The sequence below is a fragment of the Salmo salar genome, chromosome 09 (assembly GCF_965601325.2).
Source record: "Salmo salar chromosome 09, fSalSal1, whole genome shotgun sequence".
NCBI classification, from domain to species: Eukaryota; Metazoa; Chordata; class Actinopteri; order Salmoniformes; family Salmonidae; genus Salmo; species Salmo salar.
In genome coordinates, this window is record NC_138299.1 from 62443380 (window position 1) to 62727575 (window position 284196).

Genomic DNA, 284196 nt, shown 5'->3' on the forward strand with positions numbered 1-284196 from the left:
AGGATTAAATGTCAGGAATTGTGAAAAACTGAGTTTAAATCTATTTGGCTAAGATGTATGTAAACTTCTGACTTCAACTGTATATATATTATCCAGTAGTCATTTAGGCAGGTTACCTTAGTGTTCTTGGGCACAGGCATTATGGTTGTCTGCTTAAAACATGTCGGCCAGTGAGAGGTTGAAATTGTCAGTGAAGACATTTGCTAGTTGGTCAGCACATGCTGGGAGTACACGTTCTGGTAATCCGTCTGGCCCTGCGGCCTTGTGAATGTTGACCTGTCTAAAGGTCTTACTCACATCGGCTGCGGAGAGCGTGATCACAGTCTTCCGGTACAGCTGGTGCGCTCATGCATGTTTCAGTGTTATTTGCCTCAAAGCAAGCATAGAAGTAGTTTAGCTCGTCTGGTAGGCTCGTGTCACTGGGCAGCTCTCGGCTGTGCTTCCCTTTGTAGTCTATAATGGTTTGCAGGCCCTGCCACATCTGAAAAGCGTCAGAGCTAGTGTAGTACGACTCGATCTTAGTCCTGTATTGATGCTTTGCCTGTTTGATGGTTTATCGGAGGGCATAGCGAGATTTCTTGTAAGCTTCCCGCTCCTTGAAAGCTTCAGCACTAGCCTTTAGGTCAGTGCAGATGCTGCCTGTAATCCATGGTTCCTGGTTGGGGTATTACGTACGGTCACTGTGGGGACAACGTCATCGATGCACTTATTCATGAAGCCACTGACAGATGTGGTGTACTCCTCAATGCCACTGGAGGAATCCCGGAACATATTCCAGTCTGTGCTAGCAAAACAGTCCTGTAGCTTAGCGTCGGCTTCATCTAACCACTTTTTTATCGATCTAGTCACTGTTGCTTCCTGCTTTCATTTTTGCTTGTAATCAGGAATCAGGAGGATAGAATTATGGTCAGATTTGCCAAATGGAGGGCGAGGGAGAGCTTTGAATGCATCTCTGTGTGTGGAGTATAGGTGGTCCAGAGGAATTTTCCCTCTGGTTGCACATTTAACATGTTGATAGAAATTAGGTAAAACTGATTTAAGTTTCCCTGCATTAAAGTCTCCGGCTACTAGGAGCGCCGCCTCTGGGTGAGCATTTTCTTGTTTGCTTATGGCGGAATACAGCTTGTTCAATGCTATCTTAGTGCCAGCCTCTGACTGTGGTGGTATTTAAACAGCTACAAGGAATATTGATGAATACTCTCTCAGTAGGTAATGTGGTCTGCAGCTTATCATGAGAAACTCTACCTCAGGCGAGCAATCGCCCGAGACTTCCTTATATATTGTGCACCAGCTGTTGTTTACAAAAATACATAGACCGCCGACCCTTGTCTTACCAGACGCCATTGTTCTATCCTGCCGGTACATCTTATAACCAGCCAGCTGTATGTTGATATTGTTGTCGTTCAGCCACAACTCCGTGAAGCATAAGATGTTACCGTTTTTAATGTCGCGTTGGTAGTTTGCGAGCAGAATTGAGGGGAGAGGGGGTTTATTCAATCGCCTCCTACTCTTCAGAATGCAGCCCGTCCTCCGGCCTCTCTTTCTCCGCCTCCTCTTCATGCAGATCATTCGGGTCGGGGCCTGTTCGCGAGGGAGCCGTATGTCCCCGGGTTCGTCAGAGTCGTGAAAGAAGAAAAAGGACTCTGCTAGTCCGTGGTGAGTAATCGCAGTCCTGATGTCTTGAAGTTCTTTTCGGTCATAAGAGACGGTAGCGGCAACATTATGTACAAAAATAGTAAAAGATAATTTGCAGATAAACGAACAAAAAACACAATCGGTTGGGGGCACGTAAAACGTCTGCCTTCTGCTCCGGCCCCATTTTACACAAATCCCCAGGTTTGATGGAATTACAGCAGAATTTTCCAAGTTATTTTCTGAACAAGTATCTCCCTTCTTACTTGAAGACTTTTTAGAGAGTATTAAAAACAATGTTATCCCTCCTACAATGACTCAGGGGTTAATAACACTGATACCTAAGCCTAAAAAAGAAGTGCTGCTTATTGATAACTGGAGTCCAATTTGCCTTCTTAATAATTACTATAAGATATTAGCCTTACTACTTGCAAAATTTATTAAAGAAGTCCTGGATGCAATCATTGATGAAACACAGTCTGGCTTTATGAGGAACAGACATATTTCTAACAATATCAGACTAGTATTAGACATACTTGACTACTCAGACCGAATAACCGAGGATAGCTTCATATTATTTTTAGATTTTTATAAAGCATTTAACGTATTTGAGACAGTGGAGCATCAGTTCCTCTTCCACTCCCTTGAAAAATTAGGCTTTGGGATTTTTTCTGTAAGCTCTTAACCTCTTTCGACATCAATCGCATAGGGGGCAGTATTGTCACTTTCGGATGAAATACATGCCCATATTAACCTGTTATGGCTAGGGGGCAATATTTTCACGGCTGGATAAAAAACGTACCCGATTTAATCTGATTATTACTCCTGCCCAGAAACTAGAATATGCATATAATTATTAGATTTGGATAGAAAACACTCCAAAGTTTCTAAAACTGTTTGAATGGTGTCTGAGTATAACAGAACTCAAATGGCAGGTCAAAACCTGAGAGATTCCTTTACAGGAAGTGGCCTGTCTGAACATTTATTGTCTTTCTTTGACATCTCATTCCAAAATGTAGGATCACTGCGGTAACGTGACACTTCCCACGGCTCCAATAGGCTCTCAGAGCCCGGGAAAAACCTGAATGTCGTCATTCCAGCCCCAGGCTGAAACACATTATCGCCTTTCTCAAGTGGCCGATCAAGGGACAGTGTGCTTAGGCGGGTGCACTGGCCGCCCCCGTCTTTGTCTTTTTTCCTCTGTTTACCGAAAAGGAGATTCCCGGTCGGAATATTATCGCTTTTTTACGAGATAAATTGCATAAAAATTGATTTTAAACAGCGGTTGACATGCTTCGAAGTACGGTAATGGAATATTTAGAATTTTATTGTCACGAAATGCGCCATGCGCACGACCCTGATTTACCATTTCGGATAGTTTCTGGAACGCACGAACAAAACGCCGCTATTCAGATATAACGATGGATTATTTTGGACCAAACCAACATTTGTTATTGAAGTAGCAGTCCTGGGAGTGCATTCTGACAAAGGTAATCAAACTTTTGTAATAGTAAATCTGATTTTGGTGAAGGCTAAACTTGCCGGGTGTCTAAATATCTAGCCCGTGATGGCTGGGCTATGTACTTAGAATATTGCAAAATGTGCTTTCACCAAAAAGCTATTTTAAAATCGGACATATCGAGTGCATAGAGGAGTTCTGTATCTATAATTCTTAAAATAATTGTTATGCTTTTTGTGAACGTTTATCGTGAGTAATTTAGTAAATTGTTAGTAAATTCCCCGGAAGTTTGCGGGGGGTATGCTAGTTCTGAACGTCACATGCTAATGTAAAAAGCTGGTTTTTGATATAAATATGAACTTGATTGAACAAAACATGCATGTATTGTATAACATAATGTCCTAGGGTTGTCATCTGATGAAGATCATCAAAGGTTCGTGCTGCATTTAGCTGTCTTCTGGGTTTTTGTGACATTATATGCTAGCTTGAAAAATGGGTGTCTGATTATTTCTGGCTGGGTACTCTGCTGACATAATCTAATGTTTTGCTTTCGTTGTAAAGCCTTTTTGAAATCGGACAGTGTGGTTAGATAAAGGAGAGTTGTCTTTAAAATGCTGTGAAATAGTCATATGTTTGAAAAATTGAAGTTTTTGTATTTTTGAGGAATTTGTCATTCGCGCCACGCCTATCATTGGATTTTGGAGCAGGTGTTCCGCTTGCGGAACTTCTAGATGTAAGAGGTTAAATGGCGGCTGGCAACCAACTACAAAGTGCAATACCGCCACCAACTGTCCCTGATGTTATTCCTGGAGAGAAGTGGCTTCTTTGCTGCCCTTCTTGACACCAGACCATCCTCCAAAAGTCTTCGCCTCACTGTGCGTGCAGATGCACTCACACCTGCCTGCTGCCATTGCTGAGCAGGCTCTGTACTGGTGGTGCCTCGATCCCGCAGCTGAATCAACTTTAGGAGATGGTCCTGGCGCTTGCTGGACTTTCTTGGGCACCCTGAAGCCTTCTTCAAAACATTTGAACCGCTCTCCTTGAAGTTCTTGATGATCTGATAAATGGTTGGTTTAGGTGCAGTCTTACTGGCAGCAATATCCTTGCCTGTGAAGCCCTTTTTGTGCAAAGCAATGATGACGGCACGTGTTTCCTTGCAGGTAACCATGGTTGACAGAGGAAGAACAATGATTCCAAGCGCCATGTTAAGACACTTTATATAGGTGTTTCCTTTATTTTGACAGTTACCTGTATCTGCTACTGCTGTCTCTGTCACGGTTCCTTAAGGCAGGAGGAAAGGGCAGAGTCAAACGCAGGAGACGTAGTCCAGTAGTGTCATAGAATGATATATTTATTGCACCGAAAAACCACTCGGCGTAACAAAGGGCATAGGGTGCGCCCAGAGACCACACGGGAACACAGTAAACCCCGAGAAAACAAAAATACGCACGGGGCGCAGCAAGGTTAACCTCTCTAGGCTAGGCGGGACGAATTCGTCCCACCTACGTAACAGCCACTGCTATCCTGTGGCGCGATTTTCAAAACCTTAAAAATCCTATTACTTCAATTTCTCAAACATATGACTATTTTACAGCCATTTAAAGACAAGACTCTCGTTAATCTAACCACACTGTCCGATTTCAAAAAGGCTTTACAACGAAAGCAAAACATTAGATTATGTCAGCAGAGTACCAAGCCAGAAATAATCAGACACCCATTTTTCAAGCCAGCATATAATGTCACCAAAACCCAGAAGACAGCTAAATGCAGCACTCACCTTTGATGATCTTCATCAGATGACAACCCTAGGACATTATGTTATACAATACATGCATGTTTTGTTCAATCAAGTTCATATTTATATCAAAAACCAGCTTTTTACATTAGCATGTGACGTTCAGAACTAGCATACCCCCCGCAAACTTCCGGGGAATTCGCTAACATTTTACTAAATTACTCACGATAAACGTTCACAAAAAGCATAACAATTATTTTAAGAATTATAGATACAGACCTCCTCTATGCACTCGATATGTCCGATTTTAAAATAGCTTTTTGGTGAAAGCACATTTTGCAATATTCTAAGTACATAGCCCAGGCATCACAGGCTCGCTATTTAGACACCCGGCAAGTTTAGCACTCACCATAATCATATTTACTATTATAAAAGTTTGATTACCTTTTGTTGTCTTCGTCAGAATACACACCCAGGACTGCTACTTCAATAACAAATGTTGGTTTGGTCCAAAATAATCCATCGTTATATCCGAATAGCGGCGTTTTGTTCGTGCGTTCCAGACACTATCCGAAATAGTAAAGAAGTGTCGCGCGCATGGCGCAATTCGTGACAATAAAATTCTAAGTATTCCATTACCGTACTTCGAAGCATGTCAACCGCTGTTTAAAATCAATTTTTACGACATTTTTCTCGTAGAAAAGCGATAATATTCCGACAGGGAATCTCCTTTTCGGCAAACAGAGGAAAAAATCCCAAAGGCGGGGGCGGTCGGGGTCACGCGCATAAGCCAGTGTCCCTTGATCGGCCACTTGAGAAAGGCGATAATGTGTTTCAGCCTGGGGCTTGAATGACGACATTCTGTTTTTTCCCGGGCTCTGAGCGCCTATGGACGACGTGGGAAGTGTCACGTTAGAGCAGAGATCCTTATTAAATGATAGAGATGGAAAACAAGTTCAAGAAATGGTCAGACTGGCCACTTCCTGTAAAGGAATCTCTCAGGTTTTGACCTGCCATTTGAGTTCTGTTATACTCACAGACACCATTCAAACAGTTTTAGAAAATTTAGGGTGTTTTCTATCCATATGTAATAAGTATATGCATATTCTAGTTACTGGGTAGGAGTGGTAACCAGATTAAATCGGGTATGTTTTTTATCCAGCCGTGTCAATACTGCCCCCTAGCCCTAACAGGTTAATATTTTATCAACGTTTATGATGAGTATTTTTGTAAATTGTTGTGCTGATTCACCAGCAGTATTGGAGGCAAAATATTTGATGAACGTCACGCGCCAATGTAAAATGATGTTTTTGGATATAAATATCAACTTGATCGAACAAAAAATGCATGTATTGTTTAACATGATGTCCTAGGAGTGTCATCTGATGAAGATCGTCAAAGATTAGTGCTTCATTTAGCTGTGTTTTGGGTATTTGTGATGCATCTAGTTGCTTGGAAATGGCTGTGTGGCTATTTGTGTCTATGTACTCTCCTAACATAATCTAATGTTTTGCTTTCGTTGTAACGCCTTTTTGAAATCGGACAACGTGGTTCGATTCAGGAGAAGTGTATCTATAAAATGGTGTAAAATAGTCGTATGTTTGAGAAATTGAAATTATTAGATTTGTGGTTTTGAATATGGCGCTCTGATTTTTCACTGGCTATTGTCAAACTCAATCCCGCTGATGGGATTGGTGTCGTATGAAGAAGACTAGACAAATGGTAACAGCTCTATCAAACTGAAACATGGCACCTCACCTAGATTTGAGTTAAAGAGAGGAAATAGGCAAGTTTGTTCTATCTCACCGTATCCATTTTTATTAATCACCCAACCTCTTTCAAATTCTTTAAATAATTGTCCTGTACAAGGTATTTCCATAGCTGGTAAATAAATTATTATAAGCCAGCTGGCTGAGGATACTCCACTTTTTCTGAAAGACGCTAGTCAGATTCCCATATCGATCAATGTGATAGAATCATTTTCCAAAGCATCTGGTCTATGTTTAACACACCCTCATATTATGGTATTCCAGTCAAAGAAGAACTGACATATTTAGGTATAACCATTACCAAGGATCAGAAGTCTGGAGGCTTACTACATTTTAACCATCTTATTTAAAAAACCCAGAAGAAGCTTAATCAATGGCTATAGAGAGACATATCTTTAAAAGGAAGAGTCCTAATAACCAAGGCTGAAGGTATCTCTAAACTAAAATATGTCGCTCTTTCTTTATATCGTGACAGTAAAATAAGCAAAGCGATAGACCAGATACTTTTCAACTTTCTATCAAGAAACCATACCCATTACATTAGGAAAACTGTTGTAATGAACACTTATGAGTATGGTGGGCTGAATTGTATAGTACTTTTAAGATCAATTGGATAAAACAATTTCTAAGAAGACCCACTTCTATGTGGAAATGTATTTCTCATCATGTCTTCTCTACTTTTGGTGGCTGTCACACCAGCCTTCGCTTTGGCTCCCCCTCCTGTCCAGTTCAGGCGTTCTGTGTCCCTGGCATTAGGGGTTTCAGCACAGTGGTGGCCCCTCTCACCTCCCTCCAGAAGGGAGGTCCTCGACAGCTGCGCAGGACTGGGGAGGCCAACAAAGCCTTACGTGCGCTCAAGGAACGTTTTACTAATGCACCTGTTGGAGTAGGGGCTGTTCTCTCCCAACGCACTGGATCGCCGCCTAAACTCCATCCACGCGCCTTCTACTCATGGAAGCTGTCTTCCGTGGAGCGGAATTACAACGTGGGGGATCGTGAGTTGTTGGCCGTCAAGAAGGCGCTGAAAGCATGGCAGCACTGGCTGGAGGGTGCTAAATACCCATTCCTTGTCTGGACGGACCACAGGAATTTGGAATACACTCGAGCAGCGAAGAGGCTGAACCCGCATCAGGCCAGATGGGCCCTGTTCTTCGCCAGGTTTGACTTTACCCTCTCCTACCGGCCCGAGATCAAAGAACGTTAAGGCCGATGCATAGTCCCAGGTGCATGACACAGAGGATCAGAGGGAGAAAGTAACACCCATTATTCCCCTGTCCCACATTGTGGCTACTGTCGTGTGGAATCTGGACGCGGACATCCGTCGAGCCCTGCGACAGGAACCCTCACCTGCCCACTGTCCCGAGGGGAGTATCTATGTGCCCTCCGACGTGCGTAACCATCTCCTCGCCTTGGCAAACACAACACCTGTGCTGGGGCACCCGGGTATAGCCCGTACTATCGATTGTCTCTCCACCAAGTACTGGTGGCCCACCTTGGCCCGGGACGTCCGGGTTTACGTTTCTTCCTGCTCCACCTGCGCACAGAGCAAGACACCTAGACACCTCCCCTATGGCAAACTCCACCCGCTGCCGGTTCCACAACAACCCGGGTCTCATCTATCCGTGGCACACCACCATCCTGGTCATTGTGGACCGGTTTTCTAAAGCCTGTTGTTTGAACCCTCTGCCTGGTCTCCCTACGGCCCTGCAGACCACGGAGGCTCTCTTCTCTCACATCTTCCGGCACTACGGGATCCCGGAGGACATTGTCTCTGACTGTGGTCCTCAGTTCACTCCCTGTGTCTGGAAGGTTTTAATGGAACGACTGGAGGTCGCGGTCAGCCTCACCTCCGGGTACTGTCCCCAATCAAACGGGCAGGTGGAAAGGGTAAATCAGGAACTGGGTAGATACCTTCGTAGTTACTGTCTGGACCGGCCGGGAGAGTGGGCTGCATTTCTGCCTTGGGCAGAATACGCACAAAACTCCCACCGTCACTCCTCCACTAACCTGACCCTTTCAAGGTGTTCTAGGCTATCAGCCGGCCCTGGCACCCTGGCACTGGAGTCAGATCGAGTCTCCTGCAGAGGACAATTGGTTCCGGCGTGCCGAGAAGGTATGGAACACCGCGCACACCCGTCTCCAGCATGTCGTCCTCCGGCAGAAGGTGCAGGCTGATCGTCACCACAGCATGGCCACAGTCTTTCACCCCGGTGACAGGGTCTGGCTTTCTACGAAGGACCTACCCATCCGCCCGTGGTTTGTGGGGCCATTCAAAGTCCTGAGGAGAGTCAATGAGATGATGTACAGATTACAGCTCCCTGTTAATTACCGTATCTCACCCTCATTTAATGAATCTCTCCTCAGACCAGTGGCAGCTGGTCCCTTGGCTAGTGCTGGAACCCACAACGCACCTCCGCCTCCCTTGGACGTCAAGGGTGCCCCGGCGTACTCCGCCCACAGCCTGTTGGACTCACGGCATTGAGGGGGGCTTCGCTTGTACCTGGTTGACTGGAAGGGGTATGGTCCCGAAGAGTGGTGCTGGGTTCCGACGCAGGACGTCTCGGATTGTTCTCTCATTCGGGACTTCTACAGGCGTCGTTCCGACCCGCACCGCGTCTCCGGGGTCGTCCCCAAGGTCGGCGGCACTGTCATACCAGCCTTCACTTTGGCTCCCCCTCCTGTCCAGCTCAGGCGTGGCCTTCTAGCTGCTGCCGAACCTACTGCTGGTAAACACCCTTCACTCATCAACCCCGGACTTCGTCTCGTCATCATTACACACACCTGGTTCCAATCCCCACTCTATCACTGTATATATACTCCCTCTGCCATTTGTCTTTGTTGTTCATTGTAAATGTTACTTGTTTTCCTGAGATGAATCTCTCCTACTATTTGGGTTCGCCCTGTACCTTTTTGTTTATGAAGATATGTTTTGAGCACAACAGCGTTTGGGTTTCATTCCGCTTTAACCTATGGTCCTTCAATAAACTCAGTAGTTCTATACCTGTGACTGCCACCTCCTCTCCACACCAGTGACAGTGGCCTTAACTTCATGTTGGTTTGCAATTATAATATTGACAAAGTTCCAGTGAAACTCTCTTCTTTTCATCGGAAGGTTTTCTTATCGTGGTCCTTCATTTATAATCATAATTTATGGGTTATGGTATGGGCAGGAATAAGCTACGGACAACAAACACAATTGCATTTAATCGATGGCAATTTGAATGCACAGAGATAAAGTGACAAGATCCTAAGGCCCATTGTCGTGCCATTAATCCGTTGCCATCACCTCATGTTTCAGCATGATAATCCTTGGCCCCATGTCGCAAGGATCTGTACACAATTCCTGGAAGCTGAAAATGTCCCAGTTCTTCCATGGCCTGCATACTCACCAGAAATGTCACCCATTGAGCATGTTTGGAATGCTCTGGATCGACATGTACAACAGCGTGTTCCAGTTCCCGCCAATATAAAGCAACTTTGCACAGCCATTGAAGGGAAGTAGGACAACATTCAACAGGACAAAATCAACAGCCTAATCAACTCTATGCAAAGGAGATGTGTTGCTCTGCATGAGGCAAATGGTGGTCACACCAGATACCGACTGGTTTTGTAATCCACGCCCCTACATTTTTCTAAAAGTTATCCATGACCAACAGATGCATATCCCAGTCATATGATATCCATAGATTAGGGCCAAATAAGTTATTTCAATTGATTGATTTCCTTATATGAACTGTAACTCAGTAAAATCTTCGAAATTGTTGCATGTTGCGTTTATATTTTTGTTCAGTATAGTTATGTGCAGTATAGAGGTCCCTTGTTAATAGTCGACAGATGAAACTAGACAATTACTCTATTAAAATAATTGAGGGTCTCGCTTTAGATAAAGACTATGAATAATGGTCCATTTGAATAGTCTTGCCCTTTGTAATTTGCTTCTACACTGTGTAATAGTTTAGAGGCAAATAAGTAATTACCATACATAATGAATAGGACTGTTTGCCCCACCTAAAAACATGAAATATAACATAACTTCTTATAAGTCTCAGCCATGTCTCGCCTACATTCAATATTGATAAGCGTTAAGTAGCTTTGGAAAAACTATTAAATCATTTTGAAATAAGGATATAGTACACATGTAAAGTCCATGATATGTGCTCTACTGTGTGGTATAGTGAAATGTGCCTCTTCTTCATACTTGTAGAATACATCCCTACATTCAAATCTTCCACTATCTCACAATATACAGGGCATTTAATGTCCTCAATGATTTTGGATTTTGTGTTTAGGTACGTACATTAGATATGTGGATGTTCCTTCACCGTTTCGGAGACAGTAATAGACATAAATGTCCTCCGCGCATCACTTGATTGATTATATGTTTACAGGACTAGTCTTAGGCTAACTTTATTACAAGACCAACGCAGTCGACTACTGTAGGCTACTGTTATTATGACATTATTTGCCCTTTTCAATGTATTTTGTCTGCCTTACAAATTACTATGTAAAGGTTTTAAGTCTCCAAGGATGCAGGTAGAAATCACATGCTGTTGTCTTGGAAATCCATTAAGTCGATATTTCCCAGGAATTGTCTCCACATGCCAGTTAATTTAGGCCTGCTATATGGTGAACAAAAGGCCTGTTTGGATATTGAAGAGGTAGCTTTCCTAATGATCAGGTCTCAATAGGCCCACGCCGTCCTCCCCATAGCATCTCTGCAACAGTTGCTTAGGAACCACTATCCAGTTCCCTTTGGGCCCTTTTGCTTTAACTCATTGTATGACTTTATTTATTCACCTTTATGCCCGGAGGCTTTTATAGGGTATGTGCACAGTTTAACTCCCACTGTTTTATAACTTTCTGCAGCAAGTTTATTAGCATCATTTGGCGAACAGTTGTTTAGCTGCTCCAGTAGACGTAGGCGAGCCTGATGAGTTCACTGTAGGGAATTAGGATTCCAAATGGAAATTATTTCCCTTATATAATCCAAGTAATGGATTTGAATTAGTCTTTTGACTCAATTTATCTCGGTAACATTTTTCCAGGAAGACCAATTTCCCATTCAACCACTGGCAAAATCCCCTCACAATGATCTCAAATGGTGTTTCTAACTCACAATAAAATTAAACAAAGAATACCCCTTGCTAATCAGGAAACTCTTGGGTATTTTGTGGTGGACTGCTGTTACAATTGCTTGAAGGGAACCTAGTAAAATTATGTTTTGTAGTGTAGCTAGCCACTGAATGGCTCTGAATTCACTTTCAGAATGCAGTCAAAGCTATAGTAACCACTTTAGGAGCTAACTACAGTGCCTTGAAAAAGTATTCATCCCCCTTGGTGTTTTTCCTATTTTGTTGCATTACATCCTGTAATTTAAATTGATTATTATTTGGATTTCATGTAATGGACATACACAGAATAGTCTAAATTGGTGAAGTGAAATGAAAAAAATGACTTTAAAGAAATTCAAAAAAAAAATAAAAATAAATGAAAAGTGGTACATGCACATGTATTCACCCCCTTTTCTATGAAGCCCCTAAATAAGATCTGGTGCAACCAATTACCGTCAGAAGTCACATAATTAGTTAATTAAAGTCCACCTGTGTGCAATCTAAGTGTCACATGATCTGTCACATGATCTCAGTATATATATACACCTGTTCTGAAAGGCCCCAGAGTCTGCAACACCACTAAGAAAGGGGCACCACCAAGCAAGCAGCACCATGAAGACCAAGGAGCTCTCCAAACAGGTCAGGGACAAAGTTGTGGAGAAGTACAGGGTTTGGTTATAAAAAAATATCAGAAACTTTGAACATCCCACGGAGCACCATTAAATCCATTATTAAAAAATGGAAAGTATACGGCACCACAACAAACCTGCCAAGAGAGGGCCACCCACCAAAACTCACAGACCAGGCAAGGAGGGCATTAATCAGAGGCAACAAAGAGACCAAAGATTGAATGTCCTGCCCAGATTTCTATATTTGTTTCAATCTCTCCCTATCCCTGTTCCTGCAGCATTCTTTCCCTCTCTCGACAAGCTGACCAGACGGTTTATCTGGCACGGCAAAACCCCTAGGGTTGGCCTGGATAAACTGACCCTTGATTTTGGTCAAGGGGGCTTAAACCTCCCCAATTTTAGAATGTACTACTGGGCTGCACAGTCTAGGTTTCTGGCTCAGAGGTTTGACAATGGTCCCTCTCCCTCATGGTTGAACATTGAAAAGCTTGAGGTAAATGTTGACACTGGGACAGAATTGTTTTACAAATGGGACAGAAAATATATAAAACCATCACAGACAACCCTTTAATCATACATTCTGTCCTGGCATGGTGCAAACTGCATGAGCTGTTCAGATGAGAGGGATTCCTTTCCCCTAAAACCCCTTTATGGAACAATAGATTGATCCCTATGTTTTTCCAGAATAGTAACTTTAGACCATGGTCTGATAAGGGGATCACTCTTCTTGAACATTGTTATGAGGAGGGAGTTCTTATGTCTTTTGATCAGCTGAAACAGAAATACCACTTGCCTAACAGGGACCTCTTTAGCTACCTACAACTACGAAACTTTATTAGGGTGACTCAAGGGACAATGGAACCTACCTAAGATGTCACCTATTGAACAACTCTGCCACGCAGACCAACCACTGTTCAAGACCATTTCCCGTGTTTACGATGCTCTTATGTCAGGACTAACACTGCCTGAGCTACATAAACCCCGACTTAGATGGGGAAAAAGATCTGGGTGTTGATCTTGATGAGGGTCTATGGAGTGACCTATGCAGGGTTGGTGTTACATCCACACTGAACTCCAGATACAGACTGATCCAGTTTCATTTCCTCCATCGGCTCTATATCACCCCATCTAGACTGCACAAGTTCAACCCTGATATCTCCTCCCTATGTTTAGATGTGGCTCAGATGAAGGAACATTCCTTCATTCCACTTGGCAGTGTTCAAAACTACATGGTTTCTGGCAGGAGGTATGCGATACCATATCCTCAATTCACGGGGTTGCATTCCCTTTAGACCCGGAGGTCTGTCTACTGGGTAACTTTAACACCAATCTTAGGCAAAGCCATACTATAAAGCTAACAGAAATATTGCTAGCGATTCCCAAGAAATGTATTGCCTTGAAATGGAAGTCGGATTCCTCCCTCCCAGTTGCAATGTGGCTATCGGAAGTTAATAGTTGTATCCCACGAGAAAATCACTTACTGCTTGAGGAATAGGTTAAAGACATTTTACAGAATTTTGCAACCTTTTATTGACTATATGGAGAATCTCCCCCCACATCACATTGATTGGATCTCTATATAATCATTATATAAATGTTTCACACGTAATGTATAATATGTAGCTTACGGCAGGTGACCATATGATCCAATGTCTCATTATTATAATTTTTTTATTTTACTCTTTATTAAGACTTATTTATTGTATGTTTGTATATATATATATATTTTTGTTGTAACGCTCCTCTGTTACTGTCACTTTGTCCTATTGTTGTCTAATATCTTTTCACTTTTGTTTTGAATGTTCTTAACTGGAAAATGCAAAAATATCTTTTTTAAAGAGACCAAAGATAACCCTGAAGGAGCTGCAAAGCTCCACAGCGGAGATTGGAGTATCTGTCCATATTTATTTTTCATTTTTATTTCACCTTTATTTAAATAGGCCATGGTGGCGAAGTAATTACAATATAGCAATTAAACACTGGAATGGTAGGGTGTGCAGAAGATGAATGTGCAAGTAGAGATACTGGGGTGCAAAGGAGAAAAATAAATAAATAAATACAGTATGGGGATGAGGTAGATTGGATGGGCTATTTACAGATGAGCTATGTACAGGTGCAGTAATCTGTGAGCTATGCTGACAGCTGGTACTTAAAGCTAGTGAGGGAGGTAAGACTCTCCAGCTTCAGAGATTTTTGCAGTTTGTTCCAGTCATTGGCGGCTGAGAACTGGAAGGAGAGGCGGCCAGAGGAAGAATTGGCTTTGAGGGTGACCAGTGAGATACACCTGCTGGAGCGCGTGCTACGGGTGGGTGCTGCTATGGTGATCAGTGAGTTGAGATAAGGCGGGGCTTTACCTAGCAGAGACTTGTAGATGACCTGGAGCCAGTGGGTTTGGCGACGAGTATGAAGCGAGGGCCAGCCAATGAGAGTGTACAGGTCGCAATGGTGGGTAGTATATGGGGCTTTGGTGACAAAATGAATGGCACTGTGATAGACTGCATCCAATTTGTTGAGTAGAGTGTTGGAGGATATTTTGTAAATGACATCGCCGATGTCGAGGATCGGTAGGATGGTCAGTTTTACAAGGGTATGTTTGGCAGCATGAGTGAAGGATGCTTTGTTGCGAAATAGGAAGCAGATTCTAGATTTAATTTTGGATTGTAGATGTTTAATGTGAGTCTGGAAGGAGAGTTTACAGTCTTACCAGACAACTAGAATATGTGAACAACTACAAATACCTAAGTCAGAACCATCCAGAGTAGTGACGCTGGACGGGCAGGCAGGTGCAGGCAGCGAACGGTTGAAGACCATGCATTTAGTTTTACTTGCATTTAAGTGCAGTTGGAGTCCACGGAAGGAGAGTTGTATGGCATTGAAGCTCATCTGGAGGTTAGTTAACACAGTGTCCAAAGAAGGGCTAGAGGTATACAGAATGGTCATCTGCATAGAGGTGGATCAAAGAATCACCAGCAGCGAGAGCGACATCATTGATGTATACAGAGAAGAGAGTTGGCCCGAGAATTGAACCCTGTGGCACCCCCATAGAGACTGCCAGAGGTCCGGACAACAGGCCCTCCAATTTGACACTGAACTTTATCGGAGAAGTAGTTGGTGAACCAAGCGAGGCAATCATTTGAGAAACCAAGGCTGTTGAGTCTGCCAATAAGAATGTTGTGATTGACAGGGTCGAAAGCCTTAGCCAGGTCGATGAATACGGCTGCACAGTAATGTCTCTTATCGATGGCAGTTATGGTATCGTTTAGGACCTTGAGCGTGGCTGAGGTGCACCCATGACCAGCTCTGAAACCAGATTTCATATCGGAGAAGGTACGGTGAGATTCGAAGTGGTCGGTACACTGTTTGTCAACTTGGCTTTCAAAGACCTTAAAGGCAGGGTAGAATAGATATAGGTCTGTAGCAGTTTGGGTCTAGAGTGTCTCCCCCTTTGAAGAGGGGGATGACCGCGGCAGCTTTCCAATCTTTGGGAATCTCAGACGATACGAAAGAGAGTTTGAACAGGCTAGTAATAGGGCTTGCAACAATTTCGGCAGATCATTTTAGAAAGAGAGGGTCCAGATTGTCTAGCCCGGCTGATTTGTAGGGGTCCAGATTTTGCAGCTCTTTCAGAACATCAGCTATCTGGATTTGGGTGAAGGAGAAGTGGGGGAGGTTTGGGAGAGTTGCTGTGGGGAGCGCAGGGCTGTTGACCGGGGTTAGGGGTAGCCAGATGGAAAGCATGGCCAGCCGTAGAGAAATTCTCAATTATAGTGGATTTATCGGTGGTAACAGTGTTTCCTAGCCTCAGTGCAGTGGGCAGCTGGGAGGAGGTGCTCTTATTCTCCATAGACTTTACAGTGTCCCAGAACTTTTTGAGTTTGTACTACAGGATGCAAGTTTCTGTTTTGAAAAAGCTAGTCTTAGCTTTCCTAACTGCCTGTGTATATTGGTTCCTAACTTCCCTGAAAAGTTGCATATCATGGGGGTTATTCGATGCTAATGCAGAACATCACAGGATGTTTTTGTGCTGGTCAAGGGCAGACAGGTCTGGAGTGAACCAAGGGCTATATCTATTCCTGGTTCAATTTCTTTTGAATGGAGCATGCTTATTTAAGATGGTGAGGAAGGCACTTTTAAAGAATAACCAGGCATCCTTTACTGACGGGATGAGGTCAATGTCATTCCAGGATACCCCGGCCAGGTCGATTAGAAAGGCCTGTTCGCTGAAGTGTTTTAGGGAGCGTTTGACAGTAATGAGGGGTGGTCGTTTTACCGCAGACCCATTACGGATGCAGGCAATGAGGCAGTGATCGCTGAGCTCTTGGTTGAAAACAGCAGAGGTGTATTTGGAGGGCGAGTTAGGATGATATCTATGAGGGTGCCCGTGTTTACGGATTTGGGGTTGTACCTGGTAGGTTCATTGATAATTTGTGTGAGATTGAGGGCATCAAGCTTAGATTGTAGGATGGCCGGGGTGTTAAGCATGTCCCAGTTCAGGTCACCTAGCAGCACAAGCTCAAAAGATAGATGTGGGGCAATCAATTCACATATGGTGTCCAGGGCACAGCTGGGGGCAGAGGGTGGTCTATAGCAAGCTGCAACAGTGAGAGACTTGTTTCTGGAAAGGTGAATTTTTAGAAGTAGAAGCTCGAATTGTTTTAGTACAGACCTGGATAGTAAGACAGACCTTTGCAGGCTATCTCTGCAGTAGATTGCAACTCCGCCCCCTTTGGCAGTTCTATCTTGGCAGAAAATGTTATAGTTAGGAATGGACATTTCAGGGTTTTTGGTGGTTTTCCTAAGCCAGGATTCAGACACGGCTAAGACATCCAGGTTGGCAGAATGTGCTAAAGCAGTGAATAAAGCAAACTTAGGGAGTAGGCTTCTAATGTTAATATGCATGAAACCAAGGCTTTTACGGTTACAGAAGTGAACAAATGAGAGCACCTGGGGAGTAGGAGTGGAGCAAGGCACTGCAGGTCCTGGATTAACCTGTACATCACCAGAGGAACAGAGGAGAAGTAGGATAAGGGTACAGCTAAAGGCTATAAGAACTGGCCGTCTAGCACGTTCGGAACAGAGAGTAAAAGGAGCAGATTTCTGGGCACGATAGCATAGATTCAAGGCATAATGTACAGACAAAGGTATGGTAGGAAGAGAGTACATTGGAGGTAAACCTAGGCATTGAGTAATGATGAGAGAGATATAGTCTCTAGAGATGTTTAAACCAGGTGATGTCATCGCATATGTGGGAGGTGGAACAACATGGTTGGTTAAGGCATACTGAGCAGGGCTAGAGGCTCTACAGGGAAATAAAACAGTAATCACTAACCAGGACAGTAATGGGCAAGGCATATTGATATTAGGGAGGGGCATGCGCATCCAAGTGAATCGTATGGGTCCAGTGAGTGGTTGGACTGGCTGGGGACACGGCGATTCAGACAGTTAGCAGGCCGGGGCTAGCAAGCTAGCAGTTAGCAGGCCGGGGCTAGCAAGTTAGCAGAAGGGCCTTAGAGGGACGTCGCGATGGGGGAAAGTCTGTTTTTGCCTCCTCGTGCGGTGACGTCGATAGACCAGTCATGGAATTAGTAGGGTTCCAAGTAGCAGAGGGGTCTAAGTCCAATTGGCAAAATGGATATAGTGGTCCAAGAAACTGGTCGATGGATCAAATCAAATCAAATGTATTTTTATATAGCCCTTCGTACATCAGCTGATATTCTCAAAGTGCTGTACAGAAACCCAGCCTAAAACCCCAAACAGCAAGCAAAGCATGTGAAAGAAGCACGGTGGCTAGGAAAAACTCCCTAGGAAAAACTCCCTAGAAAGGCCAAAAACCTAGGAAGAAACCTAGAGAGGAACCAGGCTATGAGGGGTGGCCAGTCCTCTTCTGGCTGTGCAGGGTGGATATTATAACAGAACATGGTCAAAATGTTAAAATGTTAAAATGTTCATAAATGACCAGCATGGTCAAATAATAATAATCATAGTAGTTGTCGAGGGTGCAACAAGCACGTCCGGTGAACAGGTCAGGGTTCCATAGCCGCAGGCAGAACAGTTGAAACTGGAGCAGCAGCACGGCCAGGTGGACTGGGGACAGCAAGGAGTCATCATACCAGGTAGTCCTGAGGCATGGTCCTAGGGCTCAGGTCCTCCGAGAGAAAGAAAGAAAGAGAGAAAAAGAGAATTAGAGAGAGCATATTTAAATACACACAGGACACCGGATAAGACAAGAGAAATACTCCAGATGTAACAGACTGACCCTAGCCCCCCGACACATAAACTACTGCAGCATAAATACTGGAGGCTGAGACAGGAGGGATCAGAAGACACTGTGGCCCCATCCGATGATACCCCCGGACAGGGCCAAACAGGCAGGATATAACCCCACCCACTTTGCCAAAGCACAGCCCCCACACCACTAGAGGGATGTCTCCAACCACCAACTTACCGTCCTAAGACAAGGCCGAGTATAGCCCACAACGATCTCCGCCATGGCACAACCCAAGGGGGGGGCGCCAACCCAGACAGGAAGACCACGTCAGTGACTCAACCCACTCAAGTGACGCACCCCTCCCATGGATGGCATGGAAGAACACCAGTAGGCCAGTGACTCAGCCCCTGTAAAAGGGTTAGAGGCAGAGAATCCCAGTGGAAAGAGGGGAACCGGCAAGGCAGAGACAGCAAGGGCGGTTCGTTGCTCCAGCCTTTCCGTTCACCTTCACACTCCTGGGCCAGACTATACTTAATCATAGGACCTACTGAAGAGATAAGTCTCCAGTAAAGACTTAAAGGTTGAGACTGAGTCTGCGTCTCTCACATTGGTAGGCAGACCATTCCATAAAAATGGAGCTCTATAGGAGAAAGCCCTACCTCCAGCCGTTTGCTTAGAAATTCTAGGGACAATTAGGAGGCCTGCGTCTTGTGACCGTAGCGTACGTGTAGGTATGTACGGCAGGACCAAATCGGAAAGATAGGTAGGAGCAAGCCCATGTAATGCTTTGTAGGTTAGCAGTAAAACCTTGAAATCAGCCCTTGCCTTAACAGGAAGCCAGTGTAGGGAGGCTAGCACTGGAGTAATATGATCACATTTTTTCGTTCTAGTCAGGATTCTAGCAGCCGTATTTAGCACTAACTGAAGTTTATTTAGTGCTTTATCCGGGTAGCCGGAAAGTAGAGCATTGCAGTAGTCCAGCCTAGAAGTAACAAAAGCATGGATTAATTTTTCTGCGTCATTTTTGGACAGAAAATTCCTGATTTTTGCAATGTTACGTAGATGGAAAAAAGCTGTCCTTGAAACAGTCTTGATATGTTCTTCAAAAGAGAGATCAGGGTCCAAAGTAACGCCGAGGTCCTTCACAGTTTTATTTGAGACGACTGTACAACCATCCAGATTAATTGTCAGATTCAACAGAAGATCTCTTTGTTTCTTGGGACCTAGAACAAGCATCTCTGTTTTGTCCGAGTTTAAAAGTAGAAAGTTTGCAGCCATCCACTTCTTTATGTTTGAAACACAGGCTTCTAGCGAGGGCAATTTTGGGGCTTCACCATGTTTCATTGAAATGTACAGCTGTGTGTCGTCCGCATAGCAGTGAAATTTAACATTATGTTTTCGAATGACATCCCCAAGAGGTAAAATATATAGTGAAAACAATAGTGGTCCTAAAACGGAACCTTGAGGAACACCGAAATGTACAATTGATTTGTCAGAGGACAAACCATTCACAGAGACAAACTGATATCTTTCCGACAGATAAGATCTAAACCAGGCCAGAACTTGTCCATGTAGACCAATTTGGGTTTCCAATCTCTCCAAAAGAATGTGGTGATCGATGGTATCAAAAGCGGCACTAAGATCTAGGAGCACGAGGACAGATGCAGAGCCTCGGTCTGACGTCATTAAAAGGTCATTTACCACCTTCACAAGTGCAGTCTCAGTGCTATGATGGGGTCTAAAACCAGACTGAAGCGTTTCGTATACATTGTTTGTCTTCAGGAAGGCAGTGAGTTGCTGTGCAACAGCTTTTTCAAAATTTTTTGAGAGGAATGGAAGATTCGATATAGGCCGATAATTTTTTATCATTTCTGGATCAAGATTCGGCTTTTTCAAGAGAGGCTTTATTACTGCCACTTTTAGTGAGCTTGGTACACATCCGGTGGATAGAGAGCCGTTTATTATGTTCAACATAGGAGGGCCAAGCACAGGAAGCAGCTCTTTCAGTAGTTTAGTTGGAATAGGGTCCAGTATGCAGCTTGAGGGTTTGGAGGCCATGATTATTTTCATCATTGCGTCAAGAGATATAGTACTAAAACACTTTAGTATCTCCCTTGATCCTAGGTCCTGGCAGAGTTGTGCAGACTCAGGACAGCTAACAGTCCAATATGCTCTAGATAGCTAGCAGAATGGGCCATCAGGGGACGTCGCGCCTGAGGGGCCTGTTGGAATCCTCGGGCAGATTATGTCGGTATTCCAGTCGTGAAGGATTGGCAGGCTTCAGTAGAAGGGGTCCGGATATTGTAGCCGAGGAGTGGGCTTCAGGAGTAGCCCATGAGCCCTCGCCGGGAGATTGGCCTAGCATGGGCTAGCTCCAGGCTAAATGGTGCTTGCTCCGGGACGGAAACGTTAGCCAGGAGTAGTCAACCCGGGTTGCGGTTAGCTAGCTGCAATGGTCCAGATGAAAAGGTTCAGAGTTTGCGGTAGGAATCCGGGGATAGGAATGAAGGATGGCGCTAAATACAGGGAAATTCTTGAGGGAAACCTGTTTCAGTCTCCCAGAGATTTGAGACTGGGACAGAGGTTCACCTTCCAGCAGGACAATGACCCTAAGCATACTGCTAAAGCAACACTCGAGTGGTTTAAGGGGAAACATTTAACCGTCTTGGCATGGCCTAGTCAAAGCCCAGACCTCAATCCAATTGCGAATCTGTGTTATGACTTAAAGATTGCTGTACACCAGCGGAACCCATCCAACTTGAAGGAGCTGGAGCAGCTTTGCCTTGAAGAATGGGAAAAAAATCCCAGTGGATAGATGTGCCAAGTTTACAGAGACATACCTCAAGAAACTTGCAGCAAAAGGTATCTCTACAAAGTATTGACTTTGTGGTGGTGAATAGTTATGCTCTGTCAAGTTTTCAATTTTTTGTCTCATTTCATGTTTGTTTCTCAATAAAAATATTTTGCATCTTCAAAGTGGTAGGCATGTTGTGTAAATCAAATGATACAAACCCCCCAAAAATCTATTTTAATTCCAGATTGTAAGGCAACAAAATCGTATCCTGATGTCGACAGCAGATCATAACATTGTTAACCTCTCTAGGCTAGGCGGGACGAATTCGTCCCACCTACGTAACAGCCACTGCTATCCTGTGGCGCGATTTTCAAAACCTTAAAAATCCTATTACTTCAATTTCTCAAACATATGACTATTTTACAGCCATTTAAAGACAAGACTCTCGTTAATCTAACCACACTGTCCGATTTCAAAAAGGCTTTACAACGAAAGCAAAACATTAGATTATGTCAGCAGAGTACCAAGCCAGAAATAATCAGACACCCATTTTTCAAGCCAGGATATAATGTCACCAAAACCCAGAAGACAGCTAAATGCAGCACTCACCTTTGATGATCTTCATCAGATGACAACCCTAGGACATTATGTTATACAATACATGCATGTTTTGTTCAAACAAGTTCATATTTATATCAAAACCAGCTTTTTACATTAGCATGTGACGTTCAGAACTAGCATACCCCCCGCAAACTTCATGGGAATTCGCTAACATTTTACTAAATTACTCACGATAAACGTTCACAAAAAGCATAACAATTATTTTAAGAATTATAGATACAGACCTCCTCTATGCACTCGATATGTCCGATTTTAAAATAGCTTTTTGGTGAAAGCACATTTTGCAATATTCTAAGTACATAGCCCAGGCATCACGGGCTCGCTATTTAGACACCCGGCAAGTTTAGCACTCACCATAATCATATTTACTATTATAAAAGTTTGATTACCTTTTGTTGTCTTCGTCAGAATACACACCCAGGACTGCTACTTCAATAACAAATGTTGGTTTGGTCCAAAATAATCCATCGTTATATCCGAATAGCGGCGTTTTGTTTGTGCGTTCCAGACACTATCCGAAATAGTAAAGAAGTGTCGCGCGCATGGCGCAATTCGTGACAATAAAATTCTAAGTATTCCATTACCGTACTTCGAAGCATGTCAACCGCTGTTTAAAATCAATTTTTAACGACATTTTTCTCGTAGAAAAGCGATAATATTCCGACAGGGAATCTCCTTTTCGGCAAACAGAGGAAAAAATCCCAAAGGCGGGGGCGGTCGGGGTCACGCGCATAAGCCAGTGTCCCTTGATCGGCCACTTGAGAAAGGCGATAATGTGTTTCAGCCTGGGGCTGGAATGACGACATTGTGTTTTTTCCCGGGCTCTGAGCGCCTACGGACGACGTGGGAAGTGTCACGTTAGAGCAGAGATCCTTAGTAAATGATAGAGATGGAAAAGAAGTTCAACAAATGGTCAGACAGGCCACTTCCTGTAAAGGAATCTCTCAGGTTTTGACCTGCCATTTGAGTTCTGTTATACTCACAGACACCATTCAAACAGTTTTAGAAAATTTAGGGTGTTTTCTATCCATATGTAATAAGTATATGCATATTCTAGTTACTGGGTAGGAGTGGTAACCAGATTAAATCGGGTATGTTTTTTATCCAGCCGTGTCAATACTGCCCCCTAGCCCTAACAGGTTAACTTAACTAGCTACCATACATTTTGAGAAAACAAGTTATTTTAAGTGGCTAGCTAGCTAGCATCAACAATGTTTGGTGGAAAGAGCTCGCTAACCAGCCTGGCAAGCAAAAAAAGTAACAAAAGTAGAATTTTGGATTTTAAAAAAATACTCCATGAACAGATTCTGCATTTGAGGAAGTACCCCTGGTGCACTATTTAATTATTTAGCCATTTATTTTTGGATGAAAACTCTAAATTTGTCCCACTGCCCACTGGTTTCATCTGTTTCAAACATGAGCTTGTCCGAAGATTGGGACTTGACGACAGTTGCTATCCATTAGAGGACTGCGATTGGTTGCCCAAATTTCTGGTGTGGGGATGTTTGCAAAATATTCGTAATATCCCTTAGTTACTGTTGCTAGCACAGTCAAACTGAGCCAAAACCATGGATTATATTTTTTATTTTATTTTTTATTACACTCATATAGCAGTCAATAGAAACTGAAATCCATGAACATACAAGATGTTAATATGGGCTATTGTCAGCCCATTCCTGGGTAGCTTATCAGAGATAGACATAATATAGAAAAGCGCAAACTAAGCAAGAGAAAAACATATGCATTCAGCAATCCATTAATCAGTTAGTGTGTGTGTGCTGAGAGGTTGAAGATACGAACCCATAGGCTTGACTCTCTCATCACTTCCAGGCTTTTGGGAGGGAGGGTGGACAATGCGCCTGTTATAGCAGATGTAAGCTTTCATGGCTGTGATAAGTTCTTTCCTCTTCTGGCGCACAGATTTAGGATAGTGGTCGTTGAGGAAGATTTGTTCCTCTCAAGTTCTTGGCTTTTTCAGCTACCTTGTCCTTGAACCTCAGGAACTTGTGGTCCATCTTCAGGTTCTCTGAGATCATTTCCCTCACTTTGTCCTCAGACTCTGTCCAAATTCTGCAATTCTGTCCACATCCATGTTGTTCTGCCTTGATTGTCCCTTGAGATAATTTTATTTCTCTGTCATTGTTGTCATGTATTCAGATACAGATCTGATGTCCTCTCTCAATGACTTACAGATTGCTGTCATCTTGCCGTTCTCCTGTTTAAACTCATTGAGCTGACCCTGGAAGACCTGCAAACTGTTCTTCAGGTCCTGGACCTCTCTGGCCAGGTCGTCCATGCTTTTATTAGTTGACTCCACCAATATTTGGACAAAACACTTGAAGCAATTTTCTTGTTTTCTTGTTGTTGTTACAACTGCTTGTAGAACTATATTTGTTTGCTTAAAAAATCCTTCACCTGTGATAAAGAGACACCAACAGTCTCCAGGGTAGGTCACAGGGAAGATAGAAAACAACAACAAACAGCAAGTGTCTAGACAGCCACAAGCCCGGGACAATCCGCGGTCCCTTCCACAATGGCTAACCACATCATGGGCTGCGTTCAAGCCCTCAAGAAAACCCCACTAGCTTGATAGGCAACTAGCTAGAAGCTAGACCAGCTGCTGCACCAAACAACTCCTCAGACCCGGCCTTGGTCGGCAGGATCACTGGACAGATAGTAGCGGTTCCATTAAGTGATGCCAACCGCATCACGGGATCCAAACTCAAAAGGCAGCTAGCTAGTAACCAAACTTTTCAATAGACTTTCAAAACTTTCCAAAAAAACTAACTAAACTCTCTCTCTCATTCCACATTCAACAGGAAGTGTCTGTATTTACACTGCAAATCAAATCAAATGCTATTGGTCACACACATGTTTAGCAGATGTTATTGCGGGTGTAATGAAATGCTTGTGTTTCTAGTTCCAACAGTGCAGTAATATCTAACAATTCACAACAATACACACAATACACACAAACCTAAAAGTAAAAGAATGGAATTAACGAATATAAATATTAATATTAGGATGAGCAATGTCGGAGTGGCATAGACTAAAATACAGTAGAATAGAATACAGTATATACATATGAGATTAGTAAAGCAAAAATATGTAAACATTATTAAAGTGGCCAGTTATTTCAAGTCTATGTATATAGGAAATCAGCCTCTAAGGTGCAGGGTTATGTAACCGAGTGGAAGCCGCCTAGTGATGGCTATTTAACAGTCAGCCTTGAGATAGCTGTTTTTCAGTCTCTCGGTCCCAGCTTTGATGCATCTGTACTGACCTCGCCTTCTGGATAAGAGTGGGGTGAACATGCAGTGGCTCGGGTGGTTATTGTCCTTGATTATCTTTTTGGCCTTCATGTGACATCGGGTGCTGTAGGTGTCCTGTAGGAAAGGTAGTTTGCCCCCGGTGATGTGTTGGGCAGACCGCACCACCCTCTGGAGAGCCCTGCGGACTTGCGCGGTGCAGTTGCCATAGCAGGCGGTGATACAGCCCAACAGGACGCTCTCAATTGTGCATCTGTAGAAGATTGAGTGTTTTAGGTGCCAAGCCAAATTTCTTCAGCCTCCTAAGGTTGAAGAGGCACCTTCTTCACCACACTGTCTGTGTGGGTGGACCATTTTAGATCGTCTGTAAAATGTACAAATATAATGTGAGTAGTGGAATCAATAGCATAGAACAGCAGCATTGACTATGTGTCCTTGTGTGTGTGTGTTTATGGGTGTTTGTGTAAGCGTTGGATGTGTGGCTAGTCAGTGCAAATAATTTCTAAGGTGCATTTAGTCTCTCCGGTGGAAATAGTCTCTAAGTTGTAGCTTTTTAGCAGTCTGATGGCATGGTGGTAGAAGCTGTCTTGGAGGCTGTTGGTCCGAGACCCTATACTCTGATACTGCTTGCCAGATGGTAACAGTCCATGGCTCGGATGACTGGAGTCCTTGACGGTCTTTCAGGCCTTCCTCATACTCTGCCTGGTGTAGATATCACCAAGTCATTGACTTTAGGTTCAATGTAGGTTCAAATGTTCAATTTAGGTTCAAAGACTTTTTCACATTTATTCAACATCATCACATTGAATTATTTTGTTGAAATGATGTGGAAACAATGTTGGTACAACCAGTTTTTGCCCAGTGGGTTGCTTTGAATATGCCACTGAACTTGAGCTTGGCTCAGGAAGCTTTGCCAGAAGCTAAACAAATCCAAGTCAATTTGAATGGAGATCACAATATTTTTATTGTTCACTTTGACACCCTTTTTTACTTACACACTTCTGCACACTTTTTTTTATGCAAGCTGCATTACGGATGATTTCCCTTTGAATATTTTCCTTTCCCTTTAAGGTTATGGAAAAAGTTGCAGAGTGCACAAAGCGATTCCGCAATATTGCAGCCAAGATAATTTGCCTCTACTCGAACTCTGAATTGTATTCATATTTGATCACATTATGAACTGGATGAAGAATATAATTACCAAAGTAAATACACCTGTCCCGCCAAGCAAGAAATTGAGAAAATCCCATCAAGGTGAGCTTTAAGGAAATCCAGCATCTTGGAGAGATTTGCAACGTGATAATCCGCCTTTTCTATTCAAATTGATTCAAGATGCCACCCTTTGAATGTCAAGTGTGTGTAAAGCTGTCATCAAGGCAAAGGGTGGCTACTTTGAAGAATCTCAATGTCGATGGGGGCGTGCTCCCTCTTCTGTCTCCTGAAGTCCTTCATTTTTTTGACGTTGAGGGAGAGGTTTTTTTCCTGGCACCACTCTGCCAGTGCCCTCACCTCCTCCCTGTAGGCTGTATCGTTATTGTTGGTAATCAGGCCTACTACTGTTGTGTCATCTGTAAACTTGATGATTGAGTTGGAGGTGTGTGTGGGCACGGAGTCATGGGTGAAAAGGGAGTACAGGAGTGGGCTGAGCATGCATCCTTGTGGGGCTCATGTGTTGAGGATCAGTGTGGGTGTTGTTTCCTACCTTCACCACCTGGGGGTGGCCCGTCAGGAAGTCCAGGACCCAGTTGCACAAGGCAGGGTTCAGACGCAGGGCCCTGAGCTTAATGATGACCTTGGAGTGTACTATGGTGTTGAAGGCTGATCTGTAGTTAATGAACATCTTTTTAGCAAGGCCTTTAATCAATTAATTTAATGGGGTTTTATTTTTTACCAGACACAATAAATTGTCAATATCTACAGGCTACAGTTACCAGTCAGAATTCAATTATATCCTGTTGTCGGGAGCAGAAAATAAATGTTTGTGTTAATTAACAAGTATGATAAAGTCACACTCTATAATATCACTTTGAAAAAAGATTAAAAGATCTTAACAGTGGAAAAACGCAGCATGCATGCCATCAAAGCATGCCAATTCGTATCGTCTGAGATTCCCATAGATTGGAAAGCTGCCGCGGTCATCCCCTTCTTCAAAGGGGGAGACACTCTAGACCCAAACTGCTACAGACCTATATCTATCCTACCCTGCCTTTCTAAGGTCTTCGAAAGCCAACTTAACAAACAGATTACCGACCACTTCAAATCCCACCGTACCTTCTCCGATATGCAATCTGGTTTCAGAGCTGGTCATGGGTGCACCACAGCCACGCTCAAGGTCCTAAAAGTTATCATAACCGCCATCGATAAGAGACATTACTGTGCAGCCGTATTCATCGACCTGGCTAACGCTTTCGACTCTGTCAATCACAACATTCTTATTGGCAGACTCGACAGCCTTGGTTTCTCAAGTGATTGCCTCGCCTGGTTCACCAACTACTTCTCTGATAGAGTTTAGTGTGTCAAATCGAAGGGCCTGTTGTCCAGACCTCTGGCAGCCTCTATGGGGGTGCCACAGGGTTCAATTCTCAGGCCGACTCTCTTCTCTGTATACATCAATGATGTCGCTCTTGCTGCTGGTGATTCTTTGATCCACCTCTATGCAGATGACACCATTCTGCATGCCTCTGGCCCTTCTTTGGACACTTTGTTAACTAAACTCCAGACAAGCTTCAATCTCATACAACTCTAAAACTAAATGCATGCTCTTCAACCGATCGCTGCATGCACCCGCCCGCCCATCCAGCATCACAACTCTGGACGGTTCTGACTTAGAATATGTGGACAACTACCTAGGTGTCTGGTAAGACTGTAAACTCTCCTTCCAGACTCACATTAAGCATCTCCAATCCAAAATTAAATCTAGAATCGGCTTCCTATTTCGCAACAAAGCATCCTTCACTCATGCTGCCAAACATACCCTCGTAAAACTGATCATCCTACCGATCCTCGACGATGTCATTTACAAAATAGACTCCAACACTCTACTCAACAAATTGGATGCAGTCGATCACAGTACCATCCGTTTTGTCACCAAAGCCCCATATACTACCCACCATTGCAACCTGTACACTCTCATTGGCTGGCCCTCGCTTCATACTCGCCAAACCCACTGGCTCCAGGTCATCTACAAGTCTCTGCTAGGTAAAGCCCCGCCTTATCTCAACACGCTGGTCACCATAGCAGCACCCACCCGTTGCACACGCTCCAGCAGGTGTATCTCACTGCTCACCCCCAAAGCCAATTCTTCCTCTGGCCGCCTCTCCTTCCAGTTCTCTGCTGCCAATGACTGGAACGAACTGCAAAAATCACTAAAGCTGGAGACTTATCTCCCTAACAAGCTTTAAGCATCAGCTGTCAGAGCAGCTCACAAGTCACTGCACCTGTACATAGCCCATCTGTAAATAGCCCATCCAATCTACCTCATCCCCATACTGTATTTATTTATTTATCTTGCTCCTTTGCACCCCAGTATCTCTACTTGCACATTCATCTTCTGCACATTCTACCATTCCAGTGTTTTAATTGCTATATTGTAATTACTTCACCACCATGGACTATTTATTGCCTTACCTCCCTTATCCTACCTCATTTGCACATGCTGTATATAGACTTTTTCTTATGTGTTGTTGTGTGTCGAACTGCTTTGCTTTATCTTGGCCAGGTCGCAGTTGCAAATGAGAACCTGTTCTCAACTAGCCTACCTGGTTAAATAAAGGTGAAATAAAAAATAAAAATCTGTGGATGTCATCATTCCACTCTGCCACATGGAAATGGTTGAAAAATCCATGCAATGTTGAAAATAACACTCAACGTAGACACAGTAACCAATTTAGATGGGAAATACATGAAAAAAAGTTACACTTGCCCTGTTTGCAACTGTACTAACTTTCACTTATTTTGAACTTTCATATGCCTCACCTTGGTTCATTGTACTCCATTGCTGTGTCTAAGAAGCCAACAAGCAGACAACATATCACTGAAGAGTTCATCAAGTTCCTATCAAATGTTAGTCAGCGATGGAGCTTAGAGGGGGAAAGAGCAAATGTTTATTTTTCAAATTCTTCCAGGTCTGCTCTAGCTGCTCCCATCAGCCCGCCTCTAATCTGTAGGTATCTGGCGTGTACTTGACAAATACATTTGATTATTTTCTATGGGTATAGAAGCCCGAGTTACGCCCTGAATGCTGCAAGGGTGATGGGGGTCTGTGGATGCTCGACTACAGTGCTGACACGACACTATTCCTGAAAGAGCTGCTGCAAAATGTTACAGTAATTGTAAAGATTTATATCAATAGGAAAAAGCTGACTAAGCCGCACGGCTATCAGATCTGACAGACAATGTGTGTCGGAATGTTGCCTGCCACACTAAAGTCCTGCTTGACCAGGTTTAGCCCAAATTATCTCCATTGTACTGACCTTAGTCATCATTCCTCTTCCTTATGCAACCTAGGTTTAAGTGAGTGTTTACATTCTAGTAAAACAACACGGGCAACACCGCAACAATTCCATCGATGTGCGATCTTAAGAGGTTTTGACATTCTTTAAAGGCATTGCTGTAGGAGTTACCAAGCATAGTCTTTAAGAGAAACTCCACTCAAAAATTATATTTTGGTATTTTCTACATTAGTCCACTGTTGATACAATCCTAAAATGTTTTCCATGTCAGCAGCCAAGTTCTCAAGATATTGGACTTTGAAGAAGAAAGTGTCACTGGCAACATCAACACGATAATGCAAAATGCAAATGCAAAATAACTTGACTGCTGACATGCAAAACATTTTGAGACTGTATCAACAATGGACTAATTAAAAAAAATACCAGAATATCAACGTTCCCTTTAACTCCCACACAACTTCAGGTCCTCCTTTTGCCTGAAAGGTTGGAAATCTGACAAATTTTGCCAGATGTTCGATAGCTTAACTGTTTGCACAGTGTCACAGTGGCCTTAGACTGTAAAGGTATCGAACAGCATAGTGTGTCAATGTATAATAGTGTTTCAAAGTGTGTCATAGTGTGTTAAAGTAAGTTCTTCATGGAACAGAGGACCAAGAAATTAACTATTTTCTGTTGATTTGTGTGGGAGCACCATCCTGAGTGTTGTTTCTATTTGTGTATTTGCTGTGTTTGCTGACGGTTGCATTCACTTGAAAGAGCTGTTAGCCAGGCTGGAGCACAAATGCTAAAATGTTCAAGCCTTCTCTTCCTCGTAAAAGATAATTGAAAATAAAAATTATTATTTGTATTTTCTCATACACTTTCAAAAGTTTGCTCGTCCCCTTAGAGGCAGATAATTGAAAGTAAAATTAGAATAACTATCCTGACTGTAGTGCTGCATCTCTGAGTTAAACATCTACCTCAGATATTCCATCCTTTGAATTTCGAGCAGACTTCGGCTGGATACATCTGCTTTTCTTATAATGGAAATCATAAGTGTTTAAGTAATTCCATCCCATCCCTCCCCTTTCAGTGCACTCTCAAATTACCAGTGGAATGAAGTTTGGACTCTTACTTCTAGAGCCTCAGTAGTTTTACCAGCTAGGACAAGTGAATCTGAAGAAATTTTTCTCTGGGCTTGCATTATGGAAAATAGCTCTCAATCCAGCAGTCAGCAGGCTCTATGGAAAGATGTGAGTCTTAATTGCATTCTTTTGTACAAATTGTTCATACTCTACTGACTGTAGAATATGGTTAGGATTAGGAGATGTTGGCAATTAATTCAATATCTTCATGCTTATGGAGACAATCAGTGATGTAACCTGGGGTCATTGGGTGTTATATTATTGGGTGATGAAAAGATAATGAATGCAATTAAAAAATGACAACAAATGTCAGTATTTTGTCATGCATATTGGGCAAAAACATCCTTTACAGACAAAATAACAATTGCAATTGGTATATTGTGAGTTTAAGGTGGTTTGAGGGGCTAAAATATCATTATGAGGTGTTAAGATAAATAAAATACATCAGTATTTCAAATTCCTAGAGTTATATCTAACATAACACAGTGACCAAATGTTTGCACTTTGGAATCATAATTTGAATGGGACTTGATATTGGTGTCTGACTGAGTGCTTAGAGTATACTATTTTCCTCATCTTTCCTCTCTACCTTGCCTATCTTCCGTACACTCAAGTTGTACAAGTTCACCTGAGCTATGGGACTTGCTAAATTCCTCAATATATATTTTTTTATCATTTAGCTATTTGATTTAGAATTTTAGTAGCCTCGTAGGTGCATTTTTGGGAGGGATAAAATATTGAATTTGGCCTTTACTACTATAACCCATAGAAGCACATTGAATTACACATTCATAAATGGAAAAACAGACAGTCCCCCAAAGAATCTCATGTGAAGATTGTGTCAATTGTTACAACAGACTCACTGAGGGAATTGTTATGATTCAATAACCACCTGTGGCATTACATTTGAGGAAAATTTTCAAAAATAAAAAGTGTGTATTGAATGCAAAGTGGACCACTCTTAGTCCAGTTTTGTGCAATAACTTAAACTAGTCTTGTGGATTAATTCAAATGTTGTGTTCATGTGTGTTACCTTAAGCAAAAATGTCAATCACATTGGATGTACAGTGCATTAGCTCTTGCAGTGTTTTCTTTTGTCTCCCTCAGAATAACAAGGGGCTTCAGGCTCCTATCATCACAGACTGAGTCCTGCCATAGAGGCACAAACTACGTGCCTGATTGTCAACCCTTAAACCCGTTTAACACTGGTCGACTGGCAGTTGTCTGTGTGCACACTCTCTATTCCTTTCACTCTCTTCGCCTCTGCCTCTGCCTCCCCCCACCCGCTATCCCTCTGTCTTTCTTTGAACAATTTATATTCTGTGCAGACAGAGCTTTGTCGTCAAGTGAAGTTTCCACTACATACTGTATGCAAGCTGTTGGAGGAGAGAGTAGACTTTGGCCACATTTTTATGATTATAAGGCCTTCTGTTTCCTATCCTCATTGTGAGGAGAGCTAGAGCCTTGGATGTTTATTGCTACTGTTATAGTTCATCACATACAATGCCTTCGGAAAGTATTCAGACCTCTTGACTTTTTCCACACTTTTACGTTACATCCTTATTCAAACATTTATTAAATTGTTTTTTCCCCCTCGTCAATCTACACACAATACCCCATAATACCAAAGGAAAAACAGACATTTTTGCTAATTCATTAAACAGAGAAAACAGAAATATCACATTTACATAAGTATTCAGAAGCTTTAATTAGTACTTTGTTGAAGCACCTTTGGCAGCGATTACAGCATTGATTATTTTTGGGAATGACACTACAAGCTTGGCACATCTGTATTTGGGGAGTTTCTCCCATTCTTCTCTGCAGATCCTTTCAAGCTCTGTCAGGTTGGATTGGGAGCATTGCTGCAGAGCTATTTTCAGGTCTCTCCAGAGATGTTTGATCGGGTTCAAGTCCGGGCTCTGGCTGGGCCACTCAAGGACATTCAGTGACTTGTCCCAAAGCCACTCCTGCATTGTCTGGCTGTGTGCTTAAGGTTGTTGTCCTGTTGGAAGGTGAACCTTCGCCCCAGTCTGAGATCCTGAGTGCTATGTAGTAGGTTTTCAACAAGGATCTCTCTGTACTTTGCTCCGTTCATCTTTGCCTCAATCCCGACTCCAGTCCCTGCCGCTGACAAACATCCACACAGCATAATGCTGCCACCACCATGCTTCACCGTAGGGATGGTGCCAGGTTTCATCCAGATGTGACGCTTGGCATTCAGGTCAAAGAGTTCAATCTTGGTTTCATCAGACCAGAGAATCTTTTCTCATGGTCTGAGAGTCATTAGGTGCCTTTTGGCAAACTCCAAGCGTGCTGGCATGTGCCTTTTTACTGAGCAGTTGCTTCCGTCTGGCCACTCTACCATAAGGCCTGATTGGTGAAGTGCTGCAGAGATGGTTGTCCTTCTGGAAGGTTCTCCCATCTCCACAGAGGAATTCTAGATTTCTGTCAGAGTGACCATCAGGTTCTTGGTCATCTTCCTGATCAAGGCCCCCCCGATTGCCATATTTGTCAGGGCGACCAGCTCTAGGAAGAGTCTTGGCGGTTCCAAAAATGTTCCATTGATGAATGATGGAGGCCACTGTGTTATGGAGACCGCAGTAATGTTTTGGTACCCTTCCCCAGACCTGTTCCTCGACACAATCCTGTCTTGGAGGTCTACGGACAATTCCTTCAACCTCATGGCTTGATTTTTGCTCTGATATGCACTGTCAACTGTGGGACCTTATATAGACAGGTGTGTGCCTTTCAAAATCATGTCCAATCAATTGAATTTACCACAGCTGGACTCCAATCAAGTTGTAAAAACATCTCAAGGATAAGCAATGAGCTCAATTTTGAGTCTCATAGCAAAGGATCTGAATACTTATGTAAAATGTCTTAACCTGTTTCTGCTTTGTCATTATGGGGTATTTTGTGTAGATTGCGGATGATTTAAAAAAAAATCAATTTTAGAATAAGGCTGTAACGTAACAAAATGTGGAAAAAGTCAAGTGGTCTGAATACTTTCCGAAGGCACTGTACATATGCATTATATGTGCATACTAAAAGTAGGGGTGGAAAGAGTACTGAAATAACCTACTCAATTAGAAGTTTTGTTACTTTAATGAAAATGTAAAATTACTGCCGGTGTAAAGAAATGACTAAAGCAAAAGTGAAAATAAAACATTGAGCTTGATAATTAACTGATTTTGCTAAGGTTAGCTTAACGTTTTTACACATTAAAATGAAAAGGAAATTGTATTAATGTACAGTATAAGTTCATTAATTTAATGAGTTGCAACAAGGCACATCTGTTGTCACATGGATGATGCTCGAGAGACGAAGCAGGTACGAGGAGTAAAACATTTAATAAATAACAGACATGGAACAAGACAAGAACAGCGACAGCAAACAAGTCAACAAAGACAAAAGACAATCAACGCAGCAGTGGAGAACAGAGTAAGGGAACTGACAAATATAGGGGAGGAAATAAACAGATGAGTGAGTCCAGGTGAGTCCAATATCGCTGATGTGCATGACGAGGGAGGCAGGTGTGCGTAATAGATGATAGGAGTGAGTGATGCAAGGCAGCCTGGCGCCCTCAAACAGTACCCCTCCAGGGGTGCAACCCGGCATCCCACTTGGGCGAACCGGCCGAGACATGGGCGCTGGGCAAGCCGGTTGGTGCGTGGGAACCCAACGAGCCTGGCGAGTCGGCTGAGGCGTGGAAGCCAGACAATCCGACTGAGGCAAGACGCCTGTCGATCCTGCTGCAGCAAGGGACCTCGATGATCCGGTGGAGAGTGACGTGGGATGGGAGGCCGCCGCCAAAAGAGGCAAAGAAACCTCTTGTGCCAGCCAGGGCGTGAAAGACCGATGGGCTGGCTTACGCACTCCCGGTTCCATCGGTGGCGGAATCCACCCCGACGTCACCAACAAAAACAAAAACAAACAAAAAAACTCCTGGACGGACTGGGCGAACAAGGACTGATGATCCGGCTGAGGCCCGACGTGGGATGGGCACCATCCGAGCCAACCGGGGCAAGGAAACCTCTCGAGCCAGCTAGGGCGTGGAAGCCCGACGAGCTGGTTAGGCACCCTCGGTTCCATCGGCGGCGACCCAGAGCCGATGTCACCATACCAACCAGAACGCCAGTACTCCCCGATGCTTCGTATGATGGCTGCTGTATTCTGTCACATGGATGAGGCTGGAGAGACGAAGCAAGTACGGGGAGTAAAACATTTAATAAATAACGGGCATGGAACAAGACAAGAACAGAGTCAGCAACAAGTAAACAAAGACAAAAGACAATCAATGCAGCAGTGGGGAACAGAGCAACAGAACTGACAAATATAGGGGAGGAAATAAACAGATGAGGAGTGAGTCCAATATCGCTGATGCGTGTGACGAGTGAAGGCAGGTGCGCATAATAGATAATAGGAGTGAGTGATGCAGGCCAGCCTGGCGCCCTCAAGTGCCGTCGTGGGGGGGGGGGGAGCAGACGTGACATCTCTATGTAAAAGAATATACTATTAACGTTTCAAAATAAATTTGCATTCACTTTTTTTTACATGTAAATTAAAAAGAACCAAATATTAAAGTACATAAAGAATAAAGTTCAATATACCGTAAATGAATAGCCCAGAATTTCTTTGCTTCATTCACTGAACACAACCACCATTTATTACAGACAGGATTCTGTTTGGGAGGGGGGGGGGTTCTACTAAGCTACTATATGGAATTATTTTAAGATGGTCATTTACCAAGGATCATTTAGCTATTTGATTTAGAATTTCAGGACCACTTTATCCCGGGCTGTATCACAACCGGACGTGATCGGGAGTCCCATAGGGCGGCGCACAATTGGCCCAGCATCGTCCGGGTTAGGGAAGGGTTTGGCCGGGGTAGGCCGTCATTGTAAAATAAGAATTTGTTCTTTACTGACTTTTCAAGTTAAATAAACAATATACACTACCATTCAAAAGTTTGGGGTCACTTAGAAATGTCCTTGTTTTTGAAATAAAAGCACATTTTTTGTCCATTAAAATAACATTAAATTGATCAGAAACACAGTGTAGACATTGTTAATGTAAATGATTATTCTAGCTGGAAACGGCTGATTTTTAATAGAATATTTACATAGGCGTACAGAGGCCCATTATCAGCAACCATCACTCTTGTGTTCCAATGGCACGTTGTGTTAGCTAATCCAAGTTTATCATTTTAAAAGGCTAATTGATCATTATAAAACCCTTTTGCAATTATGTTAGCAGAGCTGAAAACTGTTGTCCTGATTAGAGGCAAAAAACGGGCCTTCTTTAGACTAGTTGAGTATCTGGAGCATCAGCATTTGTGGGTTTGACAGGCTCAAATTGGCCAGAAACATAGACATTTATTCTGAAACTTGTCATTCTATTCTTGTTCTGAGAAATGAAGGCTATTCCATGCGAGAAATTGCCAAGAAACTGAAGATCTCATAAAACGCTGTGTACTACTCCCTTCACAGAACAGCGCAAACTGGCCTTAACCAGAATTGAAAGAGGAGTGGGAGGCCCCAGTGCACAACTGAGAAAGAGGACAAGTACATTTGAGTGTCTCGTTTGAGAAACAGACACCTCAGAAGTCCTCAACTAGCAGCTTCATTACATAGTAACCGCAAAACACCTGTCTCAATGTCAACAGTGAAGAGGCGACTCCAGGATGCTGGCCTTATAGGCAGAGTTGCAAAGAAAAATCCATATCTCAAACTGGCCAATAAAAAGAAAAGATTAAGATGGGCAGAAGAACACAGACACTGGACAGAGGAACTCTGCCTAGGAGGCCAGCATCCCGGAGTCGCCTCTTCACTGTTGACGTTGAGACTGGTGTTTTGCAGGTACTATTTCATGAAGCTGCTGTCGTGTCTTTGGCTATGCCGGATTAAGTGATATGACATGCTAACTTATAAAATGATTTCTCTGTAATTAATATTACCTGATTAAGCTAATCATGTAAATGTAATTAACTAGAAAGTCGGGGCACCACGGAAGAACGTTTATAGAGCCGTTATCTTCCGAATAAACTCTTAAAATACTTTGTAATATTTTACATCGATAGCAGTCAATATTAACCCTTGTTTTATTTTCAGTCTCATAATGAAAGTTGTAAATTCTTGGTTATCTTCACGAACCCTGGCTAACAAGTTGAATCAGCAATACAAAATTGGGTTTAATTATTTATTTACTAAATACCTAACTAATCACACAGAATTACAAATACACAGAATACAATGATGTCATACAGAAAACGTCCCTGGTGAACGGAACCTGTATGAAAGCTGGTTACACAAAGGAAAGGGGGTTGGGCTTGAATGAAAGAGCGGGAAGATTTAGGAACAGAGAAACAGCAGCTATGCTATCGTAAATACATTATCTTATGCATTCTAAATTACCGCCCATTTGGAAAAGGAAAATGCAATAAATATTTACTCTGAGCTGCGCTTCGGTAGATTGGTCGTAGATGCTGGCCGGGTTGGCCAACAGATCTTCCTGTAAACTCTTAAGAATGTCTCTGGTGGTAAATTGGATAAGTGGTGGTATCTTTGTCCGTCTGTTAGACTGGATCCGTCGTCCGTCCTTTCCTAGCCCACGTAAGCAGCGGCCGCTGCTAACTCAACGGCTAGGAAGTAGCACTTCTGTAGTGAATAAGCTCAAAGTTCATACCATTCGCCACCAAAGCTCACGCCGAGGTTGGCTTAGTTCTGTACTTGACATGTGTGTCCTTCTAACGTAGAGGCTGCAGACCTCCCGTACTGGAACTACGTGGTTATCTTTTCGTCAAAGGATTATATAGTGGAGAGGGGGAGGGAGGTGTTTCATCGTTTATAACCCCTGTCTCTTCACAGGGTTGGGCCACTGATCGAGCAGGGCACTTTCCTTATGAAAACCCAAATCTCTCATTCGGAAGCTAAAATTACATTTCATCTCCTAACAAACATTTTCAATATCAAACATTTCAATTGCATAACAATTCCATGTGACTCTGATAACTAGAGGGCGTATACTTTCTCAGATACAGTTTATGTCGTCCTGTCATCAGTCATAATGTCTCAGATGACAACCGAACTGACATACATACTCATTACGTTCCCAAGCATATTTCCAACTGGTTTAATTAACAAAATATGTGGTACCTTTCCCCATTTGTTTGATGTTCCCAGACTCTCTATATTTAACACAGGCTATTCAAGTCCTTCAGTAGATTCAGAGAGGGGAAGTGGTAAAAGGTATTTATGGGGGGGGGGGGTCATAAACCTTACCCACAGGCCAACGTCATGACACTGCCAAGGCCGATATCGTCGGATGGGGTGGATTGAGATGCAGTCCATGCAAAAACTGATATCTCTAGCTTAAACAGACTGATTTTTATATTGTTTTTTATTATGATAATTGATTTCCATGGGGGCATGGACATCAACTCTAGGGGGTATTAATGCACACAGCTTTTGCTCAATACATTTTTTTACGACTACCACTCTGTTTGAAGTCCCCAGTATTAATAGTATAAACACTATAATAAGAAATCCATTGCAGATCAGACTTGGAAAGACTAAGCTGCCTATCACACACCCCTGATTTTGCGCTTCAGCACCATTGAGAACAGTTGAATTTGTTGTTTTCTTTTTGGTGGCACCATGGCTAGCAATGAATATAATAAAAAAAAGTATATTTAATGCACATGACTGTGGAAATATCAGAGCTGTGCCCATGGTAACCTCGTAAACAACTCATGTGCTAATGCCTGGCTATTAAAAGGGACAGGCAGCTATTTGAGACTCGCCGTTTAATTGAAGTTTTAGAGTACTTCAGACTCCAGAAATATTCTTTCACCCATTAAATCTTCATTCATCTTCATTCTTTCACCCATTACATCTTCATTCATACTTGTCCATGGGACCGGCTGACATTCACTCAATCACACTATGTCTCTCACTCACATTCATGAACAAGATATTGGGTATGAACTACATATACCTTTTATAAATGGCACCCTCATTTTGTCAAACCTTACCCAATCCACTGTAATAATTACAATCACAATAGAGACAACAAAGCTGATTTATCATCGCCTTGCATGCAAGAAGATGGCACGATTATTTTTAAAGAACAACTTCGCTAATTGAACTTTGCTCCGATATCTTCTTTTCATGGTCCTCGGAGACTTTCGATAGCAGCAGTGTGAATCAGAACATTTTATTCCCTCACCACTGGAGCTTTGTGGGGGAACAAAGCCCTTTTTTAATAATGTGTGGCCTTGAGCCCAGAAAATTGAGTTTTAATTTGAAGAAAAGTAAAATAAACATGACCTTTTTAGTGTATCTGCAGTTCTGCAGATTTTCAAAATAATGATTATTTACTTTGTGCAGGCAAGTACACTACATAACCAAAAGTATGTGGACACCTGCTCTTCGAAGATCTCATTCCAAAATCATGGGCGTTAATATGGAGTTGATGCCACCTTTAATGCTATAACAGCGTCTACTTTTCTGGGAAGGCTTTCCACTAGATGTTGGAACATTGCTGTGGGGACTTGCATCCATTCAGCCACAAGAGCATTAGTGAGGTCGGGCACTGATGTTGGGCGATTAGGCCTGGCTCGCAGTAGGGGTTCCAATTCATCCCAAAGGTGTTCAATTGGGTTTAGGTTCAACTCTGTTCAGTCCAGTTCTTCCACACCGATCTCGACAAACCATTTCTGTATGGACCTCGCTTTGTGCACGGGGCATTGTTATGCTGAAACAGGAAAGGCCCTTCCCCAAACTGTTGCCACAAAGTTGGAAGCACAGAATTGTCTAGAATGTCATTGTATGCTGTAGCATTAAGATTTGCCTTCAGCCCCAGATCATTATTCCTCCTTCACCAAACTTTACAGTTGGCACTGAGAATTGGGGCAGGTAACGTTCTCCTGTCATCCGCCAAACCCAGATGCATCTGTCGGACTGCCAGTGGTGAAGCGGGATTCATCATTCAGATAACACGTTTCCACTGCTCCAGTGTCCAATGGCGGTGAGCTCTACACCACTCCAGCCGGTGCTTGGCATTGCGCATGGTGATCGTAGGCTTGTGTGCAGCTGCTCGGCCATGGAAACCCATTTCATGAAGCTCCGGACTAACAGTGCTGACATTGCTTCCAGAGGCAGTTTGGAAATTACATGTTGGAAATGTGGCATCCTATGACGGTAACACTTTGAAAGTCACTGAGCTCTTCAGTAAGGCCGTTCTACCACCAATGTTTGTCTATGGAGATTACATGGCTGTGTGCTCGATTTTAACACCTTTCAGCAACAGTTATTGCAGACTGTGAGCATTTATATAGGTGTCAAGTTTGCATATATGAATATTTCAATCTCCAATTTATCTAGCAGATGCCTTCTGGAACTTCTCGAAAGGCCTGGAATGTTGTAGAAGGTTCACAATGTTATGATGAATAGCAGAAATACTGATAATAAAAAAGTGAATGTGTGGGTGTTGTTAATATAATCCTCGCAGCATTTATGCAACTTTATATAGTTTGACAGTTCACACTATGAATAGAGTATTCATGGGTTGCACGTTTGTCACAATATTGTTTTGAAGGTTCTCTTGAGGACTGGTGGCCGACTGAATGTTCTACCTAATGCTTTCTCAATTGGCACTGAAGAAGATTTACTCTAAAGTGTGTTATAGTGACTTGGAAACACAATGACATTTCTAAAGGAGGAAAATAATTAATAGGAAAACCTTTTGTCATCATTGTGATGTAGTCAGATTGACTTTAGATGTAGTATAACATCATCTAGCTAGCTAAGAGTGAGGAGAGAGTGCCGAAAGTTAGTTAGCTAACGTATTTTTGTCAAACTTTGCTTGCTAATGACAACATTTCCATCTATCTAAAGTAAATTTGACGACATAATGATGACAAAATTGTTTCCTGCTAATTATTGATTTTCCAAGCCACTATAGTGTAATTTAGAAGAAACAATAATTTGCACTCATTCAGAGTGACTGGGCACCATTTGACTTTTGGGCACCACTATGGCTGAGAGCATCTTGAGAACGTTGATATCAATGGCTTGATGCGACCGAGTGATGGAGGTGAAACCCATAAATAGAGGCTATCTAGAGAATTAACATATTTTGTAAGCAACATTAGTAATCTTGCAGCTAATGATTGTCAGACATTATTTCACTTATGTCATGTTATGAGGTTATTATAATGTATATCATTGCTAATACCATTAGAATAGCACATTTCTCAGTGCAGCTGTAGTGAAAATTTTAAAGTCATTATAGTTACTTCAAGGACAGTATGATATGTACATGAACCACTCTGAAGTGTGAATGGATTAAAAATGCTTCCCAATTAATATGTTCTCCTTAGGTGGAGGTGGGGAAAGAGAAGACCATGTACCGGAGCTACCAGCGAGGAGCCCTGATTCTGGGGCTGGTTTTCCTGGTGTTGACCCTGGGCATCTTCAGCCTTAGACACCTTTGGAGCCCAAGTCTGGGGAAGGTAAGGCCTGGCTAAGTAACAGCAGTATTGCTTCACAATCAACTAGTAAACTAGAGTCACTGTAAAGGTTTAGTCTAGGGAGGGTAAGTGTCAATAACAGGGGGATGTCATGACTGATCATATTGCTTCACGATCAACCAGTAGACTAGAGTCATGGTAAACATTTAGTCTGGGCATGGGGAGGGTAAGGCCTGTCTTATGTCAATAACTGTGGAATGTTATGATTAGGGCTGTGGTGGTGACGAAATTTCGTAAGCCAGTGTTTGTCAAGTAAATAACTGTCGGTCTCACAGTAATTGAGCATTAATTAACAGAAATACATTTAGCATCTCCTGGCTTTCACACATAGCCTACAAACCACTGACGTAGACCTTGGGAAAATCGACATTTTTAAAAGTCTAATGAATCCATGTAATATAGCCTACACCTTCACAACAAATCTATTATTTATTTTAGACAGGTCTAAAGAAGCATGATATGAAGAAAATGTAGTCTATTTCAGAAGAACAGAATAGCACACTCCGAGTTGTCCTGATGTGGCTATGACAAATGGCTTTGGGCTACCCTAGTTCATTTAGCAGACAAGATTTCCTTACAAATCCGTGGCATTATTTTATAATATTTTATAGTATGAATAATATCAAATCAAATTTATTTTTATATAGCCCTTCGTACATCAGCTGATATTCTCAAAGTGCTGTACAGAAACCCAGCCTAAAACCCCAAACAGCAAGCAAAGCATGTGAAAGAAGCACGGTGGCTAGGAAAAACTCCCTAGGAAAAACTCCCTAGAAAGGCCAAAAACCTAGGAAGAAACCTAGAGAGGAACCAGGCTATGAGGGGTGGCCAGTCCTCTTCTGGCTGTGCAGGGTGGATATTATAACAGAACATGGTCAAACTGTTAAAATGTTAAAATGTTCATAAATGACCAGCATGGTCAAATAATAATAATCATAGTAGTTGTCGAGGGTGCAACAAGCACGTCCGGTGAACAGGTCAGGGTTCCATAGCCGCAGGCAGAACAGTTGAAACTGGAGCAGCAGCACGGCCAGGTGGACTGGGGACAGCAAGGAGTCATCATACCAGGTAGTCCTGAGGCATGGTCCTAGGGCTCAGGTCCTCCGAGAGAAAGAAAGAAAGAGAGAAAGAGAGAATTAGAGAGAGCATATTTAAATACACACAGGACACCGGATAAGACAAGAGAAATACTCCAGATGTAACAGACTGACCCTAGCCCCCCGACACATAAACTACTGCAGCATAAATACTGGAGGCTGAGACAGGAGGGATCAGAAGACACTGTGGCCCCATCCGATGATACCCCCGGACAGGGCCAAACAGGCAGGATATAACCCCACCCACTTTGCCAAAGCACAGCCCCCACACCACTAGAGGGATGTCTCCAACCACCAACTTACCGTCCTAAGACAAGGCCGAGTATAGCCCACAACGATCTCCGCCATGGCACAACCCAAGGGGGGGGCGCCAACCCAGACAGGAAGACCACGTCAGTGACTCAACCCACTCAAGTGACGCACCCCTCCCATGGACGGCATGGAAGAACACCAGTAGGCCAGTGACTCAGCCTCTGTAAAAGGGTTAGAGGCAGAGAATCCCAGTGGAAAGAGGGGAACCGGCAAGGCAGAGACAGCAAGGGCGGTTCGTTGCTCCAGCCTTTCCGTTCACCTTCACACTCCTGGGCCAGACTATACTTAATCATAGGACCTACTGAAGAGATAAGTCTCCAGTAAAGACTTAAAGGTTGAGACTGAGTCTGCGTCTCTCACATTGGTAGGCAGACCATTCCATAAAAATTGAGCTCTATAGGAGAAAGCCCTACCTCCAGCCGTTTGCTTAGAAATTCTAGGGACAATTAGGAGGCCTGCGTCTTGTGACCGTAGCGTACGTGTAGGTATGTACGGCAGGACCAAATCGGAAAGATAGGTAGGAGCAAGCCCATGTAATGCTTTGTAGGTTAGCAGTAAAACCTTGAAATCAGCCCTTGCCTTAACAGGAAGCCAGTGTAGGGAGGCTAGCACTGGAGTAATATGATCAAATTTTTTGGTTCTAGTCAGGATTCTAGCAGCCGTATTTAGCACTAACTGAAGTTTGTTTAGTGCTTTATCCGGGTAGCCGGAAAGTAGAGCATTGCAGTAGTCCAGCCTAGAAGTAACAAAAGCATGGATTCATTTTTCTGCGTCATTTTTGGACAGAAAGTTTCTGATTTTTACAATGTTACGTAGATGGAAAAAAGCTGTCCTTGAAACAGTCTTGATATGTTCTTCAAAAGAGAGATCAGGGTCGAGAGTAACGCCGAGGTCCTTCACAGTTTTATTTGAGACGACTGTACAACCATCCAGATTAATTGTCAGATTCAACAGAAGATCTCTTTGTTTCTTGGGACCTAGAACAAGCATCTCTGTTTTGTCCGAGTTTAAAAGTAGAAAGTTTGCAGCCATCCACTTCTTTATGTCTGAAACACAGGCTTCTAGCGAGGGCAATTTTGGGGCTTCACCATGTTTCATTGAAATGTACAGCTGTGTGTCGTCCGCATAGCAGTGAAATTTAACATTATGTTTTCGAATGACATCCCCAAGAGGTGAAAACAATAGTGGTCCTAAAACGGAACCTTGAGGAACACCGAAATTTACAATTGATTTGTCTGAGGACAAACCATTCACAGAGACAAACTGATATCTTTCCGACAGATAAGATCTAAACCAGGCCAGAACTTGTCCATGTAGACCAATTTGGGTTTCCAATCTCTCCAAAAGAATGTGGTGATCGATGGTATCAAAAGCGGCACTAAGATCTAGGAGCACGAGGACAGATGCAGAGCCTCGGTCTGACGTCATTAAAAGGTCATTTACCACCTTCACAAGTGCAGTCTCAGTGCTATGATGGGGTCTAAAACCAGACTGAAGCGTTTCGTATACATTGTTTGTCTTCAGGAAGGCAGTGAGTTGCTGTGCAACAGCTTTTTCTAAAATTTTTGAGAGGAATGGAAGATTCGATATAGGCCGATAGTTTTTTATAATTTCTGGATCAAGATTCGGCTTTTTCAAGAGAGGCTTTATTACTGCCACTTTTAGTGAGCTTGGTACACATCCGGTGGATAGAGAGCCGTTTATTATGTTCAACATAGGAGGGCCAAGCACAGGAAGCAGCTCTTTCAGTAGTTTAGTTGGAATAGGGTCCAGTATGCAGCTTGAGGGTTTGGAGGCCATGATTATTTTCATCATTGCGTCAAGAGATATAGTACTAAAACACTTTAGTATCTCCCTTGATCCTAGGTCCTGGCAGAGTTGTGCAGACTCAGGACAATGGAGCTTTGGAGGAATACCCAGATTTAAAGAGGAATCTGTAATTTGCTTTCTAATGATCATGATCTTTTCCTCAAAGAAGTTCATAAATTTATTACTGCTGAAGTGAAAGACATCCTCCATTTGCGAAGGCTGCTTTTTAGTTAGCTTTGCGACAGTATCAAAAAGAAATTTCGGATTGTTCTTATTTTCCTCATTTAAGTTGGAAAAATAGGATGATCGAGCAGCAGTAAGGGCTCTTCGATACTGCACGGTACTGTCTTTCCAAGCTAGTCGGAAGACTTCCAGTTTGGTGTGGCGCCATTTCCGTTCCAATTTTCTGGAAGCTTGCTTCAGAGCTCGTGTATTTTCTGTATACCAGGGAGCTAGTTTCTTATGACAGATGTTTTTAGTTTTTAGGGGTGCAACTGCATCTAGGGTATTGCGCAAGGTGAAATTGAGTTCCTCGGTTAGGTGGTTAACTGATTTTTGTCCTCTGACGTCCTTGGGTAGGCAGAGGCAGTCTGGAAGGGCATCAAGGAATCTTTGGGTTGTCTGAGAATTTATAGCACGACTTTTATTGCTCCTTGGTTGGGGTCTGAGCAGATTATTTGTTGCAATTGCAAACGTAATAAAATGGTGGTCCGATAATCCAGGATTATGAGGAAAAACATTTAGATCCACAACATTTATTCCATGGGACAAAACTAGGTCCAGAGTATGACTGTGGCAGTGAGTAGGTCCAGAGACATGTTGGACAAAACCCACTGAGTCGATGATGGCTCCGAAAGCCTTTTGGAGTGGGTCTGTGGACTTTTCCATGTGAATGTTAAAGTCACCAAAAATTAGAATATTATCTGCTATGACTACAAGATCCGATAGGAATTCAGGGAACTCAGTGAGGAACACTGCATATGGCCCAGGAGGCCTATAAACAGTAGCTATAAAAAGTGAGTGAGTAGGCTGCATAGATTTCATGACTAGAAGCTCAAAAGACGAAAACGTCATTGTTGTTTTTTTTTTTGTAAATTGAAATTTGCTATCGTAAATGTTAGCAACACCTCCGCCTTTGCCGGATGCACGGGGGGTATTGTCACTAATGTAACCAGGGGGTGAGGCCTCATTTAACACAGTAAATTCATCAGGCTTAAGCCATGTTTCAGTCAGGCCAATCACATCAAGATTATTATCAGTGATTAGTTCATTGACTATAACTGCCTTGGAAGTGAGGGATCTAACATTAAGTAACCCAATTTTGAGATGTGAGGTATCACAATCTCTTTCAATAATGGCAGGAATGGAGGAGGTCTTTATACTAGTGAGATTGCTAAAGCGAACACCGCCATTTTTAATTTTGCCCAACCTAGATCGAGGCACAGACACGGTCTCAATGGGGAAAGCTGAGCTGACTACGCTGACTGTGCTAGTGGCAGACTCCACTAAGCTGGCAGGCTGGCTAACAGCCTGCTGCCTGGCCTGCACCCTATTTCATTGTGGAGCTAGAGGAGTTAGAGCCCTGTCTATGTTCGTAGATAAGATGAGAGCACCCCTCCAGCTAGGATGGAGTCCGTCACTCCTCAACAGGCCAGGCTTGGTCCTGTTTGTGGGTGAGTCCCAGAAAGAGGGCCAATTATCTACAAATTCTATCTTTTGGGAGGGGCAGAAAACAGTTTTCAACCAGCGATTGAGTTGTGAGACTCTGCTGTAGAGCTCATCACTCCCCCTAACTGGGAGGGGGCCAGAGACAATTAATCGATGCCGACACATCTTTCTAGCTGATTTACACGCTGAAGCTATGTTGCGCTTGGTGACCTCTGACTGTTTCATCCTAACATCGTTGGTGCCGACGTGGATAACAATATCTCTATACTCTCTACACTCGCCAGTTTTAGCTTTAGCCAGCACCGTCTTTAGATTAGCCTTAACGTCGGTAGCCCTGCCCCCTGGTAAACAGTGTATGATCGCTGGATGATTAGTTTTAAGTCTAATACTGCGGGTAATGGAGTCGCCAATGACTAGGGTTTTCAATTTGTCAGAGCTAATGGTGGGAGCCGTCGGCGTCTCAGACCCCACAACGGGAGGAGTAGAGACCAGAGAAGTCTCGGCCTCCGACTCCGACTCGCTTAATGGGGAGAACCGGTTGAAAGTTTCTGTCGGCTGAATAAGCGACACCGGTTGAGCATTCCTACAGCATTTCCCTCCAGAAGCCATGAGAAAGATGTCCGGCTGCGGGGACCGTGCGAGGGGGTTTATACTAACGTTACTATCTGTACTTACTGGTGGCACAGACGCTGTTTCATCCTTTCCTACACTGAAATTACCCTTGCCTAACGATCGCGTCTGAAGCTGGGCTTGCAGCACAGCTATCCTTGCCGTAAGGCGATCGTTCTCCTGTATATTATAAGTACAACGACTGCAATTAGAAGGCATCATGTTAATGTTACTTAGCTTCGGCTGTTTGAAGTCCTGACGAACCATGTCCAGATAAAACCTCCGGGGTGAAAAAGTTGAATGAAAAAAGTTGAGTGAGGGAAAAAGTAAAAATATACGGTAATGAAAAAGTAAAAAACCGTCAGGTATCAAAGTAAGATCGGCAACAAAAACGCACTGCAGCGTAAACAAGTCTGCAAGTTGTGACCGGAAACAGGAAACCAGGCGTAGCGGGCTGTGAATTTGCTGATGCTAATTGGGGGTTGAACAAAGCTGGATAAAATATAAATATTTTCTCCAAATGGTTTGAGGGAGTGTGAACATGTGACTATTCTGTGTTGAGCATTTAACAAATAAATAGGTACTCTTATATACTCCTATTAATATATTGCTATTAATGTAACTAGTTGTTCTACAAATGTTGGGCTATATGTTTTGATAAATGAATACATTTTAAGGCTGCATGATGCGACTCTAATTATGATTTGTAAAAAGTCGCTTGAAAGGCATGAGCTCTGCTTTGTTCTTTTTGTGCAGGCTGTACACACTTCATTAGTCTCATTCACAATTTGACATGCACTTGATAATGCCTCGAATTTGACCGCGACGTCCCCTTTGTGGCTGTAATGCACCCTAAAACGAATCCATGTCTTTGTTGTGCCCTTCTCCCTGAGTGTTGCGTGCTCTCCATCACGTGATCGGGTCTTTCTCAAAGGCTACAAGTGAAGACAGACACATCGGGGATGCAACTGTGCATGTCCTTATTGGATGAACTGTCCACATTTACTTTTCGTCAGCCAACAAGATGAGTAGGCCTAACGATTAGCAAAAGCACTAGCCTATGTCAATCTACTATTTCCCATAGTACCATTGTCAACTTATTCTATTCTATGGGAGAAATAAATATTCCATCCACAGTCTGGGACAGTTGTGGGTTGCAATAGATCCCAAATTAATACAACCACTAGCATAAAAAAAATGTTTAAGCAATGTGGCTGACACAACAGATCAGAACATTTAGCTTAAAATGTTGATAAACTATTAGGCTATTTCTTCACATTATAAGCGCAGCAATGGGCACATGGCAGTAGGCTATAAGCGGAAATGTTCAATTAGCGGGAAAACACCATTTTCAAAAGTGACCGCAAATGCGATTATGCATGTAATGCTTTTATTATAACGGTGCATTTTTATGGTGAAACTTATCTTCCCCAAAATTTTAACTCACGCGCTGCTTATGTATGCCAGTTATTTTCTTCACCCCTTGTAAAGCGGGTTAATGTGCATCATTTTAAGAAGTTATTTGGCCACTTTAGCTGTGATACAAACCTTATTGAAACATATAGGCCTATGGCCTAGGCTACATGAGATGTGTGACTATTATTCGAAAAGGTTTCTTATTGCTGGGCATCATTCACAAGGGATAGGCTAATATTGTCATTCAGACTATTTTTGATTTAATCTTGTCTTTACAAATACTAAATAATATGTGTGTAAAATGTATTTTAATTTAGAATGGACCATTATCATGCACCTGTCTTGAAATTGGGGCGGTCGGAAAAAATACGTCATCTATGCACTTAAATAGCGAATGGAGGACGCTTTTCCCGTGATTCATTTTCATGCCAGCCAGGTAGTGTCAAGGCTCACTAGAGTGATGGGGTGAAGTTAGGTGCAGGAGACCAAAAATGCGTAGTAGGGTGTTTTATTTCCTAATTCCAACAAATCCAATCAGGAAATGAACAAGGAAAATTGAACCAGACAAAAATACAAATGTCCACCTCAACAGGGTCGGAAAACAGTCCAGAAACAAAAATAACGTTCTTCCACAAAATGAAACAGAAAAACAAAACCAAAACCCCACGACAGGCAACAACGAACAATCCCGCACAAAAACCTAGACAGCAAGACTAAATACCCCACTAATTACCTAACTCAAAACAGGTGTAACACAAAACCAGACAAAACCAAACGAAAAGGAAAAGGGGATCGGTGGCAGCTGGTAGGCCGGTGACGATTACCGCCGAGCGCCGCCCGAACAGGTAGACTTCGTGACAGGTAGGCTATACTCCTGTTGTAAAGATAAGCAATATGATTAATTTTAGGAAAGTTGAGAAATAAATATAGCAGGTTAACCTAATAGAAAGCTGATGGGATCTTTCTCTTTTTAGTGGAGGCCATCACTCTGTTTTCTCACGCAACTGCATAGCCTATAGAAATGTAATGCAACATGAGCTCATGGGCTCTCATGAGTGTTTGATTTGATTTTCGATTTCATTTGCATTGATGTCAGAGTATTAGAGAGACAATAGAGTGCTAAGTAGCAGGCAGTTAGCAAGTTTGGTAGACTATTAATGACCATGAGCAGCATCAGAGCTTAGAGAAGCCTAATTACCGTGACTAACCAGTCACGTGGAATTTGACTGCCTTCATGACTCCTGACCGCCGGTGTGGCGGTAATATGGTCATCGCAACAGCCCTAGTCATGATGACTAGTCATATTGCTTCACAATCAACCAGTACACTAGGTTTCCATCGCTCTTATCAAACAAGCTCATGTCCGACCTTGAAACAGGTTAACAGTTACACATCGGCTCATTCTTCTCTACCTGCTCATGAAAAAAGCTATATCGATGTCCTGCTACAATGCTCTATGGCCCAGCTTTTAATGGAACATTTGAATTGCTAGAACTCTGGATAAAAGACCCACTGAAGCTTTTCCTGACCAAATCATATCTATGACTTTCATGGAAAATGTGTAAGAAATGGAAAGAGATGGTCACACAAAGAGCCAAAGACAGCCTCAGTATAATAATACACTGAATTAAAAGCTCTATTGGCCATCGAAAAGACAGCCATTTTGAAATGATTTTTTCAATGTCTTGGCTGTCAAGTATGTAATTTCAAGAAGCCTTTGTGTTAAACGATGAGTTCTCTGGTTGACTGCAGTGTCATTTATCATTTTGTCTATTAGCTTCTCTCTACAAGCAGTGTAAATATGTTTAAGCAATTCATGTTCCTGATACCTCTGTCCAAACAACCTTAATTGCTGTTGACCACATTGGCAGCACTAGAACTCAAGCCTCTTCATGATATAATTGGAGTAAACTCTTGTCCGAGCCATTCATCTTGTAAAAATCCAATTCACTCACTTTTGATGGAGAGCATTTTCACTCTGCATCTTTCCCCCAGATTACCCAAGGGGGTAGAAGCTAATTTACTCAAGACTATGCCCCAAAAAATACATAAATAATTTCAAGGACAATTATCCAGTATTTTTGTTCCAGGCGCTACTGTGAATAAGAGTAATAATAAGAATAAGAGACTGATAATCAAACTACCTATATGCTATATTACTCAAGTTCGGGAATGTCATCAAATAATTCATATTTATTCCATTTTTATTTATAGTATTTACAAATATAAAAAAGACAGCATTATAGGAAGGGACAACTAATGCAATAATAAATCCCCAAATACAAGGAACTGGAACACAAAAGTACTAAAAAGCCTGAAATTAGTCAGGAATCAATGTGGCAATAGAAACAAAACAAACAGACATAGGCGATACGGTATGTGAGTGAGTATATGTGGGGGGGGTGTACAGGTGTGTTTGAAGATGGGGTGCCTGAGAGTTTGTGTGATTGGAAAAGTGTGATGAGTTGAAAGTGTGTGAGCAGAAAGAAAGTAGTTGCAAATGTCGGAACCCATTTGTGTCTGTGAGCAGAAGTTGTGACAGAGCGAGAGTCTCCACTTTTGTGCAAATATGGGATATACGTTTATTTATTTTTGTCCTATCATGATGGATCGGTGCCCAACCCTACCTACAGAAGACATCCACCTCTGCAAGTAGCCTATGCAGCCAAGACAGAAAGATGTACGCGGTCAGAGATCCACTAAAGCAGCCCAGTCCCCTCAAGAGTCTGAGCATAATATACAAGGATTTTCTCAAAGCTGCTAATGAAAACCTTGACGACTTCATACCTTACTGTTGGGAATTCCAGTGGGGTATCAAGAATGGTCCACCACCTAAAGGACAACCAGCAAACTTGACACAACTGTGGGACGCATTGGAGTCAACATGGGCCGGAATGCCAGTAGAATGCTTTCGGCACCTTGTAGAGTCCATGCCCTCATGAATTGAGTCTGTTCTGAGGACGAAAGGGGGGGATGCAACTCAATATTAGGAAGGTGTTACATAAGTATTCAGACCTTTTACTCAGTGCTTTGTTGAAACATCTTTGGCAGCGATAACAGCTTTGAATCTTCTTGGGTATTACGCTACAAGCTTGGCACACCTGTATTTGGGGAGTTTCTCCCATTCTTCTCTGCAGATCCTCTCAAACTCTGTCAGATTGGATGGGGAGCATCGCTGCACAGCTATTTTTAGGTCTCTCCAGAGATGTTAGATCGGGTTAAAGTCCAGGCTCTGGCTGGGCCACTCAAGGACATTCAAGACGACTCCTGTGTAGTCTTGATTGTGTCCTTAGGATTGTTGTCTTGTTGGAAGGTGAACCTTGGCCCCAGTCTGAGGTCCTGAATGCTCTGGAGCAGGTTTTCATCAAGGATCTCTGTACTTTGCTCCATTCATCTTTCCCTCGATCCTGACTAGTCTACCAGTCTCTGCCGCTGAAATACATCCCCACAGCATAATGCCGCCACCACCATGCTTCACCGTAGGGATGGTGCCAGGTTTTCTCCATACGTGACGCTTGGCATTCAGGCCAAAGAGTTCAATCTTCGTTTCATCAGACCAGATAATCTTGTTTCTCATGGTCTGAGAGTCCTTTAGGTGCCTTTTACCAAACTCCAAGCGGACTGTCATGTGCCTTTTACTGAGGAGTGGCTTCTGTCTGGCCACTCTGCCATAAAGGCCTGATTGGTGGAGTACTGCAGAGATGGTTGTCCTTCTGGAAGGTTTTCCCATCTCCACAGAGGAACTCTGGAGCTCTGTCAGAGTAACCATCGGGTTCTTGGTCACCACCCTGACCAAGGCCCTTCTCCCCCGATTGCTCAGTTTGGCTGGGTGGCCAATTCTAGGAAGAGTCTTGGTTGTTCCAAACTTCTTCCATTGAAGAATGATGGAGGCCACTGTGTTCTTGGGGACCTTCAATGCTGCAGAAAAGTGCCTCGACACAACCCTGTCTCAGAGCTCTATGGAAAATTCCTTCGACCTCTTGGCTTGGTTTTGCTCTGACATGCACTGTCAACTGTGGGACCTTATATAGACAGGTGTGTGCCTTTCCAAATCATGTCCAATCAATTGAATTTACCACAGCTGGACTCCAATCAACTTATAGAAACATCTTGTCGTGACTTGACTTGAACATTAATCTGAGAACTGTTATTTATCTCATCAACTGACTGTAACAATTAACTCATTATGATATGGGGCACCAAGACAGCGGTTCTTCAAAGAGTTACCATCTCCTGAATTAAACTCTAAAAGCTCTTTACCTATCTCATGTATAAACAGTCAACTTATTAATCATGACCTCGTATCATATCATAATTCTGAACAGTCGAATACCCCCTTGCATCAGCAAATTTGTTTAATTTATTTACTTGCTAATTAAATGGTAATACAGGATAAACATACACACTTAATATGTTAAGAACAGGTCCCTAGCAGACTGACAACAATATGGTTGCTTGTTACAAAAGACATCGAGAGAGCGAGAGAGAGATGGACAGAGACACTTAACATTGGTACATTTAGAAACTACTCTCATTTATAGAACTCCAATACTTTGCACCCTAACCCCCACCCGCTTGTAGTAAGAAATCATGAAATTATTTTCGTGAAATTCCTTGGTTCGCCGTGTATTTCTGTCGGAACCGGGCCCTCTTGGAAAGGTTGTTGGGCCTTTTCGCGACACGCTTTTAAGGCTCTGATGGACCAAAAATGGTCCCAACAAGTCTTCTACTGTTGTTCTTCTCTGCAGTTGTCTGGTATCCAATGACTTGTCGTGTAGTCCTGAACAGAACTACAGAGTTGATTTTCCTTCCATTCACTCTGAAAGATGCCTCTTTGAAGATAGGCTAGCCAGCAGTGTCGATGGTTTCCAGTGGGGTGATGAGAGTAGAGTAATATGATGGTTTGAGCAGAGCAGTAGAATGGTCCCACTCAATTCACTTTTCTAGATACTTTACTTAGGACAGTGATTGTCCGGGAGGTGAGTCTATCGTCTCTACCTCGTGTTGAGATTTAAAGTTCAAACCACTTTAAACGTAAAGCTTCAGCTCTACATCTCCCTGGTCTGATATGTTCATTCTTAACCCATCATTTTATGCAGTTTGTTCAAAATGGGCGGTTCCGTCAGGCTGACATACTCTCTGACCTCACTCAGGGAAGTGACTTGTCACTGTGTAAAGCTTATGTAAAATAATTATCTCTTATATTTTCTCAAAAACAAACAAAACGACATTAGTGTACTGTAGATCGCCTCTGACCATTCCCCACGTTCTATGTTGGCAATATTGTTCTAGTAGTATAATTGTGAACGTGTTAGAGTTTGGACGGGAAAAACTATTCTTGAAACAAAGCACATTCCTTAGTTGAATTTGGAAAGTGAGAACAGAATGTCCTGTCCTTGATTTACAACAGGGAGAGAGTTGTTAACCCCCTGCAGTAAATGTGCTATTTGTAATACATTTGCAAAAAATTCTAAAAAGCTGTTTTGCTTTGTCGTTATTGGACATTGTGTGTAGATTGATGAGGGGGAAAAAACTATTTCATCAATTTTATAATAAGGCTGTAACGTAACAAAATGTGGAAAAAGGGAAGGGGTCTGAATACTTTCTGAAAGCACTGTACAGTACAACTGAGGCGATAGCGTTAGAAATGCTGTTGGCTGCTAATCTGGTTCTGTTCTGTAGGTGGCACTCTTTTCAAAGGTTGGGTCCCAATCTCTGGGAAGCCCTAGGGTCTATGTGTGCAGGAGTGGTCTGCCAGTCATGGGGACGACAATTCAACTAGGGATGGGGAGAGGTTTTAGTGGGTGGAATATTGGAGGACAATTGGAGTTTTCCTCAGTCGCAGCTACAGTATGCTTAACATTGCAAATATCATGGTACATCTATATGGACACTAAATCATCATGGTACTTTTTAATGGTAAGTTTACAAATGTATATTATGGTAACTGCAATTGAAACTTGTATCTCATTACGGTAAGTGGTGTAATAAGTATAGCTAGTTAAAATATGACATGGCTTAGCTAAGAAAAGATGGTAAGTCTTTTCCTGGCTAAAAGAGAAGGAATATAATATCTAATGTTTACAGGAAACTCATTCTACATTTTTTTGATGTAGTTGTGTGGAAAAAGGACAGGGGAGGTGAAATATACTTCTGCCATGGACAAAGTAACTCAAAAGGGGTGATGATATTAATTAACAAAAATGTTGATCCGAATGTGCACACTGTCCAAACAGATCCGCAAGGAAGGTGGATCATTTTAAGTGTGCTATTAGACCATAAATATATTTGTCTCGATCTAGTGAGATATACATGGTGGACGCTCCATCAGGCCAGTCGTCTTGGCTACTTTCTTATATCATTGTCGCTGGCACCAAAAGTTGTTAATTAATATGGGACAGAATGCGGTCGGATCAAATAATTGGCATACACATTACTCTTATGGCATCTCCACATAAGCGATGATATTGGAAATATCACAACTCTCTCTCTTGGGTGAGGATCATAGGCGCCAGATCAGCTCCCCCCCTCTCGCTCACTCTCTCTCACACCAGAGTTTTGGTTTTGAATATACTTAAGTATCAAAAGTAAAACTATAAATCATTTATAATTCCTTATATTAAGCAAACCAGATGGCACGGTTTTCTAGTTTTTTTAAATTTATGGATAGCTAGAGGCACAAACCAACATTGAGATATAATTTACAAACAAAGCATTTGTTTTTAGTAAGTCCGCCAGATCAGTGGCAGTAGGGATGACCAGGAATGTTTATTTTGATAGGGACGTGAATTGGATCATTTTCCTGTCCTGCTAAGCATTCAAAATGTAACGAGTACTTTTGGATGTCAGGAAAATGTATGGAGTAAAAAGTATATTATTTTCTTTATGAATGTAGTGGAGTAAAAGTTGTCAAAAATGTAAATACCTTTCAAAAACCACTTAAGTAGTACTTAAGTATTTTTTACTTAAGTACTTTACACCACTGCTTTACCCTACATAACATGGGTGCAGCAGATCCCCTTTTTGTATGGGACACTTTCAAATGTTTCTTTAGACGCCATGCAATTCAATAAAAAAAAATGCAATTATGTATTTCCAGTGCCTACAGAAAGCATTCATACCCCTTCACTTATTGCACATTTTGTTGTGTTACAGCCTGAATTCAAAATAATAAAAATAAATCCTACCCATCTATGCTACATACAACACCCCATAATGACGAAGTGAAAATATGTTTTTAGAAATGTTTAATCATTTCTTGAAAATGACAAACAGAAATAGCTAATTTACATAAGTATTTACAGCCCTGAGTCAATACATGTTAGAATCACCTTTGACAGCGATTACAGCTGTGAATCTTTCTGGGTAAGTCTCTAAGAGGTTTTCTTACCTGGATTGTACAATATTTGCACATTATGTTTTAAAAAATTCTTCAAGGTCTGTCAAGTTTGTTGTTGATCATTGCTAGACAGCCATTTTTTTTGTCGTGTCATATATTTTCAAGCCACTCAAGGACATAAAAAAAATGTGATGGGGGGCATCCACTCCCACCCTCTTCGGAGGACAAAAATAAACTCTCTTTTGTACATGTACATTGTACACACATTTTACATACATACACTTTTTTTCTCTTTATTTTTTACAGTAGCTACATAACAATAAATTCATATAATATTTTAATATACAGTACTGTGCAAAAGTTTTAGGCAGGTGTGAAAAAATGCTCAAATCCATATAGCCCACAACGATCTCCACCAAGGGGGGGCGCCAACCCAGACAGGAAGACCACGTCAGTGACTCAACCCACTCAAGTGACGCACCCCTCCCATGGACGGCATGGAAGAACACCAGTAAGCCAGTGACTCAGCCCCTGTAATAGGGTTAGAGGCAGAGAATCCCAGTGGAAAGAGGGGAACCGGCAAGGCAGAGACAGCAAGGGCGGTTCGTTGCTCCAGCCTTTCCGTTCACCTTCACACTCCTGGGCCAGACTATACTTAATCATAGGACCTACTGAAGAGATAAGTCTTCAGTAAAGACTTAAAGGTTGAGACTGAGTCTGCGTCTCTCACATTGGTAGGCAGACCATTCCATAAAAATTGAGCTCTATAGGAGAAAGCCCTACCTCCAGCCGTTTGCTTAGAAATTCTAGGGACAATTAGGAGGCCTGCGTCTTGTGACCGTAGCGTACGTGTAGGTATGTACGGCAGGACCAAATCGAAAGATAGGTAGGAGCAAGCCCATGTAATGCTTTGTAGGTTAGCAGTAAAACCTTGAAATCAGCCCTTGCCTTAACAGGAAGCCAGTGTAGGGAGGCTAGCACTGGAGTAATATGATCAAATTTTTTGGTTCTAGTCAGGATTCTAGCAGCCGTATTTAGCACTAACTGAAGTTTGTTTAGTGCTTTATCCGGGTAGCCGGAAAGTAGAGCATTGCAGTAGTCCAGCCTAGAAGTAACAAAAGCATGGATTCATTTTTCTGCGTCATTTTTGGACAGAAAGTTTCAGATTTTTACAATGTTACGTAGATGGAAAAAAGCTGTCCTTGAAACAGTCTTGATATGTTCTTCAAAAGAGAGATCAGGGTCCAGAGTAACGCCGAGGTCCTTCACAGTTTTATTTGAGACGACTGTACAACCATCCAGATTAATTGTCAGATTCAACAGAAGATCTCTTTGTTTCTTGGGACCTAGAACAAGCATCTCTGTTTTGTCCGAGTTTAAAAGTAGAAAGTTTGCAGCCATCCACTTCTTTATGTCTGAAACACAGGCTTCTAGCGAGGGCAATTTTGGGGCTTCACCATGTTTCATTGAAATGTACAGCTGTGTGTCGTCCGCGTAGCAGTGAAATTTAACATTATGTTTTCGAATGACATCCCCAAGAGGTAAAATATATAGTGAAAACAATAGTGGTCCTAAAACGGAACCTTGAGGAACACCGAAATTTACAATTGATTTGTCTGAGGACAAACCATTCACAGAGACAAACTGATATCTTTCCGACAGATAAGATCTAAACCAGGCCAGAACTTGTCCATGTAGACCTATTTGGTTTTCCAATCTCTCCAAAAGAATGTGGTGATCGATGGTATCAAAAGCGGCACTAAGATCTAGGAGCACGAGGACAGATGCAGAGCCTCGGTCTGACGTCATTAAAAGGTCATTTACCACCTTCACAAGTGCAGTCTCAGTGCTATGATGGGGTCTAAAACCAGACTGAAGCGTTTCGTATACATTGTTTGTCTTCAGGAAGGCAGTGAGTTGCTGTGCAACAGCTTTTTCAAAATTTTTTGAGAGGAATGGAAGATTCGATATAGGCCGATAGTTTTTTATAATTTCTGGATCAAGATTCGGCTTTTTCAAGAGAGGCTTTATTACTGCCACTTTTAGTGAGCTTGGTACACATCCGGTGGATAGAGAGCCGTTTATTATGTTCAACATAGGAGGGCCAAGCACAGGAAGCAGCTCTTTCAGTAGTTTAGTTGGAATAGGGTCCAGTATGCAGCTTGAGGGTTTGGAGGCCATGATTATTTTCATCATTGTGTCAAGAGATATAGTACTAAAACACTTTGGTATCTCCCTTGATCCTAGGTCCTGGCAGAGTTGTGCAGACTCAGGACAATGGAGATTTGGAGGAATACCCAGATTTAAAGAGGAGTCCGTAATTTGCTTTCTAATGATCATGATCTTTTCCTCAAAGAAGTTCATAAATGTATTACTGCTGAAGTGAAAGACATCCTCCATTTGCAAAGGCTGCTTTTTAGTTAGCTTTGCGACAGTATCAAAAATAAATTTCGGATTGTTCTTATTTTCCTCAATTAAGTTGGAAAAATAGGATGATCGAGCAGCAGTGAGGGCTCTTCGATACTGCACGGTACTGTCTTTCCAAGCTAGTCGGAAGACTTCCAGTTTGGTGTGGCGCCATTTCCGTTCCAATTTTCTGGAAGCTTGCTTCAGAGCTCGTGTATTTTCTGTATACCAGGGAGCTAGTTTCTTATGACAGATGTTTTTAGTTTTTAGGGGTGCAACTGCATCTAGGGTATTGCGCAAGGTTAAATTGAGTTCCTCGGTTAGGTGGTTAACTGATTTTTGTCCTCTGACGTCCTTGGGTAGGCAGAGGGAGTCTGGAAGGGCATCAAGGAATCTTTGGGTTGTCTGAGAATTTATAGCACGACTTAATGCTCCTTGGTTGGGGTCTGAGCAGATTATTTGTTGCGATTGCAAACGCAATAAAATGGTGGTCCGATAATCCAGGATTATGAGGAAAAACATTAAGATCCACAACATTTATTCCATGGGACAAAACTAGGTCCAGAGTATGACTGTGGCAGTGAGTAGGTCCAGAGACATGTTGGACAAAACCCACTGAGTCGATGATGGCTCCGAAAGCCTTTTGGAGTGGATCTGTGGACTTTTCCATGTGAATGTTAAAGTCACCAAAAATTAGAATATTATCTGCTATGACTACAAGATCCGATAGGAATTCAGGGAACTCAGTGAGGAACACTGCATATGGCCCAGGAGGACTGTAAACAGTAGCTATAAAAAGTGAGTGAGTAGGCTGCATAGAGTTCATGACTAGAAGCTCAAAAGACGAAAACGTCATTGTTTTTTTGTTTTTTTTATTGAAATTTGCTATCGTAAATGTTAGCAACACCTCCGCCTTTGCCGGATGCACGGGGGGTATGGTCGCTAGTGTAACCAGGGGGTGAGGCCTCATTTAACCTCTTCCATCTAGACGTTCCGCTAGCGGAACACCTGCTCCAATATCCAATGATAGGCGTGGCGCGAATTACAAATTCCTCAAAAATACAAAAACTTAAATTTTTCAAACATATGACTATTTCACAGCATTTTAAAGACAAGACTCTCCTTTATCTAACCACACTGTCCGATTTCAAAAAGGCTTTACAGCGAAAGCAAAACATTAGATTATGTCAGCAGAGTACCAAGCCAGAAATAATCAGACACCCATTTTTCAAGCTAGCATATAATGTCACAAAAACCCAGAAGACAGCTAAATGCAGCACTAACCTTTGATGATCTTCATCAGATGACACACCTAGGACATTATGTTATACAATACATGCATGTTTTGTTCATTCAAGTTCATATTTATATCAAAAAACAGCTTTTTACATTAGCATGTGACGTTCAGAACTAGCATACCCCCCCGCAAACTTCCGGGGAATTTGCTAACAATTTACTAAATTACTCACGATAAACGTTAACAAAAAGCATAACAATTATTTTAAGAATTATAGATACAGAACTCCTCTATGCACTCGATATGTCCGATTTTAAAATAGCTTTTCGGTGAAAGCACATTTTGCAATATTCTCAGTAGATAGCCCAGCCATCACGGCTAGCCATTTAGACACCGACCAAGTTTAGCCCTGATCAAACTCCGATTTACTATTACAAAAGTTTCATTACCTTTGTTGTCTTCGTCAGAATGCACTCCCAGGACTGCTACTTCAATAACAAATGTTGGTTTGGTCCAAAAGAATCCATCGTTATATCCGAATAGCGGCGTTTTGTTCGTGCGTCCCAGACATCCGAAATGGTAAAGAAGGGTCGCGCGCATGGCGCAATTCGTGACAAAAAAATTCTAAATATTCCATTACCGTACTTCGAAGCATGTCAACCGCTGTATAAAATCAATTTTTATGCCATTTTTCTCGTAGAAAAGCGATAATATTCCGACCGGGAATCTCCTTTTCGACAAACAGAGGAAAAAATCACAAAGACGGGGGCGGCCAGGTCACGCGCCTAAGCCCACAGTCCCTTGATCGGCCACTTGAGAAAGGCGATAATGTGTTTCAGCCTGAGGCTGGGATGACGACATTCAGGTTTTTCCCGGGCTCTATGGACGACGTAGGAAGTGTCACGTTAGAGCAGAGATCCTTAGTAAAAGATAGAGATGGCAAAGAAGTTCCAGAAATGGTCAGACAGGCCACTTCCTGTAAAGGAATCTCTCAGGTTTTGACCTGCCATTTGAGTTCTGTTATACTCACAGACACCATTCAAACAGTTTTAGAAACTTTAGGGTGTTTTCTATCCATATATAATAAGTATATGTATATTCGAGTTACTGGGTAGGATTAGTAACCAGATTGAATCGGGTACGTTTTTTATCCAGCCGTGAAAATACTGCCCCCTAGCCATAAGAGGTTAACACAGTAAATTCATCAGGCTTAAGCCATGTTTCAGTCAGGCCAATCACATCAAGATTATGATCAGTGATTAGTTCATTGACTATAACTGCCTTGGAAGTGAGGGATCTAACATTAACCTCTATGGGCTAGGTGGGACGCTAGCGTGCCACCCGTGGTGCACTCCATCAACAGCAGGTGCATTTCAAGAGCGGCAAATTTGAATCCAAATAAATGTCAAAATTCACATTTTTCAAAAATACAACTATTTGACACCATTTGAAAGATAAACATCTCCTTAATCTAACCACGTTTTACGATTTCAAAAAGGTTTTACGGCGAAAGCATAAATTTAGAGTATGTTAGGACAGTACATTTACAAGAGTTGTGTGTAATGTTTTGTCAAGTCAAAGACAGGGTCACCAAAACCATAAAACCAGCTAAAATGATGCACTAACCTTTTACAATCTCCATCAGATGACACTCCTAGGACATTATGTTAGACAATGCATGCATTTTTAGTTCTATCAAGTTCATATTTATATCCAAAAACAGCGTTTTACTATGGCATTGATGTTGAGGAAATCGTTTCCCTCCAATAACCGGCAGTCAAGTCAGCGTCACAAATTAAATAATTAAAATTAGAAAACATTGGTAAAATATTATATTGTCATTTAAAGAATTATAGATTTACATCTCTTGAACGCAATCAACTTGCCAGATTTAAAAATAACCTTACTGGGAAATCACACTTTGCAATAATCTGAGCACTGCGCCCAGAAAAATACGCGTTGCGATACAGACTAGACGTCATGTTGGGGAGATCTAAAATCAAAAATACTATGTAAATAATCCATTACCTTTGATTCTCTTCATCAGATGTCACTTCCAGGTATCACAGGTCCATAACGAATGTAGTTTTGTTCAAAAAAGCTCATCATTTATGTCCAAAAATCTCCGTCTTGTTAGCACATGATCTAAGCCAGCCGGACTTCTCGTCATGAACGAGGGGAAAAAATATATTTACGTTCGTTCAAACATGTCAAACGTTGTATAGCATAAATCATTAGGGCCTTTTTTAACCAGAACATGAATAATATTCAAGGTGGACGAATGCATACTCTTTTATAACGTATTGGAACGAGGGTACCCAACATGAACTCGCGCGCCAGGTGTCTAATGGGACATCATCGTTCCATGGCTCTTGTTCGGTCAGATCTCCCTCCAGAAGACTCAAAACACTTTGTAAAGGCTGGTGACATCTAGTGGAAGCAATAGGAAGTGCCAAAATATTCCTCAGCCCCTGTGTTTTTCAATGGGATAGGTTTAAAGTCAATACAACACATCAGGTATCCACTTCCTGTCAGAAAATGTCTCAGGGTTTTGCCTGCCAAATGAGTTCTGTTATACTCACAGACACCATTCAAACAGTTTTAGAAACTTTAGAGTGTTTTCTATCCATATATAATAAGTATATGCATATTCTAGTTACTGGGTAGGATTAGTAACCAGATTAAATCGGGTACATTTTTTTTATCCAGACGTGCAAATGCTGCCCCCTAGCCCTAACAGGTTAACCTGTTAGTGATCCCTTCGCGCGCCAATCCCTTTAGCGGGATCGATTTGACAACATCCAGTGAAATTGGAGAGCGCTAAATTCAAACTGCATAAATATCAATATTCAAGATTCACAAAAATATAAGTGTAATACATCAAAATAAAGCTTAACTTCTTAAGCTTTTGGTAGATGGGTGAAATTAAATTAAATTAATTAAATTAAGCTTAACTTCCCAGTTAGGGGGAGTGATGAGCTCTACAGCAGAGTCTCACAACTCAATCGCTGGTTGAAAACTGTGTTCTGCCCCTCCCAAAAGATAGAATTTGTAGATAATTGGCCCTCTTTCTGGGACTCACCCACAAACAGGACCAAGCCTGGCATGTTGAGGAGTGACGGACTCCATCCTAGCTGGAGGGGTGCTCTCATCTTATCTACGAACATAGACAGGGCTCTAACTCCTCTAGCTCCACAATGAAATAGGGTGCAGGCCAGGCAGCAGGCTGTTAGCCAGCCTGCCAGCTTAGTGGAGTCTGCCATTAGCACAGTCAGCGTAGTCAGCTCAGCTTTCCCCATTGAGACCGTGTCTGTGCCTCGATCTAGGTTGGGCAAAATTAAAAATGGCGGTGTTCGCTTTAGCAATCTCACTAGTATAAAAACCTCCTCCATTCCTGCCATTATTGAAAGAGATTGTGATACCTCACATCTCAAAATTGGGTTACTTAACTGAAACAAAAACAGCTGTGTAGGAGGAATACAACTGGGTGAGGAACAGCCGAACTCAGCTAACAATGTGAGGTTGCTGAAGACAGTTTACTATCAAAAGTCATACACCATGGCAAGACTGAGCACAGCAAGACACAAGTTAGTTATACTGCATCAGCAAGGTCTCACCCAGGCAGAAATTTCAAGTCAGGAAGGAGTTTTCAGATGTGCTGTATAAGCTCTTTTGAAGAAGCACAAAGAAACGGGCAACGTTGAGGACCGTAGACGCAGTGTTTGGCCAAGGAAACTTACTGCAGCAGATGAAAGACACAGCATGCTTACTTCCCTTTGCAATCGGAAGATGTCCGTCAGTGCCATCAGCTCAGAATTGGCAGAAAACAGCAGGACCCTGGTACACCCGTCTACTGTCCGGAGAAGTCTGGTCTGAAGTGGCCTTCATGGAAGACTTCCGGCCAAAAAGCCATACCTCCGACGTGGAAACAAGGCCAAGCGACTCAACTATGCACGAAAACACAGGAACTGGGGTGCAGAAAAATGGCAGCAGGTGCTCTGGACTGATTAGTCAAATTTTGTAAATATTTGACTATAGCAGAAGGCAGTTTGTTCGCCGAAGGGCTGGAGAGTGGTACACAAATGAGTGTGCAGGCAACAGTGAAGCATGGTGGAGGTTCCTTGTAAGTTTGGGGCTGCATTTCTGCAAATGGAGTTGGAGATTTGGTCAGAATGAATGGTCTCCTCAATGCTGAGAAGTACATGCAGACTTATCCATCATGCAATACCATCAGGGAGGCATCTGATTGGCCCCAAATGTATTCTGCACCATGACAACGACCCCAAACATACAGCGAAAGTCATTAAGAACTATCTTCAGCGTAAAGAAGAACAAGGAGTCCTGGAAGTGATGGTATGGCCCCCACAGAGCCCTGATCTCAACATCATCGAGTCTGTCTGGGATTACATGAAGAGAGAGAAGCACCTGAGGCTGCCTAAATCCACAGAAGAACTGTGGTTAGTTCTCCAAGATGTTTAGGCCAACCTACCTGCCGAGTTCCTTCAAAAACTGTGTGCAAGTGTACCTTTAGAATAATTGATGCTGTTTTAAAGGCAAAGGGTGGTCACACCAAATATTGATTTGATGTACATTTTTCTTCTGTTCACTCACTTTGCATTTTGTTCATTGATAAATATAATCTATTAACATGTCTATTTTTCAAGCATTCTTACTTTACAGCATTTTATCACACCTGCCTAAAACTTTAGCACAGTACTGTACATTACATCTAGATAGATAGTACATATACATTACAAATCCTGTTTTCAGGCTTAACTATTATAGAACATGAGTTTTTAAACCCACCCCTCAGCTACTCTCAGTAAACCACCCTCTTATGATTTCCATGTGCCATATATTTTTCAACTGTGCTGTGATGTTTATATAAATTCTGAACCTGTCTAATAGCAAAGTATCTACAGATTCTAAGTTAAAGACACATTTTTTATTAAAAGTATTATTATATTGTTGATGGATTGACTATGGTTTTCCAAATCTCACATTAATGCTATTTGTAGGGTTAATTTTAGATAAATGTTGTGTTTCCTTCCTTTCCAGCAACTGAGTTAGGAAGGACGCCTGTGTATGTGTAGTGACTGGGTGTATTGGTACACCATCCAAAGTGTAATTAATAACTTCACCATGCTCAAAGGGATATTCAGTGTCTGCTTTTTTTTCACCCATCTACCAATAGGTCCCCTTTTTTGAAAGGCATTGGAAAACCTCCCTGGTCATTGTGGTTGAATCTGTTTTTGAAATTCACTTCTTGACTGAGGAACCTTACAGATAATTCTATGTCAAAGATAACCCTGAAGGAGCTGCAAAGCTCCACAGAGGAGATTGGAGTACCTGTCCATAGGACCACTTTTAGCCGTACACTCCACAGAGCTGGGCTTTTTTCGCCGCAGGGAGTAGGGTGTTTTTGCACCGAACAAGAGCACACAGCACAGAGCAGGAGATATGAAGTGCAGATAACAAACCCTTAAGAGACACCATGGAAAAATATTTAACAGGGATGAAAAGAAAGGCAGAGAGAGACGGAGATAATGAGACAAACGTAAGTCTCCCGAAAGCTAAGACGAGGAAATATGACGAAGCGTATGTAGCGCTTGGCTTCACTGTGACTACGGTGGGAGACGAGGAAAGACCGGTATGTTTACTGTGTCTAAAAATGTTGGCAGCGGACAGCATGAAGCCAAATAAATTAAGGCGTCACTTAAAGACATTACACCCCAATCACGCTGATAAGCCGCTTGAGTTTTTTCAGCGAAAACGTGCCGAATATTGCCAACAATCATCCCGCTTTGTGAATGCTACTTCAGTAAACCAGCGAGCACTGTTAGCATCATATAAGGTGGCGTACCAAATTGCTCAGTGCAAAAAACCCCACTCCATAACAGAGGAGCTGATACTGCCTGCAGCATTAGACATGGTCTCTGTCGTGCTGGATGACGAAGTGCTGCAAAAATAAAAACTATCCCTCTGTCCAATGACACTGTCGCCAGATGTATAAATGACATTGCTAACGATCTTAAAGAACAGCTGGTAGATAAACTCAAAGACAAATGTTTTGCCTTACAGTTCGTTGAAGCAACTGACAGCAACAAAGACTGTTTGTTTATTGCTTATGTACGTTTTGACATGACAAACTCCCTGTGTGAGGATCTACTTTTTTTGTAAATATGTCAGAGACAGAGCCACAGCTAAAGAGCTATTCAAAATGCTGGACTGCTTCCTGACTGAGAATGGGCTAAAGTGGGAGAACTGCATTGGTGTTTGCAGTGATGGTGCACAGACCATGGCAGGGATGAGAAAAGGACTTCGGGCACTCATCAAGATGGCCTCACCTAATGCTGAGTGGACACTGTGTTATACACAGAGAAGCACTGGCATCAAGGCACCTTTCCTCTGAATTAAGTGAGGTTATGACTGACATTGTAGGAGTAGTCAATTTTATAAAGACCAGACCACTGAAAACAAGAGTCTTCTCTGCTATCTGTGAGGAGATGGGAGCTGAACATCAAGCTGTGCTGTTTCACAGTGAAGCAAGGTGGCTGTCACGAGGAAAAGTCTTGTCCCGAGTTTTTGAGCTCAGAGAGCAGATAAGAATGTTTTCGGAGCAGGAGCACAAGTATGACCTCGCAGAAAAATTTTGTGATGAGAACTTCCTGGCAAAACTGGCCTACCTGAGTGACATATTTGGAAAGCTAAATGAACTAAAACTACAGCTTCAAGGGAAACACCTCCCTCAGGTCACAGACAAGATCAGCTCTTTCACTCGAAAGCTTGCAATGTGGGGCAGGCGACTTGATGAAGGAAATACTGATTCATTCGAGAACCTGCATGAATTTGTTGACACTACTGACTATGATGCCACCTCAGTGATTCCATATATTAAGGAGCATATTTCATCACTGATGGGATTCTTTAAAAAGTACTTCCCTGAAAACTGTTCCCAATATGACTGGGTGAGAGATCCTTCCAATGCATCAGCTCCAACTGGTTTCAGCTCTGCAGAGGAGGACCAGTTCATTGATATGACGTCTGACTCCACATTGAGACTGAGGTTCACATCACAGACACTGAGTGAATTCTGGCTGAGTGTAGAGAGGCAGTATCCACTCTTAGGGCAGAGGGCCATGGGCATTCTTCTTCCTTTTGCAACATCTTATCTTTGTGAGACTGGCTTCTCTGCTGTTGCTGCACTGAAGACCAAGTACAGGTCCCAGCTAAACATTGAGCAGGAGCTGAGAGTTGCAGTATCATGCTTCAAACCCCGCTTCGAAAAGCTGTGTTCTGCAAAACGTGCTCATTGTAGCCATTAATCCTGACTTCCTCATTTTGATTAAAAAAAATCAGCAAAAATTGTTTTATTCATTTTGTTTTATAGGTCAAAGTGTTTCATATATTGTGCTCCTGAGTTAATGTTGCTGATCAATTTGAATGTATTATTATTTATTGATTATATTTAATTTTATTTTTCAGTATCGAATGGTCAGAAAATGTTTACAGTTTAAATAAGGTTTGAATTTCTTTTTTAATTTCAGGCAAATTGATGCATTTTAAGTCTTTTCTGTTACAGACTAAAAAACAATGTTAATAAAGTTATTCTTTGTTGTAAGTTGATCTATATTTCTTTCTTTTTTCTTTTTTTGTTTTCTTTAATGTTAATAAGGATACAGTGTTATGCAGAGGTGTACTTATAACAATTTTATAGACAAATGATACTATTTACAGTCGCGGCGGAGAGTTGGGGGGCGCGAAATGTTTACTTCTTCCTAGGGGGGGGCGTAACAGAAAATAATTGAGAAGCACTACCCTAAGTACAAGGAAATTCTTGAGGGAAACCTGTTTCAGTCTTCCAGAGATTTGAGACTGGGACGGAGGTTCACCTTCCAGCAGGACAATGACCCTAAGCATACTGCTAAAGCAACACTTGTGTGGTTTAAGGGGAAACATTTAAATGTCTTGGAATCGCCTAGTTAAAGCCCAGACCTCAATCCAATTGAGATTCTGTGGTATGACTTAAAGATTGCTGTAGACCAGCGGAACCCATCCAACTTGAAGGAGCTGGAGCAGCTTTGCTTTGAAGAATGGGCAAAAAATCCCGGTGGCTAGATGTGCCAAGCTGACAGAGACATTGATAAAAAAAAGACATTACAAATAAGAAACAGAAATACAGTTAAAGATTACATACACCTTAGCCAAATTCATTTAAACTCAGTTTTTCACAATTCCTGACATGTAATCCTAGTAACAATTCCATGTCTTAGGTCAGTTAGGATCACCACTTTATTTTAAGAATGTGAAATGTCAGAATAATGGTAGAGAGAATGATTTATTTCAGCTTTTATTTCTTTCATCACATTCCCAGTGGGTCAGAAGTTTACATACACTCAATTAGTATTTGGTAGTATTGCCTTTAAATTGTTTAACTTGGGTCAAACGTTTCGGGTAGCCTTCCACAAGCTTCCCACAATAAGTTGGCTGAATTTTGGCAAATTCCTCCTGACATAGCTGGTGTAAGTGAGTCAGGTTTGTAGGCCTCCTTGCTCGCACACACTTTTTCAGTTCTGTCGATATAGGACTCGTTTTACTGTGGATATAGATACTTTTGTACCTGTTTCCTCCAGCATCTTCACAAGGTATTTTGCTGTTTTTCTGGGATCGATTTGCACTTTTCGCACCAGAGTACGTTCATCTCTAGGAGACAGAAAGTGTCTCCTTCCTGAGCGGTATGACGGCTGCATGGTCCCATGGTGTTTATACTCGCGTACTATTGTTTGTACAGATGAACGTGGTACCTTCAGGCGTTTGGAAATTGCAACCAAGGATGAACCAGACTTTTGGAGGTCTACAATGTTTTTTCTGAGGTCTTGGCTGGTTTATTTTGATTTTTCCATGTTGTCAAGCAAAGGTACACCACAGGTACACCTCCAATTGACTCAAATGATGTCAATTAGCCTATCAGAAGCTTCTAAAGCCATGACATCATTTTCGGGAATTTTCCAAGCTGGTTAAAGGCACAGTCAACTTAGTGTATGTAAACTTCTGACCCACTGGAATTGTGATACAGTGAATTATAAGTGAAATAATCTGTCTGCAAACAATTGTTGGGAAAATGACTTGTGTCATGCACAAAGTAGATGTCGTAACCAACTTGCCAAAACTATAGTTTCTTAACAAGAAATTTGTGGAGTGGTTGAAAAACGAGTTTTAATGACTCCAACCTAAGTGTATGTAAACTTCCGACTTCAACTGTACCTTATTTACATAAGCATTCAGATCCTTTGCTATGAAACTCGAAATTGAGCTGAGGTGCACCCTGTTTCCATTGATCATTCTTGAGATGTTTCAACAACTTGATTGTAGTCTCCTGTGGAAATTTCTATTGATTGGACATGATTTGGAAAGGCACACACCTGTCTATATAAGGTCCTACAGTTGACAGTGCATGTCATATCAAAAACCAAGCCTTGAGGTCGAAGGAACCACCAAGACTTTTACTGGAGCTCGTCACCCAGCCAAACTGAGCAATCAGGGGATAAGAGCCTCTGACAGAGTTCCAGAGTTATTTTGTGGAGATGGGAGAAACTTCCAGAAGCACAACCATCTCTGCAGCACTCCACTAATCAGGCCTTTATGGTAGAGCGGCCAGATGGAAGCCACTCATCAGTAAAAGGCACATGAAAAACCTCTTGGAGTTTTCCAAAAGACACCTAAAGACTCTCAGACCATGAGAAAGAAGATTCTCTGGATTGAAACCAACATTGAACTATTTGGCCTGAATGCCAAGCATTATGTATGAAGGAAACCTGGCACCATTCCTACGGTGAAGCATGGTGGTGGCAGCATCATGCTGTGGACATGTATTTCAGTGGCAGGGACTGAGAAGTCAGGATCGAGGGAAAGATGAACGAAGCATAGTACAGAGAGATCCTTGATGAAAACTTGCTCCAGAGCGGTCAGGACCTCAGACTGGGGCGAAGGTTCACCTTCCAACAGGACAACGACTCTAAGCACACAACCAAGACAATGCAGGAGTGGCTTCGGGACAAGTCTCTGAATATCCTTGAGTGGCCCAGCCATAGCCCGGATTTGAACCCGATCGAACATCTCTGGAGGGACCTAATAGCTGTGCAGCGACGCTCCCCATCCAACCTGACAGAGCTTGAGAGGATCTGCAGAGAAGAATGGGAGAAACTCCCCAAATACAGATGTGCCAAGCTTGTAGCATCATACCCAAGAAGACTCAAGGCTGTAATCACTGACAAAGGTGCTTCAACAAAGTACTGAGTAATGGGTCTGAATACTTATGTAAATGTGAGATTTCAGTTTTTTATTTTTAATAAAGCAATGAACATTTCGAAAACCTGTTTTTGCTTTGTCATTATGTGGTATTTTGTGTAGATATATGAAGGGGGAAAAAACGATTTAATCAGTTTTAGAATAAGGCTGTTACCTAACGAATGTGGAAAAAGTTAATCGGTCTGAATATTTTCCGAATGCACTGTATGTCACACATGCAGCTAACCAAAATATATTGAAATGTCTGCTCTACCAAAAACTACAACCAACTGATTGCAGCATTACTACAAAAAAATGTAGGAGAAAAGTGGAAGGGGGAGAAGCTAAGGAACTTGTCTGTCTGCCTTGCATTAAAGACCAAAATTGGTTGAAAGAAATGTGTGATTAATAAAAAAGTATACCAGTTATTTTTAAGGAGCAAAAAATTGACAGCTGCGCCATACAGGTTGGCAGTGCTCCTCCTGCTCCTCCTTGCACAAAGGCGGAGGTAGCGGTCCTGCTGCTGGGTTGTTGCCCTCCTACGGCCTCCTCCACGTCTCCTGATGTACTGGGCTGTCTCCTGGTAGTGCCTCCTTGCTCTGGACACTATGCTGACAGACAGAGCAAACCTTCTTGCCACAGCTCGCATTGATGTGCCATCCTGGATGAGCTGCACTACCTGAGCCACTTGTGTGGGTTGTAGACTCCATCTCATGCTACCACTAGAGTGTAAGCACCGCCAGCATTCAAAAGTGACCAAAACATCAGCCAGGAAGCATAGGAACTGAGAAGTGGTCTGTGGTCACCACCTGCAGAACTACTCCTTTATTGGGGGTGTCTTGCTAATTGCCTCTCATTTCCACCTGTTGTCTATTCCATTTGCACAACAGCATGTGAAATTTATTGTCAATCAGTGTTGCTTCCTAAGTGGACAGTGTGATTTCACAGAAGTAAGTGATTGACTTGGAGTTACATTGTGTTGTTTAAGTGTTCCCTTTATTTTTTTGAGCAGTGTATATCTATCCTACCCTGCCTTTCTAAGGTCTTTGAAAGACAAGCTAACAAACAGATTACCGACAATTTCGAATCCCACCATACCTACTCCGTTATGCAATCTGGTTTCAGAGCTGGTCATGGGTGCACCTCAGCCACGCTCAAGATCCTAAACGATATCATAACCGCCATTTATAAGAGACATTACTGTGCAGCCGTATTCATCGACCTGGCTAATGCTTTCGACTCTGTCAACCACCATTTTCTTATCGGCAGACTAAACAGCCTTGGTATCTCAAATAACTGCCTCAGCTGGTTCACCAACTACTTCTCTGATAGAGTTCAGTGTGTCAAATCGGAGGGCCTGTTGTCCGGACCTCTGGCAGTCTCTATGGGGTGCCACAGGGTTCAATTCTCGGGCCGACCCTCTTCTCTGTATACATCAATGATGTTGCTCTTACTGCTGGGGATTCTCTGAACCACCTCTACGCAGATGACACCATTCTGTATACTTCTGGCCCTTCTTTGGACACTGTGTTAACTAACCTCCAGACGAGCTTCAATGCCATACAGCTCTCCTTCCGTTGCCTCTAACTGCTCTTAATTGCAAGTAAAACTAAATGCATGCTCTTCAACCGATCGCTGCCCGCACCTGCCCGCCCGTCCAGCATCACTACTCTGGACGGTTCTGACTTAGAATATGTAGACAACTACAAATACCTAGGTGTCTGGACTGTAAACTCTCCTTCCAGACTCATATTAAGCATCTCCAATTCAAAATTAAATCTAGAATCGGCTTCCTATTTCACAACAAAGCATCCTTCACTTATGCTGCCAAACATACCCTGGTAAAACTGACCATCCTGCCGATCCTCGACTTCGGCGATGTCATTTACAAAATAGCCTCCAACACTCTGCTCAACAAATTGGATGCAGTCTATCACAGTGCTATTCGTTTTGATATACTACCCACCATTGCGACCTGTACACTCTCGTTGGCTGGCCCTCGCTTCATACTCGTCGCCAAACCCACTGGCTCCAGGTCATCTACAAGTCTCTGCTTGGTAAAGCCGCGCCTTATCTCAGCTCACTGGTCACCATAGCAGCACCCACCCATAGCATGCACTCCAGCAGGTATATCTCACTAGTCACCCCCAAAGCCAATTCCTCCTTTGGCCGCCTTTCCTTCCAGTTCTCTGCTGCCAATTACTGGAACGAACTGCAAAAATCGCTGAAGCTGGAGACTCATATCTCCCTCACTAGCTTTAAGCACCAGCTGTCAGAGCAGCTCACAGATCACTGCACCTGTACATAGCCCATCTGTAAATAGCCCATCCAACTACCTCATCCCCATACTGCATTTATTTATTTATCTTGTCCTTTGCACCCCAGTATCTCTACTTGCACATTCATATTCTGCACATCATTTACTCCAGTGTTTAATTGGTATACTGTAATTACTTCGCCACCATGGCCTATTTATTGCCTTACCTCCCTTTTCTTACCTCATTTGCACATACTGTATTTAGACTTATTTTCCTAATGTATTATTGACTGTGTGTTTGTTTATACCATGTGAAAGTCTGTGTTGTTGTATGTGTCGAACTGCTTTGCTTTATTCTTGGCCAGGTCGCAGTTGTAAATGAGAACTTGTTCTCAACTAGCCTACCTGGTTAAATAAAGGTGAAATATATATATTTTTAAGTAAGTCAAGAATTCCTATGTGCATCAAAATGGGCCTTTTAACTTCACTTGAGGGATAGTACTGGAAGGTTACAGAGCACAGGCTAATCAAGGTACAGCAAAACTTTTTGTATGGAAGTCCACCTTGTCTTCCTCCCTGCTCACCAGATATAAATCACCTTTGGGTCCGTCTTCTTTGTCCTTGTTAAGTATTTCATGCCGGAGGTGGAGGAGTCCTTTTTTCCACTTTAGTAAACTGTGATCACTCTCACATGGCACATAATACCTCAATCCCAAATTGCACCCTATCCCATATATAGTGCACTACTTTTGACCAGAGCCCTAAGGGCCTTGGTCAAAAGTAGCACACTATAAGGTGAATAGGGTGCCTTTTGGGACGCAACCAACATGTTGATGGCAGAGGCTGCCCAGTCATTGGACATCAAACCTGTGGGCCCTCAGTTCCCCTTCAATGGGGTCTTGAGGGGGAGGCCTCGTTCTCTGGCCTCAGTGAGAAAGATGGAGCCACTTCAAAGCCCAATTACCTGTCTGTCTGCCTGATGGGAAGCCCCCTTAGACACACAGCAGTAAAATACACCGAATTGTATCCTCGCCAAGCCCATCTGGGTTCTGAAGGAGAGTTTGCACAGAGGATGGGAACGTGTGTGTGCGTGTGTGTGAGAGAGAGAGAGTTAAATAATTAATCAAAGGTTATTTTCGTGTCAAATTGCCAGCTGGCAACTGATCCCTTACGGGATTAATTGATACATAAATAAACATTACAATAATTCACATAGATAATTTAGTCATTCTTCCGGTGTTCTGTGCGGTGCGCACCGCATTAAGAATGAAAAAGAAATCAATACATAATAGTAAATAAGATTATTCAAGCAATAATAATGACCCTAGAGCAGTAAAAATAATATAAAAGCAAATAAATGAAATGGAAGGCGTTTGAACCCTGTCTGACACAAAGAGAAGATTCAAGTGTGAGACAGGCCAACACACAATCTATATACATTCATGCCCTTTGCTACATATCTGTAGATAAAAATGTTTTATAATTTAATTATTGGTCGCCCTTTTTATTTTATTCCAGTCTACAAATTCCCCAAATGGAAATAATCAATGGACAAAAAAAACAAGTACAAGCGTATACAGTGCATTTGGAAAGTATTCAGACCCCTTCACTTTTTCCACATTTTGTTACGTTACAGCTTTATTCTAAAATGGATTAAATTAATTATTTTCCTCATCAATCTACACACAATACCCTATAATGACAAAGTGAAAACAGGTTAAGAAATTTTAGCAAATTTATACACATTTAAAAACAGAAATAGCTTATTTACTTCAGTATTCAGACACTTTGCTTTGAATATCCAAATTGAGCTCAGGTGCATCCTGTTTCCATTGATCTTCCTTGAGATGTTCTACAACTTGATTGGAGTCCACATGTGGTAAATTAAATTGATTGGACATTATTTGGAAAGGGACACACCTGTCTATATAAGGTCCCACAGTTGACAGTGCATGTCAGAGCAAAACCAAGCCTTGAGGTCGAAGGAATTGTCTGTAGAGCTCCGAGACAGGATTGTGTCTAGACACAATCAGCATTGAAGGTCCCCAAGAACACGGTGCCCTCCATCATTCTTAAATGGAAGTAGTTTGGAACCACTAAGACTCTTCCTTGAGCTGGCTGCCCGGGCCAAACTGAGCAATCGGGGGAGAAGGGCCTTGGTCAGGGAGGTGACCTCGAACCCAATGGTCACTCTGACAGAGTTCCAGAGTTCCTCTGTGGAGATGGGAGAACCTTCCATTAGGACAACCTACCCTGCTGCACTAAACCAATCAGGCCTTTATGTTTTTCAGCAGCAGGGCCTGGGAGACTTGTCAGGATTGAGAGAAAGGTTAATGGAGCAAAGTACAGAGATCCTTGATGAAAACTTGCTCCAGAGCGGTCAGGACCTCAGACTGGGGCGACGGTTCACCTTCCAACAGGACAACGACCCTAAGCACACAACCAAGACAATGCAGGAGTGGCTTCGGGACAAGTCTCTGAATATCCTTGAGTTGCCGAGCAAGAGCCTGGATTTGAACCCGATCAAACATCTCTGGAGAGACCTAATAGCTGTGCAGCGACGCTCCCCATCCAACCTGACAGTGCTTGAGAAGATTTGCAGAGAAGAATGGAGAAATGCCCAAATACATGTGTGCCAAGCTTGTAGCATCATACCCAAGAAGACTTGAGGCTGTGATTGCTGCCAAAGGTGCTTCAAAAAAGTTCTGAGTAAAGGGTCTGATATTTTAAAAAAAATGATGTTTATATTTTTTGTTACATTTTCTAAAAACTTTTTTTTGCTTTGTCATTATGTGCTATTGTGTGTAGATTGATGAGTGGAAAAAAAACGATTTAATCAGTTTTAGAATAAGGCTGTAACGTAACAAAATGTGGAAAAAGTTAAGTGGTATGAATACGTTCCGAATGCACTGTATATCATGGTAGAAATTGAAATAGAGGATAACATTTATTTCATTCTCTATTTATTCGAGGTCAAAGTACTTACATAGTCTTTCCTCTTCAATTTCACCACAATATCGACCTGTTTCAGCTTCCACAGACAATGACAATAAAACCTGTAAATATGCAGCCGTTACAGATTTAAGCAGGCACAACTTCACAGCCCCCTATAAATATTTCAACCACAATAATACCTATTTCATGCACAACCTCCTCTGCCTATGTGGATGAGTAATTTTTTTATTTCGTTTTTTATCATGTCTTAAAATGGAACAGCTTGCCTTTCTGTTACCCTGTTAGCTCTCATTAATTATTACCTTGCTCTAGAAAGCTTTAACCCCTTACAAATAAATTAGAAGTCAATACATAAATAGGGATGGAGATTTCCTCTGCCACTCCCCACTCTGGCAGGAGGTTCCAACACACTGGTCTCCAGTGCCCCGCTTTACATAAACTGCCATGGAAAGATCATCTGTTCGGCACATTCTATTTCAATATGAAATGGTAACCAAATGGGAACTTATTTTAATTACTTGCAAACATACAGAACCAGTCAAAAGTTTGGACACACCTACTCATTCAAATAATTTTCTTTATTTTTACTATTTTCTACCTTGTAGAATAGTAGTGAAGACATCAAAATTATGAAATAGCACATATGGAATCATGTAGTAGCCAAAAGAGTGTTAAACAATCAAAATATATTTTTTATATTTTATTTAATTTATCTTTTATATCTTTTATTTTATTTTTATCTATTTTTTTCTTAAAAGTAGCCACCCTCTGCCTTAATGACAGCTTTACATACTCTTGGGATTCTCTCAACTGGCTTCGCGAGGAATCCAACAGACTTGTTTGCTGCTTTCCCTTCAAACTGTGGTCCCACTCATCCCAAACCATCTCAATTGGGTTGAGGTCGGGGGTTGTGGAAGCCAGGTCATCTGATGCAGCACCATCACTCTCCTTAGTGGTCAAATAGCCCTTACACAGCCTGGAGGTGTGTTTGGGGTCATTGTCCTGTTGAAAAAAATGATGGTCCCACTAAGTGCAAATTAGGAGGGATTGCGTATCGCTGCAGAATGCTGTGGTAGACATGCTGGTTAAGTGTGCCTTTTATTCCAAATATATAATTGAAAGTGTCACCAGCAAAGCACCCCCACATCATCACACTACCTTCTCCATGCTTCATGGTGGGAACAACACATGTAGAGATCATCCATTCACCTACTCTGCGTCACAAAGACAGGGCGGTTGGAACCAAAAATCACAAATTTGGACTCATCAGACCAAAGGACAGATTTCCACCGGTCTAATGTCCATTCCTTGTGTTTCTTGGCCCAAGCAAGTCTCTTCGACTTATTAATGTCCTTTAATAGTGGTTTCTTTGCAGCAATTCGACCATGAAGGCCTGATTCACGCAGTCTCTGAAAAGTTTATGTTGAGATGTGTCTGTTACTTGAACTCTGTGATGCATTTATTTGGGGTGCAATTTCTGAGGCTGGTAACTCTAATGAACTTATCCTCTGCAGCAGAGGTAACTTTGGGTCTTACTCTCCGCTGGCGGTCCTCATGAGAGCTAGTTTCATCATAGCACTTGATGATTTTTGCGACTGCACTTCAATAAACTTTCAAAGTTCTTGAAATGTTCCGTTTTGACTGACCTTCATGTCTTAAAGTAATGATGGACTGTCATTTCTCTTTGCTTATTTCAGCTGTTCTTGAAATATAATGGACTTGGTCTTTTACCAAGTACGGCTATCTTCTGTATCAAATAAAACTTTATTTGTCAGATGTGCCGAATACAACAAGTGTAGAGCTTACCGTGAAATGCTTACTTACAAGCCCTTAACCAACAGTGCAGTTCAAGAAGAGTAAGAAAATATTTACCAAATAAACTAAAGTAAAAAATTATAAAAAAGTAACACAATAAAATAACAATAACGAGGCTATATACACGGTGTACCAGTACCAAGTCAGTGTGCAGGGGCACAGGTTAGTTGAGGTAATTTGTGCATGTAGGTAGAGGTGAAGTGACTATGCATAGATAATAAACAGTGAGCAGCAGCACTGTACAAAACAATGTAAATAGTCCGGTGGCCATTTGATTAATTGTTCAGCAGTCTTATGGCTTGGGGGTAGAAGCTGATAAGGAGCCTTTTGGTCTAAGACTTGGTGTTGCAGTACCACTTGCCAGTGATGTACTGGGCCATACGCACTACACTATGTTGCGCCTTACGGTCAGATGCCAAGCAGTTGCCATACCAGGCGGTGATGCAACCGGTCAGGATGCTCTCGATGGTGCAGCTGTAGAACCTTTTGAGGATCTGTGGACCCATGCCAAATCTTTTCAGTCTCCTGTGGGGGAAAAGGTTTTGTCGTGCCTTCTTCACGACTGTCTTGGTATGTTTGGACCATGATAGTTTACTGGTGATGTGGACACCAAGGAACTTGAAAATCTCGACCCGCTCCACTGCAGCCCCGTCAATGTTAATGGGGGCCTGTTCGGCCCACCTTTTCCTGTAGTCCACACTCCCCTCCTTTGTCTTGCTCACATTGAGGGAGAGGTTGTCCTGGCACCACACTGCCAGTTCTCTTACCTCCTCCCTATAGGCCATCTCATCGATGTCGGTGATCAGGCCTACCACTGTTGTTTCGTCAGCAAACTTAATGATGGTGTTGGAGTGGGTGAACGTGGGTGAACAGGGAGTACAGGAGGGGATTATGTACACAGCCTGATGGGCCCCAGTGTTAAGGATCAGTGTGGCAGATGTGTTGTTGGCCTTCCCTGTGGCTCAGTTGGTAGAGCATGGTGTGTGCAACGCCAGGGTTGTGGGTTTGATTCCCACGGGGGGCCAGTACCAAAAAAAAAAAAAATGCATGAAATGAAATGTATGCATTCACTACTGTAAGTCACCCTGGATAAGAGCGTCTGCTAAATGACTAAATTGTAAATTGTAATTGTTGCCACCTGGGGGGTGGCCCGTCAGGATATCCAGGATCCAGTTGCAGAGGGAGGTGTTTAGTCCCAGGGTCCTTAGCTTAGTGAGGGACTATGGTGTTGAACGCTGAGATGTACTGTAGTCAATGAACAGCATTCTCACATAGGTGTTCCTTTTGTCCAGGTGGGAAAGGGCAGTGTGGAGTGTGATTGAGATTCTGTCATCTGTGGATCTGTTTGGGTGATATGCAAATTAGAGGGGGTCTAGGGTATCCGGGAGGATGCTGTTGATGTGAGCCATGACCAGCCTTTCAAATCACTTCATGGCTACCCACGTGAGTGCTACGGGGCGGTAATAATTTAGGCAGGTTACCTTCACCTCCTTGGGCACAGGGACTATGGTGGTCTGCTTGTCACATGTAGGTATTACAGATTTGGTCAGGGAGAGGTTGAAAATGTCAGTGAAAACACATGGCAGTTGGTCCGCGCATGCTTTGAGTACACGTCCTGGTAATCCGTCTGGCCCCGCGGCTTTGTGAATGTTGACCTCTTTAAAGGTCTTGCTCACATCGGCTACTGAGAGCGTTATCACACAGTCATCCAGAACAGCTGTTTCTCTCGTGCATTCTTCAGTGTTGCTTGCCTCGAAGCGAGCATAAAAGGCATTTGCTTGTCTGGTAGGATCGTGTCTCTGGGCAGCTTGTATCTGGGTTTCCCTTTGTAGTCCGTAATAGTTTTCAAGCCCTGCCACATCCAACGAGTGTCAGAGCCGGTGTAGTAGGATTCAGTTTTAATCCTGTATTGACACTTTGCTTGTTTGATGGTTCGTCTGAGGGCATAGCGGGATTTCTTCTAAGCGTCTGGATTAGTGTCCCGCTCCTTGAAAGCGTCAGCTCTAGCCTTTAGCTCGATGTGGATGTTGCCTGTAATCCACAGCTTCTGGTTCAAATATGTACGTACGGTCACTGTGGGGACAACAAATTAATTCCAGGTGAATACCTCATGAATCACGTTTCACGTAAGACCCAAAATCAGACTGTGTTGAAGTAACAATGTTTATTACAGCAACAGGGGCAGGCAAACAACAGGTCAAGACAGGCAGATGTCGAAAACCCAGAGTGGGGGCAAAGGCACAGGGCGTTAGGCAGACTCAGGGGTAGAGTGGTCAGGCAGGCGGGCTCAGAGTCAGGACAGGCAAGGGTCAAAACCAGGAGTGCGAGAAAAAAGAGAGACTGGGGAAAATCAGGAGCTGAGACAAAACGCTGGTTGACTTGACAAACAAGACAAACTGGCAACAGACAAACAGTGAACACATGTATAAGTACCCAGGGGATAATGGGGAAGATGAGTGACACCTGGAGGGGGCTGGAGACAAGCACAAGTGAAACAGATCAGGGCATGACATGAAGCTGGTTGAGAGAATGCCAAGAATGTGCAAAGCTGTCATCAAGGGCAACTACTTTGAAGAATCTCAAATATAAAATATATTTTGTTTTGCTTAACACTTTTTTTGGTTACCACATGATTCCATATGTGTTATTTAATAGTTTTGATGTCTTCACTATTATTCTACAATGTAGAAAATTGTCTAAATAAATAAGTGTGTCCAAACTTTTGACTGGTACTGTACAGTATGTTGCAATGGAGGCCTGCCATCGTTCTCCCTGCCGGTGCGTGTTTAAATGTGCAGGCTGGGCTGCTTCCTACATCCTCTGTTGGCTTCAAGTACATTTCTGTCTTAATGTTTTCTATGTGCTCATTATTTTTCAGGGGATCCAAAGATCGCAGGGGATTTTGCTTCCTAATATACTGTTATTACCAATATCCAATGATATGTCCATGGATGTTATAGAGTGTGCTTTTAGCAACTCATAAAATGTACGTGTGATAATGACTTCACACCTGCACTCATCAAGGGATTAACTGTGGTGAAAGATGTGTGTTTTTTATGCATTACAATGGATTATATCAGTTTTGGTATTATGCTGGTATTTCTTTGGAAGGCCTTATTGCAGATAATTCCTCACTTCTTAGGCAGTATTTTTCTCTTTCGCCTCACGTTGTTCAAGTGATTGCTTTGCTCTCCAAAGCCTCTTCAAGGCATGAAACAATTTGGGGGCAGAATAACTTCTCGGAAGGCAACTAACCACAGAATAATTGTGAATCGAGGGTCGTTTGTGAACCAGTGACTCCAGGGGGAGCCCAAATAGCTCACAGGTGCTGGTGGCCGGGTGTGGTGAAATTGCCTTAGAAACACAGGAGTGTCAGGCCGAAAGGAAGCACTCCATTATTCACGCTCCAATTGCATTGCTCACCTTGATGTCTCGCCCCAGTCCCCGGGCAGTCCCTCACTCGCCTTCCCTGATCGCCTCTTAAAGACTTCAGTGTCAGGCTGGGGTTGCCTAATGAACAGTCTTGCACCTGCTCTTTCTAATGGTCACAGGTGTAGGGCTTTCTACTGCCCTCCTGAGTTTGTTTGTTTACCGCTCGTGTCCTGTGTCTGTTTTGACGATCATTTTGTATTCAGTGTCATCCTACCAACCCATCATATGGTCACATTTTTTCAAGAATGGGAGAAATGCTCACTCACTCCAAGTTCTCTTGGACCCAGTGTCTTCATCTCTGTCATGTTGTGTGCATGGAATAACAGCTGCTTTTGGCAGGACACACTGGGACATCCTTGCCTTCAGCCTGTAATCTTTTCTGATTTTTACATGTCGAGCTCAATCATTCATTAAAACGCCCTCCCTGTGTCCACTTCTCCTCAAGCTGGCCTGCGAATCTCATCCTGAGATGATGCATTATACCTTCCATCAGGCGAGAAGCAGAGGTAGGGTAGGAGAGTAGGAGAGTTGAGGAGGGAGGGAAAAATTATTTTCCTTAAACCCTGCCCATCGGCGAGCCCAAGATAGTGACTGTGTTGTGATGTGTAAAGGAAGGCACGACGTCAGCTGTGGCATGATCCCGCATCTGGAAACTGGAAGCGCTTCAATTGTAGCTTCTGCTGGGAGCATTGAGAACACTGCTACAAAGCGTGCTGGGAACACTCGTCGAGGCCGTGTGGCCTTTCAATGTGCGTCTGTGCATCTCCCTCTCCCAAGAAATTTGCATTTCAATGGCCGGCAGTTTACTTCCGAATCTCCAGGCACCTTGTGTGACGTATTGTACAGTCTGTAAACTCAGTCACTGAGGCAAGGCTGGCAGGCTCACTCCCTCCTTTCCCCTTCTCCCCTACTCTCCCCAAGCTCCCCCATCTCTTACTAGAGCAATGCCAAGCAGTCTTAGTCTCCCCTCTGTTTTACAATTTGGAATCTGATTGAACTTTCACATCTTGTTTGGCTCTCCCAGTGAGTCTGGTCCTCTGCTTCTGTCACAGTGGATTCTCTAGCCAAGTGTGGAATAAGAGCACACACTCCATACTGTCAAAGTATTATTACTGCTTTGCCACATCTGCAACAAGTCACAAAGGCCCAGGGTCTTGACATTGACAAATCTAGTTTGACATGGAATGAAAATGGAATGAAATTCTATTCATTACAATGCTTTCCATTGTGGGGTTATACTAAGTAAAACTGAATAAGCAATTATTTTTGAGTTTTGCATTGAATATGAACTGAGAATCAAAGCCGACAAAGACTAATGTTACATAAATCTGACAGTAACTCTGTCTCGCCTTATGTGTTGTGTTCCTATCAGGCTCTGTCAACATCGCTGCATTTGTATGCAACGCAGCATCTCAACTGGACTAAGCCAGATGCGGGATGCTCTGCGGTTGTTTCACGTGGCGTACCTTATCAAAGGTGGAGTGCAAAAGTCCCCTTTGCCCGCCAGATGTTGGTTGCTTTGTCGGTCAATGTTAATAAAACTTTGTGAAGATCTATAGTTTGCTTCAGAAGCTCAAAGTATGACATTTGTATGGCACCTTGCAAAACAAAGCAGACATCTTGAAAGATAAGCATCAGATCTGGAAATGAATAAAACATCAGACGGCATACACAGAAGCAATCTCGGCAACAAATGTATTTAAATTGATTATTGCATAATTTATGAGCTCCCAAAGACTGAAATAAGATAAATATCTGTTTTTGAGTGCTCTTGAAATATGCAGCTTGCAATACGAATTGTCTTGATCGTATGAAGAGGTAACTACGTTGGCCCTTTTGCCAATTTATTGAAAGATATCCAATGTTCCAGTTTGACTAGACTACAGCTGCATATGCATATTAGCCAACACAGCATATCCTACACATATAGCAAACCTTGTAATACAATCTTCTCTAAAAACAGATGAGCAAAATGTATACAATGTGGTCTGCAATCAGATGATCAGAGTTTGATGGAGTTGTCAAATGTCAGCAGCTGCCCAGTACTATGGTGTGCGTACATCATGTTACATGCTTTGCGAATGATGAACAGACTGCAGGATTATAGAAAAATAATGATGGTAAATTAATGTTTTAGTTTCAAATACTAAATGTTCAGTGAATATACATATATATTAGGTGATTTAAATGATTAGTCTAACTTTCCAACTAACCTTCTAAAAGTTAACTTTGCCAAATTCTTGCCAGTCCATTATTCTACTACTAACTATGACTATTGCATGTTTTTTTATAAGGTATGTTTAATGCATATACATTCGAACAAAGAACACCATCACATATAATATTTCACTATTTATTGAGTACGAAGTCAAATAGCAAAGGTGTCTCGGGCAGTATTTGAAGTAACTAAATATAACCTACCAATCAAAGAGAGAGAAGTGCGATGGGGGGTCACAATCTTACAATGTTGCAGTCAAGAAATGCGTACTAAACCATCTATGTCAAAAGCCTGAGCCTCTAATGGTGACAGTAGAACTGTCATCAACGCATGCTTCAGTATTTTCCCCTCTCTCTAGAAGCATTCGTGTGCCCATGCCCCATAGGTGTATCAAAAGGATCCCACCCTGGTCACCAGCTGATGTATATAGAGAGAAGTGTCTTAGCGGCATGCAATCTTAAGCCTGTGTCACACAAAGAAATTTGGACACAATACAAGTTGCCAACTTTGATTGCTTGCAATGTAATTGCTTGCAATGTAATTTGACTGCTACACTATGCAATTTGTTTGCAATTAAAATTGTACCAACTTCAAGCAATCTCCAATGAAAATAAGTATACTGATATCACATGAATTATTACATATGCAGTGTTCCATGACAGTTAAAATCAGTTACAACAAGCAATCAGACAGGTGCTGTGGATTGAGATTAACAATGTTGAGTGTGCAGAAGAAGTGTGCATTAAGTGCACTAATCTTAATAGACACTATGGAAGAGCAAGGGAACAGACCTAAGAAAGAAAGAAATTGGTGAGGAGCTGGCTTAGAAGGCGGGATAAGAAAGGGTTCTTCAATAATCTTCTACGAGGAGCTTAAAGAGGAGGATCGAACCAGCTACGGTTGAGTGCATGATAGCAATGAATATATATATACATACCAAGGTTGTTTTAAGCCTACTTGAACTCCATCTATCCACCTAGTTTTATCTTGAGTGAAATCACCAAAATAAAACAATTATCATATGATCATATCTCATGTATATCCTGTTTTTTTTTTATCTTGGATGCGGATCGATCTGGGGAGTTGTGAGGAGTTAGTGAGGATGGTGACACCTCTAATTGAAAAGGAAGACACAGTAATGAGGGAAGCAATTATCCCAGCACAGAGATTGTCTGTCACCTTGCAATTTTTGGACACCGGGGAGACATTCATCTCCCTGTTCTTCACGTTTATAATCAGCCGGCAAGCCATTTTTGGAATAGTGTTGGACACATGCCAAACACTATACAAGTCGCTAAAAGGCACCTGTCAGTGCCACATACCGAGGCGGAGTGGCAGGGTGTTGCAAAGAAGTATCAGGAGCTTTGGAAATTTCCACACTGCATAGAATCTTTGGATAGGAAACACGTCAGCATCAAACCCCCCAAACACAGTGGATCCCAATACCACAATTACAAGGGCAACCACTCCATTGTACAAATGTCTCTAACGGATGCAGACCTCAAATTTAACTATGTGGAAGTTTGCACCAATGGTAGCGTGAGTGATGGGGGGTCTGGACAAGTGTTCCCTCAGCCAGGCACTACAGAAAAGGTCCCTAAAAATCCCTCAGCCATCTGCCCTCCCATCACGGAGTACACCTGTCCTCTATGTGGTGGTAGCCAATGAGGCTTTCGGGTTGAAGAAATCAAATCAAATTTTATTGGTCACATACACATGGTTAGCAGATGTTATTGCGATTGGAGCGATATGCTAATGCTTCTAGATCCGACAGTGCAACTGTTGTATCTAACAGGTAATATCTAACAATTCCACAACAAAACCTAATATCTAACAAATCCCACAACAAAACCTGATACACACAATCTAGTAAAGGAATGGGATAAGTATATATAAGTATAAAATATATGGATAAGCAGTGACAAAGCGACTAAGATGCGATAGATAGTATACATTATATACAGTTGAAGTCAGAAGTTTACATACACCTTAGCCAAATACATTTAATCTCAGTTTTTCACAATTCCTGACATTTAATCCTGGTAAGAATTCTCTGTCTTAGGTCAGTTAGGATCACCACTTTATTTTAAGAATGTGAAATGTCAGAATAATAGTAGAGAGAATTACTTTTTTCAGCTTTCATTTCTTTCAACACATTCCCAGTGGGTCAGACGTTTACATACACTCAATTAGTATTTGGTAGTATTGCCTTTAAATTGTTTAACTTGGGTCACTTGTTTCGGGTAGCCTTCCACAAGCTTCCCACAATAAATTGGGTGAATTTTGGCCCATTCCTCCTGACAGAGCTGGTGCAACTGAGTCAGGATTGTAAACCTCCTTGCTCGCACACGCTTTTTCAGGTCTTCCCACAAATGTTCTATAGGATTGAGGACAGGGCTTTGTGATGGCCACTCCAATAACATGACTTTATTGTCCTTAAGCCATTTTGCCACAACTTTGGAAGTATGCTTGGGGTCATTGTCCATTTGGAAGACCCATTTGCGACCAAGCTTTAACTTCCTGACTGATGTCTTGAGATGTTGCTTCAATATTTCCACATCATTTTCCCGCCTCATGATGCCATCTATTTTGTGAAGTGCAGCAGTCCCTCCTGCAGCAAAGCAACCCCACAACATGATGGTGCTTCATGGTTGGGATGGTGTTCTTCGGCTTGCCAGCCTCCCCCTTTTTCCTCCAAACATAACGATGGTCTGGTCATTATGGCCAAACAGTTCTATTTTTGTTTCATCAGACCAGAGGTAATTTCTCCAAAAAGTGTGATCTTTGTCCCCATGTGCAGTTGCAAACCGTGGTCTGGCTTTTTTATGACGGTTTAGGAGCAGTGGCTTCTTCCTTGCTGAGCGGCCTTTCAGGTTATGTCGATATAGGACTCGTTTTACTGTGGATATAGATACTTTTGTACGTGGTACCTTCAGGCGTTTGGAAATTACTCACAAAGATGAACCAGACTTGTGGAGGTCTACAATTTTTTTCTGAGGTCTTGGCTGATTTCTTTAGATTTTCCCATAATGTCAAGCACAGAGGTACACCTCCACACAGGTACACCTTCAATTGACTCAAATTATGTCAATTAGCCTATCAGAAGCTTCTAAAGCCATGACATCATTTTCGGGAATTTTCCAAGCTGTTTAAAGGCACAGTCAACTTAGTGTATGTAAACTTCTGACCCACTGGAATTGTGATACAGTGAATTATACGTGAAATAATCTGTATGTACACAATTGTTGGAAAAATGACTTGTCATGCACAAACTAGATGTCCTAACCAACTTGCCAAGACTATAGTTTGTTAACAAGACATTTGTGGAGTGGTTAAAAATTAGTTTTAATGACTCCAACCTAAGTGTTTGTAAACTTCCGTTTTCAACTGTACATATGAGATGAGTAATGCGAGATATGTAAACATTCTTGAAGTTGCATTATTAAAGTGATCAATTTATTACAATGGCCAATAATATCAAGTCTGTAGGTAGGCAGCAGCCTCTCTGTGCTAGTGGTGACTTTTTAACAATCTGATTGCCTTGAGATAGAAGCTGTTTTTCAATCTCTCTTTCCCAGCTTTGATGCACCTGCCTTCTGGATGGAAGCAGGGTGAACAGGCAGTGACTCGGGTGGTCATTGTCCTTGATTATCCTTTCTGCCTTCCTGTGACATCAGGTGTTGTAAGTGTCCTGGAGGGCAGGTAGTTTTCCCCCAGTTATGCATTGTGCAGACCGCACCACCCTCTGGAGAGCCTTGCGGTTGATGGCAGTGCAGTTGCCGTACCAGGCGGTGATACAGCCCGACAGGATGCTCTGTGCACCTGTAAAAGTTTTTGGTGACAAGCCACATTTCTTCAGCCTCCTGAGGTTGACGAGGCGCTGTTGAGCCTTCTTCACCACACTGTCAGTCTGCATGGACCATTTCAGTTTGTTGGTGATATGTACAGTACACCGAGGAACTTAAAACCTTCCACCTTCTCCACTGCTGTCCCGTCGATGTGGCTAGGTGGGTGCTCACTTTGCTGTTTCCTGAGGTCCACGATCATCTATTTTGTTTTGCTGACATTAAGTGAGAGGTTATTTTCCTGACACCACACTCCGAGGGCCCTCACCTCCTCAGTGTAGGCTGTCTCGTCGTTGTTGGTAATTAAGCCTACCACTGTTGTGTCGTCTGCAAACTTGATGATTACGTTTGAGGCATGCATGGCCAAGCAGTCGTGGGTGAACAGGGAGTACAGGAGGGGGCTGAGAACGCACGCTTGTGGGGCCCCAGTGTTGAGGATCAGCGGAGTGGAGATGTTGTTTCCTACCTTCACCACCTGGGGGTGGCCCATCAGGTCAAAACCCAGGGTCTCAAGCTTAATAATGAGTTTGGAGCGTACCATGGTGTTGAATGCTGAGCTCTAGTCAATGAACAGTATCCTTGCATAGGTATTCCTCTTGTCCAGATGAGATAGGGCAGTGTGATGACAATTGCATCGTCTGTGGACCTATTGGGGTGGTAAGCAAATTGAAGTGGGTCTAGGGTGTCAGGTAGAGTGGAGGTGATATGACTAGTCTCTCAAAGCACTTCATGATGACAGAAGTGAGTGCTACGGGGCGATAGTCATTTAGTACAGTTACCTTAGCTTTCTTGGGAACAGGAACAATGATGGCCATCTTGAAGCATGTGGGGACAGCAGACTGGAATAGGGATTGATTGAATAAGTCCGTAAACACACCAGCCAGCTGGTCTGCACATGCTTTGAGGACACGGCTAGGGATGTCTGGACTGGCAGCCTTGCGAGGTTTAAGACGTTTAAATGTTTTACTCACATCAACCACGGAGAAGGAGAGCCCACAGTCTTTGGTAGCGGGCCACGTCGGTGGCTATGTATTGTCCTCAAAGCCCTCAAATATGTTGTTTAATTTGTCTGGAAGCAAGACGTCGATGTCCGCGATGGGGCTGGTTTTCTTTTTGTAATCCGTGATTGTCTGTAGACCCTCTCACATACGTCTAGTTTTTGAGCCGTAGAATTGCGACTCCACTTTGTCTCTATACTGACACTTTGCTTGTTTGATTGCCTGGAGGGAATAACGATGCTGTTTGTATTCGGCCATATTTCCAGTCCCTTTGCCATGATTAAATGCTATGGTATTTCAGTTTTGCACGAATTCTGCCATCAATCCACGGTTTCAGGTTGGGAAAGATTTTAATAGCCACAGTGAGTACAACATCTTCTATACACTTCCTTATAAACTCGCTCACCGAGTCAGCGTATACATCAATGTTATTATCTGAGGCTACCCGGAACATATCCCAGTCCACGTGATTGAAGAAATCTTGAAGCGTGGAATCCGATTGGTCAGACCAGCATTGGATAGACCTAAGCACAGGCGCTTCCTGTTTTAGTTTGTGCCTATAGGAGGGGAGCAACAAGATTGAGTAATGGTCAGATTTGCCAAAAGGAGGACGGAGGAGGGCCTTGTTATCATCGCGGAAGTTAGGGTAGCAATGATCGAGCGTATTACTCGCTCGTGTACAGCGATTGATATGTTGATATAATTTAGGTAGCCTTGTTCTCAAATTAGCTTTGTTAAAATCCCCAGCTACAACAAATGCAGCCTCAGGATATATGGTTTCCAGTTTGCATAAAGACCAGTGAAGTTCCTTGATGGCCATCTTGGTATCCGCTTGCGGGGGGATATACACGGCTGTGACAATAAACGAGGAGAGTTTTCTTGGGAGAACAGTGAGCGGGGAGTAGTTGCAAGCAATTCTTGGCAATTTTTGGGGAGTGACACACGAAGCGAGCGAGATGCAACTTACTTGCAAGCAATAGAAATTGCATCCAGATTGCTTCGTGTGACATCGGCTTTAAGATCATGTGGGCCACAGACGAGAACTACCATCTACAGCAAAAGCCTGGGCTCCTGATGGGGACAATAGAATTGTCATCACTACATGTTACAATAGTAAAACAATCTGTTTGTAACCTCGTCAAACTAATTCTATATTGAATTTTGTCTTTGAAATGCTATAACAAGCATGCGTATCTGCAGTTGGTGCCCTTCAACTCTAAAATGCACTAGACTGTGTAAGACAAAACCCACAAAGAAAAGACAACAGGCAAATGCATATGTTTTCTCAATGTCAAATAGTGACGGCAGGGCTAGTGCAAGCTACAGTAGGATGGTTCTCCTCACAGTCAGGGGTGAAAGTAAGGTGGCACGGTGCAGTACGCCGTTCCGGCAAAATAAATAGTGAGGGTATGCCATACCTATAAAACATCAGCCTATCACAATTAATACAACATTCCCAAAAAACTAGAGTCTATTACACAATTTTTCAACATTATTGCTTAGCTACATAAAAACCGGGTGGTATACGTTCCAAATTGTGTTGTGGTTTGAGGAGAACACTTACATTTTGTCAAGGTGGAGATGAGCAGTGGATGCTTCAATTCAGGCTACAAGTGTAGGTCTAATGACAATCACAGAATGTTATTACAATACATGCAGGTGTTTTGTACAGATGTCTCTTTCCATTCATCAAATTGTGGGTGCACAGTGCACTGTTGGGGTCTGGATGCTGAAATTATTTTGTGAGCACCTTTGTTGAGTGATTATGATTGTTTGTTTTGAAAATCAGATGAAAGCATTATGACTGGTTGTGTTTATGCCACATTAAAAGGCATAGGCGGTGTGTCCATAAGGCTAGGGGAAGCTAAGCTTTCCCTAAAGTAAATTTAATTAAATAGCTAAAATTATATAGCCTAATTACTTTACTCCTGTCTATAGAGAAAGAAATAAAATCATTCAAAATAGGCTACACTTGAAAGCATGCTTTGGCCACAGAGAATCATTAGCTTATTTTTTTAAAGCTGTGGATTGTTTTAAATTGCATAGCCCATAGTCAGAAGGGCCCACAATTTGCAAATACCAAATGGCTGATTGTTGAGTTGCGACTGTCAGTGAAAAGCAGTCCCAGGCAGGCATTTTTGGAAAGCAAATATCTATTGCTGTAAAGAGATGACAATGAAAGACTCCAATCTGTCTTTAAGTTATCAAAATTCTTAACTTAATTAAGCAAACAATGGCCTATCTTATTGGCACCAGCGGAGAACATTGGCCAGTCCCCGGTGAGTGTGCATTTTCACTGTCTTTATCATTGGGTCAGTGCCACTTTTGTTTGTTTTTGGACAATAATTTCCTCCTCCAGGTTAGATGGACTTCATATTGTATTTGTGTTGCCCCTTTTCGTAAGCCGATTATATGGATCAGACAACATCGTTTTTATTGATCTGTTTGTCAGTGTCAGCAACGTAGGCTACCATGTAATTTTTGTAATATTACAAAAAATGCGTACGAGCACTTGGGTGTCCAGTACCGGTAACAATTACAATTCAGAATAAAGACAAAGCTATTTATACTTCACTGTGGAAATTAGGCCTAAAAACCTGTCATGTTGACATGCTAATCACTTTGCTGAAATATGACTGTTTTCACATTTGTCTCCAGCGATCATAAGGTAAAATAGATCTAAAACAATTGTCATTTATATTTACATTCCCCTTATCTAAATGGATTACTCATTTACCTAGATCTTATCAATACCTTTTCATTTATAAATTACAGTGCATGGAGATTGGTGTTATTTCTATCGAAAACAAAGTGGATGTTTTCCACTTGGAACCAACAGGTTGCTCGACCTTTTTCATTGTTTCCTCGCGCGTAAAGGTGGTGGAATCTGTCGACACACTTCCGCCACACTCCATTTCTTTGATCTCCTCCCCAAATGCGTACCTTGCTGGCACTGGCTTTTCCCCATGCATAAATTCAAGGGCAGAATGTGCGTAGGAAGAAAAGTGCTTAAAAAGGGAATAAAGTTCAAGTTACGCACTTGTAACTCCAGTCTGAAGTCTTTCGCAAACAGTGTCACAATTTTTTTTTTTCCATTATTGACTGAAATTTATATTTTATACTTTTTGAACCACTATTGGAAGTCAGCGAAACAGAACCCAGTTTGCATCTTGAAAAAGTCAATCAGACCATCTACTGCTACTATTTCCAAGAATCTGTTCACTCTTAATAGTTGACTAGCTAGTCATTTAAGGCTTGTTGTAGAGGTGAAATGGGATGATATATCCATAGTGGAATATAATGACCTCACATTATTTTAATGTTTCACACTTATCTTTGAATCCAGGCAGAAAAGCCTAGGGACTCACAGAAGGATTCATAAAATATGATTCTAAATTGTGAGCATTTTAGACTATCTTCTTGGGACATGGGCCTTTGAAAAATTAAGAGCTTGAGAAGTTGTTCATACAGCTCCCATCCAAGGAAAAGTGTCCAATCTCCTCAACCAGTCCCATGATAGGTTCTTTAAAATGTTAAATGCTGATGTACACTGTGCGTACAAAACATTTCCATGACATAGACTGACTAGGTGACCAACTATGATCCCTTATTGATGTCATTTGTTAAATCCACTTCAATCAGTGTAGATGAAGGGGAGGAGACAGGTTAAAGAAGGATTTCTAAGCCTTGAGACAACTGAGACATGGATTGTTTATGTGTGCCATTCAGAGGTTGAATGGGCAAGACAAAAGATAAGTGCCTTTGAATGGGGGTATGTTAGTAGGTGCCAGGCGTGGGGCTGTTGCGGGGACCGCATTACCGCCACACCGGCGGTCACGAGTCATGAAGGCAGTCAAATTCCACGTGACTGGTTAGTCACGGTAATTAGGCTTCTCCAAGCGCTGATGCTGCTGATGGTCATTAGTAGCCTACCAAACCTGCTAACTGCCTGGTACTCAGCGCTCTATTGTCCCTCTAATCACGCTGACATGAGCACAAATGTGTTCAAAAATCTAATCAAACACTTCATTAGAGCCCATGAGCTCATGTTGCGCAACATTTCTACAGGCTATGCAATTGCAGGAAGAAACCGAGCGATGGCCTCTACTAAAAAGAGAAGGAGCTTTCTATAGGCTAGGTCTACTTTATTTATTTCTCAACTTTCCTAATATTAAGCTCAATGTTATTCTTTGCAACAAGAGTATAGCCTACCTGGCTGTCATGAAAATTAACCACAGGACAAGCTCTATTCGCTATTTTTCAAAATGCCAAGGCCCTCCCCTGCCCTACCTTCTCAGGAGGCTGAAGAAATTTGGCTTGGCACCTAAAGCCCTCACAAACTTTTACAGATGCACAATTGAAAGCATCTTGTTGGGCTGTATCACCGCCTGGTACGGCAACTGCTAAGCCCGCAACCACAGGGCTCTCCAGAGGGTTGTGCTGTCTGCCCAACGCATCACTCCTGGGGGCAAACTACCTGCCCTCCAGGACACCTACAGCACCCAATGTCACAGGAAGGCCAAAAAGATAATCAAGGACAACAACCACCCGAGCCACTGCCTGTTCACTCCGCTATCATCCAGAAGGCGAGGTCAAAACAGGTGCATCAAAGCTGGGACAGAGAGACTGAAAAGCAGCTTCTATCTCAAGGCCATCAGATTGTTAAATAGACATCACTAGGTGGCTTCCACTCGGTTAAGTAACCCTGCACCTTAGAGGCTGCTGCCCTATATACATATACTTTAAATCACTGGCCACTTCACCAATGGAACACTAGTCAGTTTTAATAATGTTTACATCATTTTGCTTTACTCACCTCATATGTATATACTGTATTCTATTCTACTGTATTTAATCTATGCCACTCCGACAATGTTCATCCCAATATTTAATTCCATTCTTTTACTTTTATGTTTGTGTGTATTGTTGTGAATTGTTAGATATCACTGCACTGTTGGAGCTAGAAACACAAGCATTTCACTACACCCGCAATAACCTCTGCTAAACATGTGTATGTGACCATGTTTTGCATAGATTACATGTATTTTTTCCCACTGACCCTGTTTCGAGACAGGTGCATGTTAATGGTCCATTCTAAATAAAATGAAATGTCAACCTATTCTATGGGACATGCAGCCAAAGGACATCGAGCCAATTTGACGAAATTGTTTGGGGGGGATATTTGGAATAATTGTACACTCAGATGTATAGAGCCACTCAAACTCAATGCATTATTAAAAGCTACAGAAATACATGCAGTAGGTGATTGAGAATGCCGGGATCAGGTGGGTAGATTTATTCAAACCAATTCTTATAACCATGTCATCCATTCACAGTCGACATGGAATCGTGTTAGTCTTTGCACCTGTGAGAGTAGGGCCACTGAGGGCCCTTGTATGCCAGACTCTCCCATATGAAGGCCCAAGCTAGTGCTGACAGGTTGTGCCCACGCACCCAGGGGCCATGGCAACAGATCAGGGAGTTATCCTCATCACCACCACCAACCACCTGCAGGGCCTCAGTCGGAGGGCTACAGCGTGACTGCTGCTGCACACAATGACTTCCCTTTATTGCGTCTTCAAGGCAGCAACGGTGTGAACAACGTTTGAACAATTATGAGGCTGTAAATCTCACAGTGGTCTCTAAGGTTTTGTCCCCTACAGTCTACCTTGTTCAAGGGATAGCATGTTATGTAAGTAATAAGGCAGTAGTGAAGGTAGTGAAATACTCAGCCCTGTGGGAACTGTTGTGCTGAGAATATCAATAGCATTGTAGAACTTTAAAGGAGAGAGAGATATTTACTGAAAAGATGGATAGTCGAGCTGGTGTAGATGTTCAATGGAAAGACATTGGGAAGACAGTGTTTTGATAATCATCCCGTTTCTATGAAAGTTTGAGATTGCCAAGTTGTGATCACATGTAATGCGTTGTGCTCCTCTGCAACACATGCAGTTGACAAGCTTTAGAGTAATATATGTAACTCCCCTACCCCTGTGGAGAAATTCCTACTTAAAAGTTACAAACCTGCTTGCTGAAGTATCTTTCACGATTTCTCCTCGCGCTACCATACAGAAACGCTTCATTAATAGTTCCTTCTCTGGAGCGTAAGAATGTTCGGTCCTTCTTAGCAGCTAATACTGTTCATCTGGCTGTGGCATGGACAGTTGAAGTCGGAAGTTTACATACACTTAGGTTGGAGTCATTAAAACTCGTTTTTCAACCACTCCACAAATTTCTTGTTATCAAACTATAGTTTTGGCAAGTCGGTTAGGATATGTACTTTGTGCATGACACAAGTCATTTTTACAACAACTGTTTACAGACAGATTATTTATAACTTATAACTCACTGTATCACAATTCCAGTGGGTCAGAAGTTTACATACACTAAGGTGACTGTGCCTTTAAACAGCTTGGAAAATTCGAGAAAATGATGTCATGGCTTTAGAAGCTTCTGATAGGCTAATTGACATCATTTGAGTCAATGTACCTGTGGATGTATTTCAAGGCATACCTTCCAACTCAGTACCTCTTTGCTCGACATCTTCGGATAATCAAAAGAAATCAACCAAGACGTCAGAATTTTTTTTTTAGACCTCCACAAGTCTGGTTCATCCTTGGGAGTAATTTCCAAATGCCTGAAGGTACCACATTCATCTGTACAAACAATAGTACGCAAGTATAAACACCATGGGACCACACAGCCATCATACCACTCAGGAAAGAGACGCATTCTGTCTCCTAGAGATGAACGTACTTTGGTGCGAAAAGTGCAAATCAATCCCAGAACAACAGCAAAGGACCTTGTGAAGATGCTGAAGGAAACAGGTACAAAAGTATCTATATCCACAGTAAAACGAGTCCTATATCGACATAACCTGAAATGCCTTTGATGAATACTTCCTGCTACATTACATGCTACATCAACTTAGCAAAGATTGTAGGCTGTATTCAAAGAGTGGAAATGTATTTAGACCAAAAATCAGCAACAGGATTCATTCAATATGCTCCTCGTGAGGAAAATGGCACTCACCGGCCATCACAGGGTAAAAAGAAAGCAAGAGAGAGAAAGAGATAGATAGTCAGTGAAAAAAAGAGAGATGAGAGAGAGAAAGAAAGAGGCACTGAGGGGGTAGAGAAGAGAAAGCATAAGAGAGGAATGAAAGAGAAAGGAGAGAAATAAAGTTGTTTTTCTTAGATTTTTTGTTAGGATCATAAAAACAAGTAATGCTTTAGACAACTGTGTCACGGTCGCTGAGTTTGCCAAACAATAGTGGGCTGACCATGAAGAGATGGAATTGCTCCCAAAGCTCCCTTGTTCTACCCACACCTGAACATAGCTCTATTACAGGCACAGTAGCTCGTATCAAGATGATTTATTGCCAGAGAGGGCTTCAAGTTGTTTCAAATGGCTGTTGCGATTAGTCATGTATATTCCAGAGCTGAAAAAATGTGGACATAGGTGCCCTGAAAATTTAAAGCAGCTGTGAACGGTAGTGGACCACAGCAAACGTGGCAAGCGGCTGAGAGTCGCTGGGGAACAAGGAGAAAAAGTGGGTCATTACATACACTCCTTTCAGGAATGAAGCGGGGAAGAATAGAGTTGTGCTCAACATCTAGAGACCCTGCACAGAAGCAGCCAAAACACCCATTTCATTCCAGGAATATAAATACATTAGAACAACATAATTTCTGAATGACGTTGAAATTGGTGAAATGGCTCTATAATAACCCTACATTTATGCTCTGAAATTGCCACATTTTTGTTTGGTATTATATCTACAATTTTTCTTGGGTAAATTCTCATACTCAATAGCCCTCAGCTCTAATTCCAGTCTAAATGCCACTGAGCAAATTGAAACATTAGTACTTGTATGACTCCTAAAGACACAACATTTACCAAGAATTTGTCTTCGGTACAGGTATGCTTGCAACTTTCATTAAGGCTTTAGTACACTTGAGGATACATAGTAAATCACATTGGCTTTCAGGTGACAGTCCGGAATTCCTCAGTTTCTCCAAACAATGTTTGTTTGCATAGCTTACTCTTAGGGTTTCAGTGGAGTCTTTTAACCAAAATGGCTAGGCTTTTGACAGTGCTGTTAAAAGAACTTGGAGAGGTGCATACTCAAGCAAAGCCTTTCTTTTGTTAGCATCCCTATATGTATCACCGCAATTGGGAAGACCACAGAAAAGGATATAAATAGAATGGATCTCAAGTGGTTATATTTAGAATATTTAGACGCTGCTCCTGATTTAGTGTCCTTTCATTAAAGAAATCTTGGCAGATTTTTAACTGGTGTCCATTGAAGAATAAATACAATGTTTGATATATTACTAGAAAGACTGGAAATGGAACTGTTTGTTTTTGGTACAAATTTGGTTTTTAATGTTTTGTTTAATGGTCTTAAGTTTGAACTGACTAAAGAACACAATATAGTAGTATAGGTAAATAAAGTTAAAAGACAGAATTACTATTTCAACAATGAGTATATCAAACACAATAAGATGTGTGTGAATAGGAAGACCACACTGGAATAGAAAATTGGCCCTGTAAACTTTCCCTTTGCAAGTTGTGACCATTTTTGCCAGTGGTGACTAAGTAACTAAGTAAAAATACTTTGAAGTACAACTTAAGTCATTTTTTGGGGTATCTGTACTTTACTTTCCTATTTATATGTATGACTTCTTATTCGGGTCACAAACTGGTTGAAAATGTTTTACTGATCAGAATATTATGTCTTTTTCTGACCGCCATACAACCAGTTGGTCATAACTGTGAGCTCTATACTGACCAGCTGGTCATAATTCTGACAACTATAATATGTGCTATATTATGTAGCCTACTGGTCATAGTTAAGACCTCATCACAACCTGGTAAAGACCACCTGACTACAGCTTATTACCTATACACTCTTAGAAAAAAGGATTCCAAAAGGGTTCTTCGGCTGTTCCCATAGAATAACCCTTTTTGGATCCAGAGAGAAGCCTTTTTGGTTCCACATTGAACCCTTTTGGTTCCCATGTAGAACCCTCTGTGGAAAGGGTCCTACATAGATCCGAAAAGGGTTCTACCTGACACCAAAAGGGTTCTTCAAAGGGTTCTCCTATGGGGACAGCCAAATAACCCTTTTTTTCTAAGAGTGTACTATAAAAAGTACTGCAGAGGATAAAATTGGATTTTGAAAACATTGTTCATTACATTTCTATTTGTTTCCATAGTAACCAATTCAAGTTAATCTGCAACATGTTCTTACATTTAAAATAGATCAAGCAATGGCAAAAACAAATCTACATTAAAAAAAATTGTACATCTGCATAGAGTAATTGGTTCATAATTCACCCACAGAAATTACATGCATAGAAATACTGGGAGTATATAAAGGCCCATTGTTTTATTTGATTAATACGAGTGGTGTGATGCGTAGATCCTCATCACGGACCTCTGAACACAAAAGATGATCTTGAAAAGTCGTGTGATGGGTCTGATCTGCAGTTAAAAGAAGCAGCGCATTACAACTTTATCTATTTGAGATTTTATAAGCAAACTAGAAAAGGCCAAAAACTTAGTGGAAACGTATTTCCATGGTACTAGTTGAATAATTTTGTGGCAGTTACAGCTTAGAGATGTCTTTAAAAAAGAGCAAATTGCTCATATTAATACTTTGCATCCTTCTCCAATACTGCCCAGGAGCCTATTTCAGGACTTTCCAGAGGTCCCGCAACACATCAACCTCCTGAGTTGTCTGGCTTTTCATGACATTTACTGTAAGAATAAAAAATAAAAAATATACATTTACGCATAATGTGGACATGCAGGACACGACATCACAGTAACGCACAGTAAAATATCTTTAACAGTCAGGATCTACTGAAAGTGGTAGCAAAGGCATGTTTGCTCCTCTGTCCCTTAATATTGAAGAGGGACATTAATTCAATCTGAAACATTTTAAGAAAGAGGATATCAAAATAAGACAGTAGTTGGATAATGAAAATGTTTAACTCCTCTCTAAATGGTGAAATTTAGCTTAAACCTAATACATGTTGAAATATTCAAACAACTTTTTCTAAACACACTCTCCATAATCCTGAGGACATTGTCCCGGACAGAGGTTCCCCAATTGAGGACAGCGTGGCAGTCTTACATTTTTTTATTTAAATGCAAATATTAAATTGTGTATAAAGAGGCAATAAAGAGACAATAAAATATTGTATTGTTCAAAAGTTGTCTGTCATACCATTCCTGCAACAAACAGTGTTAGAAATGGGTGTAATTGGCAAATCTCTTCCTCTTCAATGCAACTGCACACGTGTGAGTTTGAGTGAGCGACAGGGAGAATGCGCAAGAGAAAAATAGGAGAAAGTTTACATGACTCACCAAGGGAGGTGTCTGTTGAATCAGGGCAAGAGGGTTTTGCAGATGAAAAAAAAGCAGAGTTAAAATAGGAGTTGATTTGCTTTACAATCTTATATTATTAGAAACGGTGCTCTTTCAATTGTATTGACTTACACTACACTCTTAGAAAAAAAGGGTTCCAAAAGGGTTCTTTGGCTGTCCCCATAGGAACCATTTTTGGTTCCTGGTAGAACCCTTTTAGGTTCCATGTAGAACCACTTTGTGTTCCATGTAGAACCCTCTGTGGAAAGGATTATACATGGAAACCAATATAGTTCTACCTGGAACCAAAGGGTTTTACCTTGAACCAAATGGGGATCTTCAAATGGTTCTCCTACGGGGACAGCTAATTAAACCTTTACGGTTCTAGACACCACCTTTTTTTCTAAGAGTGTAAGATCAGACAATCATGGGTAGCTGAATAGCATGTTTCTTGGGGAATCCAGTCTCAGTGAGACCTGAAAAAACGTTAATGATCATCTGCATAGCTAGTACAAACCTAGCTCTTACAAAGCTGGTTAGTAGGAATCAATACACATTGAAATCAACGTATCAACATCAACATTTTGCACACAACTTACTGTCAGTGAGTATGGATTTAAGGAGTGGTGGTTCTGATCTCTCCTTTCCCTGGGATATGGCAGAATTGGTCACTCGTAAATGAGTGTGTGGCCAAGAACTGCTATAGAGGCCATGCATCAGGTCATTGACATGTTTCAGGAACTGTAAAGACAGAGACGAATCATGATTAACCATTACCTAAGGTCTTCACTAAATTAGACTTAGCCTAGCAAGTACATTGACTATGTTGCCCCTCGTCAATTTGGCAGTGAGGCAGACAGATGGAGGAGGATAGAGAGACAGACAGCAAAGCATAGGCTATTTCTTAGTCATCAGGCTGGATAACTTCTGTACTCCTTCCCTTTGTTCCTTCCTCCATCCTTCCAAATCCAAGCTAGAAGATTCCTGCAAAAACAGAGTATCAAGAATTGAAAACTGCAGTTGAGAGGTGTAACGTTAGAATGTGTGTTAGTCCAAATGTATGGTATTGTCAAATACAAAATACACATAAATACAAGGATCTCTGATGAATCAAGAAAATCTTCACATCCATATTGGGGGTGCAAGTTTCAAGAATTAGCCTAGCTTGCTGTCTTACAAACACTCAATGCTTCTCTCTCTCTCTCTCTCTCTCTCTCATTCACACAAATACACAGTTAGCATGACAACGTTGTCATTACAATGTTTTCTAAAGTTATTGTGATCATATCTCTCTCACTCTCTCACCACACACACACACACAAATATTTACTATCATTAACTAAACAGAAATCAAAATGTCAAAATGTTAGTTAGCTAGCTATAACCAACGCCTACAACAGCTAAAAATTAAAATGTACCATGTCCATGGAGGATTAGCCAGAGAGCTAACGTTAGCTAGCTAGCTAGCTACAATTAGCTGGGTAACAAGAATGCAGGAGATCTAGGACTACCACTTAGCAGTCAAATCTTTGACATTTTTTGTGTACATTTCAAAAAACTGTCTTTGTTTTCCAGCTGTGTTGCTGTGTAGATTCCCGGGTGCTCTGTGGTATGGATGTAATGTTGACGGATGCGCTCGAGCAGGCTGTCTGTGGGCAGAGATCTATTTCTGCGCTTGAAGCACAGATTCCAATCTGGAACTTCTGCTTCTTCTTTATTAAGCTTTTGTGGCAGACTTCACCTATTGGTATACTACTGCCACCTAAACCAAAAATATTCCATTGCTTTATTTTATTTATTTAATCTTTATTTAACTAGGTAAGTCAGTTAAGAACAAATTCTTATTTACAATGACGGTCTACCCCGGCCAAACCCGGACGATGCTGGGTGTGCAGGGGTACAGGCTAGTTAAGGTAATCTGGTTGTGATCTGGTTGCATGACATCCCGATCAGATTTCAACCAGTAAAATACGTCTTTATCACATTGTATGCCCACTGGGAGGCCTTGTAATCAATGTACACAAGCATAAACCCCCATGTCTCATGACACCTATATGTAACCCGCATCTGAATTTCTCTTCCATATACCCACAACAGTACTAGAGAGAGACAGCTAATGTGTGGTGTTATCTAAAGCTTCCCTTGAAAGACTGGTGCCATTTGTAGGTCTACCCCTTAGAGAAGAATTCTCTGAGATAGCAAGAAAGAATGTTTGTGTATCTGCCTGATTCAAAGTACAATGAAGAAAGCACCAGCTGTGCTGAAGTGAGTGTGCATTAGTGAGCTGATTTCAAATGGATGATCTGCGGGGACACTTTGAGGATTTACAGGAGTATTATTGCATTTTCAGCATTCTATCCGCCCACGGTAGCTGATTGGGTGGACTTTGACATGCATTCAACACATGCGAATGCCATCTGCGCTCCTGTCTCCGCTGGATCTATAATGGTTGAAGTTATTTCCCTTGTGGTTCTTCATTTTCCAGCAATATGTCCATAGGTACCTGGTTCGACTTTTTTTCTATCACTCTCTCTTGATTGTTTAATTTCTTGTGTTTCTCTGAATCTTCTCTGGTTTGTTTTCCTCCTCTCTCTTCTTGTTTGTCTTGCGGTTTCTACCCACCTTCTGTTTGAACATGCTGAAATCCCCCATGGGAGAGGAGCGGAGCTGTAGATTGAATTCAGTGTCTCTAATTTTCATCATTCTTAAAGAGCGGAGGAAGAGTTGGTGGTGGTGGTGTTGGTGGTAGTGGAAGGGGAAAGTGTCGGGTTTCCGTGTGTAGAGGTTGTTTAAGTGGTTATTTTCAATGTCTCTAACAGATATGTCCATTTCCATTTGAGGAGGGGAAAACTCTAATAAAACAACATTGTGGAGAAGCGAGTGCAACCCAGGGGAGACATTTTGTTAGTTCTCATGTGACTGGCCATGTGAGGCAAGAGTCTCTGAGCTCAGCTAAATCACCATGGTGCAGTTTTCTGGAGGACAAGGAGCTAATGGTGGGACTTCTGTGTGCAAAAGGAGAAAAGAGAAAAGCTATAAGAGAGAGCTAGGGAAGTTTCCATCCCGATAGCTCACTGTTGGCAACCAACAAAGGCTGAACACTAGACTCTCCTCTCTCTCCTTATACAGCTGTTTTGACTTTACGCTCCACCTTGGAGGAGTCTGACTAATTTATCTATCCAGGAGACCATCTTCTGTAATAGTAACTGTGGTGCTTATGCAATTTCCCATCCTTTTATACATCCACCCATTAAACTTCCTTCAGTAACAATGAGAGGTTCAAACAGCATGACTTGTAATTGGTGAGCTGCTGCCCACCGCTATCCTTCACCGGTCGGCCCTGTGCCACATGGAAGGCCTGCCCCCTGCGCCTGCTCACCTCTACTAGCCCCCCACACTAAGTGACAGGCGTCACGGTTCTGCTCAAGTGGAAGGAAGCCTGTATCTCACAGCCTTCAAGTACAACTAGGGGACATGTTGTCATCAGCAGCGCATACACACACTCATACTACGCATAGCTCACTCACACCACAACACACACATGCACCCTCTCCATCCTTTGCGTAACGTCCTCTGGTGTCACAGCCAGATAGAGCCCCATTCACACAAACCTTCACTGGCCCCTTTTGTTGCTCTACGATTGAAACCATCTGAGTAGAGGTTGTTGAGGACCACCTCGGAGATAAGGCCTTGCAGTGGTTAAATAAACAAGGCATTGTCAGGAAATGCTTCCACAATTCGCAGTGTCATGTTCATGCATTTCCCGTTGTGGAACTTTGGGTTTTTGTATGTCAATTGATGATGGTGAGAGGCATAGGGATATGTGGGAAACCTGAGCCATTTTTAAGGGGAATGGGAGACACCGATGGTGGTTTTTGACAAGTGCAATAGAAGATCTAGCCCTCATCCTCTGTAAAACTTAGATTCAGCAGGTTGTATGGAGTAAGGAAGGCATAATAATGTGTACTGTGACATTCATAGAGGTTATCATAAAGTCACTGGCGTAACACACCCACGCAACTTTATTTTTAGAATGGAAAATATTTTGGGTTAAAATACTTCCAATATGATTGAAGGTGTCTTTGGCTATGCCGGATGAAGTGATATGACATGCTATTCTATAAAATCCTTTCTCTGTAATTAATATTACCTGATTAAGCTAATCAGGTAAATGTAATTAACTAGAAAGTCTGGGCACCACGAAAGAAGGTTAATAGAGCTGTTATCTTCCGAATAAACTCTTAAAGACCTAGTAATCTTTTACATCAGTAGCAGTCAATATTTAATCGTCACTTTATTCAGTCTCATCTGAAAGTTGTAAATTCTTGGTTATCTTCACGAACCCTGGCTAACAAGTTGAATCAGCAATACAAAATTTGGTTTAATAATTTATTTACTAAATACATAAATAATCACACAGAATTACATCGACACAGAATAGATCATACATTGATTACAAATTATGTCATAAAGGAAAACGTCCCTAGCGGACGGAACAGATATGACAGCTGGTTCCACAAAGAAAGGGGGTTGGGTTTTGAATGAAAGAGCGGGAAGACTGAGTAACAAAGGGAGAAGCTATGCTATCGTAAATACAGAATCTTATACATTCTAAATAACCGACCATTTGGAAAAAGGAAAATGCAATAAATATTTACTCTGAGCTGCGCTTCAGTAGTTTGGTCGTAGATGGAAGGCCGGGTTGCCCAGCAGGGATCTCTTGTCCTCTGAAGAATGTCTCTGGTGGTAAACTGGATAAGTTGTAGTATCATTGTGTGTGTTAGACTGGCTACGTCGTCCGTCCTTTCCTAGCCCACATTTACAGCGGCTGCTGCTAACTCAACTGCTAGGAGGTATCACTTCTGGAGTGAATAAGAGTTCAAAGTTCATACCAAGTTTCCATACTTTTAAGCTCGTACTATATTCTGGCTGGTATAGTCGAAAGTCATCCTTTCGGCATGTCGATCATCACAATGAACACGATGCTAATTTCGGTTATTATCTGAGCCCTTTTAACGTAGGACTGTCGTCCTCACGTCCTCGGAACAGAAAGTTGAATTTTCGTCAACGGGTTTATATAGTGGTGAAAGAAGGGCGTGTTTCATAGTTTACAACCAAAGTCTGTTCACTTGGGCGGGGCCTTTGAGTGAGTAGAGTTTCTCTATGACAAACCGTTCTCTCATTTAAGAAGCTAAAATTACATTTCATCTTTTCACAAATAGTTTCATATTTAAACATATAAATTGCACAACAATTCCATGTGAATCTGATAACTAGAATGTGTCGACTTTCCAAGATACAGTTTATGTCATCCTGTCATTAGTAGTAATGTCTCAGACAACAACTGATCTGAGATCATATTCATTAAGTACCAACGCATATTTTCAACTGGTTGGATTACCGAAATATGGTTCCGTTTCCCACCTTTCGATGTTACCAGACTCTCTATGTTACAAAGGCTTTACAAGAGTCAACTCTATAAAGTAGAGAAAGAGAAAAAGGGAAAGGTATTTATGGGGGTCATAAACCTCCCCCAACAGGCCAACGTCATGACATTGTTCACTTCCATGTCGGATCGATGCCTGGAAATTCCCTTGTCCAGAGCAAATGATCTCAATTTAAAACTCTCCCAAAAAGTGTTTATTGGATATTAACTAAAAGATTATTTTATTTTATTTTACCATTATTTTACCAGGTAAGTTGACTGAGAACACATTCTCATTTACAGCAACGACCTGGGGAATAGTTAAAGGGGAGAGGAGGGGGATGAAGGAGCCAATTGTAAGCTGGGGATGATTAGGTGACCGTGGTGGTATGAGGGACAGCTTGGGAATTTAGCCAGGACACTGGGGTTAACACCCCACCCCTACTCTTACGATAAGTGCCATGGGATCTTTATTGACCACAGAGAGTCAGGACACCCGTTTAACGTCCCATCCAAAAGACGGCACCCTACACAGAACAGTGTCCCCAATCACTGCCCTGGTGCATTGGGATATTTTTTTTAGACCTGAGGAAAGGGTGCCTCCTACTGGCCCTCTTATGTAGTTTCTTGCAATAGCCATCTGTGACTTAAAATAATATTTATATCAAAACCGTTATTCCTCAAAGATGTCTCAGATTTGTCTAAAACCATGAGCCGGGTCAGCTGTACCATAAGGACCCTTTATTCATGTCCTCATTACATGTAGTGCAACAAGACCAACCATGGTATGTCAAGTTCTCTACTTTGATAGATTTAAACAAACAATATTCAAATCACCATGGCCATAAACTGTCAACTCCATCTGCCTGATAGTTTATTTTGGCTCAAATACACTGAACCAAAATATGAACGCAACATGTAAAGTACTGGTCCCATGTTTCATAAGCTGAAATGAAAGATCCCAGAAATGTTCCATATGCACAAAAAGCTTATTTCTCTAAAATGTTGTGCACTCATTTGCTTACATCCCTGTTAGTAAGCATTTCTCCTTTGCCAAAATAATCCATCCACCTGACAGGTGTGGCATATCAAGAAGCTGATTAAACAGTGTGATCATTACACAGGTGCACCTTGTGCTGGGGACAATAAAAGGCCTCTCTAAAATGTGCACAGATGTTTAAAGTTCTGAGGGAGGGTTCAACTGGCATGCTGACTGCAGGAATATCCACCAGAAATGTTGCCAGAAAATGGAATGCTAATTTCTCTACCATTAGCCGCATAAGCTGTTTTAGAGAATTTGGCAGTACATCCATCTATCCTCACAACCGCAGACCACATGTATGGCGTTGTGTGGGCGAGCAGTTTGCTGATGTCAACGTTGTGAACAAAGTGCCCCATGATGGCAGTGAGGTTATAGTATGCATGGGTATAGGCATAAGCTACAGACAACGAACACAATTGCATTTTATCGATGGCAGTTTGAATGCACAGAAATACCGTGACAAGATCCTGAGGCCCATTATTGTGCCATTCATCTGCCGGCATCACCTCATGTTCCAGCATGATAATGCAAGGCCCCATGTCGCAAGAATCTGTACACAATTTCTTGAAGCTGGAAATGTCCAAGTTCTTCCATGGCCTGCACACATGGAACATGTTGGGGATGCTCTGGACTGACATGTACGACAGCGTGTTCCAGTTCCCGCCAATATAAAGTAACTTCGCACAGCATTGAAGAGGAGTGGGACACACCACAGAACACAATCAACAGCCTAACGTCAACTCCATCAGAGTGCTGAAAGATCTGATAGAATGGATGTTTTTATTGGGGATTTTAAAATGTTTGTTTTTTTTAGAGGCATAAATATGTACGTTTTGAGTATCGGTTGTCAACACTGTTAGTGGCTTGTCAACTCTGTCACTGATGGAGTCAATCATTTTTTGTCAATATTCAGAAAAAGTATTTGAATCACTGTTCTGCAACATATGCTTAAACAACTGATGTTTTTGCTATGCTAGACCTAAGGGACAATGTTTGCCTTATAAATATTGTTTTATGTTTGAAATCTAGAAAAACATGCCAAAATGCGAACAAAATTATCCCTGGAGCATTTAAGAGCGCTATAAAACAAAACAAAAAGAAGTTTGGAGATTTGTATTACCTATTTGAATAACCTAATCTTAGAATTAAACAATCAAGGCCATTAAACACTTGTTGGTCAATAATTGTAAAAATGAAATTACGTTTATGGTGTCTGACGGAGTTGACATGAATCCAGATAGTTGCATTTTATGAAGAAAAAATATGTAATTAGGAGGTTGTTCCTTTACATGGTGTGATAGCTGATATGTTGGTAGATCAAAATATACAAATCAAATCAAATGTATTTATATAGCCCTTCGTACATCAGCTGATATCTCAAAGTGCTGTACAGAAACCCAGCCTAAAACCCCAAACAGCAAGCAATGCATGTGAAATAAGCACGGTGGCTAGGAAAAACTCCCTAGGAAAAACTCCCTAGAAAGGCCAAAACCCAGGAAGAAACCTAGAGAGGAAACAGGCTATGAGGGGTGGCCAGTCCTCTTCTGGCTGTGCCGGGTGGATATTATAACAGAACATGGTCAAGATGTTAAAATGTTCATAAATGACCAGCATGGTCAAATAATAATAATCATAGTAGTTGTCGAGGGTGCAACAAGTCAGCAACTCAAGAGTAAGTGTCAGTTGGCTTTTTCATAGCCGATCTCTGAGAGTATCTCTACCACTCCTGCTGTCTCTAGAGAGTTGAGAACAGCAGGTCGGGGACAGGTAGCACGTCCGGTGAACAGGTCAGGGTTCCATAGCCGCAGGCAGAACAATACACTGCCATTCAAAAGTTTGGGGTCACTTAGAAATGTCCTTGTTTTTGAAAGAAAAGCACATTTTTTGCTTTTCTTTTGTCCATTAAAATAACATCAAATTGATCCGAAATACCGCGTAGACATTGTTAATGTTGTAAATGACTATTGTAGCTGGAAAAGGCAGATTTTTTTATGGAATATCTACATAGGCGTACAGGGGCCCATTATCAGCAACCATCACTCCTGTGTTCCAGTTGCACGTTGTGTTAGCTAATCCCAGTTTATTCATTTATTAGGCTAATTGATCATTATATAACCCTTTTGCAATTATGTTAGCACAACTGAAAACTTTGGTGCTTATTAAAGAAGCAATAAAACTGGTCTTCTTTAGACTAGTTGAGTATCTGGAGCATCAGCATTTGTGGGTTAGATTACCAGCTCAAAATGGCCGGAAACAAAGACTTTCTTCTGAAACTCATCAGTTTATTCTTGTACTGAGAAATGAAGGCTATTCCATGCGAGAAATTGCCAAGAAACTGCAGATCTCGTACGCTGTGTACAACTCCCTTCACAGAACAGCGCAAACTGGCTCTAATCAGAATAGAAAGAGGAGAGGGAGGCCCGGTGCACAAATAAGCAAGAGGACAAGTACATTAGAGTGTCTAGTTTGAGAAACAAACACCTCACAAGTCCTCAACTGGCAGCTTCATTAAATAGTACCCGCAAAACACCAGTCTTGACGTCAACAGTGAAGAGGCGACTCTGGGACGCTGGCCTTCTAGGCAGAGTTGCAAAGAAAAAGCCATATCTCAGACTGGCCAATAAAAATAAAAGATTAAGATGGGCAAAAGAACACAGACACTGGACAGAGGAACTCTGCCTAGAAGGCCAGCATCCCGGAGTCGCCTCTTCCATGCTCAAAGGGATAGTCAATGTCTGCTTTTTTCCCATATACCAATAAGTACCCTTCTTTGCTAGGCATTGGAAAACCTCCCTGGTCTTTGTGGTGGAATCTGTGTTTGAAATTCACTGCTTGACTGAGGGACCTTACAGATAATTGTATGTGTGGGGTACAAAGATGAGGTAGTCATTCAAAAATAATGTTAAACACTATTATTGCACACAGAGTGAGTCAATGCAACTTATTATGTGACTTGTTAAGCATATTTTTACTCCTAAACTTATTTAGGCTTGTCATAACAAAAAGGTTGAAAACTTATTGAATCAAGACATTTCAGCTTTTCATATGTAATAAAAAAAATTATATTCCGAAAAACAGCATTCCATTATGGGGTATTGTGTGTAGGCCAGTGACAAAAAAAATCTAAATTTAATAAATGTTGAGTTCAGGCTGTAACACAACAAGTTGTGGAAAAAGTCAAGGGGTGTGAACACTTTCTGAAGCTACTGTATTTGGTAGCATTTTATAACAACTCCACGTAATAAAACATTTATAATTGGTTAGTAAATAGTTTAGTCATTATCTATTAATCTTTACTCCATTCATAAGATGTTTAATATAGGTCCTTATAAACCATTTACTAATCACAAGTTAAGTGTTTTTGTGCAGCCTCATCTAAAGGATGGGCTATTTATACTTTATAAATACTTTATAAATGTTTTGAGTGACCAGCATAATTTCTCACAAAGTGCTAGACATGCCATTGATAGACATTCCAGCAGTACCTGATGCTCCTTAAGGTCTGAAAATAGCCTAGAACATATCAATTGTAAAAGAATAACCACACAACGCAGGATTTTTAAGGAAATATACATATATTTTTGGACTCTTATTAGTTATTTACTGAAAAGTTGTACGCCTTTCAATACTTCAGGAAGTCATCTAACTATTGACAGTGAACAGGACGGTGTTAATATTAAGGAAAATATTTGTTGGAAAAAAGTTGTCCTGTTTTTCAAGAATCCCTGAGCTCTAAAACAGCAACATCTTCTCTCAGCATCATGGCAAAATTTGTAAAATAGCATGAGATTGGCGAAACTGCGCTACGCCACTGCATACAGTAAATTACAGTGCCTTCAGAAAGTATTCATACCTCTTGACTTATTACAGCCTGAATTCAGAATTGATCAAAAATATTTTTTTCTCTCACCCATCTTTACACAATACCCCATAGTGAAAAACTGAAAACATGTTTTTAGAATGTTATGCAAATTTATTGAAACTGAAATGCAGAAATATCGCATTCACACCCTTGAGTCAATACTTTGTAGAAGCATCTTTGGCAGCGATTAGAGCTATGAGTCTTTCTGGTTAAGTCAACAAGAGCTTTCCACACCTAGATTGTGTGACATTTGCCCATTATTCTTTTCAAAATTCTTGATCATTGCTGCACAACCATTTTCAGGTCTTGCCATAGATTTTCAAGTAGATTTAGGTCAAAACTGTAACTCGGCCACTCAGGAACATTCACTGTCTTGTTGGTAAGCAACTCCAGTGTAGATTTGGCCACATTTGGCAATATCGCTCCTTCCACTGGTCTTGCAAAATCCAGGTGAATGCACTGTCTCGGGCTCTCTGGCCAATCCCAGGGAAGCAGTGGTGCTAGGCTTGGTGGGTTTCGGATGGTTTGACATGACGGGCAGGATCTGGCTTTGGCTTCAATGTCATGGTCTAGTCCCAGCCACCAGAAAAATATCTACGTGCTAACTCCTTCATCCGGACGATGCCACAATGTCCAGAGTGCAACTCGTTCAGGATAGGTTTCAACAGCTTTGGTGGTATGATGACACCCATACCTCAGAGTAGGAATCCAGCTGTCACTGTCAACTCCTTTCCCCGTGAAAGGTAAGGCTAGAACTCCGGCGGCGCATCAGCGATGCATGACAGATTGCTTCTCATCACTCGGTCAAACACTCTGGACAGTGTTGGATCTCCTCCTGTTTCCTTCTTGATCTGGTGAGCTGTCACAGGAGTGGTCTCCACCATGTTGAAATAGATAATCTTCTGTTCACTGCTCTTAGGGCAGTCATGTGGAGGAGACCTGCCACGCGCTTCAGACCTCCGGTACTTAAAACCTGTTAAGGTGTAGGGGGCAGTATTTTCACAGCCAATTGAAAAACGTACCCAAATTAAACTGGTTACTACTCTGGCCCAGAAACTAGAATATGCATATTATTAGTAGATTTGGATAGAAAACACGCTGAAGTTCCTAAAACTGTTTGAATGGTGTCTGTGAGTATAACAGAACTCATATGGCAGGCCAAAACCTGAGAAGATTCCATACAGGAAGCGCCCTCTCTGACCATTTCTTGGCCTTCTATAGCCTCTTTATGGAAAACAGAGGATCTCTGCTGTAACATGACATTTTCTAAGGCTCCCATTGGCTCTCAGAAGGCGCCAGAACGGGGAATGATGACTCTGCAGTCCCTGGCCGGAAAACAGTAGGGGATTTGGAAAGTGGTCGATCTGAGAACAATGACACAGGTGCGCACGAGCATGTGTAGACACCATTTCCTTCTTTCAGTCTTAGAACGAAAACAACGTCTCCTGATCGGAATATTATCGCTATTTTACGAGAAAAATCGCATAAAAATTGATTTTAAACAGCGTTTGACATGCTTCGAAGTACGGTAATGGAATATTTTGAAAATTTTTGTCACTATATGCGCCGGCGCGTCACCCTTCGTATAGTGTCTTGAATGCAAGAACAAAACGCCGCTATTTGGATATAACTATGGATTATTTGGAACCAAAACAACATTGGGTGTTGAAGTAGAAGTCCTGGGACTGCATTCTGACGAAGAACACCAAAGGTAATCCAATTATTCTTATAGTAAATCTGAGTTTGGTGAGTGCCAAACTTGGTGGGTGTCAAAATAGCTAGCCATGATGGCCGGGCTATCTACTCAGAATATTGCAAAATGTGCTTTCACCGAAAAGCTATTTTAAAATCGGACACCGCGATTGCATAAAGGAGTTCTGTATCTATAATTCTTAAAATAATTGTTATGTTTTTTGTGAACGTTTATCGTGAGTAATTTAGTAAATTCACCGGAAGTTTCGGTGGGTATGCTAGTTCTGAACGTCACATGCTAATGTAAAAAGCTGTTTTTTGATATAAATATGAACTTGATTGAACAAAACATGCATGTATTGTATAACATAATGTCCTAGGGTTGTCATCTGATGAAGATCATCAAAGGTTAGTGCTGCATTTAGCTGTGGTTTGGGTTTATGTGACATTATATGCTAGTTTGAAAAATGGGTGTCTGATTATTTCTGGCTGGGTACTCTGCTGACATAATCTAATGTTTTGCTTTCGTTGTAAAGCCTTTTTGAAATCGGACAGTGTGGTTAGATAAAGGAGAGTCTTGTCTTTAAAATGGTGTAAAATAGTTATATGTTTGAGAAATTGAAGTAATAGCATTTTTAAGGTATTTGTATATCGCGCCACGGGATTAGACTGGCTGTTGCGTAGGTGGGACGATTTGGTGCCACCTACCCTAGAGAGGTTAAACTATATAAGATACTTGTATGTTCATAAATGTTTAATATTACGATTATGTATTTGAATTGCGCGCCCTTCAATTTCACCGGAGGTTGTCCACAGGCCTAGCCTTAAGAAGGAAATCAATTCCACAAATTAACTTTAAAGAAGGCGCACCTGTTAATTGAAGTGCATTCCAGGTGACTACCTCATGAAGCTGGTTGAGAGAATGCAGAGTGTGCAAAGCTGTCATCAAGTCAAAGGGTGGCTATTGAAGAATCTCAAATCTCAAATATATTTTGATTTGTTTAACACTTTTTTTGGTTACCATGTGATTCCAAATGTGTTATTTCATAGTTTTGATGTCTTCACAATTATTCTACAATGTAGAAAATAGTCAAATAAAGAAAAACCCTTGAATGAGTAGGAGTTCTAAAACCTTTGACCAGTTGTGTATATCATAAGTAAGTATATAATTTGTATTTATTGTTATTTGTAAACCTTGCCAAAAGAATAAGCAGCAGCAGTACAAAACCATAGCTAGACTGGCACATTAGACGGCACATTAGACGGCACATTACTCACTCGCCAGATGTGCAATTAAAGGGGAATTACACACAAAAAATGGTCTTCTGATGTGATTTAAGAGTTGACATGGACTCAGAACATTCAATTTCGTTGTTTCTCTTTGAACAATTAACATTTTTAGAGTGAAAAACAAAAAAATCTCAATCCAGGAAAAATAAAACAGAAAACATCATTTGGGGGGAAAAAAATCACAGTACTACTTTTTTCTTGTACACTAAGGACCTGGGGAAGAGTTGCACGGGAGAGGAGAAGAATGTGCCTATTTGAAAGCAAGAAAAAATGAGTAGCTCGCGACATGTTTCATTCTACTAGTTCCACCAGGACCTCTGCCTTTCCAGCCATGGGGACGGTCTCTCCTGTATAGGTCTTTAGCAGGGGTTTTCATGTGTCAGTGAAAGGTGGTTCAGCCTTTCTTTGAATAGCTTTTCTAAAATGAGCGAAACAGCTCCTCCAGTATCGATTTCCGTCTTGATTGGCTGTCACCCAACAGTGATTTGACACCGTAGGCTGTAAAGCCTCCTTTTACTGTCAATACCTTGATGGGTCGCTCCTCTTAAGAGTCTGTGTCACTATTGCTTGACTGTTCCTGCTTTACAGCATGCAGATGTTTCTTCTTAGTACACCAGCTGGATGTTTTTCCTTTTCCCAATTTTTTCTTATAAGTGTCCTTCACTGGTGTCTCTATTTTTTCTTTACCAGCTCGCACAATATGTCCTTTCTTTTCACAATAGCGACATGTCAGCTCCTTTGCCCAGCATTCCGATAGGTGATGACCCCGTTTTCCACATCGGTAACACTACAAGGAGCTTGATTTTTGTTTTTCCTGCGCTTCTGCTACACTGCACTCTTGATGCAGCCCCCAGCTGCTGTTCTTCTTTTCCAGTTAGCTCCATTGATACAGCAACCTCAACTGTTTTCCGTAAGGTTAGATTGTCTTCAGAGAGTAGGTGCTTTGTATTGCCTTACTCCTTAAGCCACACACAATCCAATTGCAGATAGTGTCATTCAATGTTGCATTAAACTCACAATGTTCTGTTAGTATCTTTAGCACTGCAACATATTGAGCAACGGATTCACCTTCCTCTTCGTTCCGTTTCTGAAACCTGAATCTCTCTGCAATTACAAGTGGTTTGGGGTAAAAATGTCCTTCCAAAGATTTCACAATGTCCACAAATGACTGGTCACCTGGTTTCTTATGGGGATAATAATGATGACAGAACCCTGTGAATTTGTATTTAGAATTTTGTTGTCGCTCATTGAGATTTGTGGTTGCAAGTACGATTCGCATATGTGTAAATAGATTTTGCAAGCTTGTATCCTAATGTATGAAACATTTAACAATGGTTGCAAACTTGTAACTTGACATTTGAATACATTTAAAAAGATTTGAAAGCATCATTTATTTTCAGAATTATTACAAGTCCATTTACAACTAAGAATATTCTGCTGTGAATCAAAAAACCACTTGCAGATGTTTTTATCTGCACGTGCTCGGAGTTCTGTCACTGTTGTCGCGTTACCAAGAGATTTGTAAACTTGTAGAAAGTTTTGTACATTTGTGGAAATAGATTTGCATGTACAGTTTTTATTTCAGCAGCTCTGGGGTCAGGACCTTTATCCCCTGACAAATCAGCCCAAAACTGCAGCCGCCTATTGCTGCAACCATTAGCTGGATTGTTCCATCAATCAAATCTCAGAAAGTAATTTGAAGAGGAGAAGAAGTAATTTCTGCAAAGTAACAACATTACTTACTCCTTGGCCTGAAATACTAGAATGAAATGGTCTACTTGAAGGTAATAATCTATTTTATATTTGAAATGGGATGACAGTAGTTTGTGTAAAGTGAAATATGATGGTACATTTCAGATGAAATTGACAGCAGCTAATGTTAGCTAGCTAGCTTTCTGGCTTCATCCTAGCTTTACTAGTATCTGTCAAGCTTAATCAGACAGCTTTAAAGGCGAGGGGGAAAAATGTATATAATATTTGGAAACCATCTCATTGATAAAGTTGATATAAATGCCATTAGCAAGCTAGCTAACTAAATTGAAACTTGTTCTTGGAGTTTATTCACAAGGTTAGATAGAAATAGATCCACACGTTATTCTCTATCATGCAGAATTGTAAACTTGTAACTTGGGAATCTAGTTCAGTAATACAGACATCAATGATTTCTGTCCCAGGATACTGAACTGTGTGCAAGTTTTTTTCCAATTTAGATCAGTTAGTTGAATGACTTGTTAGTCAGGTGCTGGAACAAAAACCTGTACACTCCTGTGTAAAAAACGGTGGTTGTCATGACTTCAATTGACTAAATACAAGTACCATTTTATTTTGTCAACCTATGCAGGGTTGTCAATTCATTTCCAATGTCCTGCAGAACATTTCCCTGCATCCAGGTTGAGGCCTGCTACCAGCAGGAACATGGAGCACTCCATGTCAGTGTCAGTAAGTCATGCATATTTATATATATATATATATATATATATATATATATATATATATATATATATATATATATATATATATATATATACTGTATAATACTCCACCTGAGCCAAAGGGAGGTCAAGGGTGAGGGCTTAGGGGGGAGTGAGAGTGAAGTTACAGACATGAAGATACAACTTGAATGACAGAGTAAGGCTGCTTTCAAAACAAAATGCTTGAAACACACGTCTACACAGCTGTTTGGTTGAAGAATAGTATGACAAACAGCATAACAGAAGCCTCTCCCAACACAGTCCTCACTTTTAAAGCCTTTTGAGGTGGTGTGTCTTTTACGCAACCATTTGTCTAATTAGAAGACACCCTGATAGTCCTCAATAATCAACAATGTAAATGTTAACTCTCTTGCTCTCTCTTTCAATTGCATTCAGTACCCCTATCCATCTTTCTACAGGTGCTCCAGAGCCTTCTGACCAACTACCTGCAATCTCTCCAGAGCAGAGCAAGCTGATGTTCCGCTGATGGTAATATACTTTATGCATTATGTAAACCTCCTTGACTATGGCTGTCTGTCTGTGTGATGACATACATGTATAGCATATTATCCAGGACTACTGGTTGGATTGGATTTACTGTACTCACACCAAAACTCATGCCATCTCCTCCCTCTAAAAGTCTCCCAGCCAAACTGACATGTGTCCAACCCCCTATCCACAGGTGAGTCTGCTGGGCCATGGAACTCTAGAGCAGTACATAAAAAACCTGCCACCCTGTTGTCAGCTGAGCTATCAGCAGAACAGTTCCATGAGGAAGGATGCAACTATCAAGCCTTTTCAAAGGCCAAATTTGGGGGATGATAACCAAATGCAATAAACTTTTGTATAAACTACTCATGCTCCTTGTTTAAAACTATACCTTTTTCATAACCTGTTCTTCACATTTTAACTAACTACTATGGTAACTTAAACATCAAACAACATGCAGACTTTCTCCATCAATACAACACTTGGTGCTCTTGACTCCAAAAGGTCTAAAATCAATGCAAGTCTCATGTCCAGGTTAAATACATGTTTATTCATGTATATAAAGACTTGTAAATGAGCATTTCACACAGGTGTACCAACTACAATATATATCCCAGACAAGCCTGAAGAATAGGACAAATAGACAAGTGAATATAAGTCAGTTATTGTGTCTGTAGCAGTTTGTATGAATGACTGGTTGCATAAAATACATGTTGATGTTAAATGGCTGCGAGACAGAGATAAGGAGTCTCTTGCTGTAATGTCAGGTAAGGTACCACTGAAGGCCCCAGTATTCAGTCTGGCAGCTGGAAGCATATGTGTCACCATCCAGGCCCATGTCACAGCATGCATATGCCTGATGGAGAGATGACAATAAATACATTATGTACCTTTCATCACCAAAGCCATGTTAGTATTTACTGCACGTGTTGCTGAACAATCCAACCATTCTGTTAGTGTAATTGATATAAATGGGCAATTCGCATACAATATCCACTTCCTAAGCATTGACTGTAATACCTCTAGCGATCCTGTGGCTGTCTGGCAGCATTCTACGTTCTTGTGATCTTACTCCCTCTCCACCTGAAATGCAATAATAACAAAAACATGAATAACAATGAGCCTAGTCAGTCAGTCATTTGGCTAACTAGGCTAATTAAACACTTGTAAATATGCACAAGACTATTCAGCCATAATTATACCAAAACAATACAGCCTATTTGCAGGAGGGGCATAATTATTGTGAACCTTTTCAATCAATAAACAGGCAGTGGAATTAAGTAGTTTGTCAAAAGCGTTCAAAAGTCAGTAAAAAAGTCTTTGAAATAAAGCTAGCAAATATATAATTTTAATTTTCTTGAATCCTAACATTATTCGCTACAGTGATGATGGTGGGAGTTTTCCCCAATTCTATACTGAACAAAAATATAAACGCAGTATGCAGCAATTTCAAAGATTTTACTGAGTTACAGTTCATATAGTGTAAGGAAATCAATCAATTAAAATCAATTAATTAGGCCCTAATCTATGGATTTCACATGACTGGGCAGGGGTGCAGCCATGGGTGGGCCTTGGAGGGCATAGGCCCACCCACTGGGGAGCCAGGTCCAGCCAAGTTTTCCCCCACAAAAGGGCTTTATTACAGACAAAAATACTCCTCAAGGTACACCTGTTCAATCACCTTCTTGATATGCCACACCTGTCAGGTGTGAATTTGTTTTCCCCTTGCATCTAAAGCTGCCTGATGAAGCTAACGGTAGCCAGTTGATAGTAAAGCTAGGATGAATGTCAAAGCCAGTAGCTAAAGTTAATTTGAAATGTACCATTTATATTTCATATGATAAACAAACTACTGTTATGTGTTTTCACCCAAGAAATCCATGTACACATAAGAGATTATTACCTTCAAGTAGATAGTTTTATTCTAGTACTTCAGGCCGAGTAGCGGCAACATTACTCTGTTCTTCTTTGATGGGGTTTAACAACGGTTGGCATCCAGTGTTAAGGGTGCATTACCGCCACCAGCTGGACGGAGTATTGAATAAGATTTTTTTTTAACTTTTCGGGAATGGGGTAAAACGACATCATACAAAGTAAAACACGTCAACTAAAAAATAAGAAACCCATCATCCTTCTTCAATCACAGTCCACTCCAAAATACATTCCTACACAGGCTCAGGGGCCTGTGATGAGGCTACATTCACCGACAGGATTTCTTGCACTGCCTTTCTTGCACTGCTGTAAAATCACGAAGACCCTAAAAAATGTTCAGCGGCATTCACAATGATTCCAATTTTCTTAGACTTCTTCTCCGCTTGTGCTGTACAGTTTATGACCATTGCAATAAATAATACTAAGTCCATCTTTTTAACATATAGCAATTCACTATCCCTCGTTTGATGAAAAACCATCACTGGTCTTGTTGGCTCTACTACCAATGCTTCTTCCCCGCCTCTCGCTCCTTCCAATGTTCTCACCGCCTCCAGATAGGAGACACGCTGGACACTCCTTACCCTTTCCACCTCATAGGGCACTCCAATAATTCAGGTGCATGTTCACCTCCACAGTTGCAACATTTCCCATCATCTGGCATACGATATTCTTCCCTTCTGCACACACTTGACACATGACCAAATCTTTTACATTTATGACAAAAGCTCTTACAGGGTATCTCATGAATCCTAACTTGATATGAGAAGGGAGAGACTCTTTATCAAAGAACAGTAGCATGGATGAAGTGAACTTTTTTTCTCCATCCACCATACAAGTCAATTGACCTGCACCAACCACATCGATGTCTTCAGTTATATCCTCTGCCTTTATTTCTTCCGCCAGCCAGGAAATAACCCCCTTTTATTTTTGACCTTTATTTAACTAGGCAAGCCAATTAAAAACAAATTCTTATTTACAATGACGGCCTACCCCGGCCAAACCCAGACGACGCTGGGCCTATTGTGCGCCGCCCTATGGGACTCCCAATCATGGCCAGATGTGATACGACACTGACTCCACACTTTCTTCCAACACATTCCAGATGTTCCTGGAGACGTTAAATGGATTTCCCCAGTAGCATTCATCCAAAACCCTGACCAAAAACGAGTCTAGTGATTTCCTATTTTTCAACATAGCTTTACTTCTTTGTTTCCCTTTTTCTTCGCCACTGTAACCCACTCATTCTCACTTTCTGTACTATTAGCTTCACTCGACTCACTAGCAGTTTCAAACAAAACCTCAGTTTCCACCATCTTCAGTCAACGAACGTACAGTACACTCTCTACTCTGGTTGCCCTTCATGGGTAGCTTCCGACTTCTCCTCTTCAAGCTACTCCCTGAGATTTGATTGATGGATCAATCCAGCCAATGGTGCAGCAATTGGCGGCTGTGGTTTTGGCTGATTGGTCAGGAGTAAAAGGTCCTGCCACCAACACTGCTCAAACCATTTTTTTTTACTTGCAAATCTCTTTCTACAAACTTATAAAACTTTCTACAATCTTATGAACCTCTAGGTAACGTGACAACAATGACGGAACTCAGAGCGTGTGCAGATAAAAAAAATGATCTGCACGTTTCTTTTTGATTCACAGCCTAATATTCATAGTCATAATGGACTTCACAAGTTTGCGACCATTGATCCATTTTTCACAAAACATGATACAAGCTTGCGAAAATAAATTACACATTTGTGAATCTTATGGTACTTGCAACAACGATGCTCAATGTGCGATCACGAAATTCAAAATACAAACTTACATGTTTCTGTCACTATTATCCCATAGTTTCTCAGACTGAACCAAGCTCCTTAGCAAGCTAAACATTTTAGCTCCCATCACACTAACGAATGTTGCCACTTTAATTTCATCTTTATTGCCATTGGCTGTGACATCTCAAATGTTCTGTGTAGACACTCCATTGCTCCACTGTTTCATCAAACTGATCAAATGCTCCTATTAAAGACACTTTATCACATTTCTTTCTTCGCTATCAGGTTTACTAGTAAATTTCTTATACTAGTTTACTTCATCCTCCTATTTTCACTCTTTTTTTTCCGTTTTTTTTATGATTTTCTTCTACTTGTTAGAACTTTTACTAACTTTGACTTCCTGTTTCTCCATTTATTTTCATTCACTCTGTTGTGACTACTCTCCTCCCCCTTGAGGCTCAAGCACAATGCAGCATTCAGTCAACAAATGGTGGATTCAACAATGAACGAACAATGGAAAGATCTTACTTTCATCACTGTCGTCATCCTGGAAAAATGCAGCATAATTCCATCGAACCTCGTCACTAGTTTCTTTGTTAAATTTAGTCTAATTCAGGAATGGGGACGGAGAAGTAGTTTTAAATGCAATTAGTGCTTTTCTTTCTTCTTCGTCTTCGTCTTCTTCGGTATATTGGCGTTTGCACAATTTGGTGTGCCTCCCGCCACCTACTGTGCAGGATGGAAACAGGATTCCCCCAAAAATGTAACAAACTACAAAAAAAACACAAATAAACAAAATCAAAAAAAGTCCCAAAAACCTTTCTGCCGCAGCCACATGAATGTCCAGTTTCTCTTACTTCTTTGAGACTTAAGCCATACCGTTGATAACTGAACGCCACAAAATCCACCTTCTTAACACACATGGTATCTTCTGGCTGGCAGCAAACACTTACTACAGTCTGTGGTGCATCTACTACCATACCTTCTCTAGCGTCACTTGTTTTCTCAACTCCTAAATCGCCTCCGCATAGGAGATTCAATAGAGCGGTCAAACTTTTGCCACCTCAATCTCCTTCACCCTTACAGGGCACTCCTGGAACTTGGGATCACAATTGCAACACCATCGTCCGTTTATACATCGTTCTTCAGTATACTCCATCCCTCTGCACAGACTTGAAACATGGCCAAATCCTTTTAAAATTGGTTTGAGGACGAAAGCTCATACAGCGTATCTTACTTAACCAAGCTTCACATGTGCAGGTAGGTGCTCTTTATCAAAAAACAACAGAACCAACAAACTTTCTTATTTTTCTCCATTCACCCAGCGGGTCAGACCCCGGGCACCAACCACAGCAGGAATTCTCTTCAGGTATTTAACCTGAACATACAGTACCAGTCAGAAATTTGGACACATTTTTAAAATGTTTACTATTTTCTACATTGTAGAATTATAGTGAAGATGTCAAAACTTTGAAATAACACATATGGAATCATGTAGTAACCAAAAACAAATCCAAATATATTTGAGATTCTTCAAAGTAGCTACCCTTTGCCTTGATGACAATTTGTAGAATTTCTTTCCTTCTTAATGCGTTTGAGCCATTCAGTTGTGTTGTGCCAAGGTACGGGTGGTATACAGAAGATAGCCCTATTTGGACCAAGTCCATTATGGCAAGAACCGCTCAAATAAGCAAAGGGAAACGAAAGTCCATCATTACTTTAAGACATGAAGGTCAGTCAATACGGAAAATGTCGAGAACTTTGAACGTTTCTTCAAGTGCAGTCGCAAAAACCATCAAGCGCTATGATGAAACTGGCTCTCATGAGGACTGCCACAGGAAAGGAAGACCCAGAGTTACCTCTGCTGCAGAGTTCATTACATTTACATCATTTAGCAGATGCTCTTATCCAGAGCATACATTTCATACCTCTTTTTCTCCATAATGGTCCCCCCATGGGAATCAAACCCACAACCCTGGCATTGCAAACACCATGCTCTACAAACTGAGCCACACGGGACCATTAGACTTATCAGTCTCAGAAATTGCAGCCCAAATAAATGCTTCACAGAGTTTAAGTAACAAACACATCTCAACATCAGCTGTTCAGAGGAGACTGCGTGAATCAGGCCTTCATGGTCGAATTGCTGCAAAGAAAGCACTACTAAAGGACACCAATAACAAGAATATACTCGCTTCGGCAAGGAACACGAGCAATGGACATTAGACCGGTGGAAATCTGTCCTTTGGTCTGATGAGTTCACATGATTCTATATGTTATTTCATAGTTTTGATGTCTTCACTATTATTCTACAGTGAAGAAAATAGTAAAAATGTAGAAACACCCTTGAATGAGTAGGTGTGTCCAAACTTTTGACTGGTACTGTACATTATCATCCCTGAGATGACTCCTTTGATGGGTGCTCTGCTCTGAAGTTCAAAGCACGATACTTCTGTTGTCCAGATTTTGTTTTGAGGCCCACGACAATCTTCCTCTGTTCTTCAGAAATACAATTAATCAGAATAAGACCACTCCTGGTCACTCTGATAAACTCCACTTCTCCCAGCGCATACTTCACCATTTCACACCTCAAATGGGTCTCCCACATATGCATTCTTACTCAACAAACTCATCCCAACAACAAATAATCCATTATCATTCTTCCACATATCCTGTACTCCAATTTTATACAATTTCACTTTTGTAAAACAAATTGACACTACTGTTGTCCATTCAGGACATTGGTCTTCACCAACTTTGCTCAACTGGCTGCCTGATTCAAACTCTGTATCCACTTCCTCCATCTCTCCAGCTCTATCCACTGAGTTCTTTACTGAAAGTTGAACTTCTTACAATACTTCAGGAAGTCATCTAACAATTTACTTCATTACCCATAGTGCATAGCATTATAACTACTGCTACAGAAACCACATTGGACATTAATACTTAGTCCAATTACGTAAACATTTTATTCAGAAAACTGTTGTAAATCGACTGTTGCAAGGACGTGAGGAAGAGTTGCAATGTGAATGTCTTGCAAATTTTTTCAACCTCGCGAACACAAACTAATCATAAAATAGGGAGATGTAGCCTGCACACTAAAGCTGTCCGAATAAGGCAGTTTTTGTCTTGTGGATTTTATTCCTTGTTTATTACTAATATGTGTTTGCGGTAGAAATGTTTACATGTATGATTTGCAGTAAGTATGTTCAACCCACTATCACAAATCAAATCTTCAACAAAACAAAGGAGACGTCAACAAAATAAAGGAGATGATCATGGACTTCAGGAAACAGCAGAGGGAGCACCCCCCTATCCACATCGAAGGGACAGCAGTGTAGAACGTGGAAAGTTTTAAGTTCCTCGGCGTACACATCACAGACAAACTGAAATGGTCCACCCACACAGACAGTGTGGTGAAGAAGGCGCAACAGCGACTCTTCAACCTCAGGAGGCTGAAGAAATTTGGCTTGTCACCCAAAACCCTGACAAACCTTTGCAGATGCACAATAGAAAGCATCCTGTCAGGCTGTTTCACAGCTTGGTACGGCAACTGCTCCCCCCTGAACTGCAAGGCTCTCCAGAGTGTGGTGCGGTCTGCACAACGCATCACCGGGGGCAAACTACCTGCCCTCCATGACACCTACAGCATCCGATGTCACAGGAAGGCCAAAAGATCATCAAGGACAACAACCACCCGAGCCACTGCCTGTTCACACCGCTATCATCCAGAAGGCGAGGTCAGTACAGGTGCATCAAAGCTGGGACCGAGAGATTGAAAAACAGCTTCTATCTCAAGGCCATCAGACTGCTAAACAGCCATCACTAACTCAGAGATGCTGCTGCCTACATTGAGACCCAATCACTGAACACTTTAATAAATGGATCACTAGTCACTTTAACAATGCCACTTTAAATAATGGCACTTCAATAATGTTTGCATATCTTACATTACTCATATCACATGTACAGTTGAAGTCAGAAGTTTACATACACCTTGGTGGTTTAAAAATGAGTTTCAATGACTCCAACCTAAGTGTATGTAAACTTCCGACTTCAACTGTATATACTGTATTTAATACCATCTACTGTACCTTGCCTATGCCGCTCGGCCATCACTCATTCATATACTTATATGTACATATTCCCATTCACTCCTTTTGATTTGTGTTTATTAGGTAGTTGTTGGGGAATTGTTTGATTACTTGTTAGATATTACTACACTGTCGGAACTAGAAGCACAAGCATTTCACTACACTCGCATTAACATCTGCTAAACATGTGTATGTCACCAATAAAATTAGATTTGATTAGATTTGAAATCACAAAATGTATTTGAAATTTGTGACAATTGTCTCGTGTCCACCAGACATTTAAAATAATTTGTGTCTTTCACGATAATCTGTGATTGTGTGTTGATAATGTTACATGTTTAACCTTAAATGTTTCCAGCCCTTAGGTCTTTTATTTTTAACCCAAGACTATTTTCACACATGGCTTTGTTTGGCAGCACTTTAACTGGTCCTTTTAAAGGTAGCAACTCTTTAAACGTAATGGGATAGTTCAGTGAAATTATGTATTCAGATTTATTTCCTTACCTAAAACAGTACATGGACTACTCTAAGGAGTTACTGCAATCCACACTTCTGATTTTGGTAGACCAGTCACTGCCAAGAAATACTAATGTTAGCATTTTTGGACAACAAGCTTAACGTTACTTAGCATAGAGTGAGTCTGAAGTTACACATCACACTATTACAACAGTGTGACTGCCATTTTGAGACGTTCATGAGCATCAGGTACTTCTGGAATGTCTATGGCCTGTCCATCTTATTGTGAGAAATGACTCTGGTCGTTCAAAACATTTAAAAAAGTATATATTTATAAAGTATAAATAGCTCACACATTATGAGGCCACACAAAAATACTTAACTACTGATTAGTAAATGGTTTATAAGGGGAAAGGGGGATTCCTCAGTCAGTTGTACAACTGAATACATTCAACTGAAATGTGTATTCCGCATTTAACCCAACCCGTCTGAATCAGAGGTGAGGGGGTCTACCTTAAACGACATCCACGTCATCGGCGCCCAGGGAACAGGGGCAGAACGACAGATTCGATCCAGCAACCTTGCGGTTACTGGCCCAACGCTCCTACCCTACCAGGCTACCTGCCATCCATAAGGACCTATATTATGAATGGAGTAAAGATTAATAAATGATTAAACTAGTTACTAATACATTATAAATGCTTTATTACGTGGAGTTATAACTAATTGCTACCCATTTTTTTGCTGCCTAAAACTGACAAGATTAATTCATAAACTTTTTAAAATTGTTCCTTAAACTTAATTTTATTGTTTTGATAAGTTATATTTCTTACACTTCATGGATTTTAGGTATGTTATTCAGTACAGTTTCAATTGTTAAAACAGCATTGAATCTGAACCTTCAAATTAATTATGTGACATATCTGAATAGCCAACCCAATCGAGTACTAATCATTATGACATTTCAGGAGTTCTCAGGATGTACTGCACAGAACCTTAATAATATGAGAGCCCAACAGTCTTTGTACCTGCACCATGAACTAAAGTCATCCCTGAATATTGGCCTCCCCGCCTACGTGAACGTCGGGGTCTTTTGTGAGCCAGTCAGGCTTCGGTTGCCGAGCACGTACATCTGGAAGAATTTGTTTTTAGTAATTGGTTGTAAAGGCTGAGCAGATAATGAAGCGAAGTTACAAGTGAAGGCCACTCTCGGTTTCTCGTGAAGACACTCAATGGTGGTGAGGATGAGCTATAAGAAAGTGAAAGATCCGATTTTTGAAAACATGAGGTGAACACTAGTGCTATCCAAAATCAATCCACCCAAAAAAAACAAATACAATTAACCATGTTTGACATGACATGTCTGGTAAATAAATGTATGAATATGGTCCATATACCAAAATGCTAGTTCTAAGAAAGCCGTATTTGTGAGCTCTTTGTTCTTGTATTCACAAGCTTAAATGGCTACATCGGGGTTTTGGCAATGTGGCCCTTTATCTAATTTCCCAGAGTAAGATGAACTCATGGATACTATTTTTATGTCTCTGTGTCGAGCATGAAGGACGTTAGAGAGTTTGCGAGCCATTGCTAAGTAACATTAGCATAATGACTGGAAGTCTACTTTATCTACTTCCCCAGAATCAGATGAACTTGTGGATACCATTGTATGGCTCTGTGTCAAGAAGAAAGGAAGAGGTAGTTCTCAAGCCAATGCTAACTAGCGTGGAGTCCTATCGTTGCACTAATGCTAGTTAGTATTGGCTCATTGCCAATCCTGATGTATCCCTTTTATGGTAACTCTCCAGTCTTTCCATATTTATATGAAATATGACCTATAATTAATTACAATATGAGTGAATTTGTTTTCCTTTCCCAAAATGTTTTAATTAAGTATGTTAAAAAGCAGCTTTCTGTGTTGGAATGGTGTGGGCGTCCCCCAACAACAGAATGGCGTGGGCGTAAACTAGTCTAATGCGAGTAGACCGCTCAATGGCCAGCTTATCCTCCTCACAAGGATGACATCAAATTCTATGAGAAAATAGAAAGCATTTTTGAGATACAAGTCTGTTTGAGATACAAATTTGAGGGGGGATTTTAGAAGTGTTTTTTTTTCTCTCAAATTTATGCTTTGGCCACATACGAGTATAGGACGAGTCAGTAACATTATTTAGGTATGAGGTAACAGAATATTAACTTTTAAAAGTAAAATTTTCACTGGAAGGTTACTTTAATAATATTATTACAAGTTGAACAATACTGCACGTGCCACAAACCCAATGATCCATGGAAGCCATCCATTCCCATTTTCTAAACAAAACAATAGCAACATTATGCACCTATTTAAAACATTGAACAAGTAAAGTCAGACAGTTCCGTTATGATACATTACAATCCATTTCAAAATGGTGAGATGAAGAGAATCTCACCACTGGAGTTTCATCAAAAGTGAAAACTGTTTTGGTATAAATCAAGTCCTAGGAATCCACTTTCCCGTTCCACCTTTATGTTAACTTCTCTGGCCTAGGTGGAACGTGACCATCTCACACTATTCAACAGCCAGTGAAATAGCATGGCGCGAAATACAAAACAGCAAAAATATCATAATTTAAATTTCTTAAACATACGACTACACCATTTTAAAGATACACTTCTCCTTAATGTAACCACATTGTCCAATTTCAAAAAGGCTTTACAGCGAAAGCAAAACATTAGATTATGTTAGGAGAGAACATAGACAAAAATAACCACACAGCCATTTTCCAAGCAAGGATATATGTCACAAAAACCCAAAACACAGCTAAATGAATGTCAAAGTTATCCTTGGTAGTAGGAAAAGGGCAGAGTCAAATGCAGGAGACTGAGGTCCATTAACACAGATGTTTAATAAACACAGAATAAACAAAATCGCCACAAGGCAGGGTGCGCAGAACACAAGACAGGAGGACAGCTCCAAAATCAAAAACGCACGGGCGCAGCCCGGCAACCCTAATGCCTAATCCAAAAATACACGGCGTAGCTAAAGCAGCGCAAAAACACGGACTGCCACACATAACATGACATGTAATAATCCCGCACGAATTCCCAAACCAAAAAGACAAACTAAATACCCCCCCACTAATGACTAACAAGGAACAGGTGCGGACCTAGACAGACAAAACCAACAGACACAGAAATGTAGATCGGTGGCAGCTAGTAGGCCGGCGACAACGACCGCCGAGCACCGCCCGACCGGGGAGGGGCGCCACCTTCTGTGGACGCTGTGACAATGAAGCACTAACCTTTGATGATCTTCATCAGATGACACTCCTAGGACATCATGTTACACAATACATGTATGTTTTGTTCGATAAAGTTCATATTTATATCCAAAAACAGAATTTTACATTGGCGCGTGATGTTCAGAAAATGTATTCCCACCAAAACGTCCGGTGAATGTGCACATCAATTTACAAAAATACTCATCATCAACGTTGACAAAATATATAACAATTATTTTAAGAATTATAGATAGACTACTCCTGGATGCAACCGCTGGGTCAGATTTTAAAATAGCTTTATGGAGAAAGCACATTTTTCAATATTCTGAGAACATCGCCATCACAGCAAGCTATACAGACACCCGCCAAGTTCGGGGTCACCTAAACTCAGAATTAGTATTATAAATATTCTCTTACCTTTGCTGATCTTTGTCAGAATGAACTCCCAGGACTGCTACTTCCACAAGAAATGTTGTTTCAGTTCGAAATAATCCATATTTATGTCCAAATACCTCCGTTTTGTTTGTGCGTACAGAGCACTATCCAAAGGCATAACGCGCGAGCATGGTACCAGAGACGAAAAGTCTAAATGTTCCATTACCGTTCTTAGAAGCATGTCAAACGTTGTTTAAAATCAATCTTTATGGTATTTTTAACGTAAAAATGCGATAATATTCCAACCGGACAATAGCATATTCATTCAAGAAGAAAAAGAAGGAACGGCGCGCTCGCGGGATCGCGCATATCCAATCCCTTTGTCCCCAGGCAGTCCACTGATTGACTGAGCTACTATTCTCTTCCCAGTGACAGGAGAATGCTGAAAGAACTTTCTGAAGGCTGTTGGCAGCCAATGGAAGCCTTAGGAAGTGCAACGTGACCCCACAGACACTGTAGTTTCGATAGAGATTCAAAAGAAGAACTACAATTCTCAGACTTTCCACTTCCTGGTTGGATTTTTCTCTGGTTTTTGCCTGCCATATGAGTTCTGTTATACTCACAGACATCATTCAAACAGTTTTAGAAACTTCAGAGTGTTTTCTATCCAAATCTACTAATACTATGCATATTGTAGTTTCTGGGCCAGAGTAGTAACCAGTTTAATTTGGGTACGTTTTTCATCCAGCCGTGAAAATACTGCCCCCTATACTTTAAGAAGTTTTAATATAAAACAAAATGCTTTAATATAATTGTAATCCACTGCAAATTCTCCCAGACTGTTTAATAGCTTGAAATTTCACATAACTGCTCAACTGATACTTGAATATCAGGTCCAATCTTCATTTGGCTGCGTCGTACAATTTTAAAGTTTGAGTTTCTTTCTGAGCCAAGGCCATTGTGATCCATGTTAATGGTTATTTACATTGCAGAGCGATACTTGCTGTGATATTTTGTTAAGAATTATATCCCATTAAATCATTATTGCTCCCCTATTCTAGAGCCAGGTAATAAGTGGGGCAGGTCATTTAAATGTCAAACGGATTGTGTGTTAGTGACCATGTTATAGAGCTTTAACTAGTGTTACTGTAGTCACTAGACCATAGACCAACATATGAGCATCAGACAGGGACATTGTAGTCACAAAAAACAGAAAGAAACTATATTTTTCACAGGGCTTGGGTTACTTTTTTGCATTCAATCCCTTAGCAATCAGCAGACCCTCACATGTTGATTGGGAATATTAATCTTAACTGATTTCATTGGCCACCTGCCTGTATCCATTAATCAACTCTCTCATTGGTACAGTATGGGGCGCTTTGATTCACCACCACAACAGACGAAGATGAACTCAGCAATATATATTTCTCATTATAACACCACACTCGACATAAATATTAATAGCGTCGTTTTCAGCTTGTGGGCATGAATCATTTTTGTAGACAGGGAATTTTAACAGCCAGCCATGCATACCCATGAACAGTAGATAAGCAAGGTGTCGTGATAAACAACCAGTGCACTAAGGTTCGGTCAAGAAAAAAAATTAAAATAATATCCAAGCCACATATTCAAAGTGCCATTTATTCGATGTAGCTACTCACAGAGTACTTACGCAACCTCTATGGATGTACAGATCTTAATTTGAACATGCAGTTTGTCAATAGCAATGTATCAACAATGACTCAGTGTTATCTCTGATGGTGTTTATGAATGCTTTGGCACTTCACAAATGTCAGCATGCCGGACGCCGTTCACTGCGGTGGTGTATTGCTTGCATTGGTCATATGTTGTGTGTTACGTTGGACACGATGCTTTGAAGAATATGACATAAATCAATGTGATTGCATCAAGTGCATATTGGCCTCCAGTCTTTGTACTACAGTATTTCTCTTTGGCTTATAACACCCTTGCCACTGCATATTAAACCAATTTTAAAGGGGGGTGACGATGTATTAAGCCTAGTTAAATGCTACTGAAAGGCTACAGGTATATGAAGCAGTAGCGATGCGTGGGTAAAATCACTTGGGAAGCCAAGCCAGGGGGGGAAGCAATATTACAACCTATGTGTTGTGATAATTGTATTGTTTGCTCTATAACATAGCATTTGTGATGTTGAGTGATTAGGCCTGGCTCGCAGTTGGCATTCCAATTCATCCCAAAGGTATTTGAGGTCAGAGCTCTGTGCAGGCCAGTCAAGTTCTTCAACACCAATCTCAACAAACTATTTCTGTATAAACCTTGCTTTGTGCACGGTGGCATTGTCATGCTGAAACAGGAAAGGGTCTTCCCAAAACTGTTGCCACAAAGTTGGAAACACAGACTTATCTAGAATGTCATTGTATGCTTTAGCATTAGAATTCCCTTCACTGGAACTGAGGGGCCTAGCCCAAACCATGAAAAACAGCCCCAGAACATTTTTCCTCCTCCACCAAACTTTACAGTTGGCACTATGTATTGGGGCAGGTAGCGTTCTCCCAGCATCCGCCAAACCCTGATTTGTCTGTCGTACTGTCAGATGGTGAAGCGTGATTCATCACTCCAGAGAACGTATTTCCACAGTCCAATGGTGTGTGTGTGTGTGTGTGTGTGTGTGTGTGTGTGTGTGTGTGTGTGTGTGTGTGTGTGTGTGTGTGTGTGTGTGTGTGTGTGTGTGTGTGTGTGTGTGTGTGTGTGTGTGTGTGTGTGTGTGTGTGTGTGTGTGCGAAAGTAGAAAAAACATGTTGACTCACCAATGCTATCCTCCTCTCTTTCATGTTGCCAAAACAGTGTAGGACTCTGTCATACAGTAGGCTGCACACTTTTAGTTTTTGTTGTCCTGGCTAAAATGCTTGCTCGCTAACCTAACTTCCTTTCATGGGCAATGATGAGCCACTACATCTAGCTACATATTGAACTTCAGACCAGGGGCACAAAGTATGAATTCATGGTTGGATCAGAATCACTGTTATAATCATTGCCCAGTATCAATAATTAAGTAGAACCAGAAGTCCAAATCTCTAGCTCCATCTATGGCTAATTTAGGAAAGGGCCAATTTTAGCTAGCTAGCTAGCCACTGGAGGACAACAACATGAGATACAACAATTATGTTTTTTTCTGTCAATGACATTTGGCTTTTGTTGTGATGTGATTGGTGTGAAGCCAAATCCAAACTGGCGCCAGGACCATTCACAGTTGAGCTCGCTCAGATCCTTTCAATGCTGATTGGCTATTATTTTACTGTTTCTATCAAATGGAGGCCAAATGCTCGCTGGCTTCCCTTGCATTCAATGCTACGGCAGCAACAATATCATACTCTTTTTGATCAGACAGCATCAGATAGATGGGCTACACATAGAGACAGAAGGGCGCTGTTTTGCTCACTCGCATGCTTGCTCCGGTGAGATACATTCAACCTCTTGCGAATTGAAGGAAAATTATGAAACACAGAGACGAAAGATTAATTATTTAGGTTTTTCTATTTCTCTATTGGTAAAGTTTTTGGGGAAGCCTGGCTTCCCTTGGCATCCATGAATACACGTCACCAATATTAAGCCTATTGAAAGGCTGTAGATTTGAGCTATTCAGTTAAGTTGCCCCACCTTCATGTATTATTGGTTAAATGACCTGTCAGCTAGGCTGAGGATGTTTCTGATTGGTCCTGTGTCTCCAGGTGTACGACCAACATTATAAGGCCGTGCTGGACGGCATGGAAACAGATAGCATCATGGAGATTGACCCCACCCACCGCATTGAGATCTTCAGGATGGGCAACGGTAGCAATGAGGTCCTCGAGGTCCACGACTTCAAACATGTAAGTATTGGCAAAATACACATTATGTACAGTATACTTTATGCATACTTCATTTACAGTCTCTTTTTTATTATTAGTATAGTTTTTGTGCAGTTTGATTGAATTTGTGTTTGAGCCCTTTCCAAATTGTTCTTATATTGTGTAAAAGCATTTCTGTTCTCCTGAAATCATATCTTCTTCGACAATACCCTGCACTCTCTCCTGTTTTTTTCTCTCTCACACAGAAAAAGCTGATGTGACAATGTGTGTCATAAATAATACTAAATATCTAATAAGAGCTTTCAATTCCCTCTCATACACCATCCCTTACCCAACACGCACACACACATACACACACACAAAAAGTGCTTTCTTGAACCTAAAAGGGTTATTTGGTTGTCCCCATAGGAGAATCCTTTGGAGAACCCTTTTTGGTTCCAGGTCCATGTAGAACCCTTTTCAAGAGGGTTCTACTGTCTACATGGAACCCAAAAGGGTTCTACCTGGAGCCAAAAATATTTATCCTATGGGAACAGCTGAAAAACGTTTTCGGAACACTTTTTTCTATATAAAACTAAATATCTAATAACAAGAGGTCTCAGTTACGTCTCACACTCATACTGTGACGGCCCTGAATTTTCCTGAACCGTCTCAGTGCTTCTCCTTCCAATAGAGCGCTTTCCCTTTAATTCTTAATTAAATAGGGCTTCTCCTTCCAATAGGGCGCTTCCCCTTTAATTCCCAATTAAATAGCCAGCATCAGCTGCGCAAAAGTGGGGTTGTGATGGAAACGTGAATGAGGATGTGCTCAACCCTCAGGTCTGAAGCGGCTCTCTTCCGTTTGTTGTGTTGCTTTAAAAGTGTGCTTTGTGTAGCCTAATAGCAAGTTTTACCCAGGATTGGATCCACTCTTTGCGTCCGTGGACTACACCTCTCCGTTGTTCTTCGTGGCCTTTCTCCGCTGGAGATCTGTCGGCGGATTGGATTGTCTGACTAACCGACTGACTACAACATTTTTTGTATACGGTATTTCATTTGTTTTGGTGTGATGTATACCGTGATGATTTATGTAGTTAGTTGTAGTTGAGGACTTATTGAGATGTGTGGTAAAATATTTGTTATTTTGATTGTATCATTGACACTGGGTTTACGCTACACTGGGATGAACGGACAAACATTGCGTGACTAAGGTCACTTGAGTTCCCTGAACTTGTTTACTGGGCTGGACTCTTTTTAGGCCCGAGGTACAGGACATTTCTGGAGGAACCAGAGCTGTTTAGAGCTCATTATTTGTTGTGTGTGTGTGTGTGTGTGTGTGTGTGTGTGTGTGTGTGTGTGTGTGTGTGAGCATTTATGTTAGTAATACAACCACGCAAAAGAATACAGTTGTTTTGTAAGTTCTTTCCAATGTTTTAAGGGTTTATGAAAAGTGTATTTCCATCCTGACTTTTACATGAGTCCTTTGTATTGGTGTAGACTTGACGGACCAGATGGGACTCATTCCCTCCCAAACCAAAAGGAGAAACCAATATTTTCTCTGGTAGGCACAACCTACCAGGCACCCCTATAAACGATAACCTCAAGTCAAAACCGTTACATAAAAAAATGGCACCCCAGATGGGACCTCAACATTGAGAAATAACCAAAGCAAATCTTTTGTGTGGAATTAAATCAATGGATTCACCCCAAGAAAATGTGCTCATCCATTTCATACCTGTCAATGGGAATACACAGGGCCAGTCTGACCATTGAGCCGACAATACAAATCATAATGTTAATGGAGTTGATTTGGGCCAGAGCCCTGGGAATCTGAATGCTCGGTCTGGACCACAGGCCACAGGAGGTCTAACCAGTTACTCCCTTATTGACATGGATCTGTGTGGAAGTACTGAGCTAGCCCTCTCTCTGACACCCAACCTTCCTCCATTGTCTGGTTTATCTCCAGAGGTTGTAGTCTTACAACTTCAAGGTGACATCCTTGATATTCGTCGGACTCAACAACATCTCCAAACTCTAATCCGCCATAAATTCAAATGTCTGAGTGAAGAGCAAAAACAGAGTGGCATGGAATTCAGAAACTCACTGAGCACTCTAACCCACACGCTGACAGAGCTCAGTGAGAGTGGAAGACAGGATGTTACTGGTGCCATGGACAGGCAGTTTGACTACCAACAAACCCAACTCACTGCCACTCTCCAGTGGCGCCTGCAACACCATCACACTGAGGTCCTCAAGGACGTTAATTCAGTTTTTTTCTCCTCTGGATAACACTGTAGACCACTTGCAGAAAGAGCTCTCTAAATGTGTTAAAATGTTGGATGACGTGTCGGTTGACATGGCCTCCATTAGGCACAACTCCTTGCACAGAGCTTGTCTGGAGTCCACTTCTGTTCAGACCACTGAGGGCCAAGCTGGTACCTCAGAACAGCTAAGACAAGGCCATGCTGCAGCCCCCCTTACAGGATGCAATCCACCATGCATCCTGGTGTTCATTTTCATGGTCCGATAACTCCCTCACCCTCTACCTCCTCAATCACTCCTAGCTCTTTTGTTCATGGTGATTTGAGTAGACGTCATGTGGGGGCGATGCCCATTAAATTGCAATTTCCCACCTTTGGGAAAAAGGATGACAGTCCTGATCCGCTAATGTATCTGGAAAGATGTCGTGACTTTCTTGCCCTCAATCCCCTGGCTGACGAAGAACTCCTTGCCACATTGAGGAATGTGTTGCATGGAACAGCTCGAGACTGGTGGGATGTGGCACGTCTCACCACTACCTCCTGGGCTGACTTTGAGGCCCAGGAGTTTTCCTCTGCATTTCTGTCTGAGGACTACACAGATGAGCTGGCAGACAGAGTCAGGAATCGAGTGCAAAGAGAGAAAGAGAGTATCCGTGACTTTGCATACGGTTACCACTCCCTGTGCAGAAGGTGGAAACCTGGCATTGATGAGGAAGAGGTCATTAAATTGATCTTGAAGAACGTCAACTCAGAGAAAGAGTCACCACTGTTGATGGACTGGTTCGCCTGGGACAGCAGTTTGAGAAGGACAGAGAATGCCAACGGCAATATGAACAGAGAAAGAAACAGACACCCAAACCGTTACCCAAGCCAGACCATCAACAACAGCCAGAGTCTCCAGCCAAGACCCCTCCCATGTTCTGTTGTAGATGTAGCCAAAAGGGACATTCTTCAGCTACATGTCAAGACCATATCAAGTAAACCCTTCCAGAAACCACAAATCACAACAGGCAAACACACCTAACTCCCTTCGCAGGAACGACCATCCTACTCTGGGTGCTTTGACCAGAGTTGAAACCCCAAGAGTCACTGCCTACGCCCCCCCCATCGACATCCCCTTCCTTTCAGTTAATACCGCACCAACTGGTGGTACCCCTGTCCATAGGTCCATGGACAGGAACTGCCATCCTGGACACCGGGTCATCCTACACACTGCTCAATGAGAAACTGTGGAAGGAGGTTAAAGGTCCACAATACAACTTGAAGCCGTGGACAGAAGGTCCACTCTATCTGGCTGATGGTGAGGCTAAACGACCACTTGGATGGAGTGAGGTAGTTCCGCCTGTGTAACCGCTCCTATATGATTCCTTCTGTTATCCTACAAACCAAGAACCTTGCTTTTCCTGTCGTGTTGGGAATTGATTTCATGTACTTCAGTGGTGTCCAGATTGATATCGCACACAATTGCTACTGGTTTCCATACAATCCAAGCAAGAAGCATTTCTTCCAGTCAGAAGCTACAAAGTTACATGATTGGGGTCCAAATGTGGCAGTCTTCTCTGCCATTGCTCCTGTACCACTAACCCTTGATAATCCTTCTGATGATCTCCTTTTACAGGCTGTGAGAAGAGCTCAGCTGGAACAGCCAGAGGAGTTGAGGCTGTTGGAACAGCTGCAGAATAACGCTGATGTATGTACTTCAAAGCTGGGACGTACCGGTCTCCTGAAGCACAAAATATTCCTTACACAGGAAATGCCGATCAAGCAGAAGCCATATTGTTTGTCCCCAGCGACGCTAATCATCCAAAAGGGACTCATTAATGATATGTTGACACAAGATATAATTGAACGTTCATCCTCTCCCTGGGCTGCTCCTGTTGTCCTCATCCCAAAAAAGACCGGTGGTCTTAGATTTTGTGTGGACTATAGGAAGACCAACAAGGTTTCCCAGACTGATGCCTATCCTCTTCCCACCATCCAAGAGATCCTGGAGTCATTGGCTGGTGCGGTTGTGTTCACTACCCTTGACCTCAATAGTGGCTATTGGCAGGTTGAGATGGACCAGGAAAGCAAGGACAAGACTGCTTTTGTCTGTGCTGAGGGCTTATTTTCCTTTAAGGTGATGCCTTTTGGATTAAAGAATGCACCTGCCACTTTCCAAAGACTCATGGAGATTGCGTTAGGTGAGCTCAAAGGGAAGATCTGTTTCGTCTACCTGGACAATATAATTATCTACTCCCAGACCAGAGAACAACACTTTCAAGATCTTCAAGCAGTGTTGGACAAGCTAAGGAAAGCTGGTCTGACATTGAACATGAAGAAGAGCAACTTGTGCCAAACCTCCCTGAAGTTCCTCGGCCATATTGTGTCTTTTGATGTCACACATGTGGAGCCTGAAAAGACCAAGGCGGTACAAGATTTCTCTGTCCCAACCACACTCAAGGCCCTTCAACGGTTCCTTGGGATGGCTGGATGGTACCGTCGGTTTGTGTTGAACTTCTCCCAGGTGGCAGAACCCCTCAACGCATTGAAGCGAAAAGGTGCGAAATTCCGATGGACGGCAGGGTGCCAGACCTCTTTTGAAACCCTGAAACGACACCTCGTCACACCTCCCATTTTGGGTCATCCCAACTTTGATTGCCCTTTTGTTGTTTACACTGACGCAAGTGATGTTGAACTTGGTGCTGTTCTAGTCCAACAGACTGGACTTGGCACTGAAGAAGTGCTAGCGTTCGCTAGTCGGACATTGAATGGAGCAGAACGGAACTACTCCACAACTGAGCAAGAGTGCCTTGCAGTTGTCTGGGCTTTGGAAAAGTGGAGGTACTACCTGGAGGGAAGACACTTCACTGTGGTTACTGACCATTCCTCTCTTGTGTGGGTGTTCAAGACCAACAAACCAAGCACCAGACTTATCAGATGGGCTCTACGGTTGCGAGAGTTCACCTTTGCAGTAGAATACAGGAAAGGAAAATACAACACTGTTCCAGATGCTTTATCCAGAGCTCCTGCTGGTGGTAATGGTGGCCCTCATCTTACATGTGCTACTGTCCTGTCAAGCAGTCGAGACTCACCCAAAACTGACTTTCCCATCTCTGATGAGGCCATTTGGAAAGCCCAACAGGATGATCCAGAAGTACAGGCTTTGTACCAGACTATCCTGGAAGATGGAGAAAAGATGGTCAATCCTACCACCAAGCTGACCATCATTGAAGACAAAGTCTACCGAGTTGTACAACTACCTCACAGAACACTATACCAAATGTACATACCTGAAACTCTACGCCTTCAACTGCTTCAACATTTCCACGAAGACCCGTTAGCTGGTCATTTGGGCAGGTTCAAAACCTACAAGCGGTTGCAAGCATTACTGTACTGGCCACATCTGAGCATGGATGTGAAGTCACACATCCGAAACTGTCAGGTTTGTCAAATGTACAAACCAGAAGGTAGAAAGCCTGCTGGCAAGTTGCAGCAAACTGTGGTTACCCGACCTTGGGAAATGTTAGGAGTGGATTTGATGGGTCCATTTCCTAGAAGCTCCAATCAGAATGTGTACATGCTTGTTTTTGTTGATTACTATTCCAAGTGGGTGGAGCTCTTTGCCCTGCGTCAGGCCACAGCAAGGACCATCTCTAACATCCTTACGAAAGAGATCCTGACTCGCTGGGGAGTGCCTGATTACATCCTGTCTGATCAAGGTTCCCAATTCGTCTCTGATCTCTTTGAGGAGACCTGTCAAAGATGGAACCTGAGACAGAAGTTGACCACGGCCTATCACCCACAGACCAACCTCACTGAGAGAGTTAATCGAACCTTGAAGACAATGGTTGCTTCCTATGTAGGGACCCAGCACAAACACTGGGACAAGCACCTTCACGAGTTTCGATTTGCCCTGAATTCTGCTGTGCAAGAGTCCACTGGAGTCACACCTGCAGAGCTGAACCTGAGTCGTCCCCTCCGAGGACCCTTGGAGATGGTGCTACAGCCCCAGCAGGTTACTCCAGACGCTGCTTGCTATGACCAGGTAGTCCATCTCCACGACTTGAGAGCTCCTGTCTCAAAGAACATGATCCAGGCTCGACTCAAGCAGAAGAGAAATTATGATAAGAAGAGACGAGATATGCAGTTCCAGCTTCGTTATCGGCTGTGGCTTCGCTCTCATCCTTATTCAAAACCTGAACAATTCTTCTCGGCCAGGCTCGCTCCTAAATGGCAAGGACCATATAGGATTGTGGAGCAGAGAGGCCCTTTGAACTACCGAGTGGTGAAAGAGGACACAGAGGAAGATATGCGCGTTGTCCATGTCTCACGCCTTAAGGCCTGTTACCCCTCGGCTGAGGAATTGGAGGAGATTGAGCGCCGCAAGGTCCTGGAGATCTTTGAAGAGGAAAGTGAGGAGACTTTTCTCGGATTCCCAGACCCAGAAGTATCACGCCTTAAGGCCTGTGACCCCTCGGCTGAGGAGCATGAGCGCCAAAAAATAATGAATATTTTTGTAGAGGAAAGTGATGAGGAGACATTTCTCTGTTTCCCCGACCAAGATGTGCCTTCCAGGGCAATGGTCGGCTTTTTCCAGGGGAGGGGGTGTGTGACGGCCCTGAATTTTCCTGAACCGTCTCAGTGCTTCTCCTTCCAATAGAGCGCTTTCCCTTTAATTCTTAATTAAATAGGGCTTCTCCTTCCAATAGGGCGCTTCCCCTTTAATTCCCAATTAAATAGCCAGCATCAGCTGCGCAAAAGTGGGGTTGTGATGGAAACGTGAATGAGGATGTGTTCAACCCTCAGTTCTGAAGCTTCTCTCTTCCGTTTGTTGTGTTGCTTTAAAAGTGTGCTTTGTGTAGCCTAATAGCAAGTTTTACCCAGGATTGGATCCACTCTTTGCGTCCGTGGACTACACCTCTCCGTTGTTCTTCGTGGCCTTTCTCCGCTGGAGATCTGTCGGCGGATTGGATTGTCTGACTGACCGACTGAATATAACCTTTTTCATATACGGTATTTCATTTGTTTTGGTGTGATGTATACCGTAATGATTTATGTAGTTAGTTGTAGTTGAGGACTTATTGAGATGTGTGGTAAAATATTTGTTATTTTGATTGTATCATTGACACTGGGTTTACGCTACACTGGGATGAACGGACAAACATTGCGTGACTAAGGTCACTTGAGTTCCCTGAACTTGTTTACTGGGCTGGACTCTTTTTAGGCCCGAGGTACAGGACATTTCTGGAGGAACCAGAGCTGTTTAGAGCTCATTATTTGTTATATTGTTGTGTGTGTGATCATTTATGTTAGTAATACAACCACGCAAAAGAATACAGTTGTTTTGTAAGTTCTTTCCAATGTTTTAAGGGTTTATGAAAAGTGTATTTCCATCCTGACTTTTACATGAGTCCTTTTGTATTGGTGTAGACTTGACGGACCAAATGGGACTCATTCCCTCCCAAACCAAAAGGAGAAACCAATATTTTCTCTGGTAGGCACAACCTACCTGGCACCCCTATAAACGATAACCTCAAGTCAAAACCGTTACAATACTGACACGCAAGCACTTGCGCACGCGCGCACACACACACCGAAAGCATGCATATTGCTGGTTCCTCCTCTATCCCATCCAGTCTGAATTCATCAAGAAAATACGTTTGATTCCGGGCACTACCACGGGAGATGGCGAAACAAGTGAGCGAGCAGAATAATTCCAGCGCCATTGTGATTACAAAAGAAAAGAAGAGAGTGCAGGAAAACACAAACCTTATTATAAGTTATACTAAGTGTTAGCTGAGTGGGGGGGTGGTTTTTGAAGAGACTTTTTAAATAAAGGATGTTTCTCAAGTCATTACAAATTCAAAAGCCACCTTAAAAACTATCTCCGTCAAGCTCAAGGGCTGTGAATGAGGAATTGAAATGGGCAGATAATGCCGCCTCTTTTGTTTCAGGTTAATACAGGGAACATGCTGCAGGAAGAACCTAGGGAACAAGAAGTGGAAATAAGAATACCAGTAAAAGACAGGACGGGCATTCAAGCATATTCAACAGTCTTTTGTATGAGAATAATTATGGTCACATAGTGCAACTACCACCAGCACATCTAATGTATTTCAATGTAGCTCTTCTAAAAACATATATTTTGATGCAATTCGATGCAAAAGACCGCATTATGTATTTTGAAGGTTACTCTTTTTTGTTAAAAATGATATCTGGAACTAGAGTAAAGCTCTAAATCATTCCTATTACACAATGAATTACTTTCAAACTGTATCAAAATAAGCAATAATACAAGAATACATTTCAAATAATGATGTAGAATTAATTTGGGGGAAAGAGTATAGATGAGAGTAGGCCTACCTCAATTCCAGTTTTCCAGAACCTTGCGCTTGACATCAATACAAACTTGTGTTCTACAAATTGATTCAATCTAAGACACTGATCCCTTTTTATGTGAAGTCTTCCAGGTTACCTTTATGAGCAACACACAGTTCCTCGTCATATCAATCAAGAATCCATACTGCAATTATCTGCTTTACATTTAGTCATTAAATAATCTATATTTTCTTTAAAATACATACTGTTTCTCAGATACTGCAATATCCAAAGATGACATTGTTTATTGTTTACGGCAAGCAACACTAATCCTAGGTTGTGTCCATTAGGCTCAAAACAGAGGGAAATGGACTGAAAGAGGAAGGCACTACCTTTAGTTGTCCAAAAACAAACAACAATTTATATTTTCCGTTGTGAAAAGGTTTTCCAGTTTTGTGCCTTAAATGTGCACAACCCTGAACACGACTGTGAATGAAAGGAAATCACAAACAGAGGTTCAGCGACTCAGAGATAATATTTCATGGCATGGGTTTAGGGCCCCCTTTAACAGGAGCCGAGGGGAGAGTGTGGGGTTAATAACTGATCATTTATTAAATGTAGAATGAGCATCCATGTTTGTTTCCTCAACACATTACCTGGGCTGACACTCACAAGATGCTAGATGCGGGAAGAGATGGTAATATAGAGCCCAAGTGACAATGATTAATACAGCGTCCCCTAACCTTTCTCTGCAATGGCAATGCAATGAGCCCTCCAATCAAATCATTTGTTCAGTTGGAAAGCTTAAAGCTATCAGTATACGTGTAGCATGTTTAACCAGGGGTGAATAGCGAGCCGGTATTCTGACATTATTTTAAAAACCTTGCATCCTTTTCCCATTTATTATCCCCATAATGATGTGTATTTTCTTTATTTTCTGGTTGGCAAACTCCGTTAATCATTGCATCACATCACGAGATTGTCCTTTTTCTCTCTCTGTAGTGGCGCTCGCCATTACAGTAAAATACACAGGGGCTCATCACAATAAAGTCATAAACATTATACTTCTAATAATAAACATTATACTTCTGTGTTGGTGACTATTATTGCAGCGTTTTAAAGACAATTATAGACAAGGGGATTTTGACAGGCTTCATATCATGTCGTCGTGTGTGACCTCTAAAGACAAGTGGAATAGAACGTCCGTATTTCCAAGTTAACGCTATTTTAAAGAAGTCAGAAAGGTATTAGAGCTCTACGCCATGTAGATGTAATTAAATTACGATTGAATCAAGTCCATTTTCATGCCACCACTTATCGTGATACAATGTTAAGGCGAGCGTGGCCGGTGAAGATCCAGCACTCTATTCTCATATGCACATGACTCTGGTAGCCCTAGAGACGGCACGAGTTACAATCTCATATGCTTTTGTGGGCTTTCAGACTTATTCCAGCAGAACTACTTAGTCAAACAGATAATTGCACACAAAGATAATTAACAGATATGTCTGCTTTGTTGAAATAGGCTTTTTCCTGTCATCGTTAAATTGAAAAGGCCCTGCATTCCACAAGGTGGGGGATCATCAATGGATCTGAAAAGAGCGGCTCTTCACTAGGCTGCACAGATTAAGAGAGTGACAGGAACCTATGACTGACTAATTCAGCGGGGGCAGCCTCCGTAGAAACACTGGATGCATTCCAAATATCCCCCTATGCCATAAACAGTAACTTCAAAAAGTATTCACACCCCTTGACTTTTTCCACATTTTGTTGTGTTACAAAGTGGGATTAAAATGGATTTAAATTATTTTTTTGTGTGAACAATGTACACAAAATACTCTGTCAAAGTGGAAGAAAAAATATGAATCATAAAACACTGATATATCTTGACTAGATAAGTATTCAACCTCCGGAGTCAATACATGTTAGAATCATCTTTGGCAGCAATTACAGCTGTGTCTTTCTGGGTGCGTTTCTAAGAGCTTTGCACATCTGGATTGTACAATGTTTGCACATTTATTATTTAAAAAAATCTTCAAGCTCTGTCAAGTTGGTTATTGATCATTGCTAGACAGCCATCAAGCAATAGGTGCCCTTCTTTGCGAGGCTTTGTAAGGTCCCTCAGTCACTGCTTGACTGAGGGACCTTGCAGATAATTGTATGTGTGGGGTACAAAGATGAGGCAGTCATTCAAAAATCATGTTGAACACTATTATTGCACACAGTGAGTCCATTGAACTTTATTATGTGTTATTATTATTATTAAGCACATTTTTTATATATATATAATTTAGGCTTGCCATAACAAAGGGGTTGAATATTTATTGACTCAAGACATTTCAGCTTTTCATTTTTAATTAATGTTAAAAAAGAAATACAAACATAATTCCCATTTGATATTGTGGGGTATTAAGTGTAGGCTAGTGACACCAAATCTCAATTGAATCAATTCTAAATTCAGGCGGTAACACAGCAAAATGTGAAAAAAGTCAAGGGGTGTTAATGCTTTCTGAAGGCACTATCAAGGGAAAAGGGTGCCATTTGGGATGCAACTGCTGCTTCGCCCTAGGATATGTCGCTTGGCTTTCCTGCTTGAGATATCCTCTCTATCAAGTATTGTTTAGCCTGGAAGAACCCCTCGTTTTTTACTCAATCTGTTCTAAAAGCGAGGTTTGTGTTGTAGGAGCTAAGTTGTCTTTGAACGTGCTGTAATCTACAAGGAGGTAGAAAAAAAAGTAGAAGGAGAAAAACAAAGATAAAGAAAATCAAAAGGCACCCTCATTAGGTTCTAACTTCTGTTACTTATTAAGAGCTTAGATTTTTCTTCAAGAGACTGAAGAAACGTTTTGAAAAATGATATCTCCCCATCGCTATGCTGTTCCACATCACAGACAAAATAATAAATGATACATATCAGAATTTTGTATTATTCCATCTCGCTTTTTCCACTCAAAGGGAATCACAGGTATCCGGTTCGCCAAACATCAGATGTGTTACATCAAGACCCAGACCAGGGAGCTTCCCAAAGTGACAGAGGTGGCGACCTTGAACACAGAGATACTGGTACAGTATGAATATCTGCATCTCTCTGACTCAATGTGTGTGTGTGTGTGTGTGTGTGTGTGTCTGTGTGTGGAGGAAAATATGTATTTTGCAGGGGTAGTAGGAATAAACAGAGAAGAGGAGTCGGAGAGCTGCGCTCAAACACTCACCCTGACCATCCGCTCTTCTCCGCCCTCTCCCGCTGAAGTATAATCTCTGTCTCCAGCACACATGAAACCGTCTGAAAGCTGCCCACAAACCCATCAACCCCCTTTGTGGATCACATCAAATGGTGTTTGCTGTCAATCTTAAACTAATAAACATTTGTAATCATACTCCTCCAAAGGCTTGACAAAAATAGCCTAAAGGGGTAAGTGTGAAAGAGAACGTAAGAGAGGGATCTGAGGAAGAGGTATAAGCCATTAAAGGGTGCGTACATTTCTTCGAGCGATTAATTTCACTTCTCCTGGCCTAAGAGCCGTATATGAAGTTCAGCCGATGAATGCCTCACAAAATATTTTCAGCCTCTACCATCCTCCACTCATTTATATTTTACAGATGGCAATTACCAATTACATCATTAAAAAAAATGTAAATGTTGCTCCATTGTCATGCCAAGTAAATCCCAGATATCCCTTTCTGACTTTAGGAACACAAGCTGTTTAGACAGAGAACCAGGCGACATCCCCTTCTCTCTCATCTTTTGAATGTCTGGTACCTGTTTACAGAGAGTAATTGTCCAGCCTGCACCATATTCCCTTTCATTGTTGTCTTCTTTTGCACATTGTGAAAACTAATTAAACTTCTGTGGCATCAATTAGATAGGGGCGTTGGCTGTGGTGAGGAGTAGACTGGGAAGAGAGAGGAAGAAGAGGTGCTCCAAAGGTTAGCGGACGATACTTGGTGTGTGATCAGAGCAAGGATGCACACACGCTTAATCTCACACACACACACACACACACGAGCGTGCAGACACACGTATGCTCACACACAGGGTTAGCCCACAATCACACTGGATTAGTCAAGAACAAGTCCCCATAATAATATTATACTGGTACATAGCCTTTCTACTGTGGAAATGTCAAGTTATGGCACCCTACAGTACTGTGTATATGACACCCTTAAGTACACTGTGCAGTGCATTTCTCAATAAAATTATTTGTTCATGGACATGTTAACTATTAACACATTGTAATTATATCTTATCAATGTATTTATTCATCATTTACTCATATTAACTACCACATTAGCTCATACTAATTCATATACAGTTGAAGTCGGAAGTTTACATACACTTAGGTTGGAGTCATTTAAACTCGTTTTTCAACCACTCCACAAATTTATTGATAACAAACTATAGTCTTGGCAAGTCAGTTAGGACATCTACTTTGTGCATGACACAAGTCATTTTTCCAACAATTGTTTACAGACAGATTATTTCAGTTATAATTCACTGTATCACAATTCCAGTGGGTCAGAAGTTTACATACACTAAGTTGACTGTGCCTTTAAACAGCATGGAAAATTCCAGAAAATGATGTCAATGCTTTAGAAGCTTCTGATAAGCTTATTGACATCATTTGATGTATTTCAAGGCCTACCTTGAAACTCAGTGCCTCTTTGCTTGACATCATGGAAAAATCAAAAGAAATCAGCCAAGATGTCAGAAAAAAAATTGGTCTGGTCTGGTGAAACAAAAATAGAACAGTTTGGCCATAATGACCATCGTTATGTTTGGAGGAAAAAGGGGGAGGCTTGCAAGCCGAAGAACACCATCCCAACCATGAAGCACGGTGGTGGCAGCATCATGCTGTGGGGGTGCTTTGCTGCAGGAGGGACTGGTGCACTTCACAAATAGATGTCATCATGACGCAGGAAAATTATGTGGACATATTGAAGCAACATCTCAAGACATCAGTCAGGAAGTTAAAGCTTGGTCACAAATGGGTCTTCCAAATGGACAATGACCCCAAGCATACTTACAAGGTTGTAGCAAAATGGCTTAAGAATAACAAAGTCAAGGAATTGGAGTGGCCATCACAAAGCCCTGACCTCAATCCCATAGAAAATGTGTGGGCAGAACTGAAAAATCTTGTGAGAGCAAGGAGGCCTACAAACCTGACTCAGTTACACCAGCTCTGTCAGGAGGAACAATTTTATAAAAACAATATGGGGATGAGGTAGGTAGATGGGGTGGGATATTTACAGATGGGCTATGAAATATACACCTCCAGCTTCAGCGATTTTTGCAATTCGTTCCAGTCATTGGCAGCAGAGAACTGGAAAGAAAGGCGGCCAAAGGAGATGTTGGCTTTGGGAATGACCAGTGAGATATACCTGCTGGAGCGCGTGCTACGGGTGGGTGTTGTTATCGTGACCAGTGAGCTGAGATAAGGCGGGGCTTTACCAAGCAAAGACTTATAGATGACCTGGAGCCAGTGGGTTTGGCGATGAATATGTAGCGAGGGCCAGCCGACTAGAGCATACAGGTCGCAGTGGTGGGTGGTATAAGGGGCTTTGGTGACAAAACGGATGGCACTGTGATAGACTGCATACAGTTTGCTGAGTAGAGTATTGGAAACTATTTTGTAAATTACATCGCCAAAGTCAAGGATCAGTAGGATAGTCAGTTTTATGGAGGGTATGTTTGGCGGCGTGAGTGAAGGAGGCTTTGTTGCGAAATAGGAAGCCGATTCTATATTTAATTTTGGATTGGCGATGTTTAATATGAGTCTGGAAGGAGAGTTTACAGTCTAGCCAGACACCTAGGTATTTGTAGTTGTCCACATATTCTAAGTCAGAACCTTCCAGAGTAGTGATGCTAGTCGGGCGGGCGGGTGCGGGCAGCGAACGGTTGAAAAGCATGCATTTGGTTTTACTAGCGTTTAAGAGCAGTTGGAGGCAACGGAAGGAGTGTTGTATGGCATTGAAGCTCGTTTGGAGGTTAGGTAACCCAGTGTCCAAAGAAGGGCCAGATGTATACAGAATGGTGTCGTCTGCGTAGAGGTGGATCAGGGAATCACTCGCAGCAAGAGCGACATCGTTGATATATACAGAGAAAAGAGTCGGCCCGAGAATTGAACCCTGTGGCACCCCCATAGAGACCGCCAAAGGTCCGGACAACAGGCACTCCGATTTGACTCACTGAACTCTGTCTGAGAAGTAGTTGGTGAACCAGGCGAGGCAGTCATTTGAGAAATGTTACGACCGTGTGAAACACAGAGTGGTTAATTAAAAACAAAACAGCTTTTGCTGCTGCTCAGCTCAGCCAAGCTGCGGGCTATGTGAATGTGGGCTCAGTGGTGGACGTCTGGGGCCTCAGATTCTCAGAGGTGAGGTGAAAACAATGCAGCCGGTGGGGGAGCTGCGAGTGGCTGATAAGGAAATAAAGCACCCGGGGAGTAGAACCAGGTGACAAACATGAATTGTTTGCCGCCGGTATCTTCGGCCATTTTCACTTTGTTCCTCATATGAAATGATGGGACGCTGTAATCCCTGAGCCTCCCCTAGTTTCCCTCCAGTCTTGAAGCTGATGAAATTCTCCTTGTCCTCCTCCTTCAGACAGTAGAACAGTGTGTTATTGGGTCTCTTCTTCCTCCTCAGGGTAACCACTTAATATGTATTGCCACAACCAACCTAGCTGGCAAGGAAACCTCCCACTCAGATAAGAAAAACACAAACAAATGCCAAACAATGCATGAAAAAACAACACATTCTTGGAATTATATGTAGGTAGGTAAATGTCATATGACTAAAACAAAAAGTTGTGTGTTGTGTGAACATGCGGAGCATACACAGAATTAAAAGTGTGGGTAACACTTTACTTGTGTCACGTCCTGACCAGAAAAGGGGTTATTTGTACTTATAGTTTGGTCAGGACATGGCAGAGGGTATTTGTTTTATGTGGTTTAGGGTGTGTTTGTGTATGTGTTCATGTAGAGGGGGTATTTGGTTCGGGGTGGTTATGTATGTAGAGGGGTATTTGATTAATTAGTCCAGGGTGTTGGTTATTGTTCTATGTTAGTTTAGTTCTACATTCAGTCTAGTCGTTTGTATTTCTATGTTTAGTTAATTGGTGTTGGGGCCTTCAGTTGGAGGCAGCTGTCTATCGTTGCCTCTGATTGAAGGTCCTATAAATAGGTATGTGTTTGGCATGGGATTTTGTGGGAGATTGTTTCTTGTTTAGCTGTGTGCCTGACGAGACTGTCCAGTTCGTTTGTTTTTTTGTATACGTTTTTGTGTTTTCCTTCTTCACTAAATAAAAAGAAGATGAGTATACATTTTCCCGCTGCGTTTTGGTCTACACCCTACGACACCCGTGACAACTTGACACCCAGCGTCATAACACATTATGACACGGTCAAAACCATGTCATGTGTCATAACAGCTGACAACTTGTTATAATATGGTCATAAAACACTGTCATGACAGATATATTTACACCTGTTATGACATATAGTGTTATTTTATGGCTTGTTACGACACCTACATAAGAGTGTCAAAACCCACAAAACCTACCACACAAGGCAAAACATTCCATTACACCATGGCTATTGTGGCAACATTGTTATACAATTTCTTTTTTTTGGACCATGTGAAATTATCATTGTAATTGGCACACACTGATGTCAGACATGCACCTACCCCAATGCTCTGTTGCTAATGACTGGGTTAAATGCAGGAGCAGATATCAGGAGCAGGTCAAGACACACTCTTTCTCACTGATGACTGATATACAGTTGAAGTCGGAAGTTTACATACACCTTAGCAAAATACATTTAAACTCAGTTTTTCACAATTCCTGACATTTAATGCTAGTAAAAAGTCCCTGTCTTAGGTCAGTTAGGATCACCACTTTATTTTAAGAATGTGAAATGTCAGAATAATAGAGAGAATGATTTATTTCAGCTTTTATTTCTTTCATCACATTCCCAGTGGGTCAGAAGTTTACATACACTCAATTAGTATTTGGTAGCATTGCCTTTAAATTGTTTAACTTGGGTCAAATGTTTCGGCTAGCCTTCCACAAGCTTCCCACAATAAGTTGGGTGAATTTTGGCCCATTCCTCCTGACAGAGCTGGTGTAACTGAGTCAGGGTTGTAGCCTTCTTCCTCGCATACGCTTTTTCAGTTCTGCCCACAAATGTTCTATAGGATGGAGGTCAGGGCTTTGTGATGGCCACTCCAATACCTTGGCTTTGATGTCCTTAAGCCATTTTGCCACAACTTTGGAAGTATGCTTGGGGTCATTGTCCATTTGGAAGACCCATTTGCGACCAAGCTTTAACTTCCTGACTGATGTCTTGAGATGTTGCTTCAATATATCCACATAATTTCCTCCCTCATGACGCCATCTATTTTGTGAAGTGCACCAGTCCATCCTGCAGCAAAGCACCCCCACAACATAATGCTGCCACCCCTGTGCTTCATGGTTGGGATGGTGTTCTTCGGCTTGCAAGCCTCCCCCTTTTTCCTCCAAACATAATGATGGTCATTGTGGCCAAACAGTTCTATTTTTGTTTCACCAGACCAGAGACATTTCTCCAAAAAGTACGATCTTTGTCCCCTTGTGCAGTTGCAAACTGTAGTCTGACTTTTTTATGGCGGCTTTGGAGCAGTGGCTTCTTCCTTGCTGAGTGGCCTTTCAGGTTATGTCGATATAGGACTCATTTTACTGTGGATTAAGATACTTTGTACCTGTTTCCTCCAGCATCTTCACAAGGTCCTTTGCTGTTGTACTGGGATTGATTTGCACTTTTCGCACCAAAGTACGTTCATCTCTAGGAGACAGAATGCGTCTCCTTCCTGAGCGGTATGACGGCTGCGTGGTCCCATGGTGTTTATACTTGACTTCTATTGTTTGTACAGATGAACGTGGTACCTTCAGGCGTTTGGAAATTGCTCCCAAGGATGAACCCGACTTGTGGTGGTCTACAATTTTTTTTCTGGCGTCTTGACTGATTTCTTTTGATTTTCCCATGATGTCAAGCAAAGGGGCACTGAGTTTCAAGGTAGGCCTTGAAATACATCCACAGGTACACCTCCAATTGACTCAAATGATGTCAATTAGCCTATCAGAAGCTTCTAAAGCCATGACATCATTTTCAGGAATTTTCCAAGCTGTTTAAAGGCACAGTCAACTTAGTGTATGTAAACTTCTGACCCACTGGAATTGTGATACAGTGAATTATAAGTGAAATAATCTCTCGGTGTCACGTCCTGACCAGCAGGTGGAGTAGGTGTATAAGTTTTGGTCAGGGCGTGGCAGAAGGAGTTGTGTTTTGTATGTTCTGTCTAGGTTGGGTTGTTCTATGTATAGTTAATTGGGGTGGACTTCCAATTGAAGGCAGGTGTGTGGTGTTGCCTTTGATTGGGAGTCCTATATTAGTTGGGTGTGTTTGTCTGTGTGTTTGTGGGGAATTGTTTGTGAGCACTGCGTTTATTGAGCCTGCTACACTGTCTAGTCGTGAGTACTGTTTATTGTTTTGTTTTTTCCCTGTGGATGCTTCGATTATTTTCATTAAAAGAATGAGTATCCACATACCCGCTGCATTTTGGTCTTCCCTTCAACACCACAACGAAATCTGTGACACTCGGTAACAATTGTTGGAAGAATTACTTCTGTCGTGCACAAAGTAGATGTCCTAACCGAGTTGCCAAAACTATAGTTTGTTAACAAGAAATTTGTGGAGTGGTTGAAAAACGAGTTTTAATGACTCCAACCTAAGTGTATGTGAACTTCCGACTTCAACTGTAAGGACATGTACGTGATAGGCATATCTCAAAATTCCTTCTTGATCGTCTCAAAGTGTATTTCCTTAATCCAAGTGAAGTGACACAGAATGGTCATAATGCTTCATGACAGTGTCATAAAGTGTATTTTCTTTTAAATATGATGAGAGAAAAAAACATGACTTAAGAGAATTAATTACAACAACAAAAAAGTATTTAAGACGAACTTTCAAACGAAAGGAAACTTCTTGTCAGGGAAAAAACTAATTTGAATAAATGTTGGTTTTTACACTCTTATGTAGGTGTCATTACCAGCCATAAAATAGTGCAATATGTCACAACAGGTGTAAATATATGGGTCATGACATTGTTATGACATGGTTATGACCATGTCATAACGTGTTATGCCACTGGGTGTCAAGTAAAGTCTTACCAAAATGTGCCATGGCTTTATAGTATGGGAGACAGCCAGATGGGAAGTAATGTCCTATACAGTTCATGTATATCCAGGGTCTTATGGTGTCATGAGAAAATATTCATTGATCAATGACAAACACGTGACCTACAGTATAAGCTTGAGTCACAAAGTTGCACCCTTAAGTCATTATATCGAGAGAGGGCAAGTGTATGTTCATTACAGCATGATACTGAATGTGTGTGGAATGTGGTTACATAGGCTCCGAGCTATAGTAAATAAATAATTAGTCTGACATCTAATACAAAATATCTTTACTTAAGCAATGTCCAATATTAGATACAAGACAGCTTCATTTATGATATAACTGCATCATAAAATCATTATCGCATCGTCTTTGTACTTGTCAATTGGACTTTTTAAATCACTATTCCACACTAGCTATGATAAACTTTAATATTGCCCAGAGAGCGGTCTCCCTTTGCAACTTATTGGTCTTGTTTCTCAACTGCAAAGTAAAAGTCATATTACAGTGCTCTGTGTCGTGACCTCCATTTCCTAATTTCGGGAAGGTTTCCTTAGTTGCTCCTCTTCAGTGGTTCTGCTGTCCAATTAGAGAGATCTGTTTGTGTTTCCTGGCCTTCATTTTAATTTCTGTAGTTCAGGAGGAGCGAACGCTGCCAGAGCCCCCCTAGTCCTCCTCTGAGTTGTCATTAGTTTAGCCCGATCCAGACCAGGCTAAAAATGAGCTGAAAAAAGAATGAGAGCAAACTGTCAAAGGCTTGACTGCTTGTCTAAGCGCAAACCCGGTCGACTAGCACTTCAGTGGCTGAGTGGCCATGCCGCTAAGCTAGGTATTCTTTCATCTGTCCGGAATGGGGTGCGAGTTCATCTCCGCAGGCTCATTGATGTCATGTCACTTCACAACAAACAGTTACAGCGAGACTGTAGCGCAGACCGTAAATTAGAATAAAGCGAGAATCAGCGAGGGGTGAGAAGGGAAAGGAGGGAGAGTCGAGAGTGCACAACCTAATATAAATGATACCGGCTCCAACCATAGCCCCGGGATCCTACATCAAGATCAACTAATGTGCAATTAAGCTTCAGACTAGGAGAGAATCACCTTGTAAAAACATTTGTCAAGTAAACTGTTTTGCTGTTCTCTCCAGCTGCTAATTAACGAGGCACTGGGAAGAGGAGTTTGTTTGCCGACGTATTTACATATACATAAAGAAACACATCAGGCACGGTAGTGGAATGCGGCATTGCCAAAGCCCCTATCTCTTAGATAGCAGTGACACGTATTCCCTATCATTAAGCACTAATAGTTTACTTTACAGCTCATGAACTACAGTATAAACAAATTAAGCATGTCGCTAGTGCTGTGAGCTGAATGCGGTATTAGGGGATGTGTGAGGGAACAGGACACTATATGCTTTATTACTGTGTCTGTCGGATTTAACGATATTGCAGCCTTTCGTGGCACAATAAAGTATCAAGCACTACAAAGTCGTTTCAAAGTCAAATCTATGCCGTTGTTGGATTCTTGTGTTGTTGTTGTCAGGGAGAAAGGGCAGCCTGGAGGCCTGAGAGGAAGAAACAGAAAACGAGGAGGAAGTCTAGGCTAGCGGGAGTCAGCAGGAGGCAGGAAGTGGCAGTACTCCCAGTGGGCAATAAGGGGTGGTGAATAAAAGGATGCGGCCAGGGCTTGTGCGCTGTGGCTCTGGGAAGAGAGGGCTGAAAATGCAGAGGGCACACAACTGAGGGTGTGTGTGTGTGTTTGTGTGTGTGTGGTGTGTGTGTGTGTGTGTGTGTGTGTGTGTGTGTGTGTGTGTGTGTGTGTGTGGCCATGTAAGGGTGGGTGTGTTTGTTTCCTCTCCCTGACAGGTGGGCAACACAGAGGGCATGGACATGCAGGTGGTGGAGGACTCCCAGGTGTGGGTGCCTGCTGAGGAGCCCATCGCTAACCCAGCTTTCCTCTTCAACTCCAAGATCTGGGAGATATGCCAGGAGCTACCCATCCACTGGATCCATCCCTCCCCCATGAGAGGTACAGGGTCACCGGGGTCTCTCCACCCCTATCCTCTCTCATTTTCGCAGCACTTTGAAAATGGTGGGATGAGAGATTTTTTTGTAAAGTTGTATACTGATTGTAAAAATATGTTTTAGGCTTCTTTTTAGCGACCAGAAAAATATGTCTACCTGGTTGTAATCTGGTTATCTGACCGTATAACAACCAAAATATGACATTGTTCCCAAGCAGCTTGACATTATTATAAAAATACATCTTACCTGGTTGTAATCTGGTTATATGGTCTATTCAACCAGAATGGCGTCATTATGACATCCCATGCCAAATTCTCTGTACTATATACACTGCAGCAGTTTAAAGAATGGTAAGCCTCTCAGAAAAACAGCCAGATTCATTTACAGTAGAAGGCAAACTATTTTCCTTCGGATCACCTCAAACAGGAGAAAAAAAAGAAGTTTCTGCTGTGATCCGGTACATCAACAGCTGTTCTGTGTACTTCCTCCTTTTGGTGCAGATGCTGAGTTCCACGAGGTGAAGGATGATGAGGACATTCCTGATGCTGAGGTCGGAGGTCACCGCGTCGCCCGTGACATCCTGGACCAGGTTCCTGTCAACGACTATGTACGTACTGTACTGGGGCTGCATCTGAAATGGCACCATATTCCCTACTGTATATCATGCACTTAGTCAAAAGTATACTGAACAAAAATATAAACGCAACATGCAACAATTTCAAAGATTTTGCTGAGTTACAGTTCATATAAGGAAATTAGTCAATTGAAATAAATTCATTATGCCCTAATCTATGGGTTTCACATTACTGGGCATTGACACAGCCATTGGTGCGCCTGGGAGGGCATAGGCCCACCCACTTGGGAGCCAGGCCGACCCACTGGGGATTCAAGCCCAGCCAATCACAGACAGTTTTTCCCCACAAAAGGGTTTTATCACAGACAGAAATAAAACATTGGTGGCGGCTTATGATAGAGAAATGAACATTCAATTATCTGGCAACAGTTCTGATGGACATTCCTGCAGTCAACATGCCAATTGTACGCTCCCTCAAAACTCCCTCTGTGGCATTGTGTTGTGTGACAAAACTGCACATTTTAGAGTGGCCTTTTATTGTCCCCAGCACAAGGTGCACCTGTGTATTGATCATGCTGTTTAATCAGCTTCTTGATATGCCACACCTGTCAGGTGGATGGATTATCTTGGCAAAGGAGATATGCTCACTAACAGGGATGTAAACAAGGGTGTGCACAAAATTTGAGAGATGTAAGCTTTTTCTGTGTATGGAACATTTCTGGGATCTTTTATTTCAGCTCATGAAACATGGGACCAACACTTTACATGTTGCATTTATATTTTTGTTCAGTGTATATATATAGGGCCTATACACTGAGATTACAACAATTAAGAACACCTGCTCTTTCCATGACTTAGACTGACAAGGTGAATCCAGGTGAACGCTATGATCCCTTATTGATGACAGGTTAAAGAAGGATTTTTATGCCTTGAGACAATTGAGACATGGGTTGTGTATGTGTACCATTCAGAGGGTGAATGGGCAAGACAAAAAATGTAAGTGCCTTTGAACGGGTTATGGTAGTAGGTGCCAGCCGCACCAGTTTGTGTCAAGAACTGCAACGCTGCTGGGTTTTTCATGCTCAACAGTTTCCCATATGTGTCAAGAATGGTCCACCACCGAAAGGACATCCAGCCAACTTGACACAACTGTGGAGCATTGGAGTCAACATGTGCCAGCATCCCTGTGGAATGCTTTTGACACCTTGTAGAGTCCATGCCCAAGCGAACTGAGGGCAAAGGGGGGGTGCAACTCAATATTAGGAAGGTTTTCCTAATGTTTGATATACTCTGTGTATACAGTAGTTCACTACTTTTGACCTAGTGAATGCACACCAAGACCACACTAGGAGATACGAGCCACAGTGGTGCCTAGTTCTCCTTCGTTTCTTTGTGCATAGAAATCGCTCGCTAATTGATGCTGACTTTCATGGCATAAAACGGACTTGTGTTTGTGTACCACAGGGCATAGAAATTGCTCTATATATCTGTTTAAATGCACTTGCCTTGCTTAAGACTCCCTTAATGTCTCTCCATTAATGGAGAGGAATATCTAGCCTTCAAAGGCAGCAACTTTTTCCCTACAGTCTCAGCTGGAGCCTTTCTTGTTTTTTTTCGGGCGAAGGCAGGCAGCTAGCGCCGTACAAAGCAGCGCTCCCAAGGACACTCATTACTGAATAGATAGCCTACATTTATTAATTATGCCTTAATTATCAAGTCAAGAAAGAAAAGAGTCTAGAGGCCGAAATGCCATATTTTTGTGCATGTGAGCGGCTTAGTACTCTATGATTAATTACCCTTGACACACACATACACGCAAAGGTAAACATACATACTGGACACACGCACAGACAGCACACAGTGAGGTGGGCCAGCATGCATGCACGCACACACACCACAGCCATAATATTAACATTTATCAGGCTGGGCCCAGAAATACCTGCTTGCCTCCATGCACTCTCCTCCTGTCCACCTCTCCTCCTCTATTCCTCTCCTCCTCCCTGCTCATCCTCTATGGCCATAGCTGCAATGCTATGTCCTGTAATTAAAGCATACCAGGAGATGAAACTCGCTCCCCTTTTTAAGGTAATACTGTACATAGCTAAAGTTCACCCATATTATGGCCACAGCCAGTCAGTGTTTGTGGGCCCGGAAAATAACAAAGGCCTTTGTGACCAACGGAGGGGAGGCGATTCTGACCCCAGCACCCCTCCACCTGATCTGGCCTCCACCGTGGCCCCTTGCCTGACCGCCACTGGAGCCCCTGCTTTCGTATTTACGCGGGTTATTTCGGTGCAGCCTGACTTTTTTTTTTTCAACCAATCATTCAAGTATCAGTGACAGAGGTGGGTAGATATATGGGGCCAAACTATAGCCAGGGCTGCCACGGTGGAGCATCCGCATGGCACTGAGGCAGCGGCCCTGGATATCTCTCCAACTGAATAACTATCATCCAACATCGCTGGAGGAGCCGCATCACTGTCCTTGACCTAGATAGGGGAAGGATAAGCCTTCAAATATGATTGGGCAGCGGGACTCAGTCGGTCAACCCGGCACTCACATGTTCTGGGCCGGTTTTGGGCCAGATGGAGGTTGGCGGTTGGATGGTTGGTGGTGGGCCATCGTGTGACACTGTACCTCTGCCCAGCCCTCTTTGGCATCCAAAGCTAGCATTGAAACAACAAGGCTTCCCATGCATGAGTGGGCAGTGATGGTTCACAGGAAACCGAGGGTAAACAGAGGCTGTAAATACCTCCTCTGCTCCCTGAGCGTAAGCTACACAAAACCATAAACACAGTTACTTCCTGGGCCTGTGTGGTTCAGTTGGTAAGAGCATGGTGGGTGGTGCGAATGACGCCAAGGTCGTGGGTTCATGTCCCACATACTGTACACCTACTAATGATGTATGCAAGTTGCTTTGGATAAAAGCTAAGTGGCATATTTTACTAATATGTTTAATATTAAATTTCCCCTTGACTTTAACCATTAGAGGTTTCACCCGTGCCTGCATAATGAGAAAATATGGCTTTTCATGTGGATGATGAGACCACACAATTAGCATTGGGAGTACAAAGCAGTACCTGCTTCATATTCATCGTCGCGTCTTGATTCTCTTCCTCCTTATTATTGAATAACTGACTGACAGTTTTCAACTTGACAGACTGATCAAACCTCTGATATGATGTTATGCGTGAGGTGCCGTTTCGGTGTGTGATGAAGTCAAAAATCCGACGGAGTCGAGGGTAATGACTTTTACCTATGGTTAATGCTGCTTGATTGTGACGAGCGCAGATTTCCCAGGGTGCCCCATTCCGATCACCCGTCACCATTGAAGAGGGGAATTTAAAGCCAAAATGATTAATATACGCTTTAAAAAAGGATGCCTCTGATTAATTTGTCTCAGAAGTACAATGCCAACCTATTGTCTGTTTGTTTTTGTAATCACCCATTATTTGAATAAATATATTTCCCTTAATTTTCCCTAACTGAAGCTCTAGATTTGGATTTCATACCGTCACAGTTTTAGCTGTGAGGCGGCTGACAAGATTATTGTCTGTGTTGTTTCCATAATAGATTGTTGCCTCGCAGCTGATGACTCTAAACTTGACTAAAATCATCAATCAGTAATTGCCCACCAGCCTTTGTCAGAGTCGTAAATCAAACACACCTTTTGCATATCATCCTTTTTTTCTTTTTGAGCTGTTAGTCCCCCATGTTAGGAGTATGCAATGTTAGTCCATTTATCATCTGTGACAGCAGTTGTGATGGCTGATTCGTGATTTGAATCCTACTTACTGCACTGTTTGTGTTGTGTATTTATTATGCTGGCTCCAAAAGTTATGGGAGCCTAAATGTAGCTTAACACCAGCCACAAACACTAGAGTCAACAACATCTGTGAAACCCTGGACCATTTAGTGCCCTATAAACTATTTCCTGTGACTAATACTGCTTTTCTAGGAAAGTAGCCAAACAACTTCCAGTCGGCACTGCCCATAGTTTACAGTAGAGGAGAATTTACGGTCAGAGCTATGTGTTCCTATGGGTCCCTGGCCTTTTCAAGACTGGGGTGAAACAATGACCTTGCATTGTTCCCCCTCTCAATGGATTTTTGTTACATTTTGTTTGTCTTCTGTCATGAAAGGCTGACTCATAAGGAAGGCATCAGGTAAAGTCCGAAGGGGGGGACAATTGGTCTCTTTCATCAAAGCTATTTAACCAGACAGTGCTGGATTGTCTCTGAAGTTTTAGTCAAATTCACTCACTACAGGAGATTGAAAACGTTGTCAAATGCATGTATCTGTGCAGCTCTGAGAGGGCTTTAAGTGGCACTTCTCTGAGTCCAATTCAGAATTGCCCTCGATCAAAGGCATGGCACTCAGCCCTAACTCCGTCTGGAGAGGGCACAGGCCTGGGGGACTGGCACAATGGAAAAAGCCAAGGGCCATTAATTCTACCCAATTTACCTTTCGTTTGGGTTTCATTTGGCCCTTATATTAATTCACACCCATTCGGCGCGAGCAAATAAAAGGATCCTTGTTAGTCGATCATTACTTGCCTAATTGCTTTAGGAATGTGCCATCCACTTAAAGTCAAGGTCAGGGGGAGGGCGCCCAAGATGAAGAGCCTCTCATTTGTAGGCTCTAATGGAGGGGTGGCGGCCATTTTGGCTCAGCTCGCATGGGTCACAGCAGGGGGAGTGGGAGGTCAGAGATGAAAAAAATACTGTACATTTCCCGGTAACCGGCAGTGTCAGTCACTTTGACTGAATATAACCCTGGGACAAAGGGGCCGAGGACTCTGGGATGTGAGATGGAGCTTGGTAAAGCTAAGAGTAATGCTACCACTGACATAACAGAAAGGTCAAGGGTATTATATCATGTTTTATGCTCCCGGATCGAGGCGGGCCCACTTTCCAATGCTATCTTGATCCGTGGGTCACGGTCGAGCGTGGAACCATTTTGACCATTCATTTCCTTGGACATCCATTTTGATCTTTCTCTTCTGTTTAGTTGCTTCATAGCTTTTTTCTGACGAACGACCGAAGCGAGAACATCAAGTCACCCAATCAAATCCTCTGTCCTGACTGTCCCTGCTCTGGGAGTGCTGGTATTCATCGTGTGTGACCCTACTTTTGTGTTCTTCACAGGGAAAAGAAAAGGAGATTGATTTTGCTTGATAAATATTTAATTTAAAGTATAAGTGCAGACCTTACTGAACAGAAAATTCTAAAGCCAAAAGAAAGAGAAACATTTAGCACTTCATTTTCAAATAAGTAGCTACCACAGAAGAATAAACCTTGCCAGTGCGGTGTATGCATTCCACACTCCACCTATACTTCCAATTAAATGTTCTCAAGATCGCTGTGTGTCTTTCTCTCTCTCTGGCTCTCCTTTCTTTGCATCACCTGCCCTTTGAAGCACTTCATTTCTTTCCTTCCTTTCATTGACTTGCCACTTGTCCTTCACAGAGAGACATTGGAGTTGAGCTGGATAACCGTCTAGATGACCATGGCTACTGCTGCCAGCACTGTCGTCGTGGTTACCGCTATTGCCAGCGCTACTATGAGCCACTGGGGGGTTTTAACCCCTACCCATACTACTACCAAGGAGGACGTGTCATCTGTCAGATCATTATGCCCTGCAACTGGTGGATCGCCCGTATGCTCGGGAGGATATGATTGGATGGTCAAACTGGATTCACTATGTTTCAGCTCACATGATAGGCACATTCATTTTAGGCTGGATTTACACTACACTAGGCGTAGAGTCCCAGCAAGCACTTTGTGACTTCACCATGTACAACACAGACTTTGGTGCTTGCCAGAATTTGTAATAACTCTACACAAGCATCAGTTACGTTTTGCTAAGGCGAACGCTTGGTGGTGTGTAAACCCAGCCTAGGCCCACCCAAGGCACCAGGTGGGTGGAGTTCGCACATTTGAGACCATTCCATCAGTGCACTTTCAGCCCAACTGGTGCACTTGGTGAGGTAAAACGAATGCAACCCTTGCTACTCCCCAATCAGTATTCCAAAGCCTTTGTGATAGCAAAACATGTTATAGTACACAATTGTAATCCATCCTGTCTCAGAAATAAGCAAATTGACTGGCAGTCTTGTCTTAAGTCTAAATTGAGTTTTGGGAGCGTCTGGGCGACATCTCTAAAAGGCATTAGATCTCCCGAGCTGTTACATTGTGAATGTTTACCTAGCCATCAAATTCTGGTTTTGTGGCCTTGTTGTGTCTGTGCACTGAAGTGCAATTTTGCTTTCAACATATTTTCAATCAAAGTGCTACGTTTGGCTGTTTCTCTCATTGCTGCATTTCTTTCTCATTTAATTTTCTTCTTTATGTTTATTATAGGTGGCATGTAACCAACATTCTATTGCATGTGGAGCAGACCTGGGTTTAAATAGTATTAGATTTCTATCAAATACTTTGAGCGCTTAATTGAGCCTTCCTGGAGTGACAGATGGGGAATGGTTTGCACTTTCCGGACTATCCCAGTGGTGCACCATATAGTCTCAATCAAACACAGCTTAAGTATTTAACAAAAAAAATATATATATTTGAACCCAGGTCTGATTTGAAATATGATAACCAACAATGTATGTAGAACTGTAGCCTGTGTAGGCTGTAGCCTGCTCACTCTGTCAACCCTTTCTAGACTTTATCGGTTGAACAAAAATAACATGAGTCTTTTTTTTTGGGTGAATGATCTATTTTGACTATTGTTACCACAGTTAGCATGTTACCTTGAAATAGTGTTTATTGTATGGATGAGGTATACAAAAACATTGTTTTTACTATCAGAATGAGTCTACTAATTATAATAAAGCAATAGCTACACACATGTATATGCTGCATTCTTGTAATTTAACTTGATCATATTTATTTGATGTAAACTTCTTATTTTTGTTATTTTATGCAGCATTGTTTTAACTACAATGGCTGTAAATGACTGTAATAGTACCACAGTTCAATTACCATACAGTAATATAATCTTTGCTAATTTGCTCAAGCTCACGATAAGTATGCTCTGAACAGTGATTCTACCAGCATGGTTAGGCCTACAAGAATAAGAAAGAATTCATGGCTTGACATGCTTAAGTGATCAACAAGTACATACAATTAAAATGTATCTTGAAACTAAATTACATCTAATACCCACTCTTATCAAGATAAAGAACTGATTTTACATTCACAGTGAGTATGGTGATACGGCATCCATATTAGGACGTTTTATCTGGTGACTATTGGAGTTTCACCTGACAATTGAGGAACTTCCTAATATGGATGCCAAAGTAAGGTTTCAACTTGCTGAAATTCCAACATTGGTTGATAAAGGTCAAATACTATACATTCAAATGGTCCAGTGCTGCAATTCAAACATATCTTAACCTTTTGACGGTCAATCTATCACTTTCTGTATGTCCTGACTCCAAAATTGATTGATTGATTATGTCATATTCCACTTTACTTCATAAAGCATTATACACCCTGTTCATAATGCTCTATGGAAGTAGTTATAGATGTTTATGAGCAGTTATTAGCACCGATGTTATAATGTATTATAGAGGTAGTTCATAAAAAGTGTTACTGATATCCTCCTCAAAAATAAACCTAAGTAGATGCTCTTTTATCAAAACAATAAAAGACGTAAACATGCAAACTTAAAAAGACAGATGAGAAACGATAGAACCGGTTTCACTTTGATTCATGTTTTTTTGAAGTACATCCAATACCTTTCTTTGTACCCTCCCTTACATGAATGTTGCTTTAAACATAGGTTCTCTTGATTATACCTCTACATTTACAATGTTGAGAAGAAAGTAAAAAACCAATCAACCTCAAACTAATTATAGGTACAATCATCCCTTAGCCATGCAAAGATCAGCCATAAACTTGTCTCCTCTTCCCACACCTGCTCAAAGTCACAAAGTAGAATTCACCTGGGCTGTGTTCGTTAGGCACCAAAGGGAAGAAAACTGACTCAAACAGGGAGGGACTACCTGGACTTCTCCAATAAGAAACATTCATTTTGGTTTTACTGCAGAGTGCCCTGCTGAACATGACCATGGCCAGGTATGTGGAGTGGATTTCATCTCGATCTCATCTATGTTGAACGACAGATGTTATAAAAATTATTTTTAAACAATCTACCCACTGATCACTTAAACCTTATTCTTTACAGGTTAAATATTAGAAACTAGTGGAAATATGAAAAGTGCAAAACTCACCTTAGTTATGCTAATGTTTTAACAGGTGGAAGCAAAGAACTTGGAGTTCAAGCTGCAAACACATTGTATTTTCAAATCAGTTGACAAATCAGATAATTGCAAACATACTTCAAATGTGCTGACAGGCAGCTTCGCCATGCCCCAAGGTGGTTCTGAAAAGTGCACGAAATCTGTGTTGATACATATTTTGTTTCTCCCTATATTTTTCCCTTATCACGTCAAATGCTGCTGTGTTTACTGAAGCTGACACAATCACTATATTCTAGCAGCAGACACGCCAAATGACTAAGAGAGAAGGGAAAGGAGAGGGGGAGAGAGAGAGGAAGAGCTGTAGAGGGAGACTGACAGAGAGACAGAGCGAGTCAAACAGAGAGAGGATGGCCTGACTGTATATAATGCTTAGGTTATCTGAGCACTAGCATTTTATTTTTTCCCCTTTTTCGTGATATCCAATTGGTAGTTAGTCTTGTCCCATCACTGAAACTCCCGTACGGACTCATTAGAGACGGAGGTCAAGAGCCATGCGTCCTCTGAAACATGACCCTACCAAGCCGCACAGCTTCTTGACACGATGCTCGCTTAAGCCGGAAAGCCAGCCACACCAATGTGTCGGAGGAAACAACATACAACTGGTCAGCGTGCATGCGCCCGGCCCGCAACAAGGAGTCACTAGAGCACGATGGGACAAGGACATCGCGGCCGGCCAAACCCTCCTCTAACCCGGACGATGCTGGGCCAATTGTGCACCGCCTCATGGGTCTTCCGGTGACGGCCGGCTGTGACACAGCCCGGATTCGAACCCGGGTCTGTAGTGATACCTCAAGCACTATGATGCAGTGCCATAGATTGCTGCGGCACTCGAGAGGCCCCTGAGCACTAGTATTATTATTGTATGTTTGATAACCAGCGTTTATCATGCATTGTCAATCCAACAAGATTTCCCAGGAGATTCAGAGCTTGGCTATTGTGCGGTTGTGAGAGTATATTGCCCATGGGAGCCTGGAGAGACATTTTGAATTGGCCGCCTCACCCAGACGGTGGAAGGTGATACAGATAGTACAGCGATAGTGTTACCAAGAACGTTCCACGCCTACTTGGGTGTCTTGGCCAATGAGTAAAGAAGACCATGAAAGTCAATCTGTATTATTCACCTCACAATTAATCTTACTGTTGTTCTCCCCTCATAAATTAGGATTTCTGAAGGTTAACAAGACAGGTGAAGGTTGTTCTATTAGACGATAATTTGGTACAATTGCCCCAACTAATAATGAGTGTATCAATGTGAATTTGGTCCATAACTGTCAAATTGGCCAAGAATATCTTGCTATGAGAGAAATGCATTCTGATTAATACCTGATTCGCGAGTGATTATGGAAGAAATAAACATTTTGAGAAGAGAGACCTTAGGCAAACGTTGTTCGGCTGTTGAAATCCATATGAAATGTGAATTTTCGAATTTGTGAGTAGGTGTATCATTACTCAACAGATACCCACTCCAAATGACTACAAGCTACACATTAAAATCTGTATCTATGACTTCGCTCATACTGTAGTAAACATCAGAATCGGTAGTTTCAAAGGCAAACCCTCATGCCCATGGTCCTCATGCAAATTATTCAGCATCTAGGAGAAAATCCCTGTAAGCTTGTTTAGCATTGTGAGCAGAGCAGGCATACAAAAGAGAAACAGTGCTCTAGGACCCATGCAACCAATAAATCAGTCCACTAGGTTAACAGTGTTGAGAGGGATTTGCTTCGCCTGACTGGCCCAAAGATTAGTAACAGGTACTGTAGCCCACTAACCCACACTTGTGAATTCTTTCCTTTTGTTATCTCAGAGCTAAATTCAGTCCTTTTGCTACCTCAAAGCTGTTTATTTTGGTTTCAAGCATTACTTGTCCATTAATTTAGTTGTGCTGGGTTGTTCTTGGGGATATTGATTGTAAACTAAAAGGCTATGCGGACATAATGAGAGAGGGGGAGAGCCGTATTTGGCTTGTCAGGTGGATAGTGTTTCAGATGTATTGCTAGTGCCATCTTGTGGTGTCATGAGAGAATGGCCATTTTAAGACATTACCAGTGTTGCTTTTATGTTATGTCTACCTATAGGGGCCCTATGCTTTCACTTGTCATCTTGAGTACATAAATGCCTTTCTTTGCCCTTTTCTATCTCAAACTTTAAAGCATCAGTGAAATTCAAACAACAGGACATATGAACGTCTATGGCCACTGTGCTCTTTCATGTATTCAGAGCCCAGTGGTCCCTCAGATGGCTATCAATATTACAGTCAACGTGGGTTGCTTGGCAGAGCACAGTGCATGGCAGTAGTACTACTAGGCCATGAGACAACAGACAACTGCTACTATGCTTGGGCTGTATTGTGAGGTCAGTGCGCATGGTCCATGATGCACTGACGGTCTGGTGTTTGAATAATCTCTCCGCCATGATTCCCAACACAGGCTGGAGGCTCTACCATGTCAGTTGTCATCCTTCAACAGCTCCCCACTCCACTTGAGAGAGGCATGCGGAACGGCAGTGAACACTCACTAGCGCTAGCTAGCTCGTCTCACACTCACTGGCTGCAGGCGGAAGGATAAAATCCTTCTTTATATCCCAAAAAGTCAGTTTAGTTGGCGCCATCGATTTGAGTAATCCACTCGTTCAACATGCAGAGAAAGGAATCCAAAAATCTACTCCTAAACTTTGTTTCAACAAGTCAAAATACGTTTCTATTTACTCCTCAGATACCCTAAAATGTAATCAAACTATAGTATTTCTTACGGAAAGAAGTATGTTCAATAGGAAACCGATTTTAGCAGGTGCATTCTGTCTTCATCACACGCACATCCACAAATTTCCAAGACTGTCCCTCCACTAAAACTGTTATTTCTTACTCGTTTTGGAAATTACAAGCCTGAAACCTTGAACATAGACTTCTGATACCCTGTGGAAGCCATAGGAATTGCATCTTGGGAGCTAGAATTCAGTATGCCCCTATACTTTCCATTATAAGAGCATGGCCTCTCAAAAAAGATTACAATTACAGTTGGTTTTTCTTTGGATTTTCTCCTACCATATCTATTGTGTTATATTATCCTACATTAAGAGTTGATCTGAGCGTTCTGTCCAAACAACAGCAGTCAAGCACCCAAGCTAACTGGCTAATGTTGGCTAGCTTGCTAGCTACTTCCAGACACAAATGAGAGAACAGCTCACTCTGACCATTTTACTCACCCTAGCAGAGCTAGTTAGGCTGTTTTTATGTTATTCAGAGCGTTGGTGACTGCAACTATGCTACTGGCAACAATTTACACTTTTTTGCCAATGTTTACTGACAGCGGCCATATTCAATGGGTGTTGCGCATTCGTAAATGTGTCAGTTATTCTGTGCTCTGACACACTCAGATAAGAGTGCTCTGAAATCGGAGTAGATAGCCACGGTTGTCACAGTGACATTCTATTGAAATGGATACTTGCATAGGGGAGTATGTTGTTAAGACATGTAGCCAGCTAGCTAGCTAAACAATGAACCATAATCCCAACTCATGACGTTACTACCCTGCATGAATCTGCAGGTAGCTAACCAACCAGGTTCAATGTTAGCTAGCTAACATTAGGCTATAACTAGCAAAGCAAATGACTCTGAGATACGAATAATAAGATCATACATATAACGTTAGCTAGCGAGCCAGCCAGATATCATTAGCTAGCTAGCTAACAGTACACTTTAACTTGAAATGAAAATGACTTTCTGTCAAAATTAGAAACATGTAATATCTGAAAATGTAGCTAGCTAGACTATCTTACTCGTATACATCATGGATGGACACTTCTCCCTGTCATGGATGCCATGGTTGCCCTTAGTTTGAAGATATAATCCGGAATCAGGTGTTTTCTCCATCTCCTTAGGTATCATACTCTAATTCCACTGATTTCAAAACTCGGTCCTCCAGAAAGTGGAGAGCAACACTTATGCAGGTCTACTACAAAATACATATATATTTTTTATTCCTTGTTAGACAGGATTATGTCCGTAAACACACCCGCCAGCTGGTCTGCGCATGCTCTGAGGATGTGGCTAGGGATGTCATCTGGGCCGGCAACCTTGCAAGGGTTAACACGTTTAAATGTCTTAGTCACGTTGGCCACGGAGAAGGATAGCCCACAGTCCTTGGTAGCGGGTCGTGTCGGTGGCACTGTATTATCCTCAAAGCAGGCAAAGAAGGTGTTTAGTTTGTCTGGAAGCAAGACGTCAGTGTCCGTGACGTGGCTGATTTTCTTTTTGTAGTCCGTGATTGTCTGTAGACCCTGCCACATACGTATCATGTCTGAGCCGTTGAATTGCAACTCCACTTAGTCCCTATACTGACATTTCGCTTGTTTCATTGCCTTGGTTCGGGCTTTCAGTTTTGTGCGGATGCCGCCATCTATCCATGGTTTCTGGTTAGGGTAGGTTTTCATAGTCACAGTGTGTACAACATCTCCTATGCACTTCCTTATAAACTCGCTCACCGAATCAGAGTATAAATCTATATTATTCTCTGAGGCTACCCGGAACATCAAAACAATCTTGAAGCGTGGATTCCGATTGGTCAGACCAGCGTTGAAGGGTCCTTGTCACGGGTACATCCTGTTTGAGTTTCTGCCTATAGGAGGGGGAAGCAAAATGGAGTTGTGGTCAGATTTGCCGAACGGAGGGCGGGGGAGGGCCTTGTATGCATTGCGTAAGTTATAGTAGCAGTGATCCAGTGTTATGCCAGCCCGTGTACTACAATCAATATGCTGATAGAATTTAGGTAGCCTTGTTCTTAAATTTGCTTTGTTAAAATCCCCAGCTACAATAAATGCAGCCTCAGGATATATGGTTTCCAGTTTGCATAGAGTCCAGTGAAGTTCATTGAGGGCCGTCGTGGTTTCAGCTTGAGGGGGGATATACACGGCTGTGACAATAACCAACGAGAATTCTCTTGGGAGATAATACGGGCGGCATTTGATTGTGAGGAATTCTAGATCAGGTGAACAGAAGGACTTGAGTTCCTGTATATTGTTACAATTACACCATGAGTCGTTAATCATGAAACATACACCCCCACGCTTCTTCTTCCCGGAGGAAATGTTTATTCCTGTCGGCGCTGGACCAACAGCATTTCCCCAGAGAGCCATGTTTCTGTGAAACAGACTTTGCTGCAATCCCTGATGTCTCTGTGGAAAGCAACCTTTGCCCTAATTTCATCTACATTGTTATCTAGACACTGGACCTTGGAGAGTAATATACTCAGAAGCGGTGGGTGGTGTGCCCGCCTCCGAAGTCTGACCAGAAGGCCACTCTGTCTACCTCTTCTGTGGCGACGTTGTTTTTGGGTCAGCCTCTGGAATCAGTTTGAATGCCTTGGGTGGTTCGAACAAAGGATCCGCTTCGGGAAAGTTGTATTCCTGGTCGTAGTGCTAGTAAGTTGACGACGCTCTGATATCCAATAGTTCTTCCCAGCTGTATGAAATAACACTTAAGATTTTCTAGGCTAAAAATGTAAGAAATAATACATAAAAAAATGAAATACTCCTAAGGACGAGAACCGAGGCGACTCTGTCAGCGCCGTCTTACTTTCAGAAGGTACTAATTGGTTCCAAGCACGATTCATAGCCATTAGTTGCACAAAAGAACAGCTTATTGTTGTTCATTAATCAATTGTTGCCGGTTTGTTTCATGTGGAAATTTGCTGCAGACGCTAGCAGACCCACGTTTTTCTATTGTTTTTACAGCAACAGACGTGGAAGAGCGATAGACATATGGCTAGACACACCCTGTCCCTCATCAGAGCTCCCTTTAAGCAAGATGTTGATGGGCAAAAACTGGGAGAGGGTTTGTGTTTGTGTTAAGAATGTGCCGTAAGCTCATTCCACAGCAAGCTTGAAATGTAACCGATGGAGCTATCCAATTGGTACCTTCTGTATAGCTCAAACGGTTGGAACGTTGTCAACGAGGATGGTCACGTGTGTTTGTGAGCAAAGGATCACTGGTTTGAGCCTGGTACAGGGACAGTGAAGGAAGATATACTTTAAACCAGTTTGGATGCCAGGATATCATATTGATAGCCTGATTTAAAAAGACTGAGTCCCGGGCTGATGTTGAAAGTAGAGATCAGTTTGGATTCCAGTGTATTATATTGAATAAACACTGAAGCGAAATTGAAGCAAAATTTGTTTTATTATTATATTTTCTTTCTTAAAAAAATCTATTTTCAGCATAGGAGGAAGCCAAGACAAAGGAAAACAATCAAACACAATGATCGGACAGACAGAGTGGACATACCCCAACATCTCACATACAACAGTGCTTACAAAGAAAATGTTGGCCAGAACATACTTGCGTTGAATATACACAACGTAAGCGTCTGTAAGCAAGACAATCCAACCACCCCCACTCACAGATGTCAATGCAGTCAATTATCAACACTAAAGACAGTTTTGGTCCTCTTTGTAACCCTAGAGAGCATTGATTGTCATAACTTGGCATCACATTTGTACTGTACAACATTCAGATTGTCAATGCAGACACAGAGAACTCTGATTGACATAAGACTGATGCTCTGTAAAGTTTGTCTTCAGGTCTTGAGCTAGAGTGTGTCAGATGGTCTGTTGTTCACTCCAGCTAGAGGTATGTCCACTGTTATAGGGGTTGAAGAACCAAAGCACATACAATAGAATGTTCAAAATTACACTGGTCAGGTGATATCTACAAAGACGATAATTTGCTTCAGTACAAAACAAAGAAAATGTCATCATCAACACTGCGCTGATTATATAGAATGCTTAAAAAAAATTATATCAGCTTTTTGGAAGAAAAAAAAACGACATCCTGTTATTTCATTTCATATACTTTGTATATTTTCCCTCGGGTTTTGCATATGTAAATAATAAAGAATTTAGACATTCACAAAATAAATACATATGTGGCCTTAAATTGAAACTCAATTATATATATACAGTGTGTATATATGTATATATAGAGAGAGAGAACAAAACATGTTGGTCCCATTTTTCATGAGCTGAAATAAAAGATCCCAGAAATGTTTCATTGGCACAAAAAGCTTATTTCTCTCAAATTCTGTGCACAATTTTGCTTACATCCCTGTTAGTGAGCATTTTTCCTTTGCCAAGATAATCCATCCACTTGACAGGTGTGGCATATCAAGAAGTAGATTAAACAGCATGGTCATTACACAGGTGCACCTTGTGCTGGGGACAATAAAAGGTCACTCTAAAATACCACAGAACACGATTGCATTTTATCGATAGCAATTTGAATGCACAAAAATACTGTGACGAGATCCTGAGGCCCATTGTGAGGCCCATTTTTTTTTAAAGGTATCTGTGACCAACAGATGCATATCTGTATTCCCAGTCATGTGAAATCCATAGATTAGTGCCTAATTTATTTATTTAATATGAACTGTAACTGAGTAAAATCAATGAAATTGTTGCATGTTGCGTTTATATTTTTGTTCAGTATATACTATATATATAAACAGGATTAAACACCTTAATGGGGAGATAGGAGGCTAGTAAAATATGTTTTATTTTTCCTCCGTATGTCTTTCTCTCTCCCTGCATCAATTCTGCAGCTATATACAAACAGGTTTGTGATTGGATTGTCCAAGAGGACAGGAAAATGCACATTTCCATAGTAACACATTGCTGTAAGGCCATGTGTAATGAAGGGGAATGCACACCTAATCAACAATGTGATAATAAGGGTGGAATTTAAAACTCCAGAAAAGTCAAAACAATCTGAACTGTCATTGATTCTCCTCACAGACTTTACCAATCAAGAGTTTAAACCGTTGTACCTTTCCGTATAAGGCACTCTTCAGAAAAGGTCTGTGAGGTACATTTCCATTGATCGTCCTTAGAAAAAGAAAGTGGAGACGGCATGCAGAAAATTACACATTTTCGACTCAAGTCTGATTTCATTGCATTCTCCCACATGAGTTCCCATCTCCTGTTTTTAGTTTGCTGTTTTTGTCTCTGTTAGAATTGACACAAGTCTGATGAGATGTACTGGTAGGTAGAGAATGGAGTAGTCTAACTGGCACGTGTGGTAGGGGAGATTCCTGGTTATCCAATGGCTATTCTCCTGGTGGGGCGGGGTTTAGGAAGGGGCGGAACTACTGACAGTAGCAAGGTAGGTAGATAGTTCAATAGGACCTCAATAGAGTACCACAGTATGAGTCATAATACCCATAAAAGCTAGCGGCAAAACAAGGAAATGGTTCCAATCGTTTTTCCACCATACATTTTTCCCATAGGGAATTTTAGATACTTAAAATAAGGGCTGTGTTTTATGTAGGCTTACACTGGCGTGACGTTTTGATAACTGTGTAAATCTCTCTATGACAAGGTGACTTATCAATATATATGCCTGTATTTGCCCCCTAAAAATGTAATGCTAATAAGCTGCTAATGTGGCTATCATAAAGAACTACAAATTCCATGATGATCTGGACGAGACTGCCGAATCGAGGCAAAGGTAACAATCTCTGGATTAAGTATCTAACGTTAGCTAAATTTAGTATAAATTGGCAAAATGTATTTAAATTGATAATTCTGTGAACTGTCTTGTGTAAGTTTTAAATTGACACAATACCTGTTAGCAAAGTGTCAGCTAGAGATGACATGTAGGAGCTTGCAGGGATTTGTAGTCTTGCATGATGTCTACTTTGATGCTAATTAGCATTTTCAAGTCTGAGAGTAAATAGAACCGAATATATTAATAAAAGTCACCTTGTCCAAGAGAGATTTACATGGTTATCAAATGTAACGCCACAGTACGCCTACATGAAACAGCCCTCATTTTAAGTGTTTCTAAAATTCCCTATGGGAAAAATGGATGGTAGAAAAACGGTTGGAACCAAAACGGTTGGAACCTAGCTGTCAAACCTGTTTGACAGCTAGGTTTTATGGGTATTATGACACCTCCACTGTGGAACCCTATCGGATCAATGGAGCCTTCAACAACACATCACAAAACAATCCCTTGAAGATCAAATGTAGGCTCGTGACCAGAACAGCTGTGAGTAAACAAAAATATCCTGCAGGGGCCAACATTTGGCCTGTTTGTCGCTCCATATTTCAAAAATCCATCGCTTTTCAAAATCAGATTATCATTCGGATACGGAAAAGGAAACTTAGTTAAGAAGTCTTTTTTATGTTGATTCCAATAGTCCAGCTTTGGTGGGAGAGTCCAGGCCTACTAAGCCTCCGTGGGCTCTGTCTTGATCTGGATGAAGGAGGCCGGCAGGTGGACGGTGATCTCCGGCAGCTCCTGGAGCCCCTTGACCCCCAGCATGTGCTCTGGCTGCAGAGCCATCTCCCCACGCACCTCCAGCTCCTCCACAGGGGTAAGGCCCTCGCTGGGGCTGCTTCCCTGGGCAAGGTGTCCGTTCACTGGAGACTCGCTGCCAGTCTCCCCCTGGCTCTGCCCAAGACTTTGATTCGTCCCAATGATCACAGTCCTGTAGGTGAGCTCTGCTTCCCCTGCCTCCATCCCAAAGGACAGGTCTCCATTAACCCACGACTGCAGGTAGTAAGGGTCCAGCATCTCCTCCTTGATGCCGTGCAGGCCATGGAGAAGATCGTCACCACTCGAGGACTTGAGCACGGTGGCGATGACTGTTCCTGGTTGCTGGGCCACCATGGGCTGACCAGTGGCCGCGTTGAGGGTAACTAGGCGGGGGAGACCATTGAGGGAAGCCGTGGTGGAGTTGATGACCCCCGTGGTGGTAGTGGTGGAGCCCAGACTGGTGACCAGAAACTGGGGTTGCTGGTGTTGATGGTGGTGGTCCTGGAGGCTGCCCGTCCCGGTGGCCAAGGAGGCCGTCTGGATGGTGAGGACATCCTTGCCCCCCGCGGTGGTGGAGGGGACAGTGTGGAGGATGATCCTGGGCGGGGAAGAGTGGCTGGAGGAGTCACCGTTGGACAGAAGGGGCTGCAACTGGCCGGACGATGTCAGGACCATGGGAACGGAGGTAGCCATGTTGATGTTCCTGAGGAGAAAGAGGAGATCAGGTCAATCAAATGTATACTATAAAACCCTTCTTGCATCAACAGTTGACACAAAGAGCTTAACAGTCAGGTTCAGACTCCATTGGACACACAGAATTAAATAGAACACTATTCTAGTATAATCTACTATAGTATAGAACATATCTTTAGGCACATAAGTAGCTTCCAGCATGTTACATACTGTCATTCTATATGAGCTTTCAAAATCTGATTGCAACAGACCACATCTCAGTTGTGAAAGGTATAACAGAATATGCAGCAACAGACTATTCATTATGTTATACAGCCGTCAGTTTATCAAGAACAAATAGCACACAATACATTTATGTTGAATGGACTCACAAGGACAAAGAGAAGGCCCAAAAATGGATGTATTTTTTAAATAAAAAATGTTGTTTTCATTTCTATTTCATTGCTTTAATCATATTTCACTGATATTATGATTATTCTTATTTTCAATGACATTCTGATTTAATCTCTTCAGTTTGTGTTGGAAAGGAAAGGGTTAACACTGAGGAAATAAAGATGCAAATAGGAATTTTCTTTGGTGGTCACTAGGGAGATAAATCTAGCTAGATACAGTTGAAGTCGGAAGTTTACATACACCTTAGCCAAATATATTTAAACTCAGTTTATCACAATTCCTGACATTTAATCCTAGTAAAAAGTCCCTGTCTTAGGTCAGTTAAGATCACCACTTTATTTTAAGAATGTGAAATGTCAGAATAATAGTAGAGAGAATTATTTATTTCAGCTTTTATTTTTTTCATCACATTGAAAGTGGGTCAGAAGCTTACATATACTCAATTAGTATTTGGTAGCATTGCCTTAAAATTGTTTAACTTGGGTCAAATGTTTCGGGTAGCCTTCCACAAGCTTCCCACAATAAGTTGGGTGAATTTTGTCCCATTCCTCCTGACAGAGCTGGTGTAACTGAGTCAGGTTTGTAGGCTTTCTTGCTCGCACACACTTTTTCAGTTCTGCCCACAAATTTTCTATAGGATTGAGATCAGGGCTTTGTGATGGCCACTCCAATACCTTGACTTTGTTGTCCTTAAGCCAGTTTGCCACAACTTTGGAAGTATGCTTGGGGTCATTGTCCATTTGGAAGACCCATTTGCGACCAAGCTTTAACTTCCTGACTGATGTCTTGAGATGTTGCTTCAATATATTGTGGCAAAGAAGGGGGTCGAGTGATAAATGGCAGATATGTGAGGGCAGAACTAATAAACGGGCTCTGCCCGATCACTAAAATGGCCACCCCGATCAGAACTACAGATCACAAAATGGCCGACTGCCAAAACTACAATTCCCAGAAGCAAGGGGAACCCTCAGAAGGTGGAGCCAACCCACAGATAAAAGGTCAAGAAAAACCAGGAAGAGAGAGAGAGGGCGGGAAGGATCTATGAACCATAGAGAAAGAGACAATCTACATTGGCTGGATTTACCGTGTACGAGCTGGACTGTTTTGGACTTACCTGTTGGCGTTTAGACCTGGACCTACCGAGAACCAGATTTGTGTACCGAACCCTGCTATCCTTGACCTTACCTGCGGCCTGGGTGGACCAGGACAGCGAAACAAACACACAGGTACTGTCATGTTCGAAAGAACTTTCATTCTGGGCTGACTTTGGTGACAGTTTCCCACTTAATTTGTGACAAACGCTCCTAACTTTGAAGAGGTATGCCACACGTGGTGGAGAGTGTGGGCACTGGATTAACCATACCGCTGGTTAGGTAGAAAAAAAAAAGAAAAAAAAAAGAAAGAAAATGTTTAGCTAGCACTCCAAAGGGGAGTCAGGTTTTTTTTTTTTTTTTTTGTGACTTTGTTTGGTTAGGACAGTTTTTTCAGGAAAATGAGTATGGAGGGAGCCATACAGGCCCTGTTACAAGCGGCGGCCGCCCAACAAGAGGCAACTAGAGCTCAACAAATAGCTCATCAGGATGCAATGCGAATGTATCGGGACACGTAACAGGTCCAGCACCGCACCAACCAGCGGCTCAGAGAAGAGCAAGAGAGAAACACCCGGGAGTTAAGAGAAGGCCTAAAGGGGCTAGCGGACCAAATTGGGGCTCAGTTACCAGCTGCAAATACCCAAAGGTGGGCCAATCATTTTCTTCAAAAAATGACAGCGCAGGATGATGTGGAAGCATATGTTACCAACTTCGAAAGGACGGCAGAGAGGGAGAAGTGGCCAAAAGAAGAATGGGCAGGGCTTCTGGCACCATACCTGGCAGGGGACGCTCAAAAAGCATATTTCGACCTGAAGTTGAAGGATGCACAGGATTACGATAGACTCAAGGGAGAGATTCTGACTAGACTGGGAGTGACCGATACCGTGAGGGCACACCGCTTCCACCAGTGGTCCTACAGACCGGGACAACCCCCCCCCGAACACAGATGTTCGACTTGACTCACCTGGCACGGAAATGGTTGCGACCGGAGACCCGTTCGTCCGCCGAGGTCGTCGAGACCATCGTACTCAACCAGTTTCAGCGAGGTCTACCCCAAGAAGTGCGACGATGGGTTGGCCAGAACGAGGTACTTTCCGCCGACCATCTCGTGGGCCTGGTTGAACGGTATTGTACGGCAGGAACAGCTGAGCAGGCGCAGGAGGAAAGATTCCCATTCCCCAGGCCTGGGTGAACCAGCGGACAGGGTAAGACTGTCCCAACAGGGGGAGGGGGAGGAGAGCAGCGTGGGGCCATGAGGAAAGAATCAGAATCGGGCCGAGACACTAAGGGAAAAACCGGAAACCGGGACTGGGGGTCGAGGAGGTCTCCCCCCCGGAACCCTATTATCTGTTACAATTGTAATCGACCGGGACATATTGCAGCCTACTGCCCTATTAAAGAAGAGCCAATGCAATGTAACCTCGGTGAAAAAGAAGATGAGATATGGTATGCATGTCCCGTGGTAACCACTGTACTTGAAAGATCAAGAAACAAACATATGTGCAGGGTGAAGGTTGAAGGGAAGGAGGTTGAAGCACTACTGGATTCCGGCAGTATGCTAACCCTGGTCGTTGAAACCTAGTGCCGACGCATAAACTGGATACAAGTCAGGATATCAGTGTTACGTGCATTCATGGGGATACCCGTCTGTACCCCACAGCATTAGTGAGCATACAAACAGAGGACGGTCTGCTGGATTATGAGGTCGGCGTGGTCCCAAAGATGCCATATGATGTAATATTGGGTAGATACTTTCCTAACTTTGTGAAGTTAGGTCAAAAGAACGGCATATTTGAGAAGCCAACAACCCTGACCAAGCAGGAAGAAGCATGGGGCCTTTAACCAAGGCCAAGAAAAGAGGTCTCCCAGGGGCCAACCTCACAGGTACTAGTAGGGGAGGATGAGGATGAAGTGGCAAACCTCGTTGATAATGAACAGCCAAGTACTGGTGGGGCTGGGTTCGATCTGAATCCAGAGGACGACTATCTAGAACCAGCAGACCTGCCAGGGTCCATGACTAATTTCGGGACGGCCCAACACCAGGATCCAACCCTGCAGCAAGCCAGAGCAGACGTGCAGGTCGTAGATGGTACTCCCATAAATGATAGGATGATGCCTAATAGTTTTCCCCACTTCATCATGAAAAATGGTTTGGTGTACAGAGTCTCAAAAATAGGGGTTGATGTGGTGGAACAGTTGTTGGTCCCCACCCGGTACAGGAAGACAGTACTGGATCTAGCTCATGGGCACATTCTGGGTGGACACCTTGGTATCGATAAAACCCGAGACCGGTTTGTAAGGAGGTTTTACTGGCCAGGAATTCAGGCTGAAGTGGCTCGGCATTGTGGGGAGTGCTCGGAGTGCCAGGTAACAGCTCCCCGACCAGCGTTTAGAAGCCCGTTAGTGCCACACCCCATAATCGAAACGCCATTTGAGAGGATAGCGATGGACATAGTGGGCCCACTACCCAAATCTGCCAGAGGGCACCAATACATTCTGGTCATTCTAGATTATGCCACTCGCTACCCAGAAGCCATTCCCCTTCGGACAATGGCTTCCAAAAATATTGCCAAGGAACTAGTGCTATTGTTCACCAGGGTTGGGGTCCCAAAGGAGATCCTTACTGACCAGGGGACCCCCTTTATGTCCCGCCTTATGGCGGACCTTTGTAAATTGTTGCAGGTGAAACAGTTGAGGACATCGGTTTACCATCCACAGACGGACGGGCTGGTTGAGAGATTCAACCGGACCCTGAAGTCAATGCTCAGGAAGGTAATCGACAAGGATGGGAAAGACTGGGATTGCATGTTGCATCTGATGTTTGCCATTAGAGAGGTTCCTCAAGCCTCGCTGGGGTTTTCTCCCTTCGAGCTGGTATATGGGAGGCACCCCCGGGGAATCTTAGACATCGCCCGGGAAACCTGGGAACACCAATCCACCCCGTATACTAGTGTCATAGAGCACGTCACGTCACGGCAATGCAAAACAGGATAGCCACAGTCATGCCCATCGTCAGAGAGCACATGAGACAAGCACAAGAGCACCAGCGGCACACTTATAACCGGCAGGCTACCCTGAAGGAATTTCAACCGGGAGATAAGGTGTTAGTGCTGATCCCCACGGTAGAGTGCAAACTACTAGCCACATGGAAAGGACCATATGAAGTACTGGAGAGAATAGGAGAAGTTAATTATCGGATCCGACAGCCAGGTCGACGGCCCCAGGAACAGATCTATCACATAAACCTGTTAAAAGCATGGAGAGAGAGAGAAACACTAATGGTCACGTACCCCACACACACTCAGGAGACAGCTGAAGTAAATATTTCACCTACTTTGTCCCCAGCACAAGTACAGGAAGTAAAGACCCTGATCCAGAAAAACACAGATGTGTTTTCAGAAGTACCCGGCCGAACTGAGGTTACAGCTCATGATATCGTTTCCCTACCAGGGAGAAAAGTGAGCATGAGGCCATATCGGGTACCCGAGGCTCGACAGGCAGCGATTAGAGCAGAGACGGAGAAAATGTTGACAGCTGGAGTGATCGAAGAGTCACATAGTGAGTGGACTAGCCCAATTGTGATGGTCTCCAAGCCCGATGGGTCTTTGCGGTTCTGTAATGACTTTCGGAAGGTAAATTAAATCTCCAAATTTGATGCCTACCCCATGCCCAGAGTAGACGAACTACTGGAGAAAATTGGTAAAGCTCGGTACATTACAACCCTGGACCTGACAAAAGGGTACTAGCAAATTCCTCTGACCCCCAGGGCCAAAGAAAAGACAGCCTTTGCAACCCCTGACGGTTTGTTTCAATACACCGTCATGCCATTCGGCCTATACGGGGCCCCAGCCACCTTTCAACGGCTCATGGACAAGGTCCTAAAACCGCACCAAACATAAGCCGCAGCTTATTTAGATGACGTGGGGATCTACAGCCCAGATTGGGAATCCCACTTACCCCGGGTGCAGGCGGTGTTAGACGCCCTTAGAAAGGTAGGGCTCACGGCGAACCCTGCCAAGTGTTATGTGGGGTTAGAGGAAACGGAGTATCTGGGATACACAGTGGGAAGAGGATTAATCAAACCCCAACGTAAGAAGGTGGAGGCAATTAGAGAATGAGAATGAGGTATGCCACAATATCCACATAATTTCCCTTTCTCATGATGCAAAGCACCCACACAACATGACGCTGCCACCCCCGTGCTTCACGGTTGGGATGGTGTTCTTCCGCTTGCAAGCCTCCCCCTTTTTCCTCCAAACATAACGATGGTCATTATGGCCAAACTGTTCTATTTTTGTTTCATCAGACCAGAGGACATTTCTCCAAAAAGTATGATCTTTGTCCCCATGTGCAGTTGCAAACCGAAGTCTGTTTTTTTTATGGTGGTTTTGGAGCAGTGGCTTTTTCCTTGCTTAGTGGCCTTTCAGGTTATGTCGATATAGGACTCATTTTACTTTGGATATAGATACTTTTGTACTTGTTTCCTCCAGCATCTTCACAAGGTCCTTTGCTGTTGTTCTGGGATTGATTTGCACTTTTCGCACCAAATTACATTCATCTCTAGGAGACAGAACTCGTCTCCTTCCTGAGCGGTATGACGGCTGCGTGGTCCCATGGTTTTTATACTTGCGTACTATTGTTTGTACAGATGAACGTGGTACCTTCAGGTGTTTGGAAGTTGCTCCCAAGGATGAACCAGACTTGTGGAGGTCTACAATTTTTTTCTGAGGTCTTGGCTGATTTCTTTTGATTTTCCCAAGATGTCAAGCAAAGAGGCACTGAATTTGAAGGTAGGCCATGAAATACATCCACAGGTACACCTCCAATTGACTCAAATTATGTAAATTAGCCTATCAGAAGCTTCTAAAGCCATGACATCATTTTCTGGAATATTCCAAGATGTTTAAAGGCACAGTCAACTTAGTGTATGTAAAGTTCTGACCCACTGGAATTGTGATACAGTGAATTATAAGTGAAATAATCTGTCTGTAAACAATTGTTGGAATAATTACTTGTCTCATGCACAAAGTAAATGTCCTAACCGACTTGCCAAAACTATAGTTTGTTAACAAGAAATTTGTGGCGTGGTTGAAAAATGAGTTTTAATGACTCCAACATAAGTGTATGTAAACTTCCAACTTCAACTGTAGCTTACCATTGACTAGGTCCTCAGAAGTTCGATAGAAGGCATCTGCCATTCAGCCACCCATCCTATTCTAACCACCTCTCGCCAGCTTTGTACTCATGTTAAGTGATGAAATTGCTGTACAATATGATCTTGTTGCCATCTGCTGCACATTCAGATGTTATAAATCCACACTGCAGAGCTCTCCCTGTCCTATGCCGTGCCTTGATTGTATTACTGTTGATGATATCTGGAAATGTGCATGTACACCCTGGCCCATCTACTGTTGCTAGCCCCAATTCTGAGTTGTGCTCTGATATCTGCTTCACTGATTTTTGCTCTCGTAAAAGCCCGGATTTTATGCACGTTAAGACAAGAAGCGTATTACCTAAAATGGACCAATTGAAAGTGTGGGTTCACAGCTCCAATCCAGACGTGTTGGTCATTACTGAGACATGGTTAAGGAAGAGTGTTTTGAATACTGATGTTAACCTTTCTGGTTATAACCTTCTTCGGCAAGACAGATCTTCCAAAGTTTGGGGAGTGGCAATCTTAACCTCTATGGGCTAGGTGGGACGCTAGCGTGCCACCCGTGGTGCACTCCATCAACAGCAGGTGCATTTCAAGAGCGGCAAATTTGAATCCAAATAAATGTCAAAATTCAAATTTTTCAAACATACAACTATTTTACACCCTTTGAAAGATAAACATCTCCTTAATCTAACCACGTTTTACGATTTCAAAAAGGTTTTACGGCGAAAGCATAAATTTAGAGTATGTTAGGACAGTACATTTACAAGAGTTGTGTGTAATGTTTTGTCAATTCAAAGACAGGGTCACCAAAACCATAAAACCAGCTAAAATGATGCACTAACCTTTTACAATCTCCATCAGATGACACTCCTAGGACATTATGTTAGACAATGCATGCATTTTTAGTTCTATCAAGTTCATATTTATATCCAAAAACAGCGTTTTACTATGGCATTGATGTTGAGGAAATCGTTTCCCTCCAATAACCGGCAGTCAAGTCAGCGTCACAAATTAAATAATTAAAATTAGAAAACATTGGTAAAATATTATATTGTCATTTAAAGAATTATAGATTTACATCTCTTGAACGCAATCAACTTGCCAGATTTAAAAATAACCTTACTGGGAAATCACACTTTGCAATAATCTGAGCACTGCGCCCAGAAAAATACGCGTTGCGATACAGACTAGACGTCATGTTGGGGAGATCTAAAATCGAAAATACTATGTAAATAATCCATTACCTTTGATTCTCTTCATCAGATGTCCCTTCCAGGTATCACAGGTCCATAACGAATGTAGTTTTGTTCAAAAAAGCTCATCATTTATGTCCAAAAATCTCCGTCTTGTTAGCACATGATCTAAGCCAGCCGGACTTCTCGTCATGAACGAGGGGAAAAAATATATTTACGTTCGTTCAAACATGTCAAACGTTGTATAGCATAAATCATTAGGGCCTTTTTTAACCAGAACATGAATAATATTCAAGGTGGACGAATGCATACTCTTTTATAACGTATTGGAACGAGGGTACCCAACATGAACTCGCGCGCCAGGTGTCTAATGGGACATCATCGTTCCATGGCTCTTGTTCGGTCAGATCTCCCTCCAGAAGACTCAAAACACTTTGTAAAGGCTGGTGACATCTAGTGGAAGCAATAGGAAGTGCCAAAATATTCCTCAGCCCCTGTGTTTTTCAATGGGATAGGTTTAAAGGCAATACAACACATCAGGTATCCACTTCCTGTCAGAAAATGTCTCAGGGTTTTGCCTGCCAAATGAGTTCTGTTATACTCACAGACACCATTCAAACAGTTTTAGAAAATTTAGGGTGTTTTCTATCCATATGTAATAAGTATATGCATATTCTAGTTACTGGGTAGGAGTGGTAACCAGATTAAATCGGGTATGTTTTTTTATCCAGCCGTGTCAATACTGCCCCCTAGCCCTAACAGGTTAACCAAGGATCACCTTCAGTGCTCGATGGTCTCCAACAAGGATCACCTTCAGTGCTCGGTGGTCTCCAAGTCTGTCCCCAAACAATTTGATGTGCTGGTTTTAAGCATTAAACTTTTAAATAGCTCTTTGTTGACTGTTGCTGGGTGCTATCGTCCTCCATCAGCACCAGCCTGTACCCTAACTGCCTTAAACTCTCTCCTGGCCCCTTACACTAAGTCTGAATTTGTCATGCTAGGTGACCTAAACTGGGACATGATTAAACCACCTGACCAAGTCTTAAAGAAATGGGACCCCCTAAATCTTTCTCAGACTATTACCAATCCCACAATGTATGACTCCAGACACCCAAAGGCTACTCTCCTTGATGTTATTCTCACAAATAATCCTGATAGGTATCAGTCTGCTGTTTGCTGTAATGACCTTAGTGATCACTGTTTTACAGCATGTGTTCGTAATGGCTGCTCAGTGAAACGACCGGTCCTGATTTGTTATAGATGCTTGCCAAAAAACAATAATGAGCAAGCCTTCCTTCATGAACTGGCCTCTGTAAAATGGTATAGAATCAGCTTGATCCCCTCTGTCGAAGCAGCTTGGACCTTCTTTTTTGATATTTTCAGTGGTATTGTTGACAAACACACCCCCATAAAGAAATTGAGAATTAAAAACAGGTTCAGCCCCTGGTTTGACTGTGATCTTGCAGAGTTACTCCACCTCAAGAATTGCATTTGGCGAAAGGCTCGGCACACGCACACTCAAGCTGACTGGCTCTCCTTCAGGCAAATTAGAAAAAAGTGCACTCAGGCTATCCAGAAGGCCAAGTTAGTTACTTTACGGAGCAGTTCTCTCTCTGTGGGTCTAACCCCAAGAAGTTCTGGAAAACGGTTAAAGACCTGGAGAATAAAACCTCCTCCTCACAGCTGCGCATGTCCCTTAATGTTGATGATGTGGTTGTTACTGACAAGAAGCACATGGCTGAGCTCTTTAATCACCACTTCATTAAGTCAGGATTCCTATTTGACTCAGCCATGCCTCCTTGCCCGTCCAACATTTCCTCATCTCCCACCCCTTCTAATGCGGCTATACCCGATGCTTCTCCCTCTTTTTCCCCTGCCCTGCTACAAAGTTTCTCCCTGCAGGCAGTCACTGAGTCCAAGGTGCAAAAGGACCTCCTGAAACTTAACCCCAAAAAACATCTGGGTCAGATGGTTTAGACCCTTTCTTCTTTAAGGTTGCTTCCCCTATCATCGCCAAGCCTATCTCTGACCTTTTTAACCTGTCTCTCCTTTCTGGGGAGGTTCCGATTGCTTGGAAGGCAGCCACGGTTCATCCTTTATTTAAAGGGGGAGATCAAACATATCCTAACTGTTATAGGCCTATTTCTATTTTGCCCTGTTTATCAAAAGTGTTGGAAAAACTTGTCAATAATCAAATGACTGGCTTTCTTGATGTCTATAGTATTCTTTCTGGTATGCAATCTGGTTTCCGCTCAGGTTATGCATGTGTCACTGCAACCTTAACGGTCCTCAATGATGTCACCATTGCCCTTAATTCTAAGCAATGTTGTGCTGCTATTTTTATTGACTTGGCCAAAGATTTTGATACGGTAGACCATTCCATTCTTGTGGGCCGGCTAAGGAGTATTGGTGTCTGAGGGGTCTTTGGCCTGGTTTGCTAACTACCTCTCTCAAAGAGTGCAGTGTATAAAGTCAGAAAATCTGCTGTCTCATCCACTGCCTGTCACCAAGGGAGTACCCCAAGGCTCAATCCTAGGCCCCATGCTCTTCTCAATTTACATCAACAACATAGCTCAGGCAATAGGAAGATCTCTCATCCATTTATATGCAGATGATACAGTCTTATACTCAGCTGGCCCCTCCCCGGAGTTTGTGTTAAATGCTCTATAACAAAGCTTTCTTAGCATCCATCAAGCTTTCTCTGCCCTTAACCTTGTTCTGAACACCTCCAAAACAAAGGTCCTGTGGTTTGGTAAGAAGAATGCCCTTCTCCCCAAAGGTGTGATTACTACCTCTGAGGGTTTGTTGCTTGAGGTAGTCACCTCATACAAGTACTTGGGAGTATGGCTAGACGGTACACTGTCCTTCTCTCAGCACATATCAAAGCTGCAGGCTAAAGTTAAATCTAGACTTGGTTTCCTCTATCGTATTCGCTCCTCTTTCACCCCAGCTGCCAAACTAACCCTGATTCAGATGACCATCCTAACCATGCTAGATTACGGAGACATCATTTATAGATCGGCAGGTAAGGGTGCTCTCGAGCGACTAGATGTCCTTTACCATTCGGCCATAAGATTTTTCACCAATGCTCCTCATAGGACTCATCACTGCACTCTATACTCCTCTGTAAACTGGTCATCTCTGTATACCCGTCACAAGACCCACTGGTTGATTCTTATTTATAAAACCCTCTTAGGCCTCACTCCCCCCTATCTGAGATATCTACTGCAGCCCTCATCCTCCACATACAACACCCATTATGCCAGTCACATTCTGTTAAAGGTCCCCAAAGCACACATATCACTGGGTCGCTCCTCTTCAGTTCTCTGCAGCTAGCGACTGGAACGAGCAGCAACAAACACTCAAACTGGACAGTTTCATCTCAATCTCTTCATTTAACCTGTTAGGGCTAGGGGGCAGCATTTGCACGTCTGGATAAAAAAAATGTACCCGATTTAATCTGGTTACTAATCCTACCCAGTAACTAGAATATGCATATACTTATTATATATGGATAGAAAACACTCTAAAGTTTCTAACACTGTTTGAATGGTGTCTGTGAGTATAACAGAACTCATTTGGCAGGCAAAACCCTGAGACATTTTCTGACAGGAAGTGGATACCTGATGTGTTGTATTGACTTTAAACCTATCCCATTGAAAAACACAGGGGCTGAGGAATATTTTGGCACTTCCTATTGCTTCCACTAGATGTCACCAGCCTTTACAAAGTGTTTTGAGTCTTCTGGAGGGAGATCTGACCGAACAAGAGCCATGGAACGATGATGTCCCATTAGACACCTGGCGCGCGAGTTCATGTTGGGTACCCTCGTTCCAATACGTTATAAAAGAGTATGCATTCGTCCACCTTGAATATTATTCATGTTCTGGTTAAAAAAGGCCCTAATGATTTATGCTATACAACGTTTGACATGTTTGAACGAACGTAAATATATTTTTTCCCCTCGTTCATGACGAGAAGTCCGGCTGGCTTAGATCATGTGCTAACAAGACGGAGATTTTTGGACATAAATGATGAGCTTTTTTGAACAAAACTACATTCGTTATGGACCTGTGATACCTGGAAGTGACATCTGATGAAGAGAATCAAAGGTAATGGATTATTTACATAGTATTTTCGATTTTAGATCTCCCCAACATGACGTCTAGTCTGTATCGCAACGCGTATTTTTCTGGGCGCAGTGCTCAGATTATTGCAAAGTGTGATTTCCCAGTAAGGTTATTTTTAAATCTGGCAAGTTGATTGCGTTCAAGAGATGTAAATCTATAATTCTTTAAATGACAATATAATATTTTACCAATGTTTTCTAATTTTAATTATTTAATTTGTGACGCTGACTTGACTGCCGGTTATTGGAGGGAAACGATTTCCTCAACATCAATGCCATAGTAAAACGCTGTTTTTGGGTATAAATATGAACTTGATAGAACTAAAAATGCATGCATTGTCTAACATAATGTCCTAGGAGTGTCATCTGATGGAGATTGTAAAAGGTTAGTGCATCATTTTAGCTGGTTTTATGGTTTTGGTGACCCTGTCTTTGACTTGACAAAACATTACACACAACTCTTGTAAATGTACTGTCCTAACATACTCTAAATTTATGCTTTCGCCGTAAAACCTTTTTGAAATCGTAAAACGTGGTTAGATTAAGGAGATGTTTATCTTTCAAAGGGTGTAAAATAGTTGTATGTTTGAAAAATTTGAATTTTGACATTTATTTGGATTCAAATTTGCCGCTCTTGAAATGCACCTGCTGTTGATGGAGTGCACCACGGGTGGCACGCTAGCGTCCCACCTAGCCCATAGAGGTTAATGACTCAATCATTCAATCATGGACACTCTTATTGACAGTTGTGGCTTCTTTGCGTAATGTATTGTTGTCTCTACCTTCTTGCCCTTTGTGCTGTTGTCTGTGCCCAATAATGTTTGTACCATGTTTTGTGCTGCTACCATGTTGTGTTGCTACAATGTTGTTGTCATGTTGTGTTGCTACCATGCTGTGTTGTCATATGTTGCTGCCTTGCTATGTTGTTGTCTTAGGTCTCTCTTTATGTAGTGTAGTGTTGTCTCTCTTGTCGTGATGTGTGTTTTGTCCTATACTGCTAAAAAAAATAAAGGGAACACTTAAACAACACATCCTAGATCTGAATGAAAGGAATAATCTTATTAAATACTTTTTTCTTTACATAGTTGAATGTGCTGACAACAAAATCACACAAAAATAATCAATGGAAATCCAATTTATCAACCCATGGAGGTCTGGATTTGGAGTCACACTCAAAATTAAAGTGGAAAACCACACTACAGGCTGATCCAACTTTGATGTAATGTCCTTAAAACAAGTCAAAATGAGGCTCAGTAGTGTGTGTGGCCTCCATGCGCCTGTATGACCTCCCTACAACGCCTGGGCATGCTCCTGATGAGGTGGCGGATGGTCTCCTGAGGGATCTCCTCCCAGACCTGGACTAAAGCATCCGCCAACTCCTGGACAGTCTGTGGTGCAATGTGGCGTTGGTGGATGGAGCGAGACATGATGTCCCAGATGTGCTCAATTGGATTCAGGTCTGGGGAATGGGCAGGCCAGTCCATAGCATCAATGCCTTCCTCTTGCAGGAACTGCTGACACACTCCAGCCACATGAGGTCTAGCATTGTCTTGCATTAGGAGGAACCCAGGGCCAACTGCACCAGCATATGGTCTCACAAGGGGTCTGAGGATCTCATCTCGGTACCTAATGGCAGTCAGGCTACCTCTGGCGAGCACATGGAGGGCTGTGCGGCCCCCCAAAGTAATGCTACCCCACACCATGACTGACCCACCACCAAACCGGTCATGCTGGAGGATGTTGCAGGCAGCAGAACGTTCTCCACGGCGTCTCCAGACTCTGTCTCGTCTGTCACGTGCTCAGTGTGAACCTGCTTTCATCTGTGAAGAGCACAGGGCGCCAATGGTAATCTTGGTGTTCTCTGGCAAATGCCAAACGTCCTGCACGTTGTTGGACTGTAAGCACAACCCCCACCTGTGGACGTCGGGCCCTCATACCACCCTCATGGAGTCTGTTTCTGACCGTTTGAGCAGACACATGCACATTTGTGGCCTGCTGGAGGTCATTTTGCAGGGCTCTGGCAGTGCTTCTCCTGCTCCTCCTTGCACAAAGGCGGAGGTAGCGGTCCTGCTGCTGGGTTGTTGCCCTCCTACGGCCTCCTCCACGTCTCCTGATGTACTGGCCTCTCTCCTAGTAGCGCCTCCATGCTCTGGACACTACGCTGACAGACACAGCAAACCTTCTTGCCACAGCTCGCATTGATGTGCCATCCTGAATGAGCTGCACTACCTGAGCCACTTGTGTGGGTTGTAGACTCCGTCTCATGCTACCACTAGAGTGAAAGCACCGCCAGCATTCAAAAGTGACCAAAACATCAGCCAGGAAGCATAGGAACTGAGAAGTGGTCTGTGGTCCCCACCTGCAGAACCACTCCTTTATTGGGGGTGTCTTGCTAATTGCCTATAATTTCCACCTGTTATCTATTCCATTTGCACAACAGCATGTGAAATTTATTGTCAATCAGTGTTGCTTCCTAAGTGGACAGTTTGATTTCACAGAAGTGTGATTGACTTGGAGTTACATTGTGTTGTTTAAGTGTTCCCTTTATTTTTTTGAGCAGTGTATATTTAGGCGGCATTCTGCCTTTTGGTAGGCCATCATTGTAAATAAGAATTTGTTCTTAACTGACATGCCTAGTTAAATAAAGGTTAAAAAATTAAATTACAAATAAAAGATAGCAAAGAATATATCAAATTGTTCTGGAAACAATGTTCATATACTATTTTAACCTTAGTGCTTAGAATTGCCAATTATGTTTCCAGTAATCATTTCATTTGTTTGGCCTTTTTTTAAGACCTTGGGATCAACTTGAGGGTTAAATTAATGCATTCTGGGAAATGTAGCATTTTCCTCATTTTTAACAAAATTTAAGTGATTCATGAAATATAATAACTTTGAATATTTGAATACAGGTTTTGTTTTCCTTGATCATTCATTTGAAGATTTTGTCATGGTCATTCCACCTCAAAAAGCACAAGAAAGAGGATTTGACATCCATCTCAGACTGTTCTGAAATCCTTTCTGTTGTTAGATAAGATTACCATTCCTGCAACATTATTTTGTTGAAATATTATTTGATCTCCAGATCTCATCTAGTGGTCAGGACCTGGTAACATGAGGATGTAGGACGGGACATAAACCTAAAAACCTAACAAATTCTCTGAACAGCGGCAAAAAACCCCGCCAAATTCACTGAGAATGCATTACATAGGATATAGAAACAATATTCTGAGTGGCAGCTCCATTCTACTTGTCTATAGAGAACTGATACTGTATACTAGTTGTTGGGTTGGGATTGGAGTGGTGTGTGGGGGGTCCGTTGGCGGCTTTTTACCATTTCTTTGGATTACTCGTGTCAAACTCATTGTTAGAAAAATGGTTGGTCCAAATCAGATGTAAGGTACTATATTTACAAAATATTTTAGGAATCCTATAAATTAAAATGGCCAATTTGGGTGCAATCAATTTGCTTAAATAATTTAGCAGGAATGTTATTCTTATCTGTTTCTAATTACAGAAAGAATTTCAGAACAATCTGAGATGGTGGGTGTCATGGCTTCCTGAAATGACATGGGATGACCCAGCAATATTTTATTTGCATGTATACAACATGTTTGATGCACAATATGTACAGTGGGGGGGAAAAAGTATTTGATCCCCTGCTGATTTTGTACGTTTGCCCACTGACATAGAAAGGATCCGTCTATAATTTTAATGGTAGGTTTATTTGAACAATGAGAGACAGAATAACAACAAAAAAATGCTGAAAAACGCATGTCAGAAATGTTATAAATTGATTTGCATTTTAATGAGGGAAATAAATATTTGACCCCCTCTCAATCAGAAACATTTCTGTCTCCCAGGTGTCTTTTATACAGGTAACGAGCTGAGATTAGGAGCACACTCTTAAAGGGAGTGCTCCTAACCGCAGCTTGTTACCTGTAAAAAAGACACCTGTCAACAGAAGCAATCAATCAGATTCCAAACTCTCCACCATCGCCAAGACCAAAGAGCTCTCCAAGGATGTCAGGGACAAGATTGTAGACCTACACAAGGCTGGAATGGGCTACAAGACCATCGCCAAGCAGCTTGGTGAGAAGGTGACAACATTTGGTGTGATTATTCGCAAATGGAAGAAACACAAAAGAACTGTCAATATCCCTCGGCCTGGGGCTCCATGCCAGAGTTCACCTCGTGGAGTTGCAATAATCATGAGAACGGTGAGGAATCAGCCCAGAACTACACGGGAGGATCTTGTCAATGATCTCAAGGCAGCTGGGACCATAGTCACCAAGAAAACAATTGGTAACACACTACTACGTGAAGGACTGAAATCCTGCAGCGCCCGCAAGTTCCCCCTGCTCAAGATACATATACATGCCCATCTGAAGTTTGCCAATGAACATCTGAATGACTCCGAGGACAACTGGTGAAAGTGTTGTGGTCAGATGAGACCAAAATGGAGCTCTTTGACATCAACTCAACTCGCCGTGTTTGGAGGAGGAATGCTGCCTATGACCCCAAGAACACCATCTCCACCGTCAAACATGGAGGTGGAAACATTATGCTTTGGGGGTGTTTTTCTGCTAAGGGGACATGACAACTTCACCGCATCAAAGGGATGATGGACGGGGCCATGTACCGTCAAATCTTGGGTGAGAACCTCCTTCCCTCAGCCAGGGCATTGAAAATGGGTCGTGGATGGGTATTCCAGCTTGACAGTGACACAAAACACACGGCCAAGGCAACAAAGGAGTGGCTCAAGAAGAAGCACATTAAGGTCCTGTAGTGGCCTAGCCAGTCTCCAGACCTTAATCCCATAGAAAATCTGTGGAGGGAGCTGAAGGTTTGAGTTGCCAAACATCAGCCTCGAAACCTTAATGACCTGGAGAAGAGCTGCAAAGAGGAGTGGGACAAAATCCCTCCTGAGATGTGTGCAATCACAGATGTGTGACCTCTGTGATTGCCGACAAGGGTTTTGCCACCAAGTACTAAGTCATGTTTTGCAGAGGGGTCAAATACTTATTTCCCTCATTAAAATGCAAATCATTTTATACAATTTTTGAAATGCGTTTTTCTGGATTTTTTTGTTGTTATTCTGTCTCTCACTGTTCAAATAAACCTACCATTAAAATTATAGACTGATCATTTCTTTGTAAGTGGGAAAACGTACAAAATCAGCAGGGGATCAAATACTTTTTTCCCCCACTGTATATTTGTATAGAGTATACTTAATCTAGAATAGACATTTGAATTTCACAGAATTCAATTATATTTACTTTAATTCAAAATGCAATTCTGTATCCAGTTTACTACTTCAATTCAAAAGGAATTTATAATGAGGAATTCTCAATTGAGCCCAACCCTGGTGTGAAACATTGTTGCATTTAAACTTTAGATCACTGGTTACTTTGTATGCTGAACATTTAACATTTTAGTCATTTAGCAGATGCTCTTATCCAGAGCAACTTAAAGTAGTGAGTGCATACATTTTCCATACTGGTCCCTCATGGGAATCGAACCCACAACCCTGGTGTTGGGATACTATGTTTACAATGGGAAATAATAGTTGTATTATGATTTGGAAATGATTAACTAATGGTTCTGTTTTTGTATTCTTAGGATTTGAACCTACTGGCTTATTATGTCATAGTGAATGGGCTGCTTCTTCTTTAACATCATGCTGTGTGTGTGACTGCTGTCTTTCCATCTGTCTGTGTTCTACAAAAAGTGCGTTCTCCTAAATGAAGTGTGCAGGTACTGTATTACAGCTCCTGTCCTTTCAGCATCATGAGCCTGCCAAGCTCACATCCTTTGATGTGTCACAGTTGTTGTTTTGGTGACAGTGGTGGCGTTAGGCTACCATAAGTTATGTAAGCAATGAGGTTGTTGTTGCTGGTAATGCTAGTGCGGGTGCTGTCTCTGTTTTTTGAGATTTGGGAGTTTGGTACACTGTTTTGGAAGATATTTTCCCAGGCCTAGGTCCAATAGCCACGGTTCACTATGTTACGTGTGTTTGTGTGTGCGTGTGCATGTGTGCGTGCGCATGTTTGCATCTGCGTGTGTATGGATATGCGTGCGAGTGTATGCATGTGTGTGTGTGTGTGTACATATGTCCATCCATCTGTTACCTCGAGTTGTGTGAGGAGGCCGGCACAGCCGCCCCCTGGTTGGGCTGCAGCACGTGGACCGTCTGGATCATCTGTTCTGCATGTGTCCCGTTGACCTCATGGTACAGCCCTCCATCCATATCAATGGGCTCTCTCTTTACTTGTTTTACCGATATAGGATGGCGCCCATGAGCATGGTTTTTTCCGTGACCGCCTCTGGGGCCTCCACGACCCCCCATTCCCCGGCCGTGATGGCTGGGGCGCTGACCCCCATAGCCAGCGCTGAGTTCGGGGCATGTGTCCTCATCATCTATCACCACTAGATCAGGAGGCATCTCTTTAAACTGGTAGACCAGCCGCTGGCCCTCCACCTTAGCCAGGATACCACGCTGGTAGTAATACCTTAGGAGGGAGAGTAGTCACAGTTAAGGTAAGATCATGATTTAGTTGTCCCTTTGGAGGACATTTTGTTTGTGGTATTGAGTAAACATGAAGTAACATTACAAACAGAATAATAATGGACTAGGTTTGAATAAGGTCCACCTTGAATACCTTGAATAAGGTGACACTGGAATAGATGACTTCTTTGCTCTATTTCTTTTATAACCTGGTCCTTGATAATGTTGACCTCATATGTGACTTAAAGTCCTGGTACAAAGGATGTCTGGGGTCCATAATAACCTTTTGTGTGGGCTCTTCTATTTGTAGATGTCAGCCAGACTTGTCTGCCTGACACCCAGTGCCTTGCTCACTGTATTAAAACAAATTCTCAGTATGTTTCATTGATGTTATTATACTGCCTTCGAGATGGGGATGGGGTGAGTTGAGATTGTGTTATTTCTGCACTTGAGGACGACACTATGTCGGTACGACACCATATACTGTATGTGCGTTTTGGTGTCTATGTGATCTAGAAGCACTTATTATATGTTTTACTTTTTGTAGTGCTTTTTACTGCAACAGGTGCACAGACATTTTAGCATAATACCCTTCTTAACTGTGCAGGCCAATTATGTATTTCTATTGTTATGATATGAGGGGTAGTTTTGTACAAAAGGCTGTGAAGTATTTGTAGTTAATCATATCAGTAATGTTAGTTCATCATACCAGAGCTTTGAGAAGAAGATCAGCTCCAGAGAAGTCAAGTGAGAGAAAGCTCCAGCCATCCTTGTGTTTTCCCACCAGTTAGCTTTCATTGTGTTAGCCAAGGCCAGTGTGCGTCCTTGTTGATATATGTGGAAGGACCACCAGAGGGCAGGCTGGGCTCATAGATAGTAGCCCAACAAGGCATGTGAGACAAGGTAACCAGAGTCAATTAAGCACAGCTGACGGTACTAATGAGATATTCTCTTTCCCCTACAAGAGAGAGGATGGAACCAGCAAGAAGGGAGGAAGATAAACTATCTCTAAAGAATGGCTACGGAGAGAGAGGTGCTATCCAAGAAGATTCATTAAGACGGTGACGAATATGTGATTGTTGTTATAATTTGAAGATAACCGTAATGTGATCCTGTGTCATCTAAAGAAGACGTATGTTGTTCCTTTGGAGATTCTCATTGACTGTGTTGGAGTGTTTGTAGTGTCAGAAATCCCTCAATAGAGAACTGTGTTGAATCAAGAAAACCTACTCTGGACTCGTTTATTCCACCTTTCCACTTTAGAGTGACACCAAATGACTTGGTCCGCTCACATTGGTGGAGAATGTGGGCAACTAGGTGGACGAGTGACACAAGGATAAGTGAGTAAATCAAGATTCTTCCAGTAGACAGAGGAACCATTCAAGAACGATGGACAACGCTCTACTACAACAGTTGATCACGGCACAGCAGACAACCATAGAACTCCTGCAACGACAGCTGAGTGGGCGAGAAGAACCTAGAGTGAAGCCAAGAGCGGCTGCTCACGCCATCTTACCTCGTCTCTCCAAGGACGATGATATCGAGGCCTTCCTCATGACCTTCGAAAGGACGGCCACCTTGGAAGAGTGGCCGCCCACAGAATGGGCGAGCGCATTAGCACCTCTTTTGACCAGGGTGGCCCAGGAAGCCTATTTTGACCTGGATTCCCACGAAGCTGCGGACTATGGGCGACTAAAAACCGAGATCCTGTCCCGGTACCAGCTGACTGCCAGAGATAGAGCTGTAAAGTTCCATCAGTGGACCTATATGACTGACCAACCCGTCCGTGCCCAGATCTTCGCTCTAATACGACTGATGAAACAGTGGCTGGAACCCGGAAAGGGAGTAGGACATGTAATTGAGACCCTCGTGGTGGACAAGATATTGAGGGAATTACCCAGTGACTTAAAAAGGGTTGTGGGTCAAACCAACCCGTTGTCAGCCGACGACATAGCCCAGGCGGTGGAAACATACCGATCTACAGGGGAGTTGTTAAAAGGGGACAAGAAGGAACGGAAGGATTCTGCAAATCCCGTACCACGACTCGCCCCGGCACGTCCGCCACCGAAACCTCCAAACCCCCTCCGGAGGTGGGAGAAGTCATCCCCCACACAGCAGGGTCGGTGTTTTAAATGTCAGTCTCCAGACCATTATGCCTCACAATGTCCTAGCAAGGACGAGTCCATGGTCACGGAGTCATCGATGCCCATCCCCACGCATCCCGGTTCGAGAGGGCATGATCAACACTGTTGGTTAACAGAAATAGCCCCAGCCCCAGAGATTCCGGTTCGAGTAGAAGGACAAGATGTGGTTGCCATTCTCGACTCGGGAAGTATGGTTACGTTAGTAGAGGAGCAGATGGTGACCTCAGCAACACTGCTACCAGACAAAGTAGCCGTGTCCTGTATCCATGGAGACACCCACTATTACCCCACCGTGAATCTGTCTATTCTCACTCCGAAAGGAAGGTGTACAGTCAGGGCAGGAAAAGTACCCCAGCTGAAGGTGCCATTATTGATAGGGAGAGACTGTCCTCTATATAAAGAGCTGCGGCAGATGACGTTATGCATGGGAAGAAGGGGGACAGGAAAGAAAAAAAAAAATAAAATCCAAGCCCGAGGTAGTAGTCCTACAAGGAGACGTAGCCTCGTCCTTGTCCTCTGGAGCAGAGGAAGAAATAGAGACCCAACGTTTACGACAGATATTCCAGGAAACCACCGATGAAGACACCTGCGAAGGGTTATACACGACGCAGGAAGGAAGGAGCAACCAGGCGCTAAGAGATATATTTGAAGCCCCATCCGAGGAGGGAACCTGGAAGGGATTCTCCTCGGTCACCCCTGGAGGGGATGGGGAACAACCTCCACACCCCTCTACCGAGGTTGACCTGACCCAGGAATTAAAGGGACAGTTCGGCACCTCGCAGCATAGAGACCCAGACCTAAGGGAGGCCATGAGGAAGGTGAAGGTGATCGACGGGAGGAACGTCGACGGATCAGGTGAGCCCCCTCTTCCTTACTATGCAATCAGGCGGGGTCTCTTATATTGGGTCGTGCAACGAAGGGGGGAAATCCAGGAATTACTAATGGTGCCTAGACCATACAGGGATACAGTCCTACAGTTAGCCCATTCCCACGTCCTAGGAGGACACCTGGCACGGGACAAGACTATCGACAGAATCATGCAGAGATTCTATTGGCCCCGTGTCACCCGTGATGTGGCCAGGTATTGTAGGACGTGTGATCAATGTCAGCGTACAGCTCCACGGCCACACCTACGTAACCCTTTGATTCCTCTCCCCATCATAGAGACTCCCTTTGAACGCATAGCTATGGACCTCGTGGGACCCCTCCCAAAATCTGCCAGAGGACACGAGTACATCCTAGTGGTCGTAGATTACGCTACCAAGTTCCCAGAGGCCATACCCCTGCGTAACATGTCGTCCAAGGGAATTGCCAAGGAATTGTTCATGATGTTCTCTCGGGTAGGCCTTCCCAAGACGATCCTAACCGATCAGGGAACCCCGTTCATGTCCCGGTTGATGAAGGACTTGTGTCGGTTATATCAGGTTCAACAGATACGTACAAGCATATTCCACCCTCAAACAGATGGGTTGTGCGAACGCTTGAACAAAACGATTAAAAGCATGTTGAGAAGAGTGGTGTCCAGAGACGGGAAAAACTGGGACATGCTTCTCCCACACTTAATGTTTGCCCTGCGAGAAGTACCCCAGGCGTCCACTGGATTCTCCCCGTTTGAATTGCTCTACGGCAGACCCTGTCGAGGGATCCTCGACTTAGCCAAGGAGACCTGGGAGACCCAACCATGTCCCTTCCGATCCACAATAGAACATGTTACCCTGATGAGAGACCGCCTGTCGGCAGTGTGGCCCATAGTAAAGGAGCATATGGAGAAGGCGCAAAGGACCCAAGGCTGGGCCTACGATAAGTCCGCGACATCCCGTGAGTTCTCCGTGGGAGAGAAAGTGATGGTGCTCGTGCCCACAGTTGAACACCGCTTGCTGGCACAGTGGAGGGGGCCCTACGAGGTAATGAAAAGGGTCTCACCGGTCAATTACCTCATCAAACAACCTGACAGGAGGAAGAAGGTCCAACTCTATCACATAAACCTGTTGAAGAAGTACCATGGAAGAGAGGAGGAGGTGGCTTTGATGGCCATGGAGGGCCAAGGAAAAGAGGAGGTTCTAACACAGGTGCGCCATGGCCAAACTCTCTTGCCGGAACAGTCGAGACAGCTAGACAAGCTGATTATTCACTTCGGCCGGGTATTCTCTCCGTTCCCAGGACAAACAGATGTCTTGTTCCACCATATCCACACTGAACCCGGCAAGAAGGTGCATATCCGTCCTTACAGGATTCCTGAGGCCCGCCGAGTCATCGCCAAGAACGAGGTAAGGGAGATGCTGAGGATGGGTGTGATCGAGCCATCGACGAGTGAGTGGTCCAGTCCCATAGTCCTGGTCCCCAAACCCGATGGTAGTATGAGACTCTGCAACGACTTTAGGAGCGTGAATGCAATCTCTACATTCGACGCATATCCCATGCCCCGCGTGGATGAACTCTTGGAGCGCTTAGGAAAGGCCAAGTTCATCACCACCCTGGATTTGACGAAGGGATATTGGCAAGTGCCGGTGGCTCCAGAGGACCGCCCAAAGACCGCCTTCGCCACACCGGAGGGGCTTTTTCAGTATGTGAGGATGCCCTTCGGACTGCATGGTGCTGCTGCAACTTTCCAACGCCTCATGGATGCCATTCTACGGCCCCATCAAGAGTACGCAGCGGCGTACATAGACGATGTGGTCATCCACAGCGAGGACTGGGATAGTCACCTCCTACGACTACGGGCGGTGCTCATGAGTCTGGAAGCCACAGGGTTGACGGCCAATCCAAAAAAATGCTGCCTGGGTCTGTCCGAAGCGGAATACCTGGGGTACACCGTGGGGAATGGGAAAATACGCCCACAGGCAGAGAAGACCAGGGCAATTCGGGACTGGCCTCGACCCCAGACCAAGCGGGACGTTCGGGCCTTCTTAGGGATAACGGGATATTATCGCCGTTTTATCCCTGGATATGCAACCATTGCCAACCCCCTCACAAACCTCATCAAGAAAAACTTGCCAAACCGGGTAGAGTGGAAAGATGAGGCGGAGGAGGCCTTTCAATTGCTAAAAGAGGGCCTGTGTTCTGATCCCGTCCTACAGGCTCCGGACTTCTCACAAGAGTTCATTGTACAGGTAGACGCCTCGGATACGGGGCTCGGGGCCGTACTAGCTCAGGGTGAAGGCGAAGCAGAGAGGCCGATTCTCTTTATAAGTAGAAAGCTCAGCGATCGGGAACAGAGATATGCTACCGTAGAGAAAGAGGCCCTAGCCATTAAGTGGGCCCTCGATTATCTCCGGTACTACCTACTGGGTCGGAGGTTTGCATTAGTTACGGACCATGCGCCCCTCACGTGGATGGCTGGTAAGAGAAACAATAACAACCGAATAGCCAGATGGTTTCTTGCTTTACAACCGTTCTCTTTCCATGTCATCCACAGGGCCGGATCGAGGAACGGGAATGCAGACGCGCTGTCCCGACGCGACCAAGACGGTGCGTCTGGCGCCCGACCCTCCGGTCCGGTCCTGAGGGGGGAGGTATGTGGAAGGACCACCAGAGGGCAGGCTGGGCTCATAGATAGTAGCCCAACAAGGCATGTGAGACAAGGTAACCAGAGTCAATTAAGCACAGCTGACGGTACTAATGAGATATTCTCTTTCCCCTACAAGAGAGAGGATGGAACCAGCAAGAAGGGAGGAAGATAAACTATCTCTAAAGAATGGCTACGGAGAGAGAGGTGCTATCCAAGAAGATTCATTAAGACGGTGACGAATATGTGATTGTTGTTATAATTTGAAGATAACCGTAATGTGATCCTGTGTCATCTAAAGAAGACGTATGTTGTTCCTTTGGAGATTCTCATTGACTGTGTTGGAGTGTTTGTAGTGTCAGAAATCCCTCAATAGAGAACTGTGTTGAATCAAGAAAACCTACTCTGGACTCGTTTATTCCACCTTTCCACTTTAGAGTGACACCAAATGACTTGGTCCGCTCACATATACCACACACACACACACACTTTGGTTGAAGCAAGTTAGTTGCCGTAGCCCATCCGTACTACATACACTGTGCGGTGCTGTTCCGTGCCTGTGCATATTCAGCGTTATTAAACCACCTCAACTGGAATCCTACCCGTCTGTCATCTATGCCCTTACCAGCACACGGGAGCGAACACATAAAGTAACACTTAACCTAAAGAATATACAGTCCACCAAGTCCTCACTTACAAGTTTAGTGTTAGGACATAGACAAACACACTACCGTGCACTTTCACACTGCATCCCCAGACGGCAGCACGAACTAGAGTCAAGGGCTGAAGTTAGAGATACCCATAAACTTCCAGTCATTGCGCTAATGCGATCTGCTAGCATGCTAGTAGAAACTCATAGACTTTCAGTCATTGTGCTAACGCTAGTTAGCTTTGGCTCGCAAAACTACCTCTACCTCTAACTTCCTTCATAATGGATACAAAGACATACAAATGTTATCCAGAAGTTCATCTGAGTCTGGGGAAGTAGATAAAGGGCCTCTTTAGTTTTGGAATGACTCTTTGTAAGGAGCGGCAGGTAGCCTAGTGGTTAAGAGTGTTGTGCCAATAACTGAAAGATCACTGATTTGAATCCCCAAGGTGGGAAAGTCTGTGTAAGACACATTTTGTTTGAATGCATCCAGTTGTGCAATTGACTATGTTTTACCTTGTAGTTTTCTTTTTGTATATATTTATTTTGGGATCACCACTTTAAACAAATATTAATCTGGTGGACAATCATGGGAGTCATGACTGTGCTGGCCCTGGACCTAAGGTAAGGTGGCTGTCTCCCTGGGCACATGCGTTCAATACCTGTTTGCATATGCTTACTTCTCACATTTATGAACACATCAAATCAGGTTACAGACCATGTAGCTCAGCCTAAGACCCCTAAACATAACGAGTGCAGCAAAATCCGTAGGCTAGTTATTGGTTTCCGAACACTATGATGTAGGCCAACACCATGTGTGTAATAACACTCCTCTCACCTGAGTGCCCTGCCCATGGTTTCATAGTTCATGTCGGGTTTGTTCTTATGCTTGCCCCACAGTTTGGACACAGTCTTGGAGTCCACCAGCTTAAAGATGCCCTTCTCCCTCTGCGTCCACTTGATGTACTTGGGACAGGTGTTCTTGTCCTGCAACAGGGCCAGGAGGAACTCCCATAGGTAGACGGTGTTCCCTATGTAGAGGGGAGAAAAGAGGAATTTGCCATTTTAACATGTGAGCCTAATACAGTACATGTGAGCTTGGAGCTCTGCTACACCCGTCCATAATTCATTTAGCATTGCAGAGGTTTTACCTAACAAAGGAAAAAATAGGCAGAGACGCAATTAAAGCACTTCCTCCCCATAACCTAAATTAATTAATTTGCCGTTCTCATCGTGTGTGTGTGTGTGTGTGTGTGTGTGTGTGTGTGTGTGTGTGTGTGTGTGTGTGTGTGTGTGTGTGTGTGTCTAAGGTTGGAAAATTGGATGGGGCTCTGGCAGTAGATTACTCATGTTTGTGAAACTGTTAGGACCAGAAGTGTTTAGAAACAGCAACCCCTCCAGCAGCCACTTGTATACGTGTCCGGCTGAACCAACCCCCTCTCCCCATCCCCTCTCTCTGCTGTGCAAGGGAACACACAGCCGCAATTACAGTTATATCCCTGTGAGACACAGCACTTTGAGAGTACCCCATCAATTAGCAAGCTGAGGTCCAACCCAACTGGACTAAATGGGCTGCTGGTTGCTGACTGCACCACTCTACAGGCAGAAACATGCACATTAGCCCACATAATAGGCCAAGAGATAGACCTTGAGTTCAATTGGCTGTTTTTTCAACAGGTGAGTCAGTTGAGACAGGGCCAGGAGAGACCTTGATTTTGATTGACTGTTTTTCGAGAAGTGAGCTGGTTGAGAAGAACGCTCACCTTTGCCCTCCTTGTTCTTCTTCCTGAGTGGCAGGCTGGGAGTGGTGATGGGGGAGCATGGACGCACCGCCCGCGGCTTGCGCACTAAGACGGGAGAAGTGTTATTAACCTGGTCAAAACTGTGACACCAAATTAAGCACATCACTGTCAGTGGCTAAATAAATACACTGTCAGTGTGCTAATAAGGCTGTAAGCTGTGGCTAATAAGCACATATATTTACCAATGCACTCCTGTGTAACTCTTAAAAAATCTCTTCGAAACATGAGTGTAAATTGAATATTTTAATCTAGAAAGTTAAAAACAAGACTAAATAACACTGTTTGACAACCTAATGTTTTATAACACTACAGTCCAGGAGGACCCCCTGCAGTACCTTTAGTTTTCCTTTGTGGTTTGGACACGCTCTTCTGAGGGATCTCGTCCATGGAGGATGTTTCCTCGTCCAGCGATACATCCATGCAGCCATTGGCCTCCGGCCGAAGAGGGATGTAGGTGTAGTCAGACTCCAACATGGTCCCATAGGTGTGAACTACAACAATAGAAAAAAGTAGTACAGCCAATATTACTCCCAGTTATGTAATATTATGAGACTGTGAACTAAAGCAACAGCCAGAGATAATTATGGGAATAGGTGAAAATACTACAAATGAAACTGCCTTCAAATAGCCTTCATCAAAAACTTGTACGTTTTAACAATGTTTTGAAAGTGGTAAATGCTTTAAGGTAGAAATTGGATTCAGTTAACAAACAAGTGGTACCAAAAGATAAAAAAATACTCCTTCCCCTAACCTCCCTCCTAGCAAGTAGCAACAACAAAACAACAAAAATCGTACTCATGCGCTTCTCGTCCAGGATGTTGTTTGGTGACTCCATGTTGAGAAGGGCTGCCGCAGCCTCGTTGGTCTCCATGCTGTCCTCTGTGCCTGACACCGTCGTTTCTATTGGCCAATCAGACAGGGATTGTCATCAGAACATGAAACAGACAGATTAAGACAAACTTGAAAGGATGTTACAATCACTAGGGGTGAATTCTAGGTAATACCAGGCCCTGTCTGGAAACAACCCTAGCCCCTATCCCCTAGGCATGCATGTGTAAAGTATCATCTCCTCTTCCCCCTCACCTGAGAGGCCCACGTCTCCGACCATAATGGGCTCCTCCACCACGTGTAGAGTGGTGTCCACCATGATGCCGTTGGCCACCTCGTCCGATTCCATGCCCGAGTAGACCTGCATCAGGTCAGCGGCGGGCACCTGCTCTACGATGACAGCTGGAAACACGGACGGGTCATCCAGCTGGACACACAGAGAGACCAACAGAAGACTCAGACAGAGACCACAGATGTTAGATCACAGAATTACATGTGTATGTCTATTGCTTCGTTTTTATCTTATGGGCAATTCCACGATAACAATATTATGCTGAGACAAATTTTTTTATTGAAAATGTATTCCAAACAAAAACCATTGAATTCAAAGTTTTACAAACCATACAGCTCCATGCACAATGACTACTTGAAACAATTTTCACAGTAAAAAAAATAAAATAATAATAATTCTGGAAAAACTGTGCAGATGCAAAGTTTATTACCGTAACAGAATTACGGTAAAATCTCCATTTTATTCTGTTACCAAACGTTAAATCTGCACAGTTCTTCAGGTAAATGTGTTTTTGTTACATTTTCTGTGGAGATTTGTGAAAGTCCTTGTGCATAGAGTTATATTGTTTGTTAAACTTTGAAATCAATGGTTTTGTTTGGTATATATTTTAAAGTGAAGAATCTGAGTCTCAGCCATGGTAAAGTTCATGTAGGCCTACACACTGGGCTTTTACGATTGTTCTGATATATCTCACACATTGGCTTTGTCCACATGCAGGTGAACAAAAAGGTACGACTTACTTATAAATTATTCATACTCGTTTCACATACAGAGAGACAGACATGAGACATGGCAAGAAAACATATGTGAACCCTTTGGAATTATTTGGATTTCTGCATAAATTGGTCATAAAATTAGATCTGATCTTCATCTAAGTCACAACAACAGACAAACACAGTCTGCTTAAACTAATAACACACAAATTATTGTCTTTTTCTTGTCTATATTGAATACATCATTTAAATATTCACAGTTTAGGTTGGAAAAAGTATGTGAACCCCTAGGCTAATGACTTCTCCAAAAGCTAATTAGAGTCAGGAGTCAGCTAACCTGGAGTACAATCATTGAGACGAGATTGGAGATGTTGGTTTGAGTTGCCCTGCCCTATTAAAAACACACACAAAATTTGAATTTGCTATTCACAAGATGCATTGCCTGATGTGAACCATGCCTCGAACCAAAGAGATCTCAGAAGACCCAAGATTAAGAATTGTTGACTTGCGAAAAGCTGGAAAGGGTTACAAAAGTATCTCTAAAAGCCTTGATGTTCATCAGTCCACGGTAAGACAAATTGTCTATAAATGGAGAAAGTTCAGCACTGTTGCTACTCTCCCTAGGACTGGCCATCCTGCAAAGATGACTGCAAGAGCACAGCGCAGAATGTTCATTGAGGTTAAGAAGAATCTTAGAATGTCAAATAAAGACTTAAAGAAATCTCTGGAACATGCTAACATCTCTGTTGACGAGTCTACGATACGTAAAACACTAAACAAGAATTATGTTCATGGGAGGACACCACGGAAGAAGCCACTGCTGTCCAAAAAAAACATTGCTGCAAGTCTGAAGTTCGCAAAAGAACATCTGGATGTTCCACAGCGCTACTGGAAAAATATTCTGTGGACAGATGAAACTAAAGTTAAGTTGTTTGGAAGGAGCACACTATGTGTGGAGAGAAAAAGGCACAGCACACCAACATCAAAACCTCATACCAACTGTAAAGTATGGTGTAGGTAGCATCATGGTTTGGAGCTGCTTTGCTGCCTCAGGGCCTGGACAGCTTGCTATCATCGCCGGAAAAATGTATTCCCAAGTTTATCGAGACATTTTGCATGAGAATGTAAGGCTATCTGTCCGTCAATTGAAGATCAACAGAAGTTGGATGATGCAACATGACAACCCCAAAACACAGAAGTAAATCAACAACAGAATGGCTTCAACAGAAGAAAATACACCTTCTGGAGTGGCCCAGTCAGAGTCCTGACCTCAACCTGATTGAGATGCTGTGGCATGACCTCAAGAGAGTGGTTCACACCAGACATCCAAAGAATATTTCTGAACTGAAACAGTTTTGTGAAGATGTATGGTCCAAAATTCCTCCTGACTGTGGTGCAGGTCCAATCCGTAACTACAGAAAATGTTTGGTTGAGGTTATTGCTGCCAAAGGAGGGTCAACCTGTTATTAAATCCAAGGGTTCACATACTTTTTCCAACCTGCACTGTGAATGTTTACATGGTGTGTTAAATAAAGACATTAAAAATTATAATTGTTTGTGTGTTATTAGTTTAAGCTGACTGTGTTTGTCTATTGTTGTGACTTAGATGAAGATCAGATAACATTTTATGACCAATTTATACAGAAATCCAGGTAATTCTAAAGGGTTCACATACTTTTTCTTCCCACTGTATCTACGTAAACCCATATTTCTCATTGGACCAACCTAGCAAGAATTGATGTAAAACTGCTGGTAATAACGCTAGATCATTCAACTGATTTTGTGCAAGACTGAGTGTACAAAACATTATGAACACCTTCCTAATATTGAGTTGCACACCCCTTTGCCCTCAGAACAGCCGCAATTCGTCGGGGCATGGAAAGTGTTCCACAGGGATGCTGACACATGTTGACTCCAATGCTTCCCACAGTTGTGTCAAGTTGGCTGGATGTCCTTTGGGTGGCGGACCATTATTGATACACACGGGAAACTGTTGAGCATGAAAAATCCAGCAGCGTTGCAGTTCTTTAATATTTTTTTTTTACTTTTAGCCCTTTTTTCTGCCCAATTTCTTCAGTCTTGTCCCATTACTGCAACTCCACTACTGACTCGAGAGGCGAAGGTCGAGAGCCACGCGTCCCACGAAACACGACCCCGCCAAGCCACACTGCTCGCTTAACCTGGAAGCCAGCCGCACTAATGTGTCGGAGGAAATGCTGTACATCAGCTTGCAGGTGCCTGGCCCACCACAAAGAGTCGCTAGAGCACGATGGGACAAGGAAATTCCGTCCGGACAAACCCTCCCCTAACCCAGACGTTGCTGGGTCAATTGCCTCATGGGTCTCCCGGTCACGGCCGGAATGTGGGCTATCCTTCTTCGTGGCCGACGTGAGACATTTAAGCTCGTTAATCCTCGCAAGGCTGCCGGCCCAGACGGCATCCCTAGCCGCGTCCTCAGAGCACGCGCAGACCAGCTGGCTGGAGTGTTTACGGACATATTCAATTTCTCCCTATCCCAGTCTGCTGTCCCTACTTAATTAAATATGTCCACTATTATTCCTGTACCCAAGAAAGCAAAGGTAACTGAACTAAATGACTATCGCCCCGTAGCACTCACTTCTGTCATCATGAAGTGCTTTGAGAGGCTAGTTAAGAATTATATCCCCTCCACCTTACCTGACACCCTAGACCCACTTCAATTTGCTTATCGCCCCAATAGATCTACAGACGATGCAATCGCCATCGCACTGCACACTGCCCTATCCCCTCTGGACAAGAAGAATACCTATTTAAGAATGCTGTTCATTGACTATAGCTCAGCATTCAACACCATAGTACCCTCCAAGCTCATCATTAAAGTCGGGGCCCTGGGTCTGAACCCCGCCCTCTGCAACTGGGTCCTGGACTTCCTGACGGGCCGCCTCCCAGGTGGTGAAGGTAGGAAACAACACCTCCACTTCGCTGATCCTCAACACAGGGGCCCCACAAGAGTGCGTGCTCGGCCCCCTCCTGTACTCCTGACGGGCCGCCTCCCAGGTGGTGAAGGTAGGAAACAACACCTCCACTTCGCTGATCCTCAACACAGGGGCCCCACAAGAGTGTGTGCTCAGCCCCCTCCTGTACTCCCTGTTCACCCATAACTGCGTGGCCACGCACGCCTCCAAATCAATCATCAAGTTTGCAGATGACACAACAGTAGTAGGCCTGATTACCAACAATGACGAGACAGCCTACAGGGAGGAGGTGAGGGCCCTGGGACAGTGGTGCCAGGAAAATAACCTCTCACTCAACATCAACAAAACAAAGGAGCTGATCGTGGACTTCAGGAAACAGCAAAGGGAGCACGCACCTATCCACATCGACGGGACCACCGTGGAGGAGGTGGAAAGCTTCAAGTTCCTCGGCGTACACATCACTGACGATCTGAAATGGTCCACCCACACAGACAGTGTTGTGAAGAAGGCACAACAGCGCCTCTTCAACCTCAGATGGGTGAAGAAATGTGGCTTGGACCCTAAAACCAAACTTTTACTGATGCACAATTGAGAGCATCCTGTCGGGCAGTATCACCGCTTGGTACGGCAACTGCACAGACTGCAACAACAGGGCTCTCCAGAGGGTGTTGGGGTCTGCCCAACGCATCACCAGGGGCAAACTACCTGCCCTCCAGGACACTTACAACACCTGATGTCACAGGTAGGCCAAAAAGATCATCAAGGACATCAACCACACGAGCCAAGGCCTGTTCACCCTGACTATCATCCAGAAGGCAAGGTCGGTACAGCTGCATTAAAGCTGGGACAGAGAGACTGAAAAACAGCTTCTATCTCAAGGCCATCTGACTGTTAAAGAGCCATCACTTAATAGTGGAAAACGAGTCACTTTAATAAGGTTTAAATAATGTTTACATACTGCTTTACTCATCTCATATGTATATACTGTATTCTATTCTACTGTATTTTAGTCAATGCCACTCCGGCATTGCTCAATCTAATATTTCTATATTTCTTAATTCCATTCTTTTACTTTTAGATTGGTGTGTATTGTTGTGAATTGTTAGATACTACTGCACTGTTGGAGCGAGGACCACAAGCATTTCACTACACCCGCAATAACATCTGCTAAGGCCTCCCAAGTGGCGCAGTGGTCTAAGGCATTGCATCGCAGTGCTAGCTGTGCCACTAGAGATTCTGGGTTTGAGTCCAGGCTCTGTCGCAGCTGGCTGCGACCAGGAGACCCATGGGGCGGCGCACAATTGTCCCAGCGTTGTCTGGGTTAGGGAAGGATTTGGCTGGCAGGGATGTCCTTGTCCCATTGTGAGCTAGTGACTCCTGCGGCGGGCAGTGCACACTGACACGGTTGCCAGGTGTGCGGTGATTCCTCTGACACATTGGTGCTTCTGGGTTAAGTGGGCATTGTGTCAAGAAGCAGTGCGGCATTCTTTGGGTTGTGTTTCAGAGGACACACGGCTCTTGACATTCACCTCTCCCGAGTCCATATGGGACTTGCAGTAATGAGACAAGACTGTAACTACCAATTGGATACCAGGAAATTGGGGAGATAAAAAAAATTATAATAATTATATATATAACATCTATTAAATATGTGAATGTGACCAATAAAATGTCATTTGCATTGATTTGATTTGAGGGAGAGCTCATTTCAACAGTGTTTCAGTGGCCCACTGGGACATTCTTATTGCTGGGAATTCCAGACACACCCCCTCATTTCCAGCACAACATTTCTCAACACAGGAAGAGCTGACATTTCTCAACTAAGGAAATTGACAGAGCTCTGGCCAAACCGTATGACGGCCATATGAGAAACTGTTGCGTGTGGCGACAAAGCTCACTTTCAACACTTACCGCGTCCACCAGTGTTACCCCTATCTTATTTTCCAGAGGGGTTGCAAACAAACATTCAGGGTCTATTTAAATATAAATATTTTTGTGAACAGGTGGGGTTTCCCACTTGGCTCTATATAATGGTAGGGTAAACACTGTCTACAGTAGGTTTACCAATGTGACATAGCAGTTTGTTTCCCGGATTAGCTTCTCTTATCTCTCATTCGGTGACTCCTTGTGGAGTAAAGACACAGATTTTATTTTCGGTCAGCACACTGTTATTTTCCTGTCTTCAATAGCACCACAAAAGGAGGCTGTGTGTATGGCATCTCTTTCTGTTTGTTTTTTTCCCATAACATGCCCAAAAGACTACAGTTCCTGCTCCAAAAGGACATGGAGCAGGCAGGACTCATAGCTTGCAGGTCCTTTACGTTAGGTTAAGTTGTTCTAAATATCAAACAACCAAAAATGCTCTAATGAAATTGTGCAAAGTATTTTGCCTGCACTCTCATAGCCAGAGAGAAAAAATTAATTCAGTGTCAGTTTCTGAAAATTACCAGGAGATGGAGACAGACTACAGCTCTTTGCCTGACTATCATCTATGTGCTGCTTTGTACTACCCCCCCCCCCCCAAAAAAAAAAAACATTAGCAGCCAAATACCTTGTCACATTGAAAGTCCAGTAACAACATTTTTACTTAAAATTCCAAAATGGTGTAATGAACAACAAATAGGTATAAATGGAATAACAAAACAATGTTCTGGGTTTTTTACTTTTACTGATGATTTTACGAGGCCCTAAAAATCAATGCAGTACAAATAATATATAAAAGTAACGAGTAATTAAAGAGCAGCAATAAAATAACAATAGCGAGACTACAGTATATACAGCAGGGTACCGGTACAGAGTAAATGTGCTGGGGCACCAGTTAGTCAAGGTAATTGAGGTACTATGTACATGTAGGTAGAGTTATTAAAGTGACTATGCATAGATGATAACAACAGAGAGTAGCAGTAGTGTAAGCTAACAGTACACTAACAGCACCCTGACACAGACAACTGCATTATGTGGAATCATTCAACCTTTAGGAGTCATTACCAAACAATTAGACTATGTAAACATAGCTAGGAGTTCAGGGACTGTTCTATTAACTTCACAAACAATATCTTAGGTTTCTGAACACTGTCCATCAAACAAGCTGCTTTTCCATGATGTCAGAATCAATGGTCAACAGTGGGCCACGAGACCATTTGGGACCTCCACTTGGGACATATAAAGATAAAGAATGCCATTTGGTGTGTCCTTTGACTGTAAAAGCTGAAATTTAATTGACACAACAGCATGTTCTCAGACTATAGTAGCTAGACACAATACCAGATATCTCGGTCGGTCGGGAGCCCCATGTGACCTTGTGTGTGTGTGCATGTTTTAGTAACCAGACAAAGAGAGCACCAGTAAGTCTACTGAGTTTACTCGTCTGTGCATTAACACCACACTGTCTCCCCTCCCTAGTAGAACCAGACCAGACAAACTGAAACCAACACAGATTCTGCTGACGGGGCAGAAGACGTCTTGTCTGTTGTTGTTGTTTTGACATAATGGGGCTCAGTTTCAACAAAGCACCGGTGGGGTTTGCCACAAAGCAGGACCAAAGAGTTACCTACTGGGCACAGACGTCATTTCTAGCTTTGATTTGCATTTGGTTGTCAACTAACATGAATTCAACATGAAATCAATAAAACATTTCACCATGTTATTTGATTTAGGTTAAAAGTTGGATGAAAAAAATACAAAATTCCCTTACGTTTATTACTTTTGGCAAATCTAATCCGTTTTCCACGTTGATTCAGGGTCATCACATAGAATTTTGTTTAAATGACGTGGAAACCACGCCAACCAGTTTTTGCCCAGTGGGTAGCCAGGTAGCTAACTTTCCTATTAGCCAAAAGACACTCAACTATCTCAACAAGATAATGAAAGGTGCAAAACAGAGTATGGTATTTAGTACGAATTACACAAAGGCCATATTGGCTGTATCTTCCTCTTTGTTGCTCTCAACCAGATATAACGATCACTGGAGTATTTGCATCTCTGAGTTCCCAGTTTCGGCTATGAAAGCAAGCCCATGTGTGTGAGAGGTTCCCCTATAATCAACCCGGTTCTGCTTTACCTGCCCATGTCGCCATTTTTAGCCCCACCTATATACTTTTAACATCCCCTAATGGGGCAGATAGAGGAAGTTAATGGAATATCCCATAGTCACAGGGGTGTCATGCACCCATTATTTTAGATGGGGCACGATGTTCATGAAGATGGAGGTGGGGTGACAGTTGAAGTTGAAGAATTTTGCATTTTTCAAACACTCGTCTGTGCATTCAGCTTTTTCCTGCAATCAAGAGCCATGATCATTATGCATAATTCTATGTAAAAAAAAAATAATAATAATAATAATAAAAAATTCTGCATAGGTTATCTTAGCTGCAGTGCATTCAGAAAGTATTCACACCCATTGACTTTTCCACACTTTGTTGTTACAGCCTGAATTTAAAATGGATTAAATGTATATTTTGTGTCACTGGCCTACACACCATAATGTCAAAGCGGAATTATGTATAGATTTTTTTTTTACAAAAAAACTAAAAGCTGAAATGTCTTGAATCAACAAGTATTCAACCCCTCTGTTATGGCAAGCCTAAATCAGTTCAGGAGTAAAAATGTGCTTAACAAGTCACATAATAAGCTGCATTGACTCACTCTGTGTGCAATAACAGTGTTTAACATGATTTTTGAATGACTACCTCATCTCTGTACCACACGCATACAGTCGAGCAGTGAATTTCAAACACAGATTCACCCACAAAGACCAGGGAGATTTTCCAAAGAAGGGGAAACTATTGGTTAAAAAAAAAGCAGTCATTGAATATCCCTTTGAGCAAGTTGGAGTAAATCAGTGGAGGCTGCTGAGGGGGGACGACTCAAAATAATGTTGGGAACGGAGCGTATGTAATGGCATCAAACCATGGGTTTGATGTAGTTGATACCATTCTACCACTCCAGCCATTACCATGAGCCTATCCTCCCCAATGAAGGTGCCACCAACCTCTTGTGGTAGAGTTATTAATTACACTTTGGGTGGTGAATCAATACACCCAGTCACTACAAAGATACAGGCGTCCTTCCTAACTCAGATCCCGGAGAGGAAGGAAACCGGTCAGGGATTTCACCATGAGGCCAATACTGTCCTTAAAACACTTACAGAGTTTGGCTGTGATAGGAGAAAACTGAACATGGATCAACAACATTGTAGTTTTTCCACAATACTAACCTAATTGACAGTGATAAGTGAAAAGGAAGCCTGTACGGAATAAAAATATTCCAAAACATGCAACAATGCACTAAAGTAATAATGCTAAAAATGTGGTAAAGCAATTAACTTTTTGTCCTGAATACGAAGTGTTATGTTTGGGGCAAATCCAATACAACCCATTACTGAGTAGCACTCTCCATATTTTCAAGCATAATGGTGGCTGCATCATGTTATGGGTATGCTTGTAATCGTTAAGGAACTTGTTCTCAACTTGCCTACCTGGTTAAATAAAGGTGAAATAAAAAATAAATAAAAAAGGACTGGAGAGGTTTTTTTTCAGGATAGAAAAAAAACGGAATAAAGCTAAGCACATACAAAATCCTAGAGGAAAACCTGGTTCAGTCTGCTTTCCAACAGGCACTGGGAGATGAAATCACCTTTCAGCAGGAGAACCTAAAACACAAGGCCAAATTTTAACTGGAGTTGCTTACCAAGAAGAAAGTGAATGTTCCTGAGTGGCCAGGGTACAGTTTTTACTTAAATCAACTTAAAAATCTATGGCAAGCCCTGAAAACTGTCTAGCAATGATCAACAACCAACTTGACAGAGCTTGAAGAATTTTGAAAAGAATAATGGGCAAATGTTGTACAATCCAGGTGTGGAAAGCTCTTAGAGAGCTTGCTGCCAAAGGTTATTCTAGAAAGTATTGACTCAGGGGTGTGAATACTTATGAAAATTAGATTGTTCTATATTACATTTTTATACATTGCTAAAATTTATAAAAACATGTTTCACTTTGTCATTATGGGGTATTGTGTGTAGGTAAGTGAGATTAAAAAAAAAAAACAATTTAATCAATTTTGAATTCAGGGTGCAACACAACAAAATGTGGAATAAGTCAAGAGGTATGAATAGTTTCTGAAGGCACTGTAAGATAGTTAGACAAGCTACTCTAACTTGATTGATAGCCTGAAATGCCTTGGTATCTAGCTATGAGGTTGTGAGATTGTGAAACTATCTAGCTGGCTAGCTTAAGCCAACTTCAGACAATTGCTAGGTGGCTAGTCTTACAGAGAAACAAAAAAATATATGTTTTATTTATTCATCAAGAACGAATCAATAGGCTACATAGCTTGATCAAATTAATTTACAAACTTACCTGCTGCCCATCACTGGCAGCTAAAATCAAATAATACGCTGTGTGTGTCACTCTGCTCTCTCTCTCCTCCTCCACTGACAATATAGCCTCCTGCCTAGGGACTATTTTCTCCATGCACCTTGAAAGGAACCACTTACTAGGGAGAATGAGGTGGGGGGGCTGGTCCAGTCAGTGTGCCCCAACGCAAAATACCACTGACAGATCTTTATATAAATAATTATGATAAAACGTTTAGTAATTAATTTAACATCTGAAAAATTCTAAAACAGGACAAATCTGAGGGGGCACATGCATTTGCCCCCTATGGGCATGACACCACTGCATAGCCACACCACAGATAACAACTGAAATACTTAAAATGGGGTGCTGTAATTGTGCTGTAATTGAATTACTATTCAGTAAAAAAATGTGAATGGGTGTAAATGTGTATGACCACACCAGGCTTCCATAGAACTCTATAATAGAAGCTTTCAGACACTAAACTGAGCTAAACATAATTCTGAAGTCATTACACCATGGCCTTGACTCAGGGAGCTACTTATTGACTGTAAAATCCAATATAACAAGGCTAATCATTACAGTCCAGCAGGCTAGGCTTGCTGTGGCTTTCTTTGATTCCAACAGCCCCCATACAGAAAGATAAACCCTTCAGACAAGCTAGCTCCAGCAAAAACAAAATAGCCACCTTCGTTAGCATTAGCGCTAAATGTGAATAAGTTATCCCAGTGCTATTTTAAGATATTTTTTCCAGCTACCACGTGGACAGGCAATGTAATCCTCAGGTAATTGACTGAGTGGGCACAGGGAGGAACCCAAGAGAAAGCCTGTGTTATTTCCAAACAATGGTAGGCTTCTCAGTGAAATTAGCGCGTCACCTCACAAACAGCCTCCCACAACAGGTCTGTCTGGTTAGGCCTGAACCAGTGCTATTCAGGCAAGAGGATCCAATGACGACTCGTCCCTCCACATCTACATACATACACACACAGAGACACACAAGCACACACAGAGTAACCTTTGTGCCCTAAATTGACAGGTCCTGGCAAAGCCCCACCGTCTCCTCCCACGCATACTAAAAGAGTCCTAACTCTTGGGCCCGGTTTCCCAATGGTTCTAACGATGAATTTAGTCTTAAGATGCTTTTGGGAAACGGGGCCCAGGTCCCTCACACTTTCCGTTTCTGTCCTGCCAACAGCCCACACTCCATTTCCCAGTCCTCTCCCTGCCATCCCTTCCTCCTCCACTACTTCTCTCCATCACGTCACGAAGACAGTAAAGTCTCTGACCCGCTGGCTTGCTGACTTCCCTGTTCAAATCCCTCTGACCATGTTGTTTATCGAAAGTTACATTTATAAGTCAGTTTTGGTTTAAATAATCTTTGTTTCGCAAATCCTTTCAGTATTTTTCTCAATATTATCTGTAAAATTTCCCTGGAAAAGCTGGAGTCCTTAATGGTGAAACAGCCACATCCGTTTGCGATATTACAACAACAAAGTTACTGCAAACAATGACCAAACAATGTTTTGTCCCCTATGACATCATTGCCATAGATGAGCACAATATGTACTGCAATATTTTTACCATGCTCCTCAGCTCGGCTACAAAAACAATAACAATGGTGGTGGGGCAGCCAAGGGCACTGTTTCTCACTACTGCAGATTCCAGCTTTAACATTTCTATATTGGTGGTGGTACATATTGATAACACTACTGTTATTGACTACTGCTTATTTCCAATGTAATGACAGGTACCTGATTGATCTCATCCATTCCATTGCTGGCAAACTCAAACACTAGCTCATTGGGCTGCACTGCTGTTGCCATGGTGATGAAGATCCGAGGGTAGGACACAGATGGGTAGGGTGTTTTCCTACCCCTCCAGGGACTGTCCAGAAAATCCACCAGACTGAATCCAAGGTTCAAATGTCAATGTCACTGCTGAAGAGTCACTGTTGGTCACAACAAAATGGCTTCCCTTGTTAAGATTCTCCAGTGGCCTCTTCACACTTGTTTGAGAGAAGAGCCGCACTGAGCCTGGATGGAGGCAGCCTCTTCCTGGGACCTGCTGCGTCTGGAGCATCTACACCTGCCTGAGAGAAAGGAACATGTCAGTAACCACAGTTATTCAATCAAATCAAATCACATTTTATTAGTCACATGCACAGAATACAACAGATGTAGACCTTTAGTGAAATGCTTACTTACGAGCCCCTAACCAACAATGCAGTTAAAAAAAATACTAAATATGAGTAAGAATAAGAAATAACAGTAACAAGTAATTAAAGAGCAGCAGTAAAATAACAATACCGAGACTATACACAGGGGGTACGGTAGCCATTTGATTATTAGTAGCCAAATGTGTGTGTAAGACCAGCTGTGACTGACTGGGGTTCGAAGTCGAACCCAGGTCTCCTGTGCATCACAAAACAGTGTTACCTTGATTAACTAGAGCCTATAGGCACTAAGCCTGTTGAACTAAGCCTGTTGAACTGACTAGGGGTCAAATACTTATTTCCCTCATTAAAATGCAAATCATTTTATAACATTTTTGACATGAGTTTTTCATTGTTTTGACATTTTTTTGTTGTTATTCTGTCTCTCACTGTTCAAATAAATCTACCATTAAAATTATAGACTGATCATTTCTTTGTCAGTGGGCAAACATACAAAATCAGCAGGGGATCAAATACTTTTTTCCCTCACTGTATGTAAGTTGAAAACAGTATGTAAAAACACTGTGTGTGTGAGTATCCCTAACCTTGCCAACAGAGAAAGAGCTATGAATGGATCAGTGGTTCACAAATCAGGTCCTTGATTGGCTCGACAACAGTAACAAGGGGAAATTGGGGGGGGAAACATTTCTTTGGGACCATCCGGCAATGTCCTGACAACTGATACACAGAAATGTTCTGGGAATATTATATATTCCCAGAACATGGTAACCATGTTCTGTTTGACATTAAGGCAATGTTCTCTTAACCCTAATGCCAAAACATGCTCAAATGTTCTCAGAGGGTTTTTGCTAACACAGATAGAATGGTCCTATAACTACTGGGAAACTGTACACTCAAACATTAGGGTAACATTACAAAAACGTTCTCTCTCCATAGAATTCTTAGCTGGGTTGACATGCACTCTCACAGTCTTCCAAAGTGGAATCAAGACTAGCACGGAGCACATGGAAAAATGCAACCGCACTTTCCAATACATCCATTACCCAGCTTCACATTCAGTTTCTATTGTAGTCACTTGAAAAAGTGTGTGATTATAGCTGTCACCTCAGTGAGAAGCTACAGTGCATTCGGAAAGTATTCAAACCCCATGACTTTTTCCACATTTTGTTACGTTACATCCTTATTCTTAAATTGATTATATAAAAATGTTTCCTCATCAATCTACACACAATACCCAATAATAACAAAGCAAAAACAGGTCTTTCGAAATGTTTTCTCATTTATAAAAATGTAAAACATAAATAAATATTTACATAAGTATTCAGACCCTTTGCTATGAGACTCGAAAAATATTGCTCAGATTCAATTGAGGTCCCACAGTTGACAGTTCATGTCAGAGCAAAAACCAGGCCATGAGGTCGAAGGAATTGTCCGTAGAGCTCCGAGAGAAGATTATGTTGAGGCACAGATCTGGGAAGGGTACCAAAAAATGCCTGCAGCATTGAAGATCCCCAAGAACACAGTGGCCTCCATCATTCTTAAATGGAAAAAGTTTGGAACCACCAAAACCCTTGTAGAGCTGGCCACCCGGCCAAACTGAGCAATCGAGGGTTCCTCTGTGGAGATAGAAGAAACTTCCAAAAGGAAAACCATCTCTGCAGCACTCTACCAATCAGGCCATTATGGTAGAGTGGCCAGACAGAAGCCCCACCTCAGTAAAAGGCACATGACAACACGCTTGGAGTTTGCCAAAAGGCACCTAAATGACTCTCAGACCATGAGAGTCATTTAGGGGGGGGGGGGGGGGGGATATGCCCAAGGATATGAGCTCTCCCCTGGTCATGAGAGCCAGTGTAAATGATGGGGGGGCACATGGGTGGGGTGGAAGAACAGGAAACAAGTTCTGGAAAAAGAACACAGTTCTTCTGATGGTCTCTGCCCAAGCCCCCTTCGGGAGGGAGGAAGAGATGGGTGGATGGAGGGATAGGGGGGTTGTAGTGAGAGCGTAGCCCACATCCCACATGCTGGTCTCAAGGGCTGTGGATGGGAAGGGGAGGGGCCGGGGGTCTGGTTAAAGAGTAAATCGGGAGGTGGAGGGGGGAGGAGATGAGAGCTGGCAACAGTAGAGGGGAGAGAGAAAGATAGAGATGGCAGCAGTACTTAGAACCCCCCCCCCTCCACCACCCCCCCCCCAGCCACCCCTACCTACCCCCTTTCCTTCTCCACTGCTGCAGGGTGGGGCCTGTTTGCTTTGAAATGCCTGTGTGACTGACGAAGTGCATTCCTAGTTCAATTGTGTCTCTGAGGGGGTGGTGAAAGGGGGGAGGGTGAGAGAGGGAAGACGTGGGGTTCAAATTGGGGAAGGAAAATGGTGAGGTGGGGGTGAGGGCAGGGCAGGGAGGTCAAACAAATGTGTGATTAAAAGTCTCTTGTTTCTTCCCCCTGCCTGCTTTTGATAAATGCATAACGTGAAGCTCAGAGGAGGGGGAGTGGGGAGTGGAGAGGAGAGGAGAAGAGGAGTGGAAAGGAAGAGTGGGAAGAGTACTGAAGGCCAGCCTTTCATTTCACACAGCCTCTCCCTCCCTCTTTCTCGCTCTCTCTTTCACTCTGCCCATGGATATTTTCCATGCCCACCTCTGCCACCCACGGCTGGCCATTATAAGCTGGAGCCCTATGACTGCCAGTGCACTTGGCATCTGCTGGGAGGGAGATTTGCCCCCTCCCAGGGGAATGGACCTCCTGGTGGGGTTTAATGGTAGGTGGAGCAGATGGAGCCTTCAGTTCCAGGCCCCACATTAAACTACCTCCGTGGGCAGACAGACAACTAAGTGACCCCCGCACTCAGTGGTCACACAGGCTAGGGGCCACACATGGAGCAGACAGCATGCATAAACCTGGACTAAGCAGAATCCCCTCTCTCTGCTTCTCTGGGAAGAAAGTAAACATCTAGAGGTCAGGTTCATATGGGAGCCCATTCCTGGCTGCATATATTTATTTCAGTCTATGGGCATGCCTAGATTCCCATAGACATCATACAGTATATAACCTCATTGGTACTGCCCAACTCCAATGTTCCCTTCTAAACTTAAAGGGACAGTTCACTTCAAAGTCAAGTTCAATCAATTAAAATGTGTGAGTGTTTTGTGAATACAGGCCCTGAAGAATGTAGATTTTTGAATGAACTGTCCCTTTTAGAGAGGACAGAATATGATATGACCCCTACAATCCTGTCTCCTTTCTCTCTTCAATGTATCCCTACTCCTCATGCAATCCACCAATAACTGTCAGAGTATGGTTGTTCCATGGCACTTTCAAATTCTATTACATTCGTTGTCTTAGTCAGAGTTTACAGATAGACTTGTGACTGAATGAATCATTTGCACAGATGGCAGAAAAAGCCTGTTATCAAATCAATAGAAATATCACTATAGGACGGCCTGGCTTTTTTGTCAGAGGGTTTAATGCAAGGTGTGTGTGTTTGTGTGTGTATGTATGTATCATGCGTGTTCTATATCCCTCCTGCTATCGCGTCATTGATCTGGGTGACCCAGTTGGCAGAGTGCTGAGGGTAGACAGATTACTAGACAGTCAGCCATTAGAGAGACCTGTACAGTATCCCAGAGCACATGACAACTGCTGTCTTGTCTGCACAGGCAGAGGGAGGCTGAGATCACTCTACAGTAGGTCAGTCAGAGGAGACGACAGGGGAAAAAAATAACATCTCACCAGTTAAATGTAACTAAAATGTAATCTAAACTGTAATATACGTAATCCCCTAAGTAATTATTTATCATGAGAGGGCCATAAACAATTACTAGTAATGCTGCATACTCAAACAAAGGTTAACATCTTACTTTTCTGGTAAAAACTGTTAGAAATTGCTGAGGTGTTTTCACTTTTGAGGACACAAGCTCAAGTGCACAGTACAAATATGATACAAATATGAAAATATGAAATATTTTATGATGTATTTCCTATTCAACAAAACTGTATGAATAAGGCTTGAAATGACTTATATGCTTTCTAAATGTAGTATAATCATATTATAAAATTACTAACTATAAGATTTCACCTTCCTTGTACATGTAAAATACATATTTGTATGATTAGTGTTAGAGAAAATATGCATATTTTCTAAAGATCTCTCTATCAAAATGACTGCCCCCATCGCCGTGAACATCACACAGAGCTCTAGATTGGCTTCCTGATCTCGTTAGGAACTCGCCTTTCATCTCATATTAAAATTGTCTGTCTACAACAAATAAAAGTATTTTTTGTTCAAAATATATGAATGATTTTACATTACTTTGTTAAAGTTGACAAAATCAATCTCTGAATGTGCTAGAGTGACCACTTCGCAGTCATGTATGTCCTTTGTCAGTGGCTGTGATGGTGGGCTCAGCCAGGAGTTGATGGACAGTCAGAAGAGCGAATGAAATGGTACGAGGGACATCCCAGCATCAAGTGGTGCCAGATTTCACATCCTACTTCAAACAGGCGGAAGAGTGTCCATTATGGTGTCCACAGATCGATTCATAAGCGAAAATGTCAGTTGGAACCGGTACCACTAAACAGGGAACTTTATATCTAAGAGTGTTACTCAATTTCCCAAGCCTCCACAGAGAAAATAAAGCAGAGTGTGACTTTAGCCTGCGTGGGGCCACTCTTAGACTACATGAGTACTGGGACACACTCTTTTCAGGATACTTCAATATAAAGTGATTTTCATAGCAGGTTAGGAAAGCATTTTCGCTTACCCTTACCCTTACCCTTTTCCTAACCTTAACTTAGCAGTTGAGGAGACTGAGGTTAACTCTCCTAACCTGCTGCGTAAATTCAGAGCGTTTGTATTGTGTAGGAACAGCCATGACTGTCTGTCCGGTGGAATAGAGAACAGTGTTAGCTCTATTTGTTAGACCTATCTTTCTATCTGCAATGTTCTGAACGTTTCACGAAATTGAATACACCCCTGGCTTCATGAACAAACGTACAGCTTCCAGCAGGCCATTATTTCCCCCTCTTCGCTCTCCTCGGCTGAGCTCATTGTTAACCACGAAAGGAGGTAATTTAGCCAATTGAATGACTAGGCAATGTGTCAGCCTACATGTGGCGACCACGCAAACATTGTGAGATATGAGAAAACCTACCAAGAACAAAATATTTTTATCAACCCCGGTTCCTTTCTCGAATGTTTTTTTTACGTTCAAAAGAGGTGACGTTGTTATAGAGTGGTTGGAGCATGCTCCGGTGGTTCTGGTATAACTATGTGATTGGCGGTTGGAGTATGGGTGGTAAAGCTTGATCAAGCACTCACTCGCCCTGTATCGAGAGATTGAGTTCAGAGTCTCAGAATAGCTCTTGATCTGATGAGCGCTTTCAGGGGAAAAGGGGAGAAATGAGAGAGGGAGGACAAAGAGGAGTGTGGCGTTCTTTCCTGCTTGGCGATAATAGCGAGGAAACTGACTCAGACTGGCATTTCAGGCAGTACACGCTTGGTTTTCCAAATGCGATTTTAGACGGAGATGATAGACAATGGGCGTAAAGTCCTCTCTTCACTATCCAAACACTGCAAAGGTTAGGAAAACTGACCCACTGCAGTCAATTAGTACAGCTCATCACAAAGGGAATATATGCCTTCACTTGAGTGGTTAAGTCTAAGTCTGAGCGAGACTGACAGAAAAGCTTAGCCTCCAATGTACACTACCGTTCAGGGGTTTTTCTTAATTTTGTATTATTTTCTACATTGTAGAATAATAGTGAAGACATTACAATTATGAAATAACACATGTGGAATCATGTAGTAACCAAAAAAGTGTTAAACAAATAAAAATATATTTTATATTTAAGATTCTTCAAATAGCCACCCTTTGCCTTGATGACAACTTTGCACACTTTTGGCATTCTCTCAACCAGCTTCACCTGGAATGTTTTTCCAACAGTCTTGAAGGTGTTCCCACATATGCTGTGCACTTGTTGGCTGCTTTTCCTTCACTCTGTGGTCTGACTCATCCCAAACCATCTCAATTTGGTTGAGGTCGGGGGATTGTGGAGGTCAGGTCATCTGATGCAGCACTCCATCACTCTCCTTCTTGGTAAAATAGCCTTTACACAGCCTTGAGGTGTATTGGGTCATTGTCCTGTTGAAAAACAAATGACAGTCCCACTAAGCCCAAACCAGATGGGATGGTGTATCGCTGTGGTAGACATGCTGGTTAAGTGTGCCAAAAATTCTAAATAAATCACAGACAGTGTCACCAGCAAAGCACCCCCACACCATAACACCTCCTCCTCCATACTTTACGGTGGGAAATACACATGCGAAGATCATCCGTTCACCTACTCTGCTTCTCATAAAGACACGGTGGTTGGAACCAAAAATCTCCAATTTGGACTCCAGACCAAAGGACAAATTTCCACCCGTCTAATGTCCATTGCTTGTGTTTCTTGGCCTCTCAGGCAGTACAATAACAAGTCTCTCCTTGTTATTGGTTTCCTTTAGTACTGTAGTGGTTTCTTTGCAGCAATTCAACCATAAAGGCCTGATTCACAGTCTCGTCTGAACAGTTGATGTTGAGATGTGTTTGTTACTTGAACTCTGTGAAGCATTTATTTGGGGTGCAATTTCTGAGGCTGGTAACTCTAATGAACTTATCTTCTGCAGCAGAGGTAACTCTGGGTCTTCCTTTCCTGTGGCGGTCCTCATGAAAGCCAGTTTCATCATAGCACTTAATGTTTTTTGCAACTGTACTTGAAGAAACTTTCCAAGTTCTTGAAATGAATTGACTGACCTTCAAGTCTTAAAGTAATGCTGGACTGTTGTTTCTCTTTGCTTATTTGAGCTGTTCTTGCCATAATATGGACTTGGTCTTTTACCAAATAGGCTTATCTTCTGTATACCCCCCTACCTTGTTACAACACAACTGATTGACTCAAATGCATTAAGGAAAGAAATTCCACAAATTAACTTTTAAGAAGGCACACCTTTTAATTGAAATGCATTACAGGTGACTACCTCATGAAGCTGGTGTAGAGAATGCCAAGAGTGTGCAAAGCTGTCAAAGGCAAAGGGTGGCTACTTTGAAGAATCTCTTTTTTGGTTAATACATGATTCCATATGTGTTATTTCATAGCTTTGATGTCTTCACTATTATTCTACAATGTAGAAAATAGTAAAAATAAAGAAAAACCCATGAATTAGTAGGTGTTCTAAAACTTTTGAACGGTAGAGTATGTCTAGAGAAGTGCAAGAAAATTAGCTTTGAAACGGCTAAATGTTCTCTGCACCCCATGAAAAAATGTGTAGAATTGCAGGAAATAAACTTTACATTTTCTCTCTGCCAACAAGAGGGGTGTGAACGGGGGGGGGGGGGGGGGGGGGGTTCCCAATGCTGGAAGGGGGGGTCTGAATGAAAAAGTTTGTGAAACCCTGCTAGCGTATGGTCTCATTCCCATAAACTGCTAGCTATTAGCCTGGCAAAAGTGAGGCTACATTGAAGATAACCCAATTCAGCTGTATTTACAGAGACCTGACCTAAGAGAGCTAAGCAAAATACCAATGTACATGTTGGCAGAAAAACTGAGGACAACACCAATTCTTTGTGGTCATCGAGTGTAGTCAGCAGAGAAGTGCTGTTTTGTAGGAATGTTTCTGGGTTCCTGTTGAGGAAATGATATTAGGCTGGTGTCAAGTCAGTCCTGGAGCCCTGCTATAGTAGAATCCTCTCTGGCTAACTGTTTGCCTGGACTGTTTGGCCTCATGCACATCTACAGGGAAAGAAAACACATGATTTTAGCAGACTAGAGGCTAAGACATTTATCTTATTCAACAACAACAGCACACCCCTACTGAGAGAGAGAATGAAGTAGCCACTGCCCTGACATGGTCACAGACAATTCAACTTTAAAAGAGTCTTTAAGACATGCAAGTTGGCAAAGATACCGTTTTTTTAGAGATGTCATCTCACACAGAAGAAAGAACAGACAACCTTTCAAGGCAAACTAGCCCAGTTGATTGGGAATTATCCAAAGGTCATAGTCCTATGAGGTGACTGTTTGCTAATTCAACAGAGTGAAGGGACAGCAATTAAGAGGCTGCTACCTCCATGCCAGACAAAGAACAGAGCGTACACAGACACAGTACTTTCACCACCACCGCAACCTACACCAGTGTGTGTGTGTGTGTGTGTGTGTGTGTATAAAAACTGGTAGAAATATTCTCAGCTCTGCTCAGTACATGTCCATGCATGGGCTATGGCACAATGCTCACAGTCACGGCATGTTTAAACTTTGACAAAACTTTATTGGGTAATAGGGGGTTGCAAGTTGCCATGCCGGGGCGAGATATATGGCCAGAAAGGAAGGCAGTGGACATAGGCATCCTATAATAACAGCCAGTAAGAGAGAGTGCGGCCAGTAAAACAACAAAACATGCTGCTGTTATGTCTGCACTCTAATATATCTGAGTTAGTGGTGTTGCATTAAGAGTAACATTAACACACAGTTCAACAGTGCTGTTATTGTTCTGTTATGCCTGACGTCTGTGATATGGGATTGATTACTCTACTCTGTATGAGTCAGTTGAGTTTGACATTAAACAACATGAAGTTGATAATGGAGTTATCATTCTGCCTCCAAACCAACAGTGATGTCTGTCTGTTATAGAAATGCATGGCGTCGGCTGGCGTGCCACAGCCAAATTAAGACAGCGATAAAAACAAGGTCGAAGGCAGCAGCACCCACACCCTCACCCAGACACGTGCCGCTAGTGCTAACTTACTATGGCAAACCCGAAAGAACTATAGCATTCTTTGGTGTGTGACAACAGACTGGAGATAATAGTGCTAACTCGCACGGGCTAATTCTGAAGAGCTGTTGCTAGCATTCTGTGGTGTGTGACAACACAGACTGGTGCTGCTAGTGCTAACCCGCAGCTCATAGAGCCACATGAGTGCCTGTTAATCCATGATCATTTGCATGGTAATTTACTACTTTTTAAAGCAGAAATGTCAGCTCTGTGTGTAGTCTCAGCCATGATTAATGTATTGATCACAGTGAGGTGACCAACATTCACATGACTTCTGCATTGAGTCTTCATATGAATGTTAAATCATACAAATCTAGGAATGTTTTATAAATTATCAATTGTAGCTTACTTGTAGCCTACACAAGTATCCTGATGCTTTGGAAATATATTGACACACACCCCTCATATCATGGCAGAGCATACCATGCATGAGGAAACAGAGAGAAGAGGGAGTGTAGTGAAAATAGAGGCGGCAAATATAATTGAGAGAATTGAAACAGCAGCCACAAACTGACCTGTAAAGCTTGCACTGACAGGAAATGCATCACTGGGTTTCAGCGACTTCCTGTCTGTTAAACCACATTGAGTAGAAAACTTCTCTCTCAGTGCAAGTGTGGAAAGTTCTTTCGCACAACTCCCCCTCCTTCCTTCTCACTAACTGATTCGGTCTTTGACGTGTTTCTACCCCTTCTCTGTGCCTTCCAAAGTCCAAAACTCATGTGTGTATAGAAAATTCCTGTATTGTGATTGCAGATCTGATTAAATAAATGTATCTCCTCAGAAAGACCAGCCTTAAACAAGGACTTATTCCTCAACCTCCATTACACCTTTTTACATGGCAGCGAGTAATACTAAGTGTACTGTTCATAATGACCGTGTTAGTGAATGGAAATGTCAGTGGGCCTCTTCTTGTTAACCTTGATATGCTATACGTGCCCTTTCAAAACTCACACTCACACGCTCATCTAACAATCCCACATATAGACACACACACACACACACACTCACACACACACACAGAAACCCCCATGTGTTCCTGAGCAAGGTGTTACCTTCCACTGCAGCGCACCATACCGCACCACCAAAGCTGGCCCCTTTCATCATTGGTTTCACGCCAATTCTAACCAAGTTCCTGTAACACTGTCCTGCCAGTAGTCTTAAAAATCAACACTATAGTTCTTCTCCGTGACAGTTAATACCCACTGGGCACAGACGTCAGTTCAATGTCTAGTTTTAATTTACATTTGGTTGAGTTGTCAACTAATCTGGACTCAATGTGAAATCAACCAAAAATGTCACCCTGTCATTGGATTTATGTTAAAAGTTTGGTAAAGAAAATTTGAAACACCCTTACAGTACATAGATTGCTTTTTGGGTGGAAATGACGTGGAAACAGCATAGATTTTTTTGCCCAGTGGGTAGTTACTGTAGCATCGTACGAACCATCCTGATCTCGTGAGAAACAGAAGGTAAGCTTGCGAGATCAGGATGGTTCATATGAGGCCCCTCAAAGTATTTTATGAGTTGTTAGCCCAGCTGTTCTGGAGAGAAATGTCCATTCGAAGCTTACCAAATATAAACATTCAAGGGTGACCCTTTAGTACAACTTCTTCTTAAAGTGCAATAGAGGATAAAGTCTAAACAGAGACAGCCACAAAGACGCAGAGAACATGAAACAGCCCTATGCACATTTCCTCTCTCCTCATACGTGCAACAGGGTTTAGACAGTCCCTTATTTTACCTGAACAGATATTTCAAGATACCCAAAAGATTAGCAGAATATGACAGAAAGGCCTAAAACGTTAACCAAATATACACAGAGGTAAGAGCAGATCAGCATATCCCTTGACTTTTTCCACATTTTGTTACCTTACAGCCTTATTCGAAAATTGATTTAATTCATTTTTTCCTCATCAATCTACACACAATACCCTGTAATGACAATGCAAAAACATGATTTTAGAATTTGAAAAAGCAGAAATACCTTATTTACATAAGTATTCAGACCTTTTGCTATGAGACAAAAAATTGAGCTCAGGTGCATCCTGCTTCCATTGATCATTCTTGAGATGTTTCTACGAATTGATTGCAGTCCACCTGTGGTAAATTCAATTGATTGGACATGATTTGAAAAGGCACACACCTGTCTATATTGGATGACGGATCACCACCTCAAGCTGAACCTCGGCAAGACGGAGCTGCTCTTCCTCCCGGGGAAGGACTGCCCGTTCCATGATCTCGCCATCACGGTTGACAACTCCCTTGTGTCCTCCTCCCAGAGTGCTAAGAACCTTGGCGTGATCCTGGACAACACCCTGTCGTTCTCCACTAACATCAAGGCGGTGACCCGATCCTGTAGGTTCATGCTCTACAACATTCGCAGAGTACGACCCTGCCTCACACAGGAAGCGGCGCAGGTCCTAATCCAGGCACTTGTCATCTCCCGTCTGGATTACTGCAACTCGCTGTTGGCTGGGCTCCCTGCCTGTGCCATTAAACCCCTACAACTCATCCAGAACGCCGCAGCCCGTCTGGTGTTCAACCTTCCCAAGTTCTCTCACGTCACCCCGCTCCTCCGCTCTCTCCACTGGCTTCCAGTTGAAGCTCGCATCCGCTACAAGACCATGGTGATTGCCTACGGAGCTGTGAAGGGAACGGCACGTCCATACCTTCAGGCTCTGATCAGGCCCTACACCCAAACAAGGGCACTGCGTTCATCCACCTCTGGCCTGCTGGCCCCCCTACCTCTGAGGAAGCACAATTCCCGCTCAGCCCAGTCAAAACTGTTCACTGCTCTGGCACCCCAATGGTGGAACAAGCTCCCTCACGACGCCAGGACAGCGGAGTCAATCACCACCTTCCGGAGACACCTGAAACCCCACCTCTTTAAGGAATACCTGGGATAGGATAAAGTAATCCTTCTAACCCCCCCCCCCCTTAAAAGATTTAGATGCACTATTGTAAAGTGGTTGTTCCACTGGATATCATAAGGTGAATGCACCAATTTGTAAGTCGCTCTGGATAAGAGCGTCTGCTAAATGACTTAAATGTAAATGTCTATATAAGGTCTCACAGTTGACAGTGCATGTCAGAGCAAAAACCAAGCCATGAGGTCGAAGGAATTGTCCGTAGAGCTACGAGACAGGATTGTGTCGAGGCACAGATCTGGGGAAGGGTACCAAAAAATGTCTGCAGCATCGAAAGTCCCCAAGAACACAGTGACCTCCATCATTCTTAAATGGAAGAAGTTTGGAACCACCAAGACTCTTCCCTGAGCTGGCCGCCCGGCCAAACTGAGCAATCGGGGGAGAAGGGCCTTGGTCAGGGAAGTGACCAAGAAGCAGATGGTCACTCTGACAGAGCTCCAGAGTTCCTCTGTGGAGATGAGAGAACCTTCCAGAAGGACAACCATCTCTGCAGCACTCCACCAATCAGGCCTTTATAGTAGAGTGGCCAGACGGAAGCCACTCCTCAGTAAAAGGCACATGACAGACCGCTTGGAGTTTTCCAAAAGGCACCTAAAGGACTCTCAGACCATGAGAAACAAGATTTTCTGGTCTGATGAAATCAAGATTGAATGCTTTGGCCTGAATGCCAAGCTTCACGTATGAAGGAAACCTGGCACCATCCCTACTGTGAAGCATGGTGGTGGCAGCATCATGCTGTGGGGATGGTTTTCAGAGGCAGGAACTGGAAGACTAGTCAGGATTGAGGGAAATATGAACGGAGCAAAGTACAGAGAGATCCTTGATGAAAACCTGCTCCAGATCACTGAGGACCTCAGACTGGGGGCAACAGGACAACAACCCTAAGCACACAGCAGGAGTGTCTCTGAATGTCCTAGAGTGGCCCAGCCAGAGCCCGGACTTGAACCCGATCAAATATCTCTGGATAGACCTGAAAATAGCTGTGCAGCAATGCTCCCCATCCAACCTGACAGAGCTTGAGAGGATCTGCAGAGAATAATGGGAGAAACTCCCCAAATACAGGTGTGTCAAGCTTTTAGCTTAATATCCAAGAAGACTCGAGGCTGTAATCGCTGCCAAATGTGATTCAACAAAGTACTGAGTAAAGGGTCTGAATACTTATGTAAATGTGACATTTTTATTTTTTCATTTTTATACATTTGCAAAAAATTCTAATAACCAATATTATCTTCGTCATTATGGGGTATTGTGTATTCATGAGCGAAAAAAACAATTTAATCAATTTTAGAATAAGACTATAATGAAACAAAATGTGGAAAAACTGAGGGGGTCTGAGTACATTCCGAATGCACTGTATATTCCGTAATATACTGCTCAAAAAAATAAGGGGAACACTTAAACAACACATCCTAGATCTGAATGAAAGAAATAATCGTATTAAATACTTTTTTCTTTACATAGTTGAATGTGCTGACAACAAAATCACACAAAAATAATGAATGGAAATCAAATTTATCAACCCATGGAGGTCTGGATTTGGAGTCACACTCAAAATTAAAGTGGAAAACCACACTACAGGCTGATCCAACTTTGATGTAATGTCCTTAAAACAAGTAAAAATGAGGCTCAGTAGTGTGTGTGGCCTCCACGTGCCTGTATGACCTCCTTACAACGCCTGGGCATGCTCCTGATGAGGTGGCGGATGGTCTCCTGAGGGATCTCCTCCCAGACCTGGACTAAAGCATCCGCCAACTCCTGGACAGTCTGTGGTGCAACCTGGCGTTGGTGGATGGAGCGAGACATGATATCCCAGATGTGCTCAATTGGATTCAGGTCTGGGGAACGGGCGGGCCAGTCCATAGCATCAATGCCTTCCTCTTGCAGGAACTGCTGACACACTCCAGCCACATGAGGTCGAGCATTGTCTTGCATTAGGAGGAACCCAGGGCCAACCGCACCAGCATATGGTCTCACAAGGGGTCTGAGGATCTCATCTCGGTACCTAATGGCAGTCAGGCTACCTCTGGCAAGCACATGGAGGGCTGTGCGGTCCCCCAAAGAAATGCCACCCCACACCATGACTGACCCACCGCCAAACCGGTCATGCTGGAGGATGTTGCAGGCAGCAGAACGTTCTCCACGGCGTCTCCAGACTCTGTCACGTCTGTCACGTGCTCAGTGTGAACCTGCTTTCATCTGTGAAGAGCACAGGGCGCCAGTGGCGAATTTGCCAATCTTGGTGTTCTCTGGAAAATGCCAAACATCCTGCACGGTGTTGGGCTGTAAGCACAACCCCCACCTGTGGACGTCGGGCCCTCATACCACCCTCATGGAGTCTGTTTCTGACCGTTTGAGCAGACACATGCACATTTGTGGCCTGCTGGAGGTCATTTTGCAGGGCTCTGGCAGTGCTTCTCCTGCTCCTCCTTGCACAAAGGCGGAGGTAGCGGTCCTGCTGCTGGGTTGTTGCCCTCCTACGGCCTCCTCCACGTCTCCTGATGTACTGGCCTGTCTCCTGGTAGCGCCTCCATGCTCTGGACACTACGCTGACAGACACAGCAAACCTTCTTGCCACAGCTCGCATTGATGTGCCATCCTGGATGAGCTGCACTACCTGAGCCACTTGTGTGGGTTGTATACTCCGTCTCATGCTTCCACTAGAGTGAAAGCACCGCCAGCATTCAAAAGTGACCAAAACATCAGCCAGGAAGCATAGGAACTGAGAAGTGGTCTGTGGTCCCCACCTGCAGAACCACTCCTTTATTGGGGGTGTCTTGCTAATTGCCTATAATGTCCACCTGTTGTCTATTCCATTTGCACAACAGCATGTGAAATTTATTGTCAATCAGTGTTGCTTCCTAAGTGGACAGTTTGATTTCACAGAAGTGTGATTGACTTGGAGTTACATTGTGTTGTTTAAGTGTTCCCTTTATTTTTTTGAGCAGTGTATATTCTATTTTACCAGCAGTAAATGAGCCCACCGTCTAAACCATGTATTTAAAAAATAAATAAAATTACATTTGGATTTAAAAAAAAATTAAAAAATTTAGACCTACCACCTACCACCCCCCACCAGCAATCTATTTATATTATGTAGCAACAGGCCACACGCCATAGATAGGAAGAGCCATTAGAGTTGTGAAAGCAGGACAGGAAATTGCAGCAAGGGACACTAAAAACATATGTCCCCATATTTCTTAAGTATAGCTAGTAGCTACTTGATCGCTACTAGAAGCTACTCATTCAAATGTCCATTTGGCCATTTTATCTGTTCACAAAATATCAAGAATGATTAGCATCTGGAAACTGCGAAGGCGCCTATTGGTCATATGTGACCAAACAAATGGTATATGAGTATATGAAATGATGTGCTGAAGAGTAGCAATACACATCTCACATGGGAGATGGTTGTTTGCTCATCATCATTGCCCCCATCTCCAACCTGCTTCATGTGCACTGAGGTGAAATAATTAGCTTGAGGCCAATTCGCAGGATCCAATAGCAAACTGACATGATTGCAAAATGTGAGTGTAGACGGGTGACTCTCTTGCTGAAGAATCTCCACATTTGTCCTTGGTCCAAGAATTACTTCCCTACTTCTCAAGGCATGTCAAAAGAAAGTTTGAGGTTTATGTATGATTTTGATAGTATATCAAATGGTTTTGAAATCAGTGATATGAGCTTGGGTGGGTGTTAGTCGTTTTATGTCTCTCTCTCGGGGCTTTTAGGACCTTATGTGTTTGAGTGACAAAATGGGTTGAACTGGAAAAACACAGACACAAGACAGATGACTAAAATATGCCTCTTTTTCAGTCTCATCTCAGCAGCCTCTTACTATGCATTGATAATTATACTCTCTCAGAAAATATTTGAAATGCTTTGTTTTGAAGACTCTCCCGTTGTTTTGGCTGCCGTGCGGGAAGAATTTGGTACGTGACCAAACTGGAATAACTCCATCCAGTATCCCAACCTTCTACAGAAACCACCTATCTCCTAAGCAACAGCTGCCTAAATGCTAACATCCCACTGGTCACACACACCACATCATTTTAACGTGAAAATTTGATTCATATTTGGTTGAGACGTTGATCAATTCACCCACTCCAAAAGAAAGCCAGAAGTTTGTTGAATTCCTAATGTATGCTTTCAACCATTTAAAAGCACAACAAAGTTAAAATGGGAATACAATGTCAGATATTTTGTATTTATAAAGCAACTTAATGTGTTATCACTGTGCTTCATCTAATAGCGCAACCAATTGACCTGGATTGCAGTTGAGATTACAATAAAAGTACATAGTGCAATGACGTTGAAGATCTGACGTTATTTCAAAGGTACAAATTCTACATATTTTATGCAAGGTTTGTCTATGTTGAAAATAGTTTACAATGATGACATAATCCTGTGATTGAAATTTCACCCTCAAATCAACAGTTGATGACATTTCAAATCCAATGTATTTTCCACGTAGATTCCACGTCACAGTACATTGACAAATTACGTTGACATCACATTGATTCTACCAGTTTGTGCCCAAATGAACTGGAAACTACTGCTAAAACATGGCCCTCTGAAGCTAATTCCAAGTCCAATGGCCCTCACATGGACTTTTTTAAACTATGCTCCATGGTATGGTTATGAAATAGCACTGTCCCCGCCATCTCGCTTTCTCTCTCTCACACACACACGCGCACACCCATCCCTGATCTGTTTACATGTGTACTAATACCAACATGTCACAGCACAGGTCGGCAAGAGGAGAGAAAAACCATGCCTGAAACATACCAGCAGCACAACACCCATGCTTTACACACAGCCACTCATCCAGCAGCAACCTTGAACTAAAAAAAAAAGTTGACAGTGAGATTTCTGCTTTTTAGCCTCATCAACTGGTAATACATGCAAGTTGGTAAGGCTCACCCTAAGAATCATGGTTCCATCGAGAGGGGCTATCAAACGGGGAGGAAAATGCAGTCAAGATACTTCTGTTTCTCCAGTAGTTGCTTGAGGCAGAAATTACAGCATACCGAGCCTGTATTGAAATTGTGCCATCAAATCTTGGAGTACTATCAGAACACTGACGCTTTGGCTCCTTCTGGGAGTGGGGACATGGCTGCTAAGAGCGGTACATACCAAAACAGGTCTGGACACAAGCGGGCTGGTGCGTCCACCCATCGTCAGCATAATGCAAATCAGCAACACACACACAGTCAGCACACCTACAGAAAGAGGAGCTTAATTCTGCTTCATTGGCCTCAATCTTATCGCAGGCTTTGCCAAGGTTTGGGGTCAAATGCTATAAAATAAAGCTACCACAGCTGTGTTTCTTATAGCTTGGTGAGTGCGTGGTTGTCTAATGGTTATTTTTCATTCAACCTTCCCACAACATTCTGGGAACATTCTGGGATACCCAGCTAGCATATAACGCTCTGAGAACCATATGTTTTTTTCTGTGGGAATTTCAGTACTTCAGCATAACATTTTCTGCAGGTTTCCTCATGGTTCTATTTAAAGTCATGTTCTCAGAACATCAATCAATCAGTCAAATGTATTTATAAAGCCCTTCTTCCATCAGCCAATGTCACAAAGTGCTGTACAGAAACCCAGCCTAAAACCCCAAACAGCAAGCAATGCAGATGTAGAAGCAAGAAAAAGTTCCATAAAACCACAAGAAAACAGTAGTGTTCGAAGAACATTAAAATAATGTTATTTAAAAACATATACAGTGCCTTGCGAAAGTATTCGGCCCCCTTGAACTTTTCGACCTTTTGCCACATTTCAGGCTTCAAACATAAAGATATAAAACGGTATTTTTTTGTGAAGAATCAACAACAAGTGGGACACAATTATTTTAACAAATAAAAAACTGAAAAATTGGCCATGCAAAATTATTCAGCCCCTTTACTTTCAGTGCAGCAAACTCTCTCCAGAAGTTCAGTGAGGATCTCTGAATGATCCAATGTTGACCTAAATGACTAATGATGATAAATAGAATCCACCTGTGTGTAATTAAGTCTCCGTATAAATGCACCTGCTCTGTGATAGTCTCAGAGGTCCGTTTAAAGCGCAGAGAGCATCATGAAGAACAAGGAACACACCAGGCAGGTCCGAGATACTGTTGTGGAGAAGTTTAAAGCCGGATTTGGATACAAAAAGATTTCCCAAGCTTTAAACATCCCAAGGAGCACTGTGCAAGCGATAATATTGAAATGGAAGGAGTATCAGACCACTGCAAATCTACGAAGACCCGGCCGTCCCTCTAAACTTTCAGCTCATACAAGGAGAAGACTGATCAGAGATGCAGCCAAGAGGCCCATGATCACTCTGGATGAACTGCAGAGATCTACAGCTGAGGTGGGAGACTCTGTCCATAGGACAACAATCAGTCGTATACTGCACAAATCTGGCCTTTATGGAAGAGTGGCAAGAAGAAAGCCATTTCTTAAAGATATCCATAAAAAGTGTAGTTTAAAGTTTGCCACTAGCCACCTGGGAGACACACCAAACATGTGGAAGAAGGTGCTCTGGTCAGATGAAACCAAAATCAAACTTTTTGGCAACAATGCAAAACGTTATGTTTGGCGTAAAAGCAACACAGCTCATCACCCTGAACACACCATCCCCACTGTCAAACATGGTGGTAGCAGCATCATGGTTTGGGCCTGCTTTTCTTCAGCAGGGGCAGGGAAGATGGTTAAAATTGATGGGAAGATGGATGGAGCCAAATACAGGACCATTCTGGAAGAAAACCTGATGGAGTCTGCAAAAGACCTGAGACTGGGACGGAGATTTGTCTTCCAACAAGACAATGATCCAAAACATAAAGCAAAATCTACAATGGAATGGTTCACAAATAAACATATCCAGGTGTTAGAATGGCCAAGTCAAAGTCCAGACCTGAATCCAATCGAGAATCTGTGGAAAGAACTGAAAACTGCTGTTCACAAACACTCTCCATCCAACCTCACTGAGCTCGAGCTGTTTTGCAAGGAGGAATGGGCAAAAATGTCAGTCTCTCGATGTGCAAAACTGATAGAGACATACCCCAAGCGACTTACAGCTGTAATCGCAGCAAAAGGTGGCGCTACAAAGTATTAACTTAAGGGGGCTGAATAATTTTGCACGCCCAATTTTTCAGTTTTTTATTTGTTAAAAAAGTTTGAAATATCCAATAAATTTCGTTCCACTTCATGATTGTGTCCCACTTGTTGTTGATTCTTCACAAAAAATTACAGTTTTATATCTTTATGTTTGAAGCCTGAAATGTGGCAAAAGGTCGAAAAGTTCAAGGGGGCCGAATACTTTCGCAAGGCACTGTATATTTGGTTCTCTGCGTCAACAAAACTCTCTCTATCCTCGATCTTGATAAGTGTGTTCAGGTGTTTTGGCCGTACTGGCTACACCTAAACTTAATGAGTGCTTATTTCCTTTGAAACGGGGTCTGTTTAAATAGAATATAAATAACAACTTTGTATGCATTAAAAAAACATGGAATGCAAGCTCTATCCTGGTGGCGCAGTGGACTAATTCCATGGCTAGAGAGCATATAGGTTCAAATCTCACTGATGCTGTACCACAATAAAAAAAGAAGTGTGTTTGCATGATTAATGCCTAAGCAAATGAATTTCCATGTGTCCTGTCTGTGCTTGGAGTTCAAAACAGTTAACCTAAGCTAACAGTGTTATTAAAAGTCTTATTGAAACATGTTCTCAGTACATTATTTAATTACCTTCAAATAACCTATAATTTCCATTTTCAGAACATGAATAAACCCTCCCAAGAAAACTTTCAGAGACTATAGTAAAACATTTGCAGAACCTCCCTGCAACCAAAAACGTGCGTTCCCAGAACAGGCAACATTTTAATTTCCGTTTAAAAAACGTTATGTTTTACTGTTCCGGAAACGTATGGCTTCGTTCTCAGAACCAAAAACGGACGTTCCCACAACTTCTAAGAAACCAAATGTGCTAGGTGGGACTTGTCTGTGGGTGAAGGAGTTTTTTGCATGCATCCAGAGGCATTGAAACTGAGGACATGGGGAAACTAAAGTAAGCACATGTCCTGTGTCCCCTCAATTTGATGCATTTGTAGATTTCTTCAGTTTTTTAAAAACAATCAATTCAAAGACATTGAATTTGGTAATCAGTGCCCATTCAAAGAAATCACTTGCATGACCACTCTGCCTGCATCTATAGTACTGCATTGAGTAGAATCGTATATTAGGTTCTGAAATTGTAGCATATTTCCTTTGGGTAAATCCCACAGATTAGGAGCGAAATTACTTCATTTGCAGCTTTAGCAGAAATTTTAAGATTAAGACTAAGAGTGAGCTGTCTGTAAACAGCTAAACAACCACCAAATCAGCTCTTACAATCTGATTCCCTCTAAAACCCTGACAGCTAGGACCACTCACACCTTAGACAACTGAGAGAACACTATCTCTTCTTCAAATGAGCTTATCGCACTTCAGACAATGAAATACCAGCATAACAGAGTCTTCACATGAGAACTGGGTCGTCACTAAGGAGAAAGTAAGACAAATTATCAGTGAAAAGCAGCAGATGGCTCATATGAAGAATGAGGGGGAGCACGCCTACAGGTCTGGAAAACATGTAACCAGCCCAGGAGAGATGTCCAGGCCGATAGTGGTCAAGTTCCTGAGTTTTAAGGACAAGATGGTTGTTCTGGAGAGAGCAAAGAACTTAAGAGGAACTAACATCTTCCTCAACAGGAACTTCTCTGAAGCTGTGCGCCAGAGGCAGAAAGAACTTCTCCCAGCTATGAAAGCTGCCAGAGAGCATGAGAACATTGCTTACATCCGCTATGACATGCTCATCATCCACCCTCCCTCCCAAAAGCCTGGGACGAATGAGAGCGCCAAGCCTCAGGGTCAGTAGCTTCAGCCCCACATCACACACACATACATATCTCTAATAAACTACCAAGGAAAGGGCTAAGAATAGCCCGTATTAATATATGTAGCCTTAGAAATAAGGTTCATGAAATTAATATCTTGCTGACATCGGATAAGATTCATATACTGGCCATCTCTGAAATTTACTTAGATAATTCCTTTTGATGCAATACACGGATATAACATCTACAGAAAAGACAGGAATGCCTATGGGGGAGGTATTCCTGTATATGTTCAGAGCCATATTACCGTAAACTTTGAGAGGATCTCATGTCAAATGTTGTTGAAGTGTTGTGGTTGCAAGTTCACCTGCCTCATCTAAAGCCTCTTCTTTTGGGGTGCTGCTATATGCCACCAAGTGCTAACAGTCAGTATTTGGATAATATGTGTGCAATGCTTTATAATGTGTGTGACATTAACAGAGAGGTCTATTTTCTGGGTGACCTGAACATTGAATGATTAGCAACTAGCTGTCCTCTCAAGAGGAAGATTCTAACTGTGACTAATGCCTGTAATATGACAGAGGTTATCACTCAACAAACTAGAGTGCATATCAATAGTGTTGGATCTGTGACATTCATATATATTGATCATATCTTCACTAATGCTGCCGAGCTTTGCTACAAAGCAATATCAGTTTCCATTGGCTGTAGTGACCATAACATTGTGGCAATAACAAGAAAAGCCAAAGATTCTTGTTGAAGATGTCAAAAATGTTTGTTGGTCTGATGTGTATGAGGAAGTGAATCCAGATGCAGCACTGGAAGTATTTGTAAAATGATTCATGCCAATTGTTGACAAGCATGCACCTGTTAAGAAACTAACTGTGAGAGCTGTTGGAGCCATGGACATGATGATGAATTGAAAAATTGTATGGTTCAAATAAATTATGCAAAAGAGGCGGCAAACAAATCAGGCTGCTCACTGATAGGTTGACATACTGTAAATTGAGAAATTATGTGAATAAACTTAACAAAAAGAAGGAGAATTTATATTACCAAACAAGAATAAATTACATATAACACAATGGGAAAAGACTTTGGAGTACCTGAAATGACATCATGGGCAGAAAACTGAATTCATCGTTCATTGAAGTTGGTGGGTCATTTTCCACCAAAGAATGTGATATTTCCAATCATTTCAATGACTATTTCACTAGTAAAGTGGAAAAACTCAGAAGTGAAATAACATTTAACAGTACCATCCTATGGCAAAAAAAGATGAATAAAATAAATAAATTAAATATCTAATAATGAAAGAGAAGGATTGCAGTTTTGAATTTGGTCAAGATAGTGTGGGAGAGGTGGAAAAACTATTGTTATCCATAAATATTGATAAGCCACCAGGTATAGACAATCTTGATGGTAAACTATTGAGAATGGTAGCAGACTGTATTGCCACCCCTATATGCCTTGTCTTTAACCAAAGCATAAAGGAGTGTGTGTGTCCACAGGTGTGTAAGGAATCTATAGTAATTCCATTGCCTAAAAAAAGTAAAGCAGCCTTTGCTGGCTCTAACAGCCGCCCAATCAGTTTGCTGCCTGTTCTTGGTAAACTGATGGAGAGGATTATATTTGACCAAATACAATGTTATTTTTCAGAGAACAAGTTACCTACTGACTTTCACCATGCAACTAGAAAAGGGCAGTCGACTTGTACTGTACTGACTCAAATGACTGATGATTGGTTAAAAGAAATGGATAATAAGATGATAGTTTGAGCTGTATTGTTAGATTTCAAATTCAGGCTGTAACACAACAAACGTATAATAAGTATAGGGGTATGAGTACTTTGTGAAAGCACTGTACATCTAAAACTAAAAGCATTGTATTTGGTTCAAAACTAATTTTAAAGACCTAAACCTCAACTAGTGCTGCCTGCACATAAAGAGTGTGACCATTGAGCAAGATGAGGAAGTTAAAGTTGTGGATATGAGGAGGGGATGTCTGTTATAAAAAGATGTTCTGCGTTTTGACACAAAAATCAACTGTACTAGTTGTTCAGGCGCTGGTCTTGTCCCGTCTTGATTACTGTCCAGTAACATGGTCAAGTGCTGCAAAGAAAGACCTAGCAAAGAAGGAGCTGGCTCAAAACAGAGAAACACGCCTTTTCCCTTAACGGCACATACAGAGCTAACATCAACAGCATGCATGCAAGTCTTTCCTTTTTGAGGGTTGACAAGAGATTAACTGCTTCTCCCAGTTTTTATGAGACAAACAGCATTACTGTGATGAAAATTATTTGTCGGAAGTCAGGTGTGCCTAATTATATGACACATGTGTTTGTTTTTCTCTGATTTTGAGACTTTCCACATAAAACAAACAAAATATCTCCCAAATGAACTGTTACTGAGGTTTATATCATGTAAAATGACACGGGGATTTGTGAATTTGTTTTTTTTGTTTTCTTTTAAGTGGAACATAAATTGCATCATTCAAGTCATGAATGTGTCCCAAAGTTGATGGGTTTATTGATCCCCTCACTACTGGAAGTCTGGAAATCACCCTCTGAGTTTCATAAGCAACACGTGACAATGGAGGGCCCTCCAAGTGAGTTGGTAGGGGCGAGGGAGTGGCTTGGGACCAATTGTGTTCAAAATAATAGAATATAATTACTAAAATGAACATCCATAAAATTGATGTGGCTTTTCATGTTCTAGTGATTACGTTTTGTCATGTGGTTTCCCTGCAGGGTATTGTATGGTGTGAGGCTGGGTGCAGGTAGGAGAGAGGGAGCCAAGCCGGTACAGGTCAATATTTGTGTAGCAGCACCGGTCGGGCTTTATAAAGCAGGCCATTTGTTTATGATAGCAGAGGGGAAGGTGCATCATTGATGCAGGAGATGAGAAGGACAATAAACCACATGGCCATAGAGACAAACATGCATTGTTCTATAAGAGGGGCAGAATGGCGATGTGATGTTGTTCAACCATAGGAGGTGAAATGAATGTAGTAGGCCTACTTTACCGCTGAGTGATCAGTGTGTATGATTCTAGGTGGGAAACCTGTATGACACTATACGAACACAACATTGCCAAAAAGGTGTCTGAGTATCGTGTAATTTTAGAGTACCATCCCATAATTTCTAAGAAACATGATAGCCTTCACATTGAGGCTACTTTGAATGAAGGGAATAGACAATCTCTTGGGGGCCTGCGACTTCTCCTGATGAGAATCACAATAAAAAAAATGCATAGGTAAACAAGGGGTGTCTGTTGCTTAGGAACAAAGAGAGAGAGACAGAGAAAGAGTGAGTGAGTGAGAGTGTGAGAGAGAGAATATACATGTATATTCAAACACACACTCCCAGAGCTGTGAACGAGTATTTCAGTCACAAAACCCTCAAAGAGCTACTCTCCATGAGTAACTCATTTACTGGCATGCATTTCTAAACTTAATCTTTCTGCGAGGAGGATAATGATGTAAATGTTGCCATCCTTCACAGTGATGGAAGCTCAAACAATCAATTTAACAAGTTGAAGGAAAAAAATATAAAATTACTGTTTTGAGTCAATGGAACAAAACTAATGAGCAGCACTTGAGAGAGTAGGTAGTGATTAAGGTAAATGTGAGTTAGAGGGGACAAAGACTTTAAATTTCCACTCGAGTCGAAGTTGATTGGCAATTTGCCAAGGGAAAGAATCATATTGGAATAATGCTCGAAAACCTGACTGATTTAACTTTCTAAGAGCATCTAAGTGTAACACAATTCAATTTGATATACAAACGATTAAGAAAGTTTAAATAACCTAAATTAAAGAATGTGAAATGTCAGAATAATAGTAGAGAGAATAATTTATTTCATCTTTTATTTCTTTCATCACATTCCCAGTGAGTCAGAAGTATACATACACTCAATTAGTATTTGGTAGCATTGCCTTTAAATTGTTTAACTTGGGTAAAACATTTCAGGTAGCCTTCCACAAGCTTCCCACAATAAGTTGGGTGAATTTGGGCCCCTTCCTCCTGACAGAGGTGGTGTAACTGAGTCAGGATTGTAGGCCTCTTTGCTCTCACAAGCTTTTTCAGTTCTGCCCACAAATTTTCTACAGGATTATGGTCAGGGCTTTGTGATGGCCACTCCAATACGTTGACTTTGTTGTCCTTAAGCCATGGTCATTGTTCATTTGGAAGACCCATTTGCGACCAAGCATTAACATCCTGACTGATGTCTTGAGATGTTGCTTCAATATATCCACATAATTTTCCTCCCTCATGATGCCATCCATTTTGTGAGGTGCACCAGTCCCTCCTGCAGCAAAGCACCCCCACAACATGATGCTGCCACCCCCGTGCTTCACGGTTGGGATAGTGTTCTTCAGCTTCAAAGCCTTCCCCTTTTTCCTCCAAACATAATGATGGTCATTATGGCCAAACAGTTCTATTTTTGTTTCATCAGACCAGAGACATTTCTCCAGAAAGTACGACCTTTGTCCCCATGTGCAGATGCAAACTGCAGTCTGGCTTTTTATGTCTGTTTTGGAGCAGTGGCTTCTTCCTTGCTGAGCGGCCTTTCAGGTTCTGTCGATATAGGACTCGTTTTACTGTGGATATAGATACTTTTGTACCTGTTTCCTCCAGCATCTTCACAGGGTCCTTTGGTGTTGTTCTGGGAATGATAAGCACTTTTCGCACCAAAGTAGATCTCATGGAATCAGAACGCATCTCCTTCAAGAGCGGTATGACGGCTGCGTGGTCCTATGGTGTTTATACTTGCGTACTATTGTTTGTACAGATGAACGTGGTACCTTCAGGCATTTGGAAATTGCTCCCAAAGATGAACCAGACTTGTGGAGGTCTACAATTTTTTCTGAGGTCTTGGCTGATTTCTTTTGATTTTCCCATGATGTCAAGCAAAGAGTCACTGAGTTTGAAGGTAGGCCTTGAAATACATTCACAGGTACACCTCCAATTGACTCAAATTATGTCAATTAGCCTATCAGAAGCTTCTAAAGCCATGACATAATTTTCTGGAATTTTCCAAGCAGTTTAAAGGCACAGTCAATTTAGTGTATGTAAACTTCTGACCCACTGGAATTGTGATAAAGTGAATTATAATGAAAATAATCTGTCTGTAAACAATTGTTGGAAAAATTACTTGTGTCATGCACAAAGTAGATGTCCTAACCGACTTGCCAAAACTATAGTTTGTTAACAAGAAATGTGTTGAGTGGTTGAAAAAACAGTTTTAATGACTCCAACCTAAGTGTACGTAAACTTCCGACTTCAACTATATGTACTAACTTGTCCTGGATACATACAAGCCATGTATTGGTACGGAGACAGGCATTATGGGTACTGTAGTACATCATGCCCCAAGCCACAGACAGCATTCCCCGTCATCCTCACTCTCATCTCAGCTCAGTCTGTATTGATCCAAGCTGATCTCCGCTACATTACTGTATTAGAGAGGCTGCTTTGGGAGAGCTTAATGGCTGGCAACTCACACTCATCCACTGGCAGCCATTCTCAACCAGGCTCTGTGATGCCATTTTGTGACTGCATTAACATTGAACTTCGATATGGCCAGGGCAGCGTGGATCATTTTAGGAGAGGTTCTAGCTCAGAAATAAGAGCTGGCTTCTTATGGCATCAGATTATTTTTAGACATGTTTTCTGTGGCAATGTTGGGTCCAGTAAAAGTTCCTTAATTAATTAAGTGAATTTTGAGTAAATGATCAACATATTTTACATTCTACAGAACTATCTCCATCCTTGGCTGCAACCTTTTAGGACCCAAGCTATTATTAGCTACAAAACTTCACAATACAGACCAATCCCCATGCAGAATATTTATCATTTCATGATGGTACCATGGTTGTTGTCTAACACTTGTGAAGCCACTTTCTCACAACATCAGTCCAAGCAGCCATCCTGTGTCTGGTTTTGCCCTTTATACCTCACACTGTTCTCATGTCCTCCCCACTGGCCTTGGCTCTATTCACAACTGTGAAATTATTATTCTCAGCTTCTGAGGTTCTGACCTTGTCTTCTAAAGCTTTGAGCAAGGCATTTTGATAAAGGTTCTGATCTTGTCTCTGTAATTGTGGGCTATTGCATGTGTCTGAGTCAGAAGCCTAGCAGACAAGATCCGTCTCTGTACTGGAGTCATGGAAGGTAAGGACAGTTTTAATGACGAACAAGGCTTTGGCATTTGAACAGAGGTTCTGAGATAGTCTTCGTAACTGTGGGCACATGCATGTGTCTGGGTGAGGACTCAGAGCAAAGCAGACACAGGAGGAGTCTGTGTTCCTGAAGTCATGAAAGGCATAAAAGGCAGGGCACAGTTTTCCACACCACTGACTGCAGAGGCCCACTTCACTCCCGTCCAACCACAGACAACAGTGCAACTGGGCCGTCTGGGAGCCAAGCCTCCGAAAACCGTAAAGAAAAATCCTTATCTCCCAGCATCAGAATGGCTGATTGTATTACATGGCGCTGCATTGCAGGCCCAGATGCTATTGAAGACGGCAGTGTAACAGATTGTATTAAGCCAGCTGTGAGCGATACTCTATAGGGAGAAGAAGTAGAAGTTAGAGTTGGATTCAAATTACTGGTTGGTGGTCATTTGAATCCAGGTGTCCTCTCAGCAACTATTTTGCCGCTGAGAATTTTCCTGCGCTGCAGATGAGCTTCATGATTTACATAAATTCACTGAAAATCTGCGCTTACACACTGTTATATTAACAGTGTTACACTTTTCATGTGGCCTACTTTTGTCCTGTTGCAGCAGGATTATTTTGATACGACAATACTGGTCAAATTAAGATCCTACATCTGTAGTATTAGGCTTGACGTGTCCCGCAGTCGAAGCACTGTAATGTCTTTTTAAGGCATGTTACCTCATTAAGGGTGGGTCTAGACCAATGCAGCTGGAAAGAAAAACATGATGCCGTATATGCATGTGCGGAGGCCACGTAATTATACTGTGTTCTTCTGAGATGTCAGTTGAAGTTGGTGGAAACGTTACTACTCCACCTACCATCTCTTCACTAAACAAGAAAAGTTGCAAGCAGCACTGTTTCATCTGAATCAAATAAGTCATCACTGCTGAAATTAATACATTTCAGAAAAAAACTCTATATTTCTCTTGCCGCCCACATACATGTGATGTTTCCGTGATAGATACAGACATATAACAAGAGGCGCTACTGAATCATTGAGGTTTTAATGGGAAATTACAATAACATTTATCTTTAAAGACGTGCAACATACTCCTGCAGTATGCTGCTGACTTACTTGACAAGCCTGAGCATATTTGTTGCCCTTTCTAAGAAAGAATCCTAATTTTTAAGATGATGGATTCTGTTGAATTTCCATTGTATTTCAGTAACTAGCCTTGCTATGGCACCAATAACCCAAGGCACCCTGTTGCCACTGCCAACCCTATTCCCAGAGCTGTAAAGATTCCACCTCCTCAGCTCACAGGCCTGATGTTGCATAACCGAAAACGTTATCAATAGGAAGGTGTGACTTCATCTTCCACACAAACCACTCTTTTTTTATTACCATAACGGGCTGGCTGGGGGCATGGTGGTGAAAATCGAGTGCACCAGCCCATTCCTCAGGGCTAGTGTAGGAGGGAAGGAGGGAGGGAGGTAGGGAGGGAGAGATAGAGGGGGCTCTGGTGGGTGGTTTGGTTATCGGGGGAGGCAATAGAGCTGGCTAAAAATCCCGCGAGGCAGAGGAAAAAGAGACTTGGTAGGGAGGTAGATGGGAGCGTGCCGCTCAGAGGGTCCCCCAAACATGAGTCAGATGTGGTCTTGATCACCCTGGTTCACAAACCAAACAAGCCTGTGAGACTGACTATCTTGCATCCCAAAACGTCTCATGATTCTTTGTAAGGCATTTGAACTAGGGATGATAATCATGCAGATATTAACAGTGACTTGAAAATACTGAAGACATGGCCTGTGCATGTTTAAATAATTAGTCACCTCAAACTGACAGATGGAACTGATCAGTGACAGAGGTAACTGCCAAAATAAAGGAAACACCAATATAAAGTGTATTAACAGGGTATTGGGTCCCCACGAACAAGAACAGCTTCAATGCACTTTGGCATGGATTCTACAAGTGCCTGGAACTCTATTGGAGGGATTCGATACAATTCTTCCACGACAAATTCCATCATTTGGTGTTTTGTTGATGGTGGAGGAAAACACTGTCTCAGGCGCCAGTCCAGAATCTCCCATAAGTGTTCAATTGGGTTGAGTCTGGTGACTGTGACGGACATGGCATATGGTTACATCGTTTTCATGCTCATCAAACCATTCAGTGACCACTCGTGCCCTGTGGATGGGGCCATTGTCATTCTATGGGGGCATAGTCATGGTAGCCAAAATAATGGCCTGTCCAGCATTTGTTATCCTAACCATGATGGGGTGTTAATTTCTTAATTAACTCAGGAATCACACCTATGTGGAAACACGTGCTTTCAATATACTTTGTATCCCTCATTTACTCAAGTGTTTCCATTGTTTTGGCAGTTACCTGTATATAACTCTGTATTATAGATAGCTCACATAGAGCAGTGGCCGAACACGATCACATCAGCATCATCAGTCACTGTAATGAAATTCACATCATCTAATTGTTCTTATTCCATTGCGAGCAGAAATTCTGCCCTATGTTTCTGCTTCCAGTAATGAGACACCCAGCTCACAGCTCTGGTTCCCCCGTACCTCAGAACAATGGCTTGCCAGTCTCAGCTTGTTTGTGTGTGTCAGACAGTTGCAACATTGGGAGAGCTGCGGGTTGCTCAATGGAAATGGAGAGACGAGTATGGAAACGTGATGCAAATCCACCCCTGGGTCAACACAAAGGACCCTCAGCCAGGCATTGCGGCGCAAGAAATACAAGACAGTCACAGGGTACTAACTCTTTCAAATGTGGCCAATGTCCACCATGCACTTTTAGCGTGAACAGTCAGAAACGCATAGTTACTGTTACCCGACAAAACTCAGCTCCGCGATTTACGATGGAATTGAGGGTGACTAGCGTGAGCTCCGATGTCACATAAAATGACATTTTTATTTCAAAAACGACAGATTTCATGCAGCACCCACTTTTACCATCAACATGATATATTGTTGAAGGCTATTGATACTGAATGGGTCCATGTATAGGTCTTCATCTGGTTCATCTGGCTAGCTAGAGCCTGCAGCATCCCCCACAATAAAGGAAGGGTTGGGGGGGAGTTTCAAACCAGAGGTGTAGAATTCAGATAACCTCAAGCACATTTTGACTTGTTACAACCCATCTTCCCATCATTAAGGCCTTAGATGTGTGTGTGAAGCCGCTAAACATTTACATTTTAGTCATTTAGTAGACACTCTTTCCAGAGCGTCTTAAAGTAGTGAGCAATGTTAAATTTTTTGGGGGCACTAAGCAAATTTCAGGTCTGCTGAGTGCAAACTTGAACGTTGTGAAGATTCTGTGCCAGTTCCGGCACGTGTTTACTGTGAACACAGAGGCTGTACCCACAGTAGGCTACTGTGGCTATATGATCATATTGTAAGCCTACCAAGAGTGGTCCTACCATCAAAAACAATGGGAAAAAAAACACATCCCATAACATTTTAACATGGAAATATATGTTCTATCATTCAGCCTACAGTAGCAGCCAATTTCTGGTGTTCAATGCCTACATTCCATTAGTTTTAAAGAAAAAAAAACACACAGGGCTTGACATGAACCTGTTTATCCACTTGTCCTTCAGATAAGGAGGTGACTAAAAATGTTGTGTTTGATGCAAGAAACCACTTTACAAAATTAAATTAATTAATATACCATACCATTATTACAGAGAATCAGACAAATTATGCTACCCTCTGTCTATTGACTACTTAGCTTATTCAATACCGCCTCAAAATACAACACTTCCCCTTTAAAGACAAAAAAGCTCTTTACTTGACTCGCTTTTCAAAGATGGCTAGAAATGCACACCTTTTGTGCTCTTGTTGGAAGCAACCACTCCCCCATTATTGACTAGAAATTGGCTAAAACTGGGTAAATAACTCACTAACTAGCAAATAATATGAACAAATGTGCACACGTGACTACATGCAGCTCTCACTTTGATCTCCAAACTTGCAACCGCTCATACTGTATCCTAAACATAGTCCAGTTCATAGTGAATGGCACAGATCCATATATGGGAATGGCTATTTGCATATAGGCCTACTGCATTATGGCGCACTGGTCTGTGTAGAGTACTGGCCTGAGTCATGCCTGTCAATGCAATACAATCCTACTCCAACAAGCTCTGCCTATAAGAAAATCTCTTGCACAGTTAGTTTTGCATATTACATCTTGCATAGTTCGTTTTGTTTATGTCTATTACACTGAAAGTGGCTAATATTGCATTGATTCAATCACAATTCCCACAGTAGAGCGAAACGTTGATAGTGTTAACTAAAACTGTGGAAAGTTGAGTGAAGTTCAATCTTGTTCTTATTTGTGCAGGCTCATATTTCTTCTGTGCGGCAGTCTGAGGGGAGCTGTGTGCAGTTTACAGGGAACATTTGTAGTGAGTGCATACATTTTCATACTGGTCCCCCATGGTAATACGAACCTACAACTCTGGCATTGCAAGCGCCATGCTCTACCAACTGAGCCACACGGGACATCGACGAAACTAACCATAACCCAACCTAGAATTGCCAACCCAAACAGGTTCCTGTCATCCCCGTCACCTGAGATCATGTCATCCCCGTTACCAGAGATACCCTGATAGACTATGTGAGAAAAAAATGTGTTCATGTGTCATAGCAACACTGATGACAAGCCAACAGCATGACACAGAGTGTGCTTATTTACCCATCAACCGCGATACAGCTCAAACAAACTGCTGCCCTTGGGTCATTCAAAGCCAGCCACAGGCTGGATTGTGAAAGGAGAAAATGTGAACCAGAACAAACCCAACCCTCGATTGTTCCATATGCAGGCATGCCAAGCCTGGTCTGATTAAATCCACCCCTCCTCCTCCTCGGCCAGGCCTAATGACCTAATTACAGGCTAAGACTTGTTGACTCTGTATTGTGTGAGGGGCCAACCTGACACTCCTGCTTCCCTCCCTCCTTTCCTCCCTCTCTTTATCTCTCTGACTCTCTCTCCCTTGTGACAGAAACTAGGCTCCTCTCTACAGTCCCTCAATAAGTCAACAATGGGCTGCTCTGGTGTGTTGTGTGTTTGTCTCACGTCATGGCCAAACCTCAGGTACTGTGCCTCATTTACAAGCCAAATCAAGAGGCCAGGGTGGGCACGAGGCAAGATCTGGGTCAGATGCAAATTTGGAATAGCTACGGGGCACAACTGAGCTATTCACCAATGTTCGAACAGGGTTATTGACTCATGGGATTAAATCCAACATTTTCCAGGTGTAGACCCTGATGACCTACACCAAAACAGTGACCTCATAACTAGGACTTTTCATGAGCGAGATATAGAGAGAGGAAAGGGGGCAGCCTGGTTTTGTCTCGTTGCCATGATCATCAGCCTGGCATAGCCTGCATGAATCAGGACAACAATCACAGAGGGCTGATTTGATAACATCCGATCTTCAAGATAGAATGTAAGCTTCTCAAATGATATGTGAGAAGATTATTGAGCCAACATTAAGTTAAACCGCTTTATTTTGGATCTTTCGAGGTCTGTTGGATCCATACAACAAAATATATGGGGCACTTTGTTATTAGTGTGTCACAGAGACATTTCCAACTGCCAACTTCAATAAAGGCTCCGTTTGCATATATGAATGTTGTTTAAACAGTCCCATGTTTGCTCAGTGGAGTATGCACAATGTGTTGTTTGGACCATTTCTGAAGCTCATGAGCAGTTAGTCAGTGCAGAGCATGTTTCTGGTGAAACAGGAAGCATGCTTTTATCTCTGCTGCAATTTTTAGCAACAGAAACTTACCACAACTGCATAGAAGATAATGGTGGCACAACACCAGTTTTTTTTGTCATCCCCGTGAGTTGCAATGAATACCTGCTGATCCTCATCTGCCTTACAGAATGAGCAACATTCATGCAGGGCTCCAGTGGCCTGATTAAGTCCTGATAAGCAAGCCTGAAATCAAACAGCAGGAGCACCTTCTAGAATCGAGATACTATAGCAATGAATTACTTTTTAAAAGAAAAGATTCTAGTGGTATGCTAGAGCCAGACCAAAGCAAAGTCGGTGAAAAGAATGCATAACCTTTTCAGAATAATGGCCTAAGGTCTACTCAGAGTTCCCATGAAAGATAATTACAAGTTTTTCTACACCATGACCAACTGTAAACTCTCATGTGGGCTTGGTCGGGGGGCTTGCAAAACATGGTTCACTCCCTAGCTAAAGCGCGCCATATATGGCAATGACTCCAAGCAAAAAAACGAAGACGTGACATCGAACATACAAATGATCATTCTCACAAACAATATATCTTTCATTGCAATTAAACCTAGATAGAATCAAAGCATACATTTAAAAAAAGAAACACTGCTTGAATCTACTTGGCATACCTCAACATGCAAATTGTATCTAAGGTGTGTCAAGAACATTGAGCATCACGCAATCCACCCTTTAGGGTGGATTGGGCAGCACTAAAACTTGATCAAACACCTTACATAAAACCGGGTAATCATTTATAGCACTATTACAACATACTTTATACCCTTTCATGCTTTTCCAGGAAAAGTGTAGACCGACATTGAGCTCAGACCTAAAAGACGTCGTTCAGATGTTATTCGGTGGATAGTCAGAATAGATTCCAATCCTACGCTTGCTTACAACTGCACTGGGGTCGGACAGGCTGGGGTCGGACGACTCGTTCAATCTTCTCAGTATAACAGTTGGGATAATGGGACAATTCAGAGTACAATGCATTTCTCATCACTGGATTGAGGTACGTTTTCTGAGCCATATCTGGTGCCGGCTACACTGTGTCTTAATCTAAACAGGATCCTGTCCGACCCCAGTGCAGCTGTAAGCAAGCATAGGGTCGGAATCTATTCTGGCTATCCACCCTTTAACATCTGAACGACGTCTTTTAGGTCTGAGCTCAATGTCGGTCTACACTTTTCCTGGAAAAGCATGAAAGGGTATAAAGTATGTTGTAATAGTGCTATAAATGATTACCCGGTTTTATGTAAGGTGTTTGATCAAGTTTTAGTGCTGCCCAAAACAAATTGTCACTGACAGCAATGGGTACATGTCTTGGTTGGTATCTTTATGAAAGCGTGTTATGAAATGTGTCACGTATGAAAACACACAAAACATGCCACAAAAGCTGAGCATTGAATTGTATCAACATTACATTTTCTCGCCGTTGACTTGCCATCTTACTTTTTATTTTCTTGTGATACATTTGCAATGTAGAAAACCAAATGAGGAACACATATGGTAAATACATAACCCATATAAACAACTCTAATTGATTTGAAACACCTATTCACCCATAAAGAAGCAAAATAGCATCCAAAATTCAAAGAAACACGTCAGTCACTAACCTCAAAGACACGGGGCTTGGGTGTCGAACTCCATGTTAACAGTAGAGCACATGACAGATCTAAGTGACTTAAAAAACTGAAGGGGAAAAAGTGATACCACTGCAATTAAGAAAAATAATCCAAGTAAGGAAGAGCCTCCAGAGAGCAGAGGGACACAGTGATGTACAGAAGGTGTGGAACACTTATCTGCCCTCTACCTCTCCGACAAAACTGAAAAGGAGAAAAAGCGAGGCAATGGCTGCTGTTTGAAATTTTAAAAAGGAGAAGTGTAGTGAAGCAACTTGCCTTGGCTCTCCCTGTGAGTCATGCAGCACAACATCCATTGGTGGGTGAGCCTTCAGGCAGAGTGGCTGCACCTGGCCAATCGCAAGTCAGGGTGGGCCCTGTATGCAAATCCTTTCAGGTGAGTCACGGCAGGTGTTGGGGATTGGCTGAAGGATGGATGTGGGGGAGGGGAGAACGAGACGGACCAACCAGTAAGCCACACCTTGAGCAACGTTTTTCCTGCGGAGGAGTGCTGGGGTGGAAGAAGGGTGCTGTAAATGCATAGTTCAGTTTACCATTGGTCTGGTATGCATTCGTTCGAGGACACTTGGACTTTGACCGACCACTATAAAGCAGTCTTGTCTTGGTCTGTAAGGAAAATGGTTCAAGACAAACACAAGACATGGGACACACTTGAATGTAGAAATATGGGTCAGAGAAGAATACAAGCTCATTTTCATCCTTAAGCTTTCAAAGCAGAGTTAGAAATTAGTTTTGAGGTCATTAAGGCAGAGCAAATGAGACAGTAAGAGGTAAATCCAGGGGAGTAGCTCTTGTGGCAATAGAGGCCACATAAAACCAACTTTTTATGTGACTTCACTGGAAGGTACAAGAATAGTGGGCTATAAAGACCAAAGCAGTCTCACCTGACCACAATTAGACATCAGAGGCAGGCCACTGGTCTTTGCTAATGCATCAGCACAAGTGGGTCTATAGACCCCCCTCCTCCCCCCTTGTACCCACCTGGATGATATAATGCTAATGCATATGAGTGGCCGTTCTCACGTACACACAAATACACACACACACACACACACACACACACACACACACACACACACACACACACACACACACACACACACACACACACACACACACACACACACACACACACACACACACACACACCATCCCCAACTCATCCTGCGCTGTGCTCTGATGTATGAGCCTTGACAAGCATCTTTATTTTATCAGAAACAATCAGACTGACAAACAGGAAGTTGAGTAGTTCTGCGATGTAGGTGTGTGACTCACTGTGTGTGTGTGTGTGTGTGTGTGTGTGTGTGTGTGTGTGTGTGTGTGTGTGTGTGTGTGTGTGTGTGTGTGTGTGTGTGTGTGTGTGTGTGTGTGTGTGTGTATAGAGGTGAGACATCTCAGCTACAATCTTTCCATTAAAAGGAGCTGCATTTGATGTGGTCAACTTTTCACTAACCCCTGTCACATCTGCTCCTGCAATGCCCTCTACTGCTCTTCTTGTGTCTCCTTGACCTGCCGCCACTCCCCCAGTACTCTCTCCCTCTCCCTCTCTCTCTCTCTCTCTCTCTGTGTGATTGTGTGGGCAGAGACAGGTGCGCTGGAGTCAGAGCAGATCCCCATCAGCAACCTGTTCCATAATCAAGACCTCTACAAATACTCAGCCCTGCCACTTCCATGCTGCCAGATTGTAATCTCTGCTCAGTCAGTCTACATTTCTAGCCGTTTGTTACTATTCAGATCCTGTTGGGCCTGTTTTCCTTGCCTGTTTTTCTCTCCGCTACAGTTCTGCCCGCTCTGACTCTGGTCCCTGTCTCCAGTCCCACGTCTCGTCATCCTGCTACTCTGTCCTGGATTCCCCACTCTACCCTGTCCCAACACCTCTAGCTCCAGCCTCAGCCTCCGCACCTGGTTTCCTGCAACCCGCCCGAGCTTCCCCTGACCTGCACTACATCTCCCCCCTGTTTTTCAATAAATACCTTGGTTATTTCATCCCAGTCTACTCGTCTGAGTCTGCTCTTGTGTTCCCCTGTTCCACTCCGTGTAACAAACCCCAATCTAAGACTGTGACTCCAGGGTTTAAAAAACCCCATGGTTGTTAGATGGTGAGAGATGTAAACACACCAACACACACCACACACACATAAACAGGGATCATTATCTAAACCCTGAAGATAAACAATTATCTTTATGTCAACACTAATTGATCTCAGGACCATGGCTGGAGCCTGGTGGAAAGTTGCTTTAATAATTTCGCAGTAAATAGGGTTGGTGTTGCTGATTATTTTCATTCATCTGTGAATAGTGTCTGGTGGTGCGTTTCAATTAGGATTTTTGATGGCAGCGTGGCTTTCCCTGAGGCTAGTCCTGGTCCTATCAAAGTCTAAGAGAACATGGGGTTAAGGTCTCTCATTGAGAAAGTTGCATTAGCTTACCGAATATGAATCGACATATAGATTACAGTGTACAAGCAAACTTAAGTCTTGGTAGTATCTGGGCGTGATACTACAGCTTTGATTGATATCGATAGTACTTCTGTGAGAAGTCCCAGTAATCCATTCCCTCCAACTTCCCCCCAACAAAGACGCCAGTTCAGACAGCAGACAATTACCTTGACTTTTTAAATTGTCTGTTAATTGAAGTCATTTGCATAAACAAAGCAACACACTAGTAACGGGTGGTGGGATAATTGACTTCGCTGACAAAAATGTATGTTAAAAGGAGAGAAAAGAAAACAGATGAGAGGGAAGGTTCAACAGACACTGAGCTCATGGTTGGCACAGATGGCAGCACTCCATTATTCTCCACCGCAGTCTCATTAATGCACATTATGTTCCACTTTCTGCCAGCACCCATGCCAAAGACTACATTATCCACCATTGCAGTCCCCACTGTAGTCCCCTTTATCTGCAGAGGGAATAAGATGATAGCTCGGCAGATGTAGACCTCAGAAACTATTCCATTCCATCTCTTCACCTCAGAGGACTGTCACTCTGACTCCGGTGTCTATTTTCCTCAGTTCAGCTGTAGGCCGATATTACTTGTACCAAATTTAGGGTCTGGCTGTACTTTCGCCTTGGAGAAAAACAAAGTATTTAAGCTAGATATGGGGCCACTATATCAAGCCTCTTGGTGTGTGTTTCGTTATTAGCTTGTGAAATTTCATATGTGTGCCATATTTTATATTTAAGCACAGTAGCTAAACGAGCACAATCATATAATAAAGACTAGGACTTTAAACATATGTATACAGCAAGGCCACAGGGGACAAGTGACGTACAGAAAAGGCTATAGGGAGGGAAAAGCTACAAATGAAACAAAAAGTTTCAAAATCCAAACGAGCTCATTGGCGTAAAAGTAAGCTGAAACGGCAATCAAGACACAAAAAGGAGAGTGTGGAGGGTAAAGAGAGAGCTCCAGCCTTGATGTGAACAGAACGCAACCATGTGACCTCGCTGACTAAGTGAAGAGACACATTTTTCCTTTATAGACTAAAAATAAAAACGGCTAAGTCATGTATTGCTGCTGTTGCATATCAGAGTCCAACTAAAACAGAAAATAGCCACAAAAAGGCCACATTTTCTGCAGCATGTCCTGTTAAAAAGCAGACACAGCAACACTTTGCCTGAAGATCTATTTGTTCCAAGTTGTTTTCCTCTCTTTCAAGCTAAATAATTCAAAGGAGAGGCAGATAAATCAAGACCTGAATCACAATAATGTGGGTCAAAGATTAAACTGAGTCTGTATTCGTAGAGCTAGGTCTAGTGCATTTTCGACCTTGTTTTGTCCACTTGAACATTAATCAGCTGACATAGCTTATCTAGACATGGGCAAATGCCTTGCACATATAGGCACTCACTACCCAATAACTTACATTTTACTTTTTTTTTTTTTTGTCATTTAGCAGACGCTCTTATCCAGAGCGACTTATAGTAGTGAATGCATACATTTCAATTCATACATTTCTCCCCCATACTGGCCCCCCATGGGAATCGAACCCACAATCCTGGCGTTGCAAACACCATGCTCTACCAACTGAGCCACAGGGAGTACTTCAGCCAACACGGCTATGTGTGGTACACCCTGGCTCTGACATTTTCTTTTCACATTGTCCAGTCCTTTCCAGCACAGTTCCAGCAGCTATGGTGGATGTGTACCCAGGCCAGTAGAGTACAGTACATCTTATCTCAGCTCAGTACTATGAAAGAGTATAAATCTGAGTTAAGGGCCTGATTGAAGACCGAAAATAAGCCAAACCTTGAAGGCCTGAGATGTGGAGCCTTGTGAAGGACAGGCAGTTCAGTTTGTGCAGCTCCGAGGTCAGCTGATGGCCGTTCCATGAGTGACTCAGAGCTGGAGGGGTGTGTCCTCTTTGGGCCCTGGTAAAAGTAGTACACTAAACAGGGAATAGGGTGCCATTTGGGACATAACCAAGGAAAGACCTCAGCCAAGGCTAACAGGGCCAAGATAGCAGCCCTCAAGGGACAAACAGATTAAGGTGGAGCAAGAGGAACAGACAGGGATGCATTCCTATGAGCCCAACTGAGATGGGCAAAGAGGTACAAGTGCTGTAAACACCACAACACACTTGTAAATGACCATGAGAAAAAGTTGTCAATGTTACTTGGAGCAGACTTGCTTTGAACAATGGTTGATAAAAGCAAAAGTCTGTGACGCACAGTTGGAATATTTTCATATGAACACAAGACAGCTTGTTTGAGGCCAATCCCCCTTAGGAGACAATCAATTCTAGTTCACTAACTATTTCAACCTTCAGCTAATTGGCAGATAACAAATTGTCAAAAAGATTATGCAGCTTTGGTCATTGTTACGGACATCCTCACACTATGACCAACCAGGACTGGGAATGGTCAACTCTGACTCACCGCAATGACTGTGGATGATTGCATTGACTGCAGCCACACAGAACTAACAGAGAGAGTGGTGTAGGCATTTAGCTGAATGGAAATGCATTAAATCCACATAGCCTACAGCTGAGTCACTCACTCTCTCATAGACCAGTTCGGGAATTGAGCTCTATTTATCCAGGTTATTGCGGCATCCGAATATTCCGCTTATGTGATCACATGTAACAAGTCCTGGGACTTCCTGGCGATGTTTACATGTTATTTTGTAAGACTGCATCCCATTTTGTGCGGTACTACAGCCTTACACAAATGAAGTGGACAACAAACATAAATCTTCTGTTTATAGCTGTGCATATTTGGAGTACATAAGAGCAGAGCAGCAGGAGTTAAATACATTTTTTCAGGAAGGACCAGACACATTACCGTCAAGGTATCACATTAAACATTAAACACACATGGCAAGGCCAACATTCCAGACAGTCCACATCACACCTCTGTCAACAGTATCCGCTACCTGCAGTCGGGACAAACACTAGAGCTATCTCCACTGAGGCTAACTGACTGACTTTCTCATGTTTAAATGCTTGTCTAATGTAATATACACTGAGTATACTACAATTAAGAACACCTGCTCTTTCCATGACTAACCAGGTGAATCCAGGTGAAAGCTATGATCCCTTATCAATGTCACTTATTAAACCCACTTCAATCAGTGTAGATGAAGGGGTGAGAACAGGTTAAAGAAGGATTTTTAAGTCTTGAGACATTTGAGACATCGATTGTGTATGTGCCATTCAGAGGGTGAACTGACTGACTGAAATATTGAAGTGCCTTTGAACGGGGTAGTAGGTGCCTGGCGCACCAGTTTGAATGTGTCAAGAACTGCAACGCTGTTGGGTTTTTCATACTCAACAGTTTCCTGTGTGTATCAAGAGTGGTCCACCACCCAAAGGACATCCAGCCAACTTGACACAACTGTGGGAAGCATTGGAGTCAGCATGTGCCAGCATCCCCGTGGAACGCTTTAGACACCTTGTACAGTCCACAGAGTCCTGTTCTGAGGGCAGGTGCAACTCAATATTAGGAAGGTGTTCCTAATGTTTGGTATACTCAGTGTACACCAAGGGTGTAGTGATTGACAGCTGGAAGGACTCAAGTTTCTTCTAGTATATACAGGGGCTTTGCCGTTAAGAGAATTAATTATTTTTGTTTCACATTTAGTGTATATGACGCCCACAGTCTTTGAAAGCGTACTGTTGAATGAATAGCCAATAGTAGAGTGTAGATATTAAATAATTCAAATATCAGGCCCGAAGGAGGGACAGTCTGTCACTCTAGAATTCACCACATTAGCCTAAATAATGTGGTGACAGATACAGGATTCATACTGTAAATGCTTCTCAGTGTAGGTGATGAGCTGCTAACTGGCTAACACCTGCTGTAAGCTCTCTATTTAAGATGCCGTTACATTTTACACATAAACTTGTTGACGCTGTGGATCAGCTGAGTGAGGTGAAATAATTCTCTCTCCTGGGAGGCAGCTCATCATACACACGGTCACAGACCCACACTGATAATACTCTGCATGTCAAGCTTTCATGACAGACATATTAGCACTCCTCTGACCAACATACATCCCAACACAAAGCACCAATTCAAATGACAGTGTAGGCAAAGAGAGGACCGGCACTCATTGTTGCGAAAGGCTGCTATGTATCAGTGGTGGTCGGTGCCGTTTAAGATGAGGGAGGACAATTATATTTTTTTGTGAGCATGGCCTTATTTCTACAGCATATTGCATTTTCTTTACAGCATATTGGGTGACTGTCATTCATATTCATATACATTCATAAGTGAAACAGTTCTCTAAAGACACAGGAGACAATAATACAAGAAACAACACTTCTGTAGCTTGTCAACTATGTGTCTGTCTATCCCTGTTCTCTCCTCTCTGCACAGGCCATACAAACGCTTCACACCGCGTGGCCGCTGCCACTCTAACCTGGTGGTCCCAGCGCGCACGACCCACGTGGAGTTCCAGGTCTCCGGCAGCCTCTGGAACTGCCGGTCTGCAGCCAACAAGGCTGAGTTCATCTCAGCCTATGCTACCCTCCAGTCCCTAGACTTCCTGGCGCTGACGGAAACATGGATTACCACAGATAACACTGCTACTCCTACTGCTCTCTCTTCGTCTGCCCACGTGTTCTCGCATACCCCTAGAGCATCGAGCCAGCGGGGTGGTGGCACTGGAATCCTCATCTCTCCCAAGTGGACATTCTCTCTTTCTCCCCTGACCCATCTGTCTATCTCCTCATTTGAATTCCATGCTGTCACAGTTACCAGCCCTTTCAAGCTTAACATCCTTATCATTTATCGCCCTCCAGGTTCCCTTGGAGAGTTCATCAATGAGCTTGACGCCTTGATAAGTTCCTTTCCTGAGGATGGCTCACCTCTCACAGTTCTGGGTGACTTTAACCTCCCCACGTCTACCTTTGACTCATTCCTCTCTGCCTCCTTCTTTCCACTCCTCTCCTCTTTTGACCTCACCCTCTCACCTTCCCCCCCCTACTCACAAGGCAGGCAATTACCTTGACCTCATCTTTACTAGATGCTGTTCTTCCACTAATCTCATTGCAACTCCCCTCCAAATCTCCGACCACTACCTTGTATCCTTTTCCCTCTTGCTCTCATCCAACACTTCTCACTCTGCCCCTACTCGGATGGTATTGCGCCGTCCCAACCTTCGCTCTCTCTCTCCCGCTACTCTCTCCTCTTCCATCCTATCATCTCTTCCCTCTGCTCAAACCTTCTCCAACCTATCTCCTGATTCTGCCTCCTCAACCCTCCTCTCCTCCCTTTCTGCATCCTTTGATTTTCTCTGTCCCCTATCCTCCAGGCCGGCTCGGTCCTCCCCTCCTGCTCCGTGGCTCGACGACTCACTACGAGCTCACAGAACAAGGCTCCGGGCAGCCGAGCGGAAATGGAGGAAAACTCGCCTCCCTGCGGACCTGGCATCCTTTCACTCACTCCTCTCTACATTCTCCTCTTCTGTCTCTGCTGCTAAAGCCACTTTCTACCACTCTAAATTCCAAGCATCTGCCTCTAACCCTAGGAAGCTCTTTGCTACCTTCTCCTCCCTCCTGAATCCTCCTCCCCCTCCCCCCCCCCCCTCCTCCCTCTCTGCGGATGACTTCGTCAACCATTTTGAAAAGAAGGTTGACGATATCCGATCCTCGTTTGCTAAGTCAAATGACACCGCTGGTCCTGTTCACACTGCCCTACCCTGTGCTTTGACCTCTTTCTCACCTCTCTCTCCAGATGAAATCTCGCGTCTTGTGACGGCCGGCCGCCCAACAACCTGCCCACTTGACCCTATCCCCTCCTCTCTTCTCCAGACCATTTCCGGAGACCTTCTCCCCTTCCTCACCTCGCTCATCAACTCATCCTTGACCGCTGGCTACGTCCCTTCCGTCTTCAAGAGAGCGAGAGTTGCACCCCTTCTGAAAAAACCTACACTCGATCCCTCCGATGTCAACAACTACAGACCAGTATCCCTTCTTTCTTTTCTCTCCAAAACTCTTGAACGTGCCGTCCTTGGCCAGCTCTCCTGCTATCTCTCTCAGAATGACCTTCTTGATCCTAATCAGTCAGGTTTCAAGACTGGGCATTCAACTGAGACTGCTCTTCTCTGTGTCACGGAGGCTCTCCGCACTGCTAAAGCTAACTCTCTCTCCTCTGCTCTCATCCTTCTAGACCTATCTGCTGCCTTTGATACTGTGAACCATCAGATCCTCCTCTCCACCCTCTCCGAGTTGGGCATCTCCGGCGCGGCCCACGCTTGGATTGCGTCCTACCTGACAGGTCGCTCCTACCAGGTGGCGTGGCGAGAATCTGTCTCCGCACCATGCGCTCTCACCACAGGTGTCCCCCAGGGCACTGTTCTAGGCCCTCTCCTATTCTCGCTATACACCAAGTCACTTGGCTCTGTCATATCCTCACATGGTCTCTCCTATCATTGCTATGCAGACGACACACAATTAATCTTCTCCTTTCCCCCTTCTGATAACCAGGCGGCGAATCGCATCTCTGCATGTCTGTCAGACATATCAGTGTGGATGACGGATCACCAGCTCAAGCTGAACCTCGGCAAGACGGAGCTGCTCTTCCTCCCGGGGAAGGACTGCCCGTTCCATGATCTCGCCATCACGGTTGACAACTCCCTTGTGTCCTCCTCCCAGAGTGCTAAGAACCTTGGCGTGATCCTGGACAACACCCTGTCGTTCTCCACTAACATCAAGGCGGTGACCCGATCCTGTAGGTTCATGCTCTACAACATTCGCAGAGTACGACCCTGCCTCACACAGGAAGCGGCGCAGGTCCTAATCCAGGCACTTGTCATCTCCCGTCTGGATTACTGCAACTCGCTGTTGGCTGGGCTCCCTGCCTGTGCCATTAAACCCCTACAACTCATCCAGAACGCCGCAGCCCGTCTGGTGTTCAACCTTCCCAAGTTCTCTCACGTCACCCCGCTCCTCCGCTCTCTCCACTGGCTTCCAGTTGAAGCTCGCATCCGCTACAAGACCATGGTGATTGCCTACGGAGCTGTGAAGGGAACGGCACGTCCATACCTTCAGGCTCTGATCAGGCCCTACACCCAAACAAGGGCACTGCGTTCATCCACCACTGGCCTGCTGGCCCCCCTACCTCTGAGGAAGCACAGTTCCCGCTCAGCCCAGTCAAAACTGTTCGCTGCTCTGGCACCCCAATGGTGGAACAAGCTCCCTCACGACGCCAGGACAGCGGAGTCAATCACCACCTTCCGGAGACACCTGAAACCCCACCTCTTTAAGGAATACCTAGGATAGGATAAAGTAATGCTTCTAACCCCCCCCCCCCCCCCTTAAAAGATTTAGATGCACTATTGTAAAGTGGTTGTTCCACTGGATATCATAAGGTGAATGCACCATTTTGTAAGTCGCTCTGGATAAGAGCGTCTGCTAAATGACTTAAATGTAATGTAAATGTAAATGATATTCCATTCACCCAGCTCAATGTAATATCGATAGATTTATGCTACTTCATGATACAACATTTTTCCCTATACCCATCATGAGGTTTCTACAACCTAGCTCATGAATGGAAGTTTACAATGTAGGTGCACAGGTTGAGAGAAATTTGAGTAATCAAGGTGACAGACAGTGACACATTCAATACTGCCTTGCACACTCTTGCCTGCACCTAGCTGATCTAGGGTGTAATCATTAGTCCAAATCAGAGTTTCTACTGGACTAATTCAGGTATGTTAATCTTCTATGGGCTAGGTGGGACGCTAGCGTCCCACCTGCGGGACACAGCCAGTGAAATATCAGGGCAGAAAATTCAAAAACAACAAAATGTCATAATTCAACTTTCTCAAACATACAACTATTTTATACCATTTTAAAGATAAACTTCTCGTTAACCTGTTAGGGCTAGGGGGCAGCATTGACACGGCTGGATAAAAAACATACCCGATTTAATCTGGTTACCACTCCTACTCAGTAACTAGAATATGCATATACTTATTACATATGGATAGAAAACACCCTAAATTTTCTAAAACTGTTTGAATGGTGTCTGTGAGTATAACAGAACTCAAATGGCAGGTCAAAACCTGAGAGATTCCTTTACAGGAAGTGGCCTGTCTGACCATTTCTGGAACTTCTTTGCCATCTCTATCATTTACTAAGGATCTCTGCTCTAACGTGACACTTCCCACGTCGTCCATAGGCTCTCATAGCCCGGGAAAAAAGAGAATGTCGTCATTCCAGCCCCAGGCTGAAACACATTATCGCCTTTCTCAAGTGGCCCATCAAGAGACACTAGCTTATGCGCGTGACCCCGACCGCCCCCGCCTTTGGGATTTTTTCCTCTGTTTGCCGAAAAGGAGATTCCCTGTCGGAATTTTACCGCTTTTCTACGAGAAAAATGACGTAAAAATTGATTTTAAACAGCGGTTGACATGCTTCGACGTACGGCAATTGAATACTTTGAATTTTATTGTCAGGAATTGCGCCAAGCGCGCGACACTTCTTTACTATTTCGGATAGTGTCTGGAACGCACGAACAAAACGCCGCTATTCGGATATAACGATGGATTATTTTGGACCAAACCAACATTTGTTATTGAAGTAGACGTCCTGGGTGTGCATTCTGACGAAGACAACAAAAGGTAATGACATTTTTATAATAGTAAATATGATTATGGTGAGTGCTAAACTTGCCGGATGTCTAAATAGCGAGCCCGTGATGCCTGGGCTATATACTTAGAATATTGCAAAATGTGCTTTCACCAAAAAGCTATTTTAAAATCGGACATATCGAGTGCATAGAGGAGGTCTGTATCTATAATTCTTAAAATAATTGTTATGCTTTTTGTGAACGTTTATCGTGAGTAATTTAGTAAAATGTTAGCGAATTCCCCGTAAGTTTGCGGGGGGTATGCTAGTTCTGAACGTCACATGCTAATGTAAAAAGCTGGTTTTTGATATAAATATGAACTTGATTGAACAAAACATGCATGTATTGTATAACATAATGTCCTAGGGTTGTCATCTGATGAAGATCATCAAAGGTGAGTGCTGCATTTAGCTGTCTTCTGGGTTTTGGTGACATTATATGCTGGCTTGAAAAATGGGTGTCTGATTATTTCTGGCTTGGTACTCTGCTGACATAATCTAATGTTTTGCTTTCGTTGTAAAGCCTTTTTGAAATCGGACAGTGTGGTTAGATTAACGAGAGTCTTATCTTTAAATGGCTGTAAAATAGTCATATGTTTGAGAAATTGAAGTAATAGGATTTTGAAGATTTTGAAAATCGCGCCACAGGCTGGCAGTGGATGTTACGTAGGTGGGACGAATTCGTCCCGCCGGTCCCATAGAGGTTAATCTAACCACATTGTACGATTTCAAAAAGGCTTTACAGCGAAAGCAAAACATTACATTATGTTAGGAGAGTACATAGACAAAAATAATCACACAGCCATTTTCCAAGCAAGGAATGTGTCAATAAAACCCAAAACACAGCTAAATGAAGCACTAACCTTTGACGATCTTCATCAGATGACACTCCTAGGACATTATGTTACACAATACATGTATGTTTTGTTCGATAAAGTTCATATTTATATCCAAAAACAGCTTTTTACATTGGCGCGTGATGTTCAGAAAATGTATTCCCACCAAAACGTCCGGTGAATGTGCACATCAATTTACAAAAATACTCATCATAAACGTTGACAAAATATATAACAATTATTTTAAGAATTATAGATAGACTACCCCTGGATGCAACCGCTGTGTCAGATTTTAAAATTGCTATACGGAGAAAGCACATTTTTCAATATTCTGAGTACATAGCTCAGCCATCACAGTGAGCTATTCAGACACCCGCCAAAGTTCGGGGCAACCTAAACTCAGAATTAGTATTAGAAATATTCTCTTACCTTTGCTGATCTTCGTCAGAATGCACTCCCAGGACTGCTACTTCCACAAGAAATGTTGTTTTTGTTCGAAATAATCCATATTTATGTACAAATACCTCCGTTTTGTTCGTGCGTACAGATCACTTATCCAAAAGGCATAACGCGCGAGCGCGGAACGAGAGACAAAAAGTCAAAATGTTCCATTACCGTACTTAGAAGCATGTCAAACACTGTTTAAAATCAATCTTTATGGTATTTTTAACGTAGAATTGCGATAATATTCCAACCGGACAATAGCATATTCATTCAAGAAGAAAAAGAAGGAACGGCATGCTCGCGTGACCGCGCATATCCAATCCCTTTGTTGCCAGGCAGACCACTCAGTAACTGAGCTCCTATTATCTGCCCAGTGACAGGAAAATGCTCTAACCACTTTCTGAAGGCTTTAGACAGCCAATGGAAGCCTTAGGAAGTGCAATGTCCCCCACAGACACTGTAGCTTCGATAGAGAATCAAAAGAAGAACTACAATTCTCAGACTTTTCACTTCCTGGTTGGATTTTTCTCAGGTTTTTGCCTGCCATATGAGTTCTGTTATACTCACAGACACCATTCAAACTGTTTTAGAAACTTCAGAGTGTTTTCTATCCAAATCTACTAATAATATGCATATTCTAGTTTCTGGGCCAGAGTAGTAACCTGTTTAAATTGGGTACGTTTTTCATCCGGCCGTGAAAATACTGCCCCCTAGCCCAGACAGGTTATCCCATTCCGTTCCATTTTCTTCCGTTTAAGAAAGTTTTTCAACAGAATAGGCGGAATGAATAGACCCCTGATCACACGCAAATACAGTTCACTTTCATAGCAGCCACATACAAACAGCATGATCACTTTGATCATTGTAGTTATAATTCCTTCTCGCATCTACACTCTCTCCTCCTCTCACCTTTTCCCTTTTTCTTGTGGACTTCAGTGCACAAGACATCAGCTGTCTGTGACAGTGACCAGGCGAAAAAAAACTTTCCAAGCCAAACCTTCATATCATAACCGCTACACACAGCCTACATCGTTGTCACTATATTAGCTAACGTCAAAGTCAACATAGCTACTAGAACTAACGCATAGGTAAACCCGCTACAATCATGCAGTACAGTCAGCAAGCAGTTTACCAGTTACACTGGCGGGTCCCGATGGCAATAAATTAGTAAAATGAAAAGCTTACCTTGACTTGGAAGAGTTCCAGTGTTGGATAGCCATCGCCAGCTAGCTAACATAGCATCCCTTTCTGTTTGAGCTGGGTGTTTGAGCAGGCTAAACTAGCCAGCTGATTTTGCTAGCTAAGTCAAAATGAAAGTGGAAAAAAATACAAAAACTATAGCTAGCTCTCTCCATCTTGCTTCTCCTTAATTTTTTAAGAAATTAATTTGTTCAAAATTGTTCAACTATTGTCTTTCTCTCTCTTGAGTCAAATTCTCACCACATTTTATGCACTGCAGTGCTAGCTATCTGTAGCTTATGCTTTCAGTACGAGATTCATTCTCTGATCCTTTGATTGTGTGTACAACATGTAAGCTCACGCTGCAAGAACACTGATAGGTTGGAGGATGTCCTCCGGAAGTTGTCATAATTACTGTGTAAGTCTATGGAAGGGGATGAGAACCATGAGCCTCCTAGGTTTTGTATTGAAGGCAATGTACTCAGAGGACAGAAACCAGCTGTCCTCCGGCTAAACCATGCTGCTACCCTACAGAGTGATGTTGAGGCTACTGTAGACCTTAATTGCAAAATAGTGTTTTAATCAATTATTCGGTGATGTGAATATACTTAGTATGAAAATAAGCACTTTAATGTTTCACTATTTTTATTTTTATGAAATTCACTGAAGAGGATGATCCTCCCCTTCCTCCTCTGAGGAGCCTCCACTGCTATTAATTTGGTTAGCTTAGCTGGCTGTTGCTTGAGGATCACCCTAGTAGTCAAACCACCACCCAGCAACCCCACAATCTAATCAAGCATCGGATACACATTGTGCCTGCTACATTGACTAAAAATATCCAAGCTACCTATGCATGGATCGCATCAGTATCAACAAAAAATAACGGGCTGAGTGGTTCTATCTTGAATTTGCACTAATCAAATAGTGTAAAACAGTGGTGTGTATTCATGGATGCCAAGGGAAGCCAGGTTTCCTCGAATTTTATATCTTTCATCTTTATGTGTTTCATAAATGTCCTTCAATTCACAAGAGGCTGAATGTATCTCACTGGAGAAAGCATCCAAGCGAACGAAACATCGCCCATCTATGTTGTCTGGTCAAGAAGCGCATGACATTGTTGCCACCTGTAGCACTGAATGCAAGGGAAGCCAGCGAGCATTTGGCCTCCCTTGATACATTTTTTAATAAAATAATAGCCAATCAACATTGAGCTAAACTGAGTGAGCTCAGCTGTGAATGGCCCTGGCACACCAAAAAAAGTGTCAAGGGAAGCCAGTTTAGATTTGGCTTCACATCAATCATCACATTGATTACAAGCCAAACGTCATTGACAGAAAACTTGAATTGTTGCATCTCGTTGTGTTGTTGTCCTCCAGTGGCCCTTTCCTAAATTATCCATTGATGGAGATAGGGATATGGATTTGTGGTTTTACTTAATTCTCCGTACTTGCCAATGATTATAATGGCAATTCTAATCGAACAATAAATTCATATATTGTGCCCATGGCCTGAGAGGATGGAAGTTCAACAGATGTAGTAACATTAGGCTAACATTAACTAGCTGGCGAGGCGGGTCGTTGCCCATGAAAGGAAGTTAGGCTAGCGAGAAAACGTCTTAGCCAGGTAGCCTAGGACAACAAAAACTAAATGCATGTACTGTATGACAGAGTCATAGACCATTTAGGCAACATGAAAGAGGAGGATGGCATTAGCGTTTCTACTGACACGCACGCACATACAGTTAAAGTCAGAAGTTTACATACACTTAGTTTGGAGTCATTAAACCTCGTTTTTCAACCACTCCACAAATTTCTTGTTAACAAACTATAGTTTTGGCAAGTCGGTTAGGACATCTACTTTGTGCATGACACAAGTAATTTTTCCAACAATTGTTTACAGACAGATTATTTCAGTTATTTCACTTGTATCACAATTCCAGTGGGTCAGAAGTTTACATACACTAAGGTAACTGTGCCTTTAAACAGCTTGGAAAATTCCAGAAAATTATGTAATGGCTTTAGAAGCTTCGGATGGGCTAATTTACATAATTTGAGTCAATTGGAGGTGTACCTGTGATGTATTTCAAGGCCTACCATTAAACTCAGTGCCTCTTTGCTTGACATCATGGGAAAATAAAAAGACATCAGCCAAGACCTCCACAAGTTTGGTTCATCCTTGGGAGCAATTTCCAAACGCCTGAAGGTACCACGTTCATCTGTACAAACAATAGTACGCAAGTATAAACACCACAGGACCACACAGCCGTCATACCTCTCAGGAAGTCTCCTAGAGATGAACGTAATTTGGTGTGAAAAGTGTAAATCAATCCCAGAACAACAGCAAAGGACCTTGTGAAGATGCTGGAAGAAACAGGTACAAAAGTATCTATATCCACAGTAAAACGAGTCTATATCGACAGACCCTGAAAGGCCGCTCAGCAAGGAAAAAGCCACTGCTCCAAAACCGCAATATAAAAGCCAGACTACAGTTTGCAACTGCACATGGGGAAAAATATCCTACTTTTTGGAGAAATGGCCTCTGGTCTGATGAAACAAAAATAGAACTGTTTGGCCATAATGACCATCATTATGTTTGGAGGAAAAGGGGGGACGCTTGCAAGCCGAAGAACACCCTCCCAACCGTGAAGCACGGGGGTGGCAGCATCATGTTGTGGGGGTGCTTTGCTGCAGGAGGGACTGGTGCACTTAGTAATAGCCTATATGGGGCATGGGAAGAAAAACAATATATTCTTAGTTAAACCTACTGAGACATTGCATTGTTGTTTTGGAGCTTGTTTTCAGTTGTTCAAGGCTGCCTCTGGAGAAAAGGGAACACAGAGTCTAAAATCTATGACCTCTTAAGTTCTCGGGGGCAAACAAGATAAGTTGTGTAGTTTACAAGACATCAAAACTGAGGTTAACATGATGACATTACAAATGACAGTAAGTACATATGAAGATATGGAGTCCATGTGTATTGTTTGGACTGGAGTCACATGCTTCACATTGTGAGAGGCAGCATGCAGGCGGGATGGGGTTACAGGTGGAATTTCCCCTGGCTCCCCTTTCTCTTTGACGTCACGTCGGCCGCATGGCTGTAGCGCTGCCTAGTGATCGAACTGATATATCAGAGGACGTGAAACTCAGGTGACAGAGCAGTTGTTGAAACCAACTCACAGTGAAATAAGGAACTTTACAGAGCAGGATCCCTACTGTCTTTCAACAAAAATAGGGGGCTGCCATGAAATATCTTTAGGGCTGGCACAATTACCGTATCACCGACGATTATGGGTGAAGACCGTCATGAAAATAAAATAACCGTCATAACTGTTTTTGTGTGGGACGAACAGCTGACTGAAGACGGGGCATTTGTATGGTTGAGTGAGTTTCTTCAGTACCTTGGACTCTTAACAACGTGATGAAACTCTGTTGCTCTTTGCTGAACTGTAGAATGTTCATTCAAATGAAATGGAATGTATTTTTTGTAATGTCAGTTAACAAATCACAGCACATACTGATGGGTACATTTCCTGTGGTGCTTTTACTTCTTGCTTTGCTCCTATGGGTACACTCGCAATGACCGCCAGTCCACCCATTATGCCATCATTGACTTGAGTGGGGATGCCTGGTCTATTCATTCCATTTCTATGGCGGTCAGGAGCTGAGGAGAGGAGAAAATGTGTGCCCCAAAACAGTTATATCGGTGACCACGGTCAAAATTTCTGTGGAAATTGTTCAAAGTCATCCTTGTACATAGAGTTGTATTGTTTGTTTAACTTTGCAATCATTGTTTTTTGTTTGGCATACATTTAAAAGTGAAAAATATGAGTCAGACATTCTGTTAACACTATAACTGCCAAAACGGTCAATCTGACCATTTTCAATATTGTAATTTCAATAACTTAATTTCAATAAAAACCTTGAACCCACCTGTTTCTTACGTTTCCTAAATACGAGTATTTTACATTCTAGTAGTACTTTCTGAGAAATATCATAAAAGATGAAATAATTCGGAGAATTTCATCCTCAAAGAGCCATTATGGTCAAAATGACCTTATGCATATTTAACAGTAGAATAGCCAGGCCTTGTGGAGTACCAATAGCCACCTTATGTTACTGTAGGCTATAAAGTGCCTTGCAAAAGTTTTCATCCCCCTTGGCGTTTTTTCCTATTTTGTTGCATTACAACCTGTAATTTAAATGTATTTTTATTTGGATTTCATGTAATGGGCATTCACAAAATAGTCCAAATTGGTGAAGTGAAATTTAAAAAATAACTTGTTTCAAAAAAATCAAAAAAAGAAAAACAGAAAAGTGGTGCATGCATATGTATTCACCCCCTTTGCTTTGAAGCCCCTAAATTAGATCTGGTGCAACCAATTACCTTCAGAAGTCACATAATTAGTTAAATAAAGTCTACCTGTGTGCAATCTAAGTGTCACATGATCTCAGTATATATACACCTGTTCTGAAAGGCCCCAGAGTTTGCAACACCACTAAGCAAGGGGCACCACCAAGCAAGCGACACCATGAAGACCAAGGAGCTCCTCAAACAGGTCAGGGACAAAGTTGTGGAAAAGTACAGATCAGGGTTGGGTTATAAAAAAGTATCAGAAACTTTGAACATCCCACGGTGCACCATTAATTTAAAAAAATGGAAAGAATATGGCACCACAACAAACCTGCCAAGAGAGGGGCGCCCACCAAAACTCACGGACCAGGCAAGGAGGGCATTAATCAGAGAGACCAAAGATAACCCTGAAGAAGCTGCAAAGCTCCACAGCGGCGATTGGAGTATCTGTCCATTGGACCACTTTAAGCCGTACACTCCGCAGAGCTGGGCTTTACGGAAGAGTGGCAAGAAAAAAGCCATTGCTTTCCAAGTATAAAATCTATTTTATTTAGCTGTTATCCCTTGTCTGAACAGTCACCACAAATCTTTGTCACTTTCACTTGATTGCAACACTTCCCCCAGACAAGTCGCTTGCAGCCGAAGCAGGTGTCCAGGTTCTGTTTCCGAGTGAATCTGCTCACCTTGCAGCTTCTCCTCCCCGGAAGCTGTGTGCAATTTGGCTCGCGCAATGGCTCCCGTGGAATCTTTGCTGCTGCCTTGGCCCTCATGTCTCTCACGTAGCCCGTGTGCCAGACTCATGATGAAGTCTCTCCTGCTCATGGGTGTTGTTCATGCACTGCTTGAACAACATGTGTTTGTTGATAGCAGCCAAGTCAAGCATGTTGTAGAACACAGCAACAGGCCAGTGGCAAGTTCCTCCTTTCACCTAGTACAGCAGTGCCTTCTGATCAAAAACATTATCCAACACTCGCTCACCTGCTGCCCGATATGGATCCTTTCCCAGATATGGAAAGCCGTTCAGCATGAATCAGAATAATAATCATCAGATATGATACATTTCTTCCCCGCCATCCATTTGTCTTGGTCTTGCCATTGTAAATTATGCACGTTCTCACTGTGTAGCCTACTACAAGTAGGCTAGAGTAGACTGATAAGACTGGTTGGATTCAGTGGACTGATATAGGGTACATACCATTTTAAGATTAGAATTAGAATGGATCAATACAATAGAATGAACACGCCTTGTTCTTCATTCACAATTGGTGATTACATAATTATGAATCCCTCACTCATCAACTCACCCATTCTCCCCTTTTCTCCCCCATCATACTTCATTTATTTAATCTGTTGTTATATGTTTGAAATTAGTTAAGGTATAGTTTAGGTTCAGTTTCGAGGCAATTATCGTTTGATCATCAACTGGGCATGAGACATTCAACTATCATAGGAGTGGAGCAGGCCGGGGAAAATCATTTAAAAAATGACATGGTTAAAACTCCTGTTTTGTTTGTGATATTAAGATTCTAACTACAACAGTGTGTTATATAGACGTATTTAGAAAAAGTTAAGGACAAGGGGGACATGACTTTAAAAAAAAGTAATTAAACATTTCAGTTTGTTTTGAGACATTATTATGCTCTCTGCCTTTCTAGTGTTAATATATACAATCACAAATAAATCCATTAATATTTCATTCAGGAAGGTCATAAAAAACATGATACAAGTTAATTAATTTCAAAAGAACAGAATAGCATGTTTTCAGTTGTATTTATCTGTGCTTGGTAGACATGTCTATGGCTGTGCCATGCCAATTAAATCAACTTGTTCGTTTAGTTCATCCCAGGCCCTGCCACAGTCAACACACATATTTTACAGTAAGAATATAATTGAATATCCCAAATGGCTATCCCTGATAGTAACCGGTAGCCTACTCACATGAGGAATGCATAGGACCACGGTTATTCTAGGAAAAAGTAATTTTTTGAAACAGAGGCATCCTCGCAATTTGTACAGTTGTTTGGCAAAAATAGGTTCATTAGAAACATTGGAATCTGCTCTTTCTGATAGGGTATAGCAATCAAAACATCTACATGGACTTCTGTAGGATGACATGGAAGAAGTGCTATTTGGTAAGCTCCTTTCTTCTTTGTCAATGCAAGCTGTCAATGCACGCTGCACAGGTCATCAGTCACATCATTCTCTATTCGACGATTGATAATATTGTCACCCATCAGACTATAGTCAATTTAATCTTGTCTTTAGGCTATATACACTGCTCAAAAAAATAAAGGGAACACTTAAACAACACAATGTAACTCCAAGTCAATCACACTTCTGTGAAATCAAACTGTCCACTTAGGAAGCAACACTGATTGACAATAAATTTCACATGCTATTGTGCAAATGGAATAGACAACAGGTGGAAATTATAGGCAATTAGCAAGACACCCCCAATAAAGGAGTGGTTCTGCAGGTGGTGACCACAGACCACTTCTCAGTTCCTATGCTTCCTGGCTGATGTTTTGGTCACTTTTGAATGCTGGCGGTGCTTTCACTCTAGTGGTAGCATGAGACGGAGTCTACAACCCACACAAGTGGCTCAGGTAGTGCAGCTCATCCAGGATGGCACATCAATGCGAGCTGTGGCAAGAAGGTTTGCTGTGTCTGTCAGCGTAGTGTCCAGAGCATGGAGGCGCTACCAGGAGACAGGCCAGTACATCAGGAGACGTGGAGGAGGCCGTAGGAGGGCAACAACCCAGCAGCAGGACCGCAACCTCCGCCTTTGTGCAAGGAGGAGCACTGCCAGAGCCCTGCAAAATGACCTCCAGCAGGCCACAAATGTGCATGTGTCTGCTCAAATGGTCAGAAACAGACTCCATGAGGGTGGTATGAGGGCCCGACGTCCACAGGTGGGGGTTGTGCTCACAGCCCAACACCGTGCAGGACATTTGGCATTTTCCAGAGAACACCAAGATTGGCAAATTCACCACTGGCGCCCTGTGCTCTTCACAGATGAAAGCAGGTTCACACTGAGCACATGTGACAGACGTGACAGAGTCTGGAGACGCCGTGGAGAACGTTCTGCTGCCTGCAACATCCTCCAGCATGACCGGTTTGGTGGTGGGTCAGTCATGGTGTGGGGTGGCATTTCTTTGGGGGGCCGCACAGCCCTCCATGTGCTCGCCAGCGGTAGCCTGACTGCCATTAGGTACCGAGATGAGATCCTCAGACCCCTTGTGAGACCATATGCTGGTGCGGTTGGCCCTGGGTTCCTCCTAATGCAAGACAATGCTAGACCTCATGTGGCTGGAGTGTGTCAGCAGTTCCTGCAAGAGGAAGGCATTGATGCTATGGACTGGCCTGCCCGTTCCCCAGACCTGAATCCAATTGAGCAGATCTGGGACATCATGTCTCGCTCCATCCACCAACGCCAGGTTGCACCACAGACTGTCCAGGAGTTGGCGGATGCTATAGTCCAGGTCTGGGAGGAGATCCCTCAGGAGACCATCCGCCACCTCATCAGGAGCATGCCCAGGCATTGTAGGGAGGTCATACAGGCACGTGGAGGCCACACACACTACTGAGCCTCATTTTGACTTGTTTTAAGGACATTACATCAAAGTTGGATCAGCCTGTAGTGTGGTTTTCCACTCTAATTTTGAGTGTGACTCCAAATCCAGACCTCCATGGGTTGATAAATTGGATTTCCATTGATTATTTTTGTGTGATTTTGTTCTCAGCACATTCAACTATGTAAAGAAAAAACTTCTAATGTAATGCTTTTTCAGAGGATGTGATGGAGCATATGTTTCCCACATCATCTGGCTTGAACCCTGACCAAAAAGGATATGACAAACACAAGAGTCCTTTCATTCACTCACCTGTCTCTCTCAAGGCCACTACACAAGGTATCTGTCCATTGTAAGGCTCTAGTGGTGCTTCAATGGTGCTTTAATACGGTACCGCATGCTGGATGGGAACATGGAGAACAGTCCTTCTCTTGGGTCTTTGGCAATTTTTCAGGCATTTCTAAGACACCGCCTGGCATGTATGTCTTGGATGGCTGGGAGCTCACCCCCAGTGCTGAGCTGGGCCGTCCGCACCACCCTCTGTAGAGCCTTCCGGTCGAGGGCGGTGCAGTTGCCATACCAGACAGTGATACAACCAGTCAGGATGCTCTCAATGGTGCAGCTGTAAAAGTTCCTAAGGATCTGAGGGGCCATGCCAAATAGTTTCAGCCTCCTGAGGGAGAAGAGGCACTGTCGTGCCTTCTTCACGACTGTGCTGTTGTGAGAGGACCCTGTTAGGTCCTCAGTGATGTGGACACCAAGAAACTTGAAGCTCTTGACCCTCTCTACTGTGGCCCTGCCAATGTGGATGGGGGTGTACACACACCCGTTTCCTGTAGTCCACAATCAGCTCCTTGGTCTCACTGACGTTGAGGGAAAGGTTGTTATCCTGGCACCACAACTCCAGGTCTCTGACCTCCTCCCTGTAGGCTGTCTCATTGCCATTGGTGATCAGGCCTACCACCATGGTGCCATCAACAAACTTGATGATGGAGTTGGAGTCGTGCGGGGCCACACAGTCGTGAGTGAACAGGGAGTACAGGAGGGGGCTAAGCACACATCCCTGAGGGGCTCCCGTGTTGAGGATCAGCATGGCGGAAGTGTTGTGGCCTACTCTTACCACCTGGGGTCGGCCCGTCAGGAAGTCCAAGATCCAGTTGCAGAGAGGTGTTCAATCCCAGCGCTTGGTGACGAGCTTGGAGGGCACGATGGTGTTGAACGCTGAGCTGTAGTCGATGAACGGCATCCTCACATAGCTATTCCTCTTTTCTAGGTGGGAGTGGGCAGTGTAGAGTGCAATTGAGATTGCGTCATCTGTGGATCTGTTGGGGCGGTATGAAAATTGGAGTGGGTCCAGGGTGTATGGGATGATAGAGTTGATGTGTGCCATGACCAGCCTTTAAAAGCACTTCATTATTACAAATGTGAATGTTACAGGGCGGTAGTCAATGTGACAGGATGCCTTAGAGTTTTTGGGAACAGGAATGATGGTAGTCAGCTTGAATCGTGGGGATTACAGACTAGGACAAGGAGAGGTTGAAAATGTCAGTGAAGATGCCTGGCAGCTTGTCTGCACATGCCCTGAGGACATGCCCTGGAAATCGTCTGGCCCTGCGGCCTTGCGAGTATTGACCCATTTAAAAACATTACTCACGTCAGCCTTGGAGAGAGAGATCATCCAGTCCTCTGGATCTACAGAGGCCCTAATGCAGGGCTCTGTGTTGTTTTTGTCAAAGTGTGCATAAAAGGCATCGAGTTTGTCTGGTAGAGAGGTATTGTTGGACAGATCACGGATTCCTTTATAATCCATAATGTACTGTAGCCCCTGCTATATGCACTGACTGTCAGAGCCAGTATAATAGGATTTCACCTTGTTACGATATTGTTGTTTGCCTGTTTGATGGCTTTGTGGAGGTTGTAGCAGGACTTCATGTACGTCTTCTTGTCCTCAGCAATAGCCTCAGGGTTGGCTGTGATAGCCCTGTAAGTGGTAGCTCTGTCCTTTAGCTTAGCATACACCTCTGTGTTAATACAGGGCTTTTGATTGGGGAAGCAGCGAACCTTCACCGTGGGGATGATGGCGGCGATGCATTTCCTGATGAAGCTGGTTGCGGAGGTGATTAGCTCGTCAATGTTATCGGCAGAGTCCTGGAACATATTCCAGTCAGCACTAGCAAAGCAGTCCAGCAGCATAGCCTCTGATACGGTAGACCATTTTTCTATGCAGTTTGTCACGGGTACTTCCTGTATGAGATTCTGTTTGTAAACAGGAAGCATGAGTATGGCATCATGATCTGATTTGCCGAAGGGGGGAAGAGGGGGGGGCTTGTATGCTTGCTTGTGGGTTGAGTAACAGTGGTTTAGAACTTTAATGGCCATTGTGACGAAGGAGACGTGTTGCTAGAAGTTGGGCATCACGTGTTTTAGTGACGCTGAATTTTAATCACCGGCAATAAGAAAAGTAGTCTCTCGGTGCATGATTTCCTGCTTGTTTATAGCCTTGTACCGTTTGTCAAGTGTCAGCTTGTCGTTGTTGTTGTGCTGAAGTGGAGCAGTCACGAGAATAGATTAAAACTCTCTTGGGAGGTAGAAGGGTCTGCATTTGACCATCTGGTATTCCAAGACGGGTGAACAATAGGTCGAGACTTCCACTGCACACCATTTGCTGTTGATGCAGAAACATAGCCCAGTCCCTCTGGTTTTCCCTGAATCCAATGTCCTGTCCGCTTGGTGAATGGAGAATCCATTGTGTTGGGTAGTCATGGGGGGTATCTTGTCCGAAAGCCATGTTTCAGCAAAACTGAGTATTGCAGTTATGAGAGTCCCGTTGACAGCAAATCCACAATCAGAGGTCATCCATTTTATCATCAAGTGACTGTACGTTGGCCAATAGAATGGAGGGAAGTGGTAGCTGATTTTCACATCACCTTAGACACACCAGGATGCCCACTCTCCTGCTTTTTTTTCACCTGCATTTCCTCTTGGGTAGCCGAAGATTTGGTCGGAGGTACACAAAGAGCCCAGGGCATATCCAAGAGCTCATTAGGGCAGCTCTTGGCCAGTTAGAAAAGACTCAAGACTGAGGCCGGGACATTGATAGCAGCCCTCGATATTATGAAGCACAAATAAGAACAGCTCTCCCATTGTCTGGAGTCTTCGTCACCCAGTCACAATCCTCAGCTGCTCTGGCTGCTGTGCCCTGCTGATGGTGACATCACAGTCACACGATAAGTACCAGGGATGTCACTAGCCCCAGATAGGCATAGGCTAGTGTTCCCAGTCAGTGTGCATAAACTGACTATTAACTGAAACCTGATGCCTGGCCTGTTCTCATCCTCCATAATGTTAATCCAGGCCCTGTCTCATGAAAGGGAGGTTACTACCTCAAAGTCCCTTTGTGAGGGAGAAATCCCTCCAGCAACAAAGTTCAAAGGCGGAGAAGGCAGGGTCATTAATGCACATGACTGTCGAGACCAAGAGAGAGAGGGAAGGAGGGAAAGAGGGTGGGATATGTACAGTGAGGCAGGCACCATGGGATTTTTTTTAACTATGCATGGAGTCTGGGGCTTGAAACATATGCAAGAGACCACTACACTGCAGACGAGTATATTTAGAAGCTCTTGTTTGGGGATAATTGGTTTCAGAAGACTGAGATTTCCAATTATCTACTGGGCCTCTGGGATAGGCGGGCTTTGTTGCGGGGGAATAGGTGGGGGTGGGTGGACAGTGGAGGAGGGGTGGGGGTCAGCGGGACCAGCTGATCTCTGTTGTTGACGGGCTGAGCTGAGCAGCGCAAACATCCCCCTAACCCTCCGAATAAGGAGAGCACAAGTTTTCCCGTCTCGCCCCTACTTTTCTCTGGACAACAGTAGGCACGGAAGACCAATGAGATTTCTCAGCTCGCAAAGTCCCAGCATCTTAAACCAAAAATGTAAACATCTGGCAAACGTTTATATTGACCACAGATGGGTTGAGGAGATCAGGTCATTTGAGAAAACACAGTTTAGTGTAGATTCTGGCAGTTGGAAGTAGTTAATTACATGAAAATAAGAATATCTTAACTGATGAACATGTTAGATGAGCATGATGTGTAGACATGGTTCATACGGGTGCCCAATAAAGAGCGGGGTCTTTCTCAAACTCTTGAACTAAATGGCAAACTTCATGATAGAGCAGCAGAACACTGGTAATGGTACCATATGCCATTTCTACAAATCAGAGGGAAATACAAGCACTGGTGCAATGATACAGAATATTCTCCAATAGTATCTTCAGAGTCTGAGAGATATTGGGTATGCTTATTAATGTGATGTCTAATACCTGCAACAGTAGGGTGCAGTTGAACTCGTCTTTACTTAACAGATGAAACATTAACAATCTATTGCTTTCAGGGCTGTATAATTGATCCCTCACACTCACATGAAGCACAAATGGCAACTGGAACCTAGAGCCACTGCAGACAGGCTAGCTCTGTCAGCAGCACACAACAGCCTCTCACATTTACCACACAGCACCCCTGTCACATGGAAGGCATGGTACACTCTTAGAAAAAAACTTTTCCAAAAGGGTTATTTGGCTGTCCCCATAGAAGAACCCTTTTTGGTTCCAGGGAGTACCCTTTTTTGGAAAGGTAGGGCCCTCTGTGGAAAGGGTTCTACATGGCACCCAAAAGGGTTCTGCCTGGAACCAAAAAGGGTTCTTCAAAGGGTTCTTCTATGGGGACAGCCGAAGAACCCATTTAGGTTCTATATAGCAGCTTTCTTTTCTAAGAGTGTATCACAGAATGACACGGCTTCTCAGTAGGAGGGTTAATAAAGCAGAGCAGTGGGTCATACATCTCTGTGATTTTTCATGTCAAATGTTCAGTAATGTGGGTCAGTGGCAGAACATTGTGTATAGAACTCTTTTGAATTTAAGAAATGAAAGTAGTCTATATTTGTTATAGTCTACCAGGTGAATAGATGCAGTACAGCAAATAACTTGTATTTTATTTGTTGTGGATTTACAAGTGGAGTTACATAAATTAAATGTCGTATGTAGGCTATATAGAAATGAATAAAATAAAAATATAAAATGCACTCAATCCATAAACTTACTGAATGGGAGAGCATTCCACGATATGAAAAGGACTGCTTGGGCGGGGGTAACACAACTTTTTCATACACATTCCAGACTAATAGTCAAGACAACATTAAAAAAAAAATCTAATTAGAAGTACATCATTAGCAATTCAAATTGCAAAGACTCACCTTAAATCCTTATTTTATAGTGTCAGACATTTAAAATGACAATGTCTTCATCAAAATCGTCCAGTAGCATAATATCTTCAGTAGGCACTTATCAGCATCTTGTTATTATCCCCAAAAATAATCCCATTTGTGAGATGAAGCTCGACATCATCAGTACAGTAAATATGCCAAGTCTAGTTTCACTACGTTCGCGTGGCTGACATAAGGTTACACTGTTAATTTTCGTATTTTTTTCTTACCGAAAACCGATGCGTGGGGAATTCCTAGCAGTCACATTTTCCCTAAGAAATGATTGGCCAGCATTAGGGATTCGGTTGAAGAAAAAAAACAGGACGTTGTGAAAAATAATGTAATGTTGGTTACTCATATTGAGAAACTTACTGGGATAGGCTAGAATCAACTACGTATCGGACTTTTAACTGAAATGAAAAAGATATACACTACTCGTTTTTATTTTCTTAATCATTATCTTTAGCAGATTGTTTTAACACCAACTAGATTTACAATCACGAACAAAAAAAGTATTTAACATACAACTTCAAGGATGTGGCTCACGTTGATACATTGAAACCAAATGCACACTATCCCGTGTGGTATAAACAGTACTGGCTACACTTTCAACCCCACCCACTTAAGGGATCGCAGTTTTGGTACATTGCCTATTTTGGGAATATACTTTATGTTATAAATATGACCGTGTGGATAGGCTTCTATGTGTTGTCCAGTTGAACTGTAAGATACATTTCAGACTTCATAATATAGGTTGATAACACATCGGTCCTGCTTTATTTACAAGTTCGCGCTACAAGAACGAGACAATATTAAAACAGTGCATTCCCATACCGGGAGTCGAACCCGGGCCGCCTGGGTGAAAACCAGGAATCCTAACCGCTAGACCATATGGGAACCGATGTAATTGCATCACTCAAATATATCTGACATCTATGGGGATAGTTTTTGCTATTGATTTCAAACGTGTCAGTTACAGTTAGCTGGCCCTCCTACACGGGCCCTCCTCCATTCCATTATTACTTTCCAGATTATTACAAATAGACTGAAATTGTTTTAAAGCCTGAATTTAACACATTAACACATTCATGGCAATTCACCCCCACCTAGTGTCGACTTCGTGTAGTGCACTAGAAAAAAAGTGTAACTGCTTTCCAACAATGTGTTTATTGCTTCCCTTTTTCTATGTGCTTGCCATTGAGCAAATAACCCTTTTTCTTGAAAGGGTTATTAAACCCCCCCTTAAAATCATACTACTTACAAGTCAAATAAGAACTTCCAATTGTTTTTTTCCCCAGTTTGATTATTCTGGAAATTACAGAGCTTTACCAAATGGTTTAGAGGTAAAAAGGAATTTCATAACAGCAATGCCATATTAGAATGAAAATTCGAATAGTATTTTTACTCATGTCAACAATATTACATAAATTACTTTGGATATACACTGAGTGTACAAAACATAAAGAACACCTTCCCTCTTTGCCCTCAGAAAAGCCTCAATTCGTTTGGGTATGGACTCTACAAGGTGTCGAATGCGTTCCTCAAGGAGACTGGCCCATGATGACTCCAATGCTTCACATTGGTGGACCATTCTTTATACACTTGATACTTAACAGTTATGCTGAAAAACCCAGCAGGGTTGCAGTTCTTGACACAAACCGGTGCACCTGGCACTTACTACCAGGCAATTAAAAAGTTTGTATTGCCCATTCACCCACATACACAATCCATGTCTCAATTATCTCAAGGCTTAAAAATCCTTCTTTAACCTGTCTCCTCCCCTTCATCTACACTGATTGAAGTGGCATCAATAAGGGATCGTAGCTTTCACCTGGACTCAACTGGTCAGTCTGTCATGGAAAGAGCAGGTGTTCATAATGTTTTGTACACTCAGTGTACGCTTCAATGGCTTTTATAGGATCCAAAGGTAAGCATTGTTAAATAAGGACAATGTCATATTTTAACAAATAATTTTAACTTTGTGTGTCCTTACACAAATATTCAAATACATTGAAATGTATGTGTTTTCGGGTGGTGTATAGTGCAATATCCCCTAAAACGGTTCTCTTAAATTTGAAGTGATCCAGGTTTTTCCACAATGTTTCACAGACTACCTTTTTTTAAATAATATTTAACAAAGTGCAGTTTTTATTACTATTATATGCTTTATTTTATAGGCGACCTTTAGTCTGAAAATGGATTATAATATAATAATAAAATATGCCATTTAGCAGACACTTTTAGGCAAACGTGACTTATCCAAAGCGACGGGCGTAACAAAGCTGGCGAACAATAGTATGTTAAGGGCGGAAGAAGCGGGAGAAGAAAAAAGAGGGAAAAAAAAGAATGTTTCTTCTTGATAATATAAATGTTTATTAATCATTATTTATTATGAAAGTGTTGTTTTTCCTGTTTGAGAAAGGGCAAGAGTGGCCCCGAAAGCCCCTGTTCGAATCCTGCCTTGGCCAGAAATAACATTTCTAAACGTCCACTATAGTGTCTAAAAGTGTTATTTTTCACATTGGTGTATTTAAGATCACCTGGGTTAATGGAACATTTTATGGTAGCATAATCATAACATATAGTGTTGTTCTAATGAGGTTGGTTTATTACTGTACTATACTCCCTTGTTTATGCAATTATTATCTTAAATGATCAGTTCTGTTTTTTTGTGGACTGCATATTTCTTGATGTAATTATTATTATATTATTATACATTCCTCTGAGAGAAAAACATTTTTGTTATTAGAAGTGAATAATGATTTACCTACAATCAAAGCCATTCTAAGAACTGGTCGAAATATAGAAACATGTTTATTAATGACAAATTACACACACACACACATATCCCTTAGGGGCTCAAGGTAATGACTGGGTATGGCAACTGACTGATTTTGAGTGAATAACACAGCAGGATCCAAACATATGACAACATCCATGCAAACAGAGGAAAAATCTCCACCTGAAAGTTCTAGGGCTCGATTCAAACAGATGAATGTTGTTCGACACCCACGTAGTGATTGTTTTGGTGGTATCGGAGGTGGAACTGCCATTGGATGTCACAAAACTACCAAACTTTCTATTCGACAAAACCCATGCAGCCATGTTAGAAGTTCCTGCAGCCGTGTTACACATTCAAACACTGTGTGATGTTCTATTGTAGGCTACAGACCCTATTCTTGATTAGACTGATAGGCTTTAAATCCCCCCATCCAAATAGCCTACACTTTCTATCACTGATTTGAACTTCTAACATGGAAGGAAGGGAGTGGATTGTGACACACAAGAGCAACTGCGGGTTAACTCTGTATCTGATTGAATAGAGAGCTTAATTTTAGAAATAAGATCGAAAAGGCTAGAGTACAGCACAGTCTATATGGAAACTAGTGATGAGTTGCTACTTATCAAACCAATCAAGGGTGGAGTTGGCTGGCAGCAGACTGAGCTGTGGGTGAAGCAGGCCAGACCCTGGCAGCAGACTTGGCACTGAAGGAAGCAGGTTGGACTGTAGAGGGAGCAGCCTGGGTGGGAATGTCAGCAGTGAAGTCAGCAGTAGTGATGATGGTGATGGTGATGAAGTCATCCAGAAGCATACAATCTGTAGGGTCCATTGCATCGTCCTCAAAATCAGTCTCCTCCGAGTCAGGGTTCATGTTCTGCATGGCCTTCCCAGTCTGCCTGAGCAGTTAGTCCACACCAATCAGCTCTCCTGAAAATGAAAAAACAGAATAGTTCAATATGATTACTCACAATATCTTCATCATATCAAAACACTGACTCATAGTTTGGTTTCCAACGTTTTAATATAGGTAATGATATTATTTAAGAAATGAGTGTGTTATGTAATGTAGTTTACGAAAAGTTTAATCGGGAAAGCTCATCTGAATGCATCTGAATGCTCTGTTTCCAATTATACGAGCATAGTGGGAATGAATACAAATGTATCATCAGCATAGTGTCCCGTTCTTCTCCTCTTCATACCATCCATGTGCTGAATCTCATTCACCTACAGTGCATTTGGAAAGTATTCCGACCAATTTCCTTTTTCAATATTTTGTTAAGTTACAGCCTTATTCTAAAATTGATTAAATACATATTTTTCCCTCACAATACCCCATAATGACAAAGCGAAAACAGGTTTGTAGAAATGTTTGCTAATTTATAAAAAATAAACAGAAATACCTTATTTACATAAGTATTTAGACCCTTTGCTATGAGTCTCAGGTGCATCCTGTTTCCATTGATCATCCTTGAGATGCTTCTACAACTTGATTGCAGTCCACCTGTGGTAAATTCAATTGATTGGACATGATTTGGAAAGGCACACACCTGTCTATATACGGTCCCACAGTTGACGGTGCATGTCAGAGCAAAAGCCAAGCCACGAGGTTGAAGGAATTGTCCTTAGCGCTCAGAGACAGGATTGTGTCGAGGCACAGATCTGGGGAAGGGTACCAAAAAATGTCTGCAGCATTGAAGGTCACCAAGAACACAGTGGCCTCCATCATTCTTAAATGGAAGAAGTTTGGAACCAACAAGACTCTTCCTGGAGCTGGCCGCCCAGCCAAACTGAGCAATCAGGGGAGAAGAGCCTTGGTCAGGGAGGTGACCAAGAACCCGATGGTCACTCTGACAGAGCTCCAGTCCCTCTGTGGAGATGGGAGAACCTTCCAGAAAGACAACCATCTCTGCAGCACTCCACCAATTAAGCCGTCCAGAAGGACAACCATCTCTGCAGCACTCCACCAATTAAGCCTTTACGGTAGATTGGCCAGACGGAAGCCACTCCTCAGTAAACAGGCACGACAGCCCGCTTGGAGTTTGCCAAAGGGCATCTAAAGGACTCTCAGACCATGAAAAACAATATTCTCTTGTCTGATGAAACCAATAATGAACTCTTGGGCCTGAATGCCAAGGGTTACGTCTGGAGGAAACCTGGCACCCTCCCTACGGTGAAGCATGTTGGTGGCAGCATCATGCTGTGGGGATGTTTTTCAGCGGCAGGGACTGGGAGACCCGTCAGGATCGAAGGAGATCCTTGATGAAAACCTACTCCAGAGCGCTCAGGACCTCAGACTGGGCAGAAGGTTCACCTTCCAACAGGACAATGACCCTAAGCACACAGCCAAGACTACGCAGGAGTGACTTCGGGACAAGTTTCTGAATGTCCTTGAGTGGCCCAGTCAGAGCCCAGACTTGAACCTGATCGAACATCTCTGGAGAGACCTGAAAATAGCTGTGCAGCAACGATCCCCATCCAACCTGACAGAGCTTGAAAGGATCCGCAAAGAAGAATGGGAGAAACTCCCCAAATACAGGTGTGCCAAGCTTGTAGAATCTTACCCTGGAAGACTCCAGGTTGTATTCGCTGCCAAAGATGCTTTAACAAAGTACTGAGTAAAGGGTCTGAATACTTATGTAAATGTGATATTTCGGGGGGGGGGGGGGGTATTATAATTTGCCAACATTTCCAAAAACTTTTCTTTGCTTTGTCATTATGGACTATTGTGTGTAGAATGACAAAAATATATATATTTAATCCATTTTAGAATAAGGCTTTACAACCTCTACAGGGTCGGTTGAGCTAACGTGTGCTAATGTGATTAGCATGACATTGTAAGTAACAAGAACATTTCCCAGGACATAGACATGTCTTATATGGGCAGAAAGCTTAAATTCTTGTTAATCTGACTGTCCAATTTACAGTAGCTGTTACAGTGAAATAATACCATGCTATTGTTTGAGGAGAGTGCACAGTTATGAACTTGGAAATGTATCAATAAACCAATTAGGCACATCTGGGCAGACTTGATACAACATGTTGAACAGTAATGCAATGGTTCATTGGATCAGTTTAAAACTTTGCACATACACTGCTGCTATCTAGTGGACAAAGTCTAAATTGGGCCTAGAGTCCTAAGTTATATTTGTCTTTCTCTTCATTTTCAAAGATGATTGAACAAAAAAAACATAGAAAATAGATTTTCTTTCTTTGTATTATCTTTGTTATATTCTCCTACATTAATTTCCTATTTCCACAAACGTCAAAGTCTTTCCTTTCAAATGGTATCAAGAATATGTATATCCTTGCTTCAAGTCCTGAACTACAGGCAGTTAGATTTGGGTGTCATTTTAGGTGAATATTGAAAAAAAGGGTCCGATCCTTAAGAGGTTTTTAACGTAACCAAATCTGGAAAAAGTCAAGTGGTCTGAATACTTTCCGAATGCACTGTATTTACCTTTAGCCTTTAAGCACGGAACAATAATGCACATTCCATACGTTTGATGTTTAACCTATGGGCTCACTCTCAATTATGACTTTACTCTCTATTAACCGATGGGTGTAAACCTTGGGATGTATTTATGTGTCAACATATCCATGTTCTCTAAAACACATCATTTTCACATATATTGATGTTGGGGAGGTGCTGGCGATGATGAATATGAAGTTGAAAATAGCTTACCAGGCAGCTAAGCTAAGCAGCAACTATTGATAGCTACAAGTTAACAGTTGCTTTTTGTATTTGTATTTATTATGGATCCCCATTAGCTGCTGACAAGGCAGCCGCTACTCTTCCTGGGTTCCAGCTAAAATGAAGTCAGTAATATACATTATAATACCATTTTTAAACATTAAAATAATTATACAACAGATCTCACAATACATTAAGTGTCTACACTCCGGCACTACTACAACACACAATCCAGGTGTACGTGTGTGTATAGTGTGTATGTTATGTGCGTTTGTATGTGTATATTTGTACCTGTGTGTGTGTGACTCTCTGTTTGTAAATACCCTGGTAGGATGACTGATATCCTGAACCAGGTTGCAGGCACTGGTTACAATTTGAAGCTTTTTCTTGAGTGGGCAACTTGATGAAAGCCAGTCTATATTTACATCACCCAGAAAATATACTTCTCTGTTGATATCACATATATTATCAAGCATTTCACACATATTATCCAGATACTGACTGTTAGCACTGACTGGTGATACTGACTGGTGGTCTATAGCAGCTTCCTACAAGAATGGGCTTTAGGTGAAGCAGATTCTGAATATAGACTACAACATCACCCTCGTTGGCATTTTTTTTATTTTCTTTAGATGTTATAACCTATTATTGCTACCACTATATCATCAAAGGTATTATCTAAGTGAGTTTCAGAGATAGTCAGTATATGAATGTCATCTGTTACTAGCAAGTTATCGATTTCATGAACCTTGTTTCTTAGGCTACATATGTTAATATATATCTTTTCTGGGATGGTTGATTATTTTGATTGTTTTACTGAGTGGCTTATCAGAAGTAGAAATGACAGTGATATTTATGTTTCAGCTGATAGTGCAGAGTGAGCTGCACACAGCTAACTTCCTACTGGGGCACACAGTGCTAACAGTATAACTCTGGTTCATAGACACATGATACAATAGCTATAGGATTGACAGAGACATTCAGGGGACTTAGAGGGACATCAATTAGGTTACTTACATTATGACTTCCAATGCTCCTGGGACAATGTACATTTGCTGCAGCTCTACGACAACTCAGTGACACAATGGTAGGGATTATCTGAGCAGGGCTTGGGTCATTGATAAGCCATTGTCTCAACGCAGCCTTGAAATGTGTTGAGTCCATGAGCCAAGATGATTTGGATGGACTCCGTCATTCCTGTAGAGCAAAGTTATCTATAAAAGCAGAGCTACAGTAATATTTTAGCCAGATGTGTAATTCCAGTAGCCTGCTGAATCTCTCAAAGCCGCGGACCAATGATGGTACCGGGCCTGAAAAAATTGCCCGCTTTTGTCACATGTGCTCCCTCTCCGGCCTCTAGGTCACCAGGCTGCTCATTATGGCGCACACCTGTCACCATCATTACGCGCACCTTCGCGTCATCAGACTCATCTGGACTCCATCACTTCCCTGATCACCTTCCCTATATATGGCACTCTCTTTGGTTCTTTCCCCAGGCATTATTGTTTCTGTTTCACGTCTGTGCGTTGTTCGTGTTTCTTGTTTTGTATTATGTTGCTTTTATTTATTAAAACACTCACTCCCTGAACTTGCTTCCGACTCTCAGCGCACATCGTTACAGCTTTTTGGAAACTTTCAGAGCTAGAATCAGTCCTTTAAAATCATTTTTTCGGCAGTTCCGAGCTAGCCCTCGTAATGTTGTTAGACCCTACATGGACTACAACAGCGTCAGCCCCAGGCATCTGTCGTAGAATGGTAGGAAGCAGCCTTGAAATGTCCTGTGCTTGTGCTCCAGGATAACTGAGGGTTTCTGCACCAGGAACCAAGATAATTCTCACCATTGAGCTGCCGATGACGACAGCTGGTGCAAAAGCTGAGGAGGCGCGGCCGCTCTTCCACCTCGAGTGGCCTCGCAGACCCCCTGAGGATCGATAGGCTGTGAGGCTGTAGAATCCATTGTGGCTGATGGACGGCCGGAGTCCCAGACACCCTCACGGTCTGATGACGGGGGATCTCTGCAAATCTGAAACCGAGTTAGAAGCCACCGAACAGAGAGAACAGAGGATGAAGGCACAGGTACCTCCAGATCCGATCTTGAAGCGGACTGTGGACCTAAATTCATCTTTCAATCACTCACATGGTTATATGCTCCTAAAAAAACAATGAGGAGATGGCACATCGGTATATGCTCCTAAAAACCAATGAGGATATGGGAGAGGCCAATACTTGCAGTGCATTGAGCGTCACAAACCAATTTCTATTTTAGCGCCTGCCCACGCAGATGCTCGCTGACGCCCACGGGCAGTGTGGGTGCAATGATTGAATAACATGCATGTGTACATTTATTTTACAACGCTCTCGCACACGAGGTGAGCGGTGTGGTAAGCATGTAAGAGTAGCCACTTTGCCCCTGTAGTCCTCTGCAAGCAAACAGTTGCTACATTGAATGTCCGGGAGGTCCACATTGTCCTGGAATCGAGCAAAATAAACACAGCTCCTGCAGCATTGAAAACATTCAACAGCGACCTCCATTTGAGACTAGGCTAGTTGGGCTTCCATGTTTCTTACAGCAAATTCTCAACTAAGTGAACAAAAAGAGCACACACAAAGTGCTAAATCTGAAACAAGAAATATGTGTCCTTTTAATCCTCTCACAGCAGTGAGCACGAAAGCAGTGTCTTTGCACGTACTGTTGGAAAACAAGTTGGCTCTGATTATTATCACCATTGCAGTATAATTCATGTTTTTGATCTTACCTTGTTGTATGAAAAGGTGATAGTCCAGGAGAAAATGGAAAAGGTTGGCTAGCTAGCTAGCTACAGTTCTGTTTCGATCATGCACTGTCTGGAAGTCGTTCTTTTTTTTTTAAGGTGGTTGGCTGTGTCAACCAATAGCTTCGCACCCCTCCATTTTTCGAAAGATGGTGCGACGCTATTACTTGTGTCCTTCTTTCAAAGAAGGAGAAGCTACACATGCTTGGCTTATGAAACATGGACAACTGGATGGTGATTGGACATGTTTTACAGCCTTATCTGAGTTAAGTCAAAGATGATGGATATACTGACAAGATACATGTCTCTCCGCCGTAACAATGGGAGTCATTGTCCACAAAGCGGCACGGCGGGCTGTCTAGCTCCCACCTATCCTTTCTTTGAATTTGTGGATACATCTCATTATTGTAATGCTTTTTTGAATATTCGATGAGGGTTGTTGACGTCAACTGCCTGAATTCAATGGAGTTCTCTCTCCATTTAATACAGGCGGTTGACGTCATGCTATGTTGTCAATACTATCCTACTAGCCTCATACCATTAATATGCATAGCCATCTTGAGACAACTCCGATATAAAGTTTTTTTTTTCTCAACGTTACCGGGGGTCGTGTGTCCTACTTATATCACTACACTCGTGACAACTTAAGCACTACTAAACTTCTATTTGATCAAATAAACCTCACGTAGCAAATAAGCCATTAATTTTTTTGATGACCAAATTCGACACTCTCTCATTGACCTTCATACAAAAACTCCTTGCTTGGTGGTCGAAACAACAACAAAACGCCACCTGCTGGAGGGAGACAGATTTTGGGCCTCTCTTCCTCTCTGGTTAAATGCAAGCACCAAAGCGCCATGCTCTACCAACCAGTGGTGGGTATTCATGGATGCCAAGGGAGCTTACAGAACATGGGTACGGTCAGCTGAGCAAAAATGGAGGAAAACTAAACATCCAGAGGACCTATCCTCCTTTCACTCCCTTCTCCCTACCTCCTCTGTGTCCACTGCTAAAGCCACTTTCTACCACTCTAAATTTCAAGCTTCTGCCTCTAGCCCTAGGAAACTATTTTTCACCTTCTTCTCCCTCCTTAATCCTCCACCCCCTCCCTCTCTGCAGACGACTTCGTCAACCACTTTGAAAAGAGGGGTTGACGACATCCACTACTCATTCACTCAGCCTATCGAGTCCACTGGTCTCACTCACACAGACCTACCCTACGCCTTGACCTCTTTCTCCCCTCTCTCTCCAGGTGAAATCCTGCAACTAGTGAGGCCTGGACGCCCGACAACCTGCCCGCTCGACCCCATCCCCTCCTCCCTTCTCCAAACCATCTCTGTAGACCTTCTCCCATTCCTCACTTCCCTCATCAACTCATCCTTGAACACTGGCTACGTCCCCTCTGACTTCAAAATGGCCCGAGTTGCTCCACTCCTCAGAGAAGAGGGCCCAGGGGGACACCAGTAGTGAGAGTACATGGTGCAGACACAGATCCTCTCCATGTCACCTGGTATGAGAACAGAGCAGATAGAGTCAGCTTTGGCAGTGTGGAGAGCCATTCTTCTTATCTCTCTCAGAATGATCTTCTTGACCCTAACCAGTCAGGCTTCAAGTCGGGTCACTCAACCGAGACTTCTCTTCTCTGTGTCACGGAGGCTCTCCACACTGCCAAAGCTGACTCTCTCTCCTCTGTTCTCATCCTCCTAGATGTATCCACTGCCTTCGACACCGTGAACCATCAGATCCTTCTTTTCCACCCTCTCAGGGCTTGGCGTCTCAGGCTCTGCACACTCTTGGATTGTATTTTACCTGGCAGGTCGCTCCTACTAGGTGACGTGGAGAGGATCTGTGTCTGCACAATGTACTCTCACTACTGGTGTCCCCCAGGGCTCGGTTCTAGGCCCTCTTCTTTTCTCTCTATGCACCAAGTCACTCGGCTCAATCATATCCTCACATGGTGTCACCCATCATTGCTATACGGATGACACTCAACTACTTTTCTCCTTCCCCCCTTCTGACACACAGGTGGCAACACACATCTCTGTGTGCCTTGCAGATATAGTATCTCAACTTGGATGTCGGCCTACCACCTCAAGCTCAACCTCGACAAGACGGAGCTGCTCTTCCTCCTGGGAAAGGCCTGCCCGCTCAAAGACATCTCCATCACAGTTGACAACTCCACAGTGTCGCCCTCCCAGAGTGCAAAGAATCTTGGCGTGACCCTGGACAACACCCTGTCATTCTCTGGAAACATCAAAGCAGTGACTCGCTCCTGCAGGTTCATGCTCTACAAAATCGTTAGAGTATGACCCTACCTCACACAGGAAGTGGCACAGATCCTAATCCAGGCACTTGTCCTCTCTCATCTGGACCACTGCAACTCGCTGTTGGCTGGGCTCCCACTTGTGCCATCAAATCCCTGCAATTTATCCAGAATGCTGCAGCCCGTCTGGTTTTCAACTTTCCATGTTCTCTCATGTCACCCCTCTCCTTTGGCACCCCGCTCCACTGGCACCCAGTCCACTGGGCACCCCAAACAGCGCCCCTCTGTTTATGTGTAGCGTATCTATCTGATTCTTTCTGGTTAGAAAGAATATGACATTGTTGCTGCCCGTGAGCATTGAATGCAAGGGAAGCCAGCTGGCATTTTGCCTCCCTTGATAATTTTTTTTTTTTAAAGAATAGCCAATAGCCTAGGACAACAAAAACTAAAAGCGTGTACTGTATGACAGAGTCATAGACCGTTTAGGCAACATGAAAGATGAGGATGACATGTTTTTTCTACTTGCATGCACGCACGCATGCACACACACACACAGAAATCAATACCATGGACAGCCACATCATATTTAGCTTACATTGATTGGACTAAATTGTTTTTGGTATGTTTTAGTTGTCACTGTATTAGACTAAGCATAGGTAATTAGATGATGTTGAAATGGTGCTGGAATAGTGGCGGCAGCTCCTGTTTTCTTTGAGTGGTTCTAAATCAATAGTTGTTTAGTAGTCTGAAAATGTGGGAAACATTACCTTGCTTGACCATGCTGTAGGTCATGTAACTGTTTGTTACATGCAATATGTTTTGTGGACTTCACCGGACAGATGTTGCTCTCCGGTTTTGTAATGAAACGTGTGGTTGAATTTATTCTGCCACTGTGTCTTCTTATAGTCTCGGCCTTAGACCTATATACTGTATCACTGTTTCAAGGCATATGAACTAACAGATTATAGAGATAATCATGCAATTACCACAACACATAGGTTGTAATATGGCTTATTGGGGGGGGGGGCTTCCCCGGTGATTTTACCCACGCACCGCTACTGCTACCAACTGAGCTACAGAGAATGAATTGACCCCAAGGCATGATATGCAGTTCAACAGATTTATGTTGCATCATATAGTATATTGTCAACAATTCAATCAGGGTGAATTCAGAAAAAGTGGAACATCATTTAAACTGGGACAGCTTAATCCTGATGCGTTTATTTCTTGGTCTGACTAGTGACAATCAAAACTATTGTTTCTAAGCCCTTGCAGAGAAACCATATTATGAATATCACATCACTTCATTGGTGTGACATCATAGAGGGGGTAATGCAAGCTTCAAACAGGAAGCTCGCCGCCATGAAGAACATGGTAAGATCAGTGACATAGCTTTTTTTCTGTTTTGATGTTAAGATTGTAAAACTGTCATAAATAATGCACAGGGCCAAATTGTGATATAACTGTGCATAATATGTACTGGCGCATCAAAATAAACAACAAAGTTGCCATTATTATGTCTAAATGTTGTAATTGAGTCATTCTTTTGGTTGTCCTTCTTTACCAACCATAGACAGCATGGAGTAGCTAAAGTGGGACAGTCTTATAGGCTTTCCAATGGAGAAAAGAGATCCAGTTTACATTACGGACCCCCTGTACTTAGGTTAGGCAGGGCTCTGGTTCTTGTAGTACTGTCTGTTTTAAGTTACAAGTAAGTTACTGTTTTAAGTTACATGTATTCCTGAGTGCAATGGCACCAAACAGAACTATAGAGGGCGAATTCTGAAAAAGTGGGACGCTTTTTGCATTTTCGTCTTCTGTAACCTCTTTCGACATACAGTTGAAGTCGGAAGTTTACATACACGGAAGTTCACAATACACTTAGGTTGGAGTTAATTAAAACTCGTTTTTCAATGACTCCGCAAATTTCTTGTAAACAAACTATAGTTTTGGCAAGTCGGTTAGGACATCTACTTTGTTTATGACACAAGTCATTTTTCCGACAATTGTTTACAGACAGATTATTTCACTTATAATTCAGTGTATCACAATTCCAGTGGGTCAGAAGTTTACATACACTAAGTTGACTGTGCCTTTAAACAGCTTGGAAAATTCCCGAAAATTATGTCATGGCTTTAGAAGCTTCTGATAGGCTAATTGACATCCATCATTTGAGTCAATTGGAGGTGTACCTGTGATGTATTTCAAGGCCTACCTTTAAACTTAATGCCTCTTTGCTTGACATCATGGGAAAATGAAAAGAAATCAGCCAAGACCCCTCAGAAAAAAAATTATAGACCTCCACAAGTCTGGTTCATTTTTTTAGCAAGTCTGACCGGGGATTCGAATGAGCGACCTTTCGGTTACTGGCCCAACACAAGCCACTGCAGCCCTCCATGATGAATTCAGATTTTTGGTGGCCCCCACCCCCATCAAAGTTGTAAACTGCTGCTAGCATCTCTGGCACAGCATCTTGGTCATAACCTGTCACTCAGTTCACATAATAATACCCCACAATACTCATTGGTGGATCACCAATGATTATCACCAACTGCTTTTTAGAGTAGGCTAAATGAATGTGACTGCACCCAGATTGATTTACAGTTTACAATAACTGTTACGCACATTCTGGAATTTACCTTGCACACCCATGCTAAGGTCGTCACTAGTTATCACAGCCACAAAGTCGTAATTATGGTTTAACCCGACTATTTACAATTTCTCTTCTTAAATCTGATTTTAAACCAGTGGTATTCGGGGGTCACGGAGGACCTGCAGTTGGGTCACCAATATTTAGCCAAAATAATAATAAGAATTATTGTATTTATTTTTATGAACAAAAAAAATGAAGCGTAGGCTACAGAATTTTGCTAAGAGATGAAAATGCTATTATTTATTCAAGGT

General features: G+C 42.5%; 2 protein-coding genes, 1 long non-coding RNA gene and 1 other non-coding gene across 8 annotated transcripts; 1 reads left to right on the plus strand and 3 right to left on the minus strand.

Annotated features, from left to right (window-relative positions):
- The first annotated feature begins 30755 nt into the window (after window positions 1-30755).
- On the plus strand, window positions 30756-157598 carry LOC106611510 (tenomodulin). The gene is made up of 7 exons (XM_014211790.3): window positions 30756-30910; window positions 41184-41315; window positions 129274-129414; window positions 140889-140996; window positions 150010-150172; window positions 150669-150775; window positions 156211-157598. The coding sequence occupies exons 1-7, from the start codon at window positions 30863-30865 to the stop codon at window positions 156418-156420; spliced, it is 909 nt and encodes a 302-aa protein (XP_014067265.1). The 5' UTR covers window positions 30756-30862; the 3' UTR covers window positions 156421-157598.
- Window positions 114211-115668, minus strand: LOC106611511 (uncharacterized). The gene is made up of 3 exons (XR_001330114.1): window positions 115585-115668; window positions 114702-114764; window positions 114211-114537 (listed from the first exon to the last, which is right to left on the minus strand). It is a non-coding gene; the product is annotated as an uncharacterized LOC106611511 (long non-coding RNA).
- Window positions 157599-165167: 7569 nt separating the features above from the next.
- On the minus strand, window positions 165168-270323 carry LOC106611497 (ETS-related transcription factor Elf-1). Of its 5 annotated transcripts, XM_082955841.1 has the most exons (10): window positions 269777-270323; window positions 208481-208818; window positions 207605-207698; window positions 196670-196841; window positions 196382-196486; window positions 195922-196077; window positions 195548-195631; window positions 194623-194815; window positions 187110-187490; window positions 165168-169024 (listed from the first exon to the last, which is right to left on the minus strand). In XM_082955841.1, the coding sequence occupies exons 4-10, from the start codon at window positions 196779-196781 to the stop codon at window positions 168232-168234; spliced, it is 1824 nt and encodes a 607-aa protein (XP_082811967.1). In that variant the 5' UTR covers window positions 196782-196841; window positions 207605-207698; window positions 208481-208818; window positions 269777-270323; the 3' UTR covers window positions 165168-168231. The 5 variants fall into 5 exon arrangements, with proteins under 5 accessions (XP_082811967.1, XP_045579783.1, XP_082811966.1 ...); XM_045723827.2 differs by lacking the exon at window positions 207605-207698; XM_082955840.1 differs by lacking the exons at window positions 207605-207698; window positions 269777-270323 and adding an exon at window positions 243321-243458 and having other exon boundaries at window positions 208481-208814.
- Window positions 270324-270610: 287 nt separating this feature from the next.
- trnae-uuc (transfer RNA glutamic acid (anticodon UUC)) lies at window positions 270611-270682 on the minus strand. The gene has a single exon. It is a non-coding gene; the product is annotated as a tRNA-Glu (tRNA).
- Window positions 270683-284196: the final 13514 nt, after the last annotated feature.

Bases quoted from the DNA above. Each gene is read 5' to 3' on its own strand.
- LOC106611510 (XM_014211790.3), top strand. From the start codon at position 30,863: ATGGAAAATAGCTCTCAATCCAGCAGTCAGCAGGCTCTATGGAAAGAT. The intron at 140,997-150,009 runs GTACAGTATGAA...TCTCCCTGACAG, and splicing joins CCTTGAACACAGAGATACTG to GTGGGCAACACAGAGGGCAT. The intron at 150,173-150,668 runs GTACAGGGTCAC...CTTTTGGTGCAG, and splicing joins CCATCCCTCCCCCATGAGAG to ATGCTGAGTTCCACGAGGTG.
- LOC106611497 (XM_045723827.2), bottom strand. From the start codon at position 208,552: ATGGCAACAGCAGTGCAGCCCAATGAGCTAGTGTTTGAGTTTGCCAGC. The intron at 196,078-196,381 runs GTACGATTTTTG...CTATTGTTGTAG, and splicing joins CCTGGACGAGAAGCGCATGA to TTCACACCTATGGGACCATG. The intron at 169,025-187,109 runs GTAACAGATGGA...CTTTCTCCTCAG, and splicing joins GCCTCCTCACACAACTCGAG to GAACATCAACATGGCTACCT.